The sequence below is a fragment of the Dendropsophus ebraccatus genome, chromosome 1 (assembly GCF_027789765.1).
Source record: "Dendropsophus ebraccatus isolate aDenEbr1 chromosome 1, aDenEbr1.pat, whole genome shotgun sequence".
NCBI classification, from domain to species: domain Eukaryota; kingdom Metazoa; phylum Chordata; class Amphibia; order Anura; family Hylidae; genus Dendropsophus; species Dendropsophus ebraccatus.
This window is the reverse complement of record NC_091454.1, coordinates 196,720,340-197,008,697: the sequence shown is the minus strand read 5'-3', so window position 1 is coordinate 197,008,697 and position 288,358 is coordinate 196,720,340. Positions and strand designations below refer to the sequence as shown.

Below are 288,358 nucleotides of genomic sequence, written 5' to 3'. Positions count from 1 at the left end.
AGAGGGATTAGGTACGGGGATCGCAGGAATAGACAGGGGGAGCTGGGATCAGGGCATGAATCTAAATAGCCACCGCTGGGAGACTGGCCACTGCTTTCATTTATGCTGAACAAGAGCCCGGTCCGGATCCCCATTGGACCGGCGCTCTGATCCTCCAGGTTTCAGATAGGCAGAGAAACCAGTCAGTCTAAAGACCTACTCAGCTGCATTATTCAATTCTCCCAGTAATCAGTTTAACTCCCGCGTTGCCAGGAAGCTGAGAAGCAAGTGGGTGTGGCACACAGAAGCAAAAGCAGGCCCAGTTCACACCAGGTTACTGCACAATCCTGACAGTCTCTCAGCCTTTCTCCGGCCAAAGTGGCACTTTTCTATAATGAGATATACTACGTTTTTTAGTTTGTTTGTTTGTTTTATTTCCTTGCACCATTAATTTGTGGGAAATTTTTTGAAGTGAAAGTTACCAATTTTCACTCAGACTTAACCAGTAATAGTTTCAGGGGCACAGGCTTTAGGGGGGTTGTCAACCCCCTTCAAAAGCTCACGTCTGCGAGAATGCCAGAATGGAAGCTTCCTATACAGAATCATACCAACCCTAAACCCCCACAACTGCAGTTCCCTGTCCCCACTCATTACCGCTTCTTCCTGGTTTTGGTGATGTGTCATTTCTGCAGGACTGCCCCACTGGCCAAAGCAGTGTCCTGCCATAGTCAGCACCTGGGGAGCGGCAGCCAATGGAATAGCAGATTCCTGGGATCAGGATAGGTGAGTATCATATCTTTACATATTTATCCCCAGACAACCCCTGCTGTCTCGGAAATGTCAACAGATGTTTCATTACTGCTCTGTATTGCATAAACCCGCACTGTACATAATTTTCCTATTGTGGCATTGATGAAAGACCGGATATCCTGTAATGTGTGGTTGACATTGACTTTTCTCTTTGCAGAAAAAAAGTTTTAACAATATAAAGTTATTTTATTGAGAACAATATTGAGAAATTGCTCCATCTAGTGTCTACATGTGGTACTTACTTAAAATCCTGTCCTGCATGACTCACCCCTGGTTCATGGCAAGATTGTCCAGGTTTTATGACTGGTGAGACTGGTCACAAGGACATTCCCTGACTTCCCTTCACTCCAGGAGAAATATGTTTTCTCCACCTGCATTTTTTTCCCTACCTCCAGATTTGTGACCTCTTTCGCTCTTGTTTGGGCTCTTTTGTCCTGTCACCGACCTTATCCTAGATAATTACCACTTACTTTTTCATTCTGATGTGCTGAGGCATGGATACATGCACAAATTGGATATAGACATGGGCACCTTAAATCTGATCTCCACCTGGCAAATAATATGGCAGGAGGCAGCCGAATCCTCTTTATGCAAACAGTATGAGAAGATTCAATGCAAATTATGCATTGGTACCACAGCCTGCCCTCATTCCTACGTTTAGTCCAGCTTTCCCTAACACTTGCTGGAGGTGCCTGTCTGGCCCTGGGATTTTTTTTCACATCTTCTGGGATTGTCCACCTCATAATGGACAATGGTCCAATCCACACACAAGGAAGTCCTAGATATTCACGTCCCCCTGGCACCACTCCATCTCCTTTAAATGTTCCCCCTCCCTAAGGGTGCGTGGGAGGACATTTCACCAGAATGTAGTTCCACATCCTTACTGCCAAGTGTCTTATCTCTCTTTATTGGAAATGTTTCTCCCCTCCATCCCTTTATTAGATTTACTAGCTTAGATTAGGGACATTAGAAATATGGAATCTTTCACTGCCAGTCTAAAAATATTGATGGAACATTTGTCGGTCCACATGATTTTCTTGTCCATGGTATTCTTCCTCTTGACTGTTTTCTTGTCCATGCTATTCTTTCTCTTGATGGTTTTCTTGTCCATGGTATTCTTCCTCTTGACTGTTTTCTTGTCTATGGTATTCTTTCTCTTGATGGTTTTCTTGTCTATGGTATTCTACCTCTTCATGGTTTTCTTGTCCATGGTATTCCTTCTCTTAAAGTGACTGTACCACCAGGCCCAAGCAGAAGCACTGGAGGCAGGCCGACCCACCCTTAGTGGGGAGAAACCCCAGCCCCTCCATGACGTAACTCCATTAGAATCAATTGAACCCTATCATAGAGGGGCGGGGGTTTCCTCCCACTAAGGGTAGGAGTGCTTCAGCCTGGGCCTGGTGGTACAGTCACTTTAATGTGTCTTCTTCATGGTATTCTTCCTCTTGATGGGTTTCTTTTCTATGGTGTTCTCCCTCCTGATGGTCCTTCCTCTGGATTAGCACTGTATGCTGATAGGTTGAACTGGGTGGATTAAGGTAACAGTATATAGGATAGGAGTCCAATACTCACATGCAAGATCTAGCCTCTGTTTAAGGGAACTATCTATGAATATGAAAGGCTTTTAACCCTGACTGCCTTTCTTTTGGTACCTGCCCATCACACTTTTAGTTGATATGCAAATTCACCTTAAGGGTATAAACCCACACACCGTATATGCAGCAGATATGCAGCAAATACGCAGCAGATTTGTTGGTACAGATTTGATGCTGTGTTCAGTTATTTAGATCTAATCTGCTGCGATTTTGCTGCGAGTTTGCTGCGTATCGCAGCAGTAAATACGCTGCATATACGGTGTGTGGGTTTATACCCTAAAAATCCAGTGGGCATTACTCTTGGCTGCAAAAGCTCAGCAAAGTTTCTTCCACCCACTTGTTAGCATTGCCTCTGGGAGAAGGTTATAAGCAGCCTGATAGACACCATCCTGCTGACTATAGTGACTCTTAAAGGGGTTATCCAGCGCTACAAAAACATGGCCACTTTCTTCCAGAGACAGTACCACTCTTGTCTCCAGCTTGGGCAGGGTTTTGCTGCTCAGTTCCATTGAAGTGAATGGAGCTTAATTGCAAATCGCACCTGAACTGGAGACAAGAGTCGTGTTGTCTCTGAAAATAAGTGGCCATGTTTTTGTAGCACTGGATAAACCCTTTAAGATCCTGTATAACTGCATAATGAGGACTAACTCCACAACTAATGTGTCATGAATGAAACTTTGGCGCAGTCCTCGGTGCGTAAGGTACGACCGAGACTGCGATTTTGGCCATAATCTTCCATTTATTTTGTGTTTTGTTTGCCTTGTTTTTGCCCTGTCTGAACTGTGTCTTATTTCTTCTGGTCTGCTAATTGTTTTCCCTGCCCCACCCGTGTCTGTGCTGCAAAGTTTCCTCTGGTCATGTAACAGTTAACCTGCCTTGCCTCAGTGATTGACAGCTGGTCCCTCCAATCATCTTCTGGACTTGGTTCCTGGTGTCCTATTTAAGATTTCTGTTTCTGCCTGTGCCTTGCCGGTTATTGACTTAGTCTCTGCCTGCTTGTGTGTTCTGTTTTCTGGCTTCTCCTGACTCCTGCTTAGTATCTTTGACCGACCTTGCTTGCCGCCTGCCCCTGACCTTATTGACTGTTTCTGACTACGCTTTTGGATCCGATTTTGTACTTTTGCTGCCAGACTGTTGTGACCCGGATTGCTGACCATTCTTATTGTGTTTGTTCGTTTTGTCTTGTCTGTTTCACGTATCCAGGCCAGGGATCGCCGCCAAGTTGTCCGCTGCCATTTTAGGGCAGATTGCGGCAATTAGGTAGGGACAGTGGGAGGGGCTGAGCTCAGGGTTCACTGTCTCTGTGTGTTTGGTGTGACTGGTCCTGACATAATGTTTTTCTCTATTTCGTGGAGCTCTGAAACCTGTTAACATTCTGGTGGCTGAAACAGGCCATGTAAAGATTGATGATTCGGTCTGCCCCTTCAGAAGATCTGTAGAGATCAGATGGCCACCAACTGTGCAGGAACACCAGGCTTCATGGCCCCTGAGATGCTGGCTGGGGAGGAATCAACTGGAATCGACTGGCGCGCATTTGGCATCATTCTGAACACCATGGTTACCAGAAAGTCCAAATACCACCAAGGACGATTCAATGTCTCCAATAAGGAAACAAAGAACATCATCAAAACAGGGCTGTGGAGTCGGTAAGCCGCAGCTCCGACTCCTGCTCCTTCATAAATGGCCAGTCATATACCAGGGGAATTATTTATCACACTGGCTCAGCAGCTTCTCCCTAATGTCCTACATGATCCTGGGGCGACTTCTGAGTGAATAAAGGAAAACTGTAAATAAAGCAGATTCTCCTGTGTGTGAAGTGGATGCAGCCATTCTCCAGCCTCCATGTCCTGAACTACTCACAACTAGACTAGAAGGAGCAGGTGGTCTTTTTTCTGCTGACAACATTCTATGTTTCTAACTAAATATTCATCATTCACAAAGAAACACTGCTAACAATGCCAGATACCTGTAATATAGAGGTCAGCCATAGTGATATAGAGGGGTCAGCCATAGAGATATAGAGGGTTCAGTCATAGAGATATAGAGGGGTCACACATAGTGATATAGAGGGGTCAGCCATAGTGATATAGAGGGGTCACACATAGTGATATAGAGAGGTCAGCCATAGTGATATAGAATGTCAGCCATAGTCATGTAAAGGGGTTACATATAGTGATATAGAGGGGTCACACATAGCGAAAGAGAGGAGTCAGCCATAGTGATATAGAGTGTCAGCCATAGTGATGTAGAGGGGTTACATTTAGTGATATAGAGGGGTCAGCCACAGTGATAGAGAGGTCAGCCATACCGATATAGAGGGGTCACACATAGTGATATAGAGGGGTCAACCATACTGATATTAGCCATAGGCCCAGATGACCAGCTCTCTGTCAGTGTCTGAGTTCCTTAATCCTCGCAGCCCCACAGGAACTACCCACTTAGCCAGCTAGTGACTACAGCTCACCTCACTCACTGATTGGCTGAGCAGGCATTTCTGAGTGGGGCCGTAACATCACAGTATTGGGAGTGCTTGGCACGCTGCGCTGTGGGGGCACAGGGACGGGTAAATAGAACCTCTTTATTATGAAACAACCACCCCCTGTCCGCCCTGGATTTTTAACTGTTGCCCAAAATACCCCTTTAATTTCTGCCTCTCTCTCTCCCACTCACACACACAGCCTGCTGCAGCCATAGCATACATACACACACACACACAGCCTGCTGCAGACATAGCATATACTCACACACACACACACACACACACACACACACACAGTCTGCTCCAGCCATAGCATATACACACACACACACAGTCTGCTCTAGCCATAGCATATATATATACACACACACACACACACACAGTCTGCTCCAGCCATAGCATACACACACACACACACACACACACAGTCTGCTCTAGCCATAGCATATATATACACACACACACACACACACACACAGTCTGCTCCAGCCATAGCATACACACACACACACACACACACACACACACACAGTCTGCTCTAGCCATAGCATATATATACACACACACACACACACACACAGTCTGCTCCAGCCATAGCATACACACACACACACACACACACACACACAGTCTGCTCCAGCCATAGCATATACACACACACACACACAGTCTGCTCCAGCCATAGCATATACACACACACACACACACACACACAGTCTGCTCCAGCCATAGCATATACACACACACACACAGCCTGCTGCAGCCATCGCACATATATATATACACACACACAGACACTCACATACAGCTGCAGTCATCGAACACTGAAGAAAAACACACAATCTTCTCCCAGAGAGAACACCACATTGAGGTTACTGCTACACTACTTATGTCTTCTCCTCCTCCTCTATATTATACAGGATATCTCCATATTATACTGCTGCTCATATACAGTCATCCAGCATCAAGGAAGAGAACAGCACAGATCTCCCCCCACACAATGGTCTCTTCCAGCTCAGAAACAAACTGCCAAATAGTGACTGACAACTTTTCTTCGACCACTCTTATGTAATAGGGCCAGTGTCCTATTACTGATATATTCCCCGACCACCCTGATCTAATAGGGCCAGTGTCCTATAAGAATGTTGCTCATAATATATATTGATGAGCAAAACTTATAAAATTCATATTAAAACTCAATTCTAAATTTTAATAATTTTTTTTTAAAGCTGGAGTCGGAGTCAGTACATTTTTTCCAACTCCAGCCAAAACTAGTTCCGACTCCATGACTCTGACTCCACAGCTCTGATCAAAAAGGTGTAACACAGGTTATACTATACTACAACAGTAGTTTACTCACTCTTTATTTAGCTGTATAAACTCCAGTTAAAAAATCTTTCTACCAAACAAAATATGCTGGAATTACCATTTGCTATAAAATGTTATATTCCGATGAGAGAGAGAAAATATATATGCAGAAAAAGAAAACCGCTGCACTACCCCTTTAACACTTTGCATTTATAAATGGATCTGATGGACTACAATGGAATACCTAAAGGGGTTGTCCATTCTCATAGAAATAGACCATCATTTGTAATTCATCCCTTTTCTTTTAACTTTTTTCCCTTCAGGGTATAAACACACACGGCTTATACGCTGCGTATTTACTGCTGCGATACGCAGCAGATACGCAGCAGATTAGATCTAAATAACTGAACACAGTATCAAATCTGCTGCGTATCTGCTGCATATCTGTTGCATATCTGCTGCGTATCTGCTGTGTGTGTTTGTACCCTTAACTTTTTTTTGTGCCTATTTGCCCCTAGGCTTCCTCTGTTGCTGCTTTTCTGATGTGTGCTTGCTTATTTACATAAATGCTGTACCTTCCTGGTGACATCATATCCAGGCCACAGAGGTCAGCTTTGCAAGCCAGCAGCTTCCCATACACCTCAGAATGGAGTGAGCACAAATGACATCTAGTGGTTAAAGTTGTGTACTGCAACAAAAGAAAAAAAGTTACTGTAAGGCTGCATTCCCACGTTCGGTGATCCTGACGGATCACGGACGTGGAATGCATGTACCGGAGTCCCCCCATGCCCGGACAGCATCTGTAATTAGATGCTGGGAGCAGGGGAGACTGTATTCATAAGCGCCGCGCTGTAATGAATCAGCCGCGCGGTACTGTTACTACAGCGCGGCGCTTATGAATACAGTCTCCCCCGCTCCCAGCATCTAATTACAGATGCTGTCCGGGCACCGGGGGACTCCGGTACATGCATTCCACGTCCGTGATCCGTCAGGATCACGGAACGTGGGAATGCAGCCTTAGGGTACTATTACACGGGCTGACTATGGCCGGATCATTTTAGTAATCGAGTGCCGATCTGCCTAGCTTGGCGCTCGTTTACCGGACCGATTAGACGGCCTGATAATTGGGCAGTAAAGGCTGTATGGACAGAGTTAGCAAAGCTGCTGGCACAGGAGAGAAGACTGAGCGGGGAGAGGTAAGGTATCAGGTGTTTGGGAAGACGTTGGCCGTGCATTACACCTAGAAATGCGCGAGCAGTGCCCTACGATTTTAGGTCCAAACCAAACCAATGATCGTTTCTTCGGTTGATTGTTGTCTCTATTATGCTGCATTTACACGTAACGATAATTGGCCCGATCGTATGATTAACGTTGTCGGAGTAACGTTTTTTTTTTCATAACGAGCATCGTTTAGACGGTAAGATATATCGTACGGAAAATTCATTGTGCGATCGTTTTGCGAACGCTTAAGCCTATCTCACACGTTGGTTAGATCGGCGAACGACTGTTCACATGGTACGATTTGCAAATTTTTTGCGAACGACGATTTGATAACATGTTGAAAGATCAAAATGCGCGATGTATCTTTCGTCGTATGATCGTTCGCTGTGTTTACACGTACGATTATCGTTCGAATTCGATCGTTATCGCGCAAATTTGTACAATAATCGTTACGTGTAAACACACCATTACACAGAGTCATAATCAACCCATTATTCCATGTAATAGAGCCCTTAGGGCAAAAACTCAATAGACTGCTTTTAAGCATATTTTCCATACAGAAATTCGAACTACAGATCCTCAGTAGATTACAGTGCCAGCAAAGTAAATGTGAAATCTCATCTACATCCAGCTGAAATTTCCTGCAATAGTTCTGCAGTGTGTTCTTTTTTTTTTTTATTTATGTTACAGATTTACCCATTGAAATTAACAGGGAAGGTCATATCCACAACAAATCTGCAGCATTTCTACAGAAAACCTGTGCCAATCCTGTGCCGTAATGGGAAACAAAAGCGCATGAATGAGATGTTAGCAGGGCCTGAGCTGTAAACCAAGACAAAGCTGCAAGAGGGCAGAAATTCGGTACACAGAGGCGTTGTGGCCCACGCTTCCTTGACACTTACACGCCATTTGTTCATTCATAAGCTAATCTGGCCCTTTTACATGGGGTCATATCTGCCTGATTTACTAATTGGCCTGTATTCTAGGGCTATTAAAAGGCTAAAAGTATCTAGAAGCACATGGGGTGTTGAGGAGGAAGGTAAGTTTCTTACCTCCATCCTCTGCCCCGTTTCTATGACATTAAGAGTTTAATCCACTTGCAAATATGTTGATTTGGTGCACTGTGGGCGGTACTACTGCCACCAGTGGACTGATTCGCTCTGGCCGCACCACCCCCGCTCTGCTCGTATTCATTAGTCCCGCCCCCAGTGCACCAGAACAACATATTTTTCACATGGATTAAACTCCTAATAGGGAGATATCAGCAGGTTACCTGCTAAGAGTTTCCCCTTAATACCATGTCTCTCAAGATGCTAGAACATTTACAGAATAAGCAAATAGTAATAGATACAAAGAATAACACAACAGAACAGTCAAATTTTCAACCTTACATAAGGCAAGATACAGCACTGAAAGTCTACAAAGCTCCCGCTCAATGACGGGCTCAACCTGTTCACATATAGTCTGTTGTTGTGCCTGAAAAGCTATGACAGCAAAGCAAAAAGTGACTTCAAGGTTAACCTACAAATCAATATACAGATGTGTCCGCACTGTTTATGAATCCCAAGACGTTTGTCAGGAAATAAGAATCTTAATGGGACAGTGTCAGGAGCTGTTTCTGTTTCCTAATTGTGCGTTTACACAGAGAGATTTATCTGACAGATTTTTGAAGCCAAAGCCAGGAATGGATTTGAAAAGAGGAGAAATCTCAATCTTTTCTTTATGAGCCTTCAAAAATCTGTCAGAAATATCTCTTTGTAAACACACCATTAGAGTTATGGTCCTTTTAGACGGAGCGATAATTCGCCCGATCGCACAATTAACGATTTTGAATGAACAATGTGTTTTTTATAACGATCAGCGTTTAGACGGAACGATACATCGTACGGAAAAATCGTTTTGCGATCGCTTAAGCCTATCTTACACATAGGGTAAATCGGTGAATGACTGTTTAGACGGAACGATCTGCGAATTTTTTGCGAACGACGAACGACAATTTAAGAACATGTTGAAAGATCAAAATGAACGATTTGATTCGTCGCTTGATCGTTCGCAGTGTTTACACGTACGATTATCGTTTGAATCTGATCGTTATTGTGCAAATTCCGTCTAAAAGCACCATTACTGGCATTATGAGTGCCTGCAATTCAGTTTATGAACAGCAGGTGGAGCAATTATAATAAACTTACAGCTGGTTTCACAGGTGGCAGTTTTCAGAAACACCCTCGAAAAAAGCCATAGAGCATGGAGTTCTTTAGCTGAAAAAAAAAAATGCAGCGACCTGATGAACGTCAAAAGGGAAATTTAAAACACTCTATTTACAATGTGTCTTTCCCGCCCTTAAATAGTGTTTGGACAGTTTTTCCAAAATACTGCATAATGTAGCTATGGCATCTTTTTACCAAGTTTGTGGCATTTTCCTCCATGATTTTTTTCCAGCTTAAAAAATGCATGTTTTTTTTTTTTATTTTAGTGACTTTTCACCCATTCTTCAATAGAAATCACTGAATTGTATGATTTGTAATGAAAAAAATGCAAATAAAAAAAAATTAGTTATTATATCAGTAATACATCAGAAGGTGTATGAAATAAACCTACATTTTTGCAAGAAATCTGCCCATAAGAACTAACTAAAGTAAATAAATAAATAAATAGGAATGAATAACTATAAGCATATGCTGTAATAACATGTGGCAGATTTGTTGCAACAATATCCTGTAAATGAGGCTTATGAAAATCCACGCACAACCTGATTAAGTTGTACGGAATGGATTTTAATTTGTAAAAATTTCCGCAAAATTAATGTGTTGCATGTGAACATTACTGAACCCTAAAACGTCCTCATGTGAAAGTTTCTGGCAATGACTAAGATGGCAGCCAGATGGCGCTAGAGGACGTCCCACAGATGATCATATTCTTGCTGGTGCTTAGCTAATGGAATGGGTAAGAAATTATTTATGAGCAAGGCTGACAGACTGTAATGAATAATTACAACAGTATACTCTAATTCTAACCACATACCGCTTATCTTAAAACGAACATAAAGACCGCAAAATGGAGTCTAATAAAGAATTGCAGCAAACTCCTTCCAATGTTATATATCTTACCAAAACAGCATGGAAATCTCTTATCCAATATAAGGCACCACACATCTTTCACACAGTGTTATGAATCTAAAATGCACTGGCATGTGTGCATGCTGTAGCAAATCAGCGATGACCACATTCAAGCTCTGCCTTATCACAATATACTATTTACTATCACTATATACATATTCTTATATCTAGTCCCAGTAGTCCCCAATGTCCTTCTTCCATAGATATGACACCAGTTTTGAGTTCTGCTAAATTCCCATCCTTAAGGGGCTATTACATGGGCGTTACTAGAAACAATCCAGAAGCGTTGCTAGAAACAATCGGCCCGTGTAAAAGTGACACAGATCAACTGAGATGCAGGAGAACGCCAGATCCTCGGCCGATCGTGTCTTTTGAGCAAGCATTAAAATTTATCATCATCAGGCACACATCTTCCTGTGTAAAAAGGGTTACGACAGCACAGATATATATATATATATATATATATATATATATATATATATATATATATATATATATATGGGGATATGTATATATCTGTCCTGTCAATGTCCAGATCACAAGCAGCAGTGTATACTTACCATCCGTGCTGCTTGTGATCCAGGTCTCCAGTCCTCCGGCCACTGCTGTACCTTCACTCCTCCAGAATGATTAACACCCAGAAGAAGGGTGATACAGCTGGCAGTGGTAAGACTGAAGACCTGGATGCTGGATCACATGCAGCATAGATGGTAAGTATACATTGCTGCTTGTGATCTGGAAACTGACAGCACAGCTATATGTTTGATTTGTTGTGCAGTGACAAGACAGTGCAAACAAGCACCTGTCTCGCTGATTGGCACTCGTTTGTGAACGCACATGGTGGACAAATTGTATAATGTAATAGGAACCTTACTCTTGTGACATCCGTTTGGCCTGTTGAATCCTATTGGCTCTTTGGACTTATACACCAGGTACAAGACGTATGGACAACAATATTACCTACGAAAAGTTATGAAGTCCTAAGCACATGACTAATTGGGGGATATATCAGAGCTGAGAAACATAAGGTCATACCCCAGGAGAAAACCGGACTTGAGGCCTGAAGATAAATGTGATGACAGGACAGTTTTCCCTTTTAATGTTGCAATGTGGAGGTTTGGTCAGGAAGGTGAAGAAAGTAAAGAGAAGCATGTATAGCCCACAGGACTTGTCTTACACAATCATCTCTGCAGGAAATGGCCGCAATGTAGCTGAGGCGCTTGAGAAAAAATAATTCTAACCACATCCCTTCCAGACACAGTGACATATATAGTATAGAAGTAAAAGAAATATTATCACTGCAAACTATTCAGTTTAGCCGCTTTACCTACTTTCTCTAAAAAACATAATTTGTAGGCTCCTTGTGTCTTCTAAACTCACTCATTCAAAAAAGTGCTAAAAATCTTGACGACAGTGGGATCAGGTTACATGCTGGCCATAAAAGTCTATTGAGAGGGAAGAGAGCTACAGATAAAGAGACACAGATGCTGCTGAATACTCTGTTAGGCCATGTTCCCACTCTGTAAGAGACTGGCTGTTCCGTGACTCGGCCAGGTCACGGAACAGCCGGTGTCAGAAAAGATAATCCTGGATGATCTTTACTGCCACTGAATTCGAATGCAGGCGCATCAGAATTCACTGCTGCTCACAATGGAGAGTGCGTCCGGAGCCGCACGCTCCATGGTGTGAACTGACAGGGTTTTCTGTGGCCGCTATTCAATGAATAGCGCCTACAGAAAACTGACATGTCAGTTTGTTGCGGTGCCGCTAGGAATCCTGGCCGGAGTGTATACTATGTGTATACACTCCGTCCGGGATTCCCTCAGGTGCAGAACTATGTGAGTACCGTAGTATTCATGGCCATGATCAACAATGGCCGAGAGCACTACGGTACTTACATAGTGTGAACATAGCCTTAGGCTGTATCCATGTTTTTCAGGACTCCCTAGGGCTGCATCCAACTTCTTCAGCCACCGACAATCAAATGCTGAACAATCGGACTGCTGCATGCTCAGGTCGCGCTCATCTCTAATTCTTACCATGCAAATACTTTTGTTATGTTATATCACAGGTCATACATTATGGCAAGACTGAGCATATCAACAAGACATAAGATAGTTAGACTGCATTGTTCAATGAATTACTGGAGAGGGGTGTCTGCAGGTAACAGTGAAGCATGTTGAAGGCTTTTTGCAAGTTTAGGGTTGCATTTTATTATATGAAGTTGGGGATTTGGTTAGGATTAAAGAGGTTACCCAGAGGTTAATTTTTTTTAATTTAATGCTGCCCTATTGGTACACATAATAAACATGTTATGCTTACCTCTCCGCGCTCCTCCGGTGTACGCCAGTGACTGCAGCTCCGCTACTACCGAGACAAACTTGTCTCAGGAGTGATAGCCCGCTTAGCCAATCACTGGCCACGGCGCTGTCCCGTCTCAGCAGGCTGTGACTCCCAAGACAAGTTCGTATCAAAAGTAGTGGAGGTGCAGTCAGCGGGAAATAATGGACAGGCCGCATCGGGACACCGGGGGAGTGCGGAGAGGTAAGCATAACATGTTTATTTACCAACAGGGCAAACATGTTTACTTTTCATTGCCCCCGTTAGCCAGAATACTGCTCCACACTGATGAGGGTCAATACCCAGAAACAGCTGTCTATGGATGGATGCCTGGCTGTGGTTTTCCCTTGTCATGTTGCAACACTCGCAACTGAGTTGGACTTTGATTTAAAAGGGGCCACCCTGGTATTTCCCTATTTGTATCTTAACGCTTAGACGACCCAGGGCGTATAGTTACGCCATGGAAGTCTGTCCCCAGACGACCTAGGGCGTAACTGTACGCCCTGGGTGTTTCTCCGGCTATGAAGTGTGCTCCGGAGCGGAGCGCGCTTCATAGCATGTGGGGGCCGGCTGCAATCAGCAGCCGGGACCTCACCGGTAATGACACACTGCAGAGATCGTGCTGCCGCGTGTCATTAACCCCTTAAACGCCGCGATCGCGTGTAAGTGACAGGGGGAGTCCCCTGTCACTTACCGATCGGGACCCCCGCAGTGTGACTGCGGGGGTCCCGATCGGTAAAACGGACCGCCGGAGGTCTCTCACCTGCCTCCGTGCGGTCCGATCGGCGATCTGCTGCACTAAGCCTGCACAGGCAGGCTCAATGAGCAGATCGCCGATAACACTGATTACTGCTATGCCTATGGCATAGCATTCATCAGTGTAGAAATCCAAGTACTGTATGTACAAGTCCCCCAAAGGGACTTCAAATGTGTAAAAAAAAAAAAAGTTAAAAACACTAACACACTACCCCAAAACCCCTCCCCCAATAAAAGTTGAAATCACCCCCCTTTCCCATTATATAAATAAAACATAAAAATAAATAAATAAATAAACATATAATATACCGTAGCGTGCTTAATTGTCCAATCTATTAAAATATAACAAGCGTCATTGTGATCGGGGAACGGTGTACACGAAAAGAGGGGAAAAAGTGCGCTGATTACCGATTTAATGTTATATTATATATAAAAAAAATTTATAAAAAGTGATCAAAACGTCCGATCTTCACAAATATGGTATTCATAAAAACTAGAGAGCATGGCGGAAAAAATGACACCCCATACAGCCCCGTAGGTGAAAAAATAAAACTGTTATAAGTGTCACAAGGCCCATTTTATTTATAATTAATTGCCCAAAAAAAGGATTTCATTTAAAAAAAATATATAACATTAGAGAATCTGTGTAACCTGCATATGGTTGTGTTCGGACTGACCTATAGAATAATTGTATCATGTCGCTTTTACAATATAGTGCATTACGTAGACACAGGAACCCCCCAAACGTTACCATATTGCATTCTTTTTTACGATTTCACCTATTTATATCTTCATAAATAATAATTTTGTAATTCCATCATACATGTTATGGTAAAATGAAAGACGCCATTACACAGTACACCTATTCCTGAAAAAAAACAAGCACTTACATGGCCCTGTAGATAGAAAACTGAGAGTGCTAGAGCTCTTAGAAGGGGAGGAGGGAAAAACGAAAACACTAAGATCAAAATTTGCGCGGTCCACTGGGTCATTTTGGGCCTGGTCCTCAAAGGGTTAATACTCGCAACTGAGTGGGACTTTAGGGGCTACTTATCAAAGTGGTTTAGTGATCTCCCCACTGGGAGGCACCCCTTAGTAATAGGTTTTCTTCCCAGGGATAGGGATATCTGGCTATTCTTGTGTTTTGACTCGTGTTTTTTTTTCTCTTTTACACAACCATATATAAAAAAAAATGCAAACGCTGGATAACCCCTTTAATCATGTCTTCAGTGCTGAGGAATACAGCCAGACATCCATCATCTAATACCATCAGGGAGGCATCTGATTGACTCCAAATGTAGTCTGCAGCAGGTCAATGACCCCAAACATCCAGCCAATATCATGAAGAACTATCTTCAGCATAAAGAAGTGATGATATGGCCCCATAGCGCCCCGATCTCTACATCATCCAGTCTGTATAGTATAGATAGAACGGACCTGAGCAGCGACACGCACACTTCGTTCTCCAAGAAGATGGAGCCAAATGCCTTCACAACCTCTGCCCAGGTATACCTAGAAGTATAGAGGCAGTAACACCAAATACTTTCTCTTCTGCTCATTCACTTTGCATTCTGTTAATTGATAAAAATAAAGTATTAACACTTACTTTTTCAAGTATTTTCCCACACCTGCCTAGTGCTGTATACTGAGAACATGATTATTTTTAGTGGCGTGCATCTGCACATGCTGTGGTTGTGATAACACTATGCCTAACACAATGTCACCATCAGAATTTCTTATCAGTACAGCCCACTTTCTAGTGATCTGTATGTATGCATGTCACATGGCCTTGTTAAAATTTCCTTAAAGGAGAAGTCAGTGCAAAACCTATTATTATGTTATAGCCCAACAAAAGTTATACAACTTCTCAATATACACTTAGGGTAACTTTACATGCACTGGATTCGCAGCGGATTTCACAATGCGAGTTTGCCGCGAAATCCGCTGCAAATCCTTGTACAGTGAAGTTCAATAGGGTTACATACCCGCAGGGGAATTGTCATTCCGCTGCCAGTATGTAACCCAGCCCCTTTAACCCCCCGCAGCCCACGCCCGGAGCATACATTACTTGCTTGGTACCGCAGCTGCATGTGGGGCTCCCGTCGATCCCCATCAGCCAATCAGTGTACAGCAGCACTGATTGGCTGATGTGGACCGACGGGAGCCTCACATGCAGCCGCAGCGCCGAGCAGGTAATGTATGCGCCATTGAACTTCACTGTACAAGGATTTGCAGCGGATATCACTGCAAACTTGCAGTGTGAAATCCGCTGCGAATCTATTATGGGTGAAGACCCCCTAATTATGGGAAATGCACATATAGGGGGAGATTTATCTAACATGGTATAAAGTGAGACTGGCTCAGTTGCCCCTAGCAACCTGATTCCACCTTTCATTCCTCACAGACTCTTTGGAAAATGAAAGGTTCAGGATGGGAGAGAGACAACCGGGATGATGTGACGTGTGAATCATCATCCCGCTGGTCTGTTTTCCCTCCCTGCACGAGAGCTGTCATCATCCGGTGAGGGGATATAAGGGGCAGCACTGAGCCGGCACATTGTGCAGGATACTGGTGGGCCGAGACTGGTAACACAGTCACCAGCATCAGCAGCGAGCCCCTGAGGAGAAGCACCACGTGGAGCCTAACATAATTAAAAATAGGTTTTGCCCGGACTTCATTAAGTTTCAGATTAGACATTGATAACCTATCCTGTGGATAGGCCATCAATGTTAGATCCCAGACAACCCCTTTAAGGTGACTGGCTGTATCAGGCATTCCCCCACTGCTTATTCTGTAATAGGAGATCAGGCATGTAAAGCTTAAAGGGGTTATCCAGCGCTACAAAAATATGGCCACATTCCCCCTCTCTTGTCTCCAGATTGGGTGGGGTTTAAAACTCAGTTCCATTGAAGTAAATGGAGCTTAATTGCAAACCGCACCTGACCTGGAGACAAGAGAGGGGGAAAAGTAGCCATGTTTTTGTAGCGCTGGATAACCCCTTTAAAGCCTTGCTATAGTTTTATCTGACAGGCATTGGCAGCGCACTGTCCATTGACTTATAATGGTGTCCTTTAGGTTCTTCATCATGAACGTAGCCTCCAATTGAGATATCGAAACTAGAAATGAGTGCTACTCGAGCATGCTTCGGTCTAATCGAGCGGCATTTGATAACCAGTGGCTGAAGAAGTTGGATGCAGCCCAAGGGAGTCCTGGAATATATGGACACAGCCTATGGCTCTCTTATGATTCTTTAACAAACCTTACTGGGAGAAGGGGGGGGGGGGGTATTTCCAACTAGTGGAACCCCAACAATCTCAGGAACAAGCATCCAACTTGGTTGTACTTTGAAACTCTGGCTGCTCTGTAGACAATGAATGGAGCAGTGCGGAAGGAGTTGGGCCCTGTTCTTGAGGGGTCCCAGTGGCCGGACTCCCTGCCATATGACACTCAGGGATAAATTATAATAATAATTGTTTGTTTATATAGCACCCACTCATTTAAGTCAGCATAGCTCTTTAATATGGCAATGGTTTTCGCTCCTGTTTCCCCCCCCCCCCCCTCCTTACAGGTCATGTGCTCATCTTTCCTCTTAGTGAGACAACCAGTTTATGTCAAATGACTGGCTCCACTTCATTCTTTTTCAGGTGACCTCGGGATGAAGTTATTCAGCTTACATTGGTAGCTGTCACTTTCACTAGAGAAAGCGGTGATAAGGATTACTGCTGGGGCAGTCAGTGAATGACAATGTGCTGTTTTATGGTGGCCATAGAAGATTATGACTGCCCTTGACAAATACAATGACACGGGCCTAAGTAAATACTCCGGCCATTCATGTGTCAGAAGTAACAAGCTGTTCATTTGTGGAGAAACCCTGTAAAAGTGATGCCAGGAAGAACTGTATATTTGCAATGACTTCATGTTTGTCCAAGTATTAAGAGCTCATCTACACCAAACATGACCCAGCTATTATAGCGGTAATCTCCCTGTGTACGCTCCTGTATTGTATCCATCTGGCTGCAAGACACAGAGGCCTATATACAGTATGTAGTAAGAGAAAATGCTTGCCACCCAGCTTTCCCATTAAAGGGGTACTCCAGTGAAAATAAAAATTCTTTCAAATCAACTGGTGTCAGAAAGTTATATAGATTTGTAATTTACTTCTATTTAAACATCTCAAGTCCTCCCATACTTATCAGCTGCTGTATGTCCGGCAGGAAGTGGTATATTCTTTCCAGTCTGACACAGTGCTCTCTGCTGCCACCTCTGTCCATGTCAGGAACTGTCCAGAGCAGTAGTAAATCCTCATATAAAACCTCTACTGCTCTCCAGACTAGAAAGAATTTGCCACTTCCTGCAGGACATCCAGCATCTAATAAGTATTGGAAGATTTGAGATTTTTAAATAGAAGTAAACTACAAATCTATAGCACTTTCTGCTGCCAGTTGATTTGAAATATATATTTTTTTTCAATGGCCTCTTTTTTTTCAATAGCCTCTTTAACATACAAAAAAATTTTCAAAGGAGACTATTCTGATATGTCGGTTTTAGTAGATGCTTCAATAAACAGAATAGAAAGCAGAACAGCTTTTCTTAGAACTACATTGTATAATTCCTCTGTTATTCCTCCTAGAAATGTATGAATAACTTGGATGTAACCCTTCATTGTGTCAATGGGATGCTGTCTCTCCTGATATTCCTCATACAAGTGCATGCTCGGTAGAGAAGAGCGCAACTCGAGCATGCTCGTCTCTGTCTGAACCCAAGAGTTCATGCATTTGATTACCAGTGGCTGCAGAAGTTGGATGTAGAGGTTGTATCCATGTTTTCCAGGACTAGCTAGGGCTGCATCCATTTTCTGCAAACACCGGTAATGAAATGCTGCACATCTGATTTGAATAGAGTCGAGCATGCTCGAGTTACGCTCATCTCTACTGCTCAGCCTAGCGTGCATGTTTTTTCAATAGAGAGAGGTAGACAGATGCTGCCAGACTCCTCTGGCAGGTGGATGATCTCTCAAAGAATAGGATTGGGCAGTTGAATTCCAATTTGCCTGATCCTTATCCGCCCAACATTGGCTGTCAGGTGAGAGTTGAAAGATCAACATGCACATCAGATGATCATCTGATCCTGTAGGAATCTGTGGGTTCAGCCATCTTTAAACTAATGTAAATGGCAAGTTTAAAGCTGTCCACACACATAAGTGCGATGCCCGGGCCCCTAGGGGCCACTCCGCTGAGAGGATGTTGTTGTGGGCAGGAACCGGGGCAGCTGCTAGCTAGATGGTTGTCACGGTTTAGGCACGAGGGGTCACAGATGGAAACCGGGCTCCTGACCGAGCGGAGACTAGGCATGCGATTCTTCGTTGTCCTTAGTCAGGGCACCAATTATTACACCAATGCCAAGGTTCAGAAACAACGGTAGTTGTATATTTATTGTAACGGTGGTAACTAGTAGCATCTCTCCGGATTCAACCAGGTATAAGGCAAACTTGAATAAGGCAGAGTAATGGGTGATGCTGCAATAGGCTGTGATCATAGCGTGCTGAATGATGGGAGTAGTAGTGATACTGAGGATAAGATGCTGGGTGGAATGGAGCTGAGATGAATACTTGCTGTTGATGATTAGAGAAGATGATGAGAGGAAGGACTGAAGAACGGCACCCAGATCTGGAGAATAGATGAGAATCTTGAGGACTTGAGAATAGAACACAGCCAGGAACACTTCTGGTAATACTGCAGCAGATACCGCAGGGCTGCGTCCTTGTGACACAGGAGCAGCAGCAACACACAACCTGTCCCCCTGAAGGTGGGAGACAAGAGCTGAGGCAGAGAGGAAGTCACATGGTATTCCCCAGCCAAAGCTCCATGGCCATTGGAGTTATCATGGAAGCAGGGGCAGTCACATGACATCCAGCCATTGCATCATCACACCATTAGGCATATAGGACTAAATATACATGAGAAGTACCATACTTGAACACTGGGAGGCGACATAATACCCTTAGGCACTGATAACTGAATATGCATGAGAAATAAATGAAATAGCAGACCTGAACACTGAGAGGGGTGACACAATGCACACAGTTTGCAGTGGACCATAGCTTTCCAGAACAGAACTGGCTATGATAAAGGTACAGAGACAAAGTGACAAATAGATACTCTGTTCTGGGACACTGCATAAGTTATCATTGCTGGCCAAACACCCCAGTTTTGTCCGGACTGGCATCTAATGGGTATTGGGTATATAGGGGTGGTCTCATCCTTATTCTTATAGTCAGAACACACAATCAGATGATGTCAGTTTCCAATAGTAAGAAATGGAAGAATATCATTGTAGTATTGGTCACTGCAGCACAACCTTACTGAGTGTTTTCACCCATAGACATAAATGTTCTGATCATCTTGCACTGCAGACTGGTTAATTTCCATTCACGAATATTCCCAGTTTGGTTCCCAGTGTGAAGCTAACGCAATGCAGTGAAAGACATTGGAGAGGCGCCGCCAGTACACCTCCCGCTGGGGCGGCTGTATTACAGCTGAGATCTTCTCCATACACACCTGATGAACTGGCCGAGCTGGTTCCTTCAGATTCCAGAAGCTGTCAGGTTAATAGGATTCCTCCTTGGACTTATCTGAATACCTGTGGTGGTGGTGATGATGATGATGAAGGACACACCAGGGTGACATAGGTCAATGGGATATAGTAACCTGTGCTAGGATTAGTTGTCTCCTCCAGAGCTGCAGGTGTACTCCCCTGGCTGACTGGACACAGACCACCACCCCACAGTAAACCTGGTTTGGAGGTGCAGAATTTCGACAGGTAAGACGAACCACTGGAGGGATGGGTGTCCTTTTATACCGTACATATCCTGGAAGATAAAGGTACAACCATGAAAAGGAAGAAAGAAAACTGACATTTATCCTAATGCATGCTTTACATGGGAGTAATATGGCTGTGACTGATGGTGACAGGATCTGTGTATGGCACACTGTGATGGTGACAGGATCTGTGTATGGCACACTGTGATGGTGGTATGAGCTGTGTATCGCACACTGTGATGGTGATATAATCTGTGTATGGCACACTGTGATGGTGACAGGATCTGTGTAGGGTACACTGTGATGGTGACAGGATCTGTTTATGGCACACTGTGATGGTGACAGGATCTGTGTATGGCACACTGTGATGGTGACAGGATCTGTGTATGGCACACTGTGATGGTGGTATGATCTGTGTATGGCACACTGTGATGGTGACAGGATCTGTGTATGGCACACTGTGATGGTGACAGGATCTGTGTATGGCACACTGTGATGGTGACAGGATCTGTGTATGGCACACTGTGATGGTGGTATGATCTGTGTATGGCACACTGTGATGGTGACAGAATCTGTGTATGGCACACTGTGATGGTGACAGGATCTGTGTATGGCACACTGTGATGGTGGTATGATCTGTGTATGGCACACTGTGATGGTGACAGGATCTGTGTATGGCACACTGTGATGGTGACAGGATATGTGTATGGCACACTGATGGTGATATAATCTGTGTATGGCACACTGTGATGGTGACAGGATCTGTGTATGGCACACTGTGATGGTGACAGGATCTGTGTATGGCACACTGTGATGGTGGTATGATCTGTGTATGGCACACTGTGATGGTGACAGGATCTGTGTATGGCACACTGTGATGGTGACGGGATCTGTGTATGGCACACTGTGATAGTGGTATGATCTGTGTATGGCACACTGTGATAGTGGTATGATCTGTGTATGGCACACTTTGATGGTGACATGATCTGTGTAGGGTACACTGTGATGGTGACAGGATCTGTTTATGGCACACAGTAGTGGATTATAATAGGTCCGTTTCAGGTGGCAGCCCAGGGCCCTGAGGTCCTGGGGGGGCCCATGACCACCCAAAAAGACTTATACTTTCAGTGGTGTACTGTCTCCTGGTTACACTTCCGCCATGATTTGCAAATAAAAAAAAATCACAGTTTTCTTATTGCAATTTTGCACAAATCAGGACATCATGACATTATCTATTCTGTACTATGAACGCCAGGCTAGTGCTGCCATAGTTACAGTGGGGTGGGGGGCCCAGGCTTGGTGAACAGCCCGGGGCCTATGGTAAAGTTAATCCGCCCCTGATGGCACACTGTGATGGTGACAGGATCTGTGTAGGGTACACTGTGATGGTGACAGGATCTGTGTATGGGCTTCCTTCTCTGGAGAGAGGGATATCTGGCTATTCCCGTGTTTTGAGACTCGTAACTGAGGCTCCACGGACCCCTTTTTTGCATATTCAAATTTTGTATGGGACAATCAATGGAGACTCGTAAATGAGTACTCCATTGGAATTTTTCACTGTTCTCCCTGAGTTCAGTGATTGTTGTGTTTTGTTGGTCTATTTATCATTGCCCCAGTAGCCAGAATCCTGCTCCACACTGATGAGGGGCAAATACCCCGAAACTGCAGTCTGTGGATGGATGCCTAGCCTTGGTCACCCTTGTCTTATGTTGTTATACTCGCCACAGAGTTAGACTTTGACTTACAGGGGCCACCCTGGTGTTTCCTTATTTAGGTGCCAAAGCTTGCAACAGAGTGAGGACCTGAGGGACTACGTATCAGGGTGGTTTGGTGCTCTCCCCACTAGGAGGCACCCCTTGGCAATGGGCTTCCTTCTCTGGAGAGAGGGATATCTGGCTATTCCCGTGTTTTGAGACTCGTAACTGAGGCTCCACGGACCCCTTTTTTGCAGGATCTGTGTATGGCACACTGTGATGGTGACGGGATCTGTGTATGGCACACTGTGATGGTGACATGATCTGTGTATGGCACACTGTGATGGTGACATGATCTGTGTAGGGTACACTGTGATGGTGACAGGATCTGTGTATGGCACACTTTGATGGTAACATGCTCTGTGTATGGCACACTGTGATGGTGACAGGATCTGTGTATGGCACACTGTGATGGTGACGGGATCTGTGCATGGCACACTGTGATGGTGACATGATCTGTGTAGGGTACACTGTGATGGTGACATGATCTGTGTATGGCACACTGTGATGGTGACATGATCTGTGTAGGGTACACTATGATGGTGACAGGATCTGTGTATGGCACACTTTGATGGTAACATGCTCTGTGTATGGCACACTGTGATGGTGACAGGATCTGTGTATGGCACACTGTGATGGTGACGGGATCTGTGCATGGCACACTGTGATGGTGACATGATCTGTGTAGGGTACACTGTGATGGTGACATGATCTGTGTATGGCACACTGTGATGGTGACATGATCTGTGTAGGGTACACTATGATGGTGACAGGATCTGTGTATGGCACACTTTGATGGTAACATGCTCTGTGTATGGCACACTGTGATGGTGACAGGATCTGTGTATGGCACACTGTGATGGTGACATGATCTGTGTAGGGTACACTGTGATGGTGACAGGATCTGTGTATGGCACACTGTGATGGTGACATGATCTGTGTATGGCACACTGTGATAGTGACATGATCTGTGTATGGCACACTGTGATGGTGAAAGGATCTGTGTATGGCACACTGTGATGGTGACAGGATCTGTGTATGGCACACTGTGATGGTGACAGGATCTGTGTAGGGTACACTGTGATGGTGACAGGATCTGTGTAGGGTACACTGTGATGGTGACATGATCTGTGTATGGCACACTGTGATGGTGACAGGATCTGTGTAGGGTACACTGTGATGGTGACAGGATCTGTGTATGGCACACTGTGATGGTGACATTATCTGTGTATGGCACACTGTGATGGTGATAATGATCTGTGTATGGCACACTGTGATGGTGACATAATCTGAATATGGTACCTACCTGGTATATAGCAAAATGTAGGGCCCTATCACATGGAGCGATTATCATGTAAAAAAATTGTTATGTTGTTCCAATTTAAGCGATAATCATTCCGTGTGTATGCAGACAAAAAAATGTTTGTGTGTCGTTGATCGCATCTTATGAGCGGACTATAAAATCATTGCTAATCGTTCACTAATCTTTCGGTGTATGTACACATCGTTCATACGTTTGCTGGGATCAGAAGGAGTAAACCATCACAGTAACGCTCTTAACTAACGACTATCGTTCTGTGTGTTAGGGTGCGTTCACACTCAGGAAAAGAGGTGGAAATTCTGAGTGGAATCCCCGCTGCGGACTCCACTCGAAATTCCGCCTGCCTCAGTGTCTCGATGTTGAGAGTGTTTCACTCTTTCAGCAGTGAGCCGCGGAGAGCTGATTGTTTATTATTAATCTGCAAAAACGAATGGAGCATTGACTGGCACTGGGCTGATCTACAGATGTTGGGGGATATATGACACTGTTCCCAAACCTATGGCTCTGTAGCAGGGATGAGGAGCCTTTGGCCCTCCAGCTGGTACAAAACTACAACTCCCATCATGCATGGACAGCCGAATTGTAGTTTTGCAACAGCTGGACCCCTGCTCTACAGCTTACACAACTATATGGGCATGCTGGGAGTTGTAGTTTTGCAACAGCCGAAAGTCAACAGTTAAAGACCATTTATATAGGGTTTAAACCTTTGTTGCCTGTAGCAACCAATCAGAGCACAGCTTTCAGTTTGGTAAAATGAAAGCGGGGCTGTGATTGGTTGCTATGGATAACACCAGCAGGGAGTTCTGTGGTGGCAGCGCTCTCTCCCTGCTGTCCTGCTGTGACCTCTGCGGCTCCGCCATTGCTCCCCGCTGTAATGTGAGCTGCCGCCGCTGTTGTTATTTCCGGTAACGCACATTGCTCCATCTGTACAACAAGGAAGAAGAGCTCAGAGAGTCAGTGTCCTCCGTGCAGAGAGGGGGCGAGGCCGTGACCCGAATACAGCGCCCCCTCCGGACACCAGGGGAGCTGCACGTGTGCTGTGCCGGAGGTGACAGGACACGGGGGAGTGACCGGCAGTAACCTTCCCCCGGCTGTACGGACCGGACACATGGGCGCCCCTCACCTGGCTCTATAGGTAAGGGCGGCTGCGGGGCATGCTGGGACTTGTAGTGCGCACCTGAAACTGATACAACATTAGAATGGTGCATACACTAAAACACTCCCTAACCCAGGGATGGGGAACCTTTGGCCCTCCAGCTGTTGCAAAACTACAATTCCCATCATGCCTAGACAGCAAAAGCTTTAGCTTCGGCTGTCCAGGCATGATGGGAATTGTAGTTTTGCAACAGCTGTAGTGCCAAAGGTTCCCCATGCCTGCCCTAACCAGTAGCCCCCAGCTGCCAGGGCATGATGGGAGTTGTAGTTTTGCCACAGGTTACAGTATACTGATTTAGAGGGATTGTCTCACATAGATACCATGTCATGGCTGTAGGTCTGATGGTCAGGGGTCGTTCCCCAGGGGTGGTCATGCCTGGCCATTCATCTAGTAGTCCTGTATTACATGGCGACTGTATAAAGGAATAGCCGCTCTGGGTGGATGAGGTCCATCTTCCTGGCTCAGAGTATAAGGATGCCCCTACTATGATCTGTGCCTTAAAGGGGTCCTCTGGATACTAAAAATATATTTTAAATACATTGTTTTAATACAGTTGTATTACTTTGTAATATAATTTTATTAAAAACATTTTTTTTATTGTACATTTTCACTGTTGTCCACGATTAGAAAAACATAGCAGCTTTCTTTCAGAAACAGCGCCCCTCCTGTCCTCAGTTTGTATGTGGTATTAACTCTCAATTACATTGGGACTGAATGGAGATAAGATTTAATACCACACGCGGCCTGAGGACAGGGGTGGTGCTGTTTTTGGAAGAAAGCAGCTACGTTTTTCTAATCCTGCACAGAACAGAAGAGCTGTGTATTTTACCTGTGGATTGCAGCAAGTGGATGACATTTCACGTCTCTCATTCGTGTGCTGGGGACTTGTTTCTGTTGTGTATATTCACTGTGGATTGAATCGCTTTAGGCTGCGTTCACACGGAGTAAAACTGGCGGAACTCTCCGCCGCAGAATTCGCCAGCCTCCCTGTCATAATGGGAAACTATGGGAGGCTCGAGCGCCTCCTCTCTCCGCGCTGAAGAATGAACATGAGCCTCCCATAGACTCCCATTACAACACGGAGACTGGCGGGATTCCGCCAGTTTTACTTTGTGTGAATGCAGCCTTAACGGGCTACTCCGGGCTATGTGTATTTTCAGTGTATGGCTGGGGAGGGGGTGGATATAGAAGCTGCCGGTCACTTACCTCCCCGGTTCCAGCGCCAGGTCCCGGATCGTGCCGCTCTGTTCTCCCATCCCGCAGCTGCTTCCTGGTCTCAGCATTCAGCGACGTAGTGAAGTCCCGCCTCGGACGCTAAATCGCTGAGCGGCCTTGAGGCGTCACGTCTCAAGCCGCAGCTGAGACCAGGAAATGGCAGCGGGATGGGAGTACGGGGCGGCACGATCCGTGACCCGGCGCTGGAACCGGAGAGGTAAGTGACCGGCAGCTTCTATATCCACCCCCTCCCCGGCCATACACTGAAAATACACACAGCCCGGAGTACCCCTTTAAGCATAGCAGAAGGGAAACCTACAGAAAAACTCAAAACACACAATACATTACAGGCATGATTCCCCATGTTGGCAGCACTAGTGACTTGGCTAGAGCGTGCGGCTTTTATAGAGAAGGGGCTGTCCTAGGGAGATACCCCTCTAAATACATTTCTGCAAGGGGAACCCCATGTACAATACAGTGCACAGCTGGTTCACATGTAGTAGGCCCATATGGTGCACATGGCAGGAATCTATAGAGCCTTCTAAGAACAATGTCAGACAAGGTGATGTGCCACCTGTAAAATCCTAACAATGGAACACAAAGAGTTGTCATACAATCCCACAGCAGGAAGGTGGGGGCCTAGTATCACCCTGTGGCTAGATGGGGGTATTCCCTGATCTGATACTGTAAGCAGAATTCTTACAGACATTGCTGGTCTGGGACTGGGTTTTGAGTGGGCACGTCTTAGCATAAAAATAAGATATAATAAGAGGAGTTTTACATTTTTCCTGTATTTATCGTGTATAACAGGAGAAAAAAAAATCAACTGGTGTCAGAAAGTTATACGGAGTTGTAAATTACTTCTATTAGAAAAATCTCCAGTCTTTCAGTACTTATCAGCTGCTATATGCCCTGTAGGAAGTGGTGTATTGTTTCCAGTCTGACACAGTGCTCTCTGCTGCCACCTCTGTCCATGTCAGGAACTGTGCAGAGCAGTAGAAAATCCCCATAGAAAACTTCACCTGCTCTGGGCAGTTCCTGACATGGACAGAGGTGGCAGCAGAGAGCACTGTGTCAGACTGAAAAGAAAACACCACTTCCTACAGGACATACAGCAGCTGATACGTATTAGAAGATTTGAGTTTTTTTAATTAATTTACAACTCCGTATAACTTCTTGACACCAGTTGATTTTAAATAAAAGTAATAATCCTTTGTCATCATCGACGGTTCGGTCTTTTAATGTCTCGCTAGGATTTTCTGGTAACATATTGGTGAATGTCTTTGTGACTCCTGTCCTGACGCACAATATAAATAGAAATCCCAGTGATCAAAGACATGATGAAAATCCACCCAGATCTCTCCATAGTGATTATGGGTAGATCAGGGTGGAGCGTCCAGTAATAATACTGCTATAGTGTATCTTGTGTACTGTCATGTATGGTGTTAGTAGAGGTGTCAGTGACATGTCACATAGCACACTGCCTGTTTGTCAGCTATCTTATAGTAAATGTATGCATTTTGTAGGGTGGATTCAATATTTAAAGGCACCTCCACCCTACTATTTGGATGTACACAGCGGCTTTGTACTCTGCCCCTGCCTATGTTAGAAAGCAGGAAAGAGGCCTCTCATAATCTACTACACCTAGCACCCAGAGGGTATAATGCCTATTCATATGGGTACTACACTGGCCAGGGTTATGGCCGCGGATGGTGCTGGCACTGTATGGCGGTAATATATTGTATAACTACTTTATTAGCAATTTGAAATTTTCAATTGCTGAGCGACCATGTTCCTAATAAAAATAAGAAATCCGGCCAAGTACTTTATTAAATTTTTTTAGAGTTGGGGGGGGGGGGGGGGGCATAATAACTAGTCCCCTTGCCTGCCATCCACCGCGTGACCGGCCCTGGGACCCCCACAACGTTGCAACTCGGTGGGGGGGGGAATGCCCATCCCGTCTGATGGACTGGCCGCTCAGCCAATCGGTGACTGCAGCAGCGTATCCCACCTCAAATACTGAACTGAATATAACAGGTTGTGACATCGGCTCGGGTTGAGATGCCAGAGCCTGGCGCGGGTCCTGGAGCGTCCATCTGACGCTGAAGAGGAACAGGGAGAGGTGAGTTGTGAGATTTTTATCTTCCATCCCTTCTCCTTTAAAATCAGTGGACTCTGATATGTGTGGATGTATGGGTCCTCCAGAAGGTGGCAGGGGGAGTGCTCTTCATGACTGCCCTCCTCTCTGGTTGAAAAATGGACGCCCTTTATTAAAATGATATTGTATCCGGCCATTGGGCATCATGACATGCACTGTACCCGTGTATGTATTTATAGGGTCACCTATAGACAGTGACATTAATGGGAAGGCTATTTAGGTATTATCCTGAGTGACACCAGCAGTGCTTTACATACATAGATATTAGGAGTTAGTAGTGCTCTTTCTTAATGTACATGGAAGTGTCAGACACAAACAGGAAACTTTCTACACGCTAGTGTGACAGGAAACACGTGGCCGAGAGGGGGGGTGTATGACTGTCACCACAACCCCCTTATATCTGCAATAATACAGGCGTTCATAGGTAGAGATTTTATTACAGTATAATCTGTGTGTATACATTATAAAACCGTTGGGCCCTATAAGATGTGCTGGTGCCAGATACATGGGACACCCTCAAAGGTCTTGTGGAGTCTGGGCCTGGAGGGTGCACTATCTCTATGGCTGCTCCGTGTATAGTGAATGCTGTTGCTACATGCCCCAGTACATACATCATTATGTCTGCTGGAGGCACCAGCATGTTCCCTAAGGCCCGGAAGCTGCTGCAGTCTGATCTGGCGGAGGCCGGGGGTCTGACTCCAGCATTGTATGGGATTTTCTGGCCACAATCCCACAATAATCACTTCCACAATGGTGTGGAGCCTGAACAAAGGAGCGACTGTATACAGCTCGGCCTCAGCTGCTGCATGTACTGCACATCTCCTATGTATCTATAGTCTCCATGTGGAAGGGCTCTGACCTCTAGGAGGAGTATTCATCGCCAGCCATAAATGCCTTATTGTCAAGACGTATTCGCTTCTTCCCCTTGAACGTCCTTTCTATTTTTACCGTTCTGTGGGATGTTTCGCAGCGATGGACATGATATTGATCGGTGAGGAGCATCACTTCCCATTCATTATTAGACAGATGCTATCCTCCCATCTCCTACAGCAGATGGTTACATGTCCTCAGCAAGGTGGCCTATATACAGAGTCCGGCAATGGATATCATGCAGATTAAGAGGTTTACCTCCGGATAGTTGGAGGTAAGGAACCAGGAAAAGCTGTCAGCTCTCCGGGCAAGTCTAGTTTACTAAATACCTATATGTCTTTGTTCTGTTCCTCTGTTACTCCTAATGGAAATGTATGAATCAATTGTTAGCTGGTTGCACTTTCTCTTATCAGGTGTTTGTGGGTCTACAGAATGGATTGGTCAGAATGTCTATTGAGAAGGGGAACGGGGACACCAGCTTTCAGTTTATCGACACATTTCCAGGTGGAATAACAGAGGGATGGAGAACACTATGAAGAGGTGAGTGAACGTACAGTGTGTTCGGGATCCGCAACCCCCTGAATGCTCGGCATTTGAGTCCTGGTGACTAGGGCTGTATCCATCTTCTCCAGCAACAGGGCCTAAAATGTTGAGTGTCATGGTTTTGTGGACCCGAATGTATTGTGGTTCCGCTCATCTCTATTCAGAATCATTATTTTGTGGTCTCATGACTTTGCCAGAATAGAATTCCTAAGTCTCGTACAACTGCGCCTTATGTCCGACGTGACTGCGTTTCTTGTTTTTAGTATTCAGTAAATTCTGCAAGTGACCATAAGCCAAAGTGCACCCTGAAATAGTCATGTGACACCAATGCATCGGCATATAGTAACTCGATGTGGAACGTCCAGCTTCACGCTCCTAATGCTGGTGATCACACATGCTCAATAGTCTCATTGCCTGAGCAGAGGTTTTCCTGCTACCATACCAGCCAACCAACAAGTCAGCGCACATTAGATCGTCACGAATCTATTCTGTTAAAGGGGTTAGTAAAACATGGCCGACTTCTTCAAGTAACTGCACCTTTCCTGTCCTCAGTTTGGGTGTGGGGTTTTCTAGCTCAGTTCCATTGAAGTGAATTGCAATACCACACACAACCTGATGGTAGGGGTGACACTGTTTTTCCAAGAAGTTTTTTTTTTCCCCCTAATCTTGGATAACTCCTTTCAGCTTTGCTCCTGGCTGCTGTAGAATTTGTCTGTGCAAAAATGCACTTCTACCTTGCACAGCCCACACAGGCCTCTTGTTATGCTTTGAAATCCAATAGAAAGAAATGCCACTTCCCCTTTAACCCCGAACATTGTGCTCAGCCAGGCCGCGAGCTTGCCAAGAACAGCAAACTGTCTGCGAGCTTCCTGCCCACAGGATTGCTGGGAGCTGTCAGCGCCCGGCAGCCGCACAGCACCTGTGTCTCAGCTGCTCCTCTCCCTCCTCAGCTTTCTCACTTTGCATCTTGGGGACGACTCAAGCATCCAGCGATGGAAAGACAGACCCTGGAACAAGACACAAGGCTACTAAGGTGCAATCCATAGAGTATATGGCAGGGTGGGTAACACTACTTCATAGGGAGGCTTAGTAAGAACTAATGTGCTATACCACACACTCCCAGGGACTGACAGATCTAAAGCTATCACCCTAAGTCATCTCCTGTCCTCGGGTTAGACGACAATAAAAGAAATAACATTTCTGAAGAAGTTTTGCAACCGTGCTGTCAGATGTCTGCTGCGGGTGTCACGCGTCTCCGCTACAGGATGAGACTTGTACGGAGCTCCATTCGCGTCCTCATCCCTTCTTTAATGGATTTATGTGGGACGCCACTGGAAGAGCTGGTGAGAGCATTGTGGTCCCGTCTGGTTACTTGTATATTGTTACATGCATTGCTAGGATTGTATATCTTGGTTATGTTATAGCGCACTTACAGAATATAGTGTTATATGTAAAAAGATGTGCAGGGATGGAGAGGGTGGTCGGGGACCTTTTTTATTTTTAGCTGACTATAAGATGTTGAGGCATTTACAGCTTGCTGATGGATAGCATGGATTTCTCTAAATAACCACATTAGGGAATTGTAAATTGATTTGTACAGGTTACTATAGTTCTTAGAATACTCATTAAGTTAAAGGGGTTGTCCAGCGAAAATCTTTTTCTTTCAAATCAACCAGTTTCAGAAAGTTATATAGATTTGTAATTTACTTCTATTTAAAAAAATCTCAAGTCTTTCAGTACTTATCAGCTTCTGTATGTCCTGCAGGAAGTGGTGTATTCTTTCCAGCCTGACACAGTGCTCTCTGCTGCTGCCTCTGTCCGAAACAGGAACTGTCCACAGCAGGAGAGGTTTTCTTTAGGGATTTGCTACCGCTCTAGACAGTTCCTGTCTAGGATGTCACCCGAGAGCACTGTGTCAGACTTAAAAGAAAACCCCCACTTCTTACAGGGCATGCAGCAGCTGATAAGTACGGGAAGAGTCGAGATTTTTAAATAGAAGTAAATTACAAATCTATATAAGTTTCTGAAACCAGTTGATGTGAAAGAAAAAGATTTTTACTGGAGTACCCCTTTAACAGCTATTTCTCCCTGCCCCCTACCATACACATGCTTACTCAGATCAGCTGAGCATGCCTATGTGTGGATGGAGAGTAATGGTGCGTTTACACGGAACAGTTATCGTTCGAATTTTCTCGTGGCTCGTGTAAACGCAGCAAACGATCAAGCGACGAGCGAGAAATCGTTCATTGTGATCTGTCAACATGTTCTCAAATCGTTGTTGGTCGTTCGCTTAAAATTCGCAGATCACTTCATGTAAACAGTCTTTCACAGATTCACCCTATGAGTGAGTTGGGCTTAAGCGATCTTAAAACGATCGCAATAATGATTTTTCCAAACGATTTATCGTTTTGTCTAAACAAATTGTTAATTTTAAATCGTTAAGTCTAGGTTCACACTGTGTTTTCAGCGTCCGTTTAACGGATCTGTTTTTTGCAAAAAACGGATGCATTTGTGCGCATCTGTTTTTGATCCGTTTTCCATTGACTTCCATTATAAAAAAAACGGATCCAAACGGATGCACAATAAAGTACTGTTGACACTACTTTTTTGATCGTTAAAAAAAAAAAATGGATCCGCTAAACAGATGCTGAGACACAGTGTGAACCTAGCCTAATCATTCGATTGGGCAAATTATCGCTTTGTGTAAACGCAGCATTAGCTGCTGATATACCTCTGGCTGTAGCTTGTCTCCCATGAGGACGAAGGATCGGGCATGTTGAAATTCATTGGTGGGGGTCAGGGTGATGACACCTCCGACGAGTGCAAAAAGGAATGGGCAGCAGCACTCACCTTTGTTTCTGCATCCTGTTCTGATGTCCTTCTGTTACATGGATCATTCATCTTATGGCTGCAATATTGTACATAACCAGGGCTAAGCACTCTTTTTTAAGTGTACTTATGGGGAGAGGGAGCTAAGCAGCTGACAGACATAGGGGTGTAACTCAAAATGGCTGGGCCCCATGGCAAACTTTTGATTGAGCTCCCCCACCTCCCGACTGGCCACTAAGCCGTCAAGTCCAGTCATTTTTCCATAACTGCAAACGCTCGTCAGGAGTGCTTGTAGATAAAGGGATATTTCCAGAACCCAGGAGGCTCGCTCAGCCACCTGTGTATTGCAGGAGTGGGCCTCCGGGCCCCCTGATGCGGCGGGCCCCATAGCAACTGCCATGGCTGCTACAGTGGTAGTTACGACCCTGGACAGACACCTTTTGGAAGTGGCTCATCTCATCATTATGTGGACAGCTCACTGATTTCAATAGGTAACATGTAATGCTTTATTCCTCCTGTGGTGGCGCTGCTATTGATCAATTGCTGCTGCTTCCTTCTCAGATTGCAGCTGATCACTGGGGTCCCTGTAGCAGGATGCCATGTGACCTGCCATCCATAGCGGACCACCCTGTTACTTGCACAGAGCGTCATGTGGACCCTTTGATGAACTCCTCTTTACTTGCACTGACTTCCTCTTTATAAATGTAGAGTGGACGCTGAGGGGTCGGCCATCCCTGTGCTGGGCAATATGAATCACTGAGGCTTTAGTATTGTGACTGTGGAAACATGAAGTCCCAGCCGCTGGCTAGATTTCCTGTACCTGGCAGGGTGATGTGCGCGGAGCGGTGATGCACTTCCTTTGGAGGTGAGCTGATTTCCTCTCCTACATAGCTGACAGATAACAACACACCAGATCCTCTTTACATGTATAGATATCCGCTAGAAAGTCCGCTGCTTTCTCCTGTAAAGGACACAGTTCCTTATTACTAAAGACTAGAACCACTTTCAGGACAGCTGCGGTCATTGTAGGAATTCTCAATATAAGGGATAGGAGTCAAAGTTGGACAACTTCACTTGTTTGTGGCCAGCATAGGGCTAGCCTCCACCATTGTGATAGAGCTGATGCCCAGTAGTTGGTAAGTGATGTCTTCCTTTCTGTTAGTTTATGAGAGAGCGGGGCAGGGGTTGGGCTGGTGTATAGGAGAGCGGGGCAGGGGTTGAGCTGGTGTATAGGAGAGCGGGGCAGGGGTTGGGCTGGTGTATAGGAGAGCGGGGCAGGGGTTGAGCTGGTGTATAGGAGAGCGGGGCAGGGGTTGGGCTGGTATATAGGAGAGCGGGACAGGGGTTGGGCTGGTATATAGAAGGGCAGAGGTTGGGCTGGTATGTGGGAGAGCGGGGCAGGGGCTGGTCTGGTATGTGAGAGAGCGGGGCAGGGGTTGGTCTGGTATATGGGAGAGTGGGGCAGGGGTTGGTCTGGTATACGGGTGAGGGGGCAGGGGTTGGTCTGGTATATGGGAGAGTGGGGCAGGGGTTGGTCTGGTATACGGGAGAGGGGGCAGGGGTTGGTCTGGTATACGGGAGAGCGGAGCAGGGGTTGGTCTGGTATACGGGAGAGCGGGGCAGGGGTTGGTCTGGTATATGGGAGAGTGGGGCAGGGGTTGGTCTGGTATATGGGAGAGTGGGGCAGGGGTTGGTCTGGTATACGGGAGAGGGGGCAGGGGTTGGTCTGGTATACGGGAGAGCGGAGCAGGGGTTGGTCTGGTATACGGGAGAGCGGGGCAGGGGTTGGTCTGGTATATGGGAGAGCGGGGCAGGGGTTGGTCTGGTATGTGAGAGAGCGGGGCAGGGGTTGGTCTGGTATGTGGGAGAGTGGGGCAGGGGTTGGGCTGGTATACGGGAGAGCGGAGCAGGGGTTGGTCTGGTATGTGAGAGAGCGAGGCAGGGGTTGGTCTGGTATATGGGAGAGTGGGGCAGGGGTTAGTCTGGTATACGGGTGAGGGGGCAGGGGTTGGTCTGGTATACGGGAGAGCGGAGCAGGGGTTTGTCTGGTATACGGGAGAGTGGGGCAGGGGTTGGTCTGGTATGTGAGAGAGCGAGGCAGGGGTTGGTCTGGTATATGGGAGAGTGGGGCAGGGGTTAGTCTGGTATACGGGTGAGGGGGCAGGGGTTGGTCTGGTATACGGGAGAGCGGAGCAGGGGTTTGTCTGGTATACGGGAGAGCGGGGCAGGGGTTGGTCTGGTATATGGGAGAGCGGGGCAGGGGTTGGTCTGGTATATGGGAGAGCGGGGCAGGGGTTGGTCTGGTATATGGGAGAGTGGGGCAGGGGTTGGTCTGGTATATGGGAGAGTGGGGCAGGGGTTGGTCTGGTATACGGGAGAGGGGGCAGGGGTTGGTCTGGTATACGGGAGAGCGGAGCAGGGGTTGGTCTGGTATACGGGAGAGCGGGGCAGGGGTTGGTCTGGTATATGGGAGAGCGGGGCAGGGGTTGGTCTGGTATGTGAGAGAGCGGGGCAGGGGTTGGTCTGGTATGTGGGAGAGTGGGGCAGGGGTTGGGCTGGTATACGGGAGAGCGGAGCAGGGGTTGGTCTGGTATACGGGAGAGCGGGGCAGGGGTTGGTCTGGTATATGGGAGAGCGGGGCAGGGGTTGGTCTGGTATGTGAGAGAGTGGGGCAGGGGTTGGTCTGGTATGTGGGAGAGTGGGGCAGGGGTTGGGCTGGTATACGGGAGAGCGGAGCAGGGGTTGGTCTGGTATACGGGAGAGCGGGGCAGGGGTTGGTCTGGTATATGGGAGAGCGGGGCAGGGGTTGGTCTGGTATGTGAGAGAGCGGGGCAGGGGTTGGTCTGGTATGTGGGAGAGCGGGGCAGGGGTTGGGCTGGTATACGGGAGAGCGGAGCAGGGGTTGGTCTGGTATATGGGAGAGCGGGGCAGGGGTTGGTCTGGTATGTGGGAGAGTGGGGCAGGGGTTGGTCTGGTATACGGGAGAGCGGGGCAGGGGTTGGTCTGGTATACGAGAGAGCGGGGCAGGGGTTGGTCTGGTATATGGGAGAGCGGGGCAGGGGTTGTTCTTGTATATAGGAGAGCAGGGCAGGGGTTGGGCTGGTATATAGGAGAGCGGGGCAGGGGTTGGGCTGGTATACGGGAGAGCGGGGCAGGGGTTGGTCAGGTATGTGAGAGAGCGAGGCAGGGGTTGGTCTGGTATGTGAGAGAGCGGGGCAGGGGTTGGTCTTGTATATAGGAGAGCGGGGCAGGGGTTGGGCTGGTATATAGGAGAGCGGAGCAGGGGTTGGGCTGGTATATAGGAGAGCGGGGCAGGGGTTGGACTGGTATAGAGGAGAGCGGGGCAGGGGTTGGGCTGGTATATAGGAGAGCGGGGCAGGGGTTGGACTGGTATATTGGAGTGCAGGGCAGGGGTTGGGCTGGTATATTGGTATATGGGAGAGCAGGGCAGGGGTTGGGCTGGTATAGGGGAGAGCGGGGCAGGGGTTGGTCTGGTATATGGGAGAGTGGGGCAGGGGTTGGTCTGGTATATGGGAGAGTGGGGCAGGGGTTGGTCTGGTATACGGGAGAGGGGGCAGGGGTTGGTCTGGTATACGGGAGAGCGGAGCAGGGGTTGGTCTGGTATACGGGAGAGCGGGGCAGGGGTTGGTCTGGTATATGGGAGAGCGGGGCAGGGGTTGGTCTGGTATGTGAGAGAGCGGGGCAGGGGTTGGTCTGGTATGTGGGAGAGTGGGGCAGGGGTTGGGCTGGTATACGGGAGAGCGGAGCAGGGGTTGGTCTGGTATATGGGAGAGCGGGGCAGGGGTTGGTCTGGTATGTGAGAGAGCGAGGCAGGGGTTGGTCTGGTATATGGGAGAGTGGGGCAGGGGTTAGTCTGGTATACGGGTGAGGGGGCAGGGGTTGGTCTGGTATACGGGAGAGCGGAGCAGGGGTTTGTCTGGTATACGGGAGAGTGGGGCAGGGGTTGGTCTGGTATGTGAGAGAGCGAGGCAGGGGTTGGTCTGGTATATGGGAGAGTGGGGCAGGGGTTAGTCTGGTATACGGGTGAGGGGGCAGGGGTTGGTCTGGTATACGGGAGAGCGGAGCAGGGGTTTGTCTGGTATACGGGAGAGCGGGGCAGGGGTTGGTCTGGTATATGGGAGAGCGGGGCAGGGGTTGGTCTGGTATATGGGAGAGCGGGGCAGGGGTTGGTCTGGTATATGGGAGAGTGGGGCAGGGGTTGGTCTGGTATATGGGAGAGTGGGGCAGGGGTTGGTCTGGTATACGGGAGAGGGGGCAGGGGTTGGTCTGGTATACGGGAGAGCGGGGCAGGGGTTGGTCTGGTATACGAGAGAGCGGGGCAGGGGTTGGTCTGGTATACGAGAGAGCGGGGCAGGGGTTGGTCTGGTATACGTGAGAGCGGGGCAGGGGTTGGTCTGGTATATGGGAGAGCGGGGCAGGGGTTGTTCTTGTATATAGGAGAGCAGGGCAGGGGTTGGGCTGGTATATAGGAGAGCGGGGCAGGGGTTGGGCTGGTATACGGGAGAGCGGGGCAGGGGTTGGTCAGGTATGTGAGAGAGCGAGGCAGGGGTTGGTCTGGTATGTGAGAGAGCGGGGCAGGGGTTGGTCTTGTATATAGGAGAGCGGGGCAGGGGTTGGGCTGGTATATAGGAGAGCGGAGCAGGGGTTGGGCTGGTATATAGGAGAGCGGGGCAGGGGTTGGACTGGTATAGAGGAGAGCGGGGCAGGGGTTGGGCTGGTATATAGGAGAGCGGGGCAGGGGTTGGACTGGTATATTGGAGTGCAGGGCAGGGGTTGGGCTGGTATATTGGTATATGGGAGAGCAGGGCAGGGGTTGGGCTGGTATAGGGGAGAGCGGGGCAGGGGTTGGGCTGGTGTATTGGCATATGGGACAGTGGGGCAGGGGTTGGGCTGGTATATGGCAGACTCACATAGGCTGTCTCATATCTATTGGTAATGATTATAAAGAGGGCACCACCCAATATAGAGTATATAGGGTGCTGTAATGCTTAATAATCTAGATATGTACTTCGAAAAGAAAGAAAAGCACTATAATAGCACACCTGTGTAATGTCACAAAAATAATTCATTTTATTGAAGCACAGAAAGACATAAAAGCATTTAAAAACATAAACTCATAGTACAAATCAAAATAAGCTGGACTATAGCCTCTGTCCAAAACCTGATGTTTTTGTCCCTGACGAAGTCGCACCGTGCGACGCAACGCGTTGGGCATGTTCCAGCCATCTGTCCGGTTACAGTCCTTGGTGCAGGTTGTATATTTGGCGCTTTGGCATATTACACTGTTATGCACTAGGGCACTTTGTGCAAATAGGATGAGGGAGCTGACAATCATGTATACCTAATACTAGCACATTTATTCTCCCATACCTATATGCACAAGTTTCCTAATTGTTTCCCCTATCTAGGGAAACAGGCAGTACACCACTGCCAGTTTTGGACAGAGGCTATAGTCCAGCTTATTTTGATTTGTACTATGAGTATATGTTTTTAAATGTTTTTATGTCTTTCTGTGCTTCAATAAAATGAATTATTTTTGTGACATTACACAGGTGTGCTATTATAGTGCTTTTCTTTCTTTTCGAAGTATACGTCTCATATCTATGGCGCCAGTTCCCGAGTTGGGCTACACATCGGGACCCTCAGGATAATGTATACAAGCCTCCTGATGAACTCCTCACACTTTACTTGTTGAGAGGGGAAATGCGTTGAGGCGTTCTGCTGGGTGTGAATTGCGACTATAGCATATATTTTTTTTTTTTTTTTTTTTTTGTGCACTGAACCTGGAGGCACTGCAATACCAGGTCAATGCCTGGAGAGGACAGAGCAAGCTCTTTTTCCATCTCCCTGTTCTAAAAATCCATTTAATATATGGTCCCCAGATAGGGGACGTATCAGATAATAAACTGATAAGAACAGATACTACACTTGATCTTAGCCAAAAGGCTGAGAAGCGATATGGCATATATCTTATCGCAGTGATCCACACCTCTTTTTTTGACGGCCTTGTGTTTTGGGAAAGGGACAGAATAGGGCAAGTATACTGCAGCAAGGGATTTCTAGAGCATTGTCCCATGAATCAAGAGCCTTTTAATTTTTTAGGTACAGTATTGAGAATTTAATAGTGTGGGGCTTTTTTATTCCCTTAGTGTCTGGCATTATAGGGCTGGATAGCCCTGAAGACACCAAACTGTAAGTGCACACCTATTTGTTATCTTATGGTTGCCATTTGTCCCCTTATACAAGCCTGTCAAATGCCGCTGTTTGGCATGGTTGAATTTTGTTATAGCACTTACTCTTTATTATATGTTTTTAAGCGATTATATTAAAAGTTATATTTTAGAGCACACCATATTTCTTTTTGCATGATATTTCATGGTATATGGGATAGGGTGGCAGGGGTTGGGCTGGTATTTGGGAGAGCAGGGCAGGGGTTGGTCTGGTGTATGGCACACAGGAGTGAACAGGGTCTTATAGTATTAGTGCAGAGTAATCCAATCTCTATAGTGTCATATGAGACCTTGTATTCAGCATGTCCTGCCAGCTGCAGTATATGAATGGTGACGTAGCGGGCACCAGCTTCCTGTCTTGCACACCTATACATTGTGGTAACCCACTGGTTTGGGGATGATCACTTGAATTGTACAGATATAGAATGCCAGCAAAGCTGAGGTTTTCCTGTTCATCTGGAAGGAGCAGACTGGGTGGGACGGTGTCAGGCTGTATACGTATACACCATCCTCTGCCTGATACAAATCAAAGCTGCATTATGTGTCTGTCTCTCATATGTAGACTTACCACATAAGCTTTTAGGCCTTGGCGTTGTTCATGCTCAGGGGGAGTATTGATTCCCGCCGAGTCGATACTCGCCAGATCTGCATTAAAGAGCTCAAGAGACAAGAACCATGAACCGCTACAGATGGAGGCGGCCTTGCTATCCTCAGTCACATTTTAACACACTGGAAATGGCGTCCGGTCTGCAGGCATCATGTTATAGAGCAGGACGAGCTGAGCAGAGTAATGTATAGTTTTGTGGCAAAGGATAGCTTGTCATTATTCCTGTAAATCTTCTCTCCATTCCATTGAAGTGAATACATCTAAGCTGCAATACCACTCACAACCTGGGGATGGGGCTGGCGCTGTTTTTGCTAGAAAGTAGCTGTGCTTTTTCTATTGTTAGACAATCCCCTTTAAGGAGATGAGACTACCCCTTTAGGACAGTGGTTTCCAGCCTGTGACTCTCCAGCTGTGAATGCACACCATGTCATCTGTCCGGGCATGCTGGAAGTTGTAGTTTGGCAACAGATGGAAAGCCGCAGGTTAGAGACTGTATATGTTGATACAGTAGTCACGTTGGTTAGATATGTTTTCCGTCTAACCCCAGCCTTGTGATAGCTCTGCGGCTGCTTGTAAAGAGTCTTGAGGCTGTTTTGGTGTCTTCATGCTGTTACTAGGCCCCTCCAGCACTAAGTGTTAGTAACTCTCACATCGCCAGCACATATAAAATAATACGTCTGCCATGACAAACCCAGGAACTCGCTACACGTAGCCCCAGGACTGTAGGCCTTAGACCAGGACGGGAGCTGCGCCTCATATTAGTGATTTCCAGTATAGCAAGTGCAGGGAGGGAGCCGGAGCGACATGTTACAGCAGAGGGGAATCCTCCGCACACCTATGCCGGCTGACAGATCGCATCATTCCTCTGTTTGAGCCTAATGAATAAAAAAAAAAGTATTCTAAGCACACGTTCACACAAGAAGGATACGCTGAATTAGATTTAAAAAAAAAAATAAAAAAAATCTCATGCAGACGCAGTGGAAAAATCCTTGGAGGCGCAGATCATGTGTTTACAGCATGGAAGTTTATGTGGCGGATATGGAGTTTCCTTACTGTTGTATACATTTTTACTACTGTATACAGGAGGGGAGAATTGATTTGTGGGTAGTTAGAGCGGGAGCAGACATCTAAGCCACAATAGTGAGCATTGTAGATGGCTCATAAGAGAGCTCATAATATCCGTGGAGGGTTATCCCATTAGCATATCCCGTTGGGAAGGGGCAGCACACAGAATACAGTGCCGGCTCGTGCCATTTGTCTCTTTGGGAAGTATGGCTCTTAAATCATATGCAATTGTGGCATATGTATCCCATGATGGTGTATATATACAGTATACATGACTAATAAATATCCACTGTCCATCTATAGCAGGGGTAGGGAACCTTGGCTCTCCAGCTGTTGCAAAACTACAACTCCCATCATGCCTGGACAGCTGAAGCTAAAGCTTTGGCTGTCCAAGCATGATAGGAGTTGTAGTTTTGCAACAGCTGGAGGTCCGAAGGTTCCCTACCCCTGATCTATAGTGATGGAGGTGACCCTGGTGTACATCCACCCTGTACTCTTCATGTCCTCAGTATCGATAGGGGAGGGTTGCAGTATATGCACCTGGCATTGTTGGGACATTTCCTGGACTACTATATCTATTACCGGTGACCGTGTTATGTAATGTCTCTTATACAGCAGCTTGTACATTGATCTGGAAGGTTTCCTGTCACACATTTACTGGAACTCCCACAAGACACAGAGGCGGCTGACAGTAAAGGGCCCTGAGTATATACAGCCAACAGGAGAGGCGCAGCCATCTATTACAACCATATGCCGGCCGTAACTTCTCCACCGTAGGTTGGCATCTGAACCAGGGGATCTTATTAGATGCCTTTTGTTAGCGCTTGTTCTGATACATGAGGCCAGTGTGTACTGTATATAATCAGTCATGTCACTCTCTTGTCTACCTGTCTGAGGTATATACTCTTGGGTCTCTATCTGTCTTTCATGTGACTCTCATTCATTCCTCTCTCTTTGATGTAGTAGGGTCTATATCACTCTTGCCCCTTTGTTGCTATCTTTTTATGTCTCCTATGGTACCTATGTATCTGGTGTATGTATGTGTGTGTGTCTATGCATGTGTGTATGTGTGTGTGTGTGTGTGTGTGTGTGTGTGTGTGTGTGTATATATATATATATATATATATATATATATATATATACAGTGGTACCTTGGTTTAAGAGTGTTTTGTTTAAGAGCTCACAGTTTTTCAAAATTGTGACTTGGATTAAGAGCATTGTTTTGGTTTAAGAGCTCCCTGTACTTGGTGGGAGCGGTAGTGGGGGAGGGGCATGGTCAGCATAGCGGGGCTCTACAGCACTGTACTTTGACCCAGGAAGTCTCCCTCACCTTCCAAATCATAGCAGATCCACTTCAGGCTGAGGCTTACATCAGGGGACAGGACTATGGAGGTAATCTCTCCATAGCTATAACCCCTCTCTCCCCGGACAGAGAGTGCTGCATGTATGTGCCCACATCTGTCCTGCTCATTCCCTCATGCCCCCTGAAGTCTCTGTCAGCCCTTGTGTTTCCCATCCTCTCCATTCCTGCTATAATGTGCCTGCACTCACACTCAGCTATACACACTGCTGCTATACTGTGCCCAAATCTGCCCTGCTCATTCCTTCATGCTCCCTGCAGTCTCTTGTCAGTTCTGATTGGTCCATGCTGAACACACCCCTTCCCCATTGCTGTCATGTGACTACACAGACCTCTGACAGCAGCCCTGCTTCTCTATTCTAGCCTGTTGTACTACGCTACTGCATTATGGGAATCTGCAACTCCATCCTGAATCTACAAACCGCTGCTGTTTTTCAGGGTTATGCACTTACTATACATTATACCCCACATGCTGATATCACATATTCAGCTGTTTATAAATGTTTGTTTCATTAGTTTTACATGTTATTCAGAATATAAAATCATTATTTTGGGGCGTGGAACCAATTGTCTGCATTTCAATTATTTCTTATGGGAAAATTTGCTTTGGTTTAAGAGTGGATTTGGATTACAAGCGTGATCCCTGAACGAATTATGCTCGTAATCCAAGGCAATACTGTGTGTGTGTATAATATATATATAGTGTATGTGTGTGTGTGTGTGTGTATATATATATATATATATATATATATATATATATATATATATATACATACATACATACATATTTATGTGTGTTTCCACATACCCACAGCTCCACAGTCCATGTCAGGTTTTCTCTCTCCCCTCCGCCTTGTCATCCACACAACATCCTGCCGCCCTTAAGATCTTAACTACAAGAAGTTTTTTGTTTACGGCCTCCGAGCTGTTTCTGACGTCAGACACGTTACTTTTCCCTCCAGATCTCAAGATTCCCATTATTCCTCCTATTTCATTCCTTCATTTTCTGATCCGACTTCAGATGTATAACCGCATTGGCTATATGGTATTTGTATTACTTGCATTTTGCAGATTGAAGACTATTGGATTCTTTATGATGTACACTGTATTATGCCTATTGGTTATGTTCTAGTCAGAAATGTGATCCTTTTCTGTTACTGTATTTCCTCACTTCTTGCCTGCCGCCGGCACATTATGCAAATCCTTCAGACGCTGCAGTGTTTCCTACTTAGAGACATTGTTTAGTGTTGTCCTCTTGTGTATATTCTTTTAGTTCTGATTTGGCTTTATCCCGGACGTGTACCCCTGGTGAGATCCATTAGGTTGACTTTTCATGTGGCCGTTGTACTAGAGGCTTTAAAGTATCACTGTTCTTTCTTTTTTTTTTTTTTCAGAAAATCAATAGTCCAGGCGATTTTAAGAAACTTTGTAATTGGGTTTATTAGGCAAATATGCCGTTATCTGCATTCAAAAAGCCTTTCCCCAGGTCCGTCCCCCCCCCCTCCTCTCATTCACTGCTCATTAACAGGAAATCTCGACTCCTTTACATCTGTCGAGCCCTGTGTAATCTATAAAGAGGGGAGGATCGAGATTAGTCAGCAGCAGAGAGCAGAGAACAAAGTATTTCACAGCGGGACCTGTGTGAAGCTGGTATTCAGAGGACAGAGAGGTCAGTGGTGACTTCAGAGGAGATAGCCCGGTGATGTAGCTGTAAATTAACTCTTTGTTGTCCTGTTTTGGTGCCTCATCTCCCTCCACCCCTCCCCTGTCCATAAGAGAACCATCAAGACAGGGGGGAGAACTTCAAACTGCTTGTTCATGATAAAAATGCATTTTTTGGCTAATAAACCAAATTACAAAGTTTCTTAAAATCGCCTGTACTATTGATTTCTGCAAAAAATTTTAAACGACAGTGACACTTTAAGAGCTTTGCCATCCCGGATTAATCATTAACCTGTCCTCACTGTTTGCTTTTTTGCTTATGTCTTCCAGGGCAGATGTTAATACTGAAGACTGTCCATCTGATGTGCTGGGGTTATACCTTATAAAAACATGAACTCGCCTAGTGCCCAACTCTAGGAATCCATATTTTGTTTGTCAAACTGGAACCCCTCGAATACAAATGTACAGGGTGAAATGGAAAAGCAGCAGCTTTCGGTGGATGATGACCTTCTGCCTATATATTATGTTCGACCTGACTTAGCTAACGGTAACTTTCCTAAAGTTTGTCAGGAAGACAAGGCTGGCGCCATGTTGAACCATCACTCAAAGACTAGCGAGAGGTCTATGCCGAACAAACATGAGTATACAGATCAAGAAGGAGCCAAAGAGTTTGGTTTCATCCCAGGTACTAATGCTGATGTATATTCCCAACCCCACAAAGAAGCCCAGCCTGATCCCCAGGTATCCGCAATACCTAAACCCACCGACATAAAGGACCAAGTCAACTCCCTCCCCAAGAACAGCTCCGCTCAGGACGTCTTTTTAGCTAGCATATTGCAAGCACAGCTGTGTATGATGGATCTCCAAGACGAGATTGACCATTCTGAGAAATGTGGCCCCCCAAGCAGAATGATGGCACCCAAATCTCACATTGAGGTTGATGCCGAGAAGAACGAGGAACTTCCAACTTTAGAAGAGGACCAAGAAAGTGAAGACGCTTCATGCTCAGACGTGGAGGTGGAAGATGAGAGCTTGTTCTGTGATAACCCTTTGTTCAGGAACTCAACAAATGCCTATCCTATGTCTCATAGTACACAGCAGTGTATTCCTCTAGGCAACTGTGAAAATAACCCCAGCACTTGTAACGGGGCAGAGGCTCATGCCAGCCAGCTTTGGGATATTAAAGTATCAGGTACGAGAACAGATGTGTGGCATCGGATAACACGGGAAGAGTCCCTGGAGGAGCTCCAGATATATGAGGATGAGTGGGAGGAGAGGAGGGCTTTGTCTGCCAACCTGAGGACCAAGAAATGGCGTCTTCCTGACAGTCCTCACATGGTAAGGGACTCGTATACTGTGTTATGGTAGAGCAGCCTATCTGGCTATATGATGTCTTGTTCTGCTTGTAACATTATTAGTAGAATGCATGAAGTAGAGAAAATGCTCTGTGTTTACACAGCTCCTCCGCATACACCATTATTAACTACAGACAGGAGGCATGTTGGTCTTGGCTCTGGCTAGCATCATTTGGAAACTGCAGTGTTACTATACAGACCACTCTCCTGTGGGTTTGCTCAGCATTGGCCTCACCGTCACCTCTATACCACATCTGCCCATATAATATACAGCTTACAGCATCCCATTATTTGATACCCCCTCCCCCATTTTGAGTAACTTTTGACTTCCGATCATACATGTCAAAAGTTACTGACTGCACCGGGTCGCCCTCTTGAGACCTTGTGCGCTCTTGAGATACAGCCGGGGGTGTTTGAAGGAGTCAGATTTGCTTGACAGCTGGGGAGAGATGCACACTGCTGTACACTCTTCACTTTTTTATTGATTTTTGGAGTACCCCTTTAACCCTTACAGTGCAGCACTGCCGCCACTTCATGCTTGCACAGCCCAACCGCCATGTTGGCATGAATTATCTGAAATGCAGGTATGAGCTAGTATATATTTGCATACTGGTTTGCCAACCCATACCCCAGTCATACTGTACTTTGAAATGTCAACTTGTCTTAGGCTACTTCACATGTACATAATCCACTGCGGATTTCACGCTCCTTAAAATTCGCACCTGATTTTGCTACTTATTGATTTCTGTGGATCCAAAACAGATTTTGCAGTCTTTATAGTATGACACAGTGCTCTCTGCTGCCACCTCTGTCCCTGTCAGGAACTGTCCAGAGCAGCAGCAAATCCCCATAGAAATCATGACCTGCCCTTGGACAGTTCCTGACATGGACAGAGATGGCAGCAGAGAGCACCGTGTCATACACCACTTCCTGCAGGACATACAGCAGCTGATAAGTACTGGAAGAGTACTGAGATTTTTAAATAGAAGTAATTTACAGATCTGATACATCTGTTGATGTATCTGTATATATATTTTTTAAAAATCTGGAGTTCCCCTTTAAGGTGATGCTGGGACTTCCTGCTTCGAGAGAGTCAGGAAGCTACTTTATTTAGTTTATATGCAGAGCTGCTCACATAACACATGGGGAGACAGATTTAAGGTTGTCGCCCGTCACATCAGTGTTATAATATTTTTGTACTGGTATTGGCATGTTGGCTATTATGGACCCAAATAAATCCTGATGATTTCAATTGATGCCCATCAGATTATTGGCAGCAAGAATTATGTTTCAAATTGCAATATTTTTTCTCTTTAAAAAAAAAATGAACATTTCCTGAAAACACGAGGAGATGTGTGGGATAGACGTATTCCTCATCTATGATGCAATGAGGTCTGTTATCACATGCTCTTCCTCCATTGACACCAGTGGTAGCTATATAAAATAGAGAGCGTTAGTCACATGGCATCTGCTTTCATCGTGGCTTTCACCTTGCTGTACTGACATCCGCTCCAGCAGAAACCACGGGTGTGTGCAGACCTCGCTGTAAGTGACATCAGTATCGCCTTCTTTGTTCTCTGCAGAGAGGGTAGTTATTGATCGTAAATTTCATCTATAATTTTCAATATTCTAATATTGAGTTTGTACCTTTCAGGATGTCTTAAGAAGCACAGAAGAAACACAGAAGACTATGACAACGCTCATCTCTACAGCGACTGTGACCGAAACCTGTAAGTGTGAATTTCCTTTCGTGTGAATTAGTGTGCTGCATGTGTGTTCTCAGAGAAACCACATTATACAAAACACCATAGGCCCACTATATCCTTATATTACTTGTTCTTATTTTTGCTTTGGTACAAGTTTGGATAAAACATAGTTTTGGTGGGGCAATGAAAAAACTATGCACAAATTGTCCCACATGGTATTCTAGTAGGGAAGCAAGGAGACTTAAAGGGAACCTGTCACCCCCGCCCCCACCCCCGTGCCGGAGTGAAGGCCGCCCAACCCCCCGCTAAAGCCCCGGATACTTACCCCACCTCGCCAAGTCCCGTTCCTGGAGCCGGTCCCGGGACGGAAATATCACTGTCTGAAGGCCGACGCGCGCGCTGCTGGGATGACTCCGACGCCCATAAAGAATGACTGCTCCATTCATTCTCTATGGTCGTCGGACTCCTCTCAGCAGCGCGCGTGCTGTCCCAAGACCGGCTCCAGGAATGGGACTTGGCGAGATGGGGTAAGATCCGGGGCTCTAGTGGGGGGTCAGGCGGCCTTCACCCCGGCACAGGGGGTTGACAGGTTCCCTTTAAGTCTCCTTGCGTTATGATTAATTCTGATGTTGGGAGCTTCTAAACTGCTTAAAAGTTTCACTAGTGTACTGACACAGCTGTGAACTTTTAAACTGTTTAGGAGCTCCCGACATCATCATTAATCATGATGCTGGGAGCTCCCAGGTCCAGTCTGCAGAACACCGTTCATGCACGGACTGATTCTATGTGACTGACTCCTTAGACTTGCGTGTATACTCTGGGAAAGTCATGTGTAGCAGGGTTTTTTTTGTTTGTTTGTTTTTGTTTGGGAATTGTAGTTTAGCAACAGCTAGAGGGACGGAGGTTTGACATCCGTGCTCTAATGCATGGCTTAAAAGAGAAGTCCAGCGAAAATTTTTATTAAAGTATTTTATTGCCCCCCAAAAGTTATACCAATATAGACTTATTAGGGGAATTACTTATAAAAGGCTTTTTTCCTTGCCCTTACTACTGCATCAAGGCTTCACTTCCTGGATAACATGGTGATGTCACTTCCTGGATAACATGGTGATGTCACGGCCCGACTTCCAGAGCTGTGCGGGCTGTGGCTGCTGGAGAGGATGATGGCAGAGGGATGCTCAGTGTCCCTCCATTGCCCTGTGTCCCTCAGTGTCCTCCTGCCATCATCATCTCCAGCAGCCACAGCCGCACAGCTCTGGAAGTCGGGCCGTGACATCACCATGTTATCCAGGAAGTGACATCACCATGTTATCCAGGAAGTGACATCACCATGTTATCCAGGAAGTGAAGCCTTGATGCAGTAGTAAGTGCAGGGAAAAAAGCACTTTATAAGCATTTCCCGTAATAAGTGTATATTGGTGATTTGTATATTTTTTTGACAAATATTAGCGGCTATTAGCGGGCACGGTCTGATTGCTGCGCCCGCTAATCAAGTAATCAGATGAAGCTGTCAAAGTTGACAGCTGCATCCGATTACTTGCTGCAGCCGATCCCTGGTGTCTAGTAGCAGAGATCGCCCCCCCCGGATATTGTCCCGGAGGAGCGATCTCCGTGTCTAATACCTGCCTGGGTCTCCGCCAAACTTTACAGCATAGATCTCAATGAGAGATCAGAGTGCTTACACTAGAAGTCCCCCATGGGGGCTTCTAGTATAAGTGTAAAAGTAAAAAAAAAAAGTGATGTTGTCAATAAAAAGCCCCCTCCCCTAATAAAAGTCTAAATCACCCCCCTTTTCCCATGTAAACAAATAAATAAACATGTTTGGTATTGCCGCGTCCGTAATCGCTCGAACTATTAATTAATCACATTCCTGATCTCGCACGGTAAATGGTGTAAACGCAAAAAATCCCAAAGTGCAAAATTGCGCATTTTTGGTCGCATCAAATCCAGAAAAATTGTAATAAAAAGCGATCAAAAAGTCGCATATGCGCAATCAAGGTATCGATAGAAAGAACACATCATGGTGCAAAAAATGACACCTGACACAGCCCCATAGACCAAAGGATAAAAGCGTTATAAGTGTGGGAATAGGGCGATTTTAAGGAACATATATTTGTTAACAATGGTTTGATTTTTTTACAGGCCATCAGATAAAAGAAAAGTTATACATATTACATATCATTTTAATCGTAACGACTTGAGGAACATATATAACAAGTCAAGTTTTACCCCAGGGCGAATGGCGTAAAAACAAGTACCCCCCAAATAAACAAAATGTGGGGTTTTTTTTCAATTTCACCATACGTTTATTTTTTTTTCTGGTTTTCCAGTGAACTTTATGAAAAAATTCTGCCTGTCATTGCAAAGTACAATTAGTGGCGCAAAAAATAAGGGCTCATGTGGGTTTCTAGGTGGAAAAGTGCAAGTGCTATGAAGGATGAAGGAGCATGTGATCATGCACTTCCACGGTGTCCTCAACTGAGTTCGGCCATCTCACTGACAGGATCGACGTTCAGCGTAGAGAGAAGGCAGGGGCATCTGATTTATAGAACCGCCTACTACTCTATACTACCCTGTACAGGAAATTCTTGTGTTAAATACCTCTAATGCACAGGTGTCAAACCTGCAGCCCTTCAACTGTTGCAAAACTACTATTCCCATCATGCCTGGACAGCCAATGCCAAATCTTTAGCTATGCAGGCATGATGGGAATTGTAGTTTTGCAACAGCTGGAGGGCTGGAGGTTGGACATCCGTATTCTAATGCATGGCTCAAGTCTTCGCTTTAGTATATTTGAACAAAACTGAGATTTAAATAAAGTCTGTCATTAGGGTTATGCTGCTATATCTAGTATAAACTAGTGACAGACACACTGAGCAGGAGGATGGGTGCCATGCCACGCCACCCACTTAACCCATTGGCCACTGAATTGATAGCCTTCTACCTATATATAGGCAGACAGCTGTTGATCAGTAGCCAATGGGCAGAGTGAGTGGATTCTCATCAATATTGAGAACTACTAAGCAAGTGCCCGTAATGAAGAGGACTACGTATTTCTTGTGAGGATATCCTAATAATGGCTGCACAGGAAGATGTAAGTGATACCTTGGTCTATTCAGCGTCTCTGTCACTAGCCTATTTTGCCCTCAGATAGGGCAGCATTAAAGGGGTTGGTCACTTTATAGTAACCTTTTTCAGTCATTGTACAGTATTGGTGAATGTTCGCACTGCACCTCCTGACACCTCCCTGTGTGCCCCGTTGCGCTCATATCAGGAACTTCTCCAGGCTGTGCTGTCCTGCTTTGTATGCTGAATGGTGATCCTGTCCATAAGATGGCCGAGCATGGAGGAGCATGTGATCGTGCCACTTCCTCAGTATCCTCCACTAAGCTCAGCCATCTTATGGACAGAATCACCGTTCACCGTACAGAGAAAGAAGGGCCATCTGATTTTAGGTCTAGAGGGGACAAAGTGAGACGTACATATATTAATACTGTACACAAAACAAGTTTACTATAAGGTGGCCAACCCCTTTAACCAAGTGACAGTGTCTCTTTAAAGTAACACCCCAGGGTTTTTTTTGTACAGTGCCATTTGTTTTATTCTAGCAGTGTGATCACCAGTCCGAAAATCTGGTCTGTCCTTGGTCATCTGACTTGGTCATCTGACTTTCTGTGAACTACAGGGTGACGTCATCTCTCTTGGCGACTCCCACCCTGCTGCTGCTATGATTATGGGATTAGGATACATAGTTGTTATACACCTCCCCTGAGGCTGTGCTCACACCTAGAATTTTTGCTGTGTTTTTGCCATGATTTTCCCAGAATTGGAGCAGAAATTGTCCTATTTTACCACTGTTGTGCAAATCACGGTAAAAAGTGTGTATTTTTTTTTTACTGAGATTTTGGTAAATCGCAGGAAAACCACAGCCAAAATTTAGAAAAATTTGTGCGAAGGCCGGGGCTGTGGAGTCGGACAAAATGTTTTGACTCCAGCTTAAAAAAAAAAAAAATCATCTGATCTAAATTTTAATATGAATTTTACAAATCTTACTTATTAATGTATTAATGTATTTTATGTTCTATCAATCTAAGGCCCTTATTTATAAAAAACAGAAAAACACTTTCTCACATTATTCTGTCAGTAGTAAAGCACTGGCCCTATTAGATGAGGGTGGTCGGGAGATGTTGTCAGTCACTGTTTGTTTCTGAGCTGGAAGAGTCCATTGTGTTGGGGGGAGATCTGTGCTGTTCTCTTCCTGGATGCTGGATGACTGTATATGAGCAGCAGCAGTGTAATATGAATATATCCTGTGTAATACAGAGAAGGAAGAGGAGAAGACATAAGTAGTGTAGCAGTAACCTTTTTTGTCAATGTGGTGTTTTCTCTCTGGGAGAAGATTGTGTGCGTGTGTGTTCAGTGTGCTATGGCTGCAGCAGGCTGTGTGTGTGTGTGTGTGTGTGTGTTCAGTGTGCTATGGCTGCAACAGGCTGTGTGTGTGTGCTCAGTGTGCTATGGCTGCAGCAGGCTGTGTGTGTGCTAGAAAGAGAAAGGCCTAAATTAAAGGGGTATTCTGGGCAACAGTGAAAAATCCAGGTAGACAGGAGCCGGTGGAATCGTAATAAAGAAGTCCTATTTACCCGTCCCCGTACCCCTGTAGTCCAGCATCACAGCTCATGGTTCCCTGCCAGGTTCCCGATCCTGTGATATCACGGCTTCACTCAGAAATGCCCACTGAGCCAATCAGTGACTGAGGTGGGACACAGCTGCAGTCACTGACTGGCTGAGCAGGTAGTTCCTGTGGGGCTTCGATGATACATACACAGTTTTAATTTAGTGGATGGCCACCATTTAATGGCAAATATGTCAATTATTTTCCATTAAATGGCAGCCATCTACTAAATTTTCATAGTGTGTGAACATGGCCTTTCTGTGTTTTTAATCCTCTACTGGGTTTTAGTTACAAAATACTGACCAAAATAGTGAGCAAAAATACTGTGTGGGAACATGGCCTATTTATAAAATCAAAACTGCAAATAGTGTGAACTGACACCAGCCCAGGTGATAGTGATGAGACTCCACCCTCTCTCTGCAAAGCAAGAGCATTCATGGGAAATGTAGGCAGTGTTAGGAAATCATTTTAGAGGGCAAATATGGCTGAAATCCTATTCTGGCCGCCTCAGCTGAAAGACAGCACAATGCGTACGGAAGAACCTCTACATTATACTCTAATAGTATGGTGCAGTATATAAGCAACACAACAATTTCCTGGAGTGCCTTGCTCGTAATTAAAGTCCTGTGATTGCAGCAGCATCAGCGGTGATACAAGTAATGTGTTACAGGTTTGTGGAAACAGCAAATTCACAGACAATGCTGATAACTCTTCTGTTCTGTAAATTAGGAAGGAAAAGTGTGCAGCATGTATCTGAGCACCATAACAGTACTGTATAAAACAAGATCTTCACACAAGCGTACATGTGCATTTTTGTGTCTGTATTACGGATGCAAATCCTAGCATGACCGCTGCTCTACTGACTTGAACCAATATGTTTTGAATTGAGTTTGCTGTTTAGCTTACCTAACAGTAAAAAAGTTTTACTTAAAGTGACTGTACCACCAGGCCCAGGCTGAAGCACTGGAGGCGGGCCGACCCACCCTTAGTGGGAGGAAACCCCAGCCCCTCCATGATAGGGTTCCATTGATTCTAATGGAATCACGTCATGGAGGGGCTGGGGTTGCTTCCCACTAAGGTTGGGTTGGCCCGCCTCCAGTGCTTCAGCCTGGACCTGGTGGTACAGTCACTTTAAAGTGACACCGTCACCCTCTTTTTGCATTCTTACTTCTCTTCACAGGTGTAATGGGTAAATTCTGCAGTTTTCATACCTTATTTTATATCATACGTCATGGTGCTTGTTCCAGTAAAAATTGATCTTTTATCATCTGTGGATTGGGATACCTGGGCGGGGATTCACGGCCAAAGCACCACTTAGCCCCGCCCCTATCACCACTTAGCCCCTGCCCCCTCTGTGGCGTCATCAGCGGCCATTGATGTGGGGGTGGGGCCTAGGCCTTTAGGCCGGCCCTTCCAATGACTGCTGAGGGGCAGGGCCTATGTGCGATGACGTCACAGAGGGGCTAAGTGGCGTTGGTGGCTGGGCTCAGTGGCGCCGCAATGATGAGGCGACCTGAGTCGTCTGCCTCAGGCGGCGCCACCAGCTGTTATCATGGGGGCGGCATTCAGTGGCGTAGCTACCGCGACCGGGCCGCTACTGTACTGCCACTGTACTGCTCCCATCCCACTCCTTCTTGTGACCGCAAGCAATGTTTTGCCTGCGATCACAAGAGGAGGCTGGGACGGCCCCCGGCTGACTTGCGGGGCTGGGAGCATCTTGAGGCCCAAAAAACAGGTCCCGCGAAGCTCCGCCCCCTCCGCTGGAAGTCCCGCCCCCAGCCGCGGTAAGCCCGCCAGCGCGCGTGACAAGAAGACAAGAGGAACCATTCAGGTGAGTAAAGATTTTTTTGTTTTAAAGGGCATGATGGGGGTGTAGTGGTATGGTGGTGGAACAAGAGGATGATGGGGGTGTAGTGGTATGGTGGTGGAACAAGAGGATGATGGGGGTGTAGTGGTATGATGGTGGAACAAGAGGATGATGGGGGGTGTAGTGGTATGGTGGTGGAACAAGAGGATGATGGGGGGTGTAATGGTATGATGATGATGGAACAAGAGGATGATGGGGGGTGTAGTGGTATGGTGGTGGAACAAGAGGATGATGGGGGTGTAATGGTATGATGATGATGGAACAAGAGGATGATGGGGGTGTAGTGGTATGGTGGTGGAACAAGAGGATGATGGGGGGTGTAATGGTATGATGATGGAACAAGAGGATGATGGGGATGTAGTGGTATGATGGAACAAGAGGATGATGGGGATGTAGTGGTATGATGGAACAAGAGGATGATGAGGATGTAGTGGTATGATGAAGGAACAAGAGGATGATGGGGGTGTAGTGGTATGATGGAACAAGAGGATGATGAGGATGTAGTGGTATGATGAAGGAACAAGAGGATGATGGGGGTGTAGTGGTATGATGGTGGAACAAGAGGATGATGGGGGGTGTAGTGGTATGGTGGTGGAACAAGAGGATGATGGGGGTGTAGTGGTATGGTGGTGGAACAAGAGGATGATGGGGGTGTAGTGGTATGATGGTGGAACAAGAGGATGATGGGGGGTGTAGTGGTATGATGATGATGGAACAAGAGGATGATGAGGGGTGTAGTGGTATGATGATGATGGAACAAAAGGATGATGATGGGGGGTGTAGTGGTATGATGATGATGGAACATGAGGATGATGGGGGGTGTAGTGGTATGATGATGATGATGGAACATGAGGATGATGGGGGGTGTAGTGGTATGATGATGATGGAACAAGAGGATGATGGGGGGTGTAGTGGTATGATGGAACAAGAGGATGATGGGGGTGTAGTGGTATGATGGAACAAGAGGATGATGGGGGGTGTAGTGGTATGCTGATGGAACAAGAGGATGATGGGGGGTGTAGTGGTATGATGATGGAACAAGAGGATGATGGGGGTGTAGTGGTATGATGATGGAACAAGAGGATGATGGGGGTGTAGTGGTATGATGATGGAACAAGAGGATGATGAGGGGTGTAGTGGTATGATGAAGGAACAAGAGGATGATGGGGGGTGTAGTGGTATGATGGAACAAGAGGATGATGGGGGGTGTAGTGGTATGATGATGGAACAAGAGGATGATGGGGGTGTAGTGGTATGATGATGGAACAAGAGGATGATGGGGGTGTAGTGGTATGATGATGGAACAAGAGGATGATGGGGGTGTAGTGGTATGATGATGAGGGTGTAGTGGTATGATGATGGGGGGTGTAGTGGTATGATGATGGAACAAGAGGATGATGGGGGTGTAGTGGTATGATGATGAGGGTGTAGTGGTATGATGATTAAGGAACAAGAGGATGATGAAGGGTGTAGTGGTATGATGATTAAGGAACAAGAGGATGATGAAGGGTGTAGTGGTATGATGATGAAAGGGCAGGAGGATGAAGGGGGTGGTAGTATTATGATGGAGGTGTTTGTAGTATGATTATGAAAGGGCAGGAGGATGAAAGGGGTAGTAGTATGGTGATAAAGGGGCAGGAGGAGGGGACAACATGGGGGGCATCTGTAAGGGGGATAAAATGGGGGGCCATCTATATGGGGGATAACATGGGGGGCATCTATAAGAGGGACAACACAGGGGGCCATCTATAAGGGGGAAACATTGGGGGCCATCTATAAGGTGGACTACATGGGGGGTGTATACAATAGGGCATGCACAGAGGGGGGCATGTATTTTAAGGGGGGTCACATAGTGTCAGGGCTACCTACTAAATGAGGGTGTAAAGGGGACAGTACAGATGTGCAGTTTTTAGAGAGATGATGGTGTCAGTGTGAGGAGCCTAATATGTCTGTCTGGCAGATTCTGTGGATTCGTGGCCCAGAGAAGTTCTCAAAATCGCCCACAACAGATGGAGAAGATGAAAAGGGAAGAACTCCAATCAGAGAAGACGTCCCCTGTGAGTCACTTGATATAACTGCACTGTAATGTATATGGTGTATAGATCCTGTGTACAGTGCGTCCACCTCTATATGACTGTATGAAGTGATATTGGTCTATGTACAGAGGATTATATTCAGTAGCAGCGGTGGTGTTAGTCACTATGAGGTGGTAATATTTGTTACTTGTAATCCGGTACTGTGTTTTATTGGATTTAGTATACTGGATTTGGTCAGTAACAATATGGTGGTGATGGTTGTGGTGTGGCGGTAATATTTCCCCTTGTGTACTGGTAATATTGGCAATATTGGTCTCAGTAAACAGGATTTGTTTAGTAACAGTATGGCAGTGATAATATTTCCTGTATACTGGTATTATTGGTAATATCAGTCTTGAGATATATATATATACCAATAGCATCGAGAAAGGGGGGGGGGGGCAAGTTGACCTCTTGCACCAGGGCCCAAGAGACATTAGCTACGCCCCTAGGGGCGGCATTCAGTGGCAGATTATAATATGGGCGGTTCAGGCGGCCGCCCACATTATAATCCGCCACTGATTGTACCATGTACCAGAGACCCCCGCGCCCGGACAGCATCTGTAATTAGATGCTGGGAGCGGGGGAGACTGTATTCATAAGCGCCGCGGTGTAATGAATCAGCCACGCGGTGCTGTTACTACAGCGCGGCGCTTATGAATACAGTCTCCCCCGCTCCCAGCATCTAATTACAGATGCTGTCCGGGCTCGGGGGTCTCCGGTACCGGCATTCCACGGAACGTGGGAATGCAGCCTTTAGTCCCCCGGCTGATGTGCGGCTGCCCGGGGTGTCCCATCCTGTCTCCGGCAGCGCGCGCATCAGAGAGCTCCCTGTGCACTGGAAGTCACAGCCACAGGCGCACGGGGAGCTCTCTGATGCGCGCGCTGCCGGGGACAGGACGGGACACCCCGGGCAGCCGCACATCAGCCGGGACCAGACCAGAGAGGCTCGACGGGGGAACGGATGGCAGGTGAGTTGTGTGCTGTTTTTTGTTTTTGTTTTATCTGCTGTGCAGGGGGGGGGGCCATATATAAGGGAGAGGGGGACCATCTATAAGGGGGGGGGGGAAGAGGGGGACCATCTATAAGGGAGGGGGGAAAGAGGGGGACCATCTATAAGGGAGGGGAAAGAGGGGGACCATCTATAAGGGAGGGGGAGAGGGGGACCATCTATAAGGGGGGGGGAGAGGGGGACCATCTATAAGGGAGAGGGGACCATCTATAAGGGAGGGGGGAGAGGGGGACCATCTATAAGGGAGAGGGGACCATCTATAAGGGAGGGGGGGAGAGGGGGACCATCTATAAGGGGGGGGGGGGGAGAGGGGGACCATCTATAAGGGAGGGGAAAGAGGGGGACCATCTATAAGGGGGGGGGGAGAGGAGGACCATCTATAAGGGAGGGGAAAGAGGGGGACCATCTATAAGGGGGGGGGGAGAGGGGGACCATCTATAAGGGAGAGGGGGACCATCTATAAGGGGGGGGGAGAGGAAGACCATCTATAAGGGAGAGGGGACCATCTATAAGGGAGGGGGGAGAGGGGGACCATCTATAAGGGGGGGGGAGAGGGGGACCATCTATAAGGGAGGGGAAAGAGGGGGACCATCTATAAGGGGGGGGAGAGGAGGACCATCTATAAGGGAGGGGAAAGAGGGGGACCATCTATAAGGGGGGGGGGAGAGGGGGACCATCTATAAGGGAGAGGGGACCATCTATAAGGGGGGGAAGAGGGGGTCCATCTATAAGGGGGGAAGAGGGGGACCATCTCCTAAAAGATCAGCACCCTCCTCTCCTGACATCCTCTGTGCTGCTGGGACTTCTCCTATAGGATTAGCACCCTCCTCTCCTGACATCCTCTGTGCTGCTGGGACCTCTCCTATAGGATTAGCACCCTCCTCTCCTGACATCCTCTGTGCTGCTGGGACCTCTCCTATAGGATTAGCACCCTCCTCTCCTGACCTCCTCTGTGCTGCTGTGACCTCCCCTATAAGATCAGCCCCCTCCTCTCCTGACATCCTCTGTGCAGCAAGGGACCAAACATTATGTTTATTGGGGACAGCAGTTGGGGGGGCAGTAGTGGATTATAATGTGGGCGGATTGACCGGGGGGGGGGGGCGTCATCCTATAGTTCGCCTCGGGCAGCAGAGAGGCTAGAATCACCCCTGGCTGGGCTCAGTGGCGCTTCAGCCATGAAGCCCCGCCCAGGTATCCCAATCCGCAGATGATTAAAGATCACTTTTTACTGGAACAAGCACCATGATGTATGATATAAAATAAGGTATGAAAACTGCTAAATTTACACTTTACACCTGTGTAGATAAGTCAGAATGCAAAAAGGAGGCAGCATTCATGATTTTTGACACAGTGTATATTGAGGGCTTAAAGGGAACCAGTCACCACAGTTGTGCTCATATGGTTCCCAGCTGCACAATACAGATCTACTATGCAGCTCCCCGAGCATACCAGCCGCTTCTGCAACGTTAGCTTTACATTAGGGAAAAAGGTGTTTGATTCCATTATGCAAAGCCGGGAGAGGGACGGCAACTAGTCATCTGGGCAAGGAGCCACCTGTGACTAGTGACCGATCTCTGCCTGTCAGGATGCTGTGTGGGGAAGGTTGACAGGCAGCAGAGAGATCCAATAGGGGCCTCTCTACCTTACTGTGCGCTGACAGGCAGAGCGGTGACTAGTCACAGGTGGCTCCTCGCCCAGATGACTAGTTGCCGTCCCTCTCCCGACTTTGCATAATGGAATCAAACACCTTTTTCCCTAATGTAAAGCTACCGTTGCAGAAGCGGCTGGTATGGCTAGTTGCCATCCTTCTCCTGGCCTTGCTCGCTGCAATAAACCCCCCATGTAAAGCTTCTGCTGCAGATGTGGCCGGTATACACAGCAGATCTATGCTGTGCAGCTAGGAACCATATCTGCACAATCCTGCTGACTGGTTCCCTTTAAAGCGGTTGTCTGGGCAGGGGAGTTTTTACTTATATGCCCAGGGAGAAGAAGACAGTAACCTGCACCCATCTGCCGGTTTCCTGTGGTATTTGTTGTGGGAGTCAAGTTAGTGAGGGCAGGTTATTGTTATAGTCACCCCCTCCCTGGGAATATAGCTGAAATCTCCCCTGTCCGGTCAACCCTTTTAAACAACGCAAAAATGAGATTCAAATTTTTAGCAAAATTTTTTGTGTTTTATAGATGCCAATTTTACAGGTGTTTTCTGCAAAGCTGGTCATTGTGTGCAATTTTTCCTTGTTTTGAAGTGTTTACGTGCAAAATGTAGTGGCCGGAAAAAAAAAGCATAATTCCCTTATTTTTAGGGATGATATGACTACGGCCTCTCCGATCTTGTTTGTAACTCTTGGCATTGTTCTTTACTGTTGCCAATCTCCCACAGTGCACTTCTCCTCGGTCACACACAGCCCTATGAACATAGTCTAATGTTCACATTTAAAGTGTGGGATGGTGTAAGCTGTCGGAGTTTCCCCTGAAGTCTATTCTTCCCATCATGAATTGTGCGACTTTATATAGATGTGATGCTAAATATGAGAAGTATTATAGCGAGGTCAGACCTAAACTTCCCCAAATATTACAATAAATTCCACAGCCCTTACACATGTAGCCTCTTACTCACACGTCGGGTTGCAGGGTGTATTCTAGGAATGTGATGTTGTATTTTATAACCCGCTGTAGAAATACCGCACATTCATGAGAGGATTAGGCATGACCGTATACTGAGGCTCATAAACTATATCACCTTTAATGTGTGTGACTCACTGGCACTAGCCATGTGCACTTGTGTATTAGGGCTATATGGGCACTGTCAGTTACCATACAGCCCTGGTACACGAGTGCACATGGCTAGTGCCAGGGAGTCACACACATTATATATGGCCAATAGCATTGTATGATCTAACACACTCCTGTTAAAGGGGTTGTCCAGTTTTAGATTCTTACTTCTAAATGTTAGTCAATGGGAGCTGAGCTGCAGTAACTCAGTATGGCCACTACATGGTGTACAGAGCTGTCCGCCCTCTGTGTATGCGGGCGTCGGCAACTCAGGCAGACAGGGTGGCGGATCCCTTTTGATCAGTGGATAAACCATCAATGTAAATGTCCCAGAAATCCCCTTTAATACTGCAGTCTATTTCATACCTATTACTATAATGAGTATCTCCCAATTCTCTTGTCACAGCTCCCAGCCAGGAGACCGTTGTCGAAGAAGAGGGTTTACTGTTTTCCGATTCTAGTTTCTGGACCAAATTATTAATAGAAGATGAGAAATCCGAGCAGAAGTCTTCACCTTCACCTGAACCTTCTCAGACATTTATGGACAACACGTTTACCCCACAAGAATCCACAAAAGAGACTGTTGAAGATGTACTCATTCATTGCCCTGAGAGCGACACGCCTATAGAGAACCACGAGGAAGAAGACGAACATCTCTTGTGTCAGGGCTGCCAGGGCAAGGAACATGCGGACAGTAGATTGCCATTACAGGACAAAATAGAAGAAATAGACTGTAAACCTCAGCAGGATTCTCCAGAGATTGTATTACAACAATCAGATGATGTGTTCACAGATATGGAGACTTCTGGGTAAGTAAGACACAACTAGAGCTGGGCATACTTTTCAGATTGGTGACTGATTTACCCTGGCACAATTTGGCACTTGTGCATATGTTCTGTATGGAAGGATGGGAGAAAGTTGCTTCCAGACACCTTTGGGCAATGGCGTAACTACCATAGAGGCAGGGGAGACAGTTGCTATGGGGCCTATGCAGGAGGGGGGCCCTGGGTATGCACAGGCAAGATAAGAGGCTCCTATGTCCGTCTGCTTAACCCCTTATGTACTGCAGTGTGTAAGTGATCTAGTGATACATGCTGCAACATAAAAAAAGGGTTAATAGCAGAGAACAAGAGCTCCTGCTTCACTCCTCTGATAACCCTTGACCTCTGTTCTCCAGCTGCTGCAATCAAGTAGGAAAATGTTCCAGAGGTCAGGGGTTATCATAGCAGTGAAGCAGAGATCTCCTTATTTCCTTTTTAAGGGTAGCTTCACACGTACCGGATCCACTGCGGATCCGGTACGTGTGAAGCTACCCTAACTCTTTTTTTTGTGTTGCAGCATGTAAGTGAAGTCTGGGTCACTTACACACTGCAGTACATAAGGGGTTAAGCAGAAGGTAGTCTGCTCTTGCATTCATGTATCAAACCATACCCGCTCCTTATGGGCTCATATAGTTAAATACAGTGGACTAACAGAGCAAGCAGCCATTGGCTTTCTGCTCTGCCAGTTACTTTTATAGCTGCTCCTGAAAAAAAAGTTGAAGCTCCCCCCCCCTGTCTTTATGGTTCTCTTGTGGAGAGGGGAGGGGTTGAGGGAGATGAGGCACCAAAACAGGACAACAGAGAGTTAATTTACAGCTCATGAAACAAAAAATTCCATCCACGGCTTCAATAAAATTATGGTAGCTTTATTGGGTCATCACAAAAAAGAAAACAAAAAAAATAGTAATAAAAGCTAAAAACACGCCGACGTGTTGCAGGGTTAGAACCCCTTAACCATGATTAAGGGGTTCTAACCCTGCAACACGTCGGCGTGTTTTTATCTTTTATTATTATTGTTTTTGTTTTGTTTTCTTTTTTGTGATGACCCAATAAAGCTACCATAATTTTATTGAAGCCGTGGATGGAATTTTTCGTTTCATGGACTTTCCGGGTTGCGGCCTGCAATACAGCCAGAACGTGCTTCACTTCCAGGAGGTCCACACACACCTGCGCTAATTGTGGCTATCAATGGTAAGCTGACATATTCTCCTTTTATGCTGTTAATTTACAGCTACATCACCGGGCTATCTCCTCTGAATACCGGCCTATACACAGGTCCCGCTGTGTAATCATTTGTTCTCTGCTCTCTGCTGGCGACTAATCTCCCCCCTCCCCTCTCCATAGGTTACACAGGGCCCGACTGATGTAAAATGAGTGAATGAGAGAGAGGAGGGAGGGGGGCACCTGGGGAAAGGCTTTTTGAATGCAGATAATGGCATATTTGCCTAATAAACCCGATTACAAAGTTTCTTAAAATCGCCTGTATTATTTTTTGCAAAACAAAAAAAAACAAAAACAACATTGACACTTTAATTACTGTTGCATTATGTAGACTTATTTGCCCATTGACCTAAAAAAGCAAATGCGTTATCTCCTATTCACAGGTCAGGTGATAACTAACTGATCAGTGGGAGTCCAACCAATAGGACCTGTACCGATTTTGAAAACAGATGTCAGTTTTCCTTCATGTGTATGGAGTCCAGCGCTCAGTATTGTTGGAAAGCCGCATGCAGAATAAATTAAAGCGTAACTGTCATTTCAGGGTCATTTTTCTGAAAACATTAAAGGGGTATTCCCCCCAAAATTATTTTTGCATTATTACGTTGCCCACCCGTAGCTTTCCATCTTTCCAATATAAAGTTATTATGGATTTTGCACAGTTTTGCTGTTATCTAGATGAACTTATCCCCACCGAATGCATAGAATCATCAACTCGCAATCCAACCCGACACGCTCCCTGCTCCTGGCCCCCACCCTCGGAGTCGGCATCACGTGTCCTCCCTCTCTTCAATGGGCCGGGTTAGCGCTTCTAACCCGTCTCACTGAAGTGAAGGAGGATAGTGAGACAGTTACAGCTGCTGCTGCTGTTCACCTGCTGGACGGCGGTGGCATCACCCTTGGCATCCTGAACCCGGCACTCACCCGCGGCCCGCAGTAACCCCCCCCCCCCCTTGATTCACTGACTGGCCCGTGGCTAGCAACCACCCCTGCATATGAGTCAAGGGGGGGGGGGCTGCGGGCCGCGGGTGAGTGTCGGGTTCAGGGGGGGCTGTGAGTGACGGGGCCAGAGCTTGCCGGGTCACTGCTGAAAGCCGCACCGCTGATCTGGTGAGAGACGCTTCTGTATGCATTGACCTGGCAAGCTCCTTCTCCCGCCGGTACTTGGGTCTCACAGGGGGACAAAGTTCATTATCCAGGAGATCCGGTCCCGTTACTCACAATCCCCAGAGATCAGCCATCCTTCGCCTGCTACTCCAGCCCGGGGATCCGGCCCTGAGCTGGAGTAGCGTGCGCCGTCACTCACAGCCTTCACAGCCTGCTGCAGAGAAAATTAATTTTGGGAATATCTCCTTTGCAGCAAGTGACCCCCCCCTATGATCACTGTGTGTTTTGTTGCTTAGTAAACACAGTCCGTTTGGCAGTGGGCAGGAAGAAAGCAAAGGGGGCGGGTACAAAGGGTCCAATCAGGGAGAAGCAATGCATGATGGGAAATGTAGTTTCCTATCTTGGTTATAGATGGCTCTCAGAAAAACTTTTAACCCAGGAACGACAGCAACTAGAAAAACAGGAGATGGCTCAAAATACTCAGGGGGACTTGGCGAGTAAGACCAGCTAGGTTTGGGAGCATTTCATTTTTTTAGCTCTTGGGGGGAATACCCCTTTAAATATTAACAGTTCAAGCGATTTTAAGAAACTCTGTAATAGGTTTTATGTACTAAAAGAGTTTCCTTCTGTAGTGAAAACGCAATCTCCCAGCCTCCCCCCTCACATCAAATGAAGCAGGATTTCTGTCTCCATTATGTGGCTATGGAGAGGGGAGGGGCTGTTAGGAGTGACTGAGCACAGAGCAGTCCTGCACAGCACAACACCCTGCAATCTTCTCTCAGTAAGTTCATAGATAAGCACTGACCTTTCTGACACCTGAATTTAGCGGTTTAGGTGCCCAGAGAGTCTACAAACAGCTGACCTTCATGTCACCTCTTCCTGCTCCCTCAGCCCCTCCCCCCTTCATAGGCTTACAATAGAGAGAGCAGAACCCGTCTTCACTGACTTCTCTGTAATGAAGACGTGTTTGCCTGATAATGCACAGATAAGAAGTCAGGGGGGGAGGCTGGGAGATTGCTTCTTGAGTACAGAAGGAGGCTTTTTTGGCTGATGAAACCTATTACAGAGTTTCTTAAAATCGCTTATACTACTGATTTCTGCAATAAAAAAAACATGACAGTTACGCTTTAAGTGTTAGCTGCATGTGTGCACCGTTCCTGCATTCAGTCGGGGGACAGCTGATTTCTGTTCTGAGGATCAGTTGAGGTCCCAGGGGTGGACTCTCACCAATTGTTGTTCCTGATCCTGTGGATAACCCCTTAAAGGGGTTATCCAGCAAAATTAGTTTTCTTTCAAATCAGCTGGTTTCAGAAAGTTATATAGATTTGTAATTCTAATTAAAAAATATCAAATTGTCCCATACTTATCAGCGGCTGTATGTCCTGCAGGAAGTGTTGTTTTCTATTCAGTCTGACACAGTGCTCTCTGCTGACATCTCTGTCTATGACAGGAACTGTCCAGAGCAGGAGAGGTTTTCTATGAGGATTTCTCTCTGGGACAGAGGTGGCAGCAGAGAGCACTTTGTCAGACTGAAACAAAAACAATACTTCCTGCAGGACATACAGAAGCTGAGAAGTATGGGAAGACGTAAGATTAGTAAATAGAAGTAAATTACAAATCTATATAACTTTCTGTAACCAGTTGATTTGAAAGAAAAAGATTTTTACTGGAGTATCCCTTTAACACTGGCTGATTTTTGCTTTGCAGCTCTGAGGAGGCCACCTATGTGGAAGCCATAGTCAGGACTCAGGATGTGGAGGCCGCCCAATGTTTGGCATTGAAATTATTCAGACTGGACGGCTTCGAAAAATCTCAGGTTGCTCCCTACCTTCAGAAAAAGTAAGCTTTGTCTTGACCAGCAGTGAACGGCAGTGCTACTGGGTTATGTTATAAGTAAAGTATTAAACCTTTCACCACTTAGATTTAATACAGACTTACAGCAATCTTCTCTCACTAAAGTGTTGACACTACTTCCTGAACTTCCAATTTTGCACAACCTCCTCTTGTTTGAAAGTTCACCCCCCCCCCCCCCAGGGCATAGTCAGCATGGTGCCGCACCTATTGAACTATATGGACTGTTAGGGTACTATTACTTAGCCTGATAATAACTGTAAACGAACGCCGATCTGCTAGCTCAGCACTCGTTTACTGTGCCTATTACTCGGCCCGATAATCGTTTAACAAGGGCGTTACCGATGTCCTTGCAGCCCTTGCTTAAACTGCATACATTACCTATCCATGGTCCAGGGCTCCCCTTGTGGTCCGCTTCTCCCCGGTCCCCATGCTGCAGCTTCAGAGTGGCCTGTCTCAGTTGAGAGGCCGCTCAGCCAATCACTGGCCGCGGTGGTCCCGGCCAGTGACTGGCTGAGCGGCCTGTCGGCTAAGACAGGCCCCTCTGAAGCTGCAGTGTGCAGGATCCGGGGAGAAGCAGACCACAAGGGGGAGCCCTGGACCATGGATAGGTAATGTATACACTTTGCAAATCTTCAGCCGCCGGCACCCGACAATTATAGGTCCAAACCTATATCAACGATCAGCCGATGACCGTTGTCATCGGCTGATCGTTGCGTTTATTACACGGAACGATAATCGGACAGATAGGGCCAATTCGGCGAATTATCGTTCCGTGTAATAGGGCCCTTAGGATGACCAGTGTCCTCCAGAGCCTGTGTGCCTAATGCTACATTCACACCTTATTTGTGATGTATGCTTAGTGTTTACACTGATAAAGCTCCTGTATCCATAGGGCTACCAGTGGAGGCTAAAAGAGTGTCTTCATGGCCTCCATCTTGCTGGTAGCCTAATGTAAACCATACTCTTTTTATGATGTCCATTACGCCATAAGCTTAACGCACTACAGAAAGTATGTTCATGTATGTATTTAGAGTTTGAAGCAATGATGGATTATCACCTCACTGTCGCCTCACACTTCCTCCTAGGCCTCTGTGCAATGAAGAAGTAAGATGTAACACATACAATAAGCATGTTCTTTTTTTCTGTATAGTAATGACTTCAGTGCCTTGGTGGCCGAGGAATACCTTGCACTTTTCGACTTCACAGGGAAAAGCCTGGATGTGGCTCTCAGGTGAGACACTGTCAGAGTTGATTTTGCAATAAAAAATTGCTGATTTATTTGTGATCATTAATAAAGTCTTCTCCTTAGTAAAGGCCATCAGTATCAGGTTGGCCAGGGTCTGACTCAAAACACTCCCTCTGTTAAGCTGCTATGGTTGTGCTGGCACTAAGCTGCAGTACCAGACACAGCCACTAAAAAATGTACAGCGCTGTGCCTGGTAAACAGTGAAAATGCTGGCGCACCATGACCCCCTTTAAAGTGAATGTACCATCAGACTCGGGTTGAAGCACTGGAGCAATAGAGAAACGGGGGTTTCCTCCCATTGGGGGTGGGTCGGCCCATCTCCAGTGCTGCAGCCCGGGTCTGATGGTACATTCACTTTAACTACCTCTCCTTGAGGTACGTACGTACCTGATGTAAGTCATAACTCCACTTATCTGATGATGGCTTATCCTAAGAATATGGGAAAAAAATCCCTTTAAGGCAAAACAAATTGCCTACTCTGGCATCTAAAAACATGTCCTCACAATTTGGACTGCTAAATATCTTTATTATTTCCAGGACTCTGTTGCAAGAACTGGTACTGACTGGGGAAACACAGGAACGAGAGCGGGTCCTCTTCCATTTCTCCAAACGGTTTCACAACTGCAACCCCAAGGATTACCGATCCGCAGGTGAGGGTAATCCTGATATACTTGTTCATTTCATTCTTGATCCTATCTACTGTGTTCAGGTCATACCAGCCCAGAGCTCATCAGATCCTTATTCATTTTAGATGCTGTTCATACTATGACCTGTGCCCTTATGCTGCTCAACTCAGATCTACATGGACAGGTAATATTACGGGTAATCGTGAAAATGCGTTTGCAACCATGAACAGATTTCACTAGAAAGGAGCAGCTGAAATGCCACTCTATTCATTGTCTATAGACTTACTAATCTGTTACATAGATATGTCGTCATCCTGTCAAGATAGCATGCTGATATAGATATATATATATATATATATATATATGGTCACTTGCTCTTCCATGGACAGACTCACCACAGAGCAGGGCAGCACAGCCTGGAGGAGGGGAGGATGATATTAGCTCTATGAGGTACACAGGGAGCTGCTGTCAGTATAGACAGTGAGTACAGTTACTAATACTGTACACTGAACTATTTTACTACAAAGTGGCCAACCACTTTAATGGCTTAAACCTATTTGGCAAGTGACAACATTCTGGTTATTTTCCCAAGATATACATGTGTAGACTCTGACCCTAAAGTGCAGGAAACCATGCTTGTGGGTCTGAGACAAAACAAGTATACTTTCAGAAAGTGACCCGAACTTGCTAACTGCATGCAGGCCATTGGCGTGTATGGGAGCACATGCCTCTTTATGCAGATAGGTCGGCATTCCAATTTGACAGGATTATTGAAAATACAAATTGTGAAAAAAAGGATCAGAAGTGCACGTGACCCCTGCTTCATTTGACTAGGGAACTCGGGACCCCCTTTCGCTAGGGCATAAGTATTACTTGTGGGACAACCCCCTTAGAGGGTACCTGTTACTATGCTACTCTTCACAGTTCAGATTCTGAAGTTCGGGTCTGAAGCTGATTCTGAAGGTCGGGTTGCTGAGGTTCTGTTGCACGCCTAGTGAGGTTGGTGCATAAGCTGTATCCTATTTAAAGGAGAAGTCCGGCCAAAATTATTTTTTATATGTTATTACTTATGGAAAGTTATACAATTTTCTAATGTACATTAATTATGGGAAATGCTCATATACTGCCATTTCCCTTAATTTAGTGTATCAGGAAGTGTTAGAATTCTCTCAGAACCAGTGACGTCACGACGAAGGGTGTAATTCCTATGGAGTGTCCAGCAGGGGGCGCTCTCTATATAGAAGTCAATGAGTACCATTGACTTCTATATATAGTGCGTCCCTGCTGGACACTCCATAGGAATTACAGTGTATGTAATGTAATGTTATGCACTGTACTTTTGTGACTTCATGAATAAATTTATGGAATACTTTGGGGAGCAAGTGTCCTTGCTCCCCAAAATATCCCATAAATGTATTCAATGAATACATTTGCTGGGCACCGAGCAGGGAGGGAGAGAGGTGCCATCTACCTCCCCCCTCCCTGCTCGGTGCTGGGAACATATACAAAGTACTACTCCCCCATTATCTGCAGATTATGGGGGAGTAGTACCTTTTGCTATCCCTATCACCGCCCGCACCGCCGCTCACACAGGGGCTGCTTTTCATGCCCCCCCCCCGCCGCTCCCCCTCCTCCTTCCGGCTTCAAACTTACTATCGCGCCGCTGATTCCCCGCCGCTCGCGCCGCTCCTCACTATCCGGCCGGCCGCTGACTCCATCCTGCCCGCCCGCTTGTTCGCCCGCTCGCTCGCACGCCCCGTTCCTCACACTATCTGGCCGCCGCTCTCTGCTCTTGCATGCCGGCCGCGTCAGCCTGCCCCCACCCCGGCCGGGACACCAGGAAGCGCCGTGCTCCAGGCTGTCGTGGGGGCGCGGGCGGTGATAGGAATAGCAAAAGGTACTACTCCCCCATAATCTGCAGATAATGGGGGAGTAGTACTTTGTATATGTTCCCAGCACCGAGCAGGGAGGGGGGAGGTAGATGGCACCTCTCTCCCTCCCTGCTCGGTGCCCAGCAAATGTATTCATTGAATACATTTATGGAATACTTTGGGGAGCAAGTGTCCTTGCTCCCCAAAGTATCCCATAAATGTATTCATGAAGTCACAAAAGTACAGTGCATAACATTACATTACATACACTGTAATTCCTATGGAGTGTCCAGCAGGGGCGCACTATATATAGAAGTCAATGGTACTCATTGACTTCTATATAGAGAGCGCCCCCTGCTGGACACTCCATAGGAATTACACCCTTCGTCGTGACGTCACTGGTTCTGAGAGAATTCTAACACTTCCTGATACACTAAATTAAGGGAAATGGCAGTATATGAGCATTTCCCATAATTAATGTACATTAGAAAATTGTATAACTTTCCATAAGTAATGACATATAAAAAAAATAATTTTGGCCGGACTTCTCCTTTAATAATGGCTCATGTGTGAAACTTACCTGGCATTGATAGCTGCCTGTACAAGACAATCTTTCGGTGTCAGCTGCATCTCCACACCAATCTTGCATAGTGGCAGGTACCCTTTATGTGTAATATGAGGTGCCCATTCTCATAAACAGCTGCTTCCTAAATCATCCTCTCTGTTTATTCCAACAGCCAGTGTCACATCCTTGACCACTCTATGTGCTCAGACAGTGAAATTATAACCCAGACACAAGCTTTATGCCAACTATGTGATTGATCTTTGTTTTTGTAGAATATTGGGAAGAGCATGACGTTACAAGAGTTTATTAATAACCTTGACGGTATGAATGATGGGACCAGTTTTCCCCGGGAACTTCTGAAGGTAAGGGCTGTTGTCTCTTCTATGTACAACCATCTGTAAGTTAAAAAGTTAAAGGGTTATTCCCATCTCAGACATTAGTATACCAACAGGATGTGCCATGAATGTCTGATAGATGTGGGTCCCACAATATGTCCACGATGGGGGTCCCCTGCCCTACTAAAGGGGGAATCTACCAGCTGTCACATTTAGGTAGCACGTGAGTGACTATGTGGTGGAATGGGACCACTAGTTTGTTGGGACCTGCATCTATCAGACCTATTTCCTTTAGATATGCCGTGAATATTTAAGGTGGGTATACTGCTTTAACGCTAAAATTGAAGATATACATGATCGGGTCGTTGGAAGAGTACTCTTGTGACCATGAACATGCACGCTTAGGGCCCTATTCCACCTGACGATTATCGTTCGCATAATCGTTAATGATTAACAATCTCAAACGACCACTATTGCGAAAGGCCTGAAAACGATAATCATTACTTATGATCATATTTGCGATAATCATTACTTATGATCATATTTGCGATTGTTTTTTCTTCGCTATTTCTTCACTATTGCGTTCGTATCTACTGCGAACGACCGAACGACATCTTATTCAATGCGAACGATTTGCGAACGAGCAACGATAAAAATAGGTCCAGGTCTTATAAAGCGATCAACGATTTCTCGTTCGGTCGTTAATCGTTAACTGCATTTTAACCGAACGATTATCGTTTAGATTCGAACGATTTTACGATAATCTGAACGATAATCGTCCGGTGGAATAGGGCCTTTAGATTCATGACATTGACTGTTATGGGGTCTGTCAAGTTTTTTATCAAGGGTCCAGTATTGTTATTGACATTGATATCACTTCAGACTACACTGTTCTTTCCACCAAACAGCAGTGGATCACACAAAGCCCCTATGAGGACAATGCTTTACTTTAGATTTACCATCTATGCTATGGACCTGTGCCTTTAATGTATAAACAAGCCATACCGTACGCGATACCACTAGTAACCATAAATGTGGGAATTAATATGATCTTTATTAACCAAACGTGCATACATAGATCCTGTATACACAAGAAAAGGAATCAATGCTGGAGCATCCAATAGGTTAGCACTCCATGACTAATGCAATGTGTATAAATGCTGTCACCAACCAGGGTACACCCCTTTATGTAAGCCTATATTAGGATTTTTGCATAACAGTGTTAGTTTGCCTGAAGCAAGAGTGAATTGCTTCACCCCAAACATAATATGACGTTTTCATTGGTGGCTATTTTTAGATACATGCATTAATTTTAGTTTTTTTTTCGTTTTTTATTTATATAAGTCAACCATAGCAATAATAGTAATGATGTAATCAGCGATTAGCAGAACATTGTGTTTTAGCCTTTATATATTATATGATTCCTCTTTAATTTTTGCAGGGCTTGTACAACTCAATCCGTACGGAGAAGTTGGAGTGGGCCATGTAAGTAGACTTATAAAAATATAACATCTTGTCTGTATACTTCTTAAAGTGAATGTATCAGGTACATTGTGTTTTTTTTTAAATATTACCCGATTGCTGCTGGTGCAGAGATCAGGGTGGTGATGTCTTTTTTTTTTTTTCCTGGTTCCGGTGTTTAGCTCAATTTTTTTTCCCTGTGCATTGGCCCAGCTCTGTGCACTGGAGGCGGGCTCGGCGCCCCCCAGTGTGGCAATATCCCATCCCCTCTGTGATGCAGCTCCATTAAAATCAATGGAGGCACGTCACAGAATGGAAGGGATGTAGTGCATAGAGCCAGGCAGGTGCATGGGAAAAGAATGGGGAACTGGTTAGCGTTTTCAAAAGAGGACCGCACCCCTGGGATCCCAGCACAGGCGCCAATAAGGTAATATGTAAAAGAAAAACGATCTATCTGATGATACATTCACTTTAAGGCTGCATTCACAGCTAGTTCTATGTTCTGTTTGTAAAACACAAATGACACAGATGGTGATTGGCTGTCCTGGACTGTTTCCCGCACGGCATGATGTATCAGTTTGAACCTATGCGGCTCTTTCATTACAGTGCCCCAGAGATTAAGGGTGCCTTCACACCTACCGGATCCGCAGCGGATTTCATGCTGCGGATTCGCAGCGAAAACCGATGCGGAACCGTTATGTTTGAACTCAACCTAAAACTGTTTCCCTGCTCGCGACATGATATTGATACATCATGCCGAGCAGGGATAAAGTCCAGGACAGGCATTCACTCTTCGTGTTGTCCCTGTTTCATGGACAGAACAGGGAACATGTGAGTGAAGCCTAAGGTGCCCATACAATTTAAGCAGGTTTGGCTGACTGTCTGACGTTTATGGCAGCCTCCTGACATGTTGGATTTTCACCAGATGACCATATTCTGAAAGGTACAAACTAGAACCAGAGCTGTCTGGCTTTGGCTTATGCCTCCACTCCCCATAGTAAACACTTGGCCGTACCTGTCGTTTATGTGTATGGTGCCCTTGAGTCAGCTGAATGCATGTCGTCCGACAGATATTAGAAATGTATGGCCGCCTTTAGCCATGCACTACACTGGAGGACACACAACAGGCTATTCTTCCAAATTATGGATGGGCCACAGTTTTAGGGCATACTCACATTGCTATTAACCACTTAACGTTAAATAAAATCTCCCATTGACTTCAGGCTAAACTGTTGATCCATGCAAGAATAGCATTACATATATATATATATATATATATATATATATATATATAATTTTTATTTATTAATTTATTTTTTTGTGGGTTTACACTGCCATATTTTAAAAGGTTTAATTTTCCATCGATGGACCTATGTATGAAGGTTTGTGTTTTTTTGCAGTATTAGCTGTTATATCCTGATAGAAGTGTGAACCAAGCCCACATTTCTGGGTTGGGTTCCCTTTTTTGTGCCTATCTTACTTCACGGTCTGAACAGTTTTTCTTTCTTTTTTTCTTTGTTATTTTAATTTCAGGAATGAAGAAAAACTGGCGAGCGCTCTGCTTACGAGGCCCGAGAATCTTATGTCAGTTCGGAAAAAAAGCAATCCTTTTGTGGACATTCCCGCTCCTGACCCTAATGCCCCTGTATATAAACAAGGACTGCTCTGTCGTAAAGTGCACGCTGATATTGATGGGAAGAAAAGTGAGTCTGCCGCTGTTTATAGGCTTATGTATACAATGCCACTCACTATTAGAGATGATCGAACAGCAAGAATTTTCAGGTTCGTTTGAACTCGAACCATCGATTTTGAATGAAAAGCCGATGGTTCGAGTTCGAACGAACCTGAAAAATCCCGCTGTTCGATCATCTCTACTTATTTTGCGAGACCTGGAACTTTACAACTATTTATTTCCATATTATTGCCCACAGAGGGCAGTATTCTTCTCTCAGGTAGAGGACAGGCTCCTTGCCCTCAGATGTGTATGCTAGATTTGTTAGATGTGTTGGAGATCTGGGAGTTTTTACTTTTTAGCATATACATGTATACTATATTTGTCATATATTTTATATGTGCTTATTCCACTTATTTACACAGAATAATTTAGTACATCTCTTTTTGTCATAGCCCCATGGGGAAAAAGAAGCTGGAAATCCTTTCACACAGTTTTGAAGGGGAGGCTGCTCTTCTTATTAAAGGTATGACATATAGCAAAGAAAAAAGACATCCCCTTTTTCTTAGACTGCCTCCTGACAGGTGACATAAGGGGCATGTTGAATTTTAACTGCGTGACCCTTTTGTTTTTTCGGTTAGATAAGTGCCTAGCAGCAGTTTACCTTCTCTCTTCCCACTCAAGTACGCATGAACACTCACTCTAGCCAAATGTTCATGTACATGGGAGAGACAGCTGTCCCTCAAAGTAGCGTTCAGCCAACAACTATTATTGCGTATGGGAACTTTGTCTCATAAGACCAACCAAAGTTTACTTGTGGTCAGAACTGCTGCAGCCTCGGTGAGGACAGCTCAGTATTGTGGCTGTGTATACGACATGTAAGGATGTATGTGATTAACCTCTGGTTATAAAATAAAGATACACCAATAAACAAATATTGCACCTAGCCCCGGGCCTTAGGCTGGGTTCACACTACATTTATGCAATCTGTTTTGCAATCCGTTTTTCGCAAAAAAACGAATGCATGTGTGTGCATCTGTTTTGATCCGTTTACCTATTGAATACCATTATTAAAAAGAAAAACTGATCAAAATCGATCCGTTTTTTTTTTAACGTACACAAAAACGTAGTCTACCTCATTTTTGTGTCCGGATCTGTTTTGAGCCTTTTTTTTTTTTATATAATGGAATTCAATAGAAAAACGGATGCACACACATGCATCCGTTTTTTCCATCTGTTTTTTTCATCCCCCTTTTTTTTTTTTTTTTTTTTTTTGCAAAAAATGGATGAAAAATACAGATTGCAAAAACGTAGTGTGAACCCAGCCTTAGTCTTGGTTAGTATGTATAAAGTTACTATATAGAGCCTATACTTTCAAACTACAAAACACACACATCAGCTATAACCCCAAAATCACCTGCAAAACAATTCAGACCCATTAAAGCATGAACAAGAGTTCTGAAGTGTACTGCCGTATCGGGCACTATACTTAAGCAACAGTTTTTCCAGTACATCCCACAGATACTCAATCAGATTGAGATCTGGGGAATTTGGAGGCCATAAACATATGCTAACCTAATAAGAAAGGAAGTACTAAAAGGGCAGGCTAGATGGACCAGGTGGGGGTTTTCTGCCAACAGTCTATGTTTACATCAAGTCTAAGAACTATAAAAAAATGTATAGATTATTACTAGGTCATGACATAAAAATTGATGCATAGTTTCATGATGGATTATCTGGTGTTACATTCAGTTGTCTTCTATTTTTTGGGCAGGATGAATACAGGATGGACTTCCAGTTCCCTGAGGAGGTGATCAGCGTGCACCATTCCCTGGCTGAGAGGGCCAGCGAGTACACCAAGAGACCCCACGTCTTCCGGCTGCAGACTGCTGACTGGCGGGTTTTTCTTTTCCAGGCTCAGTGAGTAGTGTCTATATACTGATATAACTCCACGTCCGCCTGTAAAACTTATCTGTATTTTCACGTACGCTACAGCACCAAACTACCTCACAAAAGTATCACAAACATTTTAGACGTTAGGTGACTATTGGCCTCCCATAAAGCCGTAATTATTGTTAAGCTTGTATATACAGTGCTGACTCGCCCTCTCCTTGGACCCGATAACAACTGCTGGAACTGTATATACTGTAAATGCACTCCTAACCAGTATGTGTTTCCTAACGCGACTTTCATGTATTTTGCTCTCACTAGGACCCCAGAAGAGATGAACTCGTGGATCACCCGTATTAACTTGGTGGCAGCCATGTTTTCATCTCCACCATTTCCAGCCGCTGTTGGTTCTCAAAGGAGATTTTACCGACCCATCCTCCCCTCAGCTCCGTCCAAACAAGACCTGGTAGGTGGTTTGATAGAATCCTATCTCTTTAACATATAAGGTGGTAACCACAGAACAAGTCACCCCAGCAAATATCCATTACCCACAGTGACTCATGATGCCAGACTGTTGGGTATTCTGTCACACAGTTATATAGGATAGCCATTTTGTTTTGCCTTGAAGCGGTATTCATCAGGCTAATTTTTTTAAATTGGGGAGTGGAGATTTACTTGTGGGATATAACTAACATAGTGATATATAGTCTAATAATAAAATGGATCTTAACTCCTGCAGGAGGAGCAGCTTCAGGCCCATGAATCCTTGATGGACAGGTTCACAGACGACCTGACAGAGCATCAGCGAAATCTTCCAGACTCAAAGAGCAAAACGCGAGAATGGGAGGACTATCACTTGCGTGGAGACTACTTGCGCTTTGAGGTGGGTTTGGATTCATATGTCTTTCTGCATGCGAGCTTCACATCAGACTTTATCCTTTTCTTTTAAATAAGAACTTCCACACCTTACAATGTATCCCACTGTAGAGGTATACATCAGGATACATTGCGAGATACCTCAATTGGAGAAGGTCCAAGGGAAGCTGTGATGATTTAACTATACATAAGGGCAGTCACCATACCTGGACTATCCATGTATGCTATATACAGGGATAGTCCAGGTATGGTTACTGTAAATGGACAGTTACATCTTTGGAGCTTTCCTGTGGAATCTAGTTCAGCTCTGCAGTAAGATCAGAAATATGGATGTCTCAATATTTGTTTTTGTTTCCTCCTAATAGAAATTAAGGTACGAGACCTATGTGAAGCTTTTAGCTTTACGGATAGAGAACGGCTGTGAAGATCTCCAGACCTTAGAGACTCGCCTTACAGAACCTGATGGAGCGCAGGAGGGCTCTGGCCTCAAGCGGTCCTACTCCAGCCCCTCGCTGAACCCTGAGAGTTCTCCCATGGCAGTGAAGGTCAAACGCAATATCTCTGAGCGCCGAACATATCGCCGGATTATCCCCAAACGTAATAAAAACTTAGCGTGAGCCGAAAACCCATGAGGGGAGGACTTGTGCTGGAACCTGAATGGATCGTCTGCAGTTTTTTATGGTACCTCGCTATGTGCAGTATAACAGGGACCACTTATTGCCTTCTTATCCAATGCAGAAGGGAAATCTTTCATAAACTGCAAGAGGATATTGCACATGGTTGTCCTTAAATTAAGGAAATTAGTTTCCTTAGACAAAAAGGAACCCTATGGGATTCTTAACCAGTATTGACGGTATTGTATGTGCGTGAGTGTGTGGAGGAGGGGTATACTTAGAGAAAATAGATTTTGGCCTGTTTCCCCCTCATTTTTACGTACCGGTATATTCCTATAGGTTCGTATTTACATACCTAGGACCCGTCGCTAGCACGTGAGGCTGCACTTAGAAACTTTGCCTTTAGGTGGCACTGTTGCACCATTAAGCCCAAGAGCTTCTGTAGACTTACTGATCAGTGTGACTGAAGACTATTTCATCTACATAAGGAAAGTAAGCAAATTGCATTCTGTTTCTTAGTTCTGTAGGTTTCTGAGAAAGCTGGGTGATGAGTAGAGCCTGCATTTTAGCCAGAGAGAGTGGAGAGCACTCTCAAGCAGATGCACTACCTCTTGGAGTCCTGGTCTGCTCATGTATTGTATGAACCACCATTCTTTTGAGCAGGTAATATATTTCAATGTTGTAACACTTTCATATTGAATGGGCTGTCTGTGATGGAGACAACTTCTTAAAGGGGTTATCCAACATTAGAAAAACGCAGCAATTTTTTTCTTAAAACGGCACCACCCCTCTTCTTAGCTTGTGTGTGGTGGTATTGAAGCCTTTTTTTAATAGAAGAAATTAGCCCTGTTTTTTCTTGTCTTGGATAACTCTTTAAAAAAGCAGGCAGAACAGCTTTGAGATCTTTATTGTTAGTCATGTTGGTTTTACCCAGCTCTCCTAGAAACAGACAGAAAACAGCAATTCTTGAGTGTATCCTTACTGAAGATATGTTGGGTTTAGGGTGAAATACCCCTTAAAGGGTTATCCTATAATTAAAAGTTATTCCTTATCCACAGCAAAGGGGTAGGTAGCTGACTGGTGGGGGTCTGACCCCTGAAACACCCCCCACAAATCATAGGAACATTGGTCAAATGTCCTCAGACTGAATGAAGCAATGGTTTGAATTCTCAGCAGGCACTGCTTCATTCATTCTGTATGGGGCGTCTAAACAGTTCAGCTCTCAGTGATGTTGAGAAGACTCTTAGAGAATGAATGGAGTGGTGGCCGTCTTTCCATTAACTTGGTACAATTCACCTCCATTCTTATGGCGGACAGTGTCCCAGTGGTAATATCCCCAGTTAGTTATCGCCTATACTTTGCATGGAGGATAACTTTCAGTCTTGGGATAACCTCTTTTTAAAGTGGTCATCTTTAACCTGTGGCTTTCCAGCTGCTACTACAACTCCCAACATGCTCTGCAGTGATCCTCAACTTGCAGCCTTCCATCTGTGGCGGAACAACATTTCCTATTATGCTCTGAGAACCACAGATTGTCAGGACACACAGTGAGTTGGTGTTTTGCAGCAGATAGAGAACCACAGGTTGGGGATCACTGCAGAGCATGCTGCGAGTTGTAGTAATATCATTCAGCTTTTACATGGATAGAATTTAAGACTGAGACATAAGTGAAGTGATGACAGCCAGCATATATGTGGGCAATGCTATTAGCCACGAGGAGACGGTACCCTTTTTGGACTGCAGACTGGATTATTTGGGAATGCCTGCTCATGTTCCCCCTGTCATGCAGGCACAATATGCACATGCTGGATATTGAGTTTATTTGGTACTATTTCTATGCAATGATATGTTTGTTCTAGTTCTTGTTTTTGTAAGTATTGTTGTTCCAGTCCAGTTTGGAAGAGAGAGCTGACCCTTCCAGAAGATCTACTTGAAGCTGGGTTAAAGAGGATAAGTCTGCTCTCCTTTCTGTTTTAGCAAATACAAGCATTCCCATGAGAGATGCTTTTTTGTGTTTTTCCAGAGCAGTTTTTGCACGGTGCTGTCCTTCTGTTATTCCTCCTGGAAACATATGAATAAATTGACATGTGGGTGTTACCATGCCTTGACACTGGGGCTTGTTCCTACACCACCTATTGGTCTTTGCAGACTCTGCGGGGGGGGGGGGGGGGACCCAGACAACTGCTGTTTTATACATTTCCAGGCGGAATAACTGAGGAATCCTGCAAAATAAAGAAAATACAGGCTGCAGAATTGTTCAAGGTAAATACAAATATTTGTGAAGGACATCTCAGAATTGTATTCCTGCACATCTTGTCTTGTTCTCCCTGTGTTCTTTGTGTCTGGTTATTATGCCACCTTATACAAGTTGCTGTCTCTCGGCCTCCATGCTCTCAGTGCACTTTGAAGACATGTTACCTGCCTATTTATTGTATGTACACAGTACGGTCACTTTAGCCTCTGTACTCATTGTGCTTTTGGGGTCCGCTGACAACGTCTTATATTGAAAGCATTACTGTCATTTAAGAAAAAAAAAATCTTTGACGTGTCATGGAGACATGTGAAAGTTTTGATCCGTCAAGGTCACCTATTGCTAGAACCAGCGGGGTTAAGAACATGTTCTTCCGGCCGCCTTCTCATTGCAGGACATGGATTCTGTAGGAAGTCTATGAGCCCATCAGCTGCAACAAATAGGGAAAGAAGTGCTTAGCTGAGCGCTTCTTCCCTCTCATTTTAAAAATTTACTCGAGACTTTAAAAACGTCTCTTTGAACGTCTCTTTTTTTTTTTTTTTTTTTTTAATGACAGTAACATTTTAAGCTTATTCTGAGCCTGATTTCAAACTCTGGTCCTCGGCCATCCTGTCAGGTACTAAACTTGAGGTTTTCATATCAGCAGTGGGGCACAGCCTCCATGCCGTCTGCGATTTGCACTGGAAAACCAATAAAACCATATAAATGAGGTTGGGGAGTTGTTCTGTGTAATGTTTGTGAATTATACATATGGGTTGCTTGTCAATTCCAAAAAGGCAAAGGGATATGGGAATTCATTTCTTATCTTTAGATTTAGGAGGTTGTCTCATGATGATAGCCCCCCCTTCATGTGCCCGGTTAGGATATATGGTTCTTTTCTTGTGTTCATTTACATTGGCTATTTTGCAAGGCTCCTTGCACACATCCACAATTTGGGGTCCGCATACTGGCCCCAAGCTTGAGCTTCATAGATTTTTACTGTCTTCACGTCCATGATTACAGACGACCCGCAGATGACGCTTCCTAGGCCGTCCGTGCATTTTGAGGACTGCAGACCACCCAGATGTGTGCAGAAGGCCAGAAAACTTTTGTCGTTTCATAGAGACATGTCAAAAGTTTCCATTGGTGGGGGGTCTGAGTGCTGAGACACCCCCTGCTATATCGCGCTTACTGAACACAGGCTCAATAGACCATGAGACTCATTTTTACTGTGACTTTTAGGATGACACTGACTTGTCCAAAGTTTTCTGATATGAGTCACGCTTTAAATTTACCTTCAGTTTAATGGAGGATTTTGCAGTTCATGCACTCAATACAAGCCCTGTTATGCTACATCTGTGTGTGTATATACACTCACCGGCCACTTTATTAGGTACACCATGCTAGTAACGGGTTGGACCCCCTTTTGCCTTCAGAACTGCCTCAATTCTTCGTGGCATAGATATAACAAGGTGCTGGAAGCATTCCTCAGAGATTTTGGTCCATATTGACATGATGGCATCACACAGTTGCCGCAGATTTGTCGGCTGCACATCCATGATGCGAATCTCCCGTTCCACCACATCCCAAAGATGCTTTATTGGATTGAGATCTGGTGACTGTGGAGGCCATTTGAATACAGTGAACTCATTGTCATGTTCAAGAAACCAGTCTGAGATGATTCTAGCTTTATGACATGGTGCATTATCCTGCTGAAAGTAGCCATCAGATGTTGGGTACATTGTGGTCATAAAGGGATGGACATGGTCAGCAACAATACTCAGGTAGGCTGTGGCGTTGCAACGATGCTCAATTGGTACCAAGGGGCCCAAAGAGTGCCAAGAAAATATTCCCCACACCATGACACCACCACCACCAGCCTGAACCGTTGATACAAGGCAGGATGGATCCATGCTTTCATGTTGTTGACGCCAAATTCTGACCCTACCATCTGAATGTCGCAGCAGAAATCGAGACTCATCAGATCAGGCAACGTTTTTCCAATCTTCTACTGTCCAATTTCGATGAGCTTGTGCAAATTGTAGCCTCAGTTTCCTGTTCTTAGCTGAAAGGAGTGGCACCCGGTGTGGTCCTCTGCTGCTGTAGCCCATCTGCCTCAAAGTTGGAGGTACTGTGCGTTCAGAGATGCTCTTCTGCCTACCTTGGTTGTAACGGTTGGCTATTTGAGTCACTGTTGCCTTTCTATCAGCTCGAACCAGTCTGCCCATTCTCCTCTGACCTCTGGCATCAACAAGGCATTTCCGCCCACAGAACTGCCGCTCACTGGATGTTTTTTCTTTTTCGGACCATTCTCTGTAAACCCTAGAGATGGTTGTGCGTGAAAATCCCAGTAGATCAGCAGTTTCTGAAATACTCAGACCAGCCCTTCTGGCACCAACAACCATGCCACGTTCAAAGGCACTCAAATCACCTTTCTTCCCCATACTGATGCTCGGTTTGAACTGCAGGAGATTGTCTTGACCATGTCTACATGCCTAAATGCACTGAGTTGCCGCCATGTGATTGGCTGATTAGAAATTAAGTGGTAACGTGCAGTTGGACAGGTGTACCTAATAATGTGGCCGGTGAGTGTATATATTAGATATATTATTGATATTTTTATGTTCCTGTTTCTTAAGTTCCCTCTGTTATTGAGAAAGAAACACGTCAGGTTTGGCAAGTGATGAATGCAGAAGATGTTTAAGGGGAAGAGATTGTGTTAAGATGGCACATCCTGAGAAGATACTGGGAATGTACTTCTTGCACAACCCCTTGGTGCCCTGACGTAGGTCGGACTCTTTCCTCAGCTCTTAAGCAGTTGAGAGGCACAGAGAAGAGGCGCTGAGTAACGTGGAGGGGCACTTGTGTTCTGTAGGATCACTGAGCTCTGAGCTTTGGGATGGTCAGGCTCCCCATTTTCTTTTGCATGATACATTTTGTCTTCGATCAGACTCCCCAGGGTATAGTCACACGTTAACATGACTGATTCATCTGACCGCAGCTTACAGTAATCCATGTACGTACTGTAGAAATAACCCCCCCCCCCCCCATTTACTTGATCACTGCTTTTATGATAGTCCTGTATCTGTAATGGTGTGCTATTAGCTTACATACACATCCTCCTCCTGTGCTTTAGGAGAAGCCCCACCTCCGTGCTGCCCCATCCTGCTATGCCGTTAATGCAGCAGTCCCGTTAATAATATGGCTGAGCATAGAGGAGCATGTGACCTTGTTCCTCCCTTGGTGTCTTCCACTGTGCTTGTACATATCTAAGGAGGAGACTGAGGGAGGAGCATGGTCAACCCCTTTAACCTTTCTTTAATAAATATCTTAAAAGAATAGCTGTACACTAAATTGTTGAGGGGTACCTCCATGCCATTTAAAACTAAGTTCAATGTCCAATACTCCATTAATGCTGCATATTTTATAAGCATATTATAAGCATTAACTCCCCTGAGGATTCCAGGGAGCAGGATGAAACACGTTGGGAGTATGTTACGGTCCAGGTCAGGCAAGTACCTTAGGAATAAAGGTTTATCTGTATATAGCAGGGTGGGGAACCTTGGCTCTCCAGCTGTTGCAAAACTACAACTCCCATCATGCCTGGGCAGCCATCGCAAAAGATTTGGCTCTCCAGGCATGATGGGAATTGTAGTTTTGCAACAGCTGGAGAGCCAAGGTTCCCTACCCCTGGCATATAGGGTCAACCATCTATACACAATTGGGGACTACATGGACCCTTATACGGACAGATTTATCTGACATATTTTTTGAAGCCAGGGACAGACTATAAATAAGGAACAGGTCATAAAGGAAAAACTGAGATTTCTCCTCTTTTCAAATCCATTCCTGGTTTTGGCTTCCAAAATCTGTCAGATAAATCTCTCTGTGTAAACGCACCATTAGCAAGAGCAATGTGCAAGAAGGGGAGAGAGAGAAGACCCAGTGCATCAATAACCCCTTCTCCCCACATGCCATCTGTATAGTAGTGTGCCTGTGTAACTCCCGTACAACCTACAGCAGGGGTAGGGAACCTTGGCTCTCCAGCTGTTGCAAAACTACAACTCCCATCATGCCTGGACAGCCAAAGCTTTAGCTTTGGCTGTCCAGGCATGATGGGAGTTGTAGTTTTGCAACAGCTGGACAGCTAAGGTTCCCTATCCTTGACCTACAGTAACCCTGCAGCCACATGCACAGCTTCTCCCCTCACCTCTATATGCTGCAACTCACAGGCAAGGTCATGTATATTGTATATTGTTTCTGCCTTATATCCTTCTTCATATGTTCATTACACTGGTAATACTACTAGTACTAATACTGAAATGAGACGTGTGCACTTAATTTTATGCTGCTGCCTACATTAGAACCTTTTTTTTTTCTATTGCCAGGATAATGGCTGTTTTCTGCCAAAAACAGCACCACTCTTGCCTACGGGCTGTGTCTGGTATTACAGCTCACCTTACTGGAGGAACGTTTCATGACCTTTATTGCTTCCCACATGAAAGACATCCTCCCCAGGTCTGTACTGAGGGACTATAAGGGAAAATATTGAAGGCAGACAGAAGACGTCTTTGTTTTTGAGCAGTGAAGCGGGTTACAAAGCTTCAGGAGGTGACGGCATCTGTAATAAGATGCTGAGAGATCTTTCCATGTAAAGGAGTTCAGGGTCGTGGGCATTTTCAGTGCCAGTTTGGGTATTTCTATATAAAGTAGACGAATGGCGGTGGTAATATGCGTACGATTGTCGCCCTATGTGGCAGAACCTTAATTTAGGAGCGTTCCTCTTAGTGCGGTATAAAACATGTCCTGATTGTTAAAGTGGCAGCATTGTGGAGGTCTGTCATTCACAAGTAGGGCGGGATATTCCCTCTTCTAGTATGAAGGGTCCCCAAGGGCCCACCCTTTACCACAGAGAGAGGGCGGACGGAGCAATGATCCTGAAAATTGGCACATCTGTATGATTTGCTTTTTTATTTTCTGCTTCGTGAACTTTTATTTGCAAATCCTAACCCTCCGCACCCACCCCCCATCTTAACCTCCTTATCTTCCCCCCCCGGGACCCCTTTTCTGTGACGGATTGTCCACTTCCTCCGGGATAATCTGTAATTTGGGGTTTGGTAAAATGAAGGGCTGCAGCTAATTCCTTATTGGAGAAAATCAGCAGCATTGTGCTGCAGGAAGGCCGGGAGGGAGAGGGTTAAAATGAAGGTACTTTTCCTAAATAGATGAGGGGCAGTGAGCAGCAGCAGTGCCTTGTGAATCCATCCTTCTCCTCATCATCTGGGAGGAGGTAGAATATTCAGCATCTTATAAGGAGTGGGGGGGTCAGGGGTAAGGGAGGGGGGCCGGGGCTGAATGGTGGGTGTAATGTTTCTGCTTCCTGCTGTTACTGGTTTGATTTATCCCTAATGAGTTCTCAGCACATGAATGATCACAGCTCTCCGAGGAGCCTGCCCCATAATGCCGCATCCTGGGGCTGCCAGACACCTCCCCGAAGCTGGCAGGATGGATCGAGCTCCAGCTGCACAGCACAGACACATACACAACTCCGAAACACCACTGTATACACCACACAACTGTATATACAGCATCACTATATACACAACTCAACTGTGCATATACATCGGCTGCAGCATCACTGTATACACACAACTGTATATACAGCATCACTATATACACAGCACAACTGTGCATATACAGCGGCCGCAGCATCACTATATACACACAACTGTATATACAGCATCACTATATACACAACTCAACTGTGCATATACAGTGGCCGCTGCATCACTATATACACATAACTGTATATACAGCATCACTATATACACGACACAACTGCGCATATACAGCGGCCTCTGCATCACTATATACACCACACAACTGTATATACAGCATCACTATATACAGTACACAGCACAACTGTGCATATACAGGGGCCACAGCATCACTATATACAGGGGCCAGAGCATCACTATACACACAACACAAATGTATATGCAGCGGCTGCATCGCTATATACACAACACAACTGTGCATATACAGCGGCTAGAGCATCACTATATACACACAACTGTATAAACAGCGGCTGCTGCATTACTATATACACAACACAACTGTATATACATCATCACTATATACACAACAAAACTGTGCTTATACAGTGGCCAAAGCATCACTATATACACACAACTGTATATACAGGGGCCAGAGCATTACTATATACACATACCTGTATATACAGCAGCTGCTGCATCACTGTACACACAACACAACTGGATATACAGCAGCCGATGTATCACTATATACACACAACTGTATATACAGCGGCCGGTGCATCATTATATACATACAACACAACTGTATATACAGCAGCCAATGCATCACTATATACACACAACTATATACAGCGGCCGGTGCATCATTATACACACAACACAACTGGATATACAGCAGCCGATGTATCACTATATTCACACAACTATATACAGCGGTCGGTGCATCATTATATACATACAACACAACTGTATATACAGCAGCCAATGCATCACTATATACACACAACTGTATATACAGCGGCCGGTGCATCATTATACACACAACACAACTGTATATACAGCAGCCGATGTATCACTATATTCACACAACTATATACAGCGGTCGGTGCATCATTATATACATACAACGCAACTGTATATACAGCAGCCGATGCATCACTATATACACACAACTGTATATACAGCAGCCGGTGCATCATTATATACATACCACACAACTGTATATACAGCAGCCGATGTATCACTATATACACACAACTGTATATACAGCGCCCGGTGCATCATTATACACACAACACAACTGGATATACAGCAGCCGATGTATCACTATATTCACACAACTATATACAGCGGTCGGTGCATCATTATATACATACAACACAACTGTATATACAGCAGCCAATGCATCACTATATACACACAACTGTATATACAGCGGCCGGTGCATCATTATACACACAACACAACTGTATATACAGCAGCCGATGTATCACTATATTCACACAACTATATACAGCGGTCGGTGCATCATTATATACATACAACGCAACTGTATATACAGCAGCCGATGCATCACTATATACACACAACTGTATATACAGCAGCCGGTGCATCATTATATACATACCACACAACTGTATATACAGCAGCCGATGCATCACTATATACGCACAACTGTATATACAGCAGCCGGTGCATCATTATATACACACAACTGTATATACAGCAGCCGATGTATCACTATATACACAGAACTGTATATACAGCGGCTGGTGATTCATTATATACATACAACACAACTGTATATACAGCAGGCAGTGCATTTGAACAGTAATATAGGTATATACACAGTGTCTACTCATTTCATACAACTTGTGCGGTGTTCCTGCTGTACAGTGGCTGGTACCTATCAAAAGCAGTACAAGGAGGGACAACCAGTGAAAAGGTGACTGTTATGTTTCACTGGCGCATGTGGGAGGGGAAGCTATCCTTTCTGGTCCAATCCCAAATAAGAACCCCTGTAGCATACATGTCAGATCACAAAGGGCATCAGAAACACCCACCTCTCCCACCATGGGTTACATCCTGTAAACCAGCCCCCAATGCCAACCTGTTCAGCCCAGGTAAGTATGTCATTGGCATAGCAGAGAGGAGGGGACTTATAGGTAAGTGCTATTCTGTGATCGACCAGAGATGTAAGAGGGAGAAAGTCCATTTATATGTACTACTGGAAAGCAGCTCAACTCTGGTCCTGCCTCCTGAAATGTAGAGATGGAGAAATAGTTGTGCACAATGGAGGGGACCCTCCCTCAGGGGCTACTTTTATTGCAAGTAGATGTATGCTATAAAGGATCTGCTGCTGACCTCTTGGTGCCAGATATCACAAGGCATCAGTGTATGCCAAGGACCTGCTGCTAGAGTACCCCACCCAAATTATACCTGGGTATAGTTTGGCCTAGACCAGGGTATAAAATAGCCTAGGCCAGAGTATACCCCGGGGTATAAAAGAGCCTAGGCCAAACTATACCCCTGCCAGATGCAGCTGGCAGGATATGTACCCCTAATACTGTCTGTCTGAGTTATCGACGTGGTGCTCTGCCAAAGTCAGTAGCATGCTGATGGAATAGGTGAATGAAAAGCGGCACTCACCGTGTGATCAGTTCAATTTATTATTTCTTTATTTTGCCTTGCCGTGACATGCGAGGGATCTACAGATAGTGGGTGCGTTTCACAAAAGTTGACGGCCGTTTCATACTACTGCGCTTCTTCTGGCCTTGTGTACCATGGTGAGTGCCGCTTTTTATTTACCTACTGCTTATCACCAATCTTAAATAGAGCTATCCAAGTTAGCAGCAGCCAGTGAAGAGGCTGGAGAGTGAGGATGATATGAGAACACCTTTAGCATCTTTAGCTGTAGTATTTGACATAAAATGTTATAGTTGTCCAGTTGGGGGGGTGAGGGTATGTTGCTTTAACATTAGTTGCATCATGAGGCCTACTTTCCAAAAAATTCTGAGTAAAATATTAGAGTGCCTGTCAAAAAAAAAGTCACTGGGATGTGTCAAAGTTTTTGATCAGTAGGGGTCTCAGCTCAGGAGAATGAGTCGGGAGAAAAGTGCAGCGATCTCCGTCTAGGCAGCTTTATTGTAAGTCTATGGAGCCACCTGGACAGACATGACTGATGCCGGGAAGGTGCAGCACCCTGCTTCTGTCTGCTGTTCCCCTCTCGTTTTCCTGATCGAGGGGGTCTCGGCAGAGAAATCTCCATCAATTAAAACTTTCAGGTACTCTTTAAAATGAACAGCAGAGTTCAAGAATTCAACAATCTGCTGTTATGTTTCCATAGGGCAGGAGAAGCTGAGGAAGAAGGTGGTTTTCTTACCTTCATCTTCACACCCGTTTCCTGCAATGTTTTGAATTATTGTTATGCTAATTAGGTAGTTGGGTACACTGGAGGTGTACTGGAATATTCATACTGCAGAGCGCTTACTCTATATTTATGAATAGGTACAGGTAAGTGAGTGCAGCAAGGGCTGTAGCCCCGCCTCCAGTGCCCCAAACCACCTCATTAACCTGAGGATGAAGGTAAGGAAACTATCTTCTTCCTCCGTGTCTCCTGCCCTATGAGAACATAACAGCAGGTTAGACTCTTCTAACCTGCTGTTAGTTTCCCTTTAAACCCATTACATAGAGTGTTTTGGTTTGTGATATTTATTGGAGTCCTGTGTAAAACGTGTTAACGTGTTTGTATAGTCGATACAAATAACCTCTCCTACAAACGGAAATAAACTATCCCTCTAGTGCAGGTATAGGGAGGTACAGCCCATGTTTTCCTTGCAGCCCTAGGCCGCTCAGTAGTGATGTTTCAGCATCATGCCTGGGCAGCCCAACCAAATGGGAATTGAAGTTTTAAAACAGCTGAAGGGCCGAAGTTTCCTCATCCTGCTCTAGTGCCACCTAGTGGTAACAACTGTCCTGGAAATATGATCCATAAAAAAGACTTGAAATGTCACTACTAGCGTTGAGCCGTCTTGCCCAACTGTTTGGGTTTAGCAACGTTCTCTGAACCTGAACACTCTTAGACTCCCGGAGGTTGGAGAAGCTCTGCTATACCCATGTCCGTTACCCATGAAGACCAGGAGCCATATTTCATCATGCTTATTTATTTAAAATATTTTATCTTACAAATATTTTATATACATTGTGTTTATCGCTCACTTATTTACACGAGCCGTTCCGGTGGAGAAAGTCCTGTAGTGCTTGCGGAGGAGCACCGCCCTGTCTATGTCCCTGCGGTCCTCTGGGCTGATCCGTCTCCATTTTATTACAGAGCAAAGGATTACACAGATTTTGCCCAACCCCAGGCTTGAGGTAAACATGTATACGGGTATAAAAAAAAAAAACATCCCTGTTTTATATTACTTTTGCTTTTTTTACACATTAGGAATAATAAAAAAAAATAATAATTTGGGTTTACTTTGCATTCTTGAAACGTCTCATTGCTTCTTGTGAACCGGTTCTATATGGGATATATAAAACCTCATAGACAATGGCTGATTTTTATTGTCACCACTTCACCGAAATCTGAAGCCTGTATTATAAGAAATAGTCAAGCGTTTGTGCAAGAAGTTATCAGTGGTGCCAGTCACATAGGATCCATATATACTGTATGGGGGAGATTTATCAAACATGGTATAAAGTGAAACTGGCTCAGTTTCCCCCAGCAACCAATCAGATTTAATTTTCCAAAGAGTCTGTATGGAATGAAAAGTGGAATCTGATTGGTTGCTAGGGGCAACTGAGCCAGTTTCACTTTACAGCACTTTACAGCATGTGTGATAAATCTCCCCCTATGTGCCTATATATAGTACGTCACATTATTTCTAGTGAACTCATTTTTCAGTGTATATACAGATAAAAGCAACTCAAAAAGTTCTGAGGTCCAGAATCACGTCACATCTTCTATAGTCCAGAACTGGATTCATGGCTTTATAGGTCTCCGGGCCCATATCCACATTGCGTGCTTGCTAGTGATCTAATGTATAGATTCCAGTAGCAACCAGCAGAATTATGAATACAGCTCTGGGCTATAATATAGATATAATTTGTGTTCAGCACTGAAGAAGATACCTAGATATATAAACTGTAAAATGATGTTCAATGGTGAGCATAGGCTGCAATGCTGTGTCGCTAAAGCACCCCTTTATGGAATACAGACTGATGTAGTGGATGCAGACTTCCTGTATATTTGGATCATTTCATTGGTATTAGTGTACATAGAGTTGCCTTATTAAGATGGTGCAGGCACGGCCGCTGGGCATGCTCAGTGTAGGCCATTTAATATGTCTTCCCTGCATTGCTCCAGAGTAGTAGTTGAATATGTAGTCCACACTGTAGACTTTGCTTGTAATGCATTGTTGCTGGTTGTGTTGGTAACACTGTAATAGATCACCACCGGGATGCTCTCCTGACGCCCGGCTGTGCTGAAGGTGCTAGAAGAGTGGCTTCTATGGAGACTACAGAAGGTCATATGCCCCAGCAGTGGTTGGAGGTGGTGCAGTCCTCGCAGTAGAGCTGTAGTAGTAGGGAGAACCTAGGAGGCAAAATGGATATTTGTCAACAGGGTAGCATGTATAATAAAGCATCACTGTCATAACAATGCTTGGTAACATCCACAGAATGGGTAGAATAATGGCTGCCCATGTGCACCCAGCTTTGTTCATAAGGGGTTACAAATTTACTGCAGTCTTGGTGAACAATCCAGTGGTCAGATCCCCACCGATCTGCAAGTTATCCCCTAACCCGATTATAAGAAATAACTTGTTGAAATGAGAATACCCCTTTAAGTCCATTTTTTACCAAGTCTGTAAATGGGGTACTCCAGTGAAAATCTTTCTTTCGAATCAACTTGTTTCAGAAAGTTTTATATACATTTGTAATTTACTTTTATTTAAAAATCTCAAGTATTTCCATACTTATCAGCTGTCGTATGCCCTACAGGAAGTGGTGTTTTCTTTTCAGCCTGACACAGTGCTCTCTGCTGCCACCTCTGTCAATGTTAGGAACTGTCCAGAGCAGGAGAGGTTTTCTATGGGGATTTGCTACTGCTCTGGACAGTTCCTGACATGGACAGAGATGTCAGCACTGTGTCAAGACTGGAAAAAAAACACACCATTTCCTGCAAGGCATATAGCAGCTGATAAGTACTGGAAGACTTGGAATTTTTAAATAGAAGTAAATTACAAATCTATATAACTTTCTGAAACCAGTGGATTTGAAAGAAAAAAGATTTTCACTGGAGTACCCCTTTAAGTTTCCATTTATGTTGGATATAGTTGAGTCTGCGTGGTTGAACCCCTGCAGATCAGATACATATCATCTATCCTGTGACTATATGTTGGGATAAGTCCTATAAAGGGGGTTTTTGCAGATAAAAATGGACTTCTTTTCTTCCAGAATCAGCACTTGACCTGTGTGTGGTATTGTATCTTAACAATTCATTTGAATGTGGTTTAGCTGTAACACCAAACACAGTCTACGGTGGCGCTGTTTCTAGAAGAAAAAAAAAAGTTTAATCCCCAGAGAAAGAGGAAAGTATATAATATAGCATGTAGCACCCTCTCTCTGATTGTCACCCCCTGTAGTCTAGGGGTCCTCCTAGCTTTAGGTGAAGGGGGAGCCTTCTGGTTAGGGGGGCTAGCAGATCCTCAGCCTCCTGCAGTCCACTGCTGTAAGTGGCAAGAGGTGAACATGTTGGGAATGATTGTACGTGGCTTAATACGATGTCTCTTTTGTGAATGAGTGCAGAGAAAATCCTATTATATTTAATGTACTCACTTAGAAGGCTGGAGCCGGGGAAGCGCCAACTGTCTCCATATGCTGCATAGGCCCCATGGCTATAAGTATTACCAGAGTAATCGCTTCCTGCTGAGAAAACAAGAACTGTCAGGTCAGATGGAACAAAAGTAGTAACATCTCACCCAGAGCATGGCAGCTAACACCGTCCTCGTAGCCCCCTCCCGCACACACATAGCCACGCTAGGACAGACCTCCGCTGCCACTGCAAATTATTATCCCATACAGAATAAAATGTGATCATACATCTACAAAGACAGAGCACCTTCTCCCCTACCATCCAGTTCATTTACACACAGGTTAGAGCTAGGATAGTAACTAAATCAGATTTATAGCATATCCACCTTGTAACGTGCCATACAACCATCACCATCTTACTAAATGACTGCATTAACCAAGACCCTGCTAGTGCCGCACACAAATTTATGGCGCCATCTGGTAGACAACACGGACAGGATTTTCGGAAGATGTATATGTTAAAGGGGCTGTAAAGACATAGCCGTTTTCTTCTAAAAACAGCACCACACCTGACCACAGGTTGTGTCTGGTATTGCAGCTGAGCTCCAGTATGGCACTGTCGCACAGCCTGTGGCACTGTTTTGCAGCCATGTTTTTCTAATCCTGGACAACTCCTTTAAAGACCACCTGTCCTCACATGCTGCCCGAATGACAAGTCTTTAGAGTGGTCCCAGGATGATTCCCCACACTCTACCGGCCTGGCTTTATAGGTGTCTGCCTATACCCAAACAGGAAGAGATCTATTATTCAAGACTGATGGCGGAGGGAGAAGGTGATGTCAAAATTTGATCAGTCAAGGTTTGAGTGTTCAGACCCCCATATTCTTAAAGGGGTTATCCAGTGCTACAAAAATATGGCCACTTTCTTTCAGAGACCGCACGACTCTTGTCTCCAGTTCAGGTACCCTTTGCAATTTAGCTCCATTCACTTCAATGGAACTGAGGAGCAAAACCCCACCCAAGCTGGAGACAAGAGGGGTGCTGTCTCTGGAAAAAAGTGACCATGTTTTTGCTGGATAACAACCCCTTTAAGATAGGCGGGAAAAGCACGTAGCTGTGCGATTCTCTCTTCCATCTGCTGTGATCTCTGTCTCTCCGCTCCATAGACTAGAATGGAGCTTCTCTCTCACAGCCAGACATTTGGGTTGCTTCCTATAGGGCTAAGCCATATACAGTAGTGGGTAGAATTTGAATGCAACGTGTTATAAATCACATTTTTTGACCAACTGGGATGATGGGGCCGAGAATTCCACCTGCTATGGCGATAATCATAAAAATATGATGGCCCAACATTAGTGTGAAGCAGGTTCAGCAGCGTTCTCCGAACCCAAATACTCTGCATTTGACTCCCGGCTTCTGGAGAATTTGGATGCAGCCCAAGGGAGTCCTGGAAAATATGGATACAGCCATAGGCTAGATTCACATTATGTAAAAACAACGGCCATATTTCATAACGGCCATTGTGCAAAAAAACTGCTGTTATTTCTCAAACCACGGCTGGTGTTATGAAATACGGCCGTTGTTTTTATATAGCGTGCACCTAGCCTATGTTTTTTCTGGCAGCACTAGGGTAGCATCGAGCTTCTCCAGCCGCCAGCGTCAGATTTGCAGAACGTCGCCGAACCCAAACACTTCGGCAACTCCGCTATCCAACATCTTTTCCTCTCACAATGACCCACTCCTTCCCGTCTCTAATGAAAAAAAAATCTAGAAGGATCTAATCCCTATAGGGCCATCTATATTGTCGGACGGTATCAGACCATAAGCCACAAGGTGTCTTAAATGGAGCTTAAATGTGAACGCACCACAAAGGCCGCGCATCATTGTGTGCGGGATGGCTGCAATGAGTCACGGGTCGGCCATTATCATCCTGGCATTTCAGGGGGGACCTTTTATACTGGCGGTACTAGATAATTTGTCCTCTTTGTGCATGTATGGGCATGTAGATTACAGGCTGTTGGGAACAAATCCGTCTCTCGCACACACAGTTAAAATATAACTGCTCTTTTTTATTTATCTTGACCAATCTCATTTCACGCTCCAGGAGAGGAAGGAGGGTGTGCACGCGGGTGTGGGGAGCCGGGGAGGGGGGGTAGAAGTACTTTATATTTTTAACGCTGCATTAAGCGCGTCTCCGTGGTAACACAGTAACACGCTGGCTCAGCAGGTTACGGAGCTGTGAGCCGAGTGGGTGGGGGACCCGGGGTTCTGCATTTCTTTTTTTCATTTAAATGTACCTGCAAAGGTCACCCGGGGTCAACCCCTCCAAAAACATATCCTAATTTATAAACTGTGGTGACTCGGCCTGGTTTACACATATGTTTTATCCCCGTGTCCTCCTGGGAAAGGCATTAACTGCGTCGGGGACTGATACATTAAAGGAATTCCAAATGAACAAGATCCGAAATGAACCGAGCGTTTGGATCCGCAATAAATCCCTCTTCTAACATTAAAGTCATCGGATGACGGATTGGGACAAGTGATGCACAAAAAGTAACCATTACCGGTGACTGTACTGTAGATGCGTAACCGATCTGTCCTTTCCCTCCATTGGCTTTAATGGGAAGGAGAAATACATGATGTTTGGGAGCTGATTTTTTTTATGGACATATATATTAATACTATGAGATTTCATATATATATATATATATATATATATATATATATATATACACACACACACACACACACACACACACACACATACATACACTGTGATTGGCATTGTTATGGGGGCACTGTGGAACCCCAGTGCCATGTTACCCCTAGACCAAATCCTGTGTCAAAGGACAACTAGCCATACTGTATAAAAAGACATTGATTACATACCGGCAACCATTCCAGCAATGGCGGATGAGGCATAGTTTCCTTGCCCGCTGGGTATGTGTGGTGGGTACCCTGGTAGTGTGGATCCTACAACATCACGCCCTGGAAAAGAATTGGCAATTATTGTTATGCCCGATATCCTTATACAATGTGTAGAGTTTTTGGCCTCAGGTATAAAACAATCTTCATAAATAATAGTTGATTTGTAACTATGGGTTATAAGGACATATGTAAGGATGTGGAGCTCTGTCTCAGAAAACAAAGCTCTGACATATATATATAATATATATATATATATATATAATATATATATATATATATATATATATAAAACACATATACTGACGGGCTTGTCTGGTGACCACAACCTAGGCCCGGATTCCCTATTTGAGTATATGGGCATCTATGAGCCAGACAAAGATGTTGGACATGCACAGCTCAATATCAATGATGGGTGCTAAATGGTAAGTATATAAACCAATATACCTATACCAAAGAAAAAGCTATGCCAAATTTATATACCATAGCACACCAAAGAGTATGATAAATAAAAGTACTTTATTATGACAGGTATAATGTTAAAAGTCAATGATCCCACAAACTTAAAAACAATTAAAAACATATAACACACATGGGGGTACCCAGTATGGTACCAACCACAATGACACCCCAGTCTGGGTATATCGCACACCCTGTACAAATAAAGTGCACGTGCATCACCACCCTGTTGCTTGTATACTCATGGTGACATCTTATTACTTGGTCTGGTTTTCACTTCATTCCTTCTAAACAACCCTTTCCTCATCTATTGTTTACAGTGCTTATTTCGTTAGTATTGTGGATTGTTTGTGTAAACTAGGACTTATAATTGGTTATTTATACATTGCACGTGCACTTTATTTGTACAGGGTGTGTGATATACCCAGACTGGGGTGTCATTGTGGGTGGTACCATACCGGGTACCCCCATGTGTGTGTTATATTTTTAATTGTTTTTAAGTTTGTGGGATTATTGACTTCTAACATTGTACCTGTCATAATAAAGTACTTTTATTTATCATACTCTTTGGTGTGCTATGGTATATAAATTTGGCATAGCTTTTTCTTTGGTATTTTCTACGAACCAGAACGAAAATTAAAGATATGGGTTGCAATACAGTGGCATTTAAGCCTTTTTATTAGAGATGAGCAAACTTTACAGTAATATCGGTATTTGATTTCTTCAGTCTGGAGAAGATGGATGCAACCCCCAGGCCTGCCTGGAAACATGAATACAGCCTATGGCTGGAGGGACGCAGGTTGTGCACCCAAGTCCTACAAAATTCTACAGCGATTAAAGGCTGTATCCATGATTTCTGGACTCCTTGGGGCTGCATCTAACTTCTTTAGCCATCAGTAATCAAAAGCGAAACAATTTATTTACAATAGTTTGACATAAATAATATGCATATTTGGTACTTCTGCGAATAAAGTATTCCTTATACTGCACTACTGTTGCCTGAAAATAAATTACACATTAGGCTGAGTTCACACTATTTTTCTTGCAATGTTTTTTCATCCGTTTTTACAAAAAAAAGGATGGAAAAGCCGTAGCAATTGTGTGCATTAGTTTTGATCCGTTTTTCCATTGACTTCCATTATAAATAAAAAGGAAGCTGATCTTATTTTTGTGTATGTTTAAAAAAAAACATGCATTTTGATCCGTCTCTTTTTAATATGAAAGTCAATGGAAAAAACGTCTCAAAACGGATGCACACAATTGCATGTTTTTCCTTCCGTTTTTTTTTTCTTTTCCAAAAACGGATGAAAAAAAACGGATTGCAAAAACGTAGTGTGAACCCAGCCTTAGCTGTGTTTTTCCCAACCCCCACCAAAAAAAGATTGACCAATAAATCATATATATTCCAAAATGGGACCAATAAACACTACAACCCATCCCTCCCAACCCAAAAAATTATTATTAACCCTTGATGACTGCCGACTATCTCTTGACGGCACGTGGTGTGGTATGGGCTGGATTGAAGGAACCTTTGATTCTTCACATTTAACCCTTTTGTCGATGCAGTCCATGACTGCAGCGTGATAAAACGAGGATTGCCCGCTCTGATTGGGTCACCAAGTTTTCCAACGACCCGATCAGACATCTGAGAATCGCTCCACAGTCATCCCTGGGGACCTGGAAAGGACCCCAGGACGGGCTGTCTGATGAGTCTGCTGCAGAGGCACCATAAGGGTAACCCTAGCAGGAATAAACAGGAATAGATAATACATTATAACTATGAAATAAATGTGTAAAGAAAGAAATGTAACAAACTAATAAAGTAAAAAAAAAAATTATGGAAAATTTATTTTAAAAAGTGATTTAGTGTATAAAGAACATTTTATACGGCACACATTACATTAAACCACTTCTTTATATTCATGTCATAAACGAAAAGTTTACATAGTGATTTATAAACCAGCAAGTAATTACAATTTTGTCTGCTCAAACATGGGGAGGCAAAAATTGAAGAAAAAAAAATGCCCATTAAAGGGGAACTCCAGCTAAAAATATTTCAAATTTACTGGTGTCAGAAAGTTATACAATAATGTAAATTACTTCTATTTAATAATGTCAAGTCTTCCAGTACTTATCAGCTGCTGTATGTCCTGCATTAAGTGGTATGTTCTTTCCTGTCTCACGCTGTGCTCTCTGCTGCCACCTCTGTCCATGTCAAGAACTGTCCAAAGCAGAAGCAAATCTACATAGACAACCTCTCCTGCTCTGGACAGTTCCTGACATGGACAGAGGTGACAGCAGAGAGCACTGTGTCAGACTGGAAAGAATACACCACTTCCTGCAGAACATACAGCAGCTGATACCAGTTGATTTTAAAGAACTTTTTTTGCTGCAGTACCCCCTTTAAGGTATTTTCAGTCCTGGCCATAAAGGGGCTAATAAAGACAATTATTGTGAAATACTAATAAGTAAAAACTCAAACAATCTGGTATCACTGCCTTTATACTGACTCATAGAGTAAACTTAAATTGATATTTTTACTGCATGTAATGTGGGGTGGGACTAAGAACAATGATGGGATTCCTTTTTTTATTGCAGACCCTCAAAAAACCCAAACACATAATAAAAACAAACAGTAAATTTAAAAGAAAATTATATTTATAAAATCATTTTGTAGGTAAAACTGAAAAGCATTATTCTTATGACTATGGCACCTATGATCATACCTGTAACTGTGTGACTGGTGAACTGCCCGTACACGGAGGCTGCATGGGAAAACGCACTGAATGCCGGAGCAGCCCCCACTGCTGCCGCCGATCCGATCGGCTGCAGATCCAGGAAAGTGGGACTACAAAGCGATGGTGGGGTGGAGCTAATGCTGGAGCTATCTGATATCTCTTGCTTAATGGCGAATGATGACAGTTCTGCGATGGAGGAATGAAATGGAGATGGAAGGGTTAAAATGAAGAAGAACGGAAAACTTGAAATGCAATAAGCGATGGAAAAAAATGAATGCAAGGGATTTTTAAGATCAGATACATGAGACTGATATGGTTCTGCCATGGTACATGCAATAGTTTTATATATACAACATGGTGGTGGCGGACCCATGTTATTTCATCTATGGCGTATTCCAATTTCATGCCCGTGAATAGCGTATATCTAACATAGAAACATAGAAGACTGTTCACAAACAATCTGTCCATCTAGTCTGCCCGTTTAGTATTTCCTTTCTTACATTCACTTACTGTAGATTTACCTACTACTTTGTTCCAAGCATCTACTACTCTTTTAGTGAAGTAATGTTTTCTGTATAAATACTCAGGCTACTAATGGAAGTTTCACACAGAAATTCCCATACAATCCCTGTTTAGGACACCTCCACGTTAGGCGCAGATATCATTGATGGGCGTTGCAGGTGTCTTTTTTTGCAGCCACCAAAGGATAAAGAATACAACTGTATCCGCCAACCAGGTATGTGCCCGATTTAAAGGTTTCCTCTACTTTGGACAGTCCCTTTTTGTTACAAATTTCCCTGCCCATCACAGCGATCAGCTGGAATCTGGACAGGAAGTCAGGGCTCAATTGGTCTGCAGCGCCACCACAGGTGAAATAAAGCATTACACCGTCCAAAGAATGTAATAGGCCGTACATGTAATACAGGGATATGCTGGATACTGTAGAATATTAAAAAAAACAACCTTTGAACCTGTATTTTCTCTATGGACAGCCCCTTTAAAGGGGTTATCCAGTGCTACAAAAACATGGCCACTTTCTTTCAGAGACAACATGACTCTTGTCTCCAGATCAGGTGCGGTTTGCAATTAAGCTCCATTTACTTCAATGGAACTGAGCAGCAAAACCTGCACCCAAACTGGAGACAAGAGTGTCTGGAAGAAAGTGGCCATGTTTTTGTAGTGCTGGATAACCCCTTTAAGTATTGATTTTACAGAGTTGTAAATGTCAGAACCCTGTTCTATGCCTGGTTGACCAGTCCACCTACCTGTCAGAGCGGAGTAGCCCTGGTGTGCGGAGAGATTTCTACCCAGAGCAGCACTGGAAGACGTTAGAGCAGATTTTCCATCATCCATCGTGCTGTTTAGCAGCGGTAGCGGATACAGAGCCTGAAACCGAAGTCACAGATAGTGGTTACTGACCTGAGTTACGTAATGGGATAATATATGTGTATATCTAGTGTTAGCCGGTTATACTGCTCCAGCATTGCCTGCAGCTCAGGAGAATGAGGTACAAGACAGTGATAATAATGTCAGTGCGAAACATGAACCATAACATCGAAAAAAATAGAATGCAACCTGTATACATTCAGATTAATGATGGTATACACTCCATTAAATAGAGATAGTAGTAGTATCAGGATAGTGAGCTAAGTAAAAGCATGCTATACTTGTGGGGTTTAAGGTGAAGTTGTAATATATATATATATATATATATATATATATATATATATATATATAATGTCTGTATCACTCACTTGTTCAGCTTTGCTGTGACTGGCGGAGGGATACGATTCAGGAAAGTGTTGTCTCTGAAATGGGCACTCCAGGCCGTCCATAGGGTGCTGAATATAAGCTTCTGTCCGCATCTGTTTCCGGCTGAGACCCCCACTGCCCTGAGAGTCTATGCTGAGTCTGCAGCTGTCCTGATCACCTGGGAACACCAAAAGAAACTTCAATGTAGTTACCTCTGTAACCCATGTGCTGTACTTGTACTTTACTAATTAGTAATCCCTTTTCTATATGTTCCCTGATGAAACTATTATTACCAGATGGATAAAACACGTTGGAAAACGAATTTTTTTTTAAATTATCTACACGCTGCTATTAAATGGATTGTTTAGCTGTGAGCCCTTAGACAGGGACAAGTGTCCCTGTCTGATGTCTGTGATTCTGCCCTTATGATATTAGGGCCCTATTACATGGGGCGACAATTTGCCCAATCAGGCAGAACCGGATAGATCTCGTCCTGTGTAATAAAGACAGTGATCAGCTGAGGAACTCTATGTAGGGATTCCCTTGGGATTGTCAGGAGAAGGACAGCCTTCAGTTTGGGGTCATCCTTATCAGGACCATAATTCCAATACAGCAGGGTCTTTTGGGCAAGATGGGTCAAGAACCAAATTGGGACTATCTTTGTTATTTATAATTTTTTTGTCTTCTAGCCAGAATATGTGATTGACTATACCTTTATCTGCTGTCTATGTATATTATATAAGGTAATTAATCACAGTTTTGTCTTTGGTATAGTTTTTCCTAGGTGAGTACAATGAATTGTTGGGCCTCACACAATCGCTGAAGGTCTTTGGCTACCCTCTTAAACTTCTTTATATCAGGTTAAATCTGTGTATTATCATTACATGCATATATATATTTCTCCCATTAGCTCCTAGAAAAGTCTATACAAGTTTATGGAACATAGAGTTATATATATGGCAAGGAATTATACTCACTGTCATCCAGCTTTCGTTTACCCTCTGTTGTTGGCTGAGAGATCCCTAACAGACCACTGATAGAGTAAGTGGATCCCAGGGAGTCTGAGTGCGGAGACTCAGGAGGTGTCACGGCCGAGCTTGGAACTAGGATGAAAAAATACAATATAGCCAAAAGGTAAGGTTTCCTCTTATGTATATGTATTAGCCAATATATACAGTACACTAACAACCACCAGCATTAATGACTTGGAATGTTTCCTTATATATAATAATAGTTTGCTAAATGACTGTATTTGCAAAAATATATAACTTGACGAGTCCTACAAGTATAACTATATTAGTTGAGATGAGAATACTCCTTTAAGAGCTATAGAGGCCGGGCTGAGCTACAACATTCAGTTTCCTCCACTCCCGCTCAGGATTGATGTCTTAGGTTTGGCTTCAAGCTCTGAACATGGCAAGAAGGGGTGGGGGAGGGAGGAGGTTGCATGTTGTAGCTCAGCCCGGTCTCCATGACTCTTTAAAAACATGGTTTTATTACTTTGCAAACGGCCATCAGCTAAGAGAGAGGTATCAATGTTCTCCCCATCACCTCTGCATTTCCGAGCATGATATAGAGGTAACAGATTTCCTTTAAATGGCTGATGCCAGGAATAGGTAAGATAGGTTGGTAATTTATGAGTTATAAGCTATGTAGTTAGCACTTACTTAGAGAATGTCCGGGGCTTAGAGACTTTACACAGCTCTCCATGGGCAGATTAAACAACTGCTGGACCTTTGTACGGATTATTCTATAAAGAGTAAAAGAGAAAAAGATGGAGAAACGTAGAGTGAAACCGTCAACCGTAATGGGCAGGGGCTTAATAAAGCTTTCCTTCACTTTGGGTAGATGCCCTGGTCAAAGCAGAGTAGGTTGTTGGTGCCCCTTCTACCTTGGCATTCTACTCTGGGGTGTATGATCTGCCAGCCTCCTTAGCTGTGCCTGATAGAGGCACAATGGTGGGTTGGCACCCCTGATAGAGGCACCATGGGTTGTTGGCACCCCTGATAGAGGCACCATGGGTTGTTGGCACCCCTGATAGAGGCACTATAGTTTGTTGGCACCTCTGATAGAGGCACAATGGTGTGTTGGCACCCCTGATAGAGGCACAATGGTGTGTTGGCACCCCTGATAGAGGCACCATGGGTTGTTGGCACCCCTGATAGAGGCACTATAGTTTGTTGGCACCTCTGATAGAGGCACAATGGTTTGTTGGCACCTCTGATAGAGGCACCATGGTTTGTTGGCACCCATTATAGAGGCACAATGGTGTGTTGGCACCCCTGATAGAGGCACCATGGGTTGTTGGCACCTCTGATAGTTGCACAATGGTGTGTTGGCACCCCTGATAGAGGCACTATAGTTTGTTGGCACCCATGATAGTGGCACAATGATTTGCTGGCACCCCTGATAGCAACACAATGGTTTGTTGGCACCCTTGATAGAGGGAAAATGGTTTGTTGGCACCCCTGATAGAGGCACTATAGTGTGTTAGCACCCCTGATAGAGGCACAATGGTTTGTTGGCACACTGATAGAGGCACTATGGTTTGTTGGCACCCCTGCTAGAGGCACTATGGTTTGTTGGCACCCCTGATAGAGGGACATTGGTTTGTTGGCACCGCTGATATAGGCACTATGGTTTGTTGGCACCCTGATGATACCCCTCATGTATCTCCCCGTATGCTCATGGTTGCCATGTAGGAATTGTACTGTATTGTCAGTCAGCATAGACTAGTATTTGCCATTCTCTGCTGTTACCTGTTGATGGAGCTGACACTGGGCACGGTGTCGTTGTCGCACACGCCTTCTGCCAACAGCCGATCCCTGATCTCCCAGGCAAACATGGTGGGATTTTGTCTCTTGTAATCTCCAATCTTCTCTACTACTTTGGGAGTGGCAACTTTAGGCTTGGAACCACCGATGACTCCTGGTCTGATACTGCCTGTTTCATAGTACCTACTCCAATACAAAATAAGATATAATTACCCAAAACCAAAAGCATTCATCTTCTCACCATGGTCTATCCATTGGCAACCGAGGCCTAGAATAGGCACCATAGAAGAAGATGAGCAACATTAATTATTTTGCAAAGGTTTGCCTGATGTAGACATATTGTTAGACATATAGAATAATTAAAAGATCAAAATTAGACACTGGTTTACTGATCTAACCCATTTTTTACAGATTTGTAAATTCTTAAAAAACTAATTCTTCCAGTGCTTATCAGCTACTGTATGTCCTTCAGGAAGTGCTGTATTCTTTCTAGTCTGACACAGTGCTCTCTGCTGCCACCTCTGTCCATGTCAGGAACTGTCCAAAGCAGTAAAAATCATCATAGAAAAACTCTTCTGCTCTGGACAGTTCCTGACATGGACAGAGGTGGCAGCAGAGAACAGTGTCAGACTAGAAAGAATACAGCACTTCCTGCAGGACATAGAGCAGCTGATAAGTACTATATATATATTTATTCTGTAAGGCTGTTCTAGCTCATTGCCTTACAAATGGCCAGCATCCAGTGACAAGAGGCGCAAACAACAGGGTGGGATGTATATATGTGGGAGTCTCTATGTAAGTTGATGATCACAAAGACATAAGATAAAGTTGTTTACAGGGCGAGTGTCTGGCCTATTGTAAGAAGCATCGGAGTCCTCCCACCACTCTGTGACTACACACTAAATGTCTGTGACTACAAATGCAATTATGTCTATTTATGACCCAATTAAAGCTCTATAAAGAGCCGCCATATCAATAACCATTTACTGCATCCGTCACATTCAATGAAACAGGGGCAGGTTTTACCGAATCAACAGGGTGGGCATGAACCAGGGGTAAAGACCCCTAACTCCATCTAAGAAAGTCATATTGACAGATAGCATATTCATTGGCGTCATTGTGTATTATACAAACTAAAGCAGCCCATATGTCATATAGCAGTGATGGAGCCATTAGTGGGGGCAGCCATTCACCGACCTCTGACCCTAGAAATTTACCTGTTCTCAGAACACATTAGTGACAGCTAAGATCTGTATCATTTCCATTCACTAGGGGCTAATCTGAAGGACATTTACTACTCGGTAGAAGAGAGTCTCAACCGAAGATGCTAGACATATTCAATGTTTGGCTGACGGCTAATGCTCCAATTCACCCCATACACATGAACACTCGTCTCAGCTGAGCAGTCATGTGTTCAGCACTTCAAATTGAATGTGCCAATCCTTCTCTCCTGAACATTATCTGTTGGGGGAGAATTGTGAGTCCCCCATACACAAATGACCAGTACGCAGCGGTCAGACATGCAGTCTGCCGCCATATTCAACCCTATGAGTGTGATAGCCAAGTACTGCCCTTGTGTCTTTTTATCCCCCTAGAAACAATGGCCATGATCTATATCCAGTTTTGTAGATTAGCAATGGCAATGAGCTGTAATACCAGACGCAGCCCATAGACAAGGGAAGCACTGTTTCTAGAAAAAAGGAAAAAAAGAACCATCGAGTACAACCTCTTTAACCAGGTGATTTATTATCTCCTTAGGGACGTAAATCTAGAGCGTGTATTATAATAGGGAAACATTTTCAAGTAAAGAGAGCTATGTATATTACTATAGACTGATCTTCTGTCTCCTTACCTGCCCAGGATCTTGCTCACACACCCGTGACTGACCCTCAGCTGCCGCGAGATGTCACATGGACGCACACCTTGGTGCGCTAGATCTACAATGCGCTGCCTCACCACCTCTGGAAGGGGGCGCCCATTCACAAAAGCCCCACCTAGTTGATTAAGTCCGCCATGACCTGAAAAAAAAAACAAATGTGTTAGTCTAAAGGTTGTATTGGACCCAGGCCATATATCTGCTTTACCAGACTTTTAAGATAAGAGCAATAAATTGAAAAGCAGGAGCCAGCACCATAGAAGTAAAATTCAGTCCTTTATTATAAATCAAATAAAATATCCTATGCATGGAGTGGACAAGTGAAAATTGGAGGCAGTTCACACATAGGAGGCAAACCAACATGTTTCGGACATGGCTCTTATTCATGGTAACATGGACGACTTCCTATTTTCCCTTGTCTGCTCCATGCATATGATGCTTTAATTGCTTCATGGGTAAAAAAAGGACTGGATTTCAATGCTATGGTGCTGGTTTTTGTAAAATTAGGGAAGGCCTCCATTGTCAGTTTTACTGGTGGGCCCTAGGTTCCCCAGTCCAATACTGGTCATTGCCCTTCCTGTATGACCATGATCACTGTTATGGAAACAACTGTTCGTCTCCATGTAAATGGTAGCTTTAATCTGCATTATGACACTAGCCTTACACTGGCCAACCCTAATCCCCCCTTTCCTCCTTTCCTGCACATCTTCCTTCGGAAAAGTCCATATTACTTCAAAAGACAGGGCCGGAAACAAATCTATGGAGTTGGGGTGATTGTCAGGGATATTTATGGCAGGTTAAAAAAATCCTCATTCGTTGGCTGTACATCTCCCCGTGTAACAGAAGACGTGTAGCCAACAAATGAAGAGAGCAAAGGGCTGCACGAATGATCTAGTGATTGATCCCTGTGATCCTGCCTGCACGATAGTGGCGCCATGTAATAGATTCCGTAAATGAGCACCGATCTATGTGATCAACATTCGCAGCAGTTTGCATGTGTAAATACCAGCCAACAATATTAAGATTATGGTGACAGGAATTTTTAAGAGTAATGGGTTTAACTTGCTTGAGATAAGCAGTGTCTGATAGACGCTTACCCCTGTTCTACAATAGATATAACACATTGTTTGGCCGACTTGAATAGACATGTTTTTTGGGGGAGAAACCGTAGTTTGGTTGACATTTATGTCATCTGCCATGATAGCCTCTTCTCCTTCTCCAGTCTACCACTGACATGTACCATGGATTATGTGTATATATGTAGATAACTATCAACCATTTCACTGTACAGGGGTGTCAACCCGTGGCCTTCCAGCTGTTGCAAAACTACAATTTCCATCATGCCTGGACAGCCAGAGCTTTAGCTTGATGGGAATTGTAGTTTTGCAACAGCTGGAGGGCCTGAGTTTGCTGGTGGTTTAGAACATAGAACCTGGCAATAAGGAGCTGCCCATAGCAACCGTCACTTCCTTCTCTTTCTATACTCCGCTGTTTGGTTGCTATGGACAACTGCGGCCATCTTTACATTATCTTGATCAGTAATAGTAATAGATCCAGCCTAACGTCTCGGGGTGGGGCATAGACCATGGCATACGTGGCATGAATAGAATGAACCGCTGACCTATATGCAGTGAGCTGGCGGGTCCTGTGCAGCCTCTCTCTGTGATGAGCTCTGTGGACAAACGCATTGTTTAGAGACAACAAAACTGAGTTCAATGATATCAAGACAAATGGATGACAAGAGACCCTCACATACGTATTACAGATGAGCGCAACTTGAGCATGGCTGAAGAAGTTGGTTGCAGCCCTAGGGAGTCCAGGAAAACATGGATCTCACCTATGGCCTATGGCTGTATCCATATTTTCCAGGACTCCCTAGGGCTGCATCCAGCTTCTCCAGCCATTTGTAATCAAATACCGAAAGATCGGACTCAAGTTGTGGTCATCTCTAGGCATTATTACATAGCTATAAAGCATAATCATCACTATAGATGTCCTCTGTTCACAAGACTGTCGGAGTTACCAGTAGTCAGACCCCCACCAATCAGCTGGTTATCTCAGTTTCTGTGGATGAGGGATAACCCCTTTAAAACTAACACTTTTTTATTTTACTTAAAGGGGTTGTCCAGGCTAGCTTCTCCTAGAAATAGCACAGCTCTTGTCCTCAGTTTGGGTGTGTTTCTGCAGTTCCACTGAAGTCAATGGAGCTAAATTGTAATACCACACACAACCTGAGATTATCTGGTGGTGCTGTTTTTGCAAAAATAAAAATATTTATTTTTTTCTAAACCTGGATAACCCCTTTAAATGATATATTCACCTTTATATATCACCTTAAATTATTTAGATAGAATCTATGATGTATATAAAAAGCTGAGTAACTTTGTAAATACATTGTCTTACTAAAATCTGGATTTGAGCCCAGAGCTGCATTCACAATTCTCTTTGCTTCACAGCTGAAATCTGTTTCTTTTACATGTGCTGTTTTGATCTCGTTTTTGAAGCCCTTGTCTGTAGTGGATTGTAAAAACAGTATATCTAAAAAAAATGTACTTTTTTGGCAACCACACCACAGTTTAGGCTTCAAAAACTGCATGGAAATGTCAGATTTGAGTAACCAACCCCAACCAAGTTATAAAAGTTCCGCTAAGCCACTGTCAATAAGTCTGCTGACTATTTCTAATAGCAGAATTGTGAAGGCAGCTCTGGGCTACACTCTTCTTAATAACAGAATCTTTTGGTACAAAATGAACACATATGTGATAAAATAGAAATAAAGGCGACACACCGAATCATATAGTCCATTCAATAACTAATAATATGGATATTCATGAAGTGTTAACTAAATACTATGAAACAGTTGGCTCCAAGTGTTGAGGAACTATAACTTTCAGTATGCATACCCTGTTTCTCCAAAAATAAGCCCTACCTCAAAAATATTCCCTAGCCTGATTTTGCTAGGTTTTTTCGAGTAGGCTTGAAATATAAACCCTACTCCAAAAATAAGTCCTAGTTACAGACATCACAGAGACGGTGAATAGCCCCCCCCCCCTGTCCTGGACAAGTGTCCTGCTACCTCTTGTCACCGCAGAGCAAAATCCACTCACTCGCCTCTGTGTCCCGCTCCAGAGTCCACAGATTCTAGCCGAATCTACAAATGGATCTCTGACTGCTACACTGTATAGTTACCCCCACACCCCCAGAGTTCAAAAAGAAAAAGATACTCTGTGAAGTACAGGAAAAGGGTTGTTGTTCATGGAAAAAAAGACCTACCCTAAGAACAAGCTTTAGACCTTTTTTCAGGGAAAAAAATATTATAAAAAAACTGTCTTATTTTCAGAGAAACACAGTATATAGATGTTAATTTATAGGGGTTGTTTAAGATTAAAAAAAAAAAAAAACATGGCTTCTTTTTCCAGAAACACATGTTCAAAGGTTATTTGTAATATTGGAACTCTAATCCACCCCATATAGTGACTCCACTACACAGTGTTCTCTATACCAGTATAACAAATTGGTGGTGATTCCATAGTAAGGGTCCTATTACACGGAGTGACTATCAGCCGAACAGGCCGACAACACTGTGTAATAGAGTCAGCGTTCAGCCGATGAACAAGCAAGCGCTCATTTGTCTGCCGATCGAGTTGTTTTGACACAATAAGAAAACCGTCGGCCATCGACCACACGTCTCACCGTGTAATAGGGGACGTGCTGCTGAGGAGTCATGGCAGCAAAGGGCCGCACCAATAAATCCACATCACTTCCACAAGAATATAAGCAAAATGCAAGTGTGCATGGGACCTTAGTAGAAGACATACAATCTGTTTTTTATCAACATTTACATAGATTGCTGCGCCAAAGTGAATAAAGATTGTGCGGATAGGATTCCTCCAGATGTCGCTCTCATGTGATGGTTATGTGAATGACACCAGACGGCGTCAAGATTCAGCATCTGGTTATTAGATTTTGTGTGGGAATGCTGCAGATCTGGATTACTTAACGGATAAATGGTGCTGGGAAGGTTTTGGCGGCATCTGGCTGGTCGGGAAATTTCTGCAAATATTCAACATTTTTATAGGGGACCATTCAATTTTAAGTAGATGGGAATTTTTGGATAGATCTTTCCCTAACAAGCAATGTCAAATTATTAAATGTTCTTTAAAAATAATAGAGGCCTACCGGTATACTATATAAGGGGCTATTACAGTACATGAAACTATAGCAAATTAATATATAGATCTTGGGTCATATTGGCTCAACAGGGGCAGGAGGATATTCTAGTGCAAGGATAGGGAACCTACTACCTTCAATCTGTTGCAAAACTACAATTCCCGCTCACCAGGCATGATGGGAATTGTAGTTTTGCAGCAGCTGGAGGACCGATAGTTCCCCATCCCTGCACTAGTGGGCCCAAGCCCTGAAATGATACTAGGCTTTCACAATAGTCAACCCCCTGAGGCTCAACAGAGATAGTGATGCAATATAAATGGACATAGGCCTGTTTTGTATAGATACTGATATTAACTGATAGAAACTGATGGTTTTTACTTAAAAAGGATAGAAAACCTGATGACAACTGATGCCTTTTTGGCATCAGGTGTGACACCAGTTGTAGTCAGGTTCGTACAAAAAAACTGAAACAGATGCATCTTATATATGTAAACTAGGCCTTATGGGGGGGAGATTAAACAAACATGGTGTAAAGTGAAACTGGCTCAGTTGCCCCTAGCAACCAATCAGATTCCACCTTTATTTTTCCAAAGCATCTGTGAGGCATGAAAGGTGGAATCTGATTGGTTGCTAGGGGCAACTGAGCCAGTTTCACTTTACACCATGTTTGATTAATCTCCCCCCATAAGGCCTAGTTTACATATATAAGATGCATCTGTTTCAGTTTTTTTGTACGAACCTGACTACAACTGGTGTCACACCTGATGCCAAAAAGGCATCAGTTGTCATCAAGTTTTCTATCCTTTTTTAAGTAAAAACCATCAGTTTCTATCAGTTAATATCAGTTGCCATAAATTAGTTGTAATCAGTTTTTTTCCTCTACAGCATATAGGGGCCATCTATATGGCGGGCAGCAGCACTACAGGGGGCCATCTATATAGGAGGCAGCAGCCCTCTACTCTGGGCAGCAGGACATGGGGACATCTCCTAGAGCAGGGGTAGGGAACCTCGGCTCTCCAGCTGTTGCAAAACTACAACTTCCATCATGCCTGGATATCGCAGACATGATGGGAGTTGTAGTTTTGCAACAGCTGGAGAGCCAAGGTTCCCTACCCCTGTCCTAAAGGGAGCTCTACCTGTATAGAGCAGCTGGGGGGCTGCCCCTCCTGCCAGGGCCCACTCTGCTGCAGGGCCAGGGTCACAAGGGTTAATGGGGGGCAGGGACATCTCTTTTTGGAGCGCTGGAGGCATAGGCTGGAGGATGCATAATGCATGCGTCTGTACACAGGATGCCTCCAGTGCTCCATAGACTTTAATGAGTGCGGTGCCGGATGAGGGAGCTGGCCGCACGTCAGAAAGCTGTGGTCAGTCCGGCGGCAGATTTATGAGATTGCATCATCCAAACTGTCCCATTGAAAACAATGGGATCAGTTTAGAGATGCGTTTCCCTCTGGTGCTTTTCTACTGCACCGGAGGGAAACGCCTCCGGATTGCCGGATATATATAAACTAGTCCTAACTAACCTAGACTCTTATCCTCCCTGGTGGGCTAAATTGATACCACTATAAGAGTGAGGCCACACTGTCAGCTACATGTGGGCAAAATGCAAGACCTTGAATTTGCCAACAAAATTGTGCTACCATTGCCTAACGCTTTGGCTGTCCAGGCATGATGGGAGTTGTAGTTTTGCAACAGCTGGAGAGCCAAGGTTCCCTACCCCTGCTGTAGGTTGTACGGGAGTTACACAGGCACACTACTATACAGATGGCATGTGGGGAGAAGGGGTTATTGATTCACTGGGTCTTCTCTCTCTCCCCCTCTTGCACATAGCTCTAGCTAATGGTGCGTTTACACAGAGAGATTTATCTGACAGATTTTGGAAGCCAAAACCAGGAATGGATTTGAAAAGAGGAGAAATCTCAGTTTTTCCTTTATGACCTGTTCCTTATTTATAGTCTGTCCCTGGCTTCAAAAAATATGTCAGATAAATCTGTCCGTGTAAGGGTCCATGTAGTCCCCGATTGTGTATAGATGGTTGACCCTATATGCCAGGGGTAGGGAACCTTGGCTCTCCAGCTGTTGCAAAACTACAATTCCCATCATGCCTGGAGAGCCAAATCTTTTGCGATGGCTGCCCAGGCATGATGGGAGTTGTAGTTTTGCAACAGCTGGAGAGCCAAGGTTCCCCACCCTGCTATATACAGATAAACCTTTATTCCTAAGGTACTTGCCTGACCTGGACCGTAACATACTCCCAACGTGTTTCATCCTGCTCCCTGGAATCCTCAGGGGAGTTAATGCTTATAATATGCTTATAAAATATGCAGCATTAATGGAGTATTGGACATTGAACTTAGTTTTAAATGGCATGGAGATACCCCTACAATCTCACCCTAAAGATGGCCATAGACAGGTGACAAATAATAACTGTTAAGGGTTGTATTTTTTTTTTTATTTAAATTTTTATTGAATTTTTAATTAAGTTTACAAAAAAAAAAACAAGTGTGTAATCCCTGCCTTATAGTTGTTCATATTGTAGGAAATACTGTTTCCAATACTGTTACTATTGCCCCTATTGCCCTGGGATACTGTTACTATTGCCCCTATTGCCCTGGGATACTGTTACTATTGCCCCTATTGCCCTGGGATACTGTTACTATTGCCCCTATCCTTTTTCCAGGGTGATAGTGATGTAATGACTTTAGGGTACTATTACATGAAGCGATTTTTCGACAATCAACAATTAACGATAAACGAACTCAAACGACCGCTATCGCGAACGACCTGAAATTGTTCACGCAATTATACCAAACAATGATCATTACTAATGATCGTTATTGCGTTCGTCACTGCGTTCGCTGCTACTGCAAATGACCGAACGACGTCTTATTCCATGTAAATGATTAGCAAACGATCAACGATAAAAATAGGTCCAAATTCTATTAAACGACCAACGATTTCATGTTGGTCGTTTAATCGTTGTCTGCTATTACACTAAACGATTATCGTTCAAATCCGAATGATTTAACCATTTTTCGAACGATAATCGCTCCGTGTAATACCACCCATAGAATTATATTCACACATTACTGCCAGTGTCCAGTTCTTGTGAATGGGGTGTATAGAGACCTATGTGTTTGCCAAGAAAACAACCCATTCAGATGTATGGGAGGGATTTTCAGTATCAGGACTGTCTGCGACAAATCAGCTGCGTGTGAATTCACCCTAATTGTCGCATTTATTACTACTGGGAAATAAGTGGAGTATCCCGCAGAGGAAATTTATTGGCGCTGCTGTCATTATTAATGATCCAGAATATGATGGTATTTCTATAGATTATCATTACATTTATGTCCATATACATTTATGTTTCTTACAATTCCTGACTGATTTTTGACATTGACATTTTTGCTCTCCCCTGTAGTCACCATAATCATCAGCCCTGGTATTAAAGGGCTTAAAGGGATGTAACACCTTATTATGTCACTATGCTGGACTGTATATGTCTGTAGTGGGACAAGTCATGAGAGGTCTACAGCTTACTGCTGTGTACCACCATTCACATCCTATACATTGTGTGACAGCACTAGTGATAGTGATCGGAGATGTCACTGATCATTCCATTAGCATTCGGTCATTTAATCAATAATCAATTGTCCGATTATAATGACTATATATCCCGACCTATAAATCCTGTAAAGCCACAGAGATTCCAGCAGGACCCCATAATATCCCAGTCACCCCCCCAGAGCTGCCCCCACCTTTCTCTATTCTCCTAATATCGGGAGCGGATCGGTAAGAGATCGGTACGGAGATGCGACCTGTCTGCTGGATGGGATGGATTAGCAACGTCTATATAGAGAGTATATGGTACAGTATATAAAGACACACGAATACATTGAGTTTTGTAGGATAAGATGTATGTAGCTATAAGATATAGAGAACACCTACCCGATATAGCGCTCTCCATATCTATCTATCTATCTATCTATCTATCTCCTATCTATCTATCTATCTATCTATCTATCTATCTCCTATCTATCTATCTATCTATCTATCTATCTCCTATCTATCTATCTATCTATCTCCTATCTATCTATCTATCTATCTATCTATCTATCTCCATATCTATCTATCTATCTATCTATCTATCTATCTATCTATCTATCTATCTATCTATCTCCTATCTATCTATCTATCTATCTCCTATCTATCTATCTATCTATCTATCTATCTATCTCCTATCTATCTATCTATCTATCTATCTATCTATCTATCTATCTTCTATCTATCTCCTATCTATCTATCTATCTATCTATCTATCTATCTATCTATCTATCTATCTCCTATCTATCTATCTATCTATCTATCTATCTATCTCCTATCTATCTATCTATCTATCTATCTCCTATCTATCTCCTATCTATCTATCTCATATCTATCGATATATCTATTATTTATCTATTTATCTATCTCCTATCTATCTATCTATCTATCTATCTCTCTATCTATCTATCTATCTATCTATCTATCTATCTATCTATCTCCTATCTATCTATCTATCTATCTCCTATCTATCTATCTATCTATCTATCTATCTATCTATCTATCTATCTCCTATCTATCTATCTATCTATCTATCTATCTATCTATCTATCTATCTATCTATCTATCTATCTCCTATCCATCTATCAGCAGCATGTTCGCTCTCACAGCAATCTGTCTAGTTACCTAATAAGTGACAAAAGAAATATTAATTGTATTGAATAAAAATAAGCATGAACTATGGTAAAACGAACTAGTCTACCCACATCCAGGAAATGCTGAAAACCACATCGGCTACTAGTTACCAGATACTTCAGTATATGTGATACAGGTTCTGTAGATATCACATGCAGGGCTGTGCTGATAACGTAGTCAGTATATAGATATATAATGGGATCAGACAGACAATTGATAGAGAAGTATTAGATAGACAAATGGATAAATATTAGATAATAAGGAAATAGTCTACAGACAAATATACAGTAACGTTTTCCAGGAAACATAGATAGAAAAACATAAATAGATATGGTAGATGATAGATATGAGCTAATAAATAGCTATGAGATAGATAGATAGATAGGAGATAGATAGATAGATAGATAGATAGGAGATAGATAGATAGATAGATAGATAGATAGATAGATAGATAGATAGATAGATAGGAGATAGATACATAGATATATAGATAGATAGATAGATAGGAGATAGATAGATAGATAGATAGATAGATAGATAGATAGATAGGAGATAGATACATAGATATATAGATAGATAGATAGATAGATAGATAGATAGATAGATAGATAGATAGGAGATAGATAGATAGATAGATAGGAGATAGATAGATAGATAGATAGATAGATAGGAGATAGATAGATAGATAGATAGATAGATAGATAGATAGATAGATAGGAGATAGATAGATAGATAGATAGATAGGAGATAGATAGGAGATAGATAATAGATAGATAGATAGATAGATAGATAAATAGATAGATAGGAGATAGATAGATAGATAGATAGGAGATAGATAGATAGATAGATAGATAGGAGATAGATAGATAGATAGATAGATAGATAGATAGGAGATAGATAGGAGATAGATAATAGATAGATAGATAGATAGATAGATAGATAGATAGATAGATAAATAGATAGATAGGAGATAGATAGATAGATAGATAGATAGATAGATAGATAGGTAGATGATAAACAGGCATGAGAGATAGATAGATAGATAATAGATAGGAGATAGATAGATAATAGATAGGAGATAGATAATAGATAGATAGATAAGAGATAGATAGATAGATAGGTAGGTAGGTAGATAGGAGATAGATGATTGATATATAGATAGATAGATAGATAGATAGATAGATAGATAGATAGGAGATAGATAGATAGATAGATAGATAGATAGATAGATAGGAGGTAGATAGATAGATAGATAGATAGATAGATAAGGAATAGATAGATATGAGATAGATAGATAGATAAATAGATAGATAAACATAGATAGATAGGAGATAGATAGATAGATAGATAGATAGATAGATAGATAGATAGATAGATAGATAATATATTTGAGATAGAAAGATATGAGATATTATGGGTGGATAGATAGATAGATAGATAGATAGATAGATAGATAGATAGATAGATAGATAGATAGATAGATAGGAGATAGATAGATAGATAATAGATAGATAATAGATATTAGATAGTCTGCATTATACTTTCTATCTATGATCTATGTTTATCTATTACTTTCCAATCATGTGATAATAATCACTCCTATCTATCTCCTTTATTGATCGAGTGACTTGATAGATTTTGCTCGTCCACTTTCTTTCTCTATGTGGCATAGATCCCTCGGCTTTGTTATTGGGATAGGAATAAGAGGAGGATGTCAGGGCTGGAGCGCTTCTCCCTCCTCTCAGCTGTAACTTTAGATCCACAGAGATAATAAAAATCTCCACTTTAAAAGGAAGAAACTAAATCCACATAGTTGAGATGACAAGAAAACAATGTTCTCCTCCCTGATCCCCCCTGAAGCTGCATCCATCACAGGGGCTGTTAATGTGTCACACAAGGGGATGGGGGGGAGACAGTCATCAGCCCAAATTATCTGCTGATTAACTTGTATTCAGATGTATGGAGGACTGCAGCCAGCACACAATAGCCATGGGTATACAGTATATACACTGCCTCATACACACCTGAGAACTGTCCTGCAGCCAGCCCAGCACACAATAGCCAGGGATATACAGTATATACTCTGCCTAACACACACACCACACACCTGAGCACATAGCACTGAGCACCACAATCACCATCATCATCATCATAATATATATATGTAAAAAAAAATATGATATTAATAATTATAATAATAGAAGTAGTAGTAATAAATGGATCAGAATGATCAAAATAATATATACATTAGTAGCAGTGAATAGAAAAATGATATGATAATAATAATAATAGTAATAATAATAATAATATAATAATAATGAAAAAGGAACAATACAATAATAACAGTCTATAATAATAGCAGCACAGAAATAGTAAAATAATATTAATCATAGTAATAATATTAGAGATAAAGATACTGTTCTCACCATAAAAATAACAGTGATTAGAATAAATTATGATTTAGTATTTCAGTTGTTTACATAAATAATGATATAATAGTGTCAATATTTATACTAATAGAAAATAATAGTAATAATATTTATATAATGTAAATCATTATATGAACCATATTAGCAACAGTAGAGATATTGCTGCTGTATTATTATTATTATTATTATTATTATTATTATTATTATTGTATTGATAATATGCATAATACTATATTTTACTTACTATAAAGTTGTAATAATAATAATAATACAATACAATATAATTATAATAACAACAACAATAATAAAAAAAAACCTATTACTTTCCTTTTTTAATGCATCTTCCGTATACAAGCAATATAAGGACTTATAGTCACAGAAATAAATCAGATACCACAAATTGTTATAACATTCCTCCTCCTCCTCATCATCTTCATCATCATCATCCTCATCCTCATCATCATCATCAGGCCAGTCATTTATATAAAGCTTTACATACAATAAAATACATTGAATCCCTCTCAGAACACCACGATTCTGTATGGAGTTTTTAGCACATATTGATGGTTAGAGGAGCAGGGGGACACCGAGTATACAGAGATGGGATTATGAGTATACAGAGGTGGGATACTGAGTATACAGAGGTGGGATACTGAGTATACAGAGGTGGGATATTGAGTATACAGAGGTGGGATACTGAGTATACAGAGGTGGGATACTGAGTATACAGAGGTGGGATACTGTGTATATAACAGAGAAGCAGCTGCCCAACAATCTACAACCAACTAGATAGGGGATATTTATTATGGCAGAAGGACACAGGGGAAAGTGATATCTTTATATCCAACATCCAGACCAGAGCAGTGCTGTACAATCACCAATAATACCTGGTTACACTTCTACTTGTAAGCCCAGCATGTGTACATAGAGAAGCCAATCCAGGTGCTTCTCCTCACTGACATGATACATGATGTGTATACAGAAATACATAGAGCCAACATATGAGAGCACAGAGGTCACAGCAGACATTCATGTTCTGCTGATAGGTGATTAGATAGATAGATAGATAGATAGATAGATAGATAGATAGATAGATAGATAGATAGATAGGAGATAGATAGATAGATAGATAGATAGGAGATAGATAGATAGATAGATAGATAGATAGATAGATAGATAGATAGGAGATAGATAGATAGATAGATAGATAGGAGATAGATAGATAGATAGATAGATAGATAGATAGATAGATAGATAGATAGGAGATAGATAGATAGATAGATAGATAGATAGGAGATAGATAGATAGATAGATAGATAGATAGATAGATAGGAGATAAATAGATAGATAGATAGATAAAATAGTTAATAGCTAAATCATCGATAACAATGGTTTTGAATAATTGGGTGATACACAGATAATTTAGAAATAGACTATTAGCTTAATCCTAAATAGATAAAAAGCTACATAGCTCAACATATAGTAGATAGGAGATAGATAGATAGATAGATAGATAGATAGATAGATAGATAGGAGATAGATAGATAGATAGATAGATAGGAGATAGATAGATAGATAGATAGATAGATAGATAGAAAGGAGATAGATAGATAGATAGATAGATAGATAGATAGATAGATAGATAGGAGACAGATAGATAGATAGATAGATAGGAGATAGATAGATAGATAGATAGATAGATAGATAGATAGATAGATAGATAGGAGATAGATAGATAGATAGATAGATAGATAGGAGATAGATAGATAGATAGATAGATAGATAGATAGATAGGAGATAGATAGATAGGAGATAGATAGATAGATAGATAGATAGATAGGAGATAGATAGATGGATGGATAGATAGATAGATAGATAGATAGATAGATAGATAGATAGATAGATTAGATAGATAGATAGGAGATAGATAAATAGATGATAGATAGATAGATAATAGATAGATAGATAGATAGATAGATAGGAGAGAGATAGATTATAGATAGTTAATAGATAGACGATAGATAGATATGTTAATATATAGCTATAGTTTTGAGTTTTACACAAATATTTTAGAGATAGATTGTTATATACACACACACACAGAGATAGATAGATAGATATCAGAGATAGAGAGAGAGAGAATATGATAGATAGATATCCGAGAGAGAATATGATAGCTATACATAGTATTGCTGGGTGACTGCACACCCTGTGATGCTGGAGCAGGTGATGTCCCATAGTGTCCCACATACACACCTGCACCTGTCCCTGCACTGGGGGATGGAGCTGCTATCTGCATTACACAGGATAGATTGTCAGCTCCTTGGCCAATATAACAGCCTCTTCGGGGCTGACTGCTTCCATTGTATTAGTATGTGAGCAGCTGTCACCTACAGATCACCGGCAGCAGTGTCCCCCGGTCCCAGCACAGTGAGGAGCCCACACAGCCCCCGGTGAGGAGCCCACACAGCCCCCGGTGAGGAGCCCACACAGCCCCCGGTGAGGAGCCCACACAGCCCCCGGTGAGGAGCCCACACAGCCCCCGGTGAGGAGCCCACACAGCCCCCGGTGAGGAGCCCACACAGCCCCCGGTGAGGAGCCCACACAGCCCCGGTCCCAGCACAGTGACAGTCCCCGGTGAGGACGGGATGGCTGCCGTGTATGCCATGTATTATGTCACTTACCGGATCTGATGCCGTTATGGGGCATGGTGCCTGCTGGATATCCTCGGTGAATGGCTGATCCTGTCCCGGGGATTTCCTCGGTGTCCTGTACAACAGAGTGACCTGCAGGGGGGACACCGGTCACTGACAGGAAGGGGGGACCCCAAGCATCACCCCCACACCCCACCACTGTATACCAAGCATCACCCCCACACCCCACCACTGTATACCAAGCATCACCCCCACACCCCACCACTGTATACCAAGCATCACCCCCACACCCCACCACTGTATACCAAGCATCACCCCCACACCCCACCACTGTATACCAAGCCGAGCTACAGGGGAGATGTAATCATAGATAGATGGGAGAGTGATCGATAGATGAGGATAAATATTAGGCTGATAGATCGAGATTGGTCGTAGATGACGATCAGATAGATAGATAGATAGATAGATAGATAGATAGATAGATAGATAGGAAATAGATAGATAGATAGATAGGAGATAGATAGATAGATAGATAGATAGATAGATAGGAGATAGATAGATAGGAAATAGATAGATAGATAGATAGGAGATAGATAGATAGATAGATAGATAATAGATGATAGATAGATAGATAGATAGATAGATAGATAGATAGATAGATAGATAGATAGATAGATAGGAGATAGATAGATAGATAGATAATAGATAGATAGATAGATAGATAGATAGCAGATAGATAGATAGCAGATAGATAGATAGATAGATAGATAGATAGAAGAGAGATAGATAGATAGAAGATAGATAGGAAATAGATAGATAGATAGATAGATAGATAGCAGATAGATAGATAGATAGATATGAGATAGATAGATAGATAGCAGATAGATAGATAGATAGATAGATAGATAGATAGATAGATAGGAGATAGATAGATAGATAGATAGATAGATAGATAGGAGATAGATGATAGATAGATAGATAGATAGATAGATAGATAGATAGATAGGAGATAGATAGATAGATAGATAGATAGATAGATAGATAGATAGATAGATAGGAGATAGATGATAGATAGATAGATAGATAGATAGATAGATAGATAGGAGATAGGTAGGAGATAGATAGATAGATAATAGATAGGAGATAGATAGATAGAGGGATAGATTGATAGATAGAAGGATAGATAGATAGATAGATAGATAGATAGATAGATAGATAGATAGATAGATAAGGAATAGATAGGTGCATTGCAAAATGTATAGATTCATGCATAGCCAGATGATGGATAGATTTATTGATATAAACAAGCATGGGTAGAATATATATATATAGATCGATTATCCCCTGGCAATGAGATGCAGCAGCTGTCCCCCTCCTTACCTTGTCTCCTGAGGACCTCTCCTCACCCTTACACTTTGCTGGAAGTTTGTCCTCTTCCACTAGGATGTGGGGAGGAGGATTTATCCCATGAAGGGGGTCTCAGGGCTGTGTGGCTCAGGAGCCAGGCCAGGGATTGGCTGCAGGTGTTCCAGGGCGGCTGGGAGGTGGGATCTGCACATGGATGGATGATTCCTGGAGACCCCAGCCCCAGCATCTGATAGAGCCTGTGCATCTTGTATCCTGATAGTGGTGACATAGTGATGGAGCTGATACACAGCCACTATCTTCCCAGGACTACATGCTCTTTGTGTATTGTACAGTACATAGATCTAGATAACTCCAGGCTGATCTGTGTGTCCATCACTTCCATCCTGATAGCAGCTTCTAATGTCTGTACGCCACACTTTAAATTCCTTTAAATTTGCAGGAATATGTGGTAAACTTTAAGCAGAGATGTCAGTCCCACAGGGATTGTCACACACCCAACTTTCCCAAATCCCTGAATGGCAGCTGTGGCTATCTAAGCAGCTCTCATAAAGCTATGGTGACCTCTAGATCGATTGTCACTCAGATTTCCTAATATGTGATAAAACTAGGGTTTTTATTTCCATCTTCCCTTTAAGTTAAAGGGAAAATTATGTTCTCATGTATCTGCCAAATCAAAATCCACAGCAGATCCACAGTAGGACTATGTTCACATGCGGCAGATTTGCTGCAGATCAGTTGCAGAGAATCCATCACATCCAGTACCTGCAGGTGTGAACATATTCATGAAGGACTTTGTGTTATCTACTTTTTGTATTCAAACTTTTACTCCATCTGTTTCTTTAGGTTGTACAATTCTTCTCCTCCAGGGTTGATGTAGAACAGTATATGGATATGGATATGATAGGAATAACTCTTAGCATGGTGGGCCTGGCCCTTGTTATGGATCCTCAAGGTCCAACCTAAAAAAAGAACCATAAACTTTAATGCTCAGTCAATACAAGCTTGTACAGTATGTCTATGGGGTAAGCCAATACAAGCTTGTACAGTATGTCTATGGGGTAAGCCAATACAAGCTTGTACAGTATGTCTATGGGGTAAGCCAATACAAGTAGTACAGTATGTCTATGGGGTAAGCCAATACAAGCTTGTACAGTATGTCTATGGGGTAAGCCAATACAAGCTTGTACAGTATGTCTATGGGGTAAGCCGATACAAGCTTGTACAGTATGTCTATGGGGTAAGCCAATACAAGCTTGTACAGTATGTCTATGGGGTAAGCCAATACAAGCTTGTACAGTATGTCTATGGGGTAAGCCAATACAAGCTTGTACAGTATGTCTATGGGGTAAGCCAATACAAGCTTGTACAGTATGTCTATGGGGTAAGTCAGTGCAAGAAGTACAGTATGTCTATGGGGTAAGCCAATACAAGCTTGTACAGTATGTCTATGGGGTAAGCCAATACAAGCTTGTACAGTATGTCTATGGGGTAAGTCAGTGCAAGAAGTACAGTATGTATATGGGGTAAGTCAGTGCAAGAAGTACAGTATGTATATGGGGTAAGTCAGTGCAAGAAGTACAGTATGTCTATGAGGTAAGCCAATACAAGTAGTACAGTATGTCTATGGGGTAAGCCAATACAAGTAGTACAGTATGTCTATGGGGTAAGCCAATACAAGTAGTACAGTTTGTCTATGGGGTAAGCCAATGCAAGAATTACAGTATGTCTATGGGGTAAGCCAATACAAGTAGTACAGTATGTCTATGGGGTAAGCCAATACAAGTAGTACAGTATGTCTATGGGTTAAGCGAATACAAGTAGTACAGTATGTCTATGGGGTAAGCGAATACAAGTAGTACAGTATGTCTATGGGGTAAGCCAATGCTAGAATTACAGTATGTCTATGGGGTAAGCGAATACAAGTAGTACAGTATGTCTATGGGGTAAGCCAATGCAAGAATTACAGTATGTCTATGGGGTAAGCGAATACAAGTAGTACAGTATGTCTATGGGGTAAGCCAATGCAAGAATTACAGTATGTCTATGGGGTAAGCCAATACAAGTAGTACAGTATGTCTATGGGGTAAGCCAATAAAAGTAGTACAGTATGCCTATGGGGTAAGCCAATACAAGTAGTACAGTATGTCTATGGGGTAAGCCAATGCAAGAATTACAGTATGTCTATGGGGTAAGCCAATACAAGTAGTACAGTATGTCTATGGGGTAAGCCAATAAAAGTAGTACAGTATGCCGATGGGGTAAGCCAATACAAGTAGTACAGTATGTCTATGGGATAAGCCAATAAAAGTAGTACAGTATGCCGATGGGGTAAGCCAATAAAAGCATATACAGTATGTCTATGGGGTAAGCCAATACAAGTAGTACAGTATATCTATGGGGTAAGCCAATATAAATAGTACAGTATGTCTATGGGGTAAGCCAATACAAGCGTGTACAGTATATCTATGGGGTAAGCCAAAACAAGCTTGTACAGTATATCTATGGGGTAAGCCAATACAAGTAGTACAGTATGTCTATGGGGTAAGCCAATACAAGTAGTACAGTATGTCTATGGGGTAAGCCAATACAAGTAGTACAGTATATCTATGGGGTAAGCCAATACAAGTAGTACGGTATGTCTACGGGGTAAGCCAATACAAGTAGTACAGTATGTCTATGGGGTAAGCCAATACAAGTAGTACAGTATGTCTATGGGGTAAGCCAATATAAGTAGTACAGTATGTCTATGGGGTAAGCCAATACAAGTAGTACAGTATGTCTATGGGGTAAGCCAATACAAGTAGTACAGTATGTCTATGGGGTAAGCCAATGAAAGTAGTACAGTATGTCTATGGGGAAAGCCAATACAAGTAGTACAGTATGTCTATGGGGTAAGCCAATGAAAGTAGTACAGTATGTCTATGGGGTAAGCCAATAAAAGCATGTACAGTATGTCTATGGGGTAAGCCAATACAAGTAGTACAGTATGTCTATGGGGTAAGCCAATACAAGTAGTACAGTATGTCTATGGGGTAAGCCAATACAAGTAGTACAGTATGTCTATAGGGTAAGCCAATACAAGTAGTACAGTATGTCTATGGGGTAAGCCAATACAAGTAGTACAGTATGTCTATGGGGTAAGCCAATACAAGTAGTACAGTATGTCTATAGGGTAAGCCAATACAAGTAGTACAGTATGTCTATGGGGTAAGCCAATACAAGTAGTACAGTATGTCTATGGGCTAAGTCAACTGGTTGATTAGTATAGAAAGGCATAAGTATAAAACTAAAAAAGCGACTGCTAAATTTAACAAAATCTGAAGCAAATGGTTGGATGGTCCCAGCCTGACGCCCTCAGGTCCCCCCACATAATTTCCACTATAGTCAGCAGTACAGGAACTATATTAAAAGTTCTTTTTCTGACATCTGTAATTGTTGCACTTTTGCATACACTGGTTAGCCATTTGTGTTGCTGAGTTGTTTCTTTACATTGTGCTGAAACTGAGTATTACAGTATATCTATGGGGTAAACCAATGCAAGCGTGTACAGTATATCTATGGGGTAAGCCAATGTAAGCTTGTACAGTATGTCTTTGGGGTAAGCCAATACAAGTTTGTACAGTATATCCATGGGGTAACCCAATACAAGCATTTATAGTAAATCTATGGGGAAAGCCAATGCAAGGATGTACAGTACATTATGTCTACATGGTAAGCCAAAGCACATATGTTTAGTATGTTCATTGGATAAACCAATCCAAGCCTGTAGATTATGTCTTTGGGGTAAGCCAATGCAAGCATGTACAATATACCTATGGGGTAAGCCAATGCACATATTTACAGTATATCTATGGGGTAAGCCAATGCACTTATGTACAGTATATCTACGGGGTAAGCCTATGCAAGCATGTACAATATACCTATGGGGTAAACCAATGCACATATGTAGAGTATATCTATGGGGTAAGCCAATGCACATATGTAGAGTATATCTATGGGGTAAGCCAATGCACATATGTACAGTGTATCTACGGGGTAAGCCTATGCAAGCATGTACAGTATATATATGGGGTAAGCCAATGCACATATTTACAGTATAACTATGGGGTAAGCCTATGCAAGCATGTACAATATATATATGGGGTAAGCCAATGCACATATGTAGAGTATATCTATGGGGTAAGCCAATGCACATAAGTACAGTGTATCTACGGGGTAAGCCTATGCAAGCATGTACAGTATATCTATGGAGTAAACCAATGCACATATGTACAGAATATCTATGGGGTAAACCAATGCACATATGTACAGTATATCTATGGGGTAAGCCTATGCAAGCATGTACAATATACCTATGGGGTAAACCAATGTACATATGTAGGGTATATCTATGGAGTAAACCAATGCACATATGTACAGTATATCTATGGGGTAAGCCTATGCAAGCATGTACAATATGCCTATGGGGTAAACCAATGTACATATGTAGGGTATATCTATGGAGTAAACCAATGCACATATGTACAGTATATCTATGGGGTAAACCAATGAACATATGTACAGTATATCTATGGGGTAAGCCTATGCAAGCATGTACAATATACCTATGGGGTAGACCAATGTACATATGTACAGTATATCTATGGGATAAGTCTATGCAAGCATGTACAATATGCCTATGGGGTAAACCAATGCACATATGTACAGTATATCTATGGGAAAAACCAATGCACATATGTACAGTATATCTATGGGGAAAACCAATGCACTTATGTACAGTATATCTATGGGGAAAACCAATGCACATATGTACAGTATATCTATGGGGAAAACCAATGCACATATGTACAGTATATCTATGGGGAAAACCAATGCACATATGTACAGTATATCTATGGGGAAAACCAATGCACATATGTACAGTATGTCTATGGGGAAAACCAATGCACATATGTACAGTATATCTATGGGGAAAACCAATGCACATATGTACAGTATGTCTATGGGGAAAACCAATGCACATATGTACAGTATATCTATGGGGAAAACCAATGCACATATGTACAGTATATCTATGGGGAAAACCAATGCACATATGTACAGTATATCTATGGGGAAAACCAATGCACATATGTACAGTATATCTATGGGGAAAACCAATGCACATATGTACAGTATATCTATGGGGAAAACCAATGCACATATGTACAGTATGTCTATGGGGAAAACCAATGCACATATGTAAAGTATATCTCCTGGGTAAGTCAGGCCATTCCGCTGTAGTGTGTTGGGGTAGTCTTGGATTTGAGAGGTTGGCATTTGCTTGCTGACACTATTAGCTGATTTTTGCATTGATGAGCATCTCCCTAATAAATACCATAGGGATCTGAGGTGTGATACTTTCTTTCTGGGCAGTAAAGCTCGCCATAGAACAGTTGAACAATTGTCCATTGAACAGTTTATATGAATGATCCCACCAGCAACATGTCCGGCTACATTGGTAGAATAAAACGGAACCCATCAGTGTTCTCCACAGAATGGCCATGATTGGCCTATATCCTACTACACATCTAACTTCATCTGACAGTGGCCGAACCCCCCCAGTATGACACATCATACATCAGCCATTGCATATTCACAGTGTGCGTTCCCGTCTTCTGTTGGGGGTATATATCCATGATGTATGTCTGACAGAAATAAAGGCATACATCACTAAGAGCATGCCATGGTATACTGCAAGGTATATAATTTTTTCTAATGGCCCCCTATATGGGAAAGCACAGTCTGCTGCATTTTCCTATCCAAAGAATTTGTATCCCAATGCATGCCAATGAATATGGTTGATGGATATGATTAATATATATGGTAAACCTCGTGTGCACTGAGCCTAAAACATACTAGATATCATGATACGGTATGTGAGGTTTTACATGGGGCTGCAGGTATATATACTATTAGACACTTATCTCTATGAGCAATATGATAAATGATGTGCCGCCCCATCTGTACATAACTTATCATTACTTACACATTATAGAGGTAGGATCTGTGCCAGGAGCACCTTCCCTCTGGTGGGGCGGAGATGGCGGGTTGAAGGTGGGCAGTATTTTCTTTAAACAAGTACAAAGGAGGACAAGATGACCCCTACATTTGTGGGGGGACCATTCCCTTGTCAACTATGGGTGTAATCAGTGGGAATGGGCTGAGAATGCCTCTGTTCTGTCAGCTTTATGACCCTGAGCATGGGAAGACAGAATCGATCAATTAATGAAAAGAAAACACAACTTTATAACCCCGGCTGGAGAAGTCTAATGAGTTTGGGGGCAGAGGTGATGTTGTGTCCGCTGGCTGCTTCATCTTGTATGGACGCATGGGCTGTAGGCTCAGTGGGAACCTGAGTCAAAGAGCTTGCACTCTAGGGCCAGTTTCATACGAGTGTATTTTGCGTCCATAATACATCTGTTTTTTTGCTGCGTTTGCGGTCCTTAAAAATCACTGGACGTGTGAATGAGGCTTTAGGCCTTTTCCGTGATTGTGGATCCGCAGTCACAGATCAACTTATTGTCCATTGATTTCTATTTTGCTAGTCACACATTTTGCTTTTTCACAGATCCGCAACCATTCTGTGAAAAAAATAAGACATGTCCTAGTGTGGATCATGATTAGCCAATAGAAGTCTATGGGATGGGCACACCCGTGACATTCGTGAAAAACACGGATCAAATCTAAGCAAACTAGTTGAATTTTTTTTGCGGATACGTAGTTGGATACAGCTGCGGACGCACTACAGATGCAATTATGGACCATTTTTCACGGAGCTAAAATACCGGACCTATATGCGGATCTGAAAAATCACTGAAGGTGTAATCTATAGGCATGTAATCTATATGGCTATTCACATATGCATACAAAAATAGGCAGGTATGGATGGATGGAAAAATGCCACTGAGGAATATGGAGAGGGTTTTAAAAATTTATTGAAATTTAGCCAATTTTAGGTACCCATAACAGGACCACATTTTCAAACAACAGGGATAGTAGTAGGGAGCATAGTCACCTCTATCAGCAGAGATATTGTGATGTAGCCGGCACCTTGTGTCTATTTAGTTAGTGTGAAACTACACCTCCCAGCATGCCAAGGTTTGCACAGACAGTCAAGCCATGCTGAGATTTGTTGTTGTAGAGCTACAGATTGCAAATCATTTTCTTATAGGAACAGATAGAGGTTTTTCCCCAGTATAACAAACCGCAAAATTAAGGGTCTTGTTCCTTATTTTAGGACAGTGGGAGGAGCTATAAAAATCATTGATCTTTTATTCCTATTTTATAATAATTTATTTTGTGTGACTAGACCTCTATAGATATGCCCTTGCTGGGACTGGACTGTACCCCTATAGATATGCCCTTGCTGGGACTGGACTGTACCCCTATAGATATGCCCTTGCTCTTACTAGACTGGACCCCTGTAGATATGCCCTTGCTCTTACTAGACTGGACCCCTGTAGATATGCCCTTGCTGTGACTAGACTGGACCCCTATAGATATGCCCTTGCTGCTACTAGACTGGACCCCTATAGATATGCCCTTGCTGTGACTAGACTGGACCCCTATAGATATGCCCTTGCTGCTACTAGACTGGACCCCTATAGATATGCCCTTGCTGTGACTAGACTGGACCCCTATAGATCTGCCCTTGCTGTGACTAGACTGGACCCCTATAGATATGCCCTTGCTGCTACTAGACTGGACCCCTATAGATCTGCCCTTGCTGCTACTAGACTGGACCCCTTGTCGGGACTTTACTATAAATAAGAATTCATTGTATATTTATTATATTCCTTGTTGATAGAGTAGATCCGTATACTTGATGGAGGTTGAGGTGTACTCATCCAGAAGCATGGGGCTAATCTTATCTTCTCTGGCAGATTGGGAGTTAAGTACATCGCACTCTGACCTCTGCATCTTGGACTATTTCCATTTCTTGTTGTGTGAAATCCCTAATAAAATGGTCAGAGCGCAGATTGATGCTGAAACCTCCAGATCTGCGCTGTTCAAAGCTTTCCCTTATCAGAGGAAGTGACAAAAGTGACCTTTATTCCTTTGTCATGTCCCATAAAGCCCCCTAACCATCCCTTATCTCCCAGATCAGAGGCCTGATAAGGAGGGGGCTTCAAATTAACCCCCCTGCCCTCTTACATTATCCACAAACAAAAGGCAAGGTGTTGGTAAATAAACATGATGGGTACAGTACAGGGGAGGACCAGCAGAGGGGCAGAGGTCCAAATTCCCCAAAAGTTTACATCAACCAACTGGATCTCACCAATACACTGCACAGTATACCATGCATGACAGCTGTCCCTATTGCAGTCACTGCCAATATCAAATCTACAAAAGGAAACGTAAATGAATTAAATATTGTTATTAAAGAACAAAAACTACTGAGAAAATACAGAGCTGGAGAATGTAATGATGTCCTATGGTCTCCAATCTGTGGCTCTCCAGCTATGCAAAGCTCCAGCTCCCTGCAGATGCCAGGGCATGTAGGATGTTACAGTGACACTTGTTAGATTAAAGGGGTACTCTTTTTCTTTCAAATCAACTGGTACCAGAAAGTTCTATACATGTGTAGTTTACTTCTATTTAAAAAATCTCAAGCCTTCCAGTATTTATCAGCTGCTGTATGTCCTGCAGGAAGTGGTGTTTTCTTTTCAGTCTGACACAGATCTCTTTGCTGCCACCTCAGTCCATGTCAGGAACAGTCCAGATCAGTAGCAAATCCTCATAAAAAAACCTTACCTGCTCTGGGCAGCACTGTGGGCAGCACTGTGTCAGACTGGAAAGAATACACCACTTCCTGCATGACATGCAGCAGATGATAAGTACTGGAAGACTGTGTATGTTTAACTAGAAATAAATTACAAATCTATATAACTTTCTGAAACCAGTTGATTGCAAAGAAAAGAATTTTTGTCAGAGTATCCCTTAAAGGGAAGCAAAGTGGTGCAAGAAATCATTTCTCAGGCAAATAACTTATAAGCAGGTAGCAGGCACTTCAGGAGATGGTGATGAGGGTTCTCTATCAGCACATCAATAAACCACAGCAGAATTTGTAGTTACCCATTGACTTCAATGGGTTTGCAGCAAATATGCAACTGTTGCAGATTCACTGTGGACGCTTTGAAGTCAATAAGTATAAAAATCTGCAGCGGATTATGTACGTGTGAACAAAAACGCGTCCCCTTGCTGTGGGGATTGTGCAGCTGTTTCTGCTTTGAGAGTCCTGTGGAGGTGACTGTTATGGGGGAGTGTAAATGTCACTGTATTTGTCTACACAGAAAATTTATGAGGTGGAAAACTCGGCCTCCAAATCCACGTGGAATCTGTTTCTGACATTGTGCGGATTTTAAATCTGACATTTATTTGATCTGTATTTTTACACAGATCAGTATGAAATGCAAAAACATACAGCCCGGTTTCTAAAGCATTACTGCCTCTGAAAGAACATGGGGTCTCTAGATATAGCTGGAAGAACTGCACAGCCTCACTCCTTGGCTCCTCGATGATCTAATTTGTTGCAGGAGACATGGTCCATCCCGGGTGCATTTACACAGAGAGATTTATCTGAAAGATTTTTGAAGGCAAAGCCAGGAATAGACTATAAACAGAGAACAGGTCATAAAGGAAAGACTAAGGGGGAGATTTATCAAACTGGTGTAAAGTAGAATTGTCTTAGTTGCCCCTAGCAACCAATCAGATTCCACCTTTCATTTTCCAAAGAGTCTGTTAGGAATGAAAGGTGGAATCTGATTGGTTGCTAGGGGCAACTAAGCCAGTTTCACTTTACACCATGTTTGATAAATCTCCCCCTAAGATTTTTCCTCTTTTTAAATCCATTCCTGGCTTTGGCTTCAAAAATCAGATAAGTCAGATAAATCTCTCTGTGTAAACGCACCATTAGGCTATGTTCACACTACGTATATGTCCGGCCGCATATTTTCCGCGGCCGGACATATACGTATGAAACTCCGGCCGGGACTTTGCGCAAGTTGCGGCCGGATACGTACGGACCGCAAACTTACGCCCGTAGTGTACTTACGCTTCCTGAGCGCTCTTCGTAGCGATCTGACAGCGGTCTTTTACTTGGAAATCTTCGCCTAGCCCCGGACACCCCACAGAACCTTTTGAATCGGCACAAAAAGCTTTCAAAATGAAGAAATCACCACTACGTACGGGACCGCATGTAACGCTACGGGCGTAAGTTACGGCATTTCCGTCCCGAAACAATGGTCTGGTTCATTTTTTACGGCGCCGCGTACGATCCGGGCGAAAGTTCGTACGTAGTGTGAACTGTGCGGCCGTAGATCGTATACTTTACATTGTACGCAAACTACGTAAGTTTCCGGACGCTTATTCACGGAACGCGCTACGGCCGGAAACTTATGTAGTGTGAACCCAGCCTAAGTCTATAGAACCCATCTCCTCTGAGAAGTCAGATCAAGTGGTAAGCCAGGGAATGAAGCGCACGGCTGTGTGTCTCCTCCAGCTATAGCTAGTGATCAAGTCTTTCAACATGTCATGTTATTTTTCTTTAAATAAGCCATTTTCCATATAAATCAAAATGAGACGGATTTCCGTGTGGGAACATGCTGATTTGAATACAGAAATTGGTGCAGGTTCCACAACCAAATCAGTCATGTGAAGTTGTCACGTTTATAAGGGAGAGTTAGGGTACTATTACACTGAACGATAATCAGCCCTATCCGATTATCATTCCATGTAATAAACACAACGATCAGCTGATGTTCATTGTCATCAGCTGATCGTTGATATAGGTTTGGACCTATAATTGTCGGCCACCGACCTCACACCGCTACATGTAACAGAAGTGCGCGGCCGACGGCTGACGATTAGCAAAGTTAATACATTACCTATCCATGGTCCAGGGCTCCTCCTGCACTGAGCTTCTCCCTGGGTCCCACATGCTGCAGCTCCAGAGCGGCCTGTCTTAGCTGACAGGCTGCTCAGCCAATCACTGGCCAGGACCATATCACCAACATGACCTCTACAGCCCAGGTCTGCCTCTGTCGTTGAGCGTGGAACAACTAGATACAATATCTGCTTACCATGGACTCTCCATACAAACGTTCCTAACATTGAAGCTCACTGATGTGTAATAAAAATGCCAGCGCCTCTAACCCCCACCCCTCCCCCTGTGATCCCATTTTCCTTCCCCTCTTTCTCTCATTTTTACTGTGTTAATAACAATTTGTAAAATGATTCCAAATATTAATTTAGAGAAAGAAACATTGAAGATGTATAGTGCATAAGTGCTCAGATCGGAGTACCAGGCCACGCCTGCAACACAGCTGAGCAGACTGCCTGGTACTAGATGGGTGTAGTATACTAGTAATCTGCTGATCGCTTCGCAAACGCCCCTTCTACAACTAGTAAACAATGACTCCTCTTCGTGTGCAAGGTCTTCTCTAAACTATTGGCCAACCATCTTTCAGGGGGATTCTTACATGATATAAGTATTTGATCACTGAACAACCAGCAAGAATTCTGGTTCTCACGGACCTGTTCGTTTTTCTTTAAGAAGCTCTTCCCACTCTGCACTCATTATCTTTATTAATTGCACCTGTTTGAACCTGTGAACAGTTGTTGTTTTTTTTATTTTTATTTATATATATAAAAAAAACCTGTCCACACACTCAATCACAGTCCAACATCTCCAGCATGACCAAGACCAAAGAGCTGTCTAAGGACACCAGGGACAAAATTAGACCTGCACAAGGCTGGGACGAGCTACAGGACAACAGAAAAGCAGCTTGATGAGAAGACAATATTTAGCAAATGGAAGAATCATAAGATGATTGTCAATCTTCTTCGGTCTGGGGCTCCATGCAAGATGTCACCTTTGAGGTAAGGATGATCCTGAAAAAGGAAATCAGCCCAGAACTACCCACGATGACCTGGTCAATAAACTGAAGATAGTTGAGGCCACAGTCCTAAAGATTACTGTTAGTAACGCACTACAACGTCATGGATTAAATCCTGCAGGGCATGCAAGGTCCCCCTGCTCACAGCAGCACAATTCCCGACCCATCTCAAGTACGCCAATGACCATCTGGATGACAAAAAGGAGGCGTTGGAGAAGGTCATGTGGTCACATGAGACCAAAATAGAACTTTTTAATATGAACTCCTGTCACCGAGTTTGGAGGAAAAAGAAGCATGAGTACAACAACAAGAACACAATCCCAACTGTGAAGCAATCGTAAAGTCCCAACCATTCGGGGATGGAAACATCATACTTTGGGGGTGCTTTTCTGCAATGGGGAAAGGACGACTGCACCATATTAAAGGAAGGATGGATGGGGCAATGTCTTTTGGCCAACAACCTCCTTCCCTCAGTCAGAGCATTGAAGATTGGTTGTAGTTGGGTCTTCCAACATGACAATGACCCGAAACACACAGCCAGGGCAACCCAGGAACGGCTCCTTTAAGAACCATTTCAGGGTCCTGGAGTGGCCTAGCCAGTATCCACACCTGAACCCAATAGAATACAGTATATATGAAGGGAGCTTCAATGTTGCTCAGTGACAGACATGAAACCTGAGAGATCTGGAGAAGATGTGTATGGAGGATGGAACACAATTCCTGCTGCAGTGTCTGCAAACCTGGTAAAGAACTCCAGGAAACGTCCGACCTCTGTAACTGCAAACAAAGGTTTTTGCGCCAAATATTAAGTCCTGGTTTTTGTATTAAATCCTTATTTCATGTAATAAAATGTAAAATAATTATTAATAATTATTTTTTTTATAGATTCTGTCTCTCACAGGTACCTATGATAAAAATTGCAGATCTCTTCATTCTTTGTAGGTGGGAAAACTTGCAAAATCAGCAGTGTATCAAATCCTTATTTTCCCCACTGAATATGGGGTGTAGAGTTGGTATTTACCACTTTATGATCACTGTATGAGATGATATTGGACTTTGTACAGTGGGTTTTATTCATTAGTAAACTGGACATTCCACCATGTCCGGTTCTGGGGTCGGCCTTTCTCCCGGGGACAGTATATTGGAGAAAAATTTGTTTTATTTCTGCTGCAAGGTGGGAAGTCAATGTGGCATGGCATCTGTGCTCTAGGCCAGCAGCGCCACTCCCCCCACCACTCTTCATTTTCAGCATGCCCCTGGTCTGGATGGAGGTGGGGGGAGAGGGGCTTCTAGCCTTAAGCATGGGTGCCACGCCACACTGACTTCCCGCTTTGCCGCACCACAGAAATAAAACTAGTTTTACTCCAAAATACTGTCCCTGGGTGTAAGGCCGACCCCCGAACTGGACACGGCGGTTTGGGGGTTGTAACACGCCGATAGATTCACTTTAAAGGAATCAGACATGTATACAGATATAGAAATAAATGATTAAAGGGGTTGTCCAGCAATAGACACCATCTTTTAAAGGGTCAGAGTGGCCTAAATTGAATGTGTTGTCAGAAAATGGCTTATTGTCTTTTATGTTTAATATATTTTTAATGGCTGCCCACATAATAATGTACAAGAAAAAATTACAGTTGTCTTATTGTGATGGTACAGGGCAGAGCCGGACTGGGGCTGAAAAGCAGCCCGGGCACAAAACCCCCACCAGCCCCCATATATATCGTTGCCCCCCCACACACACACACACATTTTGCCAACTATTTCCAACAGAAGAATTTTTAGCTCTACTTAGTCACATTACTTTCTTACATGTGTGAAGCCCAGAATTATCACAGAAGAAAAATAAGTGTACACTACCAATATAATTAATAATACCGCCATACACTGACCATATAGTCACCAGATACAAGGTGTACACAGATGCAGCAGACTATTACACCCTCAAGACTACAGAATAGAATATAGCAGTGATATCAGCTACCAGGTGTACACAGATGTTGCAGAGTATTACACCCTGCAGACTATAGAAGAGTATACAGCAGTTATCAAACGCAGTCACAGGTAGAATACAGAACAGTTACAGAGGCTCTGTCCGCTCTCCTGTCATTGTGCTGTTCCCCTATCAGACTCCCAAATATATTATCCCTCGCACAGTAAACACTTGCTGTTATTATTACTATGTCACACACTATTAATGCTATTATATAGTGTGTGAGCAGCAGGACTGTCCTCAGAAGATGCAATATTAGCTGTCAGCAGGGGTGGACACAGACAGCAGAGGATCCCTGTGCAAGGATGTGCCTGAGCCCCCCATAACCTAAGTATCCCCCCACTCTTGCCCCTACATAAGTGATTACACTGGACTCACAGGTGGCGTCTTCTGTGATCAGAGTCGCTCACTTTCTTTTTTCTTTCCCATCAGGCCCGGCCATCATGACTATTCTCCCGAGCACAATTCATCTCCACAGAATCTGCCAGACAAAGAATTTAGGCTCCTGGCATTAGCACCATCCTCACTTCTATACACAGTCCCCATGAATTGCCACACACTGTAATAGTGCCCACTCTGTGCCCATATAATAGCCCTCTCTGCACCCCCATATAGTATACATAGCCCCCTTTGTGACCTCATATAGGGTATATATATCCCCACTGTGCCCCCATATAGTATATATATATATCTCCCCACTGTGCCCCCATATAGTGTATATATATATATCCCCACTGTGCCCCCATATAGTGTGTATATATATATATATCCCCACTGTGCCCCCATATAGTGTATATATATATCCCAACTGTGCCCCCATATAGTGTATATATATATATATATATATATATATATCCCCACTGTGCCCCCATATAGTGTATATATCCCCACTGTGCCCCCATATAGTGTATATATCCCCACTGTGCCCCCATATAGTGTGTATATATATATATATATATATATATATATATATATATATATATCCCCACTGTGCCCCCATATAGTGTATATATATATCCCCACTGTGCCCCCATATAGTGTGTATATATATATACCCACTGTGCCCCCATATAGTGTGTATATACATATATATATTATATATATATCCCCACTGTGCCCCCATATAGTGTGTGTAAATATATATATATATATATATATATATATATATATCCCCACTGTGCCCATATATAGTGTGTGTAAATATATATATATATATATATATATATATATATCCCCACTGTGCCCCCATATAGTATATATATATATCCCCACTGTGCCCCCATATAGTATATATATCCCCACTGTGCCCCCATATAGTATATATATCCCCACTGTGCCCCCATATAGTATATATATCCCCACTGTGCCCCCATATAGTATATATATATCCCCACTGTGCCCCCATATAGTGTATATATATCCCCACTGTGCCCCCATATAGTGTATATATATCCCCACTGTGCCCCCATATAGTATATATATATATATATATATATATATATATATATATATATATATATCCCCACTGTGCCCCCATATAGTATATATATATATATATATATATCCCCACTGTGCCCCCATATAGTATATATATATCCCCACTGTGCCCCCATATAGTGTATATATATATCCCCACTGTGCCCCCATATAGTATATATATATATATCCCCACTGTGCCCCCATATAGTGTATATATATCCCCACTGTGCCCCCATATAGTATATATATCCCCACTGTGCCCCCATATAGTATATATATATATATATATTCCCACTGTGCCCCCATATAGTGTATATATATCCCCACTGTGCCCCCATATAGTGTATATATATCCCCACTGTGCCCCCATATAGTATATATATATATCCCCACTGTGCCCCCATATAGTATATATATATATATCCCCACTGTGCCCCCATATAGTATATATATATCCCCACTGTGCCCCCATATAGTGTATATATATCCCCACTGTGCCCCCATATAGTATATATATCCCCACTGTGCCCCCATATAGTATATATATATATCCTCACTGTGCCCCCATATAGTATATATATATATCCCCACTGTGCCCCCATATAGTATATATATATATCCCCACTGTGCCCCCATATAGTGTATATATATCCCCACTGTGCCCCCATATAGTGTATATATATCCCCACTGTGCCCCCATATAGTATATATATATCCCCACTGTGCTCCCATATAGTGTATATATATCCCCACTGTGCCCCCATGTTCGTATGCCCCCTCTATGCGCCATATAGTTTTTAAATGCCCCCTTTGTGCCCCATAGTGTTCTATGCCCCCTCTTGCCCCCTACAATGTATAAAGTACTTCTGTGTGCCCCCTTAGTTTTATATGCCCCATATGGTTTTTAAATATCCCCTCTGTGCCCATATATAGCTTTTTCCATGCCCCCTCTTTGCCCCAAATACTTTTCTATGTCCTCTGTGTCCCCTTGTTATGCTATGCCTCCTCTGTGCCCCGTATTTTGCCACCACCCACAGTGCCCCACCAGCAGTGACCCATCCATAGTGCCCTACCCCCGAAAAAAAAACAAAAACATCATCTTACCTGTCACCCGTTCCTGCCGCTCCTCCCCCGGCAGCGCTCGTCTTCTCGCTCATCTTCCGGCGCAGGCAGCATAGTACAGGAGACTCTGCCTGGGCCGGACGTCGCAGCCCCTATCAGACGTCAGCGTGTGCGCGTGTCTTTAAGACGCACACGCTGACGTCACACGCTGACGTCTGATAGAGGCTGCGACGTCCGGCCCAGGCAGAGTCTGCTGTACTATGCTGCCTGCGCCGGAAGATGAGCGAGAAGACGCGCGCTGCCGGGGGAGGAGCGGCAGGAACGGGTGACAGGTGAGATGTTGTTGTTTGGTTTTTTCCCCCCTCCCGGCCCACCACGCAGTCTTCAGCCCGGCAGCGGCCCTCTGCTACTGATTAAGCAGCACAGCGGCAGAGGGCCGCGGCGGGGCTGTTTATTTATAATGTCTTTTTTTTTTTTTTCTTTGCAGTCTGGGCGGCCCCCGGACTGGTAATCCGGCCAGCCCAGCGGGCATTTGCCCGGTTTGCCAGATTACCAGTCCGGGCCTGGTACAGGGTTCCGACTCTGCTACTTAGATTGTATCCCACGGTACCTGAAACCTGCTGGAGATGTGGAGCAGTCAGGGGTAACAAGTCTCATATCTGGTGGGGATGCAACCGCCTACAGGATTATTGAGGAAGGCACTTATAAAATTTTTGGCTGCTAAAACTCTAATATCCAGGAAGTCGGCGTCGCCGCTGTCCATAACGCCCTGGTTTACCGGAAATTCTATACTCGCAAAGAATGGAGGAGTTGAGGGCTGAGTTTCATAATAGACCCAGACCCACAGCGAAGATGTGGCTCCCTTGGTCTGCATTTTTAGTATAAGTCCTAAGTGTTATGCCAATGCACAGACATCTTGAAGTATTGAGAGGTGCTCTCCGATATAGTGCTGAACTTTTTCTCTTCAGGGCTGTATTGACATTTCTCTCTTTCTTCCTTTCCTTCTCCTTTTTCTTTCGCTTTCACTTTGCTCTTTATTTTTACCCATTTACTGATCCTTCTCTTAGGGGGCTCGATCAATCATGTTAACTTTACCATAGTCGCGTATTCCCATTTACACAGGAAGATGTGCAGCTAACAATGACTTAGAGGGTCACACAAAGATGTGATGTGCCAACGAACAAGAAATTTCTCATTTGTTGGCTGATGAGTGGCAATGACCATTTCTGTCTGTCAACAGTCTTTTTAAAGAACAACCCCTTAAAATTCCTCAGCTAATACAGCTCACATTGAACTGAAGGGTCCCAAGTTTGTGTAATAATGATAATATTTATTTATATAGTGCCAATGTGGTGTTGCACCACCGTGATGATGTTGTGCTGGTGGTTGTGATACAACTCGCAGGTTTGGTGTCACACCTGCTTTTATGTTATGGCTGGCTATATTGTTCCCCAATGGTCGGTGACCTGCTGGGTTGGGATGGGTCCCTTGGGCTCTTGTCACAGTGGTCCAGAGTGGGGAGATGACCCACCTGGACTGTCGGTACCACCACCCACAGAAAGGGGAGAGTGAGAGTGTGTAGCTGGTATGTGAAGGTGCTGGTGCAATGATCACTGATTCCCAGTAAAATAAATAAAATGGCTTTACTAATAGTCTCTTGTGATACAGGATACACTGGTAACAGACAACCACTTTGGTACAGACTTGTGTTCACTGGATCTGTGCTGGGAGATACTTTAAGTGCTGTGGTAGAATAGTGGTGCTTGTGTAGCTAAGTTTTGCACAGCGGAGAGGAGTTTGTCATGAGAGCCCCAACCCAGGGTAGTAGTGTACTCTGCCAGAAATTGATAGAGAGATACTTGAGATAAGAGAAGAATACTTGTGCCTGTGTTTCATCCAACCACATTCTGCCCTGCAGTGTCGGGGTACTCGTCCTATCAGGGTGATACAAGCCCCAGTCTTTACCTCAGATTAGCTAAGTGTCCGAAATTATCCGGTGTCACCTGTGCTGAAAGAAAGAGAACATAGACCTTCTTTACGGTTGCTTTGCTCTATCTGGGTCAGTTCCTCTGTCCTAGGATAGCGCCCTACACTGTTTCGAGATGTTCATGGAGTGGTCTGGGGTGATCTCTGACTTATCCTCCTTTTGGGGTCTAACACTGCATGGAGTATATAGTGATACTCTTAGAAGTGAAAGTCGCTAGGTTTTCCATACACGTGTCTCTTCACTGTACTAACAGCAGCTAAGTTCAGCAGGGATGCCTGTTCTGTGTGTTTCCTCCTCCACAGAGAATCAGAGAAAAACTGACGCTACACTTTCCCCCACCAAGTGACTACTTCATATATATATATTTTGCTCATACACAAAATACTGACATATGGTGGCAAAACCATTAAATATCTTCATCACCACCTTACTTTTGAGTGCAAAGGCTTTTGCGACAGGTGCCATATAAGGAACACCGTGTTGGGACAACACACCTACAGATTCTGCAGCGCTTACCAAGTACCATGTAAACATGTGCTGATCTTGTGTATTACAGAGCTTATGATAAGGCTAGAGGACCGTGAGTGGAGGGTTCAAGGATTGCTGAATCGTTCATGCAGCCCTTGCTTAATTTATACACCGGTCATAGATTTGCCTATTACACCTGGAGATGTACAGCTAACAAATAATGATTTTTAAGCAAGGCAAAACAATGTGCTTGTTTATTGGCTGATCGGAACAATAACTGACTATTTGGCTGATAATTGCTCTATGACATAAGGCGCTTAGTAGAGCAGGCATCCAGAATTATATAATTTATTTATACCTTTGTAGTTTTTATAACGCTTTATCAGCAAACCAGAGCTCTAACCTCTCTGAATATAAATTAGGAAATTAATCAGCTCAAAATTTTTGACTTATTTACTGTACATAAAAAAAGAAATCAATATGTTTATGGCAATCGTTTCCACCAGTGCACTGAAGGGAGTGGCCGGATCTATTGTTGGAAGAAGTTGGATGCATTCTAGGAAAGTCGTCAGGAGGAAAAAGTGGTAGAATAGTTGGCCCAATCTACGAGCAGAATTACGAGACTCATCGGAAAGAGAATACCTTAGATGAAAATAATAAAGCATTTATTGCAGCATTTATCATGGACAACATGTTTCGAGGTTTACCAACTTCTTCCTCAGGTCCAATTTTCCATACTAACTTCTCCTCTGGTGGTTGAGCTGTGAGAAGCAAAAATTGTGAGAATTAACGATCCTAGGAAAACAGCTGAGAGGTAAGGTGCTGCCAAAAACCGGATATTGATGACCTATTCTTAAGGATAGGCCATCAATAAAACCTCTTTTAAGTCTTTGGTTTGGTTTTGGTGGCTCAGAGTGACATAGTAGAGTAGTAGTAGAGTGACAAGTGGGATAGTAGTGACAGATTGGGCTTTCTTGATCCCACCAGGGGAAATGAATTATAGAACATGTTCCCTTTTAACATTGTACGTATAGGACATACTGTATCATCAATAAGACCTAATAATGTATCTGCACCTCAACCCAGACCCTAGAGGCAAGTGACTGGCTTTAACCCCTAAATGGGGTAGATTCTTGCTGGACTTTGGGTCCCAAGATTGGACCTTGGATCCACTGGTGGATACTCCAGTACTCTGGTAGTTCCTCCAATTCTCTGATAGTTCCTCCAACACTTTGGTGGTTCTTCCAGTACTCTGGTAGCTATTCCAGCACTCTAGTGGTTCCTCCAGTACTTTGGTGGTTCTTCCTGTTCTCTGGTAACTCCTCCAGCACTTTAGTTTTTTCCTCCAGTACTCTTTTAGCTCCCCCAGCACTATGGTGGTTCTTGCAGTACTCTGGTTGTTCCTCCAGTACTCTGGTAGCTACTTTAGCACTCTGGTGGGTCTTCCAGTACTCTGGGGGTTTCTCCAGCACTCTGTCAGTTCTTCTGGTACTCTGATGGTTCTTCCAGTACTTCGGTGGTTTCTCCAGCACTTTGGTAGTTCCTCCAGCCCTCCTGTGGTTCTTCCAGTACTCTGGTAGTTCCTCCTACTCTAGTTTTTCCTCCAGTACTCTGGTAGCTTCTCCAGCACTCTAGTTTTTACTCCAGTACTCTAGTAGTTCCTCCAGCACTCTAGTTTTTCCTCCAGTACTCTGATAGTTCCTCCAGTACTCTGGTAGCCCCCCCCCCCAGCACTCTGGTGGTTCTTCCAGTACTCTGGTACTTCCTTCAGTACTCTGGTAGTTCCTCCAGCACTCCTGTGGTACTTCCAGTACTCTGGTGGTTGTTCCAGTACTCTAGCAGTTCCTTCAGTACTCTGGTAGTTCCTCAAGCACTCCTGTGGTTCTTCCAGTACTCTGGTGGTTCTTCCAGTACTCTGGCAGTTCCTTCAGCACTCTGGTAGTTCCTACAGTACTCTGGTGGTTCTTCCAGTACTCTGGTAGTTCCTCCTACTCTAGTTTTTTCTCCAGTACTCTGGTAGCTCCCCCAGCACTCTAGTTTTTCCTCCAGTACTCTGATGCGTCCTCAGTGCGTCACCGGCTGACTTGACCCCTTAGCAGGCCGCAGCGCGGCAATAGCAAAGTCTCTGGGGGGATTAGCAGTACAGTTCTGGGGACACTGACAGTTGGCACAACACAGTCTGTATCCTGTTCGTGACGCCAAAAATGCGATGCCCTGGCCCCTGGGGGCCACTTCCGCAGTGCTGGTGTTATGAGCGGGCAATGACCGGGGCAGCCGCAGGGGTTATACTTGTCACGGTATAGGCCTGAGGGCGGCACAGCTGTAGGGCCGGTCTGTGGAATCTGCGGGTGATGATGGGCATGCGATTCTTCGCTGCACTTAGTCAGGGCACCAGTTAGTGGACACCAATGCCAGGGTTCAGTAACAGCGGTTTTATTATAGATGAGGTAACTAGTAGCAACAGTTCTGTCCGGATGCAACCGGGTATACAGCAGGCTTTGACAAATAAGGCAGGAGTGGTGCTGCATAGGCTGTGAGAATACGTGCCGGATGATGGGAGTAGGAGTATGAGAGAAATAGCGGTGCTGGGTGGATTAGCTTGAGAATAATACTTGCTGTGAATCCTTGCAGCGATGAGGAGAAATAACGGAATGACACCCAGATGAGAGAAAAGAATCCGGTCACTTGAGCAGGCAGAAACAGCCGAAGACTGGAATATAGCAGCAGACTTAGTCACTCTTCTGTGGGAGAGGATAGAACCACACAACCTCCTTGCTTGGAAGCCGGGGCTCAACTCCCTTGTCAGCAGGAAGTGGGAGGTCACATGGTTGCTCCTGGCCAGAGCTAGTCGGCCATTGGAGGAACCATGGTTACAGGTCACGTGATCAACAGCCTTGCATACCACTGTACACTGTAATACACAGGAACACATGAGAATACACATGAAAATGCACAATACCAGAGAATACTAGGGGAAAACCAGCAGCAGTTGCAGTGCAAACACTTACCAGAACAGGCATTGACACAGAAATAGAAATGACCATAATAGGAGTAGTAGTCTGCATGTTCTGGGACACTGCATACCTCCCTAGCAAATTTGAGCCGACCTCGGCGAATCTAGAAGGCAGCAAACATGAATAGACTGGACAATTAAACAACAGGAATGAATGATGAGAGTGAGTGTGATGAAGTGTGTGTTTCCCACGCCCAAGGCACAGGTGAGAAGAGAGAGAGAATGAGAAACCCTAGTGGCAGGACTTCACCTAGGGGTGCCTAACGTACTCTGGCGACCAGGTAGCTAGTGCGTGAACCATCTGACATGTAAGCCAGGACAACTTAACTGCTGGCGGGTGACCCTCAATATTCCAGCCAGTTAGGCAGTAGGTTTTCTGTTAAATGTGTTACCCTACTGGAAAAGAACGTGAAGACCTGTGTACTACCTTGGCGTGTCTGAGTAGTGTCTTGGATACCTGGAAGAGAAAAGAACAAAATAATAAAAGCAAACATACATGGGGAGCTCCCTTTCATACCCCTCAACCACACACACAAGCACTCCACAGACCAAACACACGAAAAGATATCCAAGGTGCGATATGTATGGACAAGTGTGAAGGTTAGGTATGACTATGTGTGATAACTACTGTGTTGGGACAAGACAGAGGCGAACAAATACTGGAAACAAAAGGAAGGGAAACACAAAAGACAACAAATACTGCGAGGTCTTGAGGAGAACTGGCTCACATGAATCTGAATGAAACCTGAGAGAAATCTGAATGAAAATCTGAGGAAAAATCTGAATGAAAATCTGAGAAAAATCTGCATACGAACTGGCTCAACTAAATCTTTCCAGCTATAGATATGATAATAATACACAATAATGAGACTGGATGAGAAAATACACTCCTACATAAACTGGACTTTCTCTGAGGTATATGTGAACTGACTTCTCTTACTCAGAGGAGGAGCTATCTGACTCAGACACTGGAAAATATACTGTTTTACAAAAGAGGCACTCTACTCTGAGGCAATCTATGTAACCTTGTGCTTACTCAGAGGAGGAAATACAAAGACTTCGATAACACTGGAATGCAATGGTAGAAAAAAGTGCAATAATGAAATAAGTGCAATAATACCCTGTGTGGAACACACAATCACAGGAAAGTGCATTAGGAAGGAATGGGTTAAGTGTCTCTGTTAGGTAGAGTCTCTTTTAGGCAATTGGAACATCGTCCATGTAAAAGGCTCTGGGACAGGCACTAGAGAACTTTTTGTAATGGTAAGTGTCCATCAGCTCATGGCTGGTTAGTACAGGGAACTTGGTCAGGAGGACCAGGCACGAACCTTGAACGTTGCAGGAACTGGAACAAAACAGTTAGACAACAAAAACAGTTTAAGGGCTCTGGTCTCTGTAGCGGATACTTAGCAGAAATGTCCTGGAGGACCCTGAGTAGGCTTCTTCTTTTTCTTCTTCCACGGATAGCTATAGCGTGAAGGGCCTGGAGCAGAAGCATCGCTGGGTGCAGTAGTGACCACAACACTAGGGGTTACCGTGGTGACCGGAGAAATGATGGGGGCCACATGATAGGTAACCGTAGTGGTGGAGCAGGCAGCTTTAGCCACGGCTGTAGAAGCGGCAGTGTTAGCTGCTGTGGACTGCCCCGCTGTAGTGGGAGCTGAGGGAACAATGGTGGGCATGGCAGTCGCAGCTTTAGTGGCAGGCGGCAGGGCAGAGAGGGCCTGCCGAATCTCCTCTATCAGCGGCAGGATCTTTGGCTCACACCCGAACACCCGTTGTGGAAGGGGCGGCGACTCGCGCCCGGGAGGCTGCCACAAGCCCGGAGATATGGAGGCTTTGGCCGAGTTCTTCCCCTTATGGTCGGGGACAGAAAACAATGGCGTCGGTCCACTTACGATCGCAGCGACCTCCGGTGATGTGGACCCTGCTGCGGAGGAGGCAGAATCAGAGGAGCGGGATCGGCCAGGTCCCGGTGAGATACTGGTGTCAGATGCGGGAGGATCCGGTGGCACTGGTACAGCAGAGGCAGGTACGCACCCCCGGCAGGATGCCATCTTGCTACGCACTGGCCGGAACTTGTAGCCGGAAGGGGAGGAGCGCCAGGCTGGAGGATCAGGTTCGAGAATCTGCCCAGCAACAGTGACGTCAGTGGAAGCGGCCGGCCAATCAGGAGAGACACAGTCATTATCAATGGCGCCAAGCAATTCCCGCTTCTCGGCCGCATGGCAGTTAACCCCCTCGTCACCGGGGGATGGCGCAGGTAGAAATAACAGCAAGAAGCGGCCATTTTGTGTACAGTCCAAGCCGTGCAGCGACTCAGTTATCAGAACTCCCATGGCAATTTTAGCACAGTCTCTGGAGACGATATTAAACTGTAGATCTGGTACACCGCGTGGCGGGTAGATCCTGTTCGTGACGCCAAAAATGCGATGCCCTGGCCCCTGGGGGCCACTTCCGCAGTGCTGGTGTTATGAGCGGGCAATGACCGGGGCAGCCGCAGGGGTTATACTTGTCACGGTATAGGCCTGAGGGCGGCACAGCTGTAGGGCCGGTCTGTGGAATCTGCGGGTGATGATGGGCATGCGATTCTTCGCTGCACTTAGTCAGGGCACCAGTTAGTGGACACCAATGCCAGGGTTCAGTAACAGCGGTTTTATTATAGATGAGGTAACTAGTAGCAACAGTTCTGTCCGGATGCAACCGGGTATACAGCAGGCTTTGACAAATAAGGCAGGAGTGGTGCTGCATAGGCTGTGAGAATACGTGCAGGATGATGGGAGTAGGAGTATGAGAGAAATAGCGGTGCTGGGTGGATTAGCTTGAGAATAATACTTGCTGTGAATCCTTGCAGCGATGAGGAGAAATAACGGAATGACACCCAGATGAGAGAAAAGAATTCGGTCACTTGAGCAGGCAGAAACAGCCGAAGACTGGAATATAGCAGCAGACTTAGTCACTCTTCTGTGGGAGAGGATAGAACCACACAACCTCCTTGCTTGGAAGCCGGGGCTCAACTCCCTTGTCAGCAGGAAGTGGGAGGTCACATGGTTGCTCCTGGCCAGAGCTAGTCGGCCATTGGAGGAACCATGGTTACAGGTCACGTGATCAACAGCCTTGCATACCACTGTACACTGTAATACACAGGAACACATGAGAATACACATGAAAATGCACAATACCAGAGAATACTAGGGGAAAACCAGCAGCAGTTGCAGTGCAAACACTTACCAGAACAGGCATTGACACAGAAATAGAAATGACCATAATAGGAGTAGTAGTCTGCATGTTCTGGGACACTGCATAAGTTCCTCCAGTACTCTGGTATCCCCCCCCCCCCCCCCCCCAGCACTCTGGTGGTTCTTCCAGTACTCTGGTACTTCCTTCAGTACTCTGGTAGTTCCTCCAGCACTCCTGTCGTACTTCCAGTACTCTGGTGGTTGTTCCAGTACTCTAGCAGTTCCTTCAGTACTCTGGTAGTTCCTCAAGCACTCCTGTGGTTCTTCCAGTACTCTGGTGGTTCTTCCAGTACTCTGGCAGTTCCTTCAGCACTCTGGTAGTTCCTACAGTACTCTGGTGGTTCTTCCAGTACTCTGGTAGTTCCTCCTACTCTAGTTTTTTCTCCAGTACTCTGGTAGCTCCCCCAGCACTCTAGTTTTTCCTCCAGTACTCTGGTAGTTCCTCCAGCACTCTTGTGGATTTTCCAGTACTCTTGTAGTTCCTCCTACTCTCCTACTCTAGTTTTTCCTCCAGTACTCTGGTAGCTCCTCCAGCACTCTAGTTTTTCCTCCAGTACTCTGGTAGCTCATCCAGCACTCTAGTTTTTCCTCCAGTACTCTGATAGTTCCTCCAGTACTCTGGTAGCCCCCCCCCCCAGCACTCTGGTGGTTCTTCCAGTTCTCTGGTACTTCCTTCAGTACTCTGGTAGTTCCTCCAGCACTCCTGTGGTTCTTCCAGTACTCTGGTAGTTCCTTCAGCACTCCTGTGGTACTTCCAGTACTCTGGTGGTTGTTCCAGTACTCTAGCAGTTCCTTCAGTTCTCTGGTAGTTCCTCCAGCACACCTGTGGTTCTTCCAGTACTCTGGCAGTTCCTTCAGCACTCTGGTAGTTCCTCCAGTACTCTGGTGGTTCTTCCAGTACTCTGGTAGTTCCTCCTACTCTATTTTTTCCTCCAGTACTTTGGTAGCTCCCCCAGCACTCTAGTTTTTCCTCCAGTACTCTGGTAGTTCCTCCAGCACTCTAGTTTTTCCTCCAGTACTCTGGTAGTTCCTCCAGCACTCTAGTTTTTCCTCCAGTACTCTGGTAGTTACTCCAGTACTCTGGTAGCCCCCCCCCCAGCACTCTGATGGTTCTTCCAGTACTCTGGTACTTCCTTCAGTACTCTGGTAGTTCCTCCAGCTCTTCTGTGGTACTTCCAGTACTCTGGTGGTTCTTCCAGTACTCTGACAGTTCCTTCAGTTCTCTGGTCGTTCCTCCAGTACTCTGGCAGTTCCTTCAGTTCTCTTGTAGTTTCTTCAGTACTCTGGTAGTTCCTCCACCACTCAGTTGGTTCCTCAGACTCCTTGTCTAAAATTGGTAATGGGTTCTGAATTGTCTATGGTCCAATAAAGGTAAATAACATCCTATTTTTGCATACTAGTGGCATGTATATCATCTGGGTGTGTTACAGAATTCTATTAATGAATATCTATGGGGGGGGGGGTTAGACAGACACGCAATATGTTTGACACAAAATACACATATCAAACATACAACATAAGACACAATAAGTGAAAGCACAACACGAGTGACATGGTGACACACGCCACACAATGACAGACACACAAGGGGTAGTACGAAGTTTCTGTAAAACGTTTTCCTAATCTCTCTCATTTATCTTAAGTGGCTGGGTTATTGCTGGGGGACCCCTCTCATGCGTGGCACTGTGTGTGCAGTGGGGGGGCTAAGCGGTTTGCCCCCCTCCCTCCCAGAGGAAGCATCCAACAGCAGAAAAATCTCATTTTCCAACAAATAGTTTGTCAGAAACTGCAGGACTGGTCATAAATCAAATAGAGGGAGGAGGGGAGGGGAACAGAGAGTGAGACAGCTTGTGTGGAGACTCTGAGAGACAGGCACCCACCACCTAATACAGAGAGAGAGCGCAGGGAGGGGGGGGATGATGTGCCCATAGTCTCTCCTGCACAGGACGGTGAGGGTCACACATTGACATCAGGCCCCAGCGATAAAACATCATCCTCATCCTCACACAATTAATGTGAACACCATCTATTAAAAAAGTGACAACATGCTATTGTACAACATGAGAGGCGATGGAAAATAACAATTATAGCCAAGTGACAGCATAGATCATCGCTGGTGAGAGCTTATACTATGGAATCATATACTATACCCCTATTATATCATGATATCATCATCATCATATATTGTTATAACACAGAAACATACAAATGTAGCAGAGCTGACGAAGTGAAAAGTTTAGGTTGATAGCACAAAAGATCTCAAGTACATATGACAAAGCCAGCTCTGCTATACTGTTTTACATAGATGATGAAAGCAAGTCTGGTCACCAAACTGCATTGTCCATTGACTACAATGAGATTGACATGGGGTTTTGGATAGGATGTGGTGCCCATTGAGGTTCCCAGGAATAAATATGGTCACAATCTTTTCTCTTAATTCAGTATGGGGTATAGGTAAACTAGAATATTATATATATATATATATATATATATATATATATATATATATATATATATATTTATTTATTTTATTTACTCTGTGTATTTGGGGGCCTATGAGCTTCAGATGATATCTTGATCTGTATAGACAAATATTATCAATGGTTCTTGGCAGGTCCAGGGATGGGAATGAGCATTGATTGAAGCTCTGACCAGACATTGATTATGATATAACTGCTCCAATATTATTCAGATCGTTGAACAATGACCAATTGTCCTATCAACACAATGATTATCTGTAAAAATATGAACACTTTGAGCGCACTTGACATCTGACTCCAAACCAGCTGTCGGTACGTTCCTGTACAAGCACATAATAAATACAACACGAGCCTCCACTACACTGTTGACCCTGTATTGCTATAGACTATGTAATCTGGGGTAATTTTTCGAGTGGTTTTCCTTGAAAGAAGACAACTGTAGACTATAGGAATATAAACAGATGACATTTACTTATCAGTCCTTCCTTTTTCTCAGGCTTGGCCTATAAGTTACAATTTATCCTCAGATTCACAGCCTATAAGACACACTATACTCTTAGATTCACAGCCTATAATACACACTATACCCTCAGATTAACAGCCTATAGGACACACTATACCCTCAGATTCATGGCCTATAATACACACTATACTCTTAGATTCACAGCCTATAATACACACTATACCCTCAGATTCACGGCCTATAAGACACACTATACCCTCAGATTCATGGCCTATAATACACACTATACCCTCAGATTCATGGCCTATAATACACACTATACCCTTAGATTTACGGCCTATAAGACAAACTATAGCCTTAGATTCACAGCCTATAATACACACTATACTATCAGATTCACAGCCTATAAGACACACTATACCCTCAGATTCACGGCCTATAAGACACACTATACCCTCAGATTCATGGCCTATAAGACACACTATACCCTTAGATTTACGGCCTATAAGACACACTATACCCTTAGATTCACAGCCTATAATACACACTATACCAGGCATGTCCAAAGTCCGTCCGGAGGGCCATTTGCGGCCCGCGTTCCGAACTTTTACGGCCCCCCAGGTATCCAGCTTGCTATTATCTGCCTGTGTTATAAAGCATGTAGCATGTAAAATGGTCGGCCCTCGCACATGTTCACTTCATCAAATTTGGCACTCTTCGAAAAAAGTTTGGACATGCCTGCACTATACCCTTAGATTTACAGCCTATAAGACACACTATACCCTCAGATTCACAGCCTATAAGACACACTATACCCTCAGATTTACAGCCTATAATACACACTATACCCTCAGATTCACAGCCTATAAGACACACTATACCCTTAGATTCACAGCCTAAAGGACACACTATACCCTCAGACTCATGGCCTATAAGACACACTATACCCTAAGATTCATGGCCTATAAGACACACTATACCCTCAGATTCACAGCCTATAAGACACATTATACCCTCAGATTCACTGCCTATAATACACACTATACCCTCAGATTTACAGCCTATAATACACACTATACCCTCAGATTCACAGCCTATAAGACACACTATACCCTCAGATTCACAGCCTATAATACACACTATACCCTCAGATTCACAGCCTATAAGACACACTATACCCTCAGATTCACAGCCTATAATACACACTATACCCTCAGATTCACAGCCTATAATACACACTATACCCTCAGATTCACAGCCTATAAGACACACTATACCCTCAGATTCACAGCCTATAAGACACACTATACCCTCAGATTCACAGCCTATAAGACACACTATACCCTCAGATTCACAGCCTATAAGACACACTATACCCTCAGATTCACAGCCTATAATACACACTATACCCTCAGATTCACAGCCTATAAGACACACTATACCCTCAGATTTACAGCCTATAATACACACTATACCCTCAGATTCACAGCCTATAATACACCCTATACCCTTAGATTCACAGCCTAAAAGACACACTATACCCTCAGATTTATGGCCTATAAGACACACTATACCCTTAGATTTATGGCCTATAAGACACACTATACCCTTAGATTTATGGCCTATAAGACACACTATACTCTCAGATTCAAAGCCTATAGGACACACTATTCCCCTTAGATTCACAGCCTATAAGACACACTATACCCTTAGATTTATGGCCCATAAGACACACTATACCCTCAGATTCACAGCCTATAGGACACACTATTCCCCTTAGATTCACAGCCTATAAGACACACTATACCCTCAGATGTCACATAGACACATCAAACGTTTTGATCAGTTGTGGTCTCAGTGCTGAGACCCCCAGTGATCATTAGATACAGCAACTATGCATCTTCCAGCCAAGAAGTGTCGAATGATTGGATACATTTGGCTGATCATGTCATACACTGTTTGTTTGATTTTTTTTAGGCAACCCCAATAGTCAGTCTCATTTCCTTTGTCATTCCCAGGTTTTATGAGTACTTAAAGAGAACCCGTTACTATGAAAATGTTACCTAAGCTATCGGCATCATGTCATATATTAGAAGTAGCTGAGCAGATGGATATATATCTTTATAGAAAAAGATTCAGTATAACTTGTAATTTATTAATTGAAATCAATGTTTCCATACTAAAGAGTCCAGTCTATTGAGTGACACCGCCCACTGGACTATACTATACTATACTATAGAATGAGCAGGGATTTCAATCAACATGTTACAATTTATACTGAATCTTTTCCAAATTACATATCAATCTGCTCAGTTCTTCCTACTCTAACGGCTCATTTACATCTTTATTTCCTATTTAAAGGGGTTATCCAGCGCTACAAAAACATGGCCACTTTTCCCCCTACTGTTGTCTCCAGTTCAGGTGCGGTTTGCAATTAAGCTCCATTTACTTCAATGGAACTGAGTTTCAAAACCCCACCCAAACTGGAGACAACAGTAGGGGGAAAGTGGCCATGTTTTTCTAGCGCTGGATAACCCCTTTAAGTACTCAAAAAAAAGCAGGAACGACACAAGAAAGAAGACCCCAGTAGGATGAGGTACGCAGCTGAAGAGAGCTGTCGGCAGGTTTTTAGTTACCCCTAAAAGCAAATGTACCATTAGATACATCGATTTTTTTTTTTTACATGAACAGAGCGGCGTCGGTGCGGGGATGCTGGTGCTGATTCCAGTGCATGGCGCTGGTCTATTCCCAAGCACCAGCTGGGCATGAAGCACTGGAAGCAGGCCTGCCGGCCCCCAGTGTGACTAAACTTCCTTCCCTCTGTCACAGGGCTCCATTATAATCAATTGATCTGTGTCACAAAGGGGAGGGCAGATGGCCACACTGGGGGCCTGTCGGCTGGCCCGGCTCCGCTGCCTCATGTCGGGCCTTTGCTTGGAAATAGACCAGCACCATGCACTGGAACCGAGCGGCCATTCAAAATAAGGACCACGCTACTGGCATCACCATGCCAATGGCGGTCTATTCATGTAAAAAACAAGAAAGTAATATACCTAGTGGTACATTCGCTTTAAAGAACTTAAAGCACATATGATAATCTAATAATATATTTTTTTTTAATTCTAAAATGTCCCTATTCACTGACAGCAAAGAGAGATCCGGAAAAGAAAGAATAGAAATACAAAGCATATTAGGAAGGAGCTTCTTTTTACACGTTTTTCTTCTTCCCGATTCATATAAAAGTCCCCTCTCTCTTCTGTTTCAGTAGACTCTGACTCTCCTTCCCATCACTTTCCTTTATCCCTTCATCTAAGAATTCTGTCCTTGATCTCCATCATCATTTGTGTTATTGTTTAATTCTTTAGGCTATGTTCACACACAGTAAAATAAAAGCATAATATGACCATAAAACAGGAATAAAAGGCAGCCTATTAATAATCTAATAATGTGCTACAATAAAGTCTATGGTAAACAGCTGTCAATGTACACATTGTATTTTACAATTTTATTTTACTATGTGCACAGACAGACATTTTTCTATAGACTTTAATGTGGCATTTTATGACTGCACTTTGCCTTTATTTTACGGTATGGGAACTTGTAGTGGTATTAGGGCTGTGGGCTTTGGGGACCTGGAAAAGCTGCATCCAGTCCTGGGAAACTTTTCCCAGTTTTACAGGATTGAATCCAGCTTTTCCCAACACCCAGAGCAGAGCAGCACTGAGTTCAAAGGCAGCAGGCTGACAAGCTGACCGCTGAGACTAGACTTTTACTGTAAATTTACTCATCCCTAGTCAGGATGACTCCAGAAACAGCTTTAGATTTAGGTCCACGATGAAGTTTCCTCATATGTGTACATCAACAGTCGGCCCGCATAATTAGGCCTTAAAGGGGTACTCCGGCATAAATCTTCTACTTTTTTAAATCAACTGGTTTCAGAAAGTTATATAGATTTGTAAATTACTTCTGTTTAAAAATCTCCAGTATTACCATACTTATCAACTGACAAATATGAGATCACATGGCGTCCGATCTCATGGCGTCCAATCTCATACAATCCCCGACAATCTTATACTGGAACAGGGATGGGGATCTCATGTGGAACAGGGATGGGGATCTCATGTGGAACAGGGATGGGGATCTCATGTGGAACAGGGATGGGGATCTCATGTGGAACAGGGATGGGGATCTCATGTGGAACAGGGATGGGGAGCCTTCGGCCTTCCAGCTGTTGCAAAACTACAATTCTCATCATGCCTGGACAGCCAAAGCTAAAGCTTTGGCTGTCCAGGCATGATGGGAATTGTAGTTTTACAACAGCTGGAGGGCCAAAAGTTCCCCATTCCTGCTGTGGAGATTAAGTAAGGTTTAATCAGACACACACAGCTACTTTCTTGCAAAAACAGCACCACCCCTGTCCTCAGCTTGTGTGTGGTATTACAATTCAACCCATTCACTTAAATGGAACTGAGCTGCAAAAAAAACCACACCCAAACTGTGGGCAGTGCTGTTCTGGAAGAAAGCCGCCATATTTTTCTAACCCTGGAAAATCCATTTACCAGTACTACCAAGCAGCTCTGTCTGAATCTATGCTTTTATGTAAGAAAATAGCTCACCCTTAGGGCCCTATTCCACCGGACGATTATCGTTAGCATAATCGTTAACGATTAACGATCTCAAACGACCGCTATTGCGAAAGACCTGAAAACGTTCACTCATTTCCATGGAACGATAATCGTTACTTATGATCGTAATTGCGATCGTTTCTTCTTCCGTATTTATTCGCTATTGCGTTCGTATCTATTGCGAACGACCGAACGATGTCTTATTCAATGCGAACGATTTGCGAACGTTTTGCGAACGAGCAACGATAAAAATAGGTCCAGGTCTTATAAAGCGATCAACGATTTCTCGTTCGGTCGTTAATCGTTACTGCATTTCAACCGAACGATTATCGTTTAGATTCGAACGATTTAACGATAATCTGAACGATAATCGTCCGGTGGAATAGGGCCCTTAGGGTCCATATACACAGAAAGATTATCTGACAGATTATCTGCCAAAGATTTAAAGCCAAAGCCAGAAAGACTATAAACAGAGATCAGGTCATAAAGGAAAGCCTGAGATTTCTCCTCTTTTCAAATCTATTCCTGGCTTTGGCCTCAAATCTTTGGCAGATAATCTGTCAGATAATCTTTCTGTGTAAATGGACCCTTAGCACTTGTCATTGTGCAAATATAAAGCATCAATAGGGAGTCTTGTAAGTATAAAGAATGATGTGGATTCTACAATTACATAATGCAAAATTTTTATTACATAGACATGAAATTACATAGATATTATAACATATAACCATAGTCGCAGACTCACATTGTCCCAAATCAATAAGCAGGTTGTCCTATGACCATAACAATATGGTGTCCCTTGGTAGATCTATGTAGTCCTAACCTTCTGCAATTGTAGCTTTGTCTTCATTGTAGCTGCCCTCTCTTTCTGTTCCAGAACTACTAGTTATTTGCACCCATTCAGCCTTTTCAGCTTTTCCCTAGGCATTGACTTGAGATGACAATCTCCTTGATGTGATAGGGCACCCCTAGTGGTGAGACTGGGAAGGAGCAGCCACAGGCAGTGGGAGAGGAGAGAGAAAGGAGCCTGAGAACTAGGAGGAGGCGCACAGCTCAGCTGAGGAGTCAGGATTTAATTCAATGCATCATTAACTAGTCCTCTGTATGCACTGTCCCCGATATATCATCCATGCTCAGTAAACAGCCGCCTGACACTGCATTAGCCTGGAAATGAATTCTCACTTTTATAGGGAAATTGCAAATCCGCCAAGAAGAAAAAAAAAAAAAAAAGGAGAAGAGCGAGGGAGAATAAGGGATAGATAAAGAAAACCGAAGAGAGAGAGAGAGGAACTATAGAGAGTGAAAAAGATGTAAGGTGAGGGGTGGGGGTGTATAGAGGGGGGTAAATAGAGAGGTGAAAGACTGCGGATTGCTACAGAGCTGAAGGTGGTATATAGCGAGTGACAGAGTGAGGAACAAGGACTCGGAGGGAAGGAGAGACGGGCGGCGAGAGTGGAGAGAGGGAAAAATGGGAAGGCAATTATCGAAATCATTAGGCGTGGAGTTTCTCCTCCGTGCGCCACAACACTTAATGTTTAACTCTTTATTAACTTTGAAAAGCTCCATAGAAAGGTTTTTCCCACATAAAACTTTTGCAAATAGTCTAAGACCAACGGCGCCGTGATATTTCGCCTAGTAGGTTAGTTTGAGGCTACGTTCTTTCAACGGCCGTTATATAAGACTCAAAACAATGGCCGGTGTCAAATAAGGGACGTTGTTCTGCATACTTTGGTGGCCGTTGTTCTTGGTTCGTTATTCAGGTGCAGGTTTAATGCCAAACGCTTTTGGGTGTGGCTGTAAAAAAGTTACATTGAATTTAGGTAAAAAAAAAAAAAAAAGGTTGAATGACGGTCAGAAAATAAAAAGATGTGCGAACGACTAAAAATAATGGCCGTTATTCGCAAGATAACGGCCGCGAATAAGGGTCATGAACATTAATCTGACGTCTAATCCGGAACAGCAGGCATTATTCTATACATTGTGTAAACAGCGGCCGTTATTTTATACATTGTGTGAACAGCAGCCGTTATGCTATATGTTGTATGAACAGCGGACGTTATTCTATACATTTTGTGAACAGCGGCTGTTAGTCTATACATTGTGTGAACAGAGGCCGTTATTTTATACATTGTGTGAACAGCAGCTGTTATGCTACATGTTGTGTGAACAGCAGCCGTTATGCTATATGTTGTGTGAACAGCAGCCGTTATGCTATATGTTGTGTGAACAGCGGCCGTTTTTCTATACATTGTGTGAACAGCAATCGTTATGCTATATGTTGTGTGAACAGCAGTCGTTATTCTATACATTGTGTGAACAGATGGCCGTTATTCTATACATTGTCTGAACAGCGGCTGTTATTCTATACATTGTGTGAACAACAGCCGTTATGCTATATGTTGTGTGAACAGCGGCCGTTATTCTATACATTGTGTGAATAGCGGCCGTTATTCTATAAATTTTGTGAACAGCAGCCGTTATTCTATACATTATGTGAACAGATGGACATTACTCTATACATTGTATCAACTGACGGCCGTTGTTTGCATTGACTTTAATGGGAATCACAGAAGATCGAAAGCAACAGCTGTTATTTTAAATAAAATTGGCGGACGTTATTTCAGAAAACATAACCATAGTCTATATTACAATGGCACGGATAGGCTAGGTTCACACTATGTAAAAATAACGTCCGTCTCTGCGCAAATAACGTCCGCTATTATAAATAACATGTGTTTTGCACAATGACGGCCATTATTTTTACATAGTGTGAACCTAGCCATAGAATTAGATAGAATATACTTGTATGTGGAATCGGAAAGCACTACTTTATCCTGTTTATAACTTTTACAAAAAGATTAGGGTCAAACATACATGAAGAACCTCTTAATAAATTTGGGGCATCTTACTCTGATGCTTTTGCTTTAAACAGAGTATCTTGAATAAATTTAAGGGGTTTAGCTGTTTGTTTTTTTTAAATCAAAAAGGGCACCACTCTTGTCCACAGGCTGTGCCTGGTACTGCAGCCAGAACCTATAAATGTAAGTGAGAGCAGCAATACCAGACATAACCAATACACAGAAGTGGCGCTGTTTCTGAAGGGGAAAATTAGCTGATCATCATTACTTTAAACTTACATACATCAGAGAATAATAATAACATAAAAATAATAAATAATTTTTATTTCTATAGTGCCAAATTTATTGACAGTACTTTACAATTCTGGGGATAAATACATCGACAAAACCAGAGATTACAGAGATACACATATAATTGTCCATACATGAGGAGTGAGGACCCTGATCATTGGTTCTATGATATCTTTGGGGTCTTGTATTCTCCAGTATCTGATAAAAGCCACAGGCCCGGCCACATACTGAACAGCAGGACTCCTTTGTTGGGGCCATTTTATGAGTCTTCTAGCCAATGGACCCGCTAATGTTTGAAATAGTCATTTATTTTGTTGTATACTTTACTGTATTGTGATGTATTGATGGCAGGCGGCTGGGTGGTACCTGATGTCATCCCTTGTGCTGTGCAGTCAGGTGTCACTTCTGACACATTGGACAAAGGGGCTGCTCACAAGATCTGCTCATTAGTGAGATCTAATCAGTGATAGGAGATCCTCGTAGATCCTTATAGGGGACTCTACAAACAGATAAGAGATCAGGAGGGAGATAGGGATGGGGAACAGAAGAATGGAGCTCAGAGATAGCCCTCACTGACAGGGGGGATACTTTAGAAAATTACTTTGTATAAAGAGTCTATTTTATATAGTGTTCTATCTATCTATCTATCTATCTATCTATCTATCTATCTATCCACCTCATATCTATCTATCTATCTATCTATCTATCTATCTATCTATCTCCTATCTATCTATCTATCTATCTATCTATCTATCTATCTATCTCCTATCTATCTATCTATCTATCTATCTATCTATCTATCTATCTCCTATCTATCTATCTATCTATCTATCTATCTCCTATCTATCTATCTATCTATCTATCTATCTATCTATCTATCTCCTATCTATCTATCTATCTATCTATCTATCTATCTATCTATTATCTATCTATCTATCTATCTATCTATCTATCTATATCTATCTATCTATCTATCTATCTATCTATCTATCTATCTATCTATTATCTATCTATCTATCTATCTATCTATCTATCTATCTATCTATCTATCTATCTATCTGCCTATCTATCTATCTATCTATCTATCTATCTATCTATCTATCTTCTATCTATCTATCTATCTATCTATCTATCTATCTATCTATCTATCTATCTATCATCCATCTGTCTGTCTATCTACCTGTCTTTCTATTTATCTAGAAGTAGGATATAAACCCATACAAGATTTTCTAACTAATGGCCCTATTCCATGGGTCGTCATAGAGGAGCAAACGAGCACTGTCAGCGCTCATTTGCTCCTCGTTCCCCGCTCGCTGCTGCCGCTATTCCACGTGGCTGCAGCGAGCTGGTGAGTGCGGGAGGCAGGGCTGTATTAACAGTTGCTGCTGCCCTAGGCACTAAACCTGAAGACCCCCCCATCTTCACGCACCTATTGGCGACACCAGACCTGACCAATACCACCATACTCCCCCTGGAAAAGACACCAGATTTACTGGCAAGTCTGAACGGGAGGAGGGAAACTAAAAAAATTAAAACAAAAAAATTAGTTTTTTCTGTCCCCCTGCTCCCTGGTGCTGCCCCCCTGCAAGGTGCTTCCCTAGGCACCGGACCACGGGTGCCTAGTGGTAAATACGGCACTGGCGGGAGGGGCGGCGGGGAGCTGCGGGGGGGCTGCCCGGGTGATCGCTGATCGTCCGGGCAGCCCATAGGATATAGCAGCATCTGCTGCCGACGCTCCTTCAACGGAGCGACGGCAGCAGATCGCTGCTATATCAGTCGCTTGTTTTTCAACATGTTGAAAAACAAGCGACTGCAACGATCAGCCGACATGAACGATGTCGGCTGATCGTTGCACTCTATTCCACGGGACGATAATCGTTCCGTGGAATAGGGCCTTAAGACAACCGGGTGCAGCTTCTCTATCCTCAGCTATGAAAAGTCGGCAAATGAATGAAAGATTTGCTCTGCATAGAGGGGAGTCCATAATGGAGTACGCCCTATTCCGTAATAAAATTGGCAACATTAGTTGGTTTATTTTTTGTCTGGGTTGTCCAGAGTAAGAATTTCTTTAAAGGGTTACGGGTATCTTCGAAATAAAACAATGAGCTCTCACCCCCTGATCCCCTGCCACTACCATTTCAGTGGTATCTGGCACCCCAACTACTCACACACTCACAAATGCCCTATATCAGCTCTGGCGGGTCACCCCCGCAACCTTGGCTAAGAGGGTATTTTTGTGTGTCAAGAAGCCCCCAAGAAATGATGGGGATCAGTATGTAACCATTGTGAGGGATCTAGAAAATGAATGTCTCTCTTTGCTTTTTTTTTTTTTTTAAGGAAAAACCCCATTAGGGTACGTTCACACGTACCGGATCCGCAGCAGATTTCATCTAAATAACTGAACACAGCATCAAATCCGCACCATTAAATCTGCTGCGGATCCTGTACGTGTGAACGCACCCTTACAGTAGTATCTAGTAACATCTCCAAGTCAGAACGTTTGGGAGAAACACAAAATCACCAATATTAATAAATAAAATGAACAAATAAGTAAAACATATAAATGAACATAAAGAACATACTGGATCAAGCTCTTTTTTTATGATTTTTTTTCTGCTGCGGTGATGTTACGTTTCTTTGCCCATAGACGTTTCTGGCAGGACCTGACAACAATCACATGCCATGGTGCCGTCAAGCATCCTTGGGCCTTCATCCTCAGGGGAAGCAAATAGATTGACTGGGTTGGATTGTTTTTCTCTGGCTGATTCCTCTCTTTTTCCTCCCAGCATATGGGGTACAGAAGGCGTCTTGCATCCGTTCACTCATCCAGAGGGACGTGTGTTAATAGACGAATGATGGTGATAAAGGGGTCTTCTGGATTAAGGGGGTATATGTTTATACTTGCAGAATACTATACTTATTAATGGGATTCATATAATCAGCTCATGTGAACAAGGTCTGAGACTTCTACTTCATCGTACCATGTCATGGCTGATACAGTTAAGTGATCACATTGTCCACATCTCTAGACACGGCTACACTATACTGAGGCCTCGGTGGGGCTTGTGCTGGATGTGTACTGCCAAAACTAAGGCTTCATACACACAGTCCATGGAGCCTGTATGGTGAGGGTTACCGTATGGCACCATAATACAAAAGTAGACAGGAAACATCCCTATTACAGAGTAATAGCCTGGCACCATAGACTTCTATGGGTGCAATATTATGACTCTATATAACATACAGCATCCCTATAATTACAGAGTAATAGTCTGGCACCATAGACTTCTATGGGTGCAGTATTACGACTCTATACAACTTCATACAACATTCCAATAATTACAGAGTGATAGTCTGGCACCATAGACTTCTATGGGCCTAGTATTATGACTCCATACAACCCTATACAACATCCCTATAATTACAGAGTAATAGTCTGGTACCATAGACTTCTATGGGTGCAGTATTACGACTCTATACAACTCCATACAACATCCCTATAATTACAGAGTAATAGTATGGCACTATAGACTTCTATGGGCCTAGTATTACGACTCTATACAACATCCCTATATTTACAGAGTAATAGTCTGGCACCATAGACTTCTATGGGCACTGTATTACGACTCCATACAACTCCATAAAACATCCCTATAATTACAGAGTAATAGTCTGGCACCATAGACTTCTATGGGTGCAGTATTACGACTATACAACTCCATACAATATCCCTATAGTTACAGAGTGATAGTCTGGCACCATAGACTTCTATGGGCCTAGTATTACGACTCCATACAACTCCATACAACATCCCTATAATTACAGAGTAATAGTCTGGCACCATAGGCTTCTATAGGCCTAGTATTACGACTCCATACAACCCTATACAACATCCCTATAATTACAGACTAATATTCTGGCACCATAGACTTCTATAGGACTCCATACAACTTTATACAACATCCCTATAATTACAGACTAACATTCTGGCACCATAGACTTCTATAGGCCTAGTATTATGACTCTATACAACTCCATACAACATCTTTATTACAATAAATAGTCTGGCACCATAGATGTCTATAGGCCTATTTTTACGACTCTATACAACTCCATACAACATACCTATAATTACAAAGTAATAGTCTGGCACCATAGACTTCTATAGGCCTAGTATTACGACTCTATACAACTCCATACAACATCTCTATTACAATAAATAGTCTGGCACCATAGATGTCTATAGGCCTAGTATTACGCCTATATACAACTCTTGTATATAGACATAATAAGGTCATGTGCATGATCCATAAAGCATATGCACCCGCTGGAGACCCCTACAGAGAAAGATGTCCCCAATCTTGGCAGCCTGTATGCTGGCAGATTGTCAGAGCATGTAGTTATAGCTTCACGTCAGCTGGAAAGATGGAGACTATGGATGGAAAGCGTTGTGAAGAACACATGCAAACAATTCCGCTGATATGAAGGAACTTACATGCCATGGGTCCCCGGCAAATTCTCTAGGACAATCCAGTTCTCCCTGGGGCTATGGGGGCTATGGACACTATGGGTGATGTTTGGGCTATTTAACATGAGGTACAATGGCCACTTTGTGCCTCTAGTTACTGTAACCTGAGATGATTTTGGTGTCGCTTGTTTTTGTATTTTTCTTTTTTGATGTTTTTTTCCTCTTAGTGATAGTATCAGGGATTTAACTCATCTCAATGTCCAGCAGGGAATAAAAGGGGAGAATCAGCAATTGTTATTGTGAGGGAGAATGAATGGCTTCCCATTTGTGTATATAGCTTGGGCTAAACATGACGGCCATAGGAACGGACAATGTATAGGATATCTCAGATATATTAGATGGCGGAAGCTGCCGGATGAAAGGCAGAATGCTTCATCTTTATCCCGCAATCTCATCATATTATACTGAGAGGTCCTAGATGATGCCCATCTTCAATTGGAGGAACAACTAGTGGTTCAAGTGACCACCCAAATAATTAGATTATGGTTAAAGTAATATTTCCATCTCTAAAAGTTAAAGGGGTACTCCAGAGAATTGTTTATTGTTTTTCTTTTATCTTCAAATCAACTAGAGCCAAAAAGATATATAGATTTGTAACTTACTTCTATTTAAAAAATCTAAAGTCTTCCAGTACTTATCAGCTGCTGTATGCCCTGTAGGAAGTGATGTATTGGACACAGTGTTCTCTGCTGCCAGAGATGTCAGGAATTGTCCAGAGCTGGAAAGGTTTTTTTATGTGGATTTACTGCTCTGTTACTGCTCTGAACAGTTCCTGTCATAGACAGCGGTGGCAGCAGAGAGCAGAGAGAGGGTCATACTGGAAAGAAAACACCTATCCACCAGATTGGTGATAAAAAAAGTTGTTCAGTAGAAAACCCTCAAAATAAGAGAGAGAGAAATTTTCACCCAGAAAGAATGAAGCGCACTGTAAATGACCATGCACGAGTAATACCCCTTATTCGTTTGGGAGGACGGATCCCTGGGGTTTCTTGTGGGACATTTTGGCTCCAATAAATGCATCAGGTTAAGATGATGTCATTAAAAAAACAACAACTTTCAAATCAACTGGTGTCAGAAAATTATATAGCTTTATTTCTATTAAAGAATTTTCAGTCTTCCAGTACTTATCAGCTGCTGTAGGAAGTGGTTTAGTCTTTCCAGTCTGACACATTGCTCTCTGCTGCCACCTCTGTCTTTGTCAGGAACTGTCCAGAGCAGCAACACATCCCCATGGAAAAACCTCTCCTGCTTTCCAGACTGGAAAGAATACACCACTTCCTACAGGACATACAGCAGCTGATAAGTGCTGGAACACTGAATATTTTTAAATAGAAGTAAATTACAAATCTCTGGCACTTTCTGTCACTAGCTGATTTAAAAGAAAACAATTTTTTTGCTGGAGTATCCCTTCAATGTTGCTCAGACCCCAGTCCTTATCAGCCCAGACCACTGTATAACTGTATTACAGACTAAGCTGGATGTAGCCACAAGTGTATCCCTACAAGAAGTGGTTTAGTAATTCCATGTCAGTGCAGGAGACTGGGACCCCGAGGCAATAGGGTGACAAGTGACAACATTCCGTCCATACACACAGGTGGGGTGATTAGTATTGTGAATTTCCTCACTTCCTCTGAGAAGGATGTCAGATATTAGACACAATGGCCACTTTGTGGCAGCAGGCAGGAATGTCATTGTGATTCCTATAGAGCCTTCAGGTACTTTACCACCTGCACATAAACACATGGTAAACATGGCATTATCTACAGATTTCATATATGACATGTCAGAGGGTGTGCATGCATATGTATGGCCATCTGATGAAATACGTTATTGTTCGACTAATATTTAAAGGGGAACTCTAATATATATTTTTTAAATCAATTGATTTAAGTTATACAGATTTGTAATTCACTTCTATTTAAAAAAAAAAAAAAATACCAAGTCTCCCAGTACTTATCAGCTGCTGTATGTCCTGCAGGAAGTGGTGGATCCTTTTCAATCTGACACAGTGCTCTCTGCTGCCACCTCTGTCCATGTCAGGAATTGCCATGAGCAGGTGAGGTTTTCTAAGGGGATTTGCTACTGCTCTGGACAGTTCCTGTCATGGACAGAGGTGGCAGCAGAGGGCACTGTGTAAGATTGGAAAGAAAACACCACTTCCCGCAGGACATACAGCAGCTGATAAGTATTGGAGGACTGGAGATTTTTTTTTTTTTAATAGAAGTAAATTAAAAATCTATATAACTTTCAGAAACCAGTTGATTTGAAAGATTTTTTTCCTCACCGGAGTACCCCTTTAAGTTAGTCATTATTTATCTTATTCACTGCAACTGGTAGCGGCCATTGCCCATCTTTTCTACCACCAGATGTTGGCTCGATTTGGTAGAGGTGATAAGTCTCCGTAAACCTAGCTGTTGTATGTTCTTATAATTGTGCCCAATATTGCTATTATTATAGGAAAGACTATAGGACTAGACTATACAGTAGATGCTATCTATATGGAAGAGACAACATTTAAAGAGGTTATTCAGCCTTTAAAATAATATAAAAACCTTGGGGGAGATTTATCAAACATGGTAAAGTGAAACTGTCTCAGTTGCCCCTAGCAACCAATCAGATTCCACCTTTCATTTTCCAAAGAGTCTGTGAGGAATGAAAGGTGGAATCTGATTGGTTGCTAGGGGCAACTGAGACAGTTTAACTTTACACCATGTTTGATAAATTCCCCCCTTGACTCTGATCCCGCAGCGTTCCAGTGCAGAAGGATTCTGGATAACAGGAGCAATGAATAATAGAGCAGCATTGCCCCCCGATAGCCAGAATCCTGCTCCACACTGATGAGGAGCGATACCAGAAACAGCTGTCTGTGGATGGAAGCCTGGCTTTGATTTTCCCTTGTCATGTCACAAAACTTGCAACTGAATTAGACTGTGACATAAAAGGGGCCCCCCTGGTATTTCTCTCCTAATACTCACAACTGAGTGGGACTTAAGGGGTTACCTATCAGGGTGGTTTGGTGATCTCCCCACTGGTAGGCACCCCTCGGCAGCAGGTTTTCTTCCCAGGAGGGATAGCTGGCTATTCCCATTGTGACTCAGGCTCCATATAGTGTCAGACTGGAAAGAATACACCACTTCCTGCAGGACATACAGCAGCTGATAAGTACTGGAAGACTTGATATTGTTAAATTTAAAGTGGATTTCTTACACTCACTGATCATTCCACACCTAGCCCGTCAATCTGCTGACATCATTGGGGCATGATGACATCACTAGTTTCAGTTCCAGGTACCAGAGCACTTTTAGTCGCCCTTCTCTCTAGTTCTCAATTTCATTTGCTTCCGTTCTATGCCGTCCATTGTTTCCTCATCTATGTATTAGTATCCAGGCTGTGCTCCCACTAGTAATAGAGCGCTATAGCTGTAAGGTCTATGTAATGATACAGTGCTGGCCCCTGCAGATGCCCGGCTGAAGTGTCTATATTAATTAACTCCTAATTTCCTCCCTTCTTCTTTATCTTTTTCATTAGCATTTAGTCTTTCATGTGCTGGGCAGCGGAGGACTAGAGGTCAGATGGTCATCAGTCAATGGGCCAAGACACAAGGACCTATTGAGAGTCCTCTCCCATGGATTCTAATGGGGCCAATTAACCTATTCACTGCTGGGGGCTATCAGTTTACTTAATCAGAGTTCCTCAGAAGATTGTGGTTGGGGACTTTTGTTTTCACTTTCTTCCATGGACTTGAAGGGGGAAATCTAAAAAAAAATAAAATAAATAAATTTTAAAAAAAATCCAGGAAATTGTTATTATCCCATAGATTACAGCCACTAAATGAAGCGTGATATGGCTTATTAGGGTCGGGGCTGAGTAAATTATTGATTATTGGTAATCAATCACAAAGGGCACTAGATGTAATTGTAACAAATACAGCTGCTGTGTGGAGTGCCGGGCTTCACTGTGCCCCTACCATGTGTATGTACTGCCTGTATAAGGCTCTGATAGTGACTAATGTAAATGGAGGTGATGTGCTCAGTGCTGAACAATGCACTGATTCTAATTCTAGCATTTGCTTCTGCTCTCTCCAGGGACCCCATGGTAGCAGCATGGGGTGCCTCTATAGTACGTACCCCCTGGGCTGCAGACATAACCAGAGACAAGACAAGGAAATCGGTTTATTTGGCAGAGATTTATCCTATAAAATGGGGGAGATTTATCGGTAGTATCAGACGGTGCATGTAGGATGAGTATAAATGACTGTATCCCAATGATGCCACATTTCTCTTCTATATATGTAGAGTCCCATTACGGGTGGTCCACTAAGCTTCATTCCACTTGGGTAAAGTGCCTCTGTGAGGTATTGCACTAGAAGGGGATGAAGGTGGTGTTATGTTTTTTTCCCCACTAGGTGTCACTCTTTCTTATAAATATATATATATATATATATATATATATATATATATATATATATATATATATATATATATTTGTTTTCTATGGAGCATAGCTGAAGGAAGGTTATGAGTTTACAGTTTATTTGTCATGTGTTATTGGACTGTCCAATCAAAGGTGCAGGTGTCTTTCCCTCACTTTTCCATCTATTACACTTCATCTTTCTCCTGTCCCCAGTATTCCCACATATCACAGAAAAGCTCAGTTACCCCTGTAAAAAGAAGACTTTTTCCTATAGGGAGGTATTTTGTCAGTTGAGGTGTGGAGGGACATAAGTGCCAGTCCTATTGTGGTTGGTGGTGCGTTAGGGCCCTATTCCACGGGACGATTATCGTTCAGATTATCAGATTAAGATACAGCCACCAGAGAGATCCTGATACGGAGAGATCCGTTCTAGTATGCGGTGCTAAACCCTCAGAAGAGGTAGCCATCCTCTGAGGTAAACCTTGTCCACGCCTGGGTCCGTCTCCTGGATTCTCAGGGCAGTTACAACAGCAGGGAACTGACCCCCAGCAAGACAAATAGCGCACTGCTGAAGTATCTTGCTTACCATGCATGGCTTTTCTGGGAAGCCTCGTAAAGTATGCTACACCCAGTTGTAAGACCTGGGACTCGTATTATCCAACCTGGCACTCGCTGAAATGGTTGGACAGGAAATGGTCAGATAGCAACCTATCTATAGGTGAGTATGAGTATTCTTCACTCTCTTCTATCTGTCTACTAAACTCACCCGGGAAGAGTACATTGCCTGGACAAGGTCCCCCAAGATGGTCCCTATTCTACCTACAAGCTATTCCTACTTAATCTTCCCCTTCTGTCTCACCTGTGTGAGTTTTGCCTTAACTTGTATCACACTGAAGATTTTACAGTAAAAAGTATTTCCTTGGTTAACTGCTGGACTCTGTCCTATTTTTGAGTCGCCGCACCTGCACCTACACTTAGGCTATCCCCTTTTCCAAGCGCAGTTCTCGTGTATCTGGGGGTGTTTTCCAACACGACTCCTGGTCACCGTGACAAGTGGCCGTGTGTACCCAAGCCCACCTTGCTGTACCACCACTGCCCCGGCCCAATGCAAATATGGTGGGAGATTTATCAAACATGGTGTAAAGTGAAACTGGCTCAGTTGCCCCTAGGAACCAATCAGATTCCACTTTTCATTCCTCACAGACGCTTTTGAAAATGAAAGGTGGAATCTGATTGGCTGCTAGGGGCAACTGAGCCAGTTTCACTTTACACCATGTTTGATAAATACCCCCATGGTTGCTATACACACCGGACTAGACTAGTCTGTTCATCTGCCAATTATGACAATTACGATGCTGGCAGTGGGTTATCTGTAATCGGAGACCATCCACCTTGTCCAACAATGTCCCCTCTGCTACCTGCTGCCTGGGGTGGAAGCTTATAAAATCATGTCCTCATGTTTCCCCTTCCAAATCCTTGTAGAGTGACTGGGCCCTGGAACCCTGCTGGGGCCACATTATCAAACATTTCTCATCTGCAACTCCACCCTGTCCAGAGGTTCCGCAGGGGACACTCCACTGACGGAAAATGCAGACAAAGCCCTCTTATGTGCAATGCCCCCCACTGTGCCCTGAGTCCATACCTGTCTGTGTAACTTTTTAATTATAGTAAATGTTGGTTGCCCCACCAGTATACAGGGCCATTATACTTATAATAGATGCCCCCAGGTGTGGTGGGCAGCAGGTTCTTTACTGTTCTCTGACTGTATATAACAGTGACCATAGGGATTTTTAGTACAAATATGGCCCAACCTCCCATTAAAAGCACTCGCCATGTCCAGATTCCACATGGTGCCACTATGGATTTATGTACAGATGAGAGAATGCAGTCTACAGCAGGTTGTAGTCTATAGGTCGTATTACATGGACTGATGCCTATTATAAGCAAGTTCCCATCTGCTAGATCAACGCTCGCTTAAGGCCCTATTCCACGGAACGATTATCGTTCATAAACTCGCTCCAACGACCGCTCGTTGACAATAATCTCTTCGTGAAATTGGTGTAAACGGGCGAACGACAAAGGCGAAATCGTTATATTGTCGTTCAAAATTGTTTTTCAGCATGTCGGAAAAAAATCGTTGGTCTTTGAAAGATAATTCGCTAATTGTTTCGTAAAATTAGAAATCTTTCAGTCGTTTGTAAAAAGGTTTAAAAAAAAGTAGGTGTGTCGTATGGTATGGTCATGATCACCCCGGCGAACGTTTTAAATGACCATGTAACGACCGCAAAATAATCGTTACACTACATATATCGTTCACGTTCCCACGCGTGTTATGTGTTATTGATCGCTAAAAAAAATCATTTAGTGATTCTTAACAAGCGGTTGAAACGAGTTTATGAATGATAATCGTTCCGTGGAATAGGGCCTTTACTAAGCCTACTACACGGCTCAATAATGAATAATTGTGCAGCAAAGGCTGTATATACATATCTATATATATATATATATATATATATATATATATATATATATGTATAATTATATATATATTTATTTATTTAGTGTATTTAGTGACAGTGCAGCCCTTGCCTTAAATGTTAAATAATATAGTTTATACTAACCTGTCCACCAACACCAATGTACGTCTCACTTCTGCCCACAGCCACAGCTGGACCTACTGAGCCGGTCTCTGAAGTGACAGGCCGCTCAGCCAATCACTGACCAGGGCACTCTCCCATCTCGGTCAGTGATTGGCTGAGCAGCCTGTCACTTCAACTGTCCAGAGCAAGAGAGGTTTTTTATGGGTATTTGCTCCTGACATGGACAGAGGTGGCAGCAGAGAGCACTGTGTCTGACTGGAAAGAATACATCATTTCCTGCAGGACATACAGCAACTGATAAGTACTGGAAGGCTGGCAATTTTTAAATAGAAGTAATTTACAAATCTATATAACTTTCTGACACCAGTTGATTTGAAAACATTTTTTTTTCTCTTTGATGCAACCTGAGGCTCTCTAGTTGTTGCAAAACTACTAAAACTACTGCTCCCAGTGGCTGTAGCTGTCGGGCATGTTGGGAGATGTGGTTTTGGAATAGTGGAATGAGCATCCCTGGACAGCCTCGTTCCTCTGCATAGGGTAGCAGGTTTCCTCCTTTGATGTACAGTTATATCTCCCCCGCCCCCATTAATGATTAAATAAACGGATCTTGTGTGTGAATGATCTCTGGTGATGCCGCTACTACAGGTGGAGGGAGGCGTCTGGGAAAGTTTGAAGAAAGGTTCTCCTCTGCGGATGTGTACATGACAGGAGCAAACCCTTTAAGGGTATGTTCACATCACACATGCCTGATTTAGAAGTCTGCAAACAAGTGTTTGGCAATGGCCTAGAGTGGAGCACCTAAGCAGAGTTGCTCTATATATTTAGTTATACATGTTGTATTATGGAGGTATCCAGAATAAGAAAAAAATAATCTACTTTCTTGCAAAAAACAGCGCCACCCCTGTCCTCAGGTTGTGTGTGGTATTACAGTTTAGCTCTATTTACTTTAATGTAACTGAGCTGAAAAATCCCCACAGCCAAACTGAGGACAGGAGTGGTGCTGTTTCTGGAAGAAAGCGGACATGTTTTCTCACCCCCGTATGTTGAAAATATTGTAACCTGAGGCAATTGTAACTTCAGCAACCACTGTACATGCTCTTTAGATATCTTATAGTCTAAACCAATGCTTCTGAAATTGTGAGGCTGGCTTCACTTATAAGGCGCCCCATAGTCGATTTCACCGAAGTGCAAATACATGTCTCTATTCGCGTCCATAACTGACCCCTTTTGGGCGTATATTAATATTGTGCTGGCTGCAGGAGACAAATAATAGATAAATATTTTTTTTAGCTATTTGACTGTGACTGGTGAGACCCCAGCAGAAAAAGTTTGGGAAGCCCTGATGTAAAACTCAAGCTCAAACTTTATCAGCGTTCATCATGTGTATTCACACTGCCACCTGGTGTCAACATGGAAGAATTGCATTTACCAATGTCCTCACCTAGAGATCAGGTGGGAGAATAAGAGGTTCCTGTTGATCTTTTACTACAGTAAATGGTTAAAAAAAATTGATTTATATATATATATATATATATATATATATATGTAATTTTTTTCTTTGTATGGATATGGTTACTAGCACCATAGCATCACAGTATTATTAATCAATGTTGTATAAAAGGATACAGTATTATTAAGTCTCATTCCTATTGCTTGACTTTGTGTCGGTAAGTCTGATCCTACACATTGTAGTTAGTTAGCCCATGCTGCCACCTCTGTCCATGTCAGGAACTGTCCAGAGCAAGAGAGGTTTTCTATGGGTATTTGCTCCTGATCTGGACAGTTCCTGACATGGACAGAGGTGGCAGCAGAGAGCACTGTGTCATATTGGAAAGAATATACCACTTCCTGCAGGACATACAGCAACTGATAAGTACTGGAAGACTGGAGATGATAAAAAGTAAATGATAAATCTATATAACTTTCTTAAACCAGTTGATTTAAAAGAAAAAGATTTTCACTGGACAACCCCTTTAACCATCACTCCATTCAGTGCCGGACTGGGGTACCTTGGGCCCTCCAGGGAATTTAATTCTAGGGGCCCACCCTACATATACCAGATAGAACCAAACCTTTGTACAGGGCTGTGTATGTGACCAGCAATGCTGGCTCACTGCTGGTAACTTGTCAGTCACTCTATGCAAACAGTATAGGATGCCACATAAGTATCTTGAAAGGAGAAGTCCCACTAAAGGGACTCCAGGTAGAGGTTAAAAAAATGAAACGTCTGCAGAAGCATATAGCATTACTTACCCATCTATTCCATTTTTGAAACTACCAAAAATCCATTTGTTTTGGGGGGTTTTGTTCTGTTTTGTGTTTCTGCACTTCCTGGTTTATCAGTTGTACACAGGACTACAGGTTTCAGAATGCATTGCTTTCCCTCAGCTGTTCATCACAGTCCTCAACCCTGCCCATTCCCCGCCCAAAGCTGCTGCAGAACATTTAGGCTGTGTTCACACATTGCAGTTTCATTGTGTTACTGAATTATTTGCATTCTATTCTCTACCTGTAACACCACACAGCACACTGTATTCTCTACCTGTAACACCACACAGCACACTGTATTCTCTACCTGGAACACCACACAGCACACTGTATTCTCTACCTGTAACACCACACAGCACACTGTATTCTCTCCCTGTAACACCACACAGCACGCTGTATTCTCTACCTGTAACACCACACAGCACGCTGTATTCTCTACCTGTAACACCACACAGCACACTGTATTCTCTACCTGTAACACCACACAGCACACTGTATTCTCTTCCTGTAACACCACACAGCACACTGTAATCTCTACCTGTAACACCACACAGCACACTGTATTCTCTACCTGTAACACCACACAGCACACTGTATTCTCTCCCTGTAACACCACACAGCACGCTGTATTCTCTACCTGTAACACCACACAGCACACTGTATTCTCTACCTGTAACACCACACAGCGAACTGTATTCTCTACCTGTAACACCACACAGCACACTGTATTCTCTACCTGTAACACCACACAGCACGCTGTATTCTCTACCTGTAACACCACACAGCACGCTGTATTCTCTACCTGTTACACCACACAGTGAACTGTATTCTCTACCTGTAACACCACATAGCACGCTGTATTCTCTACCTGTAACATCACACATCGCGCTGTATTCTCTACCTGTAACACCACACAGCACCCTGTATTCTCTACCTGTAACACCACACAGCACACTGTATTCTCTACCTGTAACACCACACAGCACGCTGTATTCTCTACCTGTAACACCACACAGCACGCTGTATTCTCTTCCTGTAACACCACACAGCACGCTGTATTCTCTACCTGTAACACCACACAGCGAACTGTATCCTCTACCTGTAACACCACACAGCACTGTATTCTCTACCTGTAACACCACACAGCGAACTGTATCCTCTACCTGTAACACCACACAGCACTGTATTCTCTACCTGTAACACCACACAGCACGCTGTATTCTCTACCTGTAACACCACACAGCGAACTGTATTCTCTACCTGTAACACCACACAGCACACTGTATTCTCTACCTGTAACACCACACAGCACTGTATTCTCTACCGGTAACACCACACAGCACGCTGTATTCTCTACCTGTAACACCACACAGCACACTGTATTCTCTACCTGTAACACCACACAGCACACTGTATTCTCTTCCTGTAACACCACACAGTGCTGTATTCTCTACCTGTAACACCACACAGCACACTGTATTCTCTACCTGTAACACCACACAGCACTGTATTCTCTACCTGTAACACCACACAGCACACTGTATTCTCTACCTGTAACACCACACAGCACGCTGTATTCTCTACCTGTAACACCACACAGCACACTGTATTCTCTACCTGTAACACCACACAGCACACTGTATTCTCTACCTGTAACACCACACAGCACGCTGTATTCTCTACCTGTAACATCACACAGCACACTGTATTCTCTACCTGTAACACCACACAGCACGCTGTAATCTCTTCCTGTAACACCACACAGCACACTGTATTCTCTACCTGTAACACCACATAGCACACTGTATTCTCTACCTGTAACACCACACAGCACGCTGTACTCTCTACCTATAATACCATACAGCACGTTGTATTCTCTTCCTGTAACACCACACAGCATGCTGTATTATCTACCTGTAACACCACACAGCACCCTGTATTCTCTACCTGTAACACCACACAGCACACTGTATTCTCTACCTGTAACGCTAATATTGGAATAAAGTAAAGAACGTTTTGATTTTTTTTTTCTTTTCACTTTCACGCACATATTATGATCAGGCATCTGTTATCTTTGAAGTTGAGCCCCCCCCCCCCCCCCCCCCCCCCCGTTTAGCATCATTTACATGTGTTACTGCATCATTTTTGTGAATACGCTGCAGTACTGCAATGATACTCCAACATGTGTGAACACAGCCCTAATTTCACTGCACACTTCTGCACAATTAGAGATATCAGTGCAACACCTGCTTCTGGCCAGTCAGAGATGGTGAATCACTCAGGGGATTGGTGGATCCAGCCAAACCTCCTGGGACATCACGCCCTGCCCCTGTCTGCATCATCAGCCTGATCTCAGCAGACACACACAATGTAAGACAGAGGCATGGAATATTTGTCTCCTAAGGGAGGATAGCAGAAGGAGCAGGAGACAATGTGGATTTGCACAGGGGGCCATTTTTTTTCACTTCCTGGATTTCTATCAGCTACCAGTGTGGCAGAACTGTACAGATATGGTAATACATTGTATAGACACATATATTTAACTTTTAATGTATTTTTAATAGAAAACAAGTTTTTTCGTATCCGGAGTCCCCCTTTAAACTGACAAATCTCAGGCAGGCAAGAACATAATAACGAAAGTATACTTACCTGTACCCGTGCCCTCATATTTTTTTTGAATACACAATAAAATTATGGGCATAAGTTCTGAATCATTACAGAAAATATTTTATAACCATGATTGTGTTAATAACATGATAAGAACAATATAAAAAACACTTAAAAAAGTATATTTAAAAACAACCAAATCTTAGTACAATTCCATATATTACTGACAAACAACATAGAATGAATGGATTAACACATACTGGGTGCCTCACAGGGGCCACTATATTTGTTACCATGGATTAAATAAAGTGAACTACTATTAAAGCAATATTGTAAAAAAGACAAACCACAAACCCTTAGTCTTATCAGCACTCACCCATTCTTACTATGAGGGTCACAGCCGTCCCTACGTACGTTTCGCCTCAACCGGGCTTCCTCAGGGAACAGGGAGGGCGTAAGCGGGCGCAGTATAGCTGCAGCCCGGACATGAAGGGGTGGGCAATAGGGGGTTAACAGGGCTTAGGTGAGGTGAGCATGAGGGCAACGCGTGGTCAGGCTGTGGGGAAAGGGGATGGAGCAGGGGGAGTGGGGATGCGGGCAGAGGCCAATAGGGGGGCAGGGGATAGCGTCGGGGAGGGGAGCACGGATGAGGTATAAAGGCAGGGGGAGGGGTTTTCTTACTTACCAGCTCCTCTGTCCCGGACCTGAAGCGACGTGCTGCTCCTGCTACAGGATGGACCGAGAGGCTTTCTCTGCCTCCCTGTGGGAGGCCGCGGCGCGCCATGGGGCGGAATGGCTGCAGGAGCAGTTCTTGCAGGTACTAGGGGGAACGGGGGGGGCGGCAAGCTCCCAGGGTGCGCACCCCCCCGTACGCCGCCGGCGCCCGCCGGAGCGGCTGAGCCCCGAATTGCCCCGCCGCTCCCGCCGCGTAGGGAGCCCTGTCCAGGACCCTCCAGCTCCTGCTGTCCGGTCCTCTCCTCGCCGGTCCGGCAGGGCTGCTGGGAGGAATCCCGGAGCGCGGAGGGGTTCCGGTGCGGGGAGAGAGGCACGTGCAGCAGCCTCTGCCTCCTCGGTGCCGGCTGCTGATTCGGGACCTGTTGCGGCTGGCCCCTCCCACCGGCTTGTGCAGGGGGCAGTCAGAGGACGGAGCGAGTCCTCCTACAGGCCCCATAGGAAGTCTGGGGCGAAGGTGAGCACCCGGGCCCGGCGCCAGCCTGAGGGGGTTTCCCAGGGGGTGGCACCCCTGCCAGCGAGGTCGGCAGCAGTGCGGGGGGAGGTCAGGCGGTCCAGGCGGCAAGGGGCCTACCGCAGTGCTTCTCCAGCGACCGTCCCCATGTTCAGCGGCAGCCCTAATTCGTTGCAGGCGCAGGGGCAGGGTGGGAGCCTGGCCCCTGGCGCCGGGGGCATCAGTGAGGACCAGAGGGCTTCGTCACCGGATGATGACATCGAGGCCTTGGAAGACGGCGAAGTTGTCAGCGATTCGCCGAGGCGCGTAGCATCCTCTGTCGCGGCTGTTCCGGCGTCCGTCCAGAGTCAGCCTGGTGAGTCACGGTCCATGTCGTTTTTACCTGTGGCGTGTGGTGTAAGTGGTGGGGGTGCGAGTGGAGCCGGGGTTCAGGGGTCTGTTGGGGGTGGGGGTCAGTTTGTTGGTATGGGTGAGGTAGTTGCGCAGTTTTTGGCTGGTATGCGTGAGATGTGGTCGCAGGGAGCGGGGGCCCGGGGGGATGTAGGGTCTCCGGTTACTGCCTGGGTGGGGGGTAGCGCTGCGCCTGCGTTATCGTCGGCGGTCGGGGCGGCGGGTGGTGCGCGGGTGCCAGTGGCAGCGGGAGCCTCCGGGGGAGCGCAAGCAGTCGGAGCAACGACCGCGGGGGGGGTCACGGCTTCGGAGGTTTCGGTGCGGTTGGATGACGCGGCGCGTGGGGAGGTGTACGTTTGCTTTGAGGGGCCCCTGGGGGCCCACCTCAAGCAGGAGGTACGGGAGAAGATTTGGCGGGGGGAGTACGTGGAAATATTTTCCCTGCTTCCCCTCGACAAATTTAATTTAGACAAAGGAAAGCCTGATGACAGCAAGAAGGAGGAGGAGGAGAAGCGGCGGTATCGGCTGATACCGCGCACTTTTTCTAACTGGCTTCAGGCTTTCGCCATTTTGGCTAGTGTAGTGGGGAGAAGGCTCCTCAATGCTGCTCGGCCCTGTTTTGCTACCTTGACTCGATAGGCGAAGCATATCGGGTTTATGGTGGCACGGCATGGCTGCGGTATGACGAGCAGTTCAGGCAGCGCAAGGCGGTTCGCCCATCCCTGCGGTGGGACCATAAGGATATAGCCTTGTGGATGCGGCTCATGACAGCAGCGCGCGCTCCGTCGCAGCCGTTTCGGTCTGGGGCCGGGGGTTCGGCGTCATCGACCGGAACCTCGGCCGGCCAGAGGCCAGGGTGTTGCTGGCAATATAACGACGGGCACTGTCGTTTTGGTTCCTCGTGCAAGTTCAAGCATGAGTGCGGAACTTGCGGGGGAAACCACCCCCAATCGCGATGCTTCAAGAAGCAGAGAGGACGTGGTGGGGAGACTGGCGGTAAAGGGTCGGACGCCAGTGAGCCTAGAGGCGATGCGTCCGTATCTAAATGAGTACCCTGATCGGGCGGCGGCGGAATTGTTAGTGACCGGCTTCCAGTGGGGATTTCGGATCCCCTTTTCGAGGGAGGCTCCGATTTTTCGCCCACCAAATCTGAAGTCCGCACGGTTGCGTCCGGACGTGGTGGGCGAAAAATTGGGCAAGGAGGTGGCCCTGGGGCGGATGGCGGGTCCGTTTACGGACCCGCCGTGGCCCCACCTGCGGGTTTCTCCTTTAGGGCTGGTGCCCAAGAAGGAACCTAATAAATTCCGGTTAATTCACCATTTGTCGTATCCGGCGGGGTTGTCCGTTAACGATGGGATTGAGCAAGAAGTTTGCTCGGTTTCATACGTGTCGTTTGACAAGGCGGTGGAATGGGTGCGTCGGTGCGGGCCGGGGGCGCTAATGGCTAAAACCGACATTGAGGCTGCATTTCGGCTCTTGCCGGTGCATCCTGAATGTTTCCATTTGCTGGGGTGTGTTTGGGAGGGGGCGTACTATGTGGACTGCTGCCTTCCTATGGGGTGCTCAATCTCTTGTTCACATTTCGAGACATTTAGCACCTTTGTGGAATGGGTGGTGCGCAGGGAGTCGGGTTTGCAGTCGGTGTTGCATTACCTGGACGACTTCCTGTGCATTGGTCCGGCGCAGTCCACTTGTTGCTCCCTTCTGTTGCATACGGTTGAGCAGGTGGCCCGCAGGTTTGGCATTCCGTTGGCACCGGAAAAGACGGAGGGCCCGGCTACGGTCATCCGTTTTTTGGGCATCGAGATAGACTCGGTGGCAATGGAGTGCCGACTTCCTGGCGACAAACTGGTGGAGCTGCGGGAGTTGGTGGGTTGTTTCTTGGAACTGCGCAAGGTTCGCTTGCGACAGTTGCAATCGCTGCTGGGCAAGCTGAACTTTGCTTGCCGCATTATGCCAATGGGGCGCATTTTTTGCCGAGGGCTAGCACAGGCCACGGCGGGGGTGCGTTCGCCGATGCATAGGATACGGCTGACGGCGGATCACAGGGCAGACTTGCAGGTGTGGGCGCAGTTCCTGGTGTGTTTTAACGGCCGGTCGGTGTGGAGGGAGGAGTGGATTCGGACTGTGGATATGGAACTGTTCACTGATGCGTCTGGGTCGGTTGGGTTCGGAGCGTACTTGAGTGGTGAATGGTTTGCTGGGGAGTGGCCGGATTGTTGGCGGGAGAATGGATGGGTACGTAACCTGGCCCTGTTAGAACTGTTCCCGATTGTGGCTGCGCTTGAAGTGTGGGGTGACAGGTTTCGGAACAAGCGGGTTCGTTTTTGTTGCGACAACTTGGCGGTGGTGCAGGCTGTCAACAGTCTGACGGCATCTTCCCCGCCGGTGGTGCGATTGCTGCGGCGCCTGGTGTTGCGTGGGCTGGAACTGAATGCGTGGGTGCTGGCGTGTCATCTGCCAGGGACAGCTAATTCTATAGCCGATGCACTTTCTCGTTTGCAGTTCGATCGGTTCCGTTTGTTGGCCCCGGAGGCGGAGCAACATGGGAAGCCCGTTCCGAGCTGTTTGTGGGAGGTGGTATCCGGACAGCGTTTGGTTTGATGCAGCAGGCCGTATCGGGGAGTACGTGGAGTCGTTCGGTGGCGTGGCAGGAATGGCTGAGTTTCTGTGGGCAGTGGGGGGTGGATGGTGTGCGTGGTGAGCTCGTTCCCTTGTTATTGTGTTTTATTGGTGATTTGTTTGGGGCCGGGGTGTCGGGTGCGGGGATGGTTCGGAGATTGTCAGCGTTGGCATATTGGTTTAAGTTGCTTGGGGTGCGTGATTGGACTAAGGAGTTTGTAGTCCGGCAGGCGGTGAAGGGGTATCGACGGTCGCGGGTGTCTAGGGACGGGAGACGGCCGGTGTCCTTTGAGGTTTTGGGACGATTGGTGGGGGATTTGGATGGTGTTTGTTTTGATGTTTACGAACGCCTTTTATTTAGGGTGGCCTTTTCGCTCGCGTTCTTTGGGGCGTTCAGGATCGGGGAGTTGGTCAGCTCGTCTTGTGCGGCCCTGGGTGGGATGCAGCTGGCGGATGTGGTGCTGGGGCAGGGATATGTGTCCTGTTTGTTGCGGCGCTCCAAGACGGACCAGGCGGGCAGGGGGAGGAGGGTGCTGTTGTACGCTGTTCCCGGTTCGGTGGTGTGCCCGGTGGAGAGCGTTCGGTTGTTCAGTGCGGTTCGACCTAGGGGTGCGGGGGGTTCCTTCTTGATTCATAGGGATGGGAGAGCGCTCTCGCGCTTTCAGTTTGTGTCTGTGTTCCGGAAGTGCTTGGCGAGACTGGGCCTTCCGGCACGGGAGTTCGCTTCCCACTCCTTTCGGATTGGGGCGGCGACAGAGGCAGTTCGCTGGGGGTTGGGGGAATCTGTTGTGCGCCAGATTGGTCGGTGGGAGTCCGCTAGGTTTCGGTCCTATGTTAGGTTAGATTTGCTTTGAACATGTTGATTTTCCTGGGGTGTTGTTTTTCATGCTGTTGTTGTTTTGTGTTTTGTTTTAGGCCCGGCATGCTTGGTGTGGATTCTCGGCCATTCGTTTGTTCGGAGGGGGGCGTGCCGTGCTGACATCTGGGCGGAGGGAAGGCAACTGGGTTTCCCGCGGGCAGAGGTTCAGGTTCACTGGATGGGAATAGGAGGCATGCTGTGGAGTGGAGTTCTGCCAGAAGTCCACTACTATTCCAGGTTGGATAGGCCCCCTGATATTCTGGCCCTTCACGTCGGGGGCAACGACCTCGGCGTCAGATCTTCTAGGGATCTGATAAGAGACATTAAGTGCGATCTGTTGCGTCTTTGGTCGTTGTTCCCCGGCGTGATTGTGGTATGGTCCGAGATAGTGGCAAGGTTCGTGTGGAAGCACGCGCGCTCGATTGACAAGCTGAATCGGGCACGTGGGCGGGTTAATCGTGAGGTGTCTCGCTTTGTGGCTCGCAATGGGGGCATTGTGGTCCGTCATCGGGAGTTGGAAATCCCTACTAGAGGTTTTATGGACAGTGATGGGGTGCACCTTAATGGGGTGGGGATGGATCTGTGGTCTTGTGACATTCAGGATGGGTTGGAGAAGGCCGTTGAGGTGTGGCGGGACTCGCGAGTTCAAGGGGTCGAGCTCGCTCGCAGTGGCGGAGGGGTGGTCGTGGATGGCACTGTGTGAGGAGGTGTTGGAGGTGAGATCTTGAAGGTGGCAATCCCCTCTCCTTTAGGTTGCAGGGAGATGGGGCATGGTTGGTGGTGCTTACCGCTTAGGCGGAGGAATATTTGTTCTCTGGGAAGCAGTATTGGGGCATATTTGCCAGCCCTGAGTCGGCGCGGTGCGACAGGGGGACCAATATTTCATACTGCTGCTGGGCCATCCATGACCTCCCTGATGGGTATGTTAGTAGGTTGGGTGGGAGTTATCAGGGTTTAAATAGTTGGTATGTTTGACATGTTATTTATTGTTCAATAAAAGGCTGCTGTGGCCATTATTCCAACGTTAGCAGGTGTCATGTCTTCTTTCAAGGTAAAAGGGAGGTGATGGTGGGAGGGGTAAGTTAAGATAATGGTGGGGATGTGTATTAAGGTTATCATTTTATGTAACCCCCGTAATTTGCCTTGCCCCTAGTCAAGGGAGGGCGTAAGCGGGCGCAGTATAGCTGCAGCCCGGACATGAAGGGGTGGGCAATAGGGGGTTAACAGGGCTTAGGTGAGGTGAGCATGAGGGCAACGCGTGGTCAGGCTGTGGGGAAAGGGGATGGAGCAGGGGGAGTGGGGATGCGGGCAGAGGCCAATCGGGGGGCAGGGGATAGCGTCGGGGAGGGGAGCACGGATGAGGTATAAAGGCAGGGGGAGGGGTTTTCTTACTTACCAGCTCCTCTGTCCCGGACCTGAAGCGCCCGCCCGCCCGCCCTGTTGCTTGGTAGGTGGGTGGTTGGCTGATATTGTTGCATTATTGTCGCGGCAGCTGCGGAGGGGTGGTCGTGGATGGCACTGTGTGAGGAGGTGTTGGAGGTGAGATCTTGAAGGTGGCAATCCCCTCTCCTTTAGGTTGCAGGGAGATGGGGCATGGTTGGTGGTGCTTACCGCTTAGGCGGAGGAATATTTGTTCTCTGGGAAGCAGTATTGGGGCATATTTGCCAGCCCTGAGTCGGCGCGGTGCGACAGGGGGACCAATATTTCATACTGCTGCTGGGCCATCCATGACCTCCCTGATGGGTATGTTAGTAGGTTGGGTGGGAGTTATCAGGGTTTAAATAGTTGGTATGTTTGACATGTTATTTATTGTTCAATAAAAGGCTGCTGTGGCCATTATTCCAACGTTAGCAGGTGTCATGTCTTCTTTCAAGGTAAAAGGGAGGTGATGGTGGGAGGGGTAAGTTAAGATAATGGTGGGGATGTGTATTAAGGTTATCATTTTATGTAACCCCCGTAATTTGCCTTGCCCCTAGTCAAGGGAGGGCGTAAGCGGGCGCAGTATAGCTGCAGCCCGGACATGAAGGGGTGGGCAATAGGGGGTTAACAGGGCTTAGGTGAGGTGAGCATGAGGGCAACGCGTGGTCAGGCTGTGGGGAAAGGGGATGGAGCAGGGGGAGTGGGGATGCGGGCAGAGGCCAATAGGGGGGCAGGGGATAGCGTCGGGGAGGGGAGCACGGATGAGGTATAAAGGCAGGGGGAGGGGTTTTCTTACTTACCAGCTCCTCTGTCCCGGACCTGAAGCGCCCGCCCGCCCGCCCTGTTGCTTGGTAGGTGGGTGGTTGGCTGATATTGTTGCATTATTGTCGCGGCAGCTGCGGAGGGGTGGTCGTGGATGGCACTGTGTGAGGAGGTGTTGGAGGTGAGATCTTGAAGGTGGCAATCCCCTCTCCTTTAGGTTGCAGGGAGATGGGGCATGGTTGGTGGTGCTTACCGCTTAGGCGGAGGAATATTTGTTCTCTGGGAAGCAGTATTGGGGCATATTTGCCAGCCCTGAGTCGGCGCGGTGCGACAGGGGGACCAATATTTCATACTGCTGCTGGGCCATCCATGACCTCCCTGATGGGTATGTTAGTAGGTTGGGTGGGAGTTATCGGGGTTTAAATAGTTGGTATGTTTGACATGTTATTTATTGTTCAATAAAAGGCTGCTGTGGCCATTATTCCAACGTTAGCAGGTGTCATGTCTTCTTTCAAGGTAAAAGGGAGGTGATGGTGGGAGGGGTAAGTTAAGATAATGGTGGGGATGTGTATTAAGGTTATCATTTTATGTAACCCCCGTAATTTGCCTTGCCCCTAGTCATGCCCCCTAAATCCCCGTCTCCCTTATATACATACCGGGCCTCACTATGAGTTAACATCGCTTCCGGACTCGTCGGCGCGCCGGACCGAAAGTCGAGGCCGCGTCACTTCCTGGTCAGCAGCTCACCCCACGCACGTACAGCCGCAACGCAAGGAGCGTCACGGACATGCGCACTAGGAGATTTGAGGCCACCCGGAAGTGACTGCTGCATCAACGACTGGCCGGGCGCGCTCACCCATCCACGATGCACTCCCACATTAACTCTAACCTTACTGGGACAGCGGTGACTAGGTAGATGGTAGTATTATATACAGTAATCATGATACAATGAAAAGAGACAACATTACTAATTACAAATCTTAATCCAACATAATCATGAATAAGCCAAAAAATTAATTACAATATAATTAATATCCTAGTAAAAATATCAATTGTGACTCATAATTTTTAGAAGTGAAAAAAATAACAATATTAAGAGTAAAGAGATAATATTAAAAAGTGACAAGTGCATTCATTCAAAAGTGATTAAAGTGCCTAAACAAGTCAATGGCGGTATAATACCACAGTATACAGTTAGGCGCTCAAAAACCGCATAAAAAACGCATGTGTGATCAAGTGTTAATACTGAATTTTTTATTTTTTATTTAATATATTTTATAATATATTATTTGTTTATACTATATTTTTTTATTAACCCATAATTAAATCTTACATTACAATAAATTATAATAAATCTTATAATGTCCTTTTTCATTGTTATCCTGAAAGGCCATAACACACTATCCCAGTTTCCAGTTTCTTGAGGTCCCGTAACCTAAAATAGATAGAAAGCCTATATAACAGAAATAGAGAGAAGTATAGTAAAAAGAAGATGGAGAAAAAGGAAAAACATTAGTACCACATAAAGAAAATTTAAAGATATGGATTCACAAAAATGGAACAAAGCTACAATTTTCATTAAGTCCAGAAGGGGCCACTGTACCTAGCACCGTAATCCAGCGACACTCCTTCTGGGCCAAAATCTTCCTCACATTGCCTCCTCTAATTCCGACCTTGACCTTTTCAATCCCCCTGACTTGGAAACTTTTTGGGTCACTTCCATGAAAAAGTTTAAAGTGCCGAGGGATAGTTTTTAAAGAGTCTATGTCATCTATGTTTTTGGCCGCCACTATGCCCCTCACATGTTCTCTTATTCTCACTTTTAATTCACATGCAGTTAGGCCCACATATATTTTGCCGCAGCCACACGTGGCATAATACACCACATGTGTACTATTACAGGACACATAGTCCCGAATAGTATACTGTCTTGTGCCGTCAGCAGTTTGAAATGTCCCTATCCTAGAGACATTAGGGCATGCCACACAGTTTCCACATGGGAAACACCCCTGTTTAGGAGTTATTTGCCCAAATAGATCATGGGAAGGTATGGAGGTCATGGAGCAAAAAGAATAAAAACGTGATGTGAACAAGACCTTAATATGGTGCATTTTTACACTGTTTAGTTTAAGTTTCCACTGTCAAGCTAATTGACTTTTTATTTAATTTAAAGAGGTACTCTGGCAAAAACTTTTTTCTTCTCAAACCAACTGGTGTCTGAAAGTTATATAGATTTCTAAATTACTTCTATTTAAAAGTCTTCCAGTACTTATCAGCTGTTGTATGTCCTTCAGGAAGTGCTGTGTTCTTTCCAGGCTGACACAGTGCACAGTCCTAATATGGACACTGTACAGTTTATATCATGAACAGAGGTGGCAGCAGAGAACACTGAATCAGACTGGAGAGAATACACCACTTCCTGCAGGACATACAGCAGCTGATAAGTACTGTTTTTTAAATAAAAGTTAAATAAAAATCTTTATACACCAGTCGATTTGAAAGAAAAAAAAAGTACCAATTTAATTCTACTTAATTCACTACAAATGCGAACCAAGATTAAGACTGTTGCACATCTTCCTGCTTTTTGGTGTTTTTTCTGGCACTTTTTCTGCCATGTTCTCATTTTAGTGTGAAGTTTAGTTCTAATTTTATCCCCTGTGGGGCTTTTTCGGTACAAATCATGTGATTCTTTATCATGTGATTCCAGGTTTTATGTTGAAGAACTGGGGAAAAAAACACTAATTTCCATATAGACATGACAATATCCCCCCCCCCCCCCTATAGAAGCTTCGATTTTCCCCACTGACTAACATCTGATCTCTGTGTTTTTGAACCCCAAAAATGCTATATGAGAAAAGGGGAAGGGCGCCTCCTAGTGCAGAGAATGTCTCTCAATGCGCTCACCTTATTGTGTTGTGCAACGATTATAGGCACAACACTATATCACACATAATTCCAATACCGCAGCTCAGCACAGGATCATCCACACAGCGTATGGAGTAGAAAAACAACAGGGTCCTTAGAAGACTTTAGGAGCCAAGTAAGATCCTCCACAATGCATAGCGCAGATATATGTACTAGGAAGGGGTGGTCAATGGTAAGCTCTGTATTTACGGTTACCGAAAAATATGACTTCCAACCAAAGTAGTGACAAAAAAACAATAAAGCAGATTTATTAAAGTAGCGACGCGTTTCTGCACCTGCGTTTCATCCATCAGTGCCTTTCTCAAGCCTAAAATGCTATATGCTATATTTCTGAAAAACGCCTAGTCTGAGTCCAGCCATATAGTACATGAGAACATACCCCTCTCCTAGTTATTCACAGGATAAGGGATAACAAGACCCATAGGGAATTAATGGAGCACTGTCCCCACTGTTTATTTGAGGGGGATAAGTTTCCCACATTCTCATAGGCACTGGGACCACAACCAATCAGCTTGATATCCCCAATCCTGTGGATTTTGCAGGGGGAGGGGGCAGCTACCTAGGCCACACCCGGATGTATGGGTGTGGGGGCACAATACTCTGCCTTGCCCCTGATCCTGCCCACACACACAAGAGCCACTGGGTTATGTATATATGATGCATATTTATGGTGGTGTCCGTGTTGCTATGATTGGTGTGACTTGATAAAACCTTTTGCCAAGCCTCGTAGATGTAGGTATAAGCCTTGTGATACATGTTTTTTCTTCAAGATTTGAGTGTTCCTTTAATCCAGGGATATGCACATACAAGCAGGAGTTCCACCAGCCACCGCTCTATACTACTTTTGAGCATTGTGCAGGTGATGGATCTGTGTAGCAGGCAGATGTCCAGCTTTATGACATGGACTCCCAACTCCCCCAACTTAAACCAAAAAACGCAAAATAAAGACACAACACATTGTAATCAGGTGTCAAAGGGTCCCAATTTTATTTAAAATTACATGACAATGAATATGGCAGACCCCCGACTCACGAAGAGTCACCCTCCAGCACTCAGGCGAGGAAAAACCCCCTGTGGGGGAAACCTCGAGGGAGCCATGGCTGGAGAGCTGCCCCTCCCCTGGGCTTAGAGGGTAATACCATACTATAAGTATAATAAACTGGATGTGAGAGAGATGAGGCTGCAATATCTGTCACCTTATTGATGGCTAGGCGGCTGTATCTCTTCTCCTTCACAGATCCAGGTCCCCTGCTAGAACCTCCAAATTTCATGAAGGGTAGGGGGCAGTAAATTAGTCAAGCTCAAGGTCCTCTGGCGCATCCAAGATGGCACTGATCAGGGCGCGGTGCATTGCTTTATGGAACCTTCTTTATGACATAAGCGTCTGTCATCATACTGCATGGTTGCCATGGTTACTGCAGGTAAACACATCTAAAGCATTAACCCATTAATGACTGGCGATGTGCTTCACTGCAGAGGTCACTAAACACACTTGTGACCAAGCAAACAGCCTATGGTTAGGCCGCACTAAGAACACGAAATAATATGGTTTGATGTGGCCCATAGCAACCAATCACAGCTCAGCTTTCGTTTCTCAAATTACTCTGGTAAAATAAAAGCTGAACTGTGATTGGTTGCCATGCACAATTTAGTCTGAAAACACATGACATCAAGCTTCCCCATAATGCTTTGCAGTCAGCCCTTCCTCCATACCTCCCAACTTTTTGGAGGGACACTTGTGGTTCACAGACATCTCTATACACAGTTTAGAAAACCACTGGTATACAGTTATATACGGCGGATTTGTTAACGTAAATGAGACAGCTGACAATCTGATTTCTTTGTATGTGGAAAGGGCAGCCGAAGAGTAATACTACATGTCCCAGGCTGTCATAGGAAATCGGTGATCACCCGATTAGTTGATCAATGAAAAAACTGCACTGACTGTACAAAAGGGGCTGTCAAGTTGTTTAAAAGTAAATTAGCCCACAGTATTAAAGGGGTACTCCAGCAAAAAATATTTGAAATAAACTGGTGCCAAAAATTTGTACTTAACTTCTATCAAAAAAGTCTCCAGTCTTCCAGTACTTATTAGCTGCTGTATGTTCAGCAGGAAGTGGTTATTCTTTCCAGTCTGACATATTAATATCTGCTGCCAAAGTAAGTAACTGTCCAAAGTAAGTTCCTGGCATGGACAAAGGTGGAAGCAGAGAGCAATGTGTCAGACTGGAAAGAATACACCACTTCCTGCAGGACACAAAGCAGCTGATAAGTACTGAAAGGCTTGAGGGTTTTTAGTAGAAATAAATTAAAAAAATATATAACTTTGTGACACCAGATGAGTTGAAAGATTTTTTTCTTAGCTTGACATCCCCTATCCTATGGATTTTAGGGGGAACACCACCTTGGGCCCACCTGGGAATTTGATTCTTGGGGCCCACCATACCTTACACCAGATATAATAAGCACCAAACCTTTCACATTGCTATAGTGACCTTGCACAGAGTTGTGTATGTGACCAGCGATGCTGGCTCACTACTAGTAACTCTTCAGTCAGTCTATGCGAACAGCATAACGTGCCACTTAAGTTTCTTGAAAGGAGAAGTCCCATGAAACTAACAAATCTCAGGTAGGCAGGGGGGTGCAGGAACATAATAAAGAAAGCATACTCACCCATCCCTGTGCCCCCAAAGATCTCCCTTAATGTGCCCGCTCAGCCAATCACTGACTGGGGACGGACACTGCTGCTTTATTGACTGGCTGAGCAGGCAATCCATCAGGCGGGTATGTGACATTGAGCTGGGGCCGTGACATACACAGAATCTGTTCAAAAATGACTGAAAAACTTCCAGCAGCTGTGGGAGAGAGCGCGGTCCAGGGGCACAGGGACAGGTGAGTATAGTTTTTTATTATCTTCCCACACTCCACTGCCTGCCTGTCATTTGTTACAAGACTTCTGTCAGCTGTAATTCGCGTTCCAAACTGCTGACACCTTACATATATTTGTCTGTGCTTCTATAGCACACAAATAGTTTTTATTCTCTGGTAGAAAGAGTCAGACAGGGAGGCCCACCTCCTGCCAGGGGCCCACCAAGGGGTAGGGCCCACCGGCGGATTCCCCTGTTCCCCTGTAGGCTAGTCCAAGCCTGACTCTATTCATTGCCTAGGGGGGTTCTGAAGTGCAGCATTTTCATAGACAATGGATGAAATGGCGGATGTGCATGTGCACTGTGGAGCTTCAGGGATCCTATTCTTGAGATCACGTCACCAGTTTATAACTCACAGAACGTCTTATTGACTTATGACTTCTTGTATTTCACAGTAGGAGACGCCATTATTCCATATAAAACAATAGCATTTTATACAGACATGATTTATATTACATGCTGTGTAAGTAATATAATAATATAGGAACATTATATGTATATCCTGGAAAAAAAAAACACATCTGAGGAAAATAGTGTGTTCAGATGATCAGCCATGGTCAGTACAAGCAGCCATGTTCTGCAGAATACTACTGGCGGTATACGGGGCAGGCAGTTCTCTATAAAGCCTCTGTCCACAGATTGGTCTAAAAGATTCCTAGGTTCATATGTTCTTGTGCTGCCCAGAATTGGCGGCATCACAATGGCTGATCGGCATAGAGAGACATGTATGAAAAGAGAAATTTGAGTAAAAAGTTTCAAAAAGTTTGGAGCATATGATTGAATATCCCCGGCCATCGCATCCCAGGCCCTCACATTTCCATGCCATTTCACCAACTGCAATGTGATACCCAATGTCTCTTTGTATGATACTTAAAGGAAACTTGTCATCCCCCCCGTGCTGGGGTGACAGGCTCCCAACCCCCTGCTAGAGCCCCCTATACTTACCTGATTGCGCCGGGTCCCGCTTCTTGATCCGGTGACGGAGATTTCAGCGCTTCGGACTCGCGTCGGACTCACCATTCATTCTCTATGAGCATCGGACATGTCACTTCTTTCAGCGGATAGCGGAACACGCCGGCCCATAGAATGGTGTCTGTGGAGCCGGTGGAAAGGCACGCGGCCGTGCGCACGAAAATACTGCGGAATTCCGGTGGAGTTTATCTGCGAGAATTCCTCAGTATGAACCCACCCTAACTGCAGAATCCATTTCCTATTGACAGGAACTGTCCAGAGCAGTAACAAATCCCTATAGAAATCCTCTCCTGCTTTGGACAGTTCCTGACATGGACAGAGGTGGCAGCAGAGAGCACAGTGTCAGACTGGAAAGAATACACCACTTCCTTCAGGACATTCAGTAGCTGATAAGGACTGAAATAGAAGTAATTTACAAACACAGTGAAACCTTGAATTACAAGTAACTTGGTCTGAGAGCATTTTGCAAGACAAGCTAATAATTTTAAAAAATTGTAAACAAGCAAGATTTCTTAATACGAGCCCCCCCCCCCCCCGTGTCCCCATCCTGGTACTGAGCCCTCTTATTTTAACCCACTGCTTCCTGATCAACTCTGCCAGTAATCAGACACCTTCCGTCTCTCCTCCGATGCCCATGCTGCTTACCGGCTCTGACCCCTGAATTAACCCCTTCACCAATAGACTCTCTAGGCAGCCGGCACTAGTACCAGCACCAGCAGGTCTGCAGCCACCAGGGGAGTTGTGGGTGTGGAGGGAGAGTTAACTATTAACCCCCTCTGTACTGATACAGGGCTGTGTTGACACAGAACACCTTACCTACCTTATTTATGGGTTGTGGAGCAAATCATCTGCATTTCAATTATTTCTTATGGGAAAATGTGCTTTGCTATATGAGTGATTTGGATTACAAGCACGTTCCTAGAATGGAGTATGCTCGTAATCCAAGGTTTCTCTGTAAAGATTGGAAGAACACATTGTGGACCCAACCTTATTGTTTATTGTGTATCCCTCCAATAATTTACAATGTAGCTGATCCATACAGAGTCTGCTAGAAAACAATTGTGCTCTTCTCCTTAGGATGTCCTATGATGCGTAATGTCATATGATTATGTAACATGGCATGGAATGGATTACTATACAGCAGCAGAAGGAGGATGAAGTGCCCCATAGTAGACGTAACAGCTATAATAATAACTCCAGAACATTTCTATGGAATTCACATGAGATGAGCTGGAATAAAACCTGTTGTCACAAGTGATGTTTATTGCCCAAGAGCTGACACTTCACATGACGCCTGGACGGCGAGCCAGCACCTGTGTCACTACTTCAATACTTATCGAAGTTTACTTTGGGCTTCGGACACTACTTTCAAGTAGCTACATAAGTCATTCCCACAATGCATTTCTTCTCTCTGTGGTTAATAGAAATATGAAGTGACTGTGTTATGTAACACTAAAAGGATAATGTCACAATACATTGCACCAAAGTAACAATCTGTGTACTGCTTTATTGTTTTAAGGGGTAAAAGGTCAGGTTACAGAATTTAAAGGGGAACTAAGATGTATTTAAAGCAAATGTACCATTAGGTACTGCTTCTTTTTTTTTTTTCTTTTTTTTTTTTTTACAGTGGCAGACTGGCAGCGGCGCAGGGATCCCGGTGATGAGATACATTTTTTTAAATGCTGACTGGTTCTCGTCCTCGGTGCCGTTCTTTGGCGGTGGACGGGTCCAGCTCTATGACCTGCCGCCCCCAGTGGGACGATATCCCCTCCCCTCTGTAAAGTGGCTCTATTGTTTCCAATGGAGCCACGTCACAGAGAGGATATCGTCCCACTGGGGGGTGCCAGCACCAATCTGCAACAGTAATGTACCTAATGGTACATTCGCTTTAAAGCACTTGTTAGTATATATATATATATATATATATATATATATATATATATATATATATATATATAGCACTATACAGTACATACAGATACAGGGAGAGATTTATCAAAGATGATGTAAAGTGAAACTGTCTCAGTTGCCCCTAGCAACCAATCAGATTCCACCTTTCATTCCTCTCAGACTCTTTGGAAAATGAAAGGTGGAATCTGATTGGTTGCTAGGGGCAACTGAGCCAGTTTCACTTTACACCATAGTTGATAAATCTCCCCGTATGTATAATATATAAATGTGTATACTATAGCTATATATATACATCAGCCAGACCGTTGCTTTTAGAGCAGAGTGGTGGTCGGTAACCTAGACAACGAGCTGTCAGCAATGGGAGAGAAAGCGCAGCATATTAGGAGAAGGAGACAAGTTTGCTAAATTACTGTATTTACAAAAATTTTTAATTTGAGATGGGAATATGAAGGCGGATCTCATCTCATGTATTGAAATGTATGTATAATTATTATTATTATTATTTGAGCCCATTGAAGAAGATCTTTGGCAAGATATCATTGGTATGACCACCCACTGGTTATCACATTTAGATCTATTTAGGCCTTTTACATCAATTTTGTGTATACTTTGTCACTTGTCCCTATGCCCTTTATTTACTTTGGGCTATGTTGAGTCAAAATTGGCTGTAGAAAAAAGGCTTGATTTTGCTGGAAAACACATTGCACGGCATTGGCTGAACAAAGTCCTTTCCGAAATCCATACTTACTAAGAGCCACAATTTTTGGTGGAGCGTGTTATTCCTGCCTAGTTCCCCTGACACACTGTGTGCACTATTTTGGGGTGTCAGCATATCCAATAGAAAGTGTCACATTTAATGGGGTACTCCAGAGAAAAAAAAATCTTTTCAATTCAACTGGTATCAGAAACTTACACAGATTTGTAATTTGCTTCTATTTAAAAACTCCTATGTTCAAGTATTTATAAGCTACTGTATGTAATGCAGGAAGTGGTGGATTCTTCCCAGTCTGACACAGCGCTCTCTGCTGCCACCTCTGTCCGTGTCAGGAACAGTTCCTGACATGGCAGCAGAGAGCACTGTGTGAGACTGGAAAGAATACATCACTTCCTGCAGGACATACAGCAGCTAATAAGTACTGGAAGATAAGAGTTTTTAAATAGAAGTAGTTTACAAATCTGTGTAACTTTCTGATACCGGTTGAATTGAAAACAATCTACAAAGTGCCCCTTTAAGGTGGAGTTGGCAACGTTTTCTATTGCTTTATGGTTATATGACCGTGCCTAATGCTGCGTTTACGCAGAGAGATTTATCTGGCAGATTTTTGAAGCCAAAGTCAGGAACAGACTATAAACCGAGAACAGGTCATAAAGGAAAGAACAAGATTACTCCCCTTTTTAATCCATTCCAGGCTTTGGCTACCAAAATCTGACAGATAAATCTCTCTGTGTAAACGCACCATTAGGATCTCACATGCTCTGTTCTGAATGCATGACCAGAAAACTAAATAGTTTATTATGGGTGGCAGTGCTGGTAAACCCTTGGTGTGTTTGGTAAGACCCTAGTATAATAAGTTTAACACCCCCCAATATAAGGCATTATATCAATAACAATAGGTGAGGATGTCATTTTGGTACATCCATGTGTATATGTGTGCTTGTAATTTGTCTGTATTTGTGCGTGTACCTTCATTGGCGTGTGTTATTGTGCATTTTCTTTGTTGGCCTATACCTCTTTATGTGTATGGCTGGTACATTAGTAGGATGTAGGTCCTATCCCTCAAATATTTCAATACTTTTTCATGCTTGTGTGTGCTAATCCTCTCAATAACATGAAGGGTTAACTCACCTGAGATGTTTGCTGGACACTTCATAAGAGAACCTATTTCTACATCTGAGAGTGCTTGAGATAATGGTGGCGGAGGCCTCCTAATGCTGTGTGTATAGTGGGGGCTGATGGCCCAGGAGTTTGTCATGGTGTAAGATGCCACAGCAGCTTTAGCAGAGGGAGGAGTGATAGATTTACTATGGATATTTAGCTGTAGGTTTTGGAGACTGTGGCATTACCATGAGATGTCCAGGAATAATCATAGGACTATGATTAAATAAATATACAGAAAGCTAGCTGATGAATAAGCTTCTTGTGATGCTACTCCTTGCTGAAAACAAGAACAGTCATGGATATTTGGAAGTAAAAAAAAAATCCGATTTTTAGAAGGCTTTAACATTAGATACATACAACCTCAGGTGAACAACATCATTCAATGTGACATGACATAATAATTCAGAATGCAGGAACCAAGCATGTATGTGTATAGAGGGATTGAAAGAGATTGTTGTCAGTACACAGCTTTACACTGTGTGCACCCAAACTAAGGATAAGGCCCCCATACCTGACAGTAGCTTTAAAGTGTCAACCACCCGCCCCCAGAAATCAATAGTCCAAGCGATTTTAAGAAACTTTGTAATTGGGTTTATTAGGCAAATATGCCATTATCTGCATTCAAAAAGACTTTCCCCAGGTCCCCCCCTCTCCTTTCGGTCATCCACTGCTCATTATCAGGAAATCTCGACTCTTTTACATCAGTCGGCCCTGTGTAACCTATGGAGGGGGGAGGGGGAGATTAGTCACCGGCAGAGAGCAGAGAACAAAGGATTACACAGTGGGAGCTGTGTGAAAGCTGGCATTCAGAGGTCAGAGAGATCAGTGCTGACTTCAGAGGAGATAGCCGGTGATGTAGCTGTAAATTAACTCTTTGTTGTCCTGTTTTGGTGCCTCATCTCCCTCCACCCCTCCCCTCTCCATAGACAATCGTGAAGACAGGGGGGAGAGCTTCAAACTGCTTTTTCATGATAAAAATGAATTTTTCGGCTAATAAACCCAATTACAACATTTCTTAAAATCGCCTGTACTATTGATTTCTACAAAAAAAAAAAAAAAAATTAAACGACAGTGACACTTTAAGCTAAGTCTGGCATAGAAGAGGGACAGATAGATGGGAGATAGTTAGACATCATAACACAGGAAGAGGGCAGCATTCTATAACAGATATATGTAAAAATCTTGAATAGGATCTACATATATCTTCAGAGAAAGTTGCAATATATATATATATGTATATATATATATGTGTGTGTGTGTATATATATATATATATATAATGTACTATTATCCCTGGGTGTGCTGAGATAGATGGACGTGACACAGATGTAATATGTGAGAAGGGATGGGGTGGTACATTATGGAGGAGTGCCATTAGCATCTCTTGCCCCTCCTGCCCAGGTATATACAGCTAGCAGGTAAGGGAAGCTGCCTATTACAGCTGACCATGGAAGGACCACGCCTGAGCCTGCTATGCCTCCTGTGTGTGGTCGCAGGTAAGGGTTTCCTATGATTATCACCTGTCTTGCTGCTGATCATTTCCCTTTTCTGTCAGCTCCTCTAAGAATAAGGTTTTCTCATAGTATGTCCAATATTGTAGAATGGTCTCTTGACTACAGGATACTTTGTTGTCAGGGTCCTTATACACATACAGATAAATCCCTTAATCGGCTGTTTAATCAACGACAAACAATGTGGGGGTTTTTTCCATTTAAACAATAGGCATTTAGACGAGAAGATAAATCAACACGGCTTTTTGTCAATATGATCGAAATTGCGTTTGTATCCATATATCTATATACTGTGTACAATGTAAGACTTGAGAACGATTAACAATTATTTTAGCCTTAAAAGATGCGATCAATGACATACATTCGTAATTTGATCATTGCGGCAGTTTTAGCTGTGTGGGAGACTGGATTGGCTCTCCAGTAGAGATGGTGGAGATTGATCCCCCATCCTTACATCTTAAGGACAAGCCATCAATCCAAACGTCTGTGTCTGTGATCACCAACATACCGCACTTATAAATTACCAGAGGGGATACAGTGTAACATATGTACTCTATGATATGTGGAGGTCCAACTTCTGGGACCCCCATGGATCCTGAGAATGAAGGGGATGCAGCTCTTTCCACTTTCTATGATTTATAGTGGACCACACTGTAGTAAGGGGGATGCAGAACCACTCCAGCTCTGTGCCCCTTTGATCAGTAAGGGTCTATGGGTCAGACCCCTAATAGTTATCAAGTGATGACATAAAATGGCAATAACCCTTTAAAATGCAATATTCACTAAATACTGGGCCTTACTATAATATAAGAAAAGAAAAAAAGCCAGTGCGCAAAAGACCACTATGGCTCTATGTAGTATTAAATGGAATATCCTATAATCAGTGTATAGTGATGAAATTTCACTGCCCAACTCCTTTGTTTTTGGAGAGATAAGCTGCCACTACAGCAACATGGGAGACAACTGTATGCTCACCTTAAAGGGGTTCTTTGTTTAAAACTTACTTGTCCCCTATCCCCTACCTTTTGTTTTGAATAGAGTTGTGGGAACGGCACGTGGCCCACGGATCTATTGTCTTCTATGGAGCCTCCGGCAGGAGCTGAGTGCTGTACTCAACTCTCTCCAGCGTCTCCATAGACAATGAATAGAGCCGTGGTTCACAGGCTGACCCATGGCTGTATTCAAAACAAAGGAATTGGTGGGTTCGAAGGTCGTACACCCCGCGATCTCTTACTTGTCCCCTATCATGTGGATAGGGGACAAGTACGCTTTAATCGGGGGACCCCTAAGCCTCAGGTAAATTACTTAGGGGTACAGAGGTAAAAGTGTGGGGACCGCCCTGCCGGTGAGCAGAGACAGATGGACGGTCACAAGTTAGATGGAACAGCGTGACTTCACTGGTGTCGTGGTTGGCCGAGGTATAGCCTTGCCCAGTGGTAATTTGTTGTGACGCAAGTCCCCGTTGGGCACACAGGCATGCTGGCACACCTGCTTTTATTTTGAGCGGGCTGGCTATACCTAGCGGGCTGTGCAATATCTGGACACAAATATTTGTAACAATGACATCTAGTGGTAAAACTTTGGTACTGCTACGTTACCACTTACACTTACCACTTATAAGTACAGACTTTTGCAAATGGTGTAACTAATAGCAACATCCGTGTTGGGACACCACAAAAGCAGCACCTGTCCTTGTGCCGGGGGGGATCATCAAATTACACTTCTGGGATTTATGAAAAATCTAAGCCTGCTAGTCATTTCTGTGATGATGTCCATCATTGATCAGATTTTGTTATATGGTCCTTTAGGTTCTTTTTATACAATATTACTTTTTGTTTAAGATAAGAAAAAAAACCTTCAGTATAGGAGCGGGCAAATACTGCTCTGTTAGTAAAGCCACTTGTCCATCCACAGCTGTGTCCGCCAAGGTCCTGGTGAAGGAGGAGTGTACCCGGGGCCCAGAGTTCTGGTGTCAGGATCTGGAGACGGCCGTGCAGTGTGGGGCCGTGGAGCATTGCAAGCAGAATGTATGGAAGGAAGAACTGGTAAGGATCCACCTTCCACTTTGTCCATTAACAACATAAGTGGAAGAAGTTATTATCTTGTTCTAGGTTCTAAATTTTATTCTCCACCCCCGCCCCTCTTGCTGGTAGTTTGTTCCAAGCACCTACTACTCTTTCAGTGTAGCTGGGTTCCATCCCTGCTGCTTTCTGCTCCTGCATAACTTAATGCTGCCTGAACCATGGGTCATTGGGGCGCTCCCCGGTTGCTTCTTCCCACAGCACCAGCTGTGAATAATAGGTTTCACCCTATACCCAAACAGGGAATGATATATGAAATAAAGCTGGTGAGGCAGAGAGAATCCACTAGGGACCATCCTGATGACTCGTGGTTCCTGCAGCATGAAAGTGATGAAAGCATCAACAGGAAACTCTAGAACTCCAACCTGCTGTTACAGTCCCATAGGGGTGGAGATGCTGAGAAAGAAGGTTGTTTTCTTGAAATCTTCAGTCTTACTAATATGTAAATTATGTGGTTTGGCGCCCTGGGGGCGGGACTACAGGTAAGAAAATTACCTTCATCCTCAGCATCCCCGACCCTTAAACTCTTCTAACCTACGATGTGACCATAGTATGGTTATTTCAATGTACATATTAAAATATTCTTAATATATATCCTTTTGGCTTGAAATCAGAAATAAAACAAATGATACCTTTCCCTTAGCTCATGGCTATTGGCAAAGTTATAAAATTGTGTTTTTCTTCTAAGCTCGAGTCGTAGAGGCCTGGCTGAGCTGCAGCATGCATGCCTCCTCCCTCCCCCACCTAGCCCTGATTGACTTCCAGCACTAAGCCCTGTACATCAATCATACTGGGTAGGGAGGAGGCATGCATGGTGCAGCTCAGCGCATTCTCTATGACTTTATAACTTTGCAAACAGCATTTAGTTACGAGACTTATATCTATTGCTTTATCCCCCTGCCAGTTGTGTGGCACAGGGGACTATGGCCGCTGGTCCATAGCTTTGGAGCTAGATGCCTACTGAAATACATAAGTCACTGGACTATACGACCACTACTCTAGTACCAGCAATTCATTGCAGACTTTATAAAAACAGTATATAATGCATGATGTGACCCACTAACCATAACGCTGTTTATTCTCATCTGTCTAAACAGGATACTGAGTGTTTGCAGTGTAAGCAGATTGTCGGACTCCTCATTGGCATGGCAAAGTCATCCCCGATCCCGGTATGGTGGCCTATCTTATATATTAACGTACTGGATCATCATTATGTTTCAGCTAATAGACAAATGCTGGTGACTTTTGCAACATAGAGATAGTAATGGGTACAAACCATAGAATTTGACCAAAAGCATTTATAGAACCCTATAGTATAGACCAGGGGTGTCAAACTCGCGGCCCTCCAGACTGTTGCAAAACTACTATTCCCATCATGCCTGGACAGCCAAAGCTTTAGCTTTCCCATGGCTACATGGACAGTGGTGGCGCTGTTTTGGCTAGAAAGTAGCTCTATTTTTTTTTTATCCCAGATAACACCATTAAATTGCATGACAAAATATAGCAGGCTGTTCCTCTTCCATTGTTATGAAATGTTCTTTGTCTGCAGACCTACGTCAAGAACTTTCTACATGAACAATGTTCCAGAATTCCTCCCTTTCAGACAGAGTGCATAAAGATAGTGGACGAGTATGAAGAGGTTATAATAAGTGTTCTGGAAAACCAGTTTGTAAGTATCAGCCGCTTACTGCTCTATATAATCACAGTACAATACACAGGACAAGATTTAAAAAAAATGGAAAATTTTTTAAATAAATTTATAAAAAAATTATAACTTATGTGGAGGCCTTAAAATACAACTGGACTACTGACCCTTATATTGTTACAGGCCCCTGAGCTGTAAACCTAGTACCGGGAATGCATTATTACTATCCATTCTCCATTGTCCTAGTCCCGGCAATGCATTATTACTATCCATTGTCCTAGTACCAGGAATGCATTATTACTGTCCATTGTCCTAGTACCAGGAATGCATTATTACTATCCATTGTCCTAGTACCGGGAATGCATTATTACTATCCATTGTCCATTGTCCTAGTACCGGGAATGCATTATTACTATCCATTGTCCTAGTACCAGGAATGCATTATTACTATCCATTGTCCTAGTACCAGGAATGCATTATTACTATCCATTGTCCTAGTACCAGGAATGCATTATTACTATCCATTGTCCTAGTACCAGGAATGCATTATTACTATCCATTGTCCTAGTAACGGGAATGCATTATTACTATCCATTGTCCTAGTACCGGTACTGCATTATTACTATCCATTGTTCTAGTACCAGGAATGCATTATTACTATCCATTGTCCTAGTACCGGGAATGCATTATTACTATCCATTGTCCTAGTACCGGGAATGCATTATTACTATCCATTGTCCATTGTCCTAGTACCGGGAATGCATTATTACTATCCATTGTCCTAGTACCAGGAATGCATTATTACTATCCATTGTCCTAGTACCAGGAATGCATTATTACTATCCATTGTCCTAGTAACGGGAATGCATTATTACTATCCATTGTCCTAGTACCAGGAATGCATTATTACTATCCATTGTCCATTGGCCTAGTACCGGAAATGCATTATTACTATCTATTGTCCTAGTACCGGGAATGCATTATTACTATCTATTGTCCTAGTACCGGGAATGCATTATTACTGTCTATTGTCTTGCAGAATCCTACGTTCATTTGCACCACAATAAAAATATGCCATGCCGAAGAATCCCTTTCCTGGAGCCCAGATCATCCCAGCAAAGCAGTGTTGGAAAATATAATACCTCTCATCCGAGACACTATACAAACTATGCATGCCAAGGCAACCAAGGTAAGATGAGGTCTAGCGGGTTGTGTTCGGTATGGTGACGGTCAACAAAATGGCTATTGAAATCCAACTGCTTGATCAGGGACAGTGTTTGCTTTCGGGACAATCCTAGAGTACAGTATACGTACTGTATACACTGTTCAGGTACTCTGCATTCATCATGGTACTGTATTGATATGACTGGTTGTTTTACAGGACATAAAGGAGGAATTGCCAATCCCAATGCCGCTTTGCTGGATGTGTAAATCATTTGTGGGGAAATTCGAGGCTGCGATCCCAAAGGTAAATTCAGAACTTTATCTGCCAAATATATATATATATATATATATATATATATATCATCTAACCATGATGTTTCATATTTACAGCAAGCTATTGCAAAGGGTGCCTCAGAGCTATGCCTTGCCCTACCACTGAAGGTAGCCGGGGTGTGCCAGTGTATAGTGGAGAAGTATGTGGTTATCATTTTGGACACCATCTTAGGAAAACTGGGACCAAAACTGGTGTGTGGCCTGTTATTCATGTGTGTTACAGGAGAGAACTGTGCGCCAGGTGAGTGCGTGGGATATTCCCCTATAATACCAGGACTTATTATTATAATTTATAGTTACAGGCCATCTATTGCTCAAGTTACCATCAGAATCATCACCAAATAAATATGTGAACCCTTTTAGTCTTTGTTCCTTCCTCAGAGGTGATGCCAGTGCTGGAATCTGATATAACCTGTGACACTTGTATGGCCATCACCTCCATTGTGAAGAGTACAAGTGGGGTCAACATGACTCAGGAGGGAATCAGCATTGCCCTCTCCAAAGTGTGCACCTCCTCGAAGGATTGGAAGGAGGTAAGAATGATAGAGAGCAATGGTGGAACCTTCGGCCCTCCAGCGGTTGTAAAACTACAGTTCCCATCATGCCTGGACAGCCAAAGCAAACGCCTATACAACATATCACATATCATCAATGGCTTCTTTAATGTACCTTTTATGTTCTTAGTGTTATGCATTCATTGAGGATCACCAGGCAGAACTATCCAGTCTTCTCCTGAAACCTTGGGACCACAAGATTACCTGTCAGGTATGTTATATTAAAGTGGTTATCCAGGGAAAATCTTTTACTTTCAAATTAACTGGTGTCAGAAAGTTATATAGATTTGTAATTTACTTCTATAAAAAAAAATATCAAATTTTCCCATACTTATCAGCTACTGTATGTCCTGCAGTAAATGTTTTATTTTAAATCTGACACAGTCTTTCTGCTGACATCTCTGGCCGAGACAGGCACTCTGTCTCGGTTTTCTTTTTTTTTTTTTTTAAAGATTTTAAACTCGGTCTCGGTTTTCTATGAATGCCCATAGAAAACCTCTCCTGCTCTGGACAGTTCCTTTCTCGGCCAGAGATGTCAGCAGAGAGCACTGTGTCAGACTGAAAATAAAACATTTCCTGCAGAACATACAGCAGCTAATAAGTATGGGAAGACTTTAGATTTTAAAATAGAAGTAAATTACAAATCTATATAACTTTCTGAAACCAGAAAGAAAAAGATTTTCGCTGGACAACCCCTTTAAACAATAGTCTATATTATTGATACCAGGGGGAAAAAAAAGTACTCTGGATATGGTGGACTCTATATATGTAGGTGGATAATACCTAAACAAATATAAACTCATTACCTTTTGCTATTGTAGTAACTCTTAACTTGAATATTTCTCTCCATAGACCCTAGGTGCGTGTCCAGCTCCTTCAGAGACCATACCTCCTGAGAACAGTGCCTGCACAGCGGGACCCTCATATTGGTGCCAAAGCCTGGACAATGCCAGAGAATGCACGGTTTGTGATGTCACTCACCTTTGAACAAATCCCCCCTTGATATTCCTTTTAATAATAGTTATTTGGTTATAGAGTTATACATCTGAGGCTCCATAGTGTGCTGGAGCAATCATACTGTGCTATATAAAGACAGCCATATATGAATACATCTGGGTATATGGTTCACCAGACATCCACGATATGTGTACCATTGAATTGTAAGGCCTTGTTTAGGGCAGAATATTAAACTGTACATATAGATTTAGGAATGGGCACCAACATTAATAGTCAGCTTTAGTCCACAAGCCTTTCACTTGTTTCCACTGTTGAATCTACTTTCCCCAATATGGTTTTAAATTGAATCTGTCAACTGCTTATCATGCTCAGAGCTTAAAAGGGGTACTCCCATCTAAGTAATTGTTCCCACAATGAAGGTTGTGCTCGCTGTGCCTCTGATCCATTCATTCTCTATGGGGTTGCCGAACATTCAGTTCAGCGCTCAGAAATCTTCAACAGCCCCTTTAAGGGCCCCTTCACACTGCGGAAAACAGGAGGAAATTCCAAGTGGAATCCCCTCCGCGGACTCCATGTCAATTCTTTGAGCAGAGACCCGCGGAGCCCTATACAGAACATTGAGACACTGGGCCTGACGGAATTCAGAGCGGAGTTCACAGTGGGGATTCCTCTCAGAATTTTCACTGTGTGAAAGGGCCCTTAGAGAAGGAATGGGGTGCAGGCACGGATAGGGTTCCATTTTATTGCAGGGACAATGGTATCACTGGGAGTCCCTGTAGTTGAGTTGGGCGACGCCTCCTTGACACTTGAGCTCCAAGCACGATATGAAGCTGACAGATTCCATGTCAAATAACCAGCCTCTTAAAATGCTAACCTATGAATATAAAATCTGGGTGGATTATCTTGTACTTTTTATCTTCCAGGCCCTAGGACATTGTCTGGCTCATGTTTGGCACTGAAGTCCTGTTTTTCACCAGTTATTTGTGAGAATAAGCCTTTGCCCCTTCTGACAATAAAAATGACTCTATATACAATAAGTGTCTTCTCTTATGTATATTCAACTGCCAAGGGAGAAGCTCAGAAATGACATCAATGCCTAGTTGCATCAATGCCTAGATGATCTACGTTGTAGTTTAGCTCCAACCTGGCAAAGATGTGATATGTGACCACTGCTTAGCTGCAGAAGCCTAAGGAGTTCTGAGGTAGTCTGAGACACGCCCCCACCTTCTCATTGGTTCAGGCTGCTGCTCTCTCCTGTCCCACTGTAGCTTTACCTCCTCTGATTGGCTGCTGTTGATAAGTATAAGCTGCACCAGGAAGTTAGTGAAAGGGGGTCTGATTTCTATTACTAAACCACAAGTAATAGAAAGATTATCAGGTCCCTACTGCACATAACCTGAGGTGAATGAGCCGTAGTAAGAGGGCGCTGGAGAGCCCCATTAAAGTGTTCATATTTACTCAGCCTTTAAAGCGCAGACACAATAATAAAACAAATATAAATTAATAATGAAAAAAAAACCCTGTTTAAAAGAGTTATCCACCTTATAACATGTGTAAAATTGTTCAGTGTACAGTATAAGTAGGTGTAATCCCAATGCTAAGTGGTGGCCACTGAGGGCAGGGCATGGCCACATGCTTCTCCATGCTCGGCCATCTTATGGACAGAATCACCACAGAGCAGGACAGCAAAGCCTAGAGGAGGGGAGTGTGATTTTGGCTCTATGAGGTACACAGGGAGGCCCAGATCCTATCTGCAAGATTTGAGCGGACAAAAACAAAACAAAAAAAAACATCCTTGTAACATTATTCAGAGATAAAGCTCCAATGCATATATAAACTTGGCCTAATATTTTTCTCATCTAGTACATTTACTATCTAAAGCCAGTTGAGAGGGGTGTTAGCACTGTGGACAGCATTCTGAATGATACAGATGTCTTCCTCAAAAGGGGAGGTCGGCATAGTCTGAGGACCTCTGTTCATGTAGCTAAAATACAACATAGACATAAAGATGAACAATCCATTATATGTGTTTCTACTCCAAGCACATTTTTGTAAATTAGGTGGTATGGTGGGTTGTGCTATTTGGTAAAGGGGCACGAAGACTGACAAATAGGTGTATATCGTAATCTTATGGGACTGAGTCTTTGCTATGGATTAAATGGCGAGTTGCACATGCGTGTCGCTGCTCTATTTATTCTCCATAGGAGCTGCTTAAGGTAGCAGAGTGTGGTACTCGCCCATCTGTCACCTCCAGAGACAGTGAATGGGCGGGCAGCATTAAGTTTTAGGCCACATTTACATATCTGCAGCTGGTGGCAATTGCACAGACTCCTTCATAGGTGATGGGTGATATAAAGGCCGTATAATGGCTTGCCATTATTGTCTGGGCAGGAGATGGGTGAACAAAACAATATGCACTCACCTCCTTGGCACGGACTAATCTGCTGGATATGAACCAATAGTAAAGTAATTTAATTCCAAATTAACAGGACCTGATTGATTATAGAGCCATCAAGGCAGTAATTTCTGCAACTGATGTATTCATTTGGAATATCCCCATTTAGATTAATGGAAGGGATTTTATTTGTTGCAGAAATCTCTACAACAAACAAGTGTCAACAAACAGATGTCCTGTAAATTTTCCAAATGAACAAAAAAAATAAGCAAAAAACATCCACAACAAATTTTCAGCATTTCAGCCCCGTGTGAACATACCCCTAGGGTAGAACTGTCCCCAGACGTGTTCTTAAAGTGTCACTGTCGTGAATTTTTTTTTTGCAGAAATCAATAGTCCAGGCGATTTTAAGAAACTTTGTAATTGGGTTTATTATCCGAAAAATGCATTTTGATCATGAAAAAGCAGTTTGAAGCTCTCCCCCCTGTCTTCATTGTTCTCCTATGGAGAGAGCTAAAGAAAAGACCAAAACAGGACAACAAAGAGTTAATCTACAAATCCCTCAGGGGATATCTCCTGTGACAGTCACCAGTGACCTGTCTGAGCTCAGATTACAGCTGTCACCCAGCTCCGTGCCTGTAATCCTCTGTTATCTGCTTTCTGCTGCCGGCTAACTCCCTCCTTCCTCCTCCCCCCTCCCCTCTCCCTAGAACAGACAGGGTACGTCTCCTGCAACAAGTCACAATTTTCAGATTTTTCAGAGTGGATGAAAAAGAGGAAGGAGGGGGGGACCTGGGAAAAGGCTTTTTACATGCAGATAATGGCAGATTTGGCTAATAAACCCAATTACAAAGTTTCTTAAAATCGCCTGGACTATTGATTTCTGCAAAAAAAAAATACGACAGTGACTCTTTAAGATAAAATCCTGCTACTGTGGTTTCTAAATTCTTCTCTTTGCACAGTCCTGTGTTTCTGAATCTGTGACCAGGAGCCTGTGCTAAAAACAAGCTGCTGGATTATCAGATGCACTATGGAAGCAGATGGTATTATACATATAATAAAGGCAGAATATTGGAAGAAAACAGTTATTTTATTCAACAAAGATTACAAAACAAAAACAATATAATGTGAACCTGTCTCCTTCTAGACCCTAGATAAATATATACAGTCACACAGTGCACAGGAGTCATGTCAGGTATTCTAATGGACAGGAATATAATGGAAGCTGTTCTTTTACCCTTCAATAATACATAAAACATCTGAAACTATTTAATTTATACATCAGGGTTTCCATTATAACTATTCTTTACAGAATTCTCCAGTCTCTGATGAGTAATGCCCGGACCAAAACACAGATAGTATGAAGTGACCAGCTCAGTAAGTGATGGAGACACTGGATGACAATACTTGATCCCAGAGGTCAGCAACACTGTCACCTGAATAGAGATGAAGGACTGAGGGAATACACAGAATGCCACCAGCACCCCCAGTATGACAATAATGGAAGCCAAGCCCAGCACTGGATTGTGGTTCTAGTTTTCTTAAAACTATGGCAGGAGAGGAGGCTGAGCAGGTGTGACACCTCCAAAGTTCTCATATGTTTTCAGTCCAGTTTTCTTTATGCCTCTCCTTCCACGTTTGTATGGTATAGATGTGGGTGTTTCATGCTCCCTCCTGGTTCTGTTCTCCATCGTCACGTCTCTTCCAGATCTATCGGCGATAAAATTAATAATCATTACAGACATTTGGGACTGTAGAATATGTTGTGAGAGGGAAACTTAAAGGGGTACTCCAGAGGGGGAAAAAAATGTTTTCAGATCAACTGGTGTCGGAAAGTTATAAAGATTTGTAAATTCTAAAAACTCAAGTCTTCATACGGCAGCTGATAAGTACTGGAAGACTGGAGATTTTTAAATTGGTAATCTACAGAGTAAATTACAAATCTGTATAACTTTCTGACACCAGTTGATCAGAAAAAAAAATTTCTCTCGGGAGTACCCCCTTCAAAAGATAAATATATTTTTCCTTCAATGATGAAGCTGTGGGTTTTCTGGATTATTCTGTAGGCCTAATTTTGCACACCACACTGTATGTCAAAATACATGAAGCCTTATAAAGCAAATTCCCCTAAATGTCACATCTTTGGCATCAACGAGATAAAAAGTTGCAACATATCACATAGCACTTGTTGCACGACCAGTTCCTAAAAGGCACTTTTATGCACTCTGTGGATGGAAAAGCATAGAGGTGTGTAGTTTAGTGCTTCTGCACCTGTGCACACACTCTCTCCTTGAAAGGAGCCAGCCAGTATAAAAATTGTCTAGCTGAATTCCTTTTTTCTAATGTGTATAGAGGCATGGATGCTAAACCAGGATTCCAAACTGGTTGGTCAATATTGGGGAGAACATCAAGCATCTCAAGCTGAAGTATTGATTCCTCACCTCTCTTCAGATAACACAAATCCACATTCCACTGATATTCAGACTCAGACCTCTTTACTTCTAAAGCACACAAGCTCCTTAATGTATCATGAAAAACACATACCTGGATATAGGCCTCTGACAGTGTGATCATCTGGGGCAGGATGTCTGTTACTTGCAAGTCTTGCAGTTCATACCATTTCCCGGTGCCCTAAACACAGAACACATAGAAAGGTGACAAGGTGAAAGGTGACAAGATTGCATATAAAATAGACATCCTCTTTACATAGGTTCTCTTCATAGATTTAAAGGGTTTATTCATGCTTAGGAAAGCACATCTACTTTCTTGCAAAAACAGCACCAAAGGTTGTGTGTGGTAACTTCAGCTCCATTCATTTCAACAGAACTGAGCTGCAAAAACCCCACACCCAAACTGAGGGCAGGAGAGGTGCTGTTTATAGATCAAAGCAGCCATGTTTTTCTAAGGACTTACTAGTCCTCATGCCTCCGTTAAATTGCTCCAGAGGCTCGCTGATGGCCGCTGGCTGTTATTTTCAGCTGGAATCTGGGTATGTTACGTACCCAACTTCCAGCATTAACACCACGGTCCGGCTAAGCGATTTCCCACTCAGCCAGTTCCTGCCCCCCCTGCCATCCTGATTTTTTTGTATTTCATGGGACCTCTCCTTTAAGGTATTTAAAAGTTGAAGGGAGAGTTGCACCTCCATTAATAATTCAGAAGCAAGAATAAACCCCACGACTTCCTATGACAAAGGTGCAGATGCATGGCTATACTCACATGGTGGAGAACATGAATACGGTATGAACCTTCATTGGGCTTCCCATCATGCACTATGTTTGCTATAAGATCATACGTTGTGTTCTTGTGCGTTGTCTGAGCTTCTTCAGCCAGATACTCACGTAGATCCACATTCCTAGAAAAAAGATGGGTTAAAACATAGTATTACACTTGGTGTGCCACCAAAACCCTACCTTAGAGGCACTAAAACCGGCCCAGAGCATACATCTGCCTGTGCACTGATTGGCTGATGAGGAGCAAGGGGAGTCGGGAGCCTCACACACAGCCGCGGCGCCGAGCAGGTAATGTAGGCTCCGGGCGGTCACATATCCAAAGCAGAATAAAAGAACTTGCAGCGTAAAATCCGCTGCGAATCTGGTACATGTGAAGGTACCCTAAAAGGTAATAAATAGAGGCCAGTTGTGACCAAAAAGCTTCCACCAGTCATTGTGCAATGAATGATTGGTCACCATCAGTAAGTGGCGTACTACACGGCCCAATCACTATAGTAGATGAGCGCTGATATATATTGTTAGCGATGTCTGTGCAGCCCTTGCTTGAAAAGAGAAGTTCATCCATTACCTCTCCTCGCTGCTGACCATTGTCTCTAAAGTGACAAGCCGCTCAGCTAGTCTCTGGCCTGTCCCTGCCAGTTATTGGCTGGGCGGTCTGTCACTTCAGAAACAGTCTCTGAAGTTGCACCATCGGCTGCAGGGAGAATCGAGAAAGACACCAGGGAGCGTGGAGAGGTAATGTATGAACTTTATTATGTTATTTGCACATTCATTGGACATTGATCGTGCATCGCCATTACACGTAGGGACGTGCAGGCGGCGGCCTATGATTTTAGGTCAGAACCAAAAGACGCATTCAGCTGATTGTTGTCTTTACTACACGGAGCAGATTCGGCACATTATTGCTCCATGTAATAGGACCCTAAGTAATTACAGAATGTATGACCACAGCAGTGTAGCACTATAATACTATACTCTGTAAGGAATGATATACTCACGTGATAGGGAAATTCACAATAGTTGGATTTTTCTCCACAAAAAAGTTGTTCTTGGTAAAACGCTTTATACAGAATATCAAGTATGGAGGCAGCTTGGTCAGCTGGAAACGCTTCAGGAAATTCTCCTTGTAGGTCTTGTACTCCTATAAAGACAGGACTTAAGTGGTGAGCACCGAAAAGATTTCAGACATTACAGAAAGACATAGGCATATGAGCGATGTATGAGGGATACGGCAAATGATGAAAGGTCTTGTGGAAAACCGGAAAATCTTTGGATTTCTGGGGTTGGGAGAAACCCATCTCTCCCCACACATTCTGCTAAACATTAGAATAGCTCTGCATCCGTTACTCTACCTTTTCTGTAATGCCATTGAACTTAGCCAAAATGCTAAAGAGAGGCACTTGGGGGATAATGAGCTGTTCCTTCTCATCCTTATAGAGAGGGGCGGTAGGAAGGTCCAGAGTCAGGTACATAAAGGGGGACTCCAACATTTTCTCCTGGTATTCTTTATTTTCCAGTAGAGCCTCCTTCTCTTCGGCTGGCTACAGATAGAAAACAATGGTGCAATGTAAAGTGTTGGTCTTATCCCTGACGCCCCCTTTAATATGGATTACTATAATACGCCCAGTTTCCAGAACCCCCGGCAAACGGATGATTTTGTGCGGCTTGTCAGATTGTTTCCCTGCAGGGTAAAGTGGTATTGCCTAAAGGCCAATGGGTTGTCCATGTTATACTTTGATGGTCCATATCTGCCAGAGTATAAGCAGCTGACAGCAGCTCTATATTTAAGCTAATAGAGTAAGGTCCTGAGCAGGGACCCCCACCCTCACGCTCCCCGACATTCATGCACTCATTACTTAAGGAGAACCTGTAAAAAGGGCAATTAGGGAGCAGCTAAAGCCATTTTCTACCTGGGGCCACCTTGTACAACATGTAACATACTCCAGATTCTGCTGTAAGCCATGCTATTTGCTAGAACCGCAGGTAACAGTTCCTATAGGGCACTCACTTCTACAGACTACGTAATATGGGCTGTGCTCAACTATATACACGTCATTTATGAGACTGCTGTAATATTGTGCAAGATGGAAAAACTCTCCAATGAGCAAACAATGTCCTAGGAACATTTCATTACCTCTCAAGTGTTTTGGGAAAAGGTGCGTCCAGACCATAGATATGTGCGCTTTGTTTTTTTAAATAAATTTAAGTGATTTGATTAATATTTCTGTTTTGGACCACTTTTTCCTACCGTGTTTGAGTGTCTTTATATAAGCTGATGACACTAGCAGCTCTGTCTATAAGATTACAGTATATTTGTCACTGATGCATGTAGCCAACACAGTATGTTAACTCTTACCAAATCGGGATGAGGCAGCTTCTTGGTGAAAATCCGCATAGATCCCTGGAATACATCTGTTACTATGGCTGGAAAAGAAATAAATACATATTAGAAGCCAGATCTCTGAAACCAGGGACTACAAAACCATGGCTACATTCTACTAGAAACTGCACCACTTCCGAGACAGAAAGAGTGAGTGAGTGAGTCAGAGAAAGAGAGTGAGTGAGACAGAGAAAGAGAGTGAGTGAGTGAGACAGAGAAAGAGAGAGTGAGTGAGACAGAGAAAGAGAGTGAGTGAGACAGAGAGAGAAAGAGAGTGAGTGAGACAGAGAGAGAAAGAGAGTGAGTGAGACAGAGAGAGAAAGAGAGTGAGTGAGACAGAGAGAGAAAGAGAGTGAGTGAGACAGAGAGAGAAAGAGTGAGTGAGACAGAGAGAGAAAGAGTGAGTGAGACAGAGAGAGAAAGAGTGAGTGAGACAGAGAGAGAAAGAGTGAGTGAGACAGAGAGAGAAAGAGTGAGTGAGACAGAGAGAGAAAGAGTGAGTGAGACAGAGAGAGAAAGAGTGAGTGAGACAGAGAGAGAAAGAGTGAGTGAGACAGAGAGAGAAAGAGTGAGTAAGTGAGTGAGTGAGTGAGACAGAAAGAGTGAGTGAGTGAGTAAGACAGAGAAAGAGAGAAAGAAAGAAAGAACTAGCTTTCTATCCATATAGAAGACACAGTCGCATGGTTGGCACAGTGTACATAGGGTATAAAGACTCTGTATATACAATGACAGTGCAGTGTCTGTATATACTGTGGCAGTCTCATCTATGTACACTGTGCCAGCCCAGGTGCTATTTATGCAATTACTGGCAATTACTCGGTGGGTTACTGCAAGGAAGAATAGGGACAAATTTAACCAAAACAAAAACACAACTTTATTACTATAATGGCAAATCTGTGTGTAATAACAGCGTGCAGGCAGTTGTGTGGGCTCACTTAAGTATCAAATAAGGTCAGCCAGCTATGCGGTCTATCAATGGACCTTGGGCGGTCTGCCCATACTAGGCATCAGCGCTGAATTCCTGTGCTGCCTTTAGGGGGGGGGGGTCCCACCCCTCAGTCCCTTTTGTCAAATGCCTGATGAATGTTGATAAAATGGCTAGACTGCAGGTTCCTGTAATCTCCCGATTAGAGCAGGGCTGTGTGTCACAACCATTACATTCTCCTGATCATATGCGTCATGTTTGCTGCTCATGACAACCGCGCTCATCACAGGATTTTGTATTTTTCACATTTATTTTGTATCTAAACTAAAGCTGAACGCATCATGAAACGGGAAAATGTTCATCACTATCCATCTGTCCTTTTGTAAATAACCTGCTGTCCAAAAGGCCGTGAAGTGTAGTAAATGGTTGTGTCTGGCCAGGCAGGGAATGGAGAGCAGCATGAAGCCTACTGACAGCTCCAATCACATAGGCAATATAAATGTAAAGGGGAGTGATGGCGGATGAAGGTGCGATCTGAGACACCACACCAGTGGGTGCAATGTGAGGAGGAATAAGACCTGTAACAGAGTCTTATGAGCCCTAAAAGCAGCCATCAGCTATAAGATGAAGTGGCTACATCTACTCCCATTCAGGTCATAGGATCCTACTTCAAATTATGCAATATGTATTTTATCCAGAATTAAAATTAACACTTTTGTTACACGATTTTTCCCACTTAAACTCTAGCCAAAAATTAAAAAAAAAAAGTGTCACTGTTGTTAGAACTTACAAAATGTAAACCAACAGTAAATGTGATATAAAGCAAATTTGCAAATTACATTCACTTTTCAGCCACGACATGACGTGGCTGGAGCAGGAGCTGCAGGTGGCCAGCGGGGATCCATGAGCGGTGACACTGCAGGCGGCATGGGGATGGTCAAGTATAGCTACCTTATTATATTCCCTCCACCCCTTCCCCACTATGGATTTTTAGACTCTCCTGGAGTTCTCCTTCAAAGAGACCTACAAATTAAAAGGAAGACTCCTTTGCCACAGTTCCAGGTTCAGATGCCGAGTAGCAGTTGTCATGAATCGCCCAGAATCTGCAACTGTGAAGCCGCAGGGCAAATGAAGACCTAATGGTCCTGGCAATGTGTCCAGTCATATTCCACCCTGTTCCAATAATCATTTTACTCTCTAGGGTCGAGATTTATCAAAAGGTGTCAAATATATAGACTGGCATAAACTTCCCACAGCAACCAATCATAGCTCAGCTTTCATTTTACCAGAGCTAAAAGCTGTGATTGGTTGCTGTGCCAGTAACTATTTTACACCATTTGATACATCCGGGCCTAGATGTATACAGAATATACTGGGAGGATTTACTTACTTTTCTTTTTCTTAGTGCCACCAAGTGCAGAGTTTAATGCATTGAGGAACCAGGAAAGAAAATCTACACCATCACCTAGAAAACACACAAACAATAGGTAATGGTGGACATACCAAATGAGATGCTAAACAATAGACACTGTGGGGGAGATTAATCAAACATGGGGTAAAGTGAAACTGGCTCAGTTGCCCCTAGCAACCAATCAGATTCCACCTTTCATTCCTCACAGACTCTTTGGAAAATGAAAGGTGGAATCTGATTGGTTGCTAGGGGCAACTGAGCCAGATTCACTTTACACCATGTTTGATAAATCTCCCCCTGTGTACACAGTTACAATCATTGTGTATAAATCACTTACTACACAGGGGCCAGGAGTTTCTTTATGGTGCTATATGGAACCGTATGCAGGGAGCAGGGCAAGGAAGGTAGCAGAGTTAAAAGGCTACACGCAGGGTGTACAGGACCTCATTGAGGCACTTTTACTAGGGATCATGGAACGGAATAGAGTTCTGGATCAAGCCAAAACATCTTTAATAAAGACAGCACACACAGCTAGCAGTTCAGTGCTTGGCTATGCTTGGAAAACAGAGAATGGAGCAGTGACATTCACGCAGCTGCTTCCTTTACTGGGTACAAGGAGGCTCTATTCTTGTGGTCTGTTGGGGTCCCAGCATACAGACCCCCCCAATCAGCTAGTTATCCCCTAATCTGTGGATAAGGGGATATCCCTTCAATAGGAACCTGTCATTAGTTAAACGTTGCCTGAACCACTTGAAACAGGAGATTGGGCGTTCAGTCACTAATATAGGGGAGGTAGGCTGGAATCTTCCAGGTCACTTAAATCTAGCCACAGCATTTCACAGAGAATTACAGCCAGGTGTAATAAGAAAGTACGTTACTCTTTCATGCTGGCTAAGGTCTGGGCAGCATAAATATGAGGGTTCCCTTTAAATCTAGCCATAAAAAGGTGCAGCAGCGCTCTAGTCTCACCCTGCTTAGTGATCTGGAAGGTCTTCTTGCTGCAGAGAACCACAGCCTGTAACATCTCATGTGGGGAAACGTGCGCCTTAAAGTTCCTGGGGTTCCACAATTTGCGCATCAGCTCGCCAAACCTTTGAACCAAGAGGAACATTATATCTCCTGGGGGGCGCTGAATTCCACGGTAATTCTCTTCTTCCAAGAAGTAGTTTCTCAGTGGTGGAACATTGGACAATGCCTAGAACAGATACGTAAATAAATTAAGGCTCAGCGATGTTTGGAAGCCACATAGAGAATGAATTGTATCTCAAACAAATGCCACACACTGCGCATGTGGCCACATATGTGCAGTGTGTGCCATTTATTCGAGGTACAATTTGTGAACAGGGACTAAGGGAAAACAGCGGACGGCATGTAGTATACTAGTGCTTTTAAATGTTAAACAGGTTCTCCCATAAAAACATGAAAGACGGCCCCCCACAGACACACACTATTCCTGTGTGGCGGCATCTATTTGATCAACACTTTTTATTCTTGTCTCCAGATGCTGCAAAACTACAACTCCCAGCATGCCCTGTTAGACTCACCTGGAGTACAGCATTGGCATAGTCATTAGCTTTGATGTTGTTGAGCCCCACAATGCCTGGTAGGTAAGTGGTCCCATCGTACGCCCGAGATAACTTGGCTTGCTTGTCCAGATTACGGATCTGAGCTTTAGTAAAGGTAGGTTTTAATACATACTGTGGAAGAAATGGAAAGGTGTGATAAATAATGACGGAGAGATCACTGAGAAGTGTGGGCCTAAGGCCTGGGCTGTACGGCCACCTCTGGTCACTTGCGAGTAGCAGTAAGATTGCAGCATGACTGCAACCACAATGTCATGGGTGCCTTTACAGCCATTGCCAACAAAAAACATACCGTAATGTCTTCCAAGGACGAATCGATGATTTTGTAGTTATCGGGCAGACAGTAAAACATTAGGGTGTGCAGGTTCAAGAAAACATGGTGACTGAACTGAACGCTGTGGATGTAAGCATGAGACTTCAGCCCCCGACCTGGAGAAAAGAAAAAAACAAAGCAGGAGTCAAACATGAGAAATTTGCCCAATCGGCACTGGTACTATTCATTCTGAGCCGGTCACTTACCCTGGAAGTACTTGCCGCACACCAGACAGGCATAGGCATTGATGTGGGACAGGGAAATAGAACACAACTTCTCAAAGTCGAAATCCAAGACACTCCTGTAAGAGGATGATAGTGTAAGGGTAGCTTCGCAGAAGATCCGCAGCAGATTTGATCTAAATAACTGAACACAGCATCAAATCTGCTGCAGATCCTGTACATGTGATTGGACCCAGAAATAATGGGAATGTACAGAACCTGATACACTAATACTGTTCAGCCGCCTCACTGACCTGTTGATGGTGTCCAGATAAGGGCAATGTCTGCTGCGCCGGTCTTCGGGCTCATGGCGGCCATACTTGGCTTCAACTGAAATATACAATACAGAGAGTTTAGGTTTCATGCACAGATGATGCCAAAGTATTCTGAAAATACAATAAAATTATCTACTCATATGTCAAAGACTACACTCTGCTAAGTCCAGCCTTACAGCAAAGGAAGGAAGAGCCAAGACTATACTCTAGAAACCATTCAGTTCTATGCCACATAGCGTGACAGTGTTCACTATAGGGTCCCACCTGTTAAACTATCACAGTAGCCAGTTATTAACTCGCTAAAATACTTCATCTCCCTGAAGAAGACAGACTAAGCGGAGCAGACAGTCCTGGCATCGAATGGCTTAATAACTCCTCTCTTCATCAGCTCAGATGTTATAGGCCAGCCTATAGGGAACTTGGACATAAAGGGGTTACTCTACGATTAAAGAAGTTATCCAGGATTAGAAAAGGCACAGCTACTTCCTTGCAAAAACAGCTCCACCCCTGTCCTTAGGTTGTGTACGGTATTAAAATTTATTTTCATTCACTTCAATAGAACTGAGCTGCAAAACCCACACCTAAACTGAATAAGGGATAGGTGCTGTATCTGGAAGAAAGCGGACATTTTTTTTTTTTTTTTTTAAACAAGGACAATCCGTTCAAAATTTATCACCCATCCACAGGGACCCACCACTGCCCACAAGAATAGGGGTCACTCGTCCCTCTGTGTAAATGGAGTGGCACTATGCATACGCTACAGTAGATCCTCTCTACTTGTAGACCAGGGACCCCAGATAACGTTGTAGTTTCACAACAGCTGGAGCTGGGAGTTTGTAACATCTAGAACCAAGGTCCCCTCCAAAAAGTGTCTCCCTCTCTGGGGAATCCAGCAGAGCTGAGCACCCAGTCACACATTCATTTGAAAGAAAGACATACTTCATTTCAAGGGATCGGAGTTGGTCCCCTGGGCTGTAATGATTTGCCTTTATAAAGTTACAGCACTTCCTATTAACCATCTCCTAGAGTCTATTGGAAGTTTCCCACCTCCAACACAAGGTGAACCCCTAATAAAGAGCCACCTTGGAGGCAGCCATGCTGTTTACCACAACTGAGATTTGACTGTGCGTAGCAACCAATCACAAGCCTCCTTACTTATTTTCATAACAGTTTAAAAAATGAAAGCTGGATGCTTATTGGCTAACAGCATGGTAACCACAATGTATGTATCCCGGTACTCGGTGCCCCACACACACCTGCGTCTTCGTCTAAACTCTCCTCCGCTTCACGTTTTAGCCGTTTCTCCACGTTCATCCTGCTCACAACGCCACCGATGCGTCCCGAGCCTCGAATCTACCGGACGTCCCGCCCCCCTCACACACAGAGCCCATTGATTGGTCCGCGCAGAATAAAAACGAGGTTTGAAACGCAGACATGCTCTGAGCTCTCATTGGTTTCTTGCCGTGTAACTTTTGACCGGAGGTCACCAATCAGCGTTGAGTTCGGCTGAGTCGCGAGCCAATCAGGTGAGAGAAGGATTAAATCGCGCATAAAGGGGATTGGCGGCTCGGTGGGGGGATAGTGATCGTAGGGGGTATGGAGGAAGAAGCGGAGCCGCGGGCGAGGTCGGGGCCCGGCGGGCGGCTGGACATGAATCATGGATTCGTTCATCATATCCGGCGGAACCAGATAGCACGGTGAGAGGGCCAGGTAGTCATTGAGGTTACTGCATTGACGGAAAGGCATGCTGGGAAATGTAGTTTTTTTTAATTACCTTACAGTGAGCTTCAAGCAGACCCTCTATGACAGCTGTTTGCTGTCCGGGCATACTGGGAGTTGTAGTTTTCCAACCACAGGCTGCATGCCACCATTCTATGATATCTATATCCTTAAAGTGGTCAGAGCACATTAGTTTTTGTCCTAGTGAGAAAATCCCTTTAAGAAGCCGCTTTATACTAGGCTGTTATATAGTAATTGGATTGTTTTCTTGTATTTTTCACCAGAGATGACTATGATAAGGAGGTGAAACAAGCTAAAGAGAAGCAAAGGAAAAGGTACAGCGCAGGACCACCCCGACCCAGGAAACCAGACCAGCAGGTCTACCACCCGCGTCCCAGAGGTGAGAGTGCTATCCTGTACACCCCCTATATTGTGAATGGGGGATTCCTGGGTATTAGACATAAAGGGGAACTCCTAGGTTATAGCACTTAGGGCCCTATTACACCAACAGATTATCTGACAGATTCTTTTCAGCCAAAGGCCCAGTTCACACTCAGCAAAACAGGCAGAATTGAAGAGGAAAATTTACTGACTGAAATTCTGGCGTACAGATATAGTGCGTAATTCTGCACAATTTCCACACAAAAATTGTGCGGAATTGCGTGCAAAATCTGTACGCCAGAATTTCAGTCACTCTTTAATTCTGCCTGTTTTGCTGAGTGTGAAAATTCAGTGCGGAAACGAAGTGGAAATAGCGCGGAATTCAGCGCTGAATATTTACAAGGCGTAAAATTAAATCGCCATTGATTTTCAATCGGATCAGCCTACCAGAATCCGCCCAGGGAATTGACATGTTAGACGAAAAGCGCATCCGTGGCGGAATTTTCTGCGCAGAATTGGCGGAAAATTGACACGGATTACTCTCGAAATTCTGCCTGTTTTGCTCAGTGTGAACTAGGTCAAAGCCAGGAATGGATTTTAGAAGAGGAGGAATCTCAGTCTTTCCTTTACGACCTGTTCTGTTTATAGTCTGAAAACACTTGTCTGTTGGTGTAATAGGGCCCTTAAAGGGGTTGTTCAACTTTTTTTTTTTTTTTTTTTTTTTTTTTTTTCCTTTTAAATCAACTGGTGCCAGACATTTGTAATTTATTTCTATTAAAAAAAATCTCAAGTCTTTCAATACTTATCAACCACTGTATGTCCTGCAGGAAGTGGTGTATTCTTTCCAGTCTGACAGTGCTCTCTGCTGCCACCTCTGTCCATGTCTGGAACTGTCCGGAGCAGTAGCAAATTCTCATAGAAAACCTCTACTGCTCTTTAGACTGGAAAGAAAACTCTACTTCCTGCAGGACATATTGTAGCTGATGAGTACTGGTGAAGTGAAGAGCTTAGATGAATTCTTCTCCCAACTTGTTCTAGTGATCTGTGGGATCTCAACACCCAGACGCCAACACAAAACATGTCACATTTGACGCCCCAGATGTTTTGTTTCAGTAATAGGCCATCATCCCCTGTTAAAGGGAATCTGTCAGCAGGCACCTAGCTTTCCCAAGTACTGACAGATGTAGATGCTACGTATAATCACAGATCTAATGACACCTCTCCATGGATACTTCGGGCTCTGGAAATGTTTTGCTATTTGAGGCAACAGATAGTCCAAATAAAGGCTCCACCTTTTAATCTTTTAGTTCATGTAGCATTTCCAGTAATACCATGTCCATCGTCCTGTTTCCTCCAGAAAAGCCGAGCTGCGCTGCTGATCTAGTGGACGACGAGCTGAGTGACAGCGACTCCAGTTCAGATCCCGAGACGCCCGGAAATCAGCTCTTCTGTTTGGAGTTTGAGGCAGACGGGGGTGAAGTAACATCTGTTATTGTGTACGAGGTGTGTTACTAAGAAGGAGCTAGAAGTGAGAATCATGTTCTGCTTAGTATATGGACCCCTGTATCTACAGGCTGCACTCCACAATATGTCACTACAGCAGGAACGTGGCTTCTGACCTCTTAGGCCTCGTGCACATCCTGCTCTGTCCTAGAAATGGAACTTTAAGGCCATGTTCACACACAGTATTTCCGTCCGTCTTTTTTCAACCAAAACCAGGAGTGAGCTTCTACAACCTCTGCAACTATATTTTCTCTCTACACGTGTACACAGCCTATATGATTCTCCCTAGCAGACTCCCTTGTATATTTCACTCGCGCTCTTTCTCGCTGGCTCGCTCGCTCGCTTGCTTTTTCTCAGAAATCTGTGTGTGTAAAAGGACCCATAGTTGCTTCATTGTGTATTTGAGAAACAAATCATCAGAAAAAAGAATCCAGTGCAAAGGTTTCCAAAGCCTTTAACCTCTTCCCTACAAATAATGTAGCAGAACACCATGGAAGTCAGTGACGTCATACACTATGCGATATCACTAGGCCAGAATGCTCTGGTGCTGAGCTCGCTTCATAGAGAGTGAGGGTGGTAGCCGTATCCTCAGTTAATGACAGGCAGCAACGATCATGTTGCCGCCTGCCTTTAACCCCTAAAACGCCCGGATGGTGAAAGTAGTGATATGTGCTGCTGACCGATCGGTGCGGTGATCCTGATTTAATAACCCCAACACTACTACATTGCTGCTAGAAAACCAGATAACTTATTTTCTCCCTTTCATCTACGTTGCTGTAGGATGATGACGCTGAGCAAATCGCAACGAAAATCTCGGTAGAGAACCAGCTGGAAGCCAGAATGAAGGAGGCCCTGAAAAGACGGATTCAAGAGGAGATTGCCAAGAGAAGGGTCCACCGCTGACCTCTCCCCATTCCTACCCATACAGACTGTATATTCATGTATAGGAATCCACCTTTATCTCCAGTCTAAGTCAATGCATCTGTTTACTGGGGAGCACTGGAGAACCTGTACGAGCCGTACTGTGCCAGGGATGAAGAGCAGCATTGGTATCATCTATTGTCTGCTGTGGGAGGAGTCTGTTCAGAAGTTTTAGGGGATGCTATACAGCAGTGCCTTATACGCTCTTCAAGAAACTGGCACAAGTGTGTGTTTTTAGCCAAGTATTTATTGTTTTGTTTACAGAAATGGAGTATTTTCTAAAATTTCGGAATGTTGTTGGGCATAAACCAAATCTCCTCCAAATAGTCTTTACAGAACACTCCAGGGAGACACAAGCTCCATCTAGATGATCAATAAGTGATCCTGATACAGATGAGGTGGGAGCTGCGATCCTGCATTTTTAGCCTATCAGATGCCCCAGTTGGTATTAAAGGGGTTTATCCAGGATTTGAAAAAAACACAGCTACTTTCTTGCAAAAACATCGCCACCCCTGTCCTCAGGTTGTGTGTGTGCAATTGCAATTCAGCTCCATTAACGTAAGCAGAAAAGAGCTGCAAAAGTATACCAAAACTGAGGACAAGAGTGGTGCTGTTTCTTTAAGAAAGTAGCAATGGGGGGTGAGGGTCCTGATGAAGGCCCCCAAGTCTAACATCTTAGCCTTCCTAATAGGGAAATACAAGCAAGCACAATATGATATGATCATGTGATTGCTTGTATTCTAGATTACACAAATGTTACTGGGTCAAAAAAAAAAACTTTCAAAAAAATTATGTAAACAATAAAGATTTCTAATGGCAGTGCACAATTTGCAGGTTTTTTTTACTACATACCCCAGATTGGTACCAAGAAGAATGACAACTAGCCCAGCAAAAAACAAGCCTGTAATTACTCTGCTTCATCATCTGGTGTGTAAAAAGATGTAGAGAGTAATAAAATGTCCAAATAACTGGAGAAAGAGCCATTTATAGTAATAGCATCTCAAGGTAGGATTTCCATTTAAAAGGGTTATCCAGGATTAGAAAAAACATGGCTGCTTTCTTCCAGAAAGAGCATATCTCTTCAGTTTAGGTGTTATTGCAGCTCAGTTCCAATGAAGTGAATAGAGATAAAGTGTAATACCAGTCATAACCTGAAGACAGGGATGGTAGTGTCTTGGTTTGTTTTGTTTTTTTTGGAAGAAGGCAGCCAACGTTTTCTAATCCTCAACAATCCCTTTCATTTCTTGAATTTTCCTATTCACTGATTTTTATTTTATTTTTTATTTTTTTGCATCCTTTTTTTTTTTTATTTTATTATTTTTAGCATCTTCCAGATGAGTAACAAAAATTAACCAGCACTTTATTGAACAACTTTAAAATCCATTATTTGAAACCACAAAGAGTTCATAGTAAGGCTGGGTTCACACTACGTTTTTGCAATCTGCTTTTTTTCATCCATTTTTTGCAAAAAATGGATGAAAAACAGATGGGAAAAAATGGATGCATCTGTTTTTCCATTGAATTCCATTATAAACAAAAACAAAAAAAGCGGATCCGTTTTTTTTTTTTAATGTACACAAAAACGTGGTCGACCTTATTTTTGTGCCCGTAAAAAAAAAAAAAAAAAAAAGTGCGTTTTTATTTATAATGGAATTTAAAAATACAGATGAAAAATTGGATTCCAAAAACGTAGTGTGAACCCAGCCTAAGGTATAAATACACACAATTAGGCTATGTTCACACACAGTCTTTTTGCTCAGTATTTTTCAACCAAAACCAGGAGTGCATTGAAAACACAGGCTATGTTCACACACTGTTGAAATTGAGTGCGTAGCCGTCATTTAATGGCAAATAATGGTTGTCGTACCAAGAGTTTTTATTTCATGCCGATGTCCATGGGACAAGTTGTCTTATCTCTCAGAGCAGGGTCCCGTTACCCTGCTAAGTATCATGCACACTCCCAACGACTCCTAAAAAACTTCTTTGCCTCGTGGAGGATTAAAGGGGTTATCCAGCGCTACAAAAACATGGCCACTAACTTCCAGAGACAACACGACTCTTGTCTCCAGTCCAGGTGTGGTTTGCAGTTAGGCACCATTCACTTATATAGAACTGAGTTGTAAAACATGCACCCAAACTGGAGACAAGAGTGGTGCTGCCTCTGGAAGAACGTGTATAAGGTTTGTCTCTAGTCATGTGAGCTGCCATTTTGGTGTAGCCCACAGAGTTTAGTACAGGAAGTGATGCCTAAGCACTTCCGGTTTGTGAGGTCAGCACCCCCGGTGGCAGTGAGTATGATTCCTTATGAGAAGTTTTTTCACATCTGCTAGGGGTTAGATAACTTCCAGGGCATTGGGCTGTCTTCCTCTTCCAAGTCCATTCTCTTGTGTTCATTTTATGCTGAGCGCAATGGAAGGGGGCGTGCCCTATTTTTTGGCGGGAAATCCACCATATTTAAATCTGCAGGGCACTTACTGCCTTGCTCTCTCAGGGCAAGTAGTCTTTCTGCTATCCTGGTGTAGCTGAGTGGTGAAGCTAGCTACAGTGAGTTACCCTGCATATCTGTACCCTACAATGTAAGTACTTCTTTTTATTATACAAGTGGGATTCCTATAGTTACTTGTTACCATATTTTAATTAGAGTCCTCTGCTTTCAGATGTGGTCTTTAAAATCTGAAGACAGAAGCTTGGGGGGACGCAAGTCTTCTTCTAAGCGCAAAAACCTGATTTGCAATCGGTGTGACAAGCAGCTCCCTGATGGTAGTGAAAATCTAGTGTGTCCAGAATGTCACACCCATTCATCGGAGAAGGAGGAGACTTCTGTCCGTGATGTTGCTATGTGGGTGAAGGACTGCTGGAAAACGTCCATCAGCGAGCTTAGAGAATCCCGCCAGTCAAAGAAGAGGGCTAGATGGAGTTATTCCTCCTGCCTACTCTCTCGCTATGGTTCGGAAAAGAGAGTCCTAGATGGTTCCTCTTCGTCTTCTGAAGAGGATTGTGAAGCTCAAAGGATGTTATTCCCTTCTGATAAAGTACAAAACTTAATTAAGGCCGTACAGGCAGAAAATCAACCTGAGGAAGCATCTACTTCTAAGCGACCCAGATTTTTTAAAGTAGAGAAGGCCATTAAAGAGATGATGGAGAGAGAATGGGAAAGGCCTGATAAGGCGGCCATGTTAAATCGGAGATTTAAGTTATTGTATTCTGTTGGAAAGGAACAATCCAGGGATTGGATGCCACCCCCCAAAGTAGACCTTGCAGTTGTAAAATTGCATTCGCGTGCCCTCCTACCCGCTGAAGACGAGTCAAGTCTAAAGAACCCGATGGATAAGCGGATTGAGGTGACCCTTAAAAGGGCTTACTCCGCCTCCTCGGCACAAAGTGTAACAGCTATAGCTTCCTGTGAAGTTGCCAGGGCTCAGAGAAAATGGCTCAACAAGGTCCAGAATAACATTAAGAGTGGAGTGAAAGGGGATGATATCCTCTCGGCTTTCAAACAGATTGCCCTAGCCAATAATTTTTTATGTGAAGCAGCTTTACAACAAGTTAGGTTGTCATCTAGAGCCATGGCCCTTTCAACTGCGGGGCGTCGAGCTCTCTGGCTGAGACCCTGGTCAGGGGACAACCCTTCCAAATTTCACTTGTGTAACTTGAGATATCACCCGGGAAGGCTCTTTGGTCCTGAATTGGACAAGCTACTGGAGGAGCTATGGGATCCAAAGTCTCTACCATAAGTCTACAAGGGTGTTCGTCGGCAGTACCGCAGAGATAGATTATAGATGAGCCAATTACACCAGAAGGGGATCTTCCAGAGGTCGGCCCAAGGGGGACTCCAAAAAGGCAGACTTCTGTTAGTCTTTGAGTGGTGGTGGTAGGGTGGGGGTGGGGGGGTGACTCACTTCAAATACACCAGGAAGGATGTTATAAATATTGTAAACACACCATGTGATTAAACACTATAGCTTCATCAAAATGTTTTGTCTCAAGTGTCCCTTTTTCTTTAAAGAAAGAGATATTGGAAAAAGAGAACCTACCCCTTATTTCCATAGTGGCATTGAAAGGGGTGTCAGTAGCTGATAAGGAAAAGGGTTTACTCTCTGGTATTTCTAGTTCCCAAGCCTTCTGGAAAGCGGTGGCTTACTATAGAGCTCAGATACCTGAACGGATTTATAGTGTAAAAAAAAAAAAAAAATTTTGTATGGAAACAATACGATTCGTGAAAAGCAACCTGTTCAAAGGGGGACTGCAGCGCATCCCTCAGTAGCAAAATTGTCTGTGTGTGTGGGCGCTGGTGGCCCACTAACAGAAGCAGGATGATCTGGATGGCAGGGTGGTATTTGCCTTCCATGCCCAGTAGCTGTTTAGGCCCACCTTTCTCATCAACCGTGCCTGCAGCTTAAAGGGAATCTGCCCAGGGATCTGGCATTGAAGTTCCAGATCTCCTGGACAACAGTGACCTTTAGCTGTGCATACGCCTTTAGGCTGGGTTCACACTATGTATATTTGAGGCTGTATTTGTGAGGCTGTATAGCAACCAAAACCAGGAGTGGATTGAAAACACAGAAAGGATCTGTTCACACAATGTTGAAATTGAGTGGATGGCCGCCATATAACAGTAAATAACGGCCATTATTTCAATACCACAGCCGTTGTTTTAAAATAACAGCAAATATTTGCCATTAAATGATGGCCATCCACTCAATTACAACATTATGTGAACAGAGCCTTTCTAATTGAGTGGATGGCCATCATTTAATGGCAAATATTTGCTGTTATTTTAAAACAACGGCTGTGGTATTGAAATAATGGCCGTTATTTACTGTTATATGGCGGCCATCCACTCAATTTCAACATTGTGTGAACAGATCCTTTCTGTGTTTTCAATCCACTCCTGGTTTTGGTTGCTATGAGGACCTGACATGAGGACCAAATACTGCCTGAAATATACATAGTGTGAACCCAGCCTTAAGACGTACGCATAGCTAGAGGGAACTTCGTGCCAGTGATCTGGGCACTTCCGATGCAGGGAGTCTCTGTGTATCAGGCTGTCTGGACTTGGCTGGACAAGAGAGAGTAGCTGCTGGGAGGGGGTGAGAGGAGAGTGAGTGTGTGTGTGTGTGTGTGTGTATATATAAGATTTTTAACATTTACTTTGGGGGTCATACAGCAAAGAGGGGCTGAACAGAGGATACTATAGAGGGGCGTATAGTACATAAAGACACACAGGGGCCCTATACTATCTGGTGACTGAATAGAGGGGCCTATTACTATATGGGAGATGCACAGAGGGGGCCTATACTACACAGGGGCTGCACAGAGGGGGGCTATACTATACATGGGCATATAGAGAATCTATCCTATAAGGCAGTGCTTCTCAATTCCAGTCCTCAGGCCTCACCAACAGGTCATGTTTTGAGGCTATCCCATACCAAGGACAGCTGTGATAATACCTGATGCACTGAATATAATTAAATCACCTGTGAAATACTAAGGAAATCCTCAAAACATGACCTGTTGGTGAGGCCTGAGGACTGGAATTGAGAAGCACTGCTATAAGGGACTGTACAAAGAAGGCCTATACCCTATAGGGGCTGCACAGACTGGGATTTTACTGTAGAGGGGCACTAGGGGAGCTTATACTATATGGGGGCTGCACAAAAGAGGATTAAAGGAGTATATGTGCCCCATTCTATGACATCAGCTACAGTACAATTTTCATGCTACCTGATTACTATTAGATAGATAGGTGATAAGTAATAGATCACTATAAGATAGATATCTAGCAGCTCATCACATCTTGAAATGCTCACACATTTACAATCCCAACATGAGAATACAACCAGTTGTTACCTTGTAAGAACTTAAAGCTAATCATTATAGTGCTTGAAAAGCACTATATTGTAATCCGTATTCTTCTTCTTCCGTTTCAGTTTCTTCTTCCGGCCATTTTTCTGCGATTAATACAGCCCGAACCGCTTTGCGCACAGACTCCGTTCAAACTGCGTTTCAAAGTGGTGTGCTATTTTTCGTTTCGATCGGATTTGTTGTTTTTAAGAAATTTACGTTTAAAGACCCCGAATTTCCTATAGAAAATAATGGCCACACTCTAACCGCTAACAGCCAATCACAGCACATATGCAAATAGCTGAAATATAGCAGCCAATAGGAACTCTAAGGTCTTGTCAGGCAATGTATCACAACATCCACAGTCACATGTCCACTATTGGCCAATAGAAGGTGTAATATATGGAAGGTCCTTAACGATTTTGTCTCCCTGACATGAGTAAGGTTGTCATGGTAACCGAGCAATGATCTTTATAAGTAGCAGAGTTCAGTCAGTAAAATAGCAGAGCTGGGGCAGCCATGTAGCAGGGACGGTACCCAAGCCGCTCTTAAAGGGACGGTACCCAAGTCGCTCTTAAAGAGACCCAAGACGCTCTAAATGGGTCCCTTTTTAAGAGCGACCTGGGTCCCCTTTTAAGAGCGACCTGGGTCCCCTTTTAAGAGCGACCCGGGTCCCTTTAAAGCGACCCAGGTCGCTTCTAAAGGGACCCATGTCGCTCTTAAAGGACTGGACCCAAGTTGCTTTTAAAGGGACGGGACCCAAGTTGCTTTTAAAGGGACGGGACCCAAGTCGCTCTTAAAGGTACGGGACCAAAGTCACTCTTAAAGGGAGGGTATCAAGGTTTAAAGTTTCTGTTAAAGGGAAGTCACTGTTAAAGGGGCGCTCTTTTCAAGCACTATTTATTTCCCTGGAAATGCAAATCTAGTTTATATTGCCATTAGGCAGAAAGTCCGGTTAAAGGGGTTTTCCAGGATTAAAAAAATACATAGTTGCAAAAACCATGCCACACCTGCCCCTAGGTTATGTGTGGTATTACAACTTTGCTTCATTCACTTAAGTGAAACTGAGCTTCTACTACTAAGCCTATTAAAAAAAAAAAAAAAAACACGATAGAGAAGTATTTTATTCAAAAAATAACCCCCCCCCCCCTCGTTGACCATTTTATTTAAAAAAAAAAAAAAAAAAAAAAAAAAAAAAACACACACACCGCTGGTCAATGACCTAGTCCACCAAATCCGATGCAATCCTCTGGATACTGATATCTGGTGTTCTGCACCTTACAGTATGCAGCATCTTCCCAGACCACAGTCACAGTACACCTCATGAGATACATTTTTATACCCAGGTGTGTAATATAGCCTAGGCCAGACTATATCTCTCACAGCCATAAAGTTGTCACTTCACTGGTTTTCTCACAGTCTCTATTTTGTTGAAAAGTGCGCTGTCTCCTATCTCTGCAGGGCTTCCGGGTCACCTGATTGGTCTAGGACACGTCATGTGCTGATCAGGTGACCCATAAACATTCACCCAATAGTCGCCCCGTGTAAAGCCACCTTTATAGGTTAATATTTCATGACATTATGACTTCCTTATATTAGTCTATGGGTGGAAATTATTATTTTATATTTTTTAAAGTGTCACTGTCGATTATTTATTTATTTATTTTTCAGAAATCAATAATACAGGCAATTTTAAGAAACTTTGTAATTGGGTTTCTTAGCTAAAAAATGCATTTTTATCATGAAAAAGCAGTTTGATGCTCTCCCACCTGTCTTCATTGTTCTCTATGGAGAGGGGAGGGGTGGAGGGAGATGAGGCACCAAAACAGGACAACAAAGAGTTAATTTACAGCTACATCACTGGGCTCTCTCCTCTGAGGCCAGCACTGACCTCTCTGACCTCTCCCTGCTGTGTAATCCGTTGTTCTCTGCTGCTGACTAATCTCCCTTCTCCATTGGTTACACAGGGCTCAAATGATGTAAAAGAGTTGAGATTTCCTGATAATGAGCAGTGAATGAGAGAGAGGAGGAGGGGGGGGGACCTGGGGAAAGGCTTTTTAAATGCAGATAATGGCATATTTGCCTAATAAACCCAATTACAAAGTTTCTTAAAATCACCTGGACTATTGATTTCTGCAAAAAAAAATTAACGACAGTGACTTTTTAAGATTTACATCAGTAGCTTCTCACTTTATGTTAAAAAATGAAGTAATTCTTATGTATATCACTCAATGCTACTGATTTCATGGGGGTATAATATGGCCTGAAGGGGTATGAATTGGCCTAGGCCAAAATATACCTGGGGAAAAATCTACCCTAGGCCACTTTAACTCCGGGTATAGTCTGGACTGGGGGTATACTCTGGCCTGTTCCACTGTGACCATGCACTGGTGAGTGGCTGTACCGTATTAGGTTATAATACTGATATATGGGTAGAATATGTGTTTACTCAATAATAATATTAATGCACCTATACACTTTTATATGAAGCAGGCTTATAATATTACAATCCATTTTGAGTGACCTATTAGCCAAGCTAGAATTTGCAGACTACATAGAGATTTAACAATATAGTTATAGATTTATTCATTTTGTGATACTAATATCACTTGTAGCCCAAGATGATGAGAGCATCCAGTCTTGATTAACTTTCTGCTACTAACAAATTGCTTAATATCAGCGGATACATAAATCCTGATCATACTGGAAGTTGTGCCATAGATTTATGACATTGAATTATTGAGGACTGGTCCCAGTCCTCCAATGGCACCCCATCCTTATTCAGGGAGTGCAGGAATAACTATAGAGAGAGAACAGGAGTTGTCCCACTAAAGAGAAGGCAGCCAAAATATACATATAGAATGAATAGGAGACCCCCATTGAGAGCTGCTCTCTACCCCAGGTCTTCTCATAGAGTTGGTGCATTGGAGAGGTTTCGCTGTATACAGAAGTGCATACACTGTGGTCGTCTCCACTGCCGTCCTCTCCCATTGATCAGGACCCATGCTGGCTTCTAGAGTCGGCTTTCAGAGCCTGAAACAAAAAAATGTTGAATCAAGTTCTGTTCTTTTATATCAGATTTCTTAGTTCTTTCAATACCAAGTTCTACCTGTTCCTACTTGTCCAAGGTGCCATTGTTGTTAATGGGATTTTTTTTTTTTTTTTTTTCTTAAATTTTCATATAATTTACTACAGAAATCTTTAGTTAAAGGGGTTATCCAGCGCTACAAAAACATGGCCACTTTTCCCCCTCTCTTGTCTCCAGATCAGGTGTGGTTTGCAATTAAGCTCCATTTACTTCAATGGAACTGAGTTTCAAACCCCACCCAATCTGGAGTGGGACAAAAGTGGCCATGTTTTTGCAGCACTGGATAACCCCTTTATTAGAGAGCAGATCCTTTGGGATCATCCATCTGTTGACCGGAGAGGAAAGGACGACAGGGGTTGTGCAACCAAAAAATGCTACCAAATTGCCTCGATTGTGCTGCATCACGGCTACGGTCAGGGAATGAAGTTTATTGCGACACACAAGTGGCCACAATCTCAACCAGACAGTTGCAAGAAATCAATCTAACATTAAATTTCCTGTAACTGTTAGGTTGCAGCCATTTTGGGCTGCATCACAACCCCATGCTTTGACCTTAGCTACAATGCAACACGATCATTGCAGTACTACAGAGCTTTTTTTTTTTTTTTTTTTTTACTGTGCATGCTGTACCATGGCTAAAATCGTGGTGTAGCCCTAGCCTCACATAGATAACCCAGTAAGGTAGGCACTGTGTAGTGCTTAAAGCGAATGTACCATCAGTACATTCGCTTTAAGTTTTGCACATAAATAGAACGGCGCTGGCGCGGGGAAGCCACTGTTGCGGTCCTCTTTTTTAAACTGCAGCCCATTTCCCGTGCACGTTGGCGGTCTATTATGGATCATCGGCGCGGGCTGAGGCACTGCTGGCGGGCCATCCTGCCCCCAGTGGTTGGATGGAACCCCCCGCCCCTCTATGATGCAGCTCCATTAGAATCAATGGAGCCGCATCATGGAGGTGTGGGTGTTCTCCCTCTGGGGGCGTGCCGGCCCACCTCCAATGCTTCAGCCCGGGCCCGTGGCTTGGTAATAGACCGTCACTGTGCGCAGTAACCGGACAGCAGTTGAAAAAAAGCACTGCAGCACTGGCTTCCCTGTGCCAGCGTACATTTGCTTTAAAGGGGCTATCCAGGCTTAGTAAAACATGGGTACTTACTTCTACTCTTTCCTCCATTTTGAGCTGAGGACAGGGCTGTTGCTGTTTTTGCAAGAAAGTAGCTTCTTTTTCTAACCCTGCATAACCCCTTTAATTTTCCTTGTGATGCCACAGCAGGGAAATTTAACACTTTTAACCAGGTTTCACCTTAAAAACTGCTGGTCGCTAGTAACCCCAACGGAAGGGGTTGGGGAAGGGTCAATGGCTTTCAGTTTGAGTATTGGTAAAGGACCCTTTTTAACAAGCAGAGAGCATTCTTTATTACAAGATAATCTTTAACCCATTAAAGTGGTAGTGTGGAGAATGTATGGGGGTACTGCTCAAGTATCTTGTTTATCTAGGAAGCCCAAGTCTACCTGTGGTGGGACCAAGAAAACAGGAGCAGAAACAGGGTCTACCAGCTTTATGTGTCTCTTCTCACCAGTTTTATTCAACACATTTTCTTACTTTTTAAAAAAAAGTTTCTAGATTGTGATTCATCAGGAATACATCGATGAATAGTAGATAGGGAGAAGGAGCCTTTCATACACATAAATTATATGGCCATGGGTGGATGCAAACGAGCGCTGATCAGTGCTTTTATATGATAAATCAAGCGTCCGGGCTGCACAAATGATCCACATATCGTTCATGTAGCCATGGAAACTGACAGCACAGATATACATATATCTGTGCTGTCAGTTTCCAGATCACACAGCAGTGCATGCTTACCTAGTGCGCTGCTGCTGTGATCTGGCATCCTCTGTCTCCTGCCAAGCTGCTGTGTCTTCAGGCCCCGGCTATCAATTATTCTGGAGGAGATGCTGGATCACTGTGGCAGTGCACTAGGTAAGTATGTACTTCTGCGTGATGTGGAAACTGACAGCACAGATATATGTATATTTGTGGTGTCAGGTTGTCTTTATCATTATGGGCCTCACATCCTCAGTAGTGTGTATGTTGTGTGCGCAGGTATGTGCACTCTATAATCAACAGAAAACAACAAATATATATAAACTGTAGACCTCTGTTTTCTCATTTGTTTATATTCACCCACCTAAAAGTTGATGACATGATACAAGGTGAAGCATGACAGCAGTATTCATCATCGTGTACCATTCCCATGTTGTGTCCCAGCATATGAGCAAGATTTGAAGCAAAAAGAATATATTGATCACTGTGATCCTAAGAACATCATATTAAAATAGAAAAAAACACAAGGATTGTTCAAACGTCATTTTGAAGAGGTTGTCTAGTCTTCCTAAGTTTAATAGAAGATTGTCAGTGGAAAAAGCCCCCCTGGTCCATCTAGTTCACCCTTATATTATCTCCCTTATTATTATATTATTAGGATAGATATATGTTTATCCCAGGCAGGTTAACATTCACTTAGATTTACCACATCTGCTGAAAGTTTTTTCCCAACATCTACTACTCTTTCAGTAAAGTAATATATTCTCACTTTGCTTCTGATCTTTCCCCCAACTAACTTCTCACTGTGTCCTATTGTTCTTTTTCTTTCTAAAACACATCCCACTTGAACCTTATTTGGTCTTTAGCATATTTAAAGGTTCCAATCATGTCCCCCCTTTCTCTTCTTTCCTCCAGACTATACAGATTCAGATCCTTAAGTCTTTCCTGATATGTTTTATGCCTGACACCCTCCACCATTTTTGTAGTCCGTCTTTGGACCCGTTCTATTTTATCAATATCCTTTTGTAGATGAGGTCTCCAGAACTGGACACAATATTCCAGATGTGGCCTCACCTGGGCTCTATACAGCGGGATCACAGTCTTCCTCTTCTTACTAGTTATACCTCTAGCCATACAGCCAGGCGTACGATTTTATATATATATATATATATATATGTGTATGTATATATATATATATATATATATATATATATATATATATATATATGTGTGTATGTATATATATATATACACAGCCCAGCTTACCATTATATATATATATATATATATATATATATATATATATATATATATATATATATATACACACACATACAGCCCAGCATACGATTTGCTTTCCCCACAGCCCTTATTGTAACATCAAGGCATCTAAAAAAAATGTTTAATTTGGCATACTTCTCCTCCTACCTCAGTCCCCTGCCATTCCTGGTGGAATATCAACCAGTCCCCCACTCATTAACCTTACTTCCAAAACAGACCCATCCTAGCAGTGACTTCCCACTTATTTAATCACTGACAGGTGAGACACCACCCTGCAGGGCACGGACACAGACTGCATAGGGCCCTTGTGCAAAAAAACACGCCTGCCCCCCCCCCCCCCCATGAGCAAACCATGCCACCGCATTCCTTGCTTCCCCCTTCCCCTTAGACTACCCATCCTGGCTGACCCCCATCCCCATACACACTACACATCCTGGCTGCCCCATATCCCCATACACACTACCCCACCTGCCCCCCCATCCCCACATACACTACACATCCTGGCTGCCCTCCATCCCCACACACAATACTCCACCTGGCCCCCAGGGGTCCTCCAGATCATCAGGATGCCCAAAGCCACGATTGCAAATGTACGACCACAAGGTGACGTCACTGGTGCACGCGCCCCAAGGTAGGGCAGAAGCGTTGTGCCACTGTGGCCGGCCGTAGCTCACATATCCAATAGATGAGTGCGGCATGTGGGGCAGGCTGCGGCTGCTGGGATCTCGGGTGGGCCACGGGTGGCAGGGCATATGATCAGGTGCCTGGTACATGGGGGATGGACTATACATATCACCTATGCAGCGGGGCCCGAGGCAGTTGAGGGGCCTGCTAGTCTGAGACTCAGAGTCCGAACCTGGAGGGCCCCTCTGTTGGCCTGGTCCCCTGTGCAGCTGAACAGGCTGCACAAGTGATATGTCCTCCACTGCCTGACATATGATTGGTTGAGCAGGCAGTTCCTAGAAGCTGCAGGGTACTGAGTAAGTTGAGTACCTTTTTTTTAAATTTATGTCCACCCAGCACTTAGATAACCCTTTTAAGGTCAATTATTAGTAATAATTATCATAATTTCTTCAGCATTGGGAACCAGAGACAATAATTTTCCCTTTAGCCATGACAGAAATATGACCTCGCAACACCACTAGACACCAGGGAACATACCTGCTTCTCCCTATGAACACAAGGCAATATACTGATCGATTTATTTTAAACATAAGCTAATACATTTGATTATGATGTATGATGATAAGTTGATGTATTTTATACAGAATTTTTATACAATGATTTGCTTACATTGCAATCTGACTGCTATATTTGACACCAAATTTTGCCGACCATAGAACTTTACAACATTCCTAACACCATCACAATGGGTGGATCCCCATATATACACACATTAAACTACTAGGGATCACTAGGTTATACCACTGGCCCAGCACAACCAGTTTGGATTTATTATGGATTCAGCACTGATATTGTATCAGAATTTTTACCCTCTTCATTTGCAGTGTGAACATTTCTTACCTTTACAACTCCTGCAGAAGCGCTATTACTACAAATTTGGCCAACCCATCCAAGTCCCATTCCGGCACCATCAAAATTAATGCTCCTGATAAACACAAGGAGGACAAGGTTTAAATAGGAAAAAAGAAGAGAAAACTTTGCTTTCCCTACGTCCCTTACAGCAGCACAATGATGGGGATTTCTCTGCCCTCGAAACTCATAGGACAAATAGAAATTTCTTATAGGGTCACATATAAAATGGGCCCAAAATGTTTTGGTGTAGGCTTCTGAGAGTGACATACGAATTTCCTGTATTTACTGAGAGGTGTGAGCACCATGGGGTCAGGGATTTATGTAACACCTAGTTACACAGTGATAAGCTGTTCAGTCACATGACTGACTGCCTAGTGTGGATGAACTGTTGTCTGTTTCCAAGGGCAACCAGTATTTTTTTTTAAAGAAGCTCAATGTACTTAATACAACATTAAAATGTCACTGTCATTTGGGAAAACTTTTGACATGTCAGACACATATCAAAAGTTTTGATTGGCTCGGGTCTGAGTGTTCAGACTCATACCGATTGTACGAATGAGTAGAGGAGAACACCCTGCAGCAGGGTCCACTCCCGCTCTGTGTTACAAAAAAAAAGTTGGGCTCATAATGTAAGTCTATGGAACCCGACTCTTTTTTTCTTACACAGAGCGGAGAGAGGACCTGCTTCAGCCAGTCCTCTCCCTTTTCCTTCTTCCGATCGGTATATCTGAACACTCAGACCCGAGCCAATCAAAACTTTTGACTTTGTAATTGGGTGTATTAGGCAAATATGCTATTATCTGCATTCAAATCCATCCCCCCTCCTCTCTCTCATTCACTACTCATTATCAGGAAATCTCAACTCTTTTACATCAGTCGAGCCCTTTGTAACCTATGGAGAGGGGAGGTGGGAGGAGGAAGGAGGGAGATTACTCGGCAGCAGAGAGCAGAGAACAAAGGATTACACAGCAGGAGCTGTATGAGCTGGTAGTCAGAGGTCAGAGAGGTCAGTGCTGACTTCAGAGGAGATAGCTCGGTGATGTAGCTGTAAATTAACTCTTTGTTGTCCTGTTTTGGTGCCTCATCTCCCTCCACCCCTCTCCTCTCCATAGAGAACAATGAAGACAGGGGGGAGAGCTTCAAACTACTTTTTCATGATAAAAATGCATTTTTCGGCTAATAAACCCGATTACAAAGTTTCTTAAAATCGCATGTACTATTGATTTCTGCAACAAAAATTTTAAAGACAGTGACACTGTAAGCATCAGGGCCTAGGTGCAACAGCTACCTCTGAATCCCTTATTGCTATACTACAGTTTACCAGTAAATTTGGGTTATCTGCCATTCCAGATACAACCAAAGATATTATGCTATTGTTTCTTATTCTGGACGTGTCCTCTGGTAAACAAATCATTTCTGTAGAAATATACAGGTATTTAGTTACCATGATTGAATTGGCACAATGACTGCAGTGGCGCAATATAAAGGGCAAACAGGGACAAAGTTCTATGAAGAATCATTAGATATTAACAGTGGCATAGCGTGGGCTGGCAACAACCGGGACAAGGCAAAGTGTGGCACCCTCTCTCTACCTGTCCTCCTACTGAGTGGTGATGCTATAGTGTATGCATCGCTGCTCACCTGGGGTGCACATAGGATTTTCTCAAAGGTTGGCATTTCAAAAAAATAAAATAATACCGTCATCACTTTAATACAGTAAATGTATTTGTTCCAGGTTTAAGCTTGGCACCTACATGCCTACACAGTTGTCATAGAACCTTCTAGAGAGGGGGGAGCTTGTTCTAAGCCTATCACTACTGTGGATACTATTTGGTGGCAGTGAAGAATACTAACCTGGTGTATATCCTTCCTGAGCACAATCAAGAGTGAGAGAAATTGTGCAGAAGAAGGAGAAGGTTATACAGCTGGGGGAAAAGAGCCTTATATGACCTAGGATCACACTGGGCTTCTAACAAGGCCTACAACCCCACTGGGTTTCTGACCAGGCCTAGGATCACAGTGGGCTTCTGACCAGGCCTAGGACCACACTGGGCTTCTGACCAGGCCTAGAACCAAACTGGGCTACTGACCAGGCCTAGGATAAAGTGGCTTTCATGCTACAGAACTTCATAAACTTGCACACTGTAGTTGGAATTTCAACAATTCAGACAAACTGGGAACCAACTTTGCTGTCACTTAAAGGATAAGAGACAAGAAGTTAGTAATACAACACAGACTAGAGCTGACTTTACAAATTACAGAAACCATGTTACCCTCCAGTTTGTGGCATATCCTTGCTCCAGCCATACCCTGCTACTGAATCATGTAAGAGTCTTGTGAAAGACTAGTGTCCTAAAGTAAAAGTTGTGCCTTCTATATGCCATCCATGTGTATGTCCTCCGCCCTTTACTACACCATCACGGGCACAGCAAACACCATCAGGCCAGACAACATAACAACCAGTATCTGCAGTGCATCTGCCAGGTCACCATGCCAGGTTATGGAGTGTGAAACAACCCTGTAAAAAGCCTTTGTGGGACCAACATGACAGAGACCATGATGGTGAGATGACTGTCCCAGCCAATCAGCAGCTGGTGTGGTTAGGTGTTCTTATTCAGGCTGCATACAGGTGTTGCATGATATTAGTTGTAGTTCCTCACTGGTGAGAATATCTGAGAAGCCCTGGACTGATGGCAATGCAGCACTAAAATTATATAAAACTTTTAAATAGAAATAGCATCTGTCACTCCAAAAAAAGTGTGGACACAATAGGCTTAAACCAAACACAAAGAGGAATTGTAACACTAAATGACACATATAATACACAGCAGAACAGATAATACCCTGCCCTGCAACTGTGACCCCCCGGCTATGCACCAACTTAGTGGGTGTTGTGAGTCCGTATTTGAATTGCTTTTATATGATGTATTATTAATAAAGATGGAATTGATCATTAGACTTCTTTTGCTGTGTGCATTTTTTTAAGGGATATTATGTGAGTGTTTATACTGTTTATATACTGTACTTACGTGTTCATCATAAAAGACACTTTATTTGTTTAATATTATTAATAATATGTTAATTTCTATATTGCAAAGCAAACACATAACGTACTTACTACTGCAGTAATCATAATCACACACAGAACAAAGGTAAAACAGTATTTATACCTACCAGTGCATGGCAAAATAAATAAAAACCTGTGTCTTTTTTTTTTTTCCGTGTAAGTATAGGGAATAAATACATTATAAGAAGATGCTTTTAGGAAATATCAGGGAACTTTATCAAGGCTCCAATGCCAGTTTTCTTGCATAAAAAAAATGACACCAAATTTTGACTTCTGGTATAAGCATTGATAAATTCCCCCCCAAGAAACAAACTCTGATATAGCTACATCAAATGGAACATATGTTTTGCTACACTTATGTGTTTCGTTTTTTTCCAATTCTATTATGGTTGTCTGCTTTGAAAATAATATTTATGTTTATATTATTTACATTATTTCCTTTTTTTTTTTATAACTGGGGATGAAGGAGGGGGCTACAAAAACATGGTAAGATCTAACCTCGGTATGAGTCACCATGTGATCCACCTTTCCAGGATAATCTCACTAATGGAGGGGGCAGCATCACACATGTGGAGTCCCAGTCTGGCGCCATTGCCCATAGCAGCCAATCAGATGACAGCATTTTCAGAGGCTCTTAGGAAAGTGAAACCACCAACCTGACTGGTTGCCATAGTAACTGCTCCACCTCTCCCTGCAGTGGTTATTATGATATAGGATCTTATAGTTTGTTATCTGTATTATTACGTCCTGTATTTCTCTAGGATCCTGCATTGTGTACCTGAGGAGATGATGGGGGTTGTGGATAAGGCCCCTAGGTCTTGTACTTCTAAGATGAAGGTGGCAAGAAGTGTGTGGACCGTGCTGGGACCAGTTCTCCTCATGCTGGGACTTCTGGGTGAGAATATTCACGGACAAGTCATCATGTCTGGAAAAGCCGGAGGTTTTTCTGAGAATATGAAGTAGTCGCAGTAAGATGGCGGCTCTATGTGTGTTTGCGGACATGGATATTGCCACTATTCTCCATTATTGTGCAATACTATTCACCTCATCTGTATAGAGTATGTGTATGTGCTTATAGTCACTAAGTGACTTAGTTTGGGCCATTGAAATGAATGGTGCCCCATTTCCAAATTGACAGATACCTGTGATGTACTTCATATATGGGGTGTGACCCAGCCAATACAGCGACTGTGGCGGTGCACTCACGCCATTCCTGTCACCCATTGATGTGGATGACTGACTTTTAGCAGACAAGACTTTATTCAACTTCATTGTCGACTGCCTTGTTCCCCTCTCACTTCTACAGGTCATATATTTTAGGCCGGGTTCATGGCACATATATGCCAGCAACCTGTCAAAGTAGGATGCCAACTTATAAAAGCATGGACAGGTACAGGTCCTATTGGCTTCAATGGCCCGAATGCAGTCACAGTAATTTTCCAAAGGTAGACATCTATTGACTTAAAATCATAGCCTGCTGCACTTCTGAGTCAAAACACATATACATTCAGGTAATGATCTAAGCTTAGTCACAAGCGGCCTACATTTAGGCCAGTGGGGCCCATGTTTTTACCACCCAATCTCACATTTACCTTCTTTCCTGTGGATAGAGGATATATTCATTGGGAATACCCCTTCAATTCTTCTTGTTAGTGTCCCTGTGTTTTGTCTTTTAGTTTTTATCCAGATACCCGGAGGACATACATTTGAGGTTGTCTTTCCCCAGAAGCTGCACTCTGTCTACAAGAGGGACACCCAGGTACTCACTACTGTTATACTAGGTGTTTATGGTAGGAAGTCTATTCATACCCTGGAAAACCCGGATGGGACCTTTTATAAGTCTGTCAGGTGCCGGTGGTGTCTGTTTTGCAGCAGATCCAATTAAGGCCAGGTTCACACAATGTAAATAAGGGCAAACAACGGCCTGAAAGAAAGAACATGATCATTATTTCAGGCTGTATTTATCCAACTAGGGCTATATTTTGCCCTTATTTTTATGTTGTGTACACATAGCCTAATGCTGAAAACCACAATGCAGATGAGATGTGTCTGAAGCCTTATACAGGTACATATGATCCTGATGCCATCAATCGTATGTGGTCATAATGAGTTAAAAGTGAATGTGTCTAGTTTACTTTTACACATTCTGACTATCGTTGCAAATAAAAGCTGATTTATAAGGCCCAGTCAATCATGCGGCAGAGCCACACCAGCAATCATAGTTGGCCGCACATTCCCGTTTACACCGTGCAAAAGAGGCAACCGGCTGAGTAACAAGAGATTTCTCACTTGTCAGCTGATCGCTGGCCTGTTTTACATAGGCCAATTATCGCCAGTAAGTGTTTCCAGTGGCCTGTGTAAAAGGTCATTAAACTGGAGTGAAGATCAACTACGCAAAAAGCAAGCCTTCATACAGCTACACGGACAGAAAAAGAAGCTATCACTATTAAAAAAAAAAATCCTAAAGGTCCTGAGGGTCAAAGTTGGCCTTGTGCCCCGGAACCCTGCCAATCAATTATTGATAGTCAATTCTGTGAATGTAACATATTACTTTTACTATGGAGGACTTAACAAATCTGTGGACTATATCTATTGATTTAATTGAATACCTTGCAATACTTTACTTCCCCTGTGGAGGTGCTGCAGAGAAACTGAACACTTTGTGACTGAATCTCCCATTGATCACAGTTGATCGCTGGAGGCCCGATTGGCAGGCACCTTTATTATTTTTTTTTTAAAAAAGACTCTCTAAGATTGACATCCCCTGTACCCACACATAATCCCCTAATTTTGTCTTTCTTCATTTTCTCTCCAGAGCATTTATCCAGATGTTCTTCACTATGAGATCCGCCTGGGTGGAAACACTACAATTGTTCACATTGAGAAGACAAAGTGAGTGGTCATTGTATGTGTTGGGTATATGACTGATGGAGAGATGACTATAGGACACCTCTATATATATGCCTGATTACAAGACTTTATAGTGTAGATCTGCACTGACATGGGGAATATATACTGACTAACTCCTTTATGTCACCTCAGAGGTCTGTTTGCCAGGAATTATACAGAAAGCCATTATCTGGAGGACGGCACTCTGGTAACAAGCAATCCTGAGCACCAGGTATAGTAAGGCCCGGTTTACATATATGCGGCGGCGTTTCCCTCCAGTGCAGGAGAAAAGCGCAGGAGGGAAATGCATCATTGAACTGATCCCATTGTTTTCAATGGGATCGTTCAAAACATGCGGTGGATAATATAGTGGCCGCCGCATCGCTGGACCATCGGTGCGTCAGGACGCATCTTGCAGCGTCCTAACGGACTGCCGCTCCGGCGCCGTACCCGTTTAAACAAATAGAGTGCCGGATGCCTCGCCGGGCAGGACGCATGCCGTTCGGCTCTGGCATCCGGCGTTCAGCCAGGAGTGCCCTGCCAGCGCCCAGGGGGACCTTTCAATGCCCACCCTATACAATAAACATATCTCTCCCCCAGTGCGCTCTCCCCCAGTCATATATAGCCCCCCCGTTGCTCCCCCAGTAATATTTAGCCCCCCCTGTGGCTCCCCCAGTAGTATATCGCCCCCCTGTTGCTCTCCCAGTAGTATATAGCCCCCCTGTGTGCTCTCCCCCAGTAGTATATAGCACCCCCTGTGTGCTCTCCTCCAGTAGTATATAGCCCCTCCGTGTGCTCTCCCCCTCCCAATTAGCCCCCCTGTGCACTCTCCCTCTCCAATGTAGCCCCCTGTGAGCTCCCCACATTAGTATATAGCCCCCATGTGCGCTCTACCCCAATAGTATATAGCTCCGCTGTGTGCTCTCCCCCAGTAGTATATAGCCCCCCCCCCCTGTGCGCTCTCCCCCTCCCAATTGGCCCCCCTGTGCGCTCTCCCCCTCCCATATAGCCCCCAGGAGCTCTCCCCATTAGGACCTTAAAATCCCATTGAAAATGACAGGAAAACATATAGGGGAAAAAAGTCAACTGATGAGATCAAATTGTGACAACTGATGCCAACTGGTGGAAAATGAAAAAAAAGGATAGAAAAACTGATGACAACTGATGCATTTTTGGCATCATTTGTGGCATCAGTTTTTAGATAAAAAATGCAACTGATGCAAACTTATATATGTAAACCCAGTCTAAGAAAGTCTTCTGGAACAGATGTAGCAGAGTTGGCTGTAACCATACGGTATTTCATACTGTTTGTTGTGTAAATCCACAAATAATTGTAGAAATCCTCATAAATCTGTCCGTGCCTCTGCCATCTGACCCTTCCATTGTAATATTTTTTAAATCATTTTAGGTTTATTAGAGCAGCAAAAATGGTTCCAAGAATGCATGTACACTTTAACATTAGTCTATCACCTCACAAGGCTTCCAGGATGTATGACGGGTAGCTGCTTTACCTGTCATGGCACCTGCAGCACTGGTATTCCTTGCCACTTTTTTATTCTCACTAGCATCCACAGGGTCTTCAGAGAAAAGGAGTCTTGCTAGGGGTGAAGTGCTGACAGCTTTCTACCTCCATGTCAGTCTCCCAGGCACAGGGACAATGGCCTGGACCCTTGTGAGGGTGACTTTGAGATTTGGATTAGTTGCTGCTGAATGTTCCAGTTTGCTGGGAGATTGTGTGACTGTCTATACTCATATTATCATGGGTTTTGCAGTGTGGACAGCAAACGTGTATGTGAAAACTGAGAGGCACATTGACATAAATGCATTCTTCTATATTCTGTATGTAATGTTCCCTAACCATATACACTTATCTCTCCAGGATCACTGCTACTACCAGGGGCATGTAAAGCATGAGAAAGACTCGATGGTCACCCTCAGTACATGTAACGGGTTAAGGTATCTCTATCTATCTATCTATCTATCTATCTATCTATCTATCTATCTATCTATCTATCTCTATCTATCTATCTATCTATCTATCTATCTATCTATCTATCTATCTATCTCCTATCTATCTGTCTATCTATCTATCTATCTATCTATCTATCTATCTATCTATCTATCTACTATCTATCTATCTATCTGCAGCACACCAATCCAAAGATGATTTATTTAGCATAAGGAGAGGAATACAATGCATCTATTGTGCCACAACATTTCAGTTCCACCCGGGACCATTTTATAGGCCTAAAATGTTCCTGGTATGGCACTAAAAAGTTTTTATCATACTTGGACAGCCAAACTTTAGCTTTGGCTATCCATGTCCCATACCAGGAACATTTTTAGGCCTATAAAATGGTCCCGGGGTGGAACTGAAATGTTGTTACACAATAGATGCAATGTATACCTCTCCTTTTGCTAAATAAGTCATCTTTAGGTTAACCTTTGGTTGGTTTGCTGCAGTCCTGGAACTGAAGCAGACGTGTTTATGGGGTGTCCTGTGGTGTTCCTTATTCCTCAGTGGCCTTATCCAAACTCAAGAGCGGAGGTTTTTCATTGAACCCCTGAAGTTCACAGATACTGAGGAACACGCAGTATATGAGCAAGCGGAGATGCCCACTACAACTTGTGGTGTCAGTAACGACCCTCCCCCACGGAAACCGCCATCCATCGCATCGTTTCGGGCTTTAAATGTTGAGGTAATATTATTTTTCGGCATGAGGACAGAATAGGATAGAGGGGGATGCTGGGTGGGGGGATAGTTAGTCTCTACAGTTTGTAACAGGCTTTCTCTGACAGCATGGACACAGCTTATATAAAAATTATTGCTTTATATTCTCAAGCTCTCTCCTATGCTGCTAGTACAGGAGACCTGACAGAGGCCATATGGTCATCTATAAACACTGTATACCGTCTGTTCTTTACAAATCAAGCATTTTTAGGCTATGTTCACACACAGTGTGTGAACATAGCCTTAAGGTCCCCATGCTCTTTATACAAATCGTCTGTCGGTCCAACGACAGACGATTTCGGTGGAGAAAGGGGTTGGGCATGATGGAATTTCACTTCCCCACCCCCTTTGTTCTTAGAAAAATAAGCCACAGCTGTCTAGCTGCAGCTTTCCCCTCTCCATAGAGGACACAGAAACGTTCCACTGTGAATAAATATTATTATATTTTATGTATTTATTATTTTATTTTAGAAAGATAATCTGTGGAAAGCCAAAAAATACATTGACCTGTTCATGGTGGCAGATCAGAGTATGGTAAGTGAGATGTTATGTCTGTAATGGAAACGTTCTATGCGATGTAGGTTTCATTAAGGAAACCTGTCAGCAGTTTCAGAAACTTTTTTTCCTCATAATTTAAAGGGAATCTCTAAGCTGTAATTCACATTCCAAACTGCTGATAGCTGCTAGGTCAAGGAGACACGTACCTTTCATATATCTGTCTCTTTTTCAACATTATCAGAAAATGCTTTTAGTCTTTGGTCCAAAGAGTCAGGGTCACTATTACATGAATCGATTTTTCGACGATTAACAATAAACTAACTCAAACGACCGCTATGACGAACGACCTGAAATCGTTCACCTAATTACACGGAACGATGATCGTTACATATGATCATTATTGCGGTCGTCCTGTCATCCCACTGCGTTCGCCGCTACTGCGAACGACATCTTATTATATGTGAACGCTTTATGAAAGATCAACGATAAAAATAGGTCCAAATTCTATTAAATGACCAACGATTTCTCGCTGGTTGTTTAATCGTTGTCTTCTATTACACTTAATGATTATCGTTCAAATCCAAACGATTTTTCTAACAATAATCGCTTTGTGTAATACCACCCTTAGCCCCTGAAGTGCTGAGGGCTGTAAGGTCTTCTCGTTCTCCTTCTTATGCCTGTTCCTGCTTGATTGACAGTCTTCTGTAAGCTGAGCCATTCTTCCAAATGTCACATCTGTGCACAGTTTGTATGCACAGGAACAAGATTTGGAAGAAGAGCTCAGCACTGGAAGCTAACAGTCAACCAAACAAGTATAGAGATGGCAGGGGGAACGAGGAGTCATTAAAGGAGAAGTCCGGCGAAAAATTTTATTAAAGCATTTTTTTGCCCCCCAAAAGTTATACAAATCACCAATATGCACTTATTATGGAGAATGCTTATAAAGTGATTTTTTTCCCTGCACTTACTACTGCATCAAGGCTTCACTTCCTGGATAACATGGTGATGTCACTTCCTGGATAACAGGTGATGTCACTTCCTGGATAACATGGTGATGTCACTTCCTGGATAACATGGTGATGTCACTTCCTGGATAACATGGTGATGTCACTTCCTGGATAACATGGTGATGTCACGTCCCTACTCCCAGAGCTGTGCGGGCTGTGGCTGCTGGAGAGGATGATGGCAGAGGGATGCTCAGTGTCAACCTCTCCAGCAGCCACAGCCCGAACAGCTCTGGGAGTCGGGACGTGACATCACCATGTTATCCAGGAAGTGAAGCCTAGATGCAGTAGTAAGTGCAGGGAAAAAGCACTTTATAAGCATTTCCCGTAATAATTGTATATTGGTGATTTGTATAACTTTGTCTCTTTTGGAGGTAGGTTCCATTTTCTATACACCTCCTGACTATTGCTATCTATGTAGTCACATAAATATTACTGTAAGGTAGTGATTGCACAGCTGTTCTCAAATCTCAACTACTCTTTATTCTCCTAGTACAATAAATACGACCGCAATATAGAAACTGTTAAACAGCGGCTGTTTGATGTCATTAATTATGTCAATAAGGTAAGAGACTGCTGGCACCGTATACACTTCTACCTGAGATACTATTATAACTTTATTTTCAGAGTATTGGCAGCTTACATTATCCAGACTCATCTCTTCCTTCTTACACAGGTTTATAAAAACATCAATATTTTTGTTGCCCTCATTGGGATTGAAATCTGGAACTCTGGAGATCAGATACAGGTGGTCTCCAATGTCAGCACGCTCCTGACAACATTTATTAATTGGAGGATTCAGTCCCTGCTGCCCAGGAAGCCTCACGACAATGCCCAGTTTATCACGTAAGCTGATATGAAGCTATTGGCCAAACATTCAATGCTGTCAGGGGTAGGTTGGAAGAGGCCACCATACACATTAGATGGTTACCGATCCTGTCAATATCACGGTGAAGTTCACCTTGATCTAATTTGTATAATCATTTTAATAATGATAATACCTGCTGAATACATCTTTTCCATGTTCTTGCTATCTGGTGTGATGAAACACTATACTGTTCTATGTAGTTAGATGGCACATTCTACCATTATTGAGGTTCAGTCTTCGTCTTCTAGGAATGTTGACTTCGAAGGTACCACAGTTGGATTTGCAGGTTTGTCTGTGATGTGTGACACGTATTCTGCTGCAATTAACCAGGTAAGTTCAGTGTATAGAGCAAATTTATAGTCTGTTGTGATGGTGTTACTAGAGTCCAAATTTTGAAGCCAACACCCCCCCCCCCCCTTAATTTTATATTTTGCAAATCTAAAGAAGAGATATATGTACTTCACAAAGTCACCATAGCTATAAGATTACTTTTTACTGTATACTAATTGGCATACAGTTACCAAATAATACCATTATGCAAGGGACAAGTATTATCACTGTATATATAACCATCATAGTTTTATTGACCAAATCCAGTATACCGGGACCAATATTACCCATAATACTAATATACAGGGAACCAATAGTACCGCCACACCACAACCACATATAACCACTATGTAATGTCTTTTACTACCATACTATTACTGAAAAAAGCCCTATACACAGACCAATATCCCCCCCACACACACACACTATATGGTGGTAGATACCAGGTCTACACACCACTTGCCTCAGCAGGAAGTGCCCATTCAACTAATCACTGGCTATAGTCAGTGACTGGCTGAACAGGTCATCACTGTTGAGATGGGTACATTTTGGAAGAGTAAAGAGTAGTGAACCTGGTGACGTCACAATTTGAGCTGTAAAAGGCTAAAGTAAGTGAGTGTATGCCTTTTATAAAAACTTGTAAATGGCCAGACAAGCCCTTTAACATTCGCTGGGCTGGGTCTGTGTATTGGGCTCGCTTGCATGAATTGCAACTATAGATGAGCAAGTCTCAAGCATGATTGGGGTTTGGATTAACATTGTGGGATTTCATTACCAGTGGTTGCATTCACCTTCTGTAGCCACCGGTAATCAAATATCGCATGCTCGTGCTTGAGATTCGCTCACCTCTAATTGTTACTCAGGTAGACTTTGGGGGAATTATTGAGGTCTGTACTTCTATGTCCAGTCCAGAACAGAACTTTTGTGACTTTTCACCAGGGTCCTCCCCTGTTTGCCCAATGGGACATTGCAGGAAAGCAGGCATAGCCTCCCTCTGTGTAAAATTTAATACACCAGCTCAGAGCGTCAGGATTTAAAGTGGAGCGGAGATGGGGAATTTTAGATTAGAGCGGGGTATAAAAAGCTGCTCTTGATTAATTTCCCCCTTTGTCTCTTTTTGCTACCTGCTACATCTGTCTGTATGTATGTATGCTATAGCAAGTGTAAATCTGTCCGTATCTCCCATATCTAAAGCAATTGACTGAAAAGGAAATCAAACTTAGATCATCAAAAAGGGCATAATACTGGCAGGACGCAGACAGGTCCTAGTGCTATGAGGGAGGTCATGCAGGTGCAAAATACTGATGAGTATCCACTGACATGTCTATAGGGGATGCAAACCAGTATGGTGCACTACATGTAACCACCTTATAGAAGGGCTATCTGTATTTAGAATACTAACCATCATTTATGTAGGCCTCACTTTACTGTCTTTCCTCTAGGATCACACCAGATTTGTTCCTCTTGTTGGTGCCACGATCGCTCATGAGATGGGCCATAACCTAGGGATGCCTCATGATAAGCTTATCTGTGACTGTGGAAAATCTCCCTGTATCATGGCTCCAACTATCGGGTAAAAGCACCATGTTCCATTTACCTCACACCTTGTAGATGTTTGTGGCTCATACAAGATTACATTGTAGTTAAAGGGGTTATCCAGTGCTACAAAAACATGGCCACTTTCTTGTGTTCAGTTCAGGTGTGCTTTGCAATTAAGCTCCATTCACTTCAATGGAACTGAGCAGAAAAAAACCGCCCAAGTTGCATGTTTTTGTAGCGCTGGACAACCCCTTTAATGATGTTTGCAGCACTACGACCAACAACAACCTTGTACAGCACCCTTGTATATGGGTGGTTTAGTGCCGTCAACCCCAAAATCAAACCTATACAGTGTCAGACTAGGGTATCTGGGGCCCACCAGAGGAAATGATCCTGGGGGCCCACCAATGAAGAACCAGTGAGAAACGACATGTCAATCAGTGTTAGTGCAGGTTCTAAAGCTGGGGGCCTACCGGAGGATCCTCCAGTCCTCTGGTGGGCCAGTCCGACACTGAACCTATAATGATGTCTGTCTTATTCCAGCTCTGAAGCTCCACTCAAATTCTCCAGCTGCAGCATCAATGATATGAAGACTTTTATCTATGATAACTACCCAGTCTGTATGCTAAATGTTCCGCAGATATCGCAGCTGTTGGCTCCTCCAGTGTGTGGTAATAAATTCACAGAAAGCGGAGAGCAGTGTGACTGTGGTGAACCGCAGGTAATGATCGACATAATATGAGCTCTGTAGTATAATGTGTAAGGCTGCAGTCATATTGCTATATCGTGGTCCTTGTGAAGTCCTTGAGATCAGATCCCACTAGAGGGAAGCAGGAAAACCTCGCACACGGCGTTACTTGCAGACGCAGCAACCAGATGTTACAATATAATGAATGAGATTGTTCTGGAAGAAGAGGTTTACAGGTCACAGAGGTATACAGCTGCATACAAGAGGGAACGCTGATACCTGTACTTTAAAGGGGTAGTCAGGTCCTAAAAATCTATCTATCTATCTATCTATCTATCTATCTATCTATCTATCTATCTATATCTTACTGGGGCTGCTGTGAAAACGGAAACAAAAAATAAATAAATATATATATATACAGTGGTACCTTGGTTTAAGAGTACCTTGGTTTAAGAGCGTTTTGGTTTCAGAGCTCACAGTTTTTCAAAATTGTGACTTGGTTTAAGAGCATTGCTTTGGTTTAAGAGCTCCCTGTACTGGGCGGTAGAGGGAGTGGAGGAGGGGCATGGTCTGAACAGCGGGGTCTACAGCCCTGTACTCTGACCCAGGAAGTCTCCCTCATCTTCCAAATCATGGCAGAACCACGTCAGGCTGAGGCTTACATCAGGGGACAGGACTGTGGAGGTAATCTCTCCATAGCTGTAACCCCTCTCTCCCCGGACAGAGAGTGCTCCATGTATGTGCCCACATCTGCCCTACTCATTCCTTCATGCTCCCTGCAGTCTCTGTCCGCCCTTGTGTTTCCTATCCTCTCCATTACTGTACAGTAACCTATAATATCACATATTCTGCTGTTTCTGAATGTTTGTTTTATTAGTTTTACATGTTATTCAGGATAATAAATCGATATTTTTGGGGTGTAGAACCAATTGTCTGCATTTCTATGATTTCTTATGGGAAAATTTGCTTTGGCCCCGGAACGAATTATGCTCGTAATCCAAGGCACCACTGTGTGTGTGTGTGTGTATGTATATATATATATATATATATATATATATATATATATATATATATATATATACTGTATATAACCTACCCCGGTCCCCAGCAGGTCCTGTTGCTCATCTCTCATCCTTGCTTCCAAGACAGGAGGTCAGAGCAGGACCTTCCTATTCAGCCAATCACTGGCTCCACAGTGGTGTTTTATCTCTGGTCCTACCTTGACCCTTCATCTTAAAAGCAGCCTCAAATATCCTTAGGCTAAGTTCACACTCTGTATAATTTCATTAAACAATGGCTGTAGTTGTAGTTTTGCAACCATGGCCATTATTTATTGAAAGTGCCAATCACATTGCTTTCAATGGAATCCCGGCCAGAGTATATACACTCTATGTCTGTCACTCTGACATCAGTTTTGTGCGGCTGCTATTCATTAATCTGACAGAGCAGACAATGTAAATTGAGGCTCCGGACCCCCTTTACCTTGTCGGCTATTGGTAATTGGAATGTGCCCGCTTCCCAATTTTAAAGAAATGAAGTTCATCCGCCGGTACTGCAATACCGGCCAGGATGAATTTCACTGATACCGGCCGTTCTGTGACACAGCCGGTGTCATACACTGTGTGAACCTAGCTGTAACTGCTGCTTAAGGGTATGTGCACACAACGGAATTTGCACGGGTATATCAAGCTGAGTCTGTTTGGCAGACTCTGCTTGAAGTTCCTCCTGTCCCATAGAGTGATACTCTGAAGCTCAGTCTGCTGTCTGCAACTGAAATGCGGCTTCAAATTTCCATGCAAATTCCTTAGTGTGCACATACCCTAACAGAGGAACTTACTGCCGATCCAGCAGTGGCCCGTCATGACAGGTAAACTTTAAAATGCTCCTGTTTCTTGGCTAGGAATGTACAAGTAAATGCTGTGATGCACAGACCTGTAAACTGAAGTCAGGATGTCAGTGTGATGAAGATCTGTGCTGTGAAAATTGTAAGGTAAGTGCATACAGCTACACAATAGAATGACATATTGTCACATAGAAGAGTAGCAGTAATATAGACAAGAAGTGCATGGGTAATGGTATATCATGATAACTGCACACTGTACTGTAATGTAATATTTCAATATATTATATACTATATTGGATACACTCTACACTACATTTGGATATACACTTGGATACAGGGCTAGACTGGGACAAAATATCAGCCCTGGCACACAAACTACCCAACCAGCCCACATAACATTACAATGTTGACATAGAGGGGGACATTTACGAAGAATGTTGACATAGAATGTAGGTTTAGAATGTTATGTTAAGCTTCTATGACATCATACTATGCCAACAGTCCAACATTTTGTCATAGAATGACATGATAAATAAAATGATGGTTCTAATTATTTTTTATATGTGGCCATCATTTTAATATATGTAAATTTTTTCATGTAATATATATTTTTTTATATATTTCGCTAGTTGTATTTTGCACATATCACTTTAGGGTTTATATATAAATATATATGTATATTTATTTGTATTGTTGCATTACATTCTGTACTCACTTTGATACACTTCATTCTCTAACTTCTATATTTAATAATCATGTGTTTTGCTACAAGTTTTTTTATTTCAGCTATATGTATTTGTATGTGTGGTAAGTATGCACTATTCACGGGCACTTTATGCACAATATTTGGCACTTGCATGTCACAATCACTTCTCACATTTTTGTTTTTTATATTTATCACACATTGTTTTTATTTTATTGTATTTTGTTTCACTTTTCCTGGCGATTTTTTTAGCTTCTAGTATTTATTGATATATGTGGCCACAGCGCGCATGCGTATACTTTGACTTGTTCTATGTGATGTTCGGCACCCATAGTGTTCTGGCGCAGGTGCTAAGGGTATTAGAAGGGCGATTTGACTGAGGCGCCATGTGACAGGTCACATGGCCGGTAATGCGGTCATGTGACTGTCCGCGTCATACTCCATTCTGTCATGGGATTGTGTTCTGCTGCATCGCTTCTGGGGGTGTGTGTGCCTGCGGTCATGTGCTCCGCTGCGTCATTTCCGCCATCACGTGACCTTGACTCTGATCATGTGACTAGTTCGTCATGCTACCCGTGTGTGCGCGCCGCCTCATTAGTGATGTCCATGAGAGATCTTGTTATGGTGAGCATTATCACCTGTGGGGGTATCTTTCTATTGGTCTTTGTGGGTATTTAAGAGTGGTTTTCCTCCTCCTGCTCTACATTCCTTGATAAAGCTAACGCGAAACGTGTGTAGGGTGAGTAGGTAGAGGGGACATCATGTTTATATGCATTTACCAGTGGTAGATATATGTTTATGTATATATGTATATTTTTCTGTATTTATTATTGTTTTTGTGGATTTGCTGCACACTAATTTAATTTAGGTTGAACCCTTTTATTGGGTCTGTTACTATATTATTTTTAGCACATCTAAAAGTATACTTTGGACCATATCCACATCTTTTGTATTGCCTTATAATATAGAATTTTATACACTTATAATACACTTGGTTTTATTAAGTCACTTACTGGTATCTGCTTGTATGTACACGTACATACATATATATTTATATATTTATCATAAATATGTGCAATATACTATTATATAAGGATATCTAAATTTGATGTATGTCCCCTCTCCCCAATTTTTGGTGTATGATACTGTTTCTTTGTCTCCTATTTTTAATGTAATTTTTTAAGTGTGTAATAATAAAGATTTATTGTGATACATTATTTATTGTCTAGCAAAACTTTTTTGGGATCCCTTGTGTGGATTCCCTTTCTGTATGCTTAGTTGCGTTTTTTTGCGTATAGGACAGATTATCTAGGGCACCTTTTGGTATATAATTGGTGTTAATTTATTGAAAAGAAAAAGTAACATATTACAGTGACATAAGTATTCAGAGCCCACTTACCCCACTTCATGAGGAACACATGAATGTTTGACCATGCCAAATATTGATGTGTATGGGGCCTAGCGAATCCTTGAGCACAAAACAGGTCCCAGATGATGAACTGATTCAGCTAAACTTGTCTAGTTATGAACCAGTGCTGGAAGTTGTCTCCTCCTCAGGACCCCTTTATGAGCCAGGCAGATAACCAGTGCAATAAGAGGACAGGCTTGGTGTTCACTGCAGTGATAGCAGTAGACTAGACCAAGGAGATAAAATAGATTCCCCCATAGCAATACAAGCTTATATAAAAAAAATTTTTTTTTATCAATTTTCACTTTTTCAGTCCTAATCTGACACATGATACTATTAGATAGATAGATGAGGTGGAGACATGGAAAAATGTACTTGTTTTTGCAACTTTATCGTTCTTATGTATTTCTTTCCCAACAGCTTAAACGTGCTGGATCTATTTGTCGGCCTGCCATAGATGAGTGTGACCTTGCCGATATGTGTGACGGGAAGTCTTCTGCATGTCCAAAGGATAGCTATAGAGTGAACGGCTTTCCATGCATGGATGGAGAAGGGGCTTGTTATCAAGGAAAATGTCCAATGCTGAAGAGCCAGTGTGTAGCCAGCTGGGGTCCAGGTAAAGGGAGTAGGAGGTTTAAAGGGGTTATCCAGCGCTACAGAAACATGGCCACTTTTCCCCCTCTCTTGTCTCCAGGTCAGGTGTGGTTTGCAATTAAGCTCCATTTACGTCAATGGAACTGAGTTTCAAACCCCACCTAATCTGGAGACAAGACCGGGGCAAAAGTGGCCATGTTATTGTAGCACTGGATAACCCCTTTAAAGGGCAGTATAACATGGTCCTTACTTATAACTGTGTAAGGTTGCTTCCTTCACTATACTAAGTATAAAGTTATTAAAGCAGAATATAGAATAGCATCATTTACCTTAAGATACTGGTAGCTTCAGTTATATTTTACCTTATTTTTTACTTAGAAGCCATAGCTGGACATGATCGTTGTTATCAACTGAATGAACAAGGCAACAGAAGGGGATATTGCAGGAAAGAGGGAGATACTTACTTTGCATGTGACAAGAAGTGAGTATGGTATCACATTAAAGGGGTTAAACAGGATTAGAAAAAGAACAGCTACTTTTTTTTGCTAGTACAGCACCACCCTTGTCCTCTATTCACTTCAGTAGGACTGAGCTGCAAAACCCACACCCTGAGGGCAGGAGAGGTGCTGTTTCTGGAAGGAAGCGGCCATGTTTTTCTAAGCCTATATAACCCCTTTAAGAATGGAGGAAGAAGGAGCAGGATTACTCAGTTTTCAGAGTCTACAGAACCAATTTAATAGGAAAAAATAATATGTTTTTTTATACTTTAGCCAATCTTTGGATTCCTTATGATTTGTAGGACAGACTTTGTTTTTCCTTGCAGGGATGTGAAGTGCGGACTTCTCTATTGTATCGGTGGTGTCGCAAATCCCAACATCAGAGGCATTCTTGTTGCCTATGCAGAATGTCGAACTATTGTACATGAGGACGGACTTGTGTCTACAGGGACAAAGTGCGGTGCTACAGATGTGAGTACAAGAGTACACAGTGCACATCATATACTTCTCTACCTGCACAGGGGGAAGATGTCATACAGTATAATATATACTATTAGTTACTGAGGTTAAACAGTTGCATCAGAGTCCAGCAAATAAGAGAGAGCCATATCAAAACCTGAGTCCAGGAACAGTCCAGGTTTGATCTAGGAGAAGCAAGAGTCAAGTAACAGGTGAGGACAAGGTTATAAAGAGTCCAGGAACAGTCCAGGTTTGATCTAAGAGAAGCAAGAGTCCAGGAACAGGTGGGGACAAGGCTAGAAAGAGTCCAGGAACAGGTGAGGACAAGGTTAGAAAGAGTCCAGGAACAGGTGAGGACAATGCTAGAAAGAGTCCAGGAACAGGTGAGGACAAGGCTAGAAAGAGTCCAGGAACAGGTGAGGACAAGGCTAGAAAGAGTCCAGGAACAGGTGAGGACAAGGCTAGAAAGAGTCCAGGAACAGGTGAGGACAAGGCTAGAAAGAGTCCAGGAACAGGTGAGGACAAGGCTAGAAAGAGTCCAGGAAAAGGTGAGAACAAGGCTAGAAAGAGTCCAGAAACAGGTGAGGACAATGCTAGAAAGAGTCCAGGAACAGGTGAGGACAAGGCTAGAAAGAGTCCAGGAACAGGTGAGGACAAGGCTAGAAAGAGTCCAGGAACAGGTGAGGACAAGGCTAGAAAGAGTCCAGGAACAGGTGAGGACAAGGCTAGAAAGAGTCCAGGAACAGGTGAGGACAAGGCTAGAAAGAGTCCAGGAACAGGTGAGGACAAGGCTAGAAAGAGTCCAGGAACAGGTGAGGACAAGGCTAGAAAGAGTCCAGGAACAGGTGAGAACAGCAACCAAGCCTCCAATTCACTTGATCCACACACAGGTGAGTAGGTGTAGGTCATCCACCACAAGGGCCAGATGATATACTGTAGAATATAAAATTTATAGCAAAACAATAAAATACATAAAAAGACAAAAACGCAACGCGTTTCCAGGCTGGACCAGCCTCTTCCTCAGGTGCATGTCCTGCCTACCCCCCCACCCCCCCTTCACTGCTTCAGCTTTCTGGGGGTGCGAGGGCGGTAAGTCAGGGTTGTGCCGGGGAAACAAACGCCGACCTGTCAGCTCCATGTTTACTTCCCCCTTGTTCTTTGAGCTATTACATGCACATAAAGCAAGTCGGAAGCAGCAGGAGGGGCTGTCCAATTGAGCCTAAGATCATTCGGGTGGTCCATTGAAGTCACCATCCGTCTGCTGTCGTTGTTCCTATTACATGGGGCTGAAAGGTTGGCACTCGTTTCCCCGGCACAACCCTCACTTACCGCCCTCGCGGTAAAGACCATGATCAGCCGGCATTGTGGATATCAGCTTATCGTTGCCTTTCAATATGTGCTATTACACTGAATGATTCCGTTCAGTGAATAGGGCCCTTTTATAGGTTTTGATTATATCCTCATTGTGTCTAGGCAGTCCAGGCCTCGCTTCAGCACAGTCCATCTCTCTCTCCACTTCCTACCACTCATGGTAGGAACCCTGATAAAAGAACCCATTTATATGCTGTACTCTGAGAGTTCAGTTAGATGCAGTAGAACCTTATCTTACAGTCGGTTAATATTAATGTTGTTGTGAATTACTGTGTCTTTCAGGCCTGTATCAATGGGAAATGTTCCAACATGGTGGCGTCCTATATGACAGCACGATGTGAATCTAAATGCACAGGACATTCGGTGAGACTAAATGTGATCTTCAGTGTACTGTAGTCATACCGTACATATCTAATACTGAGAAATAATACATTCTGTAGTGTGGCTGATACGGCTTCTCTGCCCCACAGGTTTGTGATAATAACCTGGAGTGCCATTGTGAAGAGGGTTGGATGCCCCCTGACTGTACACGCGACTTTGCGACATCCAGTATGTGTACAAAATGGAGGAGAGCACAAAAATTCTGCATATATTGAACGTGCTGTGAATTTTCTAATCAATAGCATGCTTAATAAGCCTATAAGATACGCATTGCTTATCTTATAGGGAATATCTACAACATAATGCACATGTGACAACTGTAGATTCTGCTGTGAATTAGCCACAGAATTACCACATATATATCATCAAATACATTACGGATACGTTATCTAGTTCTTTCGAAATCACCTGCTGTCAGAAAGTTAAATAGATTTGTAATTTACTATTCAAAATTCTAAAGTGTTCCAGTACTTATCAACTGCTGTATGTCCTGTAGAAAGGGGAATATTCTTTCACCTCTGTCCATGTCAGGAACTGTCCAGAGCAGCAGCAGTAGCAAAACCCCATAGAAAACCTCTCCTGCTGCGGACAGTTCCTGACATGGACAGAGGTGGCAGCAGAGAGCATTTTACAATCTTTACAATCAACTGGTTCCAGAAAGTGCCAGAGATGTGTAATTTACTGCTATAAAAAAAAAGTATTCCAGTACTTATCAGCCGCTGTATGTCCTGCAGGAAGGGGTGTTTTCCTTCCAGTCTGACACAGTGCTCTCTGCTGCCACCTCTGTCCATGTCAGGAACTGTCCAAGCAGTAACAAATCCCCATAAAAAACCTCTCCTGCTCTTCAGGCTGGAAATAATACCACTTCCCACTGGACATACAGAAGCTGATAAGTCCTTGAAGTTTGGAGATTTCTTTAATAAATTACAAATCTCAGGCACTTTCTGGCATTCGTTGATTTGAAAGATTTTTAAACTACCCCTTTAAATCTTTAGAAGCATGATATAAATGGTTTACTGTGCTGAACATAGTAGGCCATTATGTCTAATAACATCCTGAGGAATGGTAATAGAAATTCACTTTTTATCTTATTTTTATTTATTCTTTAATAGATGCAGTTTTTTCAGCATATTCTGTTCTGCAGCTGAGTTTGTGTTCATGGTGGTGGACATTACTGTTACCGTTCTTCTCCATGGTGGTGTCAGTCTGCTTCTAACTCTGGGCAACGTGGCAGCAGCGAGCGGGTAAGTGCAGTAGGTGGCTGCGGGGAGCTGCGGGGGGGGGGGGGGGGGGGGGGGTCTGTGCGGGTGATCGCTAGATCGTCCGGGCAGCTCATAGAGGATAGTGGTGGTCTGCTGCTGCCGCTCCTATTCTGCGGAGCGGCAGCAACAGATCGCTGCTATCACAGTCGCTTGTTTCAACATGTTTTTTTTTTCTTTTTATTATTTATCTTATTTTATAAACACATACTTCCATACATAACATACAAGACAACAGAATTATAAGAAGCATTATTAAAAAATCATAACCCCCTAATCCCCCAACCCCCCCCCCCCCCGGGCAGAAAAAAAAAACCTACTCCAATTCCTCCTTCCCCTTCCAATTCTTCCAGATCTTTTCAAAACATTTTCTAGATTTTAGTGATGTCCTTGAGGCGATATTTTCATAGCTTTTAACCTTCTCCACATGTTTGAAAAACAAGCGACACAACCATCAGCCGACATGAACGATTGTTGCCCTCTATTCCATGGGACGATTATCGGACGTATCGGCCGATAATTGTTCCATGGAATAGGCCCTTTAGAATGACAGGAAAATGTCCATGATATGAATTGCATCTCCACCCGTCAACTTCATTATTGGATTACATCAGGGGGGTCAAACTCGTAGCCCACCATCTGTTGGAAAACTACAATTCCCATCATGCCTGCTCTAGCTTTTGGCTGTCCAGACATGATGGGAATTGCAGTTTAACAACAGCTGGAGGGCCAGATTTTGACACCTGTAGACTACATGGATACTTTATTATGCTTGTGTCATCCAATCTTAAGCTAAACCTATGAAGAACCTTCCCCCACCTTGTGTCATGTATAATACTGCTGATCTCTTGTTACAGAGAGGATCCAATGCCACCGCAGCCCATGACGTTACACCTGAGTCCTGCCGATGGCGCTGCCTGTTTACATTGTTGCTTTTGTGTTTTTTTTCTGTTGTGGTTTTAACAGTTGTAATAAATGTATTTCTATTGCAGAAAGCCACAATTAGCTTTGATTAGTTTTTATTTTTTGGGGGGGAGGTAACGTACTATGGGCAATGCTGTTTTGTTTTAAAGGAGAAGTCCGGGGAAAATTTTTTATAAAAGTATTGTATTGCGCCCCAAAAGTTATACAAATCACCAATATACACTTATTATGGGAAATGCTTATAAGGTGCTTTTTTCCCTGCACTTACTACTGCATCAAGGCTTCAATTCCTGGATAACATGGGGATGTCACTTCCTGGATAACATGGTGATGTCACTTCCTGGATAACATGGTGATGTCACTTCCTGCATAACATGGTGATGTCACTTCCTGCATAACATGGTGATGTCACTTCCTGGATAACATGTTGATGTCACTTCCTGGATAACATGGGGATGTCACTTCCTGCATAACATGGTGATGTCACTTCCTGCATAACATGGTGATGTCACTTCCTGGATAACATGTTGATGTCACTTCCTGGATAACATGGGGATGTCACTTCCTGCATAACATGGTGATGTCACTTCCTGCATAACATGGTGATGTCACTTCCTGGATAACATGGTGATGTCACTTCCTGGATAACATGGTGATGTCACTTCCTGCATAATATGGTGATGTCACTTCCTGCATAACATGGTGATGTCACTTCCTGGATAACAAGGTGATGTCACTTCCTGCATAACATGGTGATGTCACGCCCTGACTCCCAGAGCTGTGTGGGCTGTGGCTGCTGGAGAGGATGATGGCAGGGGGATGCTGAGGAACACAGGGCACTGAAGGGACACTGAGAATCCCCCTGCCATCATCCTCTTCAGCAGCCACAGCCTGCACAGCTCTGGGAGTTGGGTTGTGACATCACCATGTTATCCAGGAAGTGACATCACCATGTTATCCAGGAAGTGAAGCCTTGATGCAGTAGTAAGTGCAGGGAGAAAAGCACTTTATAAGCATTTCCCGTAATAAGTGTATATTGGGGATTTGTATAACTTTTGGTGGCAATACGATACTTTAATAAAAATTCTCCTTTAGGTTACAAACCCACTTGGCGGGTCTGCAGCGAGTCTCCATGCTGCGTTTTTGCAGCGAGACTCGCTGCAGATCCCGGCCCTATGCTTTTAATGGCAGACAAACACGCAGCAGGGATGTACATCCCTGCTGCGAGTTTGTCTGCAGCCCACCCCATTAACCCCCCGGCCGCCGGAGCTGATACTTCACCTGATCCCGGCTCCGGTGGTTCCCGATGTCTTCAGCAAGCCGGAGCGGGGACCAGGTGAAGTATATGCTCCAGCCAGCCGCCCGCAGCCCCGGCCGCCCGATCGCCCCCCCGCAGCCCCGGCCGCCCGATCGCCCCGGGCGGCCGGGGCTGCGGGGGGGCGTGCGATCGGTGCTGCGGGGGGGGGGCGATCGGGCGGCCGGGGCTGCGGTGGGGCGGTCGGGGCTGCGGGGGGGCGATCGGGCGGCCGGGGCTGCGGGGGGGCGTGCGATCGGTGCTGCGGGGGGGGCGATCGGGCGGCCGGGGCTGCGGGGGGGCGATCGGGCGGCCGGGGCTGCGGGCGGCTGGCTGGAGCATATACTTCACCTGGTCCCCGCTCCGGCTTGCTGAAGACATCGGGAACCACCGGAGCCGGGATCAGGTGAAGTATCAGCTCCGGCGGCCGGGGGGTTAATGGGGCGGGCTGCAGACAAACTCGCAGCAGGGATGTACATCCCTGCTGCGTGTTTGTCTGCCATTAAAAGCATAGGGCCGGGATCTGCAGCGAGTCTCGCTGCAAAAACGCAGCATGGAGACTCGCTGCAGACCCGCCAAGTGGGTTTGTAACCTTAAAGAGTCACTGTCATCAGAAAAAAGTTTGGACATGTCAGAGAGACCAGTCAAAATTTTTGATCGGTCATGCCTTGAGTGTTCAGACCACAACCAATCAGGAGAACAAGCGGGGAGAAATCTGCTCGACGCATTCCTTTCCTGAGTCTGTGTGACATGAGGAGACGGCCACATAATGGAAGTCTATGTAGCCGCCTCCTTACACAGACACAGAGCGGGGAGAGGAGTGCACGGCAGCTCACTATACTGATCTGTCAGGCTCTGTGAACACTCAAACCTTAAAAGAGGTATTCCAGGAACAATTCACTTCCACAGGATAGGGGAAAAGTAGAATATCATAGGGGGTCCAACCTCTGTATCCCCAGCCAATGTACTTATCAGGCCCCGCCTATTCTGTTATAAATATAACCGGGGGGAACGGCGCGTGACCCACGGCTCTATTAATTCTATAGAGAGACAGAAAGAGCCAAGTACGCTGGAAGAATATTGTCCTTGGAGCTTAGCTGCAATCTGTGGAGGCACTGGCAGCAAGCGTTCATTCTCCCTACAGCGCCTCCACAGTAAGGTTGAAGAATTACAGATGTAAAGAACCACTATAGGTAACAAAATGCATCTTTGTTCAATCCATATCATTCCATGAAATCCATATTATTACAACTGTAAAAAAAAAAAAAAGTCCCACAGAGGTCCCCCTAGTGGCAAAATATCATGATTATCCATACACCCCAGGCCCACAATAGTATATATAATGTACCAAATAAGAAGTGCTGCCCAAAACAAATATATAAATTCAGTATACAACTGCTACTGACAAGTTCATATTGACCCATAAAATAAGGGAAAAGAAGTTGTTCGGGTGGCATGAAAAAATAGGTCATACCCACTTCCCCCCAAATCTTCAAAACTAGTATTTGCTTCTTCCTTGATCCTGCGATGTGTTATCTGAGAACTATCTGCTCAGCCAATCACTGAGTGAGGCGGGAGACGGCTGCAGCCAGTGATTGGCTGAGTGAGACAACACATCACGGGAATAAGGAAGAAGAGGGAACAAATGGGTCCTGGAGCATTGGAGTGGCAGCCAGCTGTGGGGTCTCTGGGGAGGTGAGTACGACTTTTTCAGTTTTACATCATCCCTAGCTCTATATATATGTATATATATATATATATATATATATATATATATATATATATAGGCTTCACTTCCTGGATAACATGATGATGTCACTTCCCGGATAACAGGGTGATGTCACTTCCTGGATTACATGGTGATGTCACTTCCTGGATAACATGGTGATGTCACAACCCGACTCCCAGAGCTGTGCGGGCTGTGGCTGCTGGAGAGTGTCCCTCCAGTGCCCTGTGTCCCTCAGTGTCCCCCTGCCATCATCCTCTCCAGCAGCCACAGCCCACACAGCTCTGGGAGTCGGGGCGGGACATCACCATGTTATGCAGGAAGTGACATCACCTTGTTATCCAGGAAGTGACGTCACCATGTTATCCAGGAAATAACATCACCATGTTATCCAGGAAGTGACATCACCATGTTACTCAGGAAGTGACATCACCATGTTATCCAGGAAGTGACGTCACCATGTTATCCAGGAAATGACATCACCATGTTATCCAGGAAGTGACGTCACCATGTTATCCAGGAAGTGACATCACCATGTTATCCAGGAAGTGACGTCACCATGTTATCCAGGAAATAACATCACCATGTTATGCAGGAAGTGACATCACCATGTTATCCAGGAAGTGACATCACCATGTTATCCAGGAAGTGACGTCACCATGTTATCCAGGAAATGACATCACCATGTTATCCAGGAAGTGACATCACCATGTTACTCAGGAAGTGACGTCACCATGCTATCCAGGAAGTGACGTCACCATGTTTTCCAGGAAGTGACATCACCATGTTTTCCAGGAAGTGACATCACCATGTTTTCCAGGAAGTGAAGCCTTGATGCAGTAGTAAGTGAAGGAAAAAAAGCACTTTATAAGCATTTACCGTAATAAGTGTATATTGGGGATTTTTTGGGGAATACTTTAATAAAGATTTTCACTGGACTTCTCCTTTAAGACAGGGATGGGGAACCTTCGGCCCTCCTGCAAAACCACAATTCCCATCATGCCTGGACAGATAAAGCTTTCACTTTGGATGTGTAGGCATGATGGGAATTGTAGTTTTGCAACAGCTGGAGAGCTGAACTTGGTTTCTTATTGCCGCACACAGATCTACTGACCGTAACCCTTTCACTACCCCAGAAATATTGAATAAAAGGTTTTTTCTTTCACATCTTTATAAGGTTACTATATTTTTAATGGTGACCTCATAATCCAGCTCTATAGATGAACTACAAGTCACACTTATGTGGAGAACAGTAAGCTGCAGGGCTAATAGCACAGGTAGCCATTGTGGTCCAGTTCATCCCTACAAATGACAGCCTGTCATGTTACAGCCCCCTCGCTATGAGGCGTTGTTTACACGCAGCTCGAGCACACCCAATGACGTCACCGCGCCGTCCTCTCCACATACCTCCGCACGACAATCCTATTACCTGTTACGTGACGCTTGTTTTCTGCAAGTGCTGCCGGGTGATGTAGTCCCCTTTGTCTTATGCGGCTATAGTGGGCTGAGCGCCGCGTACTACAATTCCCGTGAGCCACCTCGAGGTAAGGCACTTTAATGAGTTGAAGGTCTGTCCAGTGAAGGCTCCGGGGGACCCAGGGGCAGCGGGGAGCGGGTGGGTATACGGAGGGGTAACGCTGTGTGTGTATTGGGGCACCCTGCGGTAAAGCAGCGGTAGCTGCAGATGTGGTGTGAGTGCAGTGTGGTGGATAGGACGTGTGAGCCTGTGCCCTTTCTTGTCTTATATGGAGTGTGTACTGCCTGCTGGCTGGTGACCTGCTGCTGCCTGTCTGGCTGTACGAGCAAGCGTATGTATACACAGGGGGAGTGCATGCATGGACACATCGTTCTATATACTGTGTTTGCGTCTTCTTGCTATATGTATATGTGTATAGTGTATGTATGATACATAATGCACACTACATATGTGTATATATATATATATACATACACAAATTCTATTGTGTGGGTGCATACACAGGAGATATATATATACACACACAGTCACATATAGTGTGTGTATGTATATATATATATATATATATATATATATATATATATATATACTATTGTGCGGGTGCATACACACGATATATATATACATACACACACACACACACACAGCCACATATAGTGTGTGTGTGTATATATATATATATATATAATGTGTATGCATATATTTACATATACAAGACTATGTATATACATGGATGGGTACATATATATCCCAATGTATAGAATTATTGTTTTCCTTTATATAGCGCCAACCTATTCGGCAGTGCAGTACATACATTGTCATCACTCACGAAGCTCACAGTCTAATTTCTGTATAGCTTCCGGAAGGCTGGCTGACAGTGATTGTGCTTTCTCTCCATGGCGTGTATATATTGGCATCCTGTCAACATGGGATACTGATGTATACAGGCGTATAATGGTATGAGCCTCATTGACTTTAATGGCCCAGGCATGGTTGGCCAATGACTACTTATGGTTTTAATTTTGTGGCCAATCTAAGCAAATACACGCTTGGATAATGACCTGAACACATTCACATTGAAGTATTTAGTATCAGTATAAGTCAGTCCACCATAGAGAAATCCATTCATTTAGCTGTGAGCCGTCTGTATTGTGCTTGATGTACCGGAACAGCAGCTGTAGGGAAGGTAAATTCCCTCTACTGATTTTCTCTGTTCTATGAAGGAAGTAAATGTCTATTAGCCCATTGGTCATAAGGCCTTCCTCTAACATGTGGCTTCCCTTGAAGCACAATGTCTGTCAGGTAGACATTTGGAGAGACTGATGAAAGCCTTTATAGGGGTCCTATCCATACGCAGACCATCAGTGTTTCATCCATCCTCAAAAGGAAACACTTTGTGACACTTCAGAATAAAAAAAATACCAGCCAGACTCTCATGAAGCGTGTCCACTATATGCATATGCTTATGTCCCTGTGACGGTTCTGCCATAGGCCATGACGTTATCAGGTTGTTTTCTGCTTCATATGACTATTAAAGGGGTACTCCCAGCGAAAATCTTAGTTATATAGATTTATAATATGCTTTTATTTAAAAATCTCAAGTCTTGCAGTACTTATGAGCTGTTGTATGTTCTGCAGGAAGTGGTGTTTTATTTCCAGTCTGACACAGTGCTCTCTGCACCATGTCAGGAACTGTCCAGAGCAGTAGAGGATTTCTATGGGGATTTGCTACTGCTCTGGACAATTCCTGACAAGGACAGAGGTGGCAGCAGAGAGCACTGTGTCAGACTGGAGAGAAAACACCAGTTACAGCAGCTGATAAGTACTGGAAGAGGAGATTTTTAAATAGAAGTAAATTACAAATCTATATAACTTTCTGAAACCAGTTGATTTGAAAGAAAAAGATTTTCGACAGAGTACCCCTTCAATTTTCCAACATAATCCCGGGATTTAAACCCCATTCACAGTAGTCATAGTCAGCCCTTTAGAAGAAGTACAGAAACATAGAAGATTATGGACAGACAAAGACCACCAGTCCATCTAGTCTGCTGCCATAATCAATGCGTAGCCTCCGCTGCATAGATCCTGGGGCCCCTCCCCCGAGGACCTTAACTGTCAACTGGGCGGTCATCACAGTTCGGTTATTAGACGGGATTAGTCTGCAGGTTCACTCTCCATTTAGAGCATTGTTCATTGCCCCCTGGGGGCTATGTTCACACTACGTAAGTCTCCGGCCGTAGCGCGTTCCGTGAATAAGCGTCCGGAGATTTACGTAGTTTGCGTACAATGGAAAGTATATGATGTACGGCTGCACAGTTCACACTACGTACGAACTTACGCCGGGATCGTATGCGGCGCCGTAAAAAATGAACCAGACCATTGTTTGAGGACGTAACTTACGCCCGTAGTGTAACATGCGGTCCCGTACGTAGTGGAGATTTCTTCATTTTTGCACTTTTCTTTTCGGATCCAAAAGGTTCTGTGGAGTGTCCGGGGCTAGCTGAAGATATCCAAGTAAAAGAGCGCTGTCAGATCGCTACGTTGGGCGCTCGGGAAGCGTAAGTACACTGCGGGCGTAAGTTCGCGGTCCGTACGTAGCCGGCCGCAACTTGCGTAAATCCCCGGCCGGAGTTTAACACGTATATGTCCGGCCGGACATATACGTAGTGTGAACATAGCCTTAGACTGTAACTATGTCTATAGGCTGTAATAGGGGATGCATCCGTATACATGAATTTTCCAGGTGTCGGTGAGATCCGTCGGCGTTTATACTTTTTGCCAGCTCCCCTTCTCATCACTGTGCGTTATTTGTTCTCGGATCAGGGTTGTATTGAAGAAGATTGTAGGAAACAAACCTGTATAACTAGATGTATTCAGTACATAGCTGCAAAGTATGTTACTGCCATAGGCAGCCTTTGCTTTTAGTCAGGTGTTACTTTGCAGGTGGCATCACGATGGCGCTTCCCGATATGATTATTACATGTGGCAGATATCGCCATGATCTGACCCGTTCGGCAGGGTCATTGCCACATGCGGACCCGGTTCTGCCAGTCTTTTCAGTGACTGCTTATAGATATCAGTGTGACCATCTCCTCACATTCTGTAGTGTTGGTGACCTGTCCTATTAGCTACACTTCGGACACACCTAGCAGCGGCTATATATATGAGCGGGTGGCATTCTTGGGTTATAAATGAGTGATGAGCCAGTGACTTGTATTACAGCACACACAGGGACGGACATGTGCAGATACTAAGGGCGTGTGCACCTGTGTGTATGTAATGGCTATACAGGGCTAGTGATGCAATATACAGAAAGAAAGTTAGAAGTCTATACTGTTCTCCACCCATAGGTTTTCAGATCTGCATAAAATGCCTTAAAAACATCCTGTAGCATAAAAAAAGCACACAATGTGCCATAAAACAAAACAAAAAAGTGCTTTAAAACATAAAAAAAAAGCTGATTTTTTTTTTTGCCTCATATACTTTGTGAACATGGGGGAGATTTATCAAACGTGGTGTAAAGTGAAACTGGCCCAGTTGCCCCTAGCAACCAATCAGATTCCACCTTTCATTTTCCAAAGAGTCTGTGAGGAATGAAAGGTGGAATCTGATTGGCTGCTAGGGGCAACTGAGCCAGTTTCACTTTACACCATGTTTGATAAATCTCCCCCCATGGTCTATAATAATGGTTCCCTAGCTATACAATAAACAAATGGGACTATATTGACGTCACAGTTTTCTCTGCATTTGTTCCGGTTCTTTTAACTGTTTTATGTCGCCGGGTCATGTGACCATCAGCCAGGTGGTCCTGGTTTACCAGGTGCTGACACAGGTCCTACTGCTGCAATCAACAGGGGGCACCACCTGAGGCCCTGACTTCAAGTGGGGTGGCACCAGAGGCAATATTAATATGGAGCACTGAGGGATGTGGTTACATGCTGCTTATGCAATCTTTGTTTTCTTTGCTTGTACAGGTGGTCAGTGAAATGTCCCTTGTTCTGGTGGTGAGTGCCTGCTAATGGTTTGCGGTGGAGTTTCCTGTACCGCCTGCTCTTCCCCCTCCCTTGACCCCTGGACCTTCCTCACTAATGACTGGCTGGATTGTCCTACCCATCAGCCTGAGTGCATTCTCCATCCCTGGCATATGGATTGTGTAAGTAGCCAGCGTAATGCATAGCCTCATGTTCTGAATGGCAGGTGGCTTTTTTTTTTTTTAGGTTTGTAGTGTACTCCACACTGCATCCTAGTAGTGGTCTGACTAGTGCATATGAATGCAATAGAGAGAAGGGTCCAGTCTGGTGGCCAGAATAAGGGAGCTGCTGTGCCCATGGAGGACCAGGACCATGGAAAACTTCTGTTATCCTATCATTTAGCCTCTAACATTTTATAAGAACAGAAGCCCCAGGAAGTTTTACTAGTTTGGTGCTAAGGGGAAGGTGTGGGTTTTACTGACATGTATACCAGGAAATGGTGAAAGGATTCTAGTCACAGTGTCCTTTTTCTTGTTTCCTCCAGGTACGCAATGGCTGTCATGAACCATCACGTGTGTCCTGTGGAGAACTGGTATAAAACACGCTCTCACCACTTTTCTTCTATTGTATATTTAATAGCTTAGGGTACAGATGCACCAAAGCAATATCCAGCGCTACAAAAACATGGCCACTTTTCCCGCTCTCGTCACCAGTTCAGGTGCGGTTTGCAATTAAGCTTCATTTACTTTGGAGTCGCAAACCCCACCCAATCTGGAGACAAGAGAGGGGGAAAAGAGGCCATGTTTTTGTAGCGCTGGATAACTCCTTTCACTTTCATTGGGAGATGGAACTTCCCTCTGGTGATATGAGGATGAGTGTACACCAGGTCTATGGTCGGCTAGCGGTACAAAGAGGAGAAGGGAACTGGAAAATGTTTAGTTCTGTATGAAAAGTCTTACCGGATTGTGATTTTATGCTTAAAGGGGTTATCCAGTGCTACAAAAACATGGCCACTTACTTTCAGAAACAGCATCAATCTTGTCTCCTGTTTGGGTGTAGGTTTTGCAACTCTGCTCCATTGAAGTGAATGGAGCTTAATTGCAAACCGCACCTGAACTGGAGACGAGCGTTGCTGTCTCTGAAAGAAAGTGGCCATGTTTTTGTAGCGTTGGATAACCCCTTTAAAAAAATCTTGCTTGACTTTATATTTTCATGAGTAGGAGCTCAGTTAGTGCCCAGATTTGCTTTAGTAAATATATATATATCTATCCGGGGTAGGGAATCTTGGCTCTTCAGCTGTTTCAAAGCTTTGGCTGTCCAGGTATGATGGGAGTTGTAGTTTTGCAACAGCTGGAGAGCCAAGGTTCCCTACCCCTGATATAGAGCAATGTTTCCTGTAATGAAGTATATGAACCCTTTCCGCAGGACGTACAACGTGACGTGTTCCGATGACAATGCTAAGCAGGGGACACCCAAGACGTGCTGTACGCTGGATGATGTTCCCCTTATCAGGTCATTTCCTACTCGTATTGCTGCATCTTCTCCATATACACCTTGTTCTTGGTTTGACAGTCCGTTCTTTCTCCATCCAGTAAGTGTGGGACATACCCACCTGAGAGCTGTCTCTTCAGTCTGATCGGGAATGTCGGGGCTTTTATGGGTGAGTTTTCCCCAAGAAACCTCATGTATCTTCACTGTGTCCACTTTTGCCACCAATGTCCTTCCTATCCACCCTCACTGACATCAGTTCCCCTGTCTGTCCTACACTTATCACCTCCACCCCCTCCGATGCCATTGCCATCTTTCTACCTCAGCGTGTTCCTCTCCATTTGTCCCGTGCCCCCCCTCAGCCCCGCGTCCTCTGTCCTTCCCTCCTCCCTGACTCTCCTCTTTCTCAGTGGTGATGATCTGTTTGCTGAGATACAGTCAGGTTATCGAGCTCAGCCACAACTCCTGGCTGAACACTGTTGCTCTGATCTCCGGCTGCACCAACGCGGCAGGACTAGTCATGGTTGGAAACTTCCAGGTAAGCTGCCACTAGTCTATACAGCTTTGTGTTTGCTTGCATTAGTGATCACGTACAGTATTGAGTTCCACTTTCTAGTAGCTTTTTTTTTTTCTGCTTGTCTGCTGCTACTTTTTGCCATCTTCAATAAGTTCTTCACCTAAATTTAGTAAACGTAATATCGCTGACGGCATAATGTGCACCAACTCTGATGACATACTAGCTTTGAATCATGTCAGACAGGTTGCTAGGGGGATATACTTCCGAACAACCACAGTGTTTTTATGGGGTAGTCACCAGCTTGCCTCTCTATACCCAAATGCCTCACTATACCCATTAGTCCTGTTAGTGAAATTCACTAAGGTGGCGAGAAATGGCAAGTAAATTTAAGGTGAACAGCTTGTGCGGCCTGTGACGCGGCTTTCTGATGTGGGTCGGTTTGTACTATGTAGTTTGCACTAAATAGTTTATTCTTGGCAGGTGGATTACGCCAAGTCTCTGCATTATATTGGCGCAGGAGTGGCGTTCCCAGCCGGGCTGTTGTTTGTGTGTCTCCACTGCATCCTCACCTACCATCTGGCTGCTAGTGTTCTAGACTACTGGGTAGGACATATGCGTGTATTCCTGACCGCTGTGGCCTTAATATCCCTTGTCCTGAGTATCCTTTACGTACAAAATGTCCAGCGACTCGATCAGTCAGAAACTTTGACATGTCTGGGAGACACTTGAGACACCAGTGTACTACAAGCCCCACAAATGCTGTATCATTCCCTCTACAGACCCTTACACCCACAGAACACAGGTAATAGCCCCTGCTTGTACTGCATACCACAATAGCAGGGATGCAGTTCTTCCTACTAAAATGGTATATGTGCTAGGGTCCTATGAGACAAAGCGATTTTTAACGACTAATGATAAACGATGGCAAACGAGATTGTTTATTGTTAACCGTAAAATCGTTCACAATATTACACGGAACGATGGTCGTTAGTTATGATCGTTGCTACAATCGTTATTGCGATCATTACAATGATCGTTTACTCCTTCTGATCCCAGCAAAACAATGAACAATGTGCTATTACACTGAACGATTAGTGAACAAATGCGGAACTTGAGCGAACGAATGTGGAATTACAGCGAACGATTAACAATGATTTTAGGGTCAGATCTAAATCAACGATCAAAGACACACAAACAATTTTTCGATCATTGCCTGCAATTACACAGAACGATTATCGTTTAGATTCGAACAATATAATGGTTTTTCGCACGATACTCGTCCCGTGTAATAGGGCCCTTACACTATAAACAGCAGGGGGTACTGGTGTAGTGAAAACAATTTGGCCAAGTGTTGTTTTTTTTTTTTGTTTTTTTTTTTAAGTAATTCCTTTGGTAGAACCTAGAGTTTCCCATCTAAAACCAATTGGGTTACCCTTTAAGGCCATGTTCACATACTGTAAGATAGTCTGTAGTCAAAGTTCGGCTCCCGGCCATACTTTACATTGTGGGCTATGGCAAGTTGGAGCGGAGGCACACCCGAATGTGCATGCATTCCAGTTAAGATAAGGTAATGCAAGACAGTGGCCGTGGCCGTTGTTTGACACAGCCATGTCACACAACGGCCGCTGTTCTTGCTGTCTGTGAAGATGGCCTAGAGACACTATTGTGAACTTATTTTATTTTTTCAAAACCAACAGGGGTTGTGATCACAAGCAGTTTTGCTATATACTTTATTTGTTTTTACGTTTTCTGTTTAAATCAACATTATACATGTGGCCACCAGGTGTCTCCCTTTCTGTTAAACTGCGATCCATGCTTCCTCCATGATGATATTTGGTCTTTCCTCTGTTCAGAAACAGAGACCAAACACAGGAGGTCCCAGTCCTTTGCACGCTCACAGACGTGGCACACAGAGCAAGACATGTATACAGCTGGTGCACATTCACACTCAGAAGCAGAGAATCCTGAGGATGCTCGCATTATATGGTCAGCTCTCCTGTCACACAGCACCAAAAGCCTCTGTGCCAAATATCAGCACAGAGGGAGCATGGACTGCAGTTTGACAGGAAGGGAGACACCTAGTGGCCATGTGTATAATGTTGCTTTAAAGGAGAAGTCCGGCCAAAATTATTTTTTTATATGTTATTACTTATGGAAAGTTATACAATTTTCTAATGTACATTAATTATGGGAAATGCTCATATACTGCTATTTCCCTTAATTTAGTGTATCAGGAAGTGTTTGAATTCTCTCAGATCCAGTGACGTCACGACGAATGGTGTAATTCCTATGGAATGTCCAGCAGGGGGCGCTCTCTATATAGAAGTCAATGAGTACCATTGACTTCTATATATAGTGCGCCCCTGCTGGACCCTCTATAGGAATTACAGTGTATGTGAATGTAATGTTATGTACTGTACTTTTGTGACTTCATGAATACATTTATGGAATACTTTGGGGAGCAAGTGTCCTTGTTCCCCAAAGTATCCCATAAATGTATTCAATGAATACATTTGCAGGGCACCGAGCAGGGAGGGAGAGAGGTGCCATCTACCTCCCTCCATGCTCTGTGTTGGGCACATATACAAAGTACTACTCCCCCATTATTTGCAGATAATGGGGGAGTAGTACCTGTGCTATCCCTATCACCGCCTGTGCCGCCGCCACTCACACAGGGGCTGCTTTTCATGCCCCCTCCTCTTCCGCTCCCCCTCCTCCTCCCGGCTTCAAACTAACTATCGCGCCGCTGACTCCCCGCCGCTCCGCGCCACTCCTCACTATCCGGACGGACTTCTCCTTTAAAGGGAGTATATTGCAAAACTGCTTGTGATCACAACCCCTGTTGATTTCTTTAAAAGAAAATTGTGACAGGTTAACATTTTTGGCTGTGGGAGCTTAGGAACAAGTTGTGGTGTATATTTCCCTTAACCTTCTATCCAGGTGGCGTTTTTTTCATCCATGAAAGCTTCCTCCTTCAGCATCTGGCTGCAATCTGCGAGTGGATCTTCGTCCTGGACATATTGGTCTTCTATGGAACCTTTGCTTATGAGTTTGGTTCAGTCTCCACGGATACAATTATGGCGGCTCTACAGAGCTCGGCCGCTCGGAGTTGTAAGTCACCGGGAAGCAGCAGCACATCCACCCACCTCAACTGTAATCCTGAGCGGATTGCCATGATTTAAGAACCATGTGGTAATGGGCCGATGACCCACCAGTCCCAACACTCAGGATTATTTTTAAAACTTTTTTTTTTTCCCCCTGTTTTTACCAAATATTATCTATATATCTATGAAGAAATGTAAGCCAATTTTAACTCTTTTACAGCCGGATAGGCCTAAGATAGTCTTGACTGGCAGCAAATGGGTTTGTGTAAAACAAGAGTATTCACAAAGTCTCACCTTTTTTCATGTACATTTTCACATTTAACACTTTTGGGGACTTTTTTTTATAAATATATTCACATATTTCTTTTATTTTTCCATTTCTTTTATGTGCGAGAGTATTTTAAAGGACAGCCATTGCTTAAAACATCTGGAAACTGCTAACCTCAAGTATTGTGATACACAAGGGATTACCGATTCCATTTATACATTGCCGTCTCATGTACATTGACCTAGTTCAGGAAATAGCAGCTTTCACGTTAGGAGTGTGACTGTTACAGGACATGGGGTATTGGAAGATGCTCACATACCCTTAAAGGGGTTATCCAGGATTACAAAACTTCAAAAACAGCTCCACCTCTGTCACCAGGTGGTATTGCAGTTCAGTGTCATTCACTTTAATGGAACTGAGCTGCATAATCACACCCAAACTGGGGACAGGAGAGGCGCTGATTTTGGAAGAAAGCAGCCATGTTTTTGTAAGCCTGAATAACCCCTTTATGCACTTTATCAAGGACAGATTCCTGAATGCTAATTTTAGGGTAGGCGGTGTAGTGAGTTATTTAGTGCCTACCAGATAAACCCTTTATGCCTAATTTGTGTTTGTCCTTTTTAAGTGCCCTGCTTCTTTAAAGGGGTATTCCACAGACTTTTAAGCATCCTCGTCATCACAAAAAACCCTTTGACGTGTCACAAAGACATAAAATATTCTGAGTCAACAAACTAGAGAAGCACACTGTTATGTCCGTCACTCCAGGAGGAATGCTCCATTATACCTCTATGGAGTCAAGGAGTGAAGTGCATAACCATACGCTTCTCTTGGCTTGTTTTAGAGATTACTGGGGAGTCTGACCCCAACCAACAAGTCAAATTTTTTTTTTTTTCCTAATGACAGAGACATACTCTTGTCTGATAGGTGCAGGACTTTTACTAGTTTTGAAAATGGGGGCCCCATGTCAATTGTTCTGTAAGGCTAGATTCACAGAGGATGGATCCGCAGCGGATGTCACCCTGCAAATTCGTAGCAAAATCCGCTGTAAATCCCTTAACTCTCAATCAAATTCCATACGCGCAGCGAAATTGTCATCCCTGGCAGCCTCCTTTAACCCCCCCGTGGCCTGATGCATACATTACCGGGTCCGCACTTCGGCTTGCTTCGGGAGCCCCAGAAGTGTGGACTCAATAGTGTATGCACTGGGCCGCAAAGGGTTAAGGGGGCTGCTGGGGATGACAATGCTGCTGCGAGTATGTAATCCTATTGAAAGTGACAATTAAGGAATTTGCAGCGGATTTCACTGCAAATTTGCGGCGTGAATCCACTGATCCGTCCTCTTGTCAATGTAGCCTCAGTTAGCAATGTGAGGAATCAGTCAATGATTGTTTAACTTTTTCTGCAATTCCCATAAACTGTAAAAACAGACCCTATGGATTTGACATCACTTTACGGAAGGTGCAACCTCTGGGACCCTTGAGAAAGAAAGGGCCACAACACTGATTCCGCACTGTTTTTCCCTACTCAGTATGGCTCCCAGCAACTAGGATCTGCTGGCCCCAGGTATGTGAATAGAGCTGTACTGCAGTTCCCCTGCACTTTGGTGACCAGGAGCATTATGGTGCAAGAAAGGAGCCGCAGGTAGAGGCCACAGTGCTGAATCAATACTACAGCCCTCTCTTCATAGGTCAGGTGCTAGAGACTGCATCATTTCATGGGACTACCCCTTTAAATCAGATCAGTCAGCCCTTGTCTACAAGTCCGTTTTAGTAAATCATTGAATTACTCATTTAAAAACAATGCTGGAACATCTTTCACTGGACAATTGGTGATTACTAGGGATTTGCGAATTTAGATGAGTAGTAGTGAAGCGCTTCACTAGGCTTGGCAGTCAGATTGTCAGCTGGCTGCCTTTAAACTCTGTGCTGCTCCTTTTCAGGTGCCTGGAAAAGCTGGATCCAGTCCTGGGAAATTAGACGTTTCCTAGAACTGGATCCAGCTTTTCCGGGCACCCGGAGTGGAGCGGCACAGAGTTCAAAGGCAGCCAGCTGACAATCTGACCGCCAAGCCTAGCAAAGCACTTTCACTACTAGTGTAAATTCGCTCATACCTAGTTATTACTATTCCCTTGTCAGTAGGGTGTGTCCCTAGACAGACTGATAGTATTAGCTTTGATTGAACAATGTAATTGTGTAGAAACTAAATCCTTTGACAAGGTGCATAGTAACACCCAGTTGTCAGTTTATTCAAATATTTCTAGGAGGGGCAATGTATTCCAGACACGTTATTTTATAGGAATGCAAGTATTTACTATAACAGCATTAAGCACCTAAGAGGGGGTGCCAGCTCTCCTCATATATGACATAGGTTTTGTGTAACACTAGAGGGCTTATATTATATTCAATGAGAGAGAACATACCATTGTGCCATGCTGAATGCCTGGATGGATGCAATCCTGAGTAACAGTGTTAGGGCTCGTTCACATGTCGGCATACTCTGCTAGCCCATTTGCTTTAATGGACTAAACATGGTCTTCCAGTTCACTCCATAGCCCAAACAGATACTTTATTTTTGCAGGATTCAAAAGCACAGTAGACTATTCTTTTAAATGGGCAATGGCACTTTAAATAAAACATACCTTTCAAATGTGACAAGTTTTGATCAGTCGTGTTTAGACCCTGACCATTCATTAGATTCCCATAGACGCCCTCCGAATGTAAGTCTATGGGACCGCCTGTCATGCAAAGAGTGAAGTGTTCAGCTGTGCACTTCTCTCCCTTCTCATTCTTTTGTTTCACTGGGGTCCTGGTCGATCAAGACACTTGACATGTCAAGAGTTCTTTTTAAAGTAACAGGTCCCAATAACTAATAGTATAAGCTTGGGAAATGAACAGAACAAGCCACTAGTAGACTATGTTTGGTCCGTTAAACTCATTGGGTGTGCTGTGGTATATGTCGCCATACTTTTTTTTTTGCCTGTATCTCAATGTATACCAGCTCCATACAGCACAATGTGTGAATGGGGCATTATTCCAATGATGGTGATAGAAACGTAGCATTCCACATAGAACATAGCGTCTGAAGGACCCTATATTCAGTAAATCAGCACAGAAAACAGATAAACTAGGTGATAGTTATGGTTGCCACGTGTTTGTATGCAGGTCAATATTGCTGTAAGTGTTGCGTTGCTTCGCAGACCCTTGGTAGAACTGATGCAAATATCGATACCTCACAATTTCCATATTTTCCTAACACTTTTTTTTATATAAATATATATATGTAGGACATGAGAACTTTTAGTTTTATATGTTACATGGTATAAATGTTTATCCAGGGTAACTCCACGTCCTTCATAAGTTCAGTATTTGGCAATAAAGAAAAAACAAGAAGCAGTACACCAGATTAGCCACTAGGTGTCACAATGCAAAAAACTAACCAGGGCAGAGGCAATGTTCTGTTACGTCATCCACTTCAAGGTCGCGTATCCACAAGCCTTAAAACTTTTTTGTGTACGGCTTTGTTCAGAAAGGACTTCTTTTCCTGGAGAGTGACTACTGCTGCTTCAGCCGGGTGGGAAGAGCCCTTCCTGTCTGAACTGTTACAAACTTCCTCACTGCCACTTAACACATACAGGAAACCTTGTCCTGAGCACAGCAGAGCCAGGATTCCTGTTTTCTCTGCTATCCCAGGGGATCCACACTGTTCTACATGCTGCTCTAACAGAGGCTGGGGGCCTTGTGTGTTACAGGATAGCTTTTTTATTGTTAATAAAGGTGGAATTTTATCAACTGTTCTCCAGCGTATTATTCCTGATACTATACAAGAATAATTGGTGTCTAGAGATGAGCGAACAATAGAACTCTTCAAATCAGCTAGATTCTAAGTTAAAGGTTATCCAGGATTAGAAAAACATGGATGCTTTCTTCCAAAAAAAAAAAAAATAGCACCACACCTGTCCTCAGGTTGTGTGTGGTATTACAATTCACTATAATGGAACAGAGCTACAAAACCCCGCACCCAAACTGAGGACAGGAGAGGTGCTGGTTTTGGATGAAAGCGGTCATGTTTTTCTAAGCCTGGATAACCCCTTTAAAGAGGTTATCCAGCACTACAAAAACATAGCCACTTTCTTCCAGAGACAGCACCACTGTTGTCTCCAGCTTGGGCAGGGTTTTGCTGCTCCGTTCCATTGAAGTGAATGGAGCTTAAATGCAAACTGCACCTGAACTGGTGGTGTTGTCTCTGAAAGAAAGTGGCCATGTTTTTGTAGCACTGGATAACCCCTTTAAGGGCCTGTTCACACAGAGCAATCCCACCTGCCTCAGTGTGTCAATGGGAGGGCTCGCGTGCCATGTCAATTCTTTGAGCAGAGAGCGATGGAAGGGGAGGTGTATGAGCCCTCCCATAGAGACACTGTGGGACACTGATGTAGACAGCATTCCGCCACTTTTGCTCTATGTGAACTGGCCCCAACTCCTGACAGTCCTACAGACAGCTGTAGTAAACTGCTCACGCTCTGTGTGTGTGGAGGGGAGTATCAAGTGGGGAGAAACCCCTCATACTATCTATATGCCCTGACAGGTGGTGGCACAAGATAACCCAAACTTCCTAACAGATTATTACTAACCAAGAATTTAGCTGTATTGTATAGTTACATCTTACTAGTGTATAAAGGTGATCAACTTGTTTCAGATTGATAGAATCCCCAAGAATAAATAAATCATATGCAATACAAGAATCAGCTCCATGGCCTGATGGAATAGCACACGGCTTGTTGGCTCTGGGCTAGCTCCTCAGTGGTCTCTATCGTGACAACTCCTCTAAACCCAGACGCTAAAGGGGGAAGCATATGCTCATCCATGTCACGAGTATCACTGCTGTGATAAGTAGGACTGAGAATATTATGTTCCCCAATCAACATTAGAGCGGTGGGGGCAGCTGGCTGGTCAGTAGTGTGTAACAGATCCTTCCAATGACTCAGGGTTTCAGGACAAAGGTCATGCTTTCTATACGCAAATAAGAAGGTCATATACAACCTTGCCTATATTATTTTTAGAAAAATTAAAGTACTTGCAATGTATGCCTATTTCTACATGCACAAATGTTCATGATCACCAGAATCTGCCATTAACCCTTTGAGGACCAAGCCCAAAATGACCCAGTGGACCGTGCAAATTTTGATCTTTGTGCTTTCGTTTTTCCCTCCTCCCCTTCTAAGAGCTCCAGCACTTTCAGTTTTCTATGTACAAGGCCATGTAATGGCTTATTTGTTACAGGAATAGTTGTACTTTGTAATGACGTCTTTCATTTTACCATAACATGTATGACGGAATCCCAAATATATTATTTATGAAGATATAAATAGGTGAAATTGTAAAAAAGATTGCAATAGGGTAAGGTTTGGGGGGTTCCTGTGTCTACGTAATGCACTATATGGTAAAAGTGACATGATACTATTACTCTATAGGTCAGTCCGAACACAACCATATGCAGGTTACACAGATTCTCTAATGTTATATATATTTTTTTTATTAAATCCTTTTTTGGCAATTAATAAAATGGGCCTATTGTGATGCTTATAACGGTTTTATTCTTTCACCTACGGGGCTGTATGGGGAGTCATTTTTTCCGCCATGATCTCTAGTTATTAATACCATATTTGTGAACATCGGACGTTTTGATCAATTTTATATATATATATATATATATATATATATATATTGTAACATAAAATCGGTAATCCGCGCACTTTTTTCCCTCTTTTCGTGTACGCCGTTCACCGATCACAATGACGCTTGTTATATTTTAATAGATCGGACAATTACGCACGCTATGGTATATTATGTTTATTTTTTATTTTTTTTTATATGTTTTATTTATATAATGGGAACGGGGGGGGGGGTGATTTAAACTTATTGGGGGAGGGGTTTTGGGGTAGTGTGTTAGTGATTTTAACTTTCTTTTTTATACATTTTAAGTCCCTTTGGGGGACTTGTACATACATAACTTTGATTATGCACACTGATCATTGCTATGCCATAGGCATAGCATTGATCAGTGTTAGCGGCACTCTGCTCATTGAGCCTGCCTGTGCAGGCTCAGTGACCAGAGCGCCCATTGGACCGCACGCAGGCGAGAGACCTCCGGCGGTCCGTTTTAACGATCGGGACCCCTGCAGTAACACTGCGGGGGTCCCGATCGGTAAGTGACATGGGGACTCCCCCTGTCACTTACACTTAAACCGTGCGGCGTTTAAGGAGTTAATGGCACGCTGCAGCGCGTCATTAACAGTGAGGTGCCGGCAGCCGGCCTCCACCTGCTATGAAGCGCGCTTCATAGCTCAGGACGTACCGGTACAGTATGTCCAGGGTCGTCTGGGCACAGACTTCCAGGACGTGCCGGTACGTCCTAAGTCGTCTAGGGGTTAACAGTCCGGTAAACATTTGCATCATAATATAACTAGGTCGAGTACAAGTGATCAAAGAACTCCATCTGCTCATCTTGTTGCTTCTTCAGTGAAAGAGACTGTCAGTAAGTTTATGGTGTCCTATCTCAGGGTAGCATAAACTAGTTACAGAGAAATTGAACAGAATGATGTATCACTTACATTGTCCTGTGCAGCTGATCCTGAGATATCCTCCTGAGTAACGTGGAAAATAAGTAGTCCTCTCCATTATAGGTGTGATCAGTAGTCCTGGATATTTGTGAGCACCAGCAAACTCTGCCCACCAGCTGTTTATTGGCAGTTATCTATCCATGCCATGTATAGGAAGTCACCTGTCAATCAGCAGCTGGAGGGAGGGGATGTGGCAAGAATCCTATTCTGCATATTAGGAGAACTGCTAAAAAGAATAATGTCAGTAATACACTGATCTGTTCAGGATTTCTGTCACTAGTTTATGCTACCCTCATTTAAGGTAGCCATGTCTAGGCAGTACGATGAGGTTATTTACCATCCTGATTTCAGTTTATATAAAAGCCTTTTTATTCTGTAAATTACAATTCTCTGTGATGTGGAATTTGTGATTTTGGAAATAAAAATACGTAAAAAAAAAAATTCACATGACCGACAAGATAAAAAGGTATGATGTGCCCATTTCTGGCCTCAGACTGAACCACATTTGTGATCTCCAATGAGTGCAGCAGCCTGGGGACCTGATGTGTCTGTTCCAGAGGATCCAGTCATGTATAAGACGCGTCGGATAAGTAGGATTGACAATGGTCAGGTGTACATTGCTCCATGGAGATACTCCAGCCTGTGTTCCCTCTGCTGTTTTCTTGCCTGCAATACATACCATAACATTTCATCATCATTGGGATAAAGGGGCAAAGGATTCTTAAGACGTCAACACAGCCCAACAGAAGCTTGGTGACAAACATGGGTTAAAGGGGGTATTCTGGCAAATAAAATAATTTTTCTTTACATTTTTCATAGTTTTTAATATAACATTATTAAAGTTTTTTGTATCATGAATGGCAGCAGTAACGCCCTTCTGCTGTTCCAGATGACTGTCGGGAACTGCAGGCCTGCACAAGCCCTGTCCCACCACATTTACATATCTCTAATGCAGTTTTATGCAGCGCTAGCGATTATGGACCTCCCCTGATGTCTTTTCTAATGAATATTAGCCCTAGCCAATACATGAAGAAATGGTAAAATAATATCTAATACCTCTATACTATTAACTCTTAAATAGCTGTCATTTAACCCTTACTGTGTAGCTACTAAACTGCAGACCACACTTTTTTTTTTTGCCATACATATTAATAATCATCATCCAACTTACAAATAGTTTTGATTGAAGCCAGATCCACATATATATATATATTATATACACATACACACACTCACCGGCCACTTTATTAGGTACACCTGTCCAACTGCACGTTACCACTTAATTTCTAATCAGCCAATCACATGGCGGCAACTCAGTGCATTTAGGCATGTAGACATGGTCAAGACAATCTCCTGCAGTTCAAACCGAGCATCAGTATGGGGAAGAAAGGTGATTTGAGTGCCTTTGAACGTGGCATGGTTGTTGGTGCCAGAAGGGCTGGTCTGAGTATTTCAGAAACTGCTGATCTACTGGGATTTTCACGCACAACCATCTCTAGGGTTTACAGAGAATGGTCCGAAAAAGAAAAAACATCCAGTGAGCGGCAGTTCTGTGGGCGGAAATGCCTTGTTGAGGTCACAGGAGAATGGGCAGACTGGTTCGAGCTGATAGAAAGGCAACAGTGACTCAAATAGCCAACCGTTACAACCAAGGTAGGCAGAAGAGCATCTCTGAACGCACAGTACGTCCAACTTTGAGGCAGATGGGCTACAGCAGCAGAAGACCACACCGGGTGCCACTCCTTTCAGCTAAGAACAGGAAACTGAGGCTACAATTTGCACAAGCTCATCGAAATTGGACAGTAGAAGATAGGAAAAACGTTGCCTGGTCTGATGAGTCTCGATTTCTGCTGCGACATTCGGATGGTAGGGTCAGAATTTGGCGTCAACAACATGAAAGCATGGATCCATCCTGCCTTGTATCAACGGTTCAGGCTGGTGGTGGTGGTGTCATGGTGTGGGGAATATTTTCTTGGCACTCTTTGGGCCCCTTGGTACCAACTAAGCATCGTTGCAACGCCACAGCCTACCTGAGTATTGTTGCTGACCATGTCCATCCCTTTATGACCCCAATGTACCCAACATCTGATGGCTACTTTCAGCAGGATAATGCGCCATGTCATAAAGCTAGAATCATCTCAGACTGGTTTCTTGAACATGACAATGAGTTCACTGTACTCCAATGGCCTCCACAGTCACCAGATCTCAATCCAATAGAGCATCTTTGGGATGTGGTGGAACGGGAGATTCGCATCATGGATGTGCAGCCGACAAATCTGCGGCAACTGTGTGATGCCATCATGTCAATATGGACCAAAATCTCTGAGGAAGCTTCCAGCACCTTGTTCTATCTATGCCACGAAGAATTGAGGCAGTTCTGAAGGCAAAAGGGGGTCCAACCCGTTACTAGCATGGTGTACCTAATAAAGTGGCCGGTGAGTGTATATGTATGTGTGTATATATATATATATATATATATATATATATATATATAAAATCAGCCCGTACGCTGACTGTATATCACTGAACTCTTTAACTCTCAAAATTATTAATTTTGAAGCTGTGATCACTGAAACAGTTAAAGCTTTACGGCTGTTTCAGTACAGTAGCGGAGAGCTTCAACTCTTAATGGACTCCCTTTATCCTAATTCCTCACTCCTCATGTATGGATAACCAGGGCCGGGACAAAGGGTAGGCCAGGGTAGGCGATGGCCTAGGGCGCCATCTCCTGGTGAATTACAGGGGGCGCAATGTAGCTCCACGTAAAAATCCCCCCACCTGACCTCATACAGCAGCATCCCTTCTCCACTCTGCTCCAGCTCCGCAACGGCAGGACCTGCGCTGCTCCTCCTCTCTTCTGCTTGGCTCCAGAGCAGAAGAAAAGCTTCTAATTAATGTCACATGACCTCTGGAGCCAATCAGGAGAGGGGAGAAGTGCAGGGACAAGTGTAATGGCAGATGCCCCAACCCCCGCCCCCCCTCCCGACAAAAAACGATGAGGAGACTGATCGGCATCCTCAGAAACATCCTCAGTGTCCTCCTCCACTGCTACTGCTGTGTGGGTGGGTGAGTATTTGTGTACTAATGGAGTGTGTGTGTGTGTTTGTGTGTGTGTGTTAGTGGAATGTGTGACTGAGATAGGATAACTCCCAGCATGACCTGTGTAACTGAGGTAGGACAACAACTCCCAGCATGACCTGTGTGACTGAGATAGGACAACTCCCAGCATGACCTGTATGACTGAGGTAGGACAACAACTCCCAGCATGACCTGTGTGACTGAGGTAGGACAACTCCCAGCATGACCTGTATGACTGAGGTAGGACAACTCCCAGCATGACCTGTATGACTGAGATAGGACAACAACTCCCAGCATGACCTGTATGACTGAGGTAGGACAACAACTCCCAGCATGACCTGTATGACTGAGGTAGGACAACTCCCAGCATGACTTGTATGACTGAGGTAGGACAACTCCCAGCATGACCTGTGTGGCAGAGGTAGGACAACAACTCCCAGCATGACCTATGTGGCTGAGGTAGGACAACAACTCCCAGCATGACCTGTATGACTGAGGTAGGACAACAAACCCCAGCATGACCTGTGTGGCTGAGGTAGAACAACTCCCAGCATGACCTGTGTGGCTGAGGAAGGACAACAAAACCCAGCATGACCTGTGTGGCTGAGGAAGGACAACAAAACCCAGCATGACCTGTGTGGCAGAGGTAGGACAACAACTTCCAGCATGACCTATGTGGCTGAGGTAGGACAACAACTCCCAGCATGACCTCTGTGGCTGAGGTAGGACAACAACTCCCAGCATGACCTGTGTGACTGAGATAGGACAACTCCCAGCATGACCTGTATGACTGAGGTAGGACAACAACTCCCAGCATGACCTGTGTGACTGAGATAGGACAACTCCCAGCATGACCTGTATGACTGAGGTAGGACAACAACTCCCAGCATGACCTGTATGACTGAGGTAGGACAACAACTCCCAGCATGACCTGTATGACTGAGGTAGGACAACAACTCCCAGCATGACCTATATGACTAAGGTAGGACAACAACTCCCAGCATGACCTGTATGACTGAGGTAGGACAACAACTCCCAGCATGACCTGTATGACTGAGGTAGGACAACTCCCAGCATGACCTGTATGACTGAGGTAGGACAACAACTCCCAGCATGACCTATATGACTGAGGTAGGACAACAACTCCCAGCATGACCTGTATGACTGAGGTAGGACAACTCCCAGCATGACTTGTATGACTGAGGTAGGACAACTCCCAGCATGACCTGTGTGGCAGAGGTAGGACAACAACTCCCAGCATGACCTATGTGGCTGAGGTAGGACAACAACTCCCAGCATGACCTGTATGACTGAGGTAGGACAACAAACCCCAGCATGACCTGTGTGACTGAGGTAGAACAACTCCCAGCATGACCTGTGTGGCTGAGGAAGGACAACAAAACCCAGCATGACCTGTGTGGCAGAGGTAGGACAACAACTCCCAGCATGACCTATGTGGCTGAGGTAGGACAACAACTCCCAGCATGACCTCTGTGGCTGAGGTAGGACAACAACTCCCAGCATGACCTGTGTGACTGAGATAGGACAACTCCCAGCATGACCTGTATGACTGAGGTAGGACACCAACTCCCAGCATGACCTGTATGACTGAGGTAGGACAACAACTCCCAGCATGACCTGTGTGGCTGAGGTAGGACAACAACTCCCAGCATGACCTGTGTGGCTGAGGTAGAACTACAGCCCGCAGCATTCACCTGTGTGACTAGGGTAGAACTACAGCTCCCAGCATGCTCCTGTGTGTGTAGGGAGGGGGGGGGGCGCCATTTGCCTTCTCTGCCTAGGGCACCAAAACTCCTTGTCCCGGCCCTGTGGATAACTATATGTATATCTCTGTAATGTCAGATTTTTGTCTATGTATGTAACCCCAGAATTGTAAAGTGCTGCGAAATCTGTTGGCGCTATATAAATAAAAAATATTATTGTTATTACGATGCAGGGAGTCTCATAAGAGTTGGAAAGTTTAGTCCATGATATACAGTCAGCTTACGGTTCATTTATATATATCACGGACTGAATTCTATCCTGTCATTCTGTGTCTATAGCGCCTATTCAGACCTATGTGTCTCTATGGTAACAGACTACAAGTCAGAGCTACAGTCACACTGCCTTACATCTGTCAGCACTAAGTAAGACTGATAAGTATCATTGCTTTTCCTTCTCACCTTCTCCTGTTTGTATTCTTCATATTCTGGACTATCTGTAGGTAGTTCATCTCTGCATAGAGGACAGGAATTTGTCTACGGAGAACAGACAGATGTCATTAGCCATACATTACTATACTGATGCAGATAAAAATTCTCAAACAAATTGAGTTAAAGTGTCAGTGTCATTTCAAAAAAACTTTTGACATGTCAGAGAGAGGTCCGGTTCTAAGTGGTCAGACCTATACCGTTTGTGAGAACGAACTGGGAGAAGTCAGCGCTTAGCGTGGTCCTCTCCTGGCTGTATGTCACGTGATAAGTCAGACTCATAATGAAAGTCTATGAGGCCATCTTTTCTTACTGACACAGAGCGGGGGGAGAGGACTGTGTGGTAGCGAGATCCTCTCACGGCTTGTTCTCATGATCGGTTAGGGTCTGACCAATCACAACGCAATCACAATTGTTGATTTGTCTCTGTGTGTGGTCGGACCATGTCCAAATGACTCTTGAGCAAACATTTGTGACTTTTTTGGGGGGACGCTCTGTCAGACCACCCCCATTTAAAATGAAATTTTTTTTTAAAAAACTCTTACCTTTCCAAGCCACGGCAGGATGCAGGCCGCATGGAAGAGGTGCTCGCAGGGCAGCTTCCTTACCGTTTCATCCTCCTCAAACTCCAGCAGACACACTGGACACTTCAGGCCGGCATCTGTACCATATGGAACAGTTACTTGCATTGATGCAATAGCCACTTCTGAGCCCCCGGGGTCCCCTTTTTGCACTATACTGTACCTTCTTATGGTGGATATTTTTCTATCTTCTAATTACATAAAGTTTTATTCTCAACACAGAGGGATCTATAATTACTAGAGATGAGTGCAACTCGAGCATTCTGGAGTCCGATCATTCAACCATGTACCGGTGGCTGAAGAAGTTGGACGCAGCCCTAGACAGTCTGGGGAAACATGGATACAGCCATAGGCTATACCCAGGACTCCCTAGGGCTGCATCCAACTGTAAATGTGTATGGCCAGCTCTGGACCCCCTGTATGCCACAAAATAGTTACAGTAACTCCTTAGATCAAGAACTGGAGTAACCAATATCAGTTACTACGTCTAGCTTCTTACCTGCTTGCTTCGCTGTCACCGTAACTTTTGGCAAGTTTTCTACCACTTTTTTGGCAGCTGGTGGTGGAAGTCTATGGTCCCAGTCTACAGCATCCAGATCTCCAATATCAATATCCAAGCCATTGAGAAGACTCCTGAGCAGAATCAAGAAAGCAAAAGCTAAGCAACAATCATTACAATATAAAACAGAGGGCATAATTAATATCAGGCTGTAGAATACCGCTATATAGCAGATGGGGCTTGAGAAAGAAGCGATATAGATAGATATTTTTTTTTCATTATAGGGGTATTTCACATTTAAACATAACTTTTGATATGTTGCTGCCCATGGTAAAACTAATAATCCATTCCATACTTGTTATTATAAATTCAGTCTCCTTCCCCCAGTTCTGAGATGCTGCTTTCTGCTGAAGACACAAAAATCTGTGTATACGCCTTTCTATGTCCCCCCTTCTCCCCCTCCCTTCTGAGACGGCTGATGTAAACAAGTCCCTCGCAGGCTTTATCTGCAATATTGTAGCTTCTTTGTATTGCTGGGAGGGATAATCACAGTGAGTTTATTAGCAACTTGACCTCAGAATAACCCTCCCAGGATTACAAAGAAGCTACAATGTTTCAGATAAAGTCAGTCGTCATCATCATCATCATCTGCCTCAGAAGGGAGGGGGGAGACAGAGAGAAAGGCTTACACAAAGATTTTTGTGTCTTCATCAGAAAGCAGCAGCTGAGAACTGGGAAAGGGAGACTGAAAAAATAAGTATGGAAGGAATTGTTGTTCACCATGGGCAGCACCATCAAGAGTTATGTTTGAGTGGAATACCCCTTTAAGAATTATTAGGATTTACAAGAGAGGATGAGGAGGATGGGCTCCATCCAGTTCTCTGTGATGTTCAGCTGCGGACCATCAGGCGGTGCTTTTTATTTTCCCTGCACTACTGGAGCTCCCAGGATTTCCCTTTGAATATCACTAGGAGCGCAGCAATGAAAATAAACTGTATGACAAACATATGGTGAAAAGACCGAAAAATCTGATGGAATCAGCAAGACGGCAGTTCCAAGTAAATGAAGTCAGGAACCAAAAGCACGGGATACAATCTTCATATTCGGCCTCCAACTACCAAAACGCAGTAACATTTAGCAAGACACAAATCACAGGGCTCCAGGTTTTGCAACTGTAATAGATACAGAACAATGCATCAGCGTTATGACTGATGTATACGACTAGGGAGGCCTAGTACCATACAGTTATATTGTATGGTCTACTGATTGTACATAGGGGGAGATTTATCACACATGGTGTAAAGTGAAACTGGCTCAGTTGCCCCTAGCAACCAATCAGATTCCACCTTTCATTTACCTAAGAGTCTGTAAGGAATGAAAGGTGGAATCTGATTGGTTGCTAGGGGCAACTGAGCCAGTTTCACTTTACACCATGTTTGATTAATCTACCCCATAGTGTCTGTATAGTAAAAGCTGCAATCACAATTCTGCTGACTTTCTATCAGTTCGTAATTCACATATTCTGAGTTCATATCTGCCAACAGCCCCTGCTAGTTCAGGGTCTTCTGTAATTTGCATTCTGTAAGGTGTAATCTTTATGTATCATAGTATTATTGATGTATTGTCAGCACAGTATAAATCAGCAGTATTCTGATTACAGCTCTGGATGTGAATAGGATAAAAGGAATTCTGTAGTTTCTCATACTTTGTATATACTGTTCACTGGGCACAAAAGGGGTAAAGTGTTTATCGCCAAAGGTATGTGGAGTGTTATAGGCCATGCAATGCCCTTCTGGGGGGAAAAAAAAAAATAAAAAATCTCTTTTCTAGAGGGTTTGCTCTCTTTTTGCAAATCAACTGATGTCACAAAGTACCAGAGATTTGTACTTTACTTCTATTTACCAATCTCAAGTCTTCCAGTACTTATCAACTGCTGTATGTCCTGCAGGAAGTGGTATATTCTTTCCAGTCTGACACAGTGCAAGTCAGGAACGGTCCAGAGCAGTAGCAAATCCTTAAAGAAAATCTCTCCTGCTCTCCAGACTGGAAAGAATACACCACTTCCTGCAGGACATACAGCAGCTGATAAGTACTGTAAGACTGAAGATTTTTAAATAGAAGCAAATCACAAATCTCTGGCACCAGTTCACGAGGGGATTAATAGCCAAGCCAGAATCTCTCCCAGAAGGAAGCGTTACCCATGTGTTGACAGCTATTTTAGGGGTTCTTGCCGCTTCGCCAGTTGAGAGCAGGGTCCAGGCGCCTTTTAAAAAAGCACCACTCTTGTGCATGTCTGGTATTACAGCTTAGGATTGTTAACTTGATCCACAACACCAAGAACAAGAATTATGAAGTTTCTGGAAAGAAAACTTCCATGTTGTTCTAATGTCATACCGGTCATTTAGTGGCCAGTGAAAGGTCATGGTTCCTGAACAACATTGACAAGAGGAAGGAAGGCGCGCAAGTTATGTTACATCTAAACAATGATACCCATCAGCCCACTGCGAGATTTATAGCAACAAGTCATGAAGGAGGAAGTTACTTGGAACTGAAGAATTAGGAAAAACACCAAGAAATTCAATCTCTGTCCTGAGAAAAAAGGAAGACAGAGTTGGCACAAAGAATGGCAGCGTCTAATACACCGGAAAAGCAGAAAGTCTAACAGAGGAATATGGACCAGGAGTATATACAGTACTCACCAGCCTAATATACAGTCACTATGGACCAAAAGTATATACAGTACTCACCTGCCCTATATACAGGGACTATGGACCAGGAGTATATACAGTAGTCACTGGCATAATATACAGGCACTATGGACCAGGAGTATATACAGTACTCACCGGTCTAATATACAGGCACTATGGACCAGGAGTATATACAGTACTCACCGGTCTAATATACAGGCACTATGGACCAGGAGTATATACAGTACTCACCAGTCTAATATACAGGCACTATGGACCAGGAGTATATACAGTACATAATGGCCTAATATACAGGGACTATGGACCAGGAGTATATACAGTACTCACCTGCCCTATATACAAGGACTATGGAACAGGAGTATATACAGTACATAATGGCCTAATATACAGGCACTATGGACCAGGAGTATATACAGTACTCACTGGCCTAATATACAGGCACTATGGACCAGGAGTATATACAGTACTCACCGGTCTAATATACAGGCACTATGGACCAGGAGTATATACAGTACTCACCGGTCTAATATACAGGCACTATGGACCAGGAGTATATACAGTACTCACCTGCCCTATATACAGGGACTATAGACCAGGAGTATATACAGTACTCACCTGCCCAATATACAGGGACTATAGACCAGGAATATATACTGTACTCAGCATATACAGCATGCATACATTCAGTCACTGGGATGTATAGGAGACACCCTCAGTTGCAGACACGACTTGCTGAGCTTAGATATAACGGATTTGGTAATGGAGTCAATTGGAGTTTATAATCCATCAAGCTCTACCTTTTCATCATCTGATATTGCAGACATTAAGTTACAATTATGGCTCCAACAACAGCAACGGCCACTGCCAGAGGTACTTCTGCTGGCTATGCTTGTCTGTGTGAACACTGGGACCTGCCTAACTCATATGTTATCTCATATATATACACTGCAGTCTTACATGAGATGGCACTGTAACACACCTGCTGTAAAAACATGGTGGTAAATGTTGCAGAGGCACCAACATACCATATATTTAGTATAGTATCTTATATAAAATGAAGCAGTCAGGTGACAACATGCTCCTGAGCCCTAGTAGGGGTAAACTGCACAGGATACAGGATAGTCCCATAAAGAATGAAGAAGGGATTGAGTGTGTGTGCACACTCCTGATGGTTCCAGAGGTCAGACGATATGCTAGCTATCCTCTCGATAACATTTAATCATGGTATAACCCCTCCTTCCTGCACCACAACATACTATTGGGATGTGTTGCCAGTAAGCGGATATAGAGGGGGGTCACAATGCGACCCCTTTGTATACCGGGTGGTCCCCGTCTGCTATCAGTAGCTGGGGGCTTTTGCAAGTAGCCAGCATGGTGGAGCAATCCTACGTGCTGGCTACTGACAGCAGCATTTAAATTGCTTTCCATACCGGTCATTGATAGTCCAGTGACCCGATCAGCTCCCCACAGTGAGATCACATGGAGCCGATCCGTTACATAGGCAGCCGGGGCAACCCGTTGGGAGTAGTAGTTAGTAATAGTAGATTTAGCCTAGTTAGTCAATGGCCAGATGTTATGTCACGGCTATGGCACGAGGGGAGCTGACTAACTGACGGGCACCTGTCCAAGCGGGACCCCGTTACACCACACAATTCTTCGTTGTCCTTAGTCAAGGCCCCAATAATCAAACCAATGCCAGGGTTCAGAAACAACGGTAGTTGTATGTTTATTAACTCGGTGGTTACTAATAGCAACAGTCGTTCTCTGGACGCAGCCAGGATTGAAGCAAACAACTGATAATAGTAGTTGATGCTGCAATAGGCCGTGGTGTAGTAGCGTTACTTTGAGTGAGGGACAATTGAATGATGGGCGTAGTAGTCTCGGGAGTATAATGTTGGGTAAACAGGCTGAACAGGATACTTGCTGTTAACAATGAGGAAGCGACTGTGACTGGAAACAACACCCAGATCTTAGATAAATATGATAATTGAAGAGTCAGGATGATCTGGACTAGACAGGAATACTTCAGACCAGCAATAGATAGGATACCGCAGGTTTGTGGAGTCTCCTCTTGAGGAGACACAGGAAAACACGTCCTTCCCCCTTGAAGGTAGAGGGAAGTCTCTAGAAAAACACGTCCTTCCCCCTTGAAGGTAGAGGGAAGTCTCTAGAAAAAGGGGCCAGAGCCAGAGCTCAACAGCTGTTTTGGTTACTATGGCAACCGGAGAGGTCCATGACATCAGGCCAGTGGCATTATCACACTACTAAACAGATGAACTAATATATATGAGAAATATGAGTAATACCAAACTTGAACACTGGGGGGGTGACATAACACTAACAGTTTGTAGTGGCCATTATTCCTTTCAGAACAGGTACAGTCAGAATATAAATAAATACAGACTTATCATTAGGGAAAAATCTTCTGTTCTGGGCCACTACACTGCCATCAGCAGCCCCTAGCAATCAAGTGCAGAATTTATAGATCAATGTAGCACATATGTGCTGCATTGATCCCTATGAGCAATCATGGTATTGCTCAAAGTAGATCACATTCTCGATCTCGCAGGATAATTGGCGCAAGTGTGAAAACCTGCCAAAGTGCAAAACTGATTTTTGGTCACATCACATCCCAGAAGAACTGGAATAAAAGGTGATCAAAACATTGCATATACAGTACGCAAGTGTGGTATCAATAGAAAGTACAGATCATGGCGCAAAAAAATTACACAGCCCTATATCCCAAAAAATACAAGTGTTAGGTTCAGAGTAGAACTTTTTTTTAAATGTTCGACCAGTGCCCAATGCCAGCGTATCCCCAACCCCCCCCCCCCCCCGCCCACCAGTGTGGGGATTTCTCCTCCCCTCTGTGAGGCAGTTACATGAATTCTAACGGAGAGGCGTGACAGAGAGTAGGGGGGTCTGCTGGGCTGGAAAAGACTGACAGCGATCGCGGTAACCGGATGGCATTTCAAAAAAAAGGATCAAGCCGGCGCCGATCGATTAATTTTGAAAAAAAGGCAGCGATGCACCTGATGGTCCATTCGCTTTAACCTCCTAAACATTTTTTTTTTTCAGTTTTGCAGCATATTCTATGGAAAGCTGAAGCATGTCACTACAACGTACATGAAGCACTGTGCGGCGGCTGTGCTTCCATTCAGTGATCGCCGCAGCCATCTATTCATTTACAGAACAGTCACTGACCTGGCCAGCTCCAACAAGGCGTTCTGGCGGTACTGCTCTTCAGGGACGGTGGGCTCACAGTTATGTTCATCAAAGTAGGACGCCATCAAGGACGAACGCTAAGAGGGAAAATAGAAGACTGTTCATTAGAAGATATTAAAGATCTGTAGGTGTATACCCCCTTACTACCCAGGAGACCCCATAGCCCGGCAGTGATAGATACAGGTTTATTATTACTATTTAAGCAGTAGAACTGCAGACTGATGCAATCCTACATGTAGGATTAAAGGGGCTCTCTGCTTTACATAAAACGCATACTACAGCCTGCTAGAGGTATATTATACTCACCTCACCGGGTCCAGCGATGGGGCTCTGCTTACCTCCCCCGGCCCTCCTGAATAAAAACCTGAACCTTCTGCAACCAATGACTGAGGCTGTAGTGTGCTCAGAGCATTAGCAGGGTGGATTCCAGATGGCTCAGAAGTGCTGTTAAAGCGACTCTGTACCCACTATCTGACCCCCCCCCCCCCCCCCCCCAAACCGCTTGTACCTTCAGATAGCTGCTTTTAATCCAAGATCTGTCCTGGGGTCCGTTTGGCAGGTGATGGTTATTGTCCTAAAAAACAACTTTTAAACTTGCAGCCCTGAGTCAAACTGCCGTGGCCTAGAGTGTCTGTGCCCTTACCTTGCACCAACCCTCTTCATCATTAGGAATGCTCTAGCCAGGTATTCCCCTATTCCTCACTTGTCTGAACACTGCACAGGTGCCTTAACAATCCAGCCCATGTGCCATGCTCACACAGCTGATGAATAGTAGAAAATCTGCCTGGAGCATTCCTAATGATGAGAAGGGTGGTGAGTAGGGACAGAGAGGGTGTGCCAGCCTAATGCACACACACTCTAGGCCACACCAGTTTGACTCTGGGCTGCAAGTTTAAAAGTTGTTTTTTAGGACAATAACATGCATCACCTGCCGAACAAACCCCAGGACAGATCTTGGATTAAAAGCAGCTATCCGAAGGTACAAGTGGTTTGGGGAGGAAAGATTGTGGGTACAGAGTCGCTTTAACAGCACTTCTGAGCCATCTGGATTACCTACAATCCTATACAGAGGGTGGGGAAGCAAATATAATGATGCCTGGTGTCTTGTTCTTGCAACAAGCTGTTTTATGCCCTGGCTACCAAGTCAGCAAGTGTCCAGGGGGCGGGCTCTTCTGGTTAGGTGCCATTAACGCTCTGTATTGGTTTCTTTTGCCCCTAGCCTATGATTTACAGCTTTCAATCAAGACTGGCTAGAGCTGTCAGTCATAGCTGAGTAGAGGAAGCTCAATACAAATAGTATTACGTCAAAAGAAGGACAGCAAACAACATTTTTGTCAGTCATACATAATCAAGACACCGGATATCACCCCACTCCCCTACCCAACCTCTTTCCATTGGGCAGTCTGGATGTTCAGACCGATCATTAGCCAAGAGAGAAGCTCGTGGCTGAGCACTTCTCTCCCTGCTCTCTGTGCATGCTACTGAAATGGTTCCATAGACATTATACATTATATAAGTCCATCTTGGTCACATGGCACAGATAGGAGAGAATGCATTCCAGCTTGCAAAAGGTCTAAAATACTGTTGCAAAATTACAATTACAATTGTGCAACACCGCACTTACAGGTGACCACAGCCCCCTCATCCCTCACAGATCAATCATTGATAGCTCCCCTATTATATATATAGTCAGCTGTAGGTTGGTCATGTGCACACTGTATATCAGGGTCAAACTCAGGCCCTCCAGCTGATGCAAAACTACAATTCCCATCATGCCTGGACAGCCAAAGCTAAAGCTTTGGCTGTCCAGGCATGATGGGAATTGTAGTTTTGTAACAGCTGGAGGGCCTGAGTTTGATACCAGTGAATACATAGTATACAGTCAGCGCTCTTCCGTCCTGTTACGCCTATGGGCTCAGCTATTACCTGCTCTCCCAGACCCCACAGCTACACCACATCCAGGAAGTGTCCTGCAATCCAGGTGACACAGCTCTTCAACGGCCCAGTCACTGCTGCGCGTCTCAGCCAATCAGAGATACAGACTCTTCTAATCCACCAATCGTCTTCTTAAGGGGGCGGGGTTTCGTAATAGAAGCGAAAGAGACTAGGATTTTTTTTCTTGCCGGCCATGTGACCGGCACGGGCGTGGTGTTCGGCTATCACGTGACCGTCAACTATATGTAGTTACGTTGTGTCGTAATTTACTGCCGCAAACGTTTAATGTGAATACGCCCTAAGTGGCACGTTAGGTAAGCAAAACACGTAGTGGTAATAAGCAACGTGCAATAAGTTATAGGGAATAGGGCCTAGACAAGTGACTGTGGTTAGGAAATGGAAAGTGCACAACTTATATACAATGAAAGGCAGACAGGAAGCCATATGGCCCTAGCACACAGAACATATGAGATGACGAAGGTAAGATGGCTGACCAAGGTAAGGGGAATGAGGTGGAGCCATAGTCTAGTCTAATAAGACCATTGTAGAATTAAAGGGGACCTCCAGTGAAACTCTTTTTCATTCAAATCAACTGGTGTCCGAAAGTTATATAGATTTGTTATTTACTTCTATTAAAAAAAAACTCAAGTCTTCCCATACTTATCAGCTGCTGTATGTCCTGCAAGAAATTATGTTTTCTTTTCACTCTGACACAGTGCTCTCTGCTGACATCTCTGGCCGAGACAGTAACTGCCCAGAGCAGAAGAGGTTTTCTATGGGGATTCATATATAACCGAGACAGAGTTCCTGTCCCGGCCAGAGATGTCAGCAGAGAGCACTGTGTCAGACTGAAAATAAAACATTTCCTGCATGTCATACAGCAGCTGATAAGTATGGGAAGACTTGAGATTTTTTAATAGAAGTAAATTACAAATTTATATAACTTTCTGATATCAGTTAAAGAAAAAGATTTTCGCTGGACAACCCGTTTAAACTGCCTGTCCGCACCTGCGATGGCCTGACATTTTTTCAAGTGGGATGTAATCTGCAGTGGCTACAAATGTGAACTAAGGGCCCTATTGCATGGGCCAATTATCGAGCAAAAAATCGTTATATTGTTTAAATTTGAGTGTGTATGCAGGCAACGATCAAACCACTGACGAAAATTTGTTCGTGTGTCGTGGATCTTTTGAGTTGACTACAAAATAATTGTTAACCGTTCATAAATCTTTCAGCGTACAGACGTATACATCGTTCATTCTTAATTACGATCGTTCTTATACTGGAGTACATAGACAATCATATGTGCGATCATTCCATGTATTATGGTGAAAGATTTCAGGTCGTTGGTAAAAGCATTTGTTTGCAATCGTAATCGGAGAAAATGAAAAATCACCTCATCTAATAGAAGCCTAATGGTGTGTTTACACGGAGCGATAATTCGCCCAATCGATCGTTTAACGATTTTGAAGCAACAATTTGGTTTCTATAACGATCAGCGTTTATACGAATAAATCCTTAGAAGATTCGTAAGAAAAATCTTTATTGCGATCGTTTTTAAGATCGCTTACGCCCATCTCTCACATAGGGTGAATCTTTGAAAGTTTACACGAAGTGATCTGCAAATTTTTAGCGAACGACAATTTGAGAACATGTTGAAAGATCAAAATGAAGATTTCTCACTCGTCGCTTGATCGTTCGCTGTGTTTACACGGAACAATTATCGCTCAAATTCGATCGTTATTGCAAAAATTCGAATGATAATCGTTCCGTGTAAACACAGCATAAGGCCATAGGGTGACAGTGCTACCACCGAGAGAAAAGAAAACAGCGCTCCATAGCACAGGTCAGACAATACAACAGGTTAGAGCAGTAGCTAAAAAAGCTCTCACCTGATCATGTTGTGCAACAACGAGGCACAACACTCAAAATCGCATGAACAAGGACCACAGCCACTCCCCAGATCTGTCCACAACGGGATAGAATACAAACAGAAAACTCCTCCACTCCACCTAGAGGTTGCACAGGCGCAGGACCAAGACGTGAATCAGTAGATAAATACTAAAACTATTTATTAAAAACAATCTATAAAAACAGTCAAATAGCGGCACAACAGGTTTCTTTCTCAAGCGTCATCTGCACATAAAAAGGTAGACCGACATATATACACCCATTTGATGACATTATCTAAAAATCATAGGTTAAAACCAAAGGCATATTAATAGAGATGAGCGAACCTGGAGCATGCTTGAGTCCATCCGAACCCGATTGTTCGGCATTTGATTAGCGGGGGCTGCTGAAGTTGGATAAAGCCCTAAGGCTATGTGGAAATCATGGATATAGTCATTGGCTGTATCCATGTTTTCCAGACAACCTTAGAGCCTTATCCAAGTTCAGCAGCCCCAGCTAATCAAATGCTGAATGTTCGGGTTCGGATGGACTCAAAACCGAACCTGGTTCGCTCATCTCTACATATTAACTGTCTATGGACCAAAATTACCATACTGGTGATCATAATGACATACATAAATATATACTCAGATATTTACATAAAAGAATATACCGTACATGTATCCACAACAAATATTAATAACAAATATTCTCAATAGTTTAATTTAAACCAAATGGGGATAACATGCACAACCTAAAATCTGCAGCAGGTTTGAAGCTGCAGATTTGCTTTGAATCTGCAACTTCAAATCTGCGCCGTCAAATCTGCAATATTTTTTGAACGTGATGTGACCAAATCAGACCTCTGAACCACCACTGTTATGACCTCTAAATGTCTAGATGCCCCTATAAGGCACACTAACCCCCAGTATTACTGCAATGTCATCTGTTTCATTCCTGCTCAGCTGCATGTATACATTTCATTTTTCCAGCTGGGTCATGTGACCACTTGACAACTAGAAAATTATATGATTATATCATCACCTTTGGGATTTCTCCTGGCAGCACTCAGACTCCTCTCCTTCTCACTCAGCTCTATTTTTGTGTCTCCCACCAACTATAAACATATTTTATATACAATCTAATAAACCAGAAGAGCAGTGATATAGTAGGTGATTCTATACAGTTATTTGATGAAGGGTTATACACCTCCCCTTATCACACCAATCATACACAAGAACTTCTACTGCACTATATAAGCAAAGAAAATATTGGACTGCTTCTTTAAGACTATTAAAGCGACTCTGTACCCACAATCTGACCCCCCCCCCCCCCCCCCCCCCAAACCACTTGTACCTTCAGATAGCTGCTTTTAATCCAAGATCTGTCCTGGGGTCCGTTCGGCAGGTGATGCAGTTATTGTCATATAAATCAGCTTTTAAACTTGCAGCCCTGTGTTAAACTGGCGTGGCCTAGATTGTCTGTGCCCTAGGCCTTCAACGATTCTCTACCTTCCTCCCCATCCTCTTCACCATTAGGAATATCCCTGGGCAGAATTTCTCCTATTCATCACTTGTCTGAACACTGCACATGGGCCTTAAAGGGGAACTCCAGGTAGAGGTTAAAAAAAAACCTTCTGCAGATGCATAAAGCATTACTTATCTATCTATCCCAATTTTGAAACCAAAAATCTATTTGCTTTGGGCCTTGTTGATCTGTATTGTGTGGTTGCACTTCCTGGTTGAGCAGTTGTACACAGTACTACAGGTACCAGAATGCAAAGCTTTCCCTCAGCTATTCATCACAGTCCCCCACCCTGCACATTCCCCACCCAAAGCTGTTGCAGAACATCTAGGCTGTATTACAGTTTCATTGTGTTACTGAATTTTTTTGCAGTACTTTATAATTTCATTGTAGTCCCACCCACACAGCGCACTGTATTCTCTACCTGTAATGGAATAAAGTAAAGAACTTTTTGAATTTAATTTCAACTTTTTTTTTCTTTTCATCTCCATGCACATATTATGATCGAGCATCTTTTATCTTTGAGGTTGAGCCCCACAATAAGGACTTTATCCAATACTATCTGACATTGGATATACTGTTTATGCCTTGCATTTTCTCCAGGTGGGATTGGCAGCGCCAGCTCTGATCCTCTCTG

The 288,358-nt window shown here is 43.9% G+C and overlaps 8 protein-coding genes, 1 long non-coding RNA gene and 1 other non-coding gene across 25 annotated transcripts; 5 read left to right on the top strand and 5 right to left on the bottom strand.

The window, feature by feature from the left end:
* Nucleotides 1-20,318: 20,318 nt before the first annotated feature.
* Nucleotides 20,319-77,789, top strand: LOC138766347 (PH and SEC7 domain-containing protein 1-like). Of its 5 annotated transcripts, none has more exons than XM_069943935.1 (17): nucleotides 20,319-20,423; nucleotides 29,310-29,436; nucleotides 43,544-44,551; nucleotides 46,223-46,298; nucleotides 59,079-59,481; nucleotides 63,526-63,657; nucleotides 64,823-64,903; nucleotides 65,456-65,568; nucleotides 65,670-65,728; nucleotides 68,253-68,342; nucleotides 69,757-69,800; nucleotides 71,310-71,479; nucleotides 71,904-71,974; nucleotides 73,223-73,368; nucleotides 73,660-73,804; nucleotides 74,078-74,221; nucleotides 74,580-77,789. In XM_069943935.1, exons 3-17 carry the CDS (start codon nucleotides 43,688-43,690, stop codon nucleotides 74,829-74,831), a joined length of 2,790 nt encoding a protein of 929 aa, XP_069800036.1. In that variant the 5' UTR covers nucleotides 20,319-20,423; nucleotides 29,310-29,436; nucleotides 43,544-43,687; the 3' UTR covers nucleotides 74,832-77,789. The 5 variants fall into 5 exon arrangements, with proteins under 5 accessions (XP_069800036.1, XP_069800044.1, XP_069800028.1 ...); XM_069943927.1 differs by lacking the exon at nucleotides 20,319-20,423 and adding an exon at nucleotides 24,276-24,632; XM_069943943.1 differs by lacking the exon at nucleotides 29,310-29,436 and having other exon boundaries at nucleotides 20,322-20,423.
* On the bottom strand, nucleotides 38,057-38,247 carry LOC138780551 (U2 spliceosomal RNA). The gene has a single exon (XR_011361342.1). It is a non-coding gene; the product is annotated as a U2 spliceosomal RNA (small nuclear RNA).
* Nucleotides 77,790-86,777: 8,988 nt separating the features above from the next.
* Nucleotides 86,778-116,073, bottom strand: PAX8 (paired box 8). Of its 5 annotated transcripts, none has more exons than XM_069943823.1 (12): nucleotides 115,976-116,073; nucleotides 103,574-103,624; nucleotides 101,929-102,094; nucleotides 100,062-100,262; nucleotides 98,970-99,052; nucleotides 98,280-98,405; nucleotides 97,305-97,480; nucleotides 96,816-96,936; nucleotides 95,539-95,736; nucleotides 92,318-92,416; nucleotides 89,454-89,543; nucleotides 86,778-88,209 (listed from the first exon to the last, which is right to left on the bottom strand). In XM_069943823.1, the coding sequence occupies exons 1-12, from the start codon at nucleotides 115,998-116,000 to the stop codon at nucleotides 88,133-88,135; spliced, it is 1,413 nt and encodes a 470-aa protein (XP_069799924.1). In that variant the 5' UTR covers nucleotides 116,001-116,073; the 3' UTR covers nucleotides 86,778-88,132. The 5 variants fall into 5 exon arrangements, with proteins under 5 accessions (XP_069799924.1, XP_069799944.1, XP_069799934.1 ...); XM_069943843.1 differs by having other exon boundaries at nucleotides 89,454-89,540; XM_069943833.1 differs by having other exon boundaries at nucleotides 100,062-100,259.
* Nucleotides 115,827-196,739, top strand: SFTPB (surfactant protein B). Of its 5 annotated transcripts, none has more exons than XM_069943906.1 (11): nucleotides 115,827-115,882; nucleotides 190,904-191,034; nucleotides 192,168-192,239; nucleotides 192,620-192,739; nucleotides 193,755-193,904; nucleotides 194,097-194,183; nucleotides 194,270-194,453; nucleotides 194,594-194,745; nucleotides 194,897-194,977; nucleotides 195,619-195,729; nucleotides 196,647-196,739. In XM_069943906.1, the coding sequence occupies exons 3-11, from the start codon at nucleotides 192,216-192,218 to the stop codon at nucleotides 196,680-196,682; spliced, it is 945 nt and encodes a 314-aa protein (XP_069800007.1). In that variant the 5' UTR covers nucleotides 115,827-115,882; nucleotides 190,904-191,034; nucleotides 192,168-192,215; the 3' UTR covers nucleotides 196,683-196,739. The 5 variants fall into 5 exon arrangements, with proteins under 5 accessions (XP_069800007.1, XP_069799977.1, XP_069799997.1 ...); XM_069943876.1 differs by lacking the exon at nucleotides 115,827-115,882 and adding an exon at nucleotides 160,946-161,025; XM_069943896.1 differs by lacking the exon at nucleotides 115,827-115,882 and adding an exon at nucleotides 181,494-181,569.
* Nucleotides 196,740-199,189: 2,450 nt separating this feature from the next.
* Nucleotides 199,190-210,109, bottom strand: USP39 (ubiquitin specific peptidase 39). 2 transcript variants are annotated; one of them, XM_069943778.1, is made up of 13 exons: nucleotides 209,716-210,109; nucleotides 208,439-208,514; nucleotides 208,170-208,264; nucleotides 207,943-208,079; nucleotides 207,612-207,764; nucleotides 207,037-207,262; nucleotides 206,047-206,121; nucleotides 203,708-203,775; nucleotides 202,704-202,892; nucleotides 202,350-202,492; nucleotides 201,338-201,473; nucleotides 200,663-200,749; nucleotides 199,190-199,828 (listed from the first exon to the last, which is right to left on the bottom strand). In XM_069943778.1, exons 1-13 carry the CDS (start codon nucleotides 209,771-209,773, stop codon nucleotides 199,781-199,783), a joined length of 1,491 nt encoding a protein of 496 aa, XP_069799879.1. In that variant the 5' UTR covers nucleotides 209,774-210,109; the 3' UTR covers nucleotides 199,190-199,780. The 2 variants fall into 2 exon arrangements, with proteins under 2 accessions (XP_069799879.1, XP_069799889.1); XM_069943788.1 differs by lacking the exon at nucleotides 209,716-210,109 and adding an exon at nucleotides 208,724-208,861.
* On the top strand, nucleotides 209,996-213,801 carry C1H2orf68 (chromosome 1 C2orf68 homolog). The gene is made up of 4 exons (XM_069943801.1): nucleotides 209,996-210,156; nucleotides 210,463-210,578; nucleotides 211,917-212,062; nucleotides 212,843-213,801. The coding sequence occupies exons 1-4, from the start codon at nucleotides 210,056-210,058 to the stop codon at nucleotides 212,963-212,965; spliced, it is 486 nt and encodes a 161-aa protein (XP_069799902.1). The 5' UTR covers nucleotides 209,996-210,055; the 3' UTR covers nucleotides 212,966-213,801.
* A 7,587-nt stretch (nucleotides 213,802-221,388) lies between these two features.
* On the bottom strand, nucleotides 221,389-230,220 carry LOC138766306 (uncharacterized). Its single transcript, XR_011358715.1, has 3 exons — nucleotides 230,123-230,220; nucleotides 226,546-226,630; nucleotides 221,389-221,860 (listed from the first exon to the last, which is right to left on the bottom strand). It is a non-coding gene; the product is annotated as an uncharacterized lncRNA (long non-coding RNA).
* Nucleotides 230,221-230,275: 55 nt separating this feature from the next.
* Nucleotides 230,276-249,688, top strand: LOC138766283 (zinc metalloproteinase-disintegrin-like 4a). Its single transcript, XM_069943765.1, has 20 exons — nucleotides 230,276-230,519; nucleotides 231,301-231,383; nucleotides 232,440-232,516; nucleotides 232,667-232,745; nucleotides 234,393-234,469; nucleotides 235,035-235,212; nucleotides 235,716-235,778; nucleotides 237,240-237,311; nucleotides 237,423-237,592; nucleotides 237,863-237,944; nucleotides 239,387-239,517; nucleotides 240,027-240,204; nucleotides 242,072-242,161; nucleotides 244,546-244,741; nucleotides 245,098-245,200; nucleotides 245,543-245,687; nucleotides 247,329-247,409; nucleotides 247,517-247,595; nucleotides 248,540-248,671; nucleotides 249,544-249,688. The coding sequence occupies exons 1-19, from the start codon at nucleotides 230,411-230,413 to the stop codon at nucleotides 248,641-248,643; spliced, it is 2,097 nt and encodes a 698-aa protein (XP_069799866.1). The 5' UTR covers nucleotides 230,276-230,410; the 3' UTR covers nucleotides 248,644-248,671; nucleotides 249,544-249,688.
* Nucleotides 249,689-254,042: 4,354 nt separating this feature from the next.
* On the top strand, nucleotides 254,043-265,337 carry TMEM150A (transmembrane protein 150A). 2 transcript variants are annotated; one of them, XM_069959255.1, is made up of 8 exons: nucleotides 254,043-254,174; nucleotides 258,082-258,260; nucleotides 258,623-258,670; nucleotides 259,504-259,590; nucleotides 259,671-259,738; nucleotides 259,977-260,104; nucleotides 260,564-260,741; nucleotides 263,024-265,337. In XM_069959255.1, the coding sequence occupies exons 2-8, from the start codon at nucleotides 258,196-258,198 to the stop codon at nucleotides 263,263-263,265; spliced, it is 816 nt and encodes a 271-aa protein (XP_069815356.1). In that variant the 5' UTR covers nucleotides 254,043-254,174; nucleotides 258,082-258,195; the 3' UTR covers nucleotides 263,266-265,337. The 2 variants fall into 2 exon arrangements, with proteins under 2 accessions (XP_069815356.1, XP_069815273.1); XM_069959172.1 differs by lacking the exon at nucleotides 254,043-254,174 and adding an exon at nucleotides 254,178-254,245.
* A 5,079-nt stretch (nucleotides 265,338-270,416) lies between these two features.
* RNF181 (ring finger protein 181) lies at nucleotides 270,417-286,284 on the bottom strand. 2 transcript variants are annotated; one of them, XM_069959043.1, is made up of 6 exons: nucleotides 286,200-286,284; nucleotides 282,352-282,449; nucleotides 276,440-276,573; nucleotides 275,905-276,020; nucleotides 275,333-275,407; nucleotides 270,417-270,737 (listed from the first exon to the last, which is right to left on the bottom strand). In XM_069959043.1, the coding sequence occupies exons 2-6, from the start codon at nucleotides 282,435-282,437 to the stop codon at nucleotides 270,678-270,680; spliced, it is 471 nt and encodes a 156-aa protein (XP_069815144.1). In that variant the 5' UTR covers nucleotides 282,438-282,449; nucleotides 286,200-286,284; the 3' UTR covers nucleotides 270,417-270,677. The 2 variants fall into 2 exon arrangements, with proteins under 2 accessions (XP_069815144.1, XP_069815053.1); XM_069958952.1 differs by lacking the exon at nucleotides 286,200-286,284 and adding an exon at nucleotides 284,299-284,409.
* Nucleotides 286,285-288,358: the final 2,074 nt, after the last annotated feature.

Bases quoted from the DNA above. Each gene is read 5' to 3' on its own strand.
- LOC138766347 (XM_069943935.1), top strand. From the start codon at position 43,688: ATGGAAAAGCAGCAGCTTTCGGTGGATGATGACCTTCTGCCTATATAT. The intron at 64,904-65,455 runs GTGAGACACTGT...TATTATTTCCAG, and splicing joins AGCCTGGATGTGGCTCTCAG to GACTCTGTTGCAAGAACTGG. The intron at 68,343-69,756 runs GTAAGGGCTGTT...TAATTTTTGCAG, and splicing joins TTCCCCGGGAACTTCTGAAG to GGCTTGTACAACTCAATCCG.
- PAX8 (XM_069943823.1), bottom strand. From the start codon at position 116,000: ATGCCCCATAACGGCATCAGATCCG. The intron at 102,095-103,573 runs GTCAGCGGTTCA...TTTTTTTTTCAG, and splicing joins CGCCAGCTCACTGCATATAG to GTCATGGCGGACTTAATCAA. The intron at 98,406-98,969 runs GTAAGTGCTAAC...TTTTCATCCTAG, and splicing joins AAGCCCCGGACATTCTCTAA to TTCCAAGCTCGGCCGTGACA.
- SFTPB (XM_069943868.1), top strand. From the start codon at position 188,926: ATGGAAGGACCACGCCTGAGCCTGCTATGCCTCCTGTGTGTGGTCGCA. The intron at 191,035-192,167 runs GTAAGGATCCAC...CTGTCTAAACAG, and splicing joins ATGTATGGAAGGAAGAACTG to GATACTGAGTGTTTGCAGTG. The intron at 194,978-195,618 runs GTATGTTATATT...TTCTCTCCATAG, and splicing joins ACCACAAGATTACCTGTCAG to ACCCTAGGTGCGTGTCCAGC.
- USP39 (XM_069943778.1), bottom strand. From the start codon at position 209,773: ATGAACGTGGAGAAACGGCTAAAACGTGAAGCGGAGGAGAGTTTAGAC. The intron at 208,515-209,715 runs GTGTGTGTGGGG...TGTATATTTCAG, and splicing joins GAGTTTAGACGAAGACGCAG to TTGAAGCCAAGTATGGCCGC. The intron at 208,080-208,169 runs GTAAGTGACCGG...TCTTTTCTCCAG, and splicing joins GTGCGGCAAGTACTTCCAGG to GTCGGGGGCTGAAGTCTCAT.
- C1H2orf68 (XM_069943801.1), top strand. From the start codon at position 210,056: ATGGAGGAAGAAGCGGAGCCGCGGGCGAGGTCGGGGCCCGGCGGGCGG. The intron at 210,157-210,462 runs GTGAGAGGGCCA...ATTTTTCACCAG, and splicing joins CGGCGGAACCAGATAGCACG to AGATGACTATGATAAGGAGG. The intron at 212,063-212,842 runs GTGTGTTACTAA...ACGTTGCTGTAG, and splicing joins CATCTGTTATTGTGTACGAG to GATGATGACGCTGAGCAAAT.
- LOC138766283 (XM_069943765.1), top strand. From the start codon at position 230,411: ATGATGGGGGTTGTGGATAAGGCCCCTAGGTCTTGTACTTCTAAGATG. The intron at 232,746-234,392 runs GTATAGTAAGGC...TTATCTCTCCAG, and splicing joins CAAGCAATCCTGAGCACCAG to GATCACTGCTACTACCAGGG. The intron at 242,162-244,545 runs GTAAGTGCATAC...CTTTCCCAACAG, and splicing joins TGTGCTGTGAAAATTGTAAG to CTTAAACGTGCTGGATCTAT.
- TMEM150A (XM_069959255.1), top strand. From the start codon at position 258,196: ATGACTGGCTGGATTGTCCTACCCATCAGCCTGAGTGCATTCTCCATC. The intron at 259,591-259,670 runs GTCATTTCCTAC...TTCTCCATCCAG, and splicing joins GATGATGTTCCCCTTATCAG to TAAGTGTGGGACATACCCAC. The intron at 259,739-259,976 runs GTGAGTTTTCCC...CCTCTTTCTCAG, and splicing joins GAATGTCGGGGCTTTTATGG to TGGTGATGATCTGTTTGCTG.
- RNF181 (XM_069959043.1), bottom strand. From the start codon at position 282,437: ATGGCGTCCTACTTTGATGAACATAACTGTGAGCCCACCGTCCCTGAA. The intron at 276,021-276,439 runs GTAAGAAGCTAG...CATATGGTACAG, and splicing joins GGTGACAGCGAAGCAAGCAG to ATGCCGGCCTGAAGTGTCCA. The intron at 275,408-275,904 runs GTAAGAGTTTTT...TGTTCTCCGTAG, and splicing joins TCCTGCCGTGGCTTGGAAAG to ACAAATTCCTGTCCTCTATG.